Here is a 288,358-nt window from a genome sequence, read left to right as displayed (position 1 = left end):
GCGCCCAGACCTCTGTTTATGCTATGGTGTCTCATGTCTGTTGTTGTCCTGTATTGCTTGTATTGTTTGTATGTTTTTTGGTAGTAGTTTTCAACAATGTAGTACAGTTTGAATATACCATATTTTTTTTCTCCCTCACCCCATCCCTCCCCCCACAGTTATCGTCATCATTAAACAATATTAAAGAAATAACAATAACAATTGAGTACAGACATACAAAAACAACCATGTATATTTGACATATAATACGAACAATAGGAAACAAAAATAATAATTTAAGCACAGATAACAAAAACAATATAAATAACAAAAAATAAAATAAAACAAAACAAATACAATTATAAGTTGGGTTATTTGAGTTCAAAAGAGTTACAAGTTATGTTGGAAAATATTGTGTTGAATCGGAACGTTGTCATACAGCACCCTCTATACAGAGTTCTATCGTTATGAGGAAGCAAAAAAAACACACATAGTATTGGTTCAATTAGTCTGTCGGAAGTACCCTCAGATTCTCAAAGTAGGTAATGAATGGTTGCCAGCTAGAAAATAACCTTCTGTTGAACCTCTAATTGTAAACTTTATTTTTTCCAATTTTAAAAATCCCATAATATCCTTAAGCCACATAGCTATAGAAGGGGGAGTTGGGGAATTGTTTGTATGTTTTAAACCACTACTCTTGTTGTAACCTAATTGCCCTTCTGGGACATTAATAAAGACCTTGAACCTGAAGTGCCTGTAACTCAAGAAGTGGACTAATGGGACTGGTCAATTTGGTTTCATTTGTACATCGTGAGAGTTAACTTTGGATTTTGTAGTGTAAATCGGGAAGAAAATATATTAAATATATTAACTGTGATAAACCACACACCTTCTAGTATTTGTATTGGTATAAAAATGCAATTAAAAACATTGATGAAAATGAATTGCTTTACTAGGTTTATTGTGGAGCTCCGTCCCACTGGTGAAGTCACAGAGTACACTGCCGCTATTGCCTATGAACTTCTCATGGAGGGTGAAGAGGGCCGTCAGAAGGTTGACTCTGTGAAGATGATCCTGAGTGCTGAAGGTAAACCCAGATTATGATATATATTTTAAGGAACATGACAGTACAGTATCACTCGATAAAAGTGATGTATTTTCAATTGCTTATTTTAATTTAATCAATTATCAAATTTGAACTAATTAAGCTCTATTTTATAGTGTCGTGCAGCGTAAATAGTCGATCTACAAGCCCACGATGCTATGCCTTGTGAGCTTGTAGCTTGGCTATTTTTTTGCCTATAAAGACAAATAGTCCAGTTAGACAGTGGTTAAATTAGCTGTCAAAAAACAGAATGGATCTCGTGGAGACTTTAAGTTGTATTTGTTATTTCAACAGGGGAGGACATGAGGACTGAGGCCTTTGCGACTGTGAAGTACAACAGGAAACAGCACGTCCTCACTACTGACCTCCAGATCCCTGACTTTGACGTGGATGCTGGATTCAGGCTGGGTGTCGTCGATGGCAAGGGCAAGGGAACTCACTCCATCTCCCTTGACCTGATCAACAAGCACGTCCTTCAGCTCTCCCTGGTTGGCCGTGCCAAGTAAGAAATCAAATCAATCAAACATATCACATCCACAAGAAATAAAAAATAAGTACTACCATAAAACTTACCTCATTCAAGAAAAAGTAAGAATACTATAAGAAAAGTGCATAAAGAAATGTCTCTTCCACTTTAGATACACTAATAGCTTTCCTCCTCACAGGGTGGCTGCAATGAACGAGGCTATGCTGCAGCTCCAGCTTCTTGTCCCCTTCTTTGACCTTGAATCCTCCGTCACAGCCAACCTAAAGCGTGGCGAGGACTTGGAAGTTGAGCTTGAGAGTAACATCAAACTCCCAGTGATCACCTCTGAGCATAAAATCGCACTGAAATATGGTAACAAACTAATTACCGTATTTACTCTTTTCACAGTTAAAACATTTGTTTCTTGTCATTTAACACTTAAATCCAATATTCTTCATTGTATGTCAAAAAGCAGAAATAGCTGATTTACAAGCTCACAACGTGTCACTCACAACAGACTCATGAGCTTGTAGATTGCAATGCAACGTGTTGTGAGCTTGCCTTGCAGATCGGCTATTTTTGCAGAATGTTTGCCTATTATGACTATTATGACTGAATAAGGATGCTATGAAATGCTATCAAATCAGATGTTTATGAAATCAAGTCAATATTTTCTCTTTAAAATTGCTCACTCCACTGCACCTGAAATGAAATATCTTTCATATTTTTTTAATAGATGGCAGCAAGATAGAGGCAGAGGTTAAGTCTGACACAGACTCTAAGATCATGGAATATCTTCCTCAACACGATATGATTGAAAAATATGGGAATGATCTTCTTGACATGGAAGTGGGAGAGCATGGCATGAAAGTCCGTCACATACTCACCAAATCCGTGGAGGTATGTCATTTTTTTCTCCATCGTCTAAACAAACAGATTCCCCTTTGAATTATGCAAAACATATAAACAATGTATTGTTCCCCAGGCAGCAAATGACTACATGGAGAAGTATGCTGCTGATATTCCTTACATTCATAACTTCAGAGTCCCTGATATGCCTGAGATTTCACTGCCAGAGAAACTCTTCCTGAATGCGTAAGTTTCACAACTACAGAAAATATATAATTAGAGGAAATTTCTTTTCTATTTTTATTAAAAGGAAATAATAATGGCAATTTCCATTTTCTTTTTTTCAGTGAAGCAAAGGTGGTCTACTACTTCAACGATGAGCACTTCACCATTGTTGTCCCTATCCCAATGGGAGGAAAGTCAACAGAGGAGTTAAATTTCCCACCTGCCTTGACCACCCCACACATGCTTCTGTATGGACTAGAGATTCCCTCCATGGAGATTCCAATCCCTGAGCTTTTTGTTCCTGAGAGCGTGACACTATCTGTGCCTCTTTTCGGTAAAGCTGAGGTTTCAGCTGAGGTGAAGTGTAACCTCTATGACTTGGAGATCTCAGGAGCAGCTGGAAAAGATGTTGTGGAGACACCTAGCTACTCAGCCAAGTTTGATATGATTGGAACATCCCCATTGGATATCCTTTCCTTCAAGATTGAAGGTATATTGATAGAGCATAGAAAGAGAGAGAACAAACAAACGAATTTGCCAAATAAGTTGTATTGTTTGATTTGTCTAGTATGTTAATTTCTCACATCTGGAATCTGGAATATAGAGATTATGTGTGCATTACTTTAGTTTACTATCAATTAAGTTGTATTATTCTATTTTCACACAGGCTCTGGATTGCTGGCCAGCTCTGATTCTGCTAAGGCAGAATTGAAAAGCTCTTTGGTCCATAAGTTCCTTGAAGCCAGTGTAAACATAATCGAAGATGTAACCATCACAGACACACACGGAAGTGTAAAATCTAGCAGCAAGATTGACGCAACAAGTCCCCTTGGACTCAATATTGCACTTCAGCACACTGGCATGGTTGACTTCAAATTTGAAGAAATCTCTGTTGATAGCAATCTTGAAGGAACAGTCAAAGCAGGGCCCATCTATGGTAACACCATCTGTACCCAGTCTTTTGTCATTTTCCCATTCAAACCAGAAGCAAAGATTGATTCTTCTCTAAAGATTGACTCCACCATTCTTCAGGCTCAAAACACAATTGCAGTCACTTTTGCCAATGGTGAGCTCAGTGTTGTGTCAAACAGTAATGCTTTTGAGGACATCCTGGTCCAAGCTGCAGAGCTTTCCTTCAAGGAAAACATACTGGCCCTGAAATGTGATACCAGTAGCATACTTATCCTAGGCATGAAGGTCCATAACCTGGCTGAGGCCTCTGCTGGTGCCGGGGAAGTCATCATCAAGATAGAAACCAATGCTGAGCACTCTGAAAACCGTGTCTACTCCTTACTTAGTGCCAATCTTGATGTCAATGGCCTGGCTCTAAACAGTGATGCCACTGTGAAATTCCTTGAGAACGAGGCTGTTCACAAAGCTACTCTGACAATGAACAAGGATGGTTTGGCCACAAGTGGATCAACCACCCTCCAGAGCCCCCTGAACCTGCAGAACACCTTCAGTGCTGAACTTGATGCATCCAAGGCTATGCTGTCCATTAACAACAAGGCTGGACTGCTTGACATCAAGGTTGATAATGCCAACACTCTGACCATCACTCTCTCTAGCCTTGACTTCAACACTAAGGCCGAGGCCATCGTCAGTGAGTATGCCACTTATACCCATGACATCACCATTGACCTGAAACCCTACACCGCTTCTGCAAATGTGAATAACAACCTGAAACTGCTGGCAGCCGACATCATCAATGAAGCTCAGTTGAAGGCAGAGCTTTACAAGATTGACCTGACTGGAAGCCTGAAAGCCACCTATGGTGAAGAGGAGATCAAGCACACATATGAGGTGAATTATGCTGACATGACTGCCAATGCTAAGTGCAGCACCACTGGAAAAGTATTTGGAACCCACATGAGCCAGAACACCGAGCTTGAAGTTCTTGGTCTTGCTGCCAGGATCACCAATGATGCCCGCTTCAATTCTCAGCCTGTGCGCTATGATCACGCCATCCGTTCTAGCATCATTCCTTTCGACCTCAACCTTGATGCCATGTTCAATGCTGATGGTGACCTGACCCTGTATGGAAAGCAGAGCGGCCAGCTCTATGGCAAATTCCTTCTTAGAGCACAGCCCCTGGCTCTCGCCACATCACATGAATACAGAGCCTCTGTGACCCAGCAGCTGAACAACGGACTGTCCATTGAGACCACTGTTGACAACAAAATGGACACTGTTCTGTCTCCTGTGGAACAAAAGATTAGTCTTAGGATGAAGTCCAAAATGAATGACCATACCTTCAATCAGGACATGAGTGCTTACAACACAGCTGAGAAAATGGGAATGGAGGTTTCCAGCACCATCTTCACAAGTTTGTTCAACATTAACTATAATGTTGAGCATAATCAGGAATTCACAATTGCTGGCTTCCTAAAGTATGATAAGAACACAAACAGTCGTATGATTCAACTCCCTCTATTTGGAAATGTGCCCGCCCTCCTGGAAAGTATTAAGGTGGTTATTGTGAACATTGCGGAGATCCTGCAGAACTACATTAATGATGAGCAAGTTAGGGCCACGCTTGAGGCACTTCCACAGCAAGTCAATGACTTTATTGTTCAACTCAACATTGAAGACAAAGCCAGTCAGCTGAAGCAATTCCTAACCGACTTTACCCAAGAATATTCTATCACTGCTGAAGAACTGGAAGCCTATCTGTTGAAAGTGAAGGTTGCTGTTGAGAAACTGCTGGAAGATATCACTATTTACATCCAAGGCTATGTTGATATGATGAGGGGTATGATTTCTGATGGCACACTAGTTGAAACTGTCACTCAGAAGATCTCTGAAATACTCAATGCCATCAATGAGGATTATAATATCAAGAACATGATTGTTGCTGTGATTGACACAATAAGAGAGCTGATCAAGCAGATTGACCTAGAAAGCCTAAAGGACAGCAGTCTTGCTTTTCTACATGATATTGATGCCAACTTGCCAGCTAAAGTTGAGATGATTTTGACTAACTTGAGAGAGGTAATTGAGAACTTTGACTTGGCCGCATTTGTTGCAAACTTGAAGAGCTACATTCCATCAATGGACGTCATGGATGATTACATCAAGGAACTCATGGCTCAGATTCCCACAGACTTAATCAGCAAATCAATTGAGTTTGTTCAGGAAATGATCCAGGATCTCAACATCGTTGAAAACTTTAATGCATTCAGTGCTAAACTGAGAGAATTGTTGGCCAAGTTTGAGGTTGATAGAAAAATTGAGGTAATTCTGGGGAGCTTTGTGGAACTAATCAAACAGTTCAGAATTGATGACACCATCCAAGCTGTAGTGAACAGACTGAAGGAAATTGACATCCCTGCCAAGGTTATGCAAGTCATGGAAGGAACTGTCAGCTACTTGAAAACAACTGAGATTAAGCAGATGATTGAGGATCTGAGTGTTTATATTGACACTATTGTCCAGAGCCTGAAGTCATTGGATTATAATGCCTTTGTGGATCAGGTCAATCAAATGATTGCAGAGTACACTGCCTCTGTGAATGAGCTGCTCATAACACTTGAAATTCCTCAGAAACTTGAGGCCACAAGAGATTTTGTCAATTTTATTTTCTCATCTTTTAAGAGCTTCTTCGACCAACTAAGAGAAATCAAAGTTGCAGAGATGATCAACACTGTGAAGGAAATTGTTGACCATACCATACTTAATGGCCTGAAGGGATTTGCTGAATATCTGAGAGTTACTGAATTTGATGTCAAAGCTGCGATTGCCCCATATCTGGAACTGGCAAGTAAATATTACACCAGCCTACAGGAGCTTGAAATCCCAACACAACTTGATATCCCAGAGTTTACCATTTTGGGCTTCCACACTGTGCCAGCCTTTACCATCTCCTTTGATGACATTAAGCAGAGAATCATTGAATTAATTGATTTCATTGTCAACTTTGAGATCAAGATGCTTGACATGGAGGCTTTCTTTGGAGACCTTACTTTGAACTACCTTCCTCCTATGCCTGAGATAACCTTCCCTGAGTTTGCCCTTTCAGATATTTCACTCCCTACCATACCCCATGTCCCTGTTGAGAAGCTTGTTGAGACACTCCAGATACCTGATTTTAAGCTGCCAACTATCCCTACTGAAATTATGATCCCCAGTTTTGGCAAGCTGTATGGTGAGATCAAATTAATTTCTCCCATCTACACCATCAAGACAACTGTTGAGTTCCAAAATTCTACTGAAAATGAAATGACACCTCAATTCACTGGATTCCTGACTTCAAGGACCACATCTACTACTTTTGAGATGCTTACTTACAATCTGGATGCTACAGCTCGCGTTGCTATCCCCAAGATGAACCGTGTTGTCTTTGCAGAGACCTTGAAGTTTAATAATCCTGCTCTTGGAGTTGAACATCAGGCATCTTTAACCTTTTACGGTCAAGCAGCCCAGGCCCAAGCCAAGACTACAATGAAAGTCATCACTGAACCCTACACTGCTGATATTGCGAACACAGCATTTATTGCTATTGGGGGTGGAATGACTTCCTCTCTGGAAACAACTTACAATCACAGAGTAAACCTCCCTGTCGTCAGTTTCACTAGTGATGCCACTCTATCCCAGAAAGCTGTTGTTCGCCAGGATGGCCTTACCCTCACCGTAACAGCTGACAATATAGGTAAAGCCAAATTCAATGATGATGAGACCAATCACAAGAGCAACTTGCTTTTCAACCTCAATCCCAGCGAGGCCAAGCTGACGTTCACAGGTGACACAGACTCTGGAATTCTGAACATGAAACAGCAAATTACTGCTGAATCTGCCTTATTTAGCTACGTCAAGTTCAATGTCCGCTGCGACTCAGAGGGCCCTGCAATTAAGAACAGTCTTATTGTAGCATCAGGAGAAGCTAACCTTTATGATATGAAGCTCGAGTTGAAGGTAAACCATGACACAGAGCTGGTTGGTACAGTCAATGGAGACCTGTCCAATTTGGTCAATGTTGTTATTCGACCCACTGAGGTTGTATTTGACTTCCAGAACAAAGGAAACGCCAGGATGCATGTCTATGAAGCTCTGACTGCTAAGATTGATCTCCAGAATGATTACTCTGTCATCATCAAGCCTGACACCCAACAGATCAACACAGTGGCTCTGGCACGTCTCAATCAGTACAAGGTCTCCTACAACTTCACCATTGACAACAATAAGAATGAAGCTGGTATCTTTGTTGCTGTAGATGGTGAGGCTAATCTTGACTTCCTGATTGGCGCCATCAGTATCCCTGAGTTTGACTTGCCTTTTGTTGACTTCCGCACCCCAGGCATCAGTGATCTGAATTTATATGAGACCTTCAGGTTGGAGCAAATCCTGACCACCACAGAGCAGAATGTCGATGTAGATGCCAAGATTGTTTACCAGAAGAACAAAGGTGCCCCCCTTGTTGATGTGATGGGTCTGGTCCAGATTCCCTCTGTGGGTAACCTGATCACAGAGCTGTCCTTTAAGTCTGCCATTATCAACCTGAATCTTAATGCTGGACTGTACAATGAGGATGATATTGTGTTCCGTCTGGGAGCAACAACCGCCTCTGTGTTTGAGAGCCTGAAAACTAAGCTTGATGGCACCACCAGCCTGACCACCAGAAGAGGAATCAAGCTGGCCAACTCCCTGTCCCTTGAGAACCCCCATATTGAGGGTACCCATGACAGTACCATCAGTCTGAGTACTGAGACTTTTGAAGCTGGCATCTCTGTAGCTACAATTGCAAAGATTTCCCTGCCCATCCTCAACCTGGAAGCCAACCAGAACCTGGTTGCAGACACCAAGACCAAGGCAAATGCTGTCTCCACCTTGAAGCTGAAGGGTAATTTCAATGTCCCCATCATTAAGGCTGTTGGAGAAGCAGAGGCAGAACATAGCCTGAAGTTGGAGGGAACATTTGAATATGCTTCTATGGAAACGACCACCAAAGCAAACATTGAAGGCACAGTACTTGAGCAGTATGCTCTTTTGGGAATTTTGGACAATGAGGCCACTCTGTACTTCAATGTTGATGGCCTACGTACCACATCCAAACTAACTGCTGATGCCAAACTCACCAATGGGGAAACCAAAGTCCTTAGCATGGATGTGAATGAGAACCTGGCTGTTGAGGCCTCCCTCAGTCGTGTGTATGCAGTGCTGAAGTTTGCCTTTAACAACGAAGCAAATGTGATAAACTTCAATACCAAGGGAAGTCATGTTGTCCAGGCAACTATAGATCTAGCCCCAATGTCTTCCTTGACTGCTGATATTGAGATCAATATGTCTCAGCCAAGTGACCTCGGCGACCTCAACCTCTTTGAGAAGGCTATTGTTGAGTTGACAGTGCCAAAGCAGAAGATCTCTGTCAATGCCAAGGTTGTGACTCCAGTGTACACCACTGGCATGGTAGTTGAAGTGGAAGGAGAATTCCCTGTCTTCAAGGTCATTTTTAAGTCATCTGCTACCTCTGCCATTGTCTTCCTGGAGTATGACTTGGATGGTGAGTTTAGCATCTCCCAGAAATATACTGTATGAACATTATTGAGCATCGTTTTACAGAATGCATAAATAATTACATTAATATTCTCTCAATAGCTTCTACCGAGGCAGACTTCGGAAATGACGCTCAGAGCATAATCAGCAAGGCTGTCTTGACTCATGCTGACCTGACCTTGGACGTCCACCACATTATTTCCCAGGCTTTAAGGTAACATACGTATATTGTACAACATGTTTCACATGCAATTTTTGTAACTATTCCTCTTTAATGTAACTACCGGTATTCCTAATTTTTATATTTAAGGAGGAAAGGGCAGGTGGATGACAGGGAAATATTGAATACATTTTATAAAATTATACATTCTTGTTTCCCTGCAAAGTGTTATACAATGTCCATCAGAATGTTTCATATTGAACAGGTTAAGAATGTGTTTACAGTGATTTCTCATATACAATTTCATTACTTTCCAGCATCTCTCGTCATACCCTCAATGTGGACATCATCAGCCCTACTTTCACTGATGTGAACTTCCGCTACGCTGCTCGTAGAGATGGAATCAGTGCATCTGTCTCCACCCCATCAACTGGCTTCCTAGGTCTCCAGTTCCAGGCCAGGGCCCCATCTCAGATGAATGCTAGGCTCTATAGCCGTTATGTTGTGAGTATTGTTAGTGTTTCTGAATTAATATGGTGCCTCCATAAGACTAGTAAAGGAAAATCTCTCTGATCTAAAAACGAAATACATTTATTTTTCCTCTGTCCAACAGTCTGCTCCTGAGGAGGATGTTGATATCCTAGTCGTCAGAGCCTCTGCTAAGGATACAGATAAGATGAACCTTCAGATTGCCTACAACATGGAAGCACCCAGAGATATGCTCCTTGGACTCAAGGAGAGACTCCCTTCCATTACCTCCACACTGACCATGTTTGCTGATAAGTACCTAATGACATCCCTTGTGGAGGATCTGAAGAGTGCACTCGTGAAATTTGTCGATGAGGTCTATAATTCTCCCATGCACTTTGATGAGCAAATTGGCCAGCTCTCCCTCCTCTTCAGAATCACAGTTGTCCGGTACCAGAAGGCTGTCCAGGTCTTCCTGGATTCCGCCGTCAAGTTCCTGAGGGAGACCCAGTTCAAACTGCCTGGTTCTGACGAGGTGACCACTATCCCTGAGGTCCTCAAGCAGCTGACTAGCAGCATCGGTGCTATGCTTGAGACGGCCCTTGAGATTATCTCTCAGAGCGCAGAGGTCTATGGTAACTTTATACTTGACCAATTAAGCAGTGTTAAAATCAGCATGCCAGTCGGTGATGGAATTACTGTAAGTCAAATGTATGATGACTTGAAGCTAACTTTGAAGTACATCTATGATGAAGCTCTGGACCTTGTGCAAAAGATGGAGAGCATTGACATGATGCTAGAGAAGCTGGGTGAGACCCTGAAGGTCATTGTTGAGAAAACACAAGAATTACTTGACTCTCTTGACTCTACCTACTTGGACGCAGTGCTTGTCAATTTCAATGTCCTCTGCAGCAATGTTTTAACTGTCATTAAGAATGTCTTGAATGAGATCCCTACACTAAATATGGAGCAGCTGCAGAATGCTGCCGAATACATTATGGACATGTTCATCACTGCGATGAACCAGTTCAACACCACTGTTTCTGATTTTCTGCAACAAGCTTCTGAGGAGGTCCAAGAGTACATGAAAGTTAGCACAGGAAAGCTTGAGATCAACCTCCCCTTCCCCTTCCAGCAGTGAGAGGCTTTCACAGACTGAAGTCTATACACTACCATCAAAACAGCGTAGGAAGAAACATGGATGTTTAGTGTTTTAGAATATATTTATAGCTGTCTGTTTAACACAAAGACCTTGTTAAATAGATGTTGTTTTATTATTTTAATTTAAATGACTTATTGTTTACCCACATTGAAATGGAAATTTATTGATTCTCATGCCCTTTTGTTTTTGACTCAGTATTTACTGTAAAGAGAGAAGAGTATCAATAAAGACCAGTTATACAAAACTGTATCATTGAAATGCCTTATTTATTATATTAGGATAAAAATGTAGTTGTAATCATGATTAATATAAAGTAGGCCTAATATAATTTTTTGACAGCTTTAGAGGAATATCTTTCCAGTTTTCTATACCCTTATTAACATGAGACTGGAAAAATATGCTAGCTTTATGCAAAAGTATGTTTATTTATTATTGGAAAACAATTAACAAATAGCTAAAAGCAGCTATAAGAGCCCAAAATGAAAAAAGCTATATGCAATATACACAATGAGCTACATCAGTGATACTCAACCTCAGGCCCGCGGGCCAAATCAGGCCCGCGGGACCATTATGACTGGCCCACCAATGAAAATCTAAAAAAAAATCTGGAAAATGAAATAAAAATAAATAAATCTGAATGAAGTTATCTTTAATTACATTATTATAAGTAATACTATTAGAGTTGTACTATTACTCGAACGGAAATAAAAGTTTGGTGGGGGGGGGGGGGGAGATGCAATGCAAATGAAAGACATATACTCTGTATCCCTATTCCCTGACATAATTTTATAGCTAAACGGACAGAATTCTATTTTATTTGAATGATGAAACCCAGCTGCCATTAATAGTTGGAAATGGCGGAAATTGCGGAAATGGAAATTGCGGAAATGGTGGAAATGGAAATTGCGGAAATTGCGGAAATTGCGGAAATGCGGAAATGGAAATTGCGGACATTGCGGAAATTGCGGAAATGGTAATTGCGGAAATTGCTCTTCACTTATAGCTATCTATTTTCAGGTAGATTGTTTTATTTTACTCAGTCAGCCATATCACTACTCTTTTTTTTTCATGAAAAAGGTCATAGCTGGGTAATCTATTTTCAGGCAAATTGTGTTTATTGTATTTTATTTTACTCAGCCATAACAATTTATTTTCTGTTAACCAACTTGCTGGCTGGCAGGCAGGCAGACAGCTACTCATAGACAGGCAGACAGACAGACAGACAGACAGCTACTCATGGAGAATTGGACAGGCAGGCAGTCAGACAGCTACTCATAGACAGGCAGACAGACAGCTACTCATGGAGAATTGGACAGGCAGGCAGACAGCTACTCATGGACAATTGGACAGGCAGGAAGGCAGACAGCTACTCATAGACAGACAGACAGCTACTCATGGACAATTGGACAGGCAGGAAGGCAGACAGCTACTCATAGACAGACAGACAGCTACTCATAGACAATTGGGCAGGCAGGCAGACAGCTACTCATAGACAGACAGACAGACAGCTACTCATGGACAATTGGACAGGCAGGAAGGCAGACAGCTACTCATAGACAGGCAGACAGACAGCTACTCATGGACAATTAGGCAGGCAGGCAGACAGCTACTCATAGACAGGCAGACAGACAGCTACTCATGGACAATTAGGCAGGCAGGCAGACAGCTACTCAGACAGGCAGACAGACAGCTACTCATGGACAATTGGACAGGCAGGCAGGCAGACAGACAGCTACTCATAGACAGGCAGGCAGACAGCTACTCATAGCCAGGCAGACAGTAAGACAGCTACTCATTGACAGACAGACAAATAACTACTCATGGACAGACAGACAGGCAGGCAGGCAGGCAAAGAGCTACTCATGTTATGTTATTATGTTATTATAACAGCTACTCATGTTATGTGCAATAATTTGTGCAGTTATGGAAACAGCTCTTTGTGTTTATGCAAGAAAATGTAACACATTTATTTATTTACATATTGTGTGCATGCACATTGTACTTTGATACATTTTGCGAAAATAAAGCAATTGAAAGAGAGAAGTTATCAAGTATCATTAATGTCGTAATTTTATCTACTGGCCCCTGGCCCCTTGCCATTTTTGTAATGTGGCCCACAGGTAAATCTATTTGAGTATCCCTGAGCTACATTATAAGTAATACAGACAGACGTGTAATACAGAGAGGCGTGATGTCATCCAAATACGTCATACTATCGTCTTACAAATGAGGTGTTTCTGCCTGTTCTTTTTAAAGAATATATAGATTAATTAAACATAAAGGATAAATAGGATTAAATAACGAACAATATGGGATTTGTAGCCGTTCTTGGGTTTGTGATGTGTCCCCGACAGCATGGCCATGCTGAAACCGACAATCAGTTCCGTGCTAGTGTCGTTCATTGAAGATGACGTCAGCTTTTTTGTTATGCTGATTGGCTGAAGAGGTTGTCTGTCAATGCTGTAGTCCCGTAACCAAGAGTCAAGACTCCATCCGCGTGAATGCAAATGCGATTTCAAGGGGAGTGGTTACCAAGGCCACGAAATTCTATGCCCTCTGGACTTGACCCCTAAATATTCTCCAGAAACCATCAAATGCCATTGGCATAAAAGCATGTTGGAACAGATGGGTAAAATGATCTGCTAAATTTACTTAGTAATGAGTACTATAGTGACTGTAGTGTCCATCTTTATGCTTAAAGGTTCGCTAAAATATATAGGCCTATATTTTGTACAGTAACACTAAATGATGGACCTCATACAGGATTCTACAAAATAAATAAATTGAGCAGAGGGCATTTAGCAGGCTTTTGAAAGTAACTGAATTTGAATTCAGTCACTGATTATGTGGTATAAGAATGTAGTTCCTCATGAGTTGTTGGTAACAACAGTAATTATACTGTGACATACAATGACCATGGAAATCCACAACACATACCAGCAAAACATAAGGAGCAGGCTTAACCTTTGAATGTTCAAGGTACAATCGAGTTTGTAGCAGCTATATATGAACAGTCTGATTCAAGAGACGTAGCTAGAAGAGACAGAACTGAAGAAGCTACAATTCTCATTAGGAGTGACAAGGAGTGACAAGATCAGGAATGACCATTAGACGGACAGCCCAGGTTAGAAGGTTTGGGGAAAAAGTAATAGATGCGAGGTTGAGATGGTTTGATCATGTGCAGAGGAGGGCTGGGGCAATTTGGAAGGTGGATGCTGATGCCATAGAAAGAGGTTTATGGATGGCTGGTGTGACCGAGAAGATGCAGTGTGTGTGTGTGTGTGTGTGTGTGTGTGTGTGTGTGTGTGTGTGTGTGTGTGTGTGTGTGTGTGTGTGTGTGTGTGTGTACCCAGTCATCATGTATTGATTGTTCCCTTTAGGATTCTCAAGATTCCCCTCTTCCTCACCTTTGTGTGTGCTTAGTGCAGTGCCGGTTCTAGGCCTTTTGAGGCCCTAGGCAACATATTATACAGAGCCCAAAATGTTTATAAACAAATCACAAATGTTTATAAACAAATCACAAATGTTTATAAACAAATCACAAATGTTTATAAACAAATCACAAATGTTTATAAACAAATACCAAAATGTTTATAAACAAATCCCAAATCCCTTGGTCCTACCCCCCCGACCATGAGACTAACTACAGGTAAACTGGTAGTGGTCCTACCCCCCCCCCATGAGACTTACAAATCCCAAATGTTTATAAACAAATCCCAAATGTTTGTAAACAAATCCCAAATGTTTATAAACAAATCCCAAAATGTTTATAAATAAATCACAAATGTTTATAAACAAATCACAAATGTTTATAAACAAATACCAAAATGTTTATAAACAAATCCCAAATCCCTTGGTCCTACCCCCCCGACCAATTTAGTGCCATGTTATAGGCATAAACACAAATAATTAAGGTTGATGGAGGTGTCACATAGAAACTTTAACAATTTGCTTGTTTGACTCTTGAGAAAACACATTCATATATATATATATGCAGGCGCACTGTTTAAAAGTGCAAGGTTCATACTACTGTGTAACTCAATAAAACAATGCTTGATATTGCTGACTACGCCACTTGATTTGATATGGAGATCAAGAACTCCTTTCTGTATATTCATTAATGACTAAGGTACACACAAGGTTTGTGTTTTTCACCAGGTAAAAGAGCATTTCATTTCAAAGTACCAGGAAGAAGGACTGGGGCGAAAACCATTTTTTGTAAGGGGGTTATAATATCAATTGACTTTATTTATCTAAGAACAAGGGGGCACTATATATGGCCGGATAAAACACACTTTTATTATAAATTCTAAAACCCTAATCCTAAAATATACAAACTAACTAAACCTAAAATAAACACTTAACCAAAATAAATACAAAAAGGAGGAAGGTGGAATAAAGTGTTTCTGCACAAGGAGGGCAAGTGTATTTCCACAGTTTTTTATACCCAGCACCCTAATCAAGGGAACTTGATTCAGCTGTAGGGGCACTTCCTGAAGAGGGAACCTCCCGAGAGCACTTCAGTCAAGGGACTGGTTTCAGAAAGGGCCAGGGTGTCCATTTCAAGGCACCTAGGCCTGAGCGGCACGCACATCTGCCGCTCGTTAACCAACAGGGAGAATTGATTATCATCATCACATTTCATACAGAATACACAATGCATTTATGCCAGGATTATCATCATTATTGGTATCACATTTATCCATCACTTGAACAAATAGCTGAAACCATGTTCCACATCTTAAATGGTTGCCATATACTGTAAAGGGGCCTCTATATAAGTAGACAATGGTAATGACAGAATAGTGGATTTGATATAAAAAGATATCTCTAAATATCTTCAGGTCCTCCATCATGCTGTATAAGCATTCTACTGTGAAGCCGAACATGTATAGCCTGTGTAATGAATCTGTTCTCCAAAATTACATTATAGGAAGCTGCTCAATTTGGAGGAGGAACTGTTTCCTTTATATCCATGATTGATGTCTGCTGTGTCTGACAAGGATGTCTACTGTTAGCCTAATTTATCCTCTGTACTTCCAGATCCTCAGGTCCTTTCCTGGTTTAACCACATCCACGGCCACAGGTATTCAGTGGGAGCCAAGCTATATTGAGTTTGTTTGACAGTTTTGGTATTTTATTCCATTTGAGTCATTTTGCTATATTTTGTATAATGTAATGAATTTGTATTGAGGGGTAACCAGATGTATTATGTGATCTACAAGGAGGACAACTAACCTACAACCTTTCACTGTTTTCCCACCGTGCCATATCATCTTTTTAAAACCTACTGCACTCCACTTTACAGTGCACTTGTGGTGCCGATACAGCAAAGCGAAAATGAAAAAACTTCAGGTGGCATATAATGATGCTTTTCGAATATTCCTGAGACTCCCAAGATGGACCAGTGCAAGTGAAATGTTTGTGACCAGTATTAGTAATGTACCCACCTTTCATGCTGTACTGAGGATTTTTTTGTTTAGATTCATGTGTAGACTGAGGGAATCAAAGAATGTATTAATTATGGCCTTAACAGGGATCACACAGAGTGACACAGTCTTCTCCTCATGTTTCTGGAAACACTGGAGGTGTAATAGAATGATAATTCTGCATGATAGTGAACTGCATACAGTGAATAGTATTTCTACAGAAGATAATTGACTAGTAATGTCTGTGAGATCGATCGATTGCTCATGCCTTCAGCTTGCCTATAGGGGGAACCGTAGCACCGTACTCCATTCAATACAAAGCTTTGAATGAGAGAACACGTCTGCGTATTGTTTCACATACATTCTCCCCTGTTCCAGGTAAATATGTGGGAAAGCGTTACCCTGGGGATATATAGTCTCATGCTATTTCTGCACGCAGGGTTTTGTGTGTTTTAGTCGGGGGAAAGAACATAAATAGCCCTTGTAGTGCTTACTCACTGTGACCACAACATATACATATGATATGAGCTAAGCTAACGTAGCACTGGCCATGTCAGCAGACTGCACGTCGCTGTTTGTGACAGAAAAGGGGTTACGTTACTAAAGAGTGTTTGAGAAGATATTTAACTGAGATGATTTGCTGAATGTTTATGCACAACTCTGAAGAACAAGTGGTGCAGTCGTAATTACTGTTTCTGTATTGCACTAATATTTCATGGGTACATTTATGCTGGTTAAAGTCACATTACAAAGTCATTGGTAAAATATGCTAATGTATGAAAAGAAGACAAGGAATGTTATTCAAGTTAAATTATATAATTCATGTAGAGCTAAGCTGTTGGTTTAAAATACAATGAATGAAAACAGTTGAAATGATTTATATTAATACATGTTTACCTGCTATACACAGTATTTACCCCAGAGTTCTGGAATGTAAGCTAGTGTTATTATGGACACTTAACTACCTATACTGTACATTTATTTGGTTCTCGTCCTGTATCGTTGAGGATGATTTGTACGTGCATTGATGGTGAAGATGCTGTATGTTGTTCTACTATTTGATACTTAATTCAATACAAAGCTTTGAATGAGAGAACACATCTGCGTATTGTTTCACATACATTCTCCCCTGTTCCAGGGGTATAACAGAGGCAATGTTTATATGTTTTTAATTGACAATGACTGCCTGGAGTGAAAATAGCCTGATACATAGGCTATCTCTGTGTTGTTGTTTTGTATTTACTGTCATGTTTTTCCCTGTTTGTATTTGGACCCATTGTGTCTGAAATAAAGTTTTCAATCAAAATATTTGAGACTGGGCTTTGTCAGTTTGTTGGGCCATGTGCCATAGTGGTGTTGGACATGGGCATATACTGAGCTGAGATTATTTTAAATACTTTATGTACTTTATTTGCTTGCAATATAGATTTGATTTGTTTATTTGCTGTGTATGATTAGTTTGAGGACCCAGTAGGCCCTGAAACCTTCACCCTATATTACCTTCCCTTGGGCTCAGTCCCACTTTAAGCATCATGATTTCCCAGCTGTAATAACCCCAATTGCCTCCTGTATTTAAACTTTAATATATTTTTCTACATGTTGAATAAACTTGATGAATGAATATCAACATCTTAATACATCATAATACTGGGGGGTAAAATTATGACAGGCAAAATATGACCCCCCCAGTCAAAAAACACCTTGTTTGAATACACACTCATGCTTTCCAAGGTGTGATTTGGGGTCCTAAGGTTGAATACAAAATTAATATCAACATCTTAAAACCAAAATGTTGAATTGTGGGTTTGAGCTCACATGCCCTTTTGATGTAAATCAAAACAGGGGGTAACTACTGTATGAATGAATGAATGACATTTTTATTTTCGTGTCATGCCACTTTGGCCCATCCCATATGGGATTATATGACACATTTCACAGAATACACTGAATACAACAGACACTTCCTGTTCATACATATTTGTAAATTATTCAAACAAACAAAGAAAACAAAACAAGGAAAATAAAATAAAACGAAAACAATCATAACAAGGCCATTTTACATGTAAATGGCCCTCCTCCTCAGTGACCAGGCCTTCTCAAGGAATGAGGCAAATGAAAAAGTGTACTTTTGAAACGGGCGCTTCAGTCTCTCGAAGTCCTCGAAATTCATGGTTTGGGTCTATCTTATTAAAAAGTCTCTCCCTAATGGAGTTGTAGAATGGACAGTAAAAAACAAAATGCATTTCATTTTCGATTTGCTTTAGATCACACAGACTACATAGTCTATCCTCCTCCACCGTGCCTACATATCTACCTGTCTCAATATGCAGACCAAGTATGCCAGCTCTAATTTGGGCACACAAGGATCGTTTTTTCTTTGACATATTATACTGTACATAGTTTTCTGTCTCGTAGACCTGTTTTATCTCACAGTATGTGCGGAGCTTTGGTTTACACCATATATCCAGCGCCCATCTATCCTTTACACCCTGAAAAATAATTGATTGTATTACCTTAACCTCTACTTGTTGTTTACTATAATAGTGGTCCTCATAACCAGCTCTCATAAGAATATCGTACATGTCCGTAGCCCATACGCCCCTGATCGAAGTATCCCACACAAGAATCTTTCTTACAATTCTGTTAGAGTTCAACCCCAGTATTCTGTTCCACAGACGTACCATGCGCACACTCCACCGTACCTCATTGGGTTCCCACCCCGTATCCCCCAAGATAGCCAAGGTTGGTGTGAATTTGAACTTCCCAGGAAGTATCGCATTGCTCTATTATGCACGGTCTCACTTTTAGGGTATTGTTTAAATCCCCACACTCCTGCTACATAATCCAACACTGGACATACACAAGCCTGGTATAGTTTGGAGTAGGTAGAGAAACCAATATCCCTCAGGTTCTTGGTTTTAGCTATGACCCCCCCTAGTGTTCTATTTGCTGATTCCGTCAATACAGTTGTTCCTTTTGTGAAATGCATATGCTCATCTAAATAAAAGCCCAAGTATTTATAGCATTGTGTATAATTTAACTTTGAGGCTCCAGAATGGAATTGAAAGTCACTAGTGTGCATGGCTGGAGTTTTAAAATGCATGACTTCAGTTTTGTTTTCATTTATCAAAAGTCTCCATTTTTTACACCAGTTGCTTGCACATGTCAGCATTCTACTGTACCTGTCAGTGGGGAGTGTTGGCTGGGAGGAGGAGTAGGACTAAGGCCCTATACGTCCTATCTGGGGTCAAAAAACACTTTTGTGTGAAAAAACACGTTTGGTTCTGTTCATTCTGAACGCGTACCAACTTGGGGAACCATACCTTGTTCAGTTACATCAGTGGTAACCAACCTTTTCAACCTTTTTTGAACAATGTAACTGTTACATTCAAATTACATTCAAATTTTGTTAGTGTGGTGTAGTCATTTCATAACATAGCTCTGCTATACATAACAATGTTCTGTCCTATTTGAATTAATTGAATGAATGGTTTATTTCGATCTATTCAGTTAGACATTACAAAAACATTTTCTTTTTTTAACGCGATCGAAAAGGAATAGACAGAATCTTATAGCGTCTGCACACATTAACGGTAACGCAATATCAATGCCAGTGTAAGTAGGTCTATATTGCCCTGTTGATATATAAAATACACTCCTGTTTGCTACCTGGTCTCTATCTGGGGATTGCCATCTGGTGGTGAAAGGAAATATATCAGATCTGAATAATTCTATATTCCCAACCATGTTTGTGGGTTTGAGCTCACATGCCCTTTTGATGTAAATCAAAACAGGGGGTAACTACCTGTCAGTGGGGAGTGTTGGCTGGGAGGAGGAGTAGGACTAAGGCCCTATACGTCTTATCTGGGGGGGGGGGGGGGGGGGGGGTACTACCTGTCAGTGGGGAGTGTTGGCATTGCCTGCTGAATTTCCCGAGTGGGATCAATAAAGCTTGAAGGACAACTTTAGTTTTTTTCAACCAAGGTTCATGTGTTAGGTTTAGGTTGTAGAAAGTAGGCCTATAAGATGAGTGTTCTTTCTTTCTTTCGTTTTAGCGATTTTAGCTAATTTTGACAGGGGGCGGGGGCATTCGGACATGGGGATAAATATGTTTTTTTTACAAAGTTTTATAGCGATTTATTATTTTATTATTTACTATACAGTAGTCCAACTAGACCCCAGGGAATTACATCTGACCACAAAAGATCACTGAATGTGAAGGGGTGACAAACTGACCTGTTGAGCCATACAACACGCAGCCCCCTATAGTACCCCCTTCACATTCAGTATATATCCTGTGATCCTTTGTGGCCAGATGTAATTTCCTGGAGTCTAGTAGGACTATAAATAAAAAAATTATCTCTTTACAATTTTGTAAAGAAATACATATTTACCCCCATGTTCGAATGCCACCGCCCCCTGTCAAAAATAGCTAAAATCGCTAAAATGAAAGAAAGCAGCAAATGAAAAAACCTAAAGTTGCACTTTATTAAGGTCCAATTAACAATGAAAAAATAAGAAAAGGCTGCACACTCATAGCCACGATGCTGGAAGTTTATTAACAGAAACCAACGTTTCGACCTGTAAGGGTCCAATTAAGGTCCATTTAACAAAATGGTACACTATGAGAAGGCCTACAGTATATGCATGTCATCCAGTTTAGGGTTTACCTGTCTTTTGAAGACTATCCATTTCTTCAACTTTTAGTCCAGTACTATCTTTGAATACCCCACTTAAAAAAAAAAAAGTTATGTTTATTCCCAGTATATAATAAAAATTGCCTTTTTAAAATTGGTTCCAGTTGTGACAACTGTTGGTCTTCCCGCAGACATAGTCAAAGTCATGGAGCAATTAAGTCCTCTCTCAATTTACAATTTAGGCATTTAGCAGACACTCTTAATCGAGATTCCAGAGCGACTCTCAGTACATGGTCACATCAGCCTCTGCTCCAGCCTCTGGGTTTGCCAAGGCTTTTACAATCTGCTTTGCCTCCACCTACCAGCAGATTTATCATAAGAACACTAGTTAATTAGTCACTGGCCCTGTCTCTCTAGGTCGTCCTCAGATGACTGTGATGCATAGACCTATACATCTTGGGACTAAAGTGTATAATATAAATATAATAAAATATTTAGTTTTTAAATATTTAAATTGCCATAATGTTGATTTTGTAGGCTATGTTTACGGCAATTTATTTGTATAAATGGTTGTCACTTTTTCAAACACTGGTTATTTGATTTAGTTCAACAAACCTCTTAAATATAAATTTGAAACTGACTTGGGAATGCATAATAAAAAATACATATAGGCCTACCATATAAATTCACCCAAGAGCACCAAGTGCTTCTATGAAAAAAGCAAAAGCTAATGGAAGGTATGATTCAAGCCATATCCGCCATGCATCTCAAAAATGTTTTGCAATAAAAGAGTCTGATCAATAATTTATTGCTACACGACATGTGCCATGTCAAAGAACATGTAAAAAAACCTCAATGTAAGCACAGCACATTCATGTGTACACAAGGATAGAGACTGTAGTCCAACAGTCCTCATGAGGAGATGTTTGATGATAACGAGCAGACGTGTGAGGACAACATAGAGAGAGATGTAATTACTCCCTATCAATGCCCAGGGACAAAAGTCCCAGTTCATGTGTCGCAAATGTATGCCATACAAAGCCAAAGTGCAGTAACTATGTAAAATGGACTGATAAAAAGTGATTCAACTGATCAGCCAAATGAGATATCTATTAGCTAATTTATTTATTTTAAAAAAAGAAAAAAAATATGTCTAAACGGGTGGAGTTAGGTGGTTTGGCAGATACTTTGAGGATCCAATGGAGTTAGGTGGTTTTCGCCAAAGCACTTTTTAATACTTTCCATTGGTTCAATATTTTCGAAACAACACAGACGTAAAGAGTGTTCAGACAGACAGTAGCATTGATTTATGCCAACAAACCCACAACTGTATCCATGACCCTTTAGCTGTTGCTACATGCCTTGACTTTGCTGCACAAATGGATATTGAATTGTTTCAGCACCCTTATTGAAAGCTACTCCCCAATGTGTCATTTGAAAATAGAACTAAATATTATGATATGGCCCAAAACAGATTTGTGGTGTATAAGACCTGTCCTACATATGACCTTATCAGCCATCTTTTAAGGAAAAGGGGGTGTTTGATAAGTTAACTAAGTTTAATGTAATTACTCCCTTATCAATGCCATTGGACAAAAACCTCATAGTTTCTTGGTTGTGTCTGATTTTACTGCAGTATATGGATAATGGATATGTACATTTACCAAGTAAAGTGGGGATTCTACTGTAGCTGTTAATTTGTTGAATATTCCACTTAATGCAACATAGACATTCTATACACAGACTCGCATACATCACTATATACTTAGGATTTTGGTTTAACATCAATATATAAGTACAATAATCTCGCTTTGCCCATACATAAATTGCCAAGATTTTAATACAGCTTGTTTAATGCACCAAAAGATCCTCACAAATTGTTCATCACCATTGTGATGTATGCGCATGCATAAAGTGAGTGTCAAAGTGAGTTTAACATCGTTTAATGCAATCAATCAGATAGGACTTTCTGTTTGGATGTACAGTATGGGCTGTCAAGGCCAGAAAGTTTTTTTTCCACAGTATTAGGCGTTCCCGCATAACTTCCGGGGATGATGATGACGTCGCATACCCTCTATTGATGTCAATTTACATTACTGTGACATGCAACTATAGTAACTGCAATGTTGTGAATTTGATTATTAAAGGGATGTTTCACTATAACATTTCTGGCATAAATATAACATTTCTGTTTGTGTGCAGGAGTAGAGTAGAAATAGTCGGAGTAGAGTCGCTACTTCTTCGCTTGGAAAGGAGCCAGCTTAAGTGGTTCCTGCATCTGGTTAGGATGCCTCTCGGACGTCTCTCTAGGGAGGTCCTCGACTCGAGGCACCACTGGGAGGAGACCTCGGGGCAGACCAAGGCGCAGTTGGAGGAATCGCATCGACTCACTGGCCTTGGAACACCTCGGGATCCCTCAGGAGGGAGTTACTAATGTTGCTCTGGAGAGGGAAGTCTGGAGCTCTCTGGTGGAGTCGTTGCACCCGCGTCCCGACTACGTATAAGCAGTTGAAGATGGATGGATGAATATCTTTGTGAGCAGAATGTGCACCAATGTTTTGGGCCCCCCATAGCTCGTGTGCGTGCAGATTTCGTGTTTTTATCACATTTTTAACCTACATTTAACAAAATTAATGGACAATAAAGGTCCCCATGTCCCCTCTTGTCAGGATGGGAACCCCTTTGGGGTTTTTACCCTTCAAGACAGGAAGGAAACCCTTATGGGGTTCTTGTTGCTTCTTCTTCTTCTTGTCTTGTTACTGATGTACAGTATAGCAACATTTTTGTCATTTTTGACTAAATATGCCTACTTAAAATTTCTCAGAACCCTTAGGTGTTTTTAGAAACGGCCTCAGTCCTAAACGGGTTAAGCCAGTTATTTGCATATAAGATTACACATGAGAGTAAATATATAAATAAATAAGATAAATTAAATATTTTGTGTATTAGTCAGAATTTAAACATAACTTATGCAGATCTGAACTGAACTCAATGACCTAGCTGTTGCTATAGATGCATTGACTATGAGCAATGGTATGAATCATAAACTTAAAAGTAGACCATGTTTATGCAATAAGACCAAAGCAGGTCATGGGCCGTCTACACAATGCTGAACATATATGTGCAGGCTTGATCAGCCTAAAATGAAACTTTGCCTTTGTCCCTCCAGAGTCCACACGTATGGAGGGGACTTTGGTCTTTTTTGGACTTTGTCTGTACAGCGACTCCCATGTTCCCATGGAAAACCATGGGTATAAAAGACCTCTGCTGAGACAAAGGCTTCAGTCTCTCTGAGTACTCAGCATCTCATAAGGAGAGAGCTTCAACGAACCCATCATGGGGAACTCAAAGCTCTGCCTGCTGCTTTTAACCACACTTGCCTTGGCTTGTAAGTATTTTTGTAATTGCATTAAATATTGCAGTTAATGACAAATTGATTCACTGATTGTACTAGTAAAACTAGAAGTTAAAAGTTTAATTTTTAGTTCAAACTGTAAATGATGGAAATGGAAAACTGTAAGAATTTCTAAATCTTTAAAAGAAAAAAAACATAAATGTACTTAGTTATTTTACTTAATTGTGTTAACTTTATTCATTCATTATTCATTTACACTTATTGTGTTTTCCTTATAGATGCCCAAGAGGAGGGATCATGCCTGTGTAAGTTCCTATATTTATTAAACATAATCCACATAGATTTCACACATAGATTTTTATAGACATATTGTTGACTTGTCATTTAACCAGTCATACAACTATGACCCTATTGAATTGCTGAAAATACTTGTACGTACAGTAATTAATATTATATAATAATAAAATAATTTATTTCTAACAGTGAACCAAAGGTACAAAGCATTCAACAAATATGAATACCTCTATGAAGCCGAATCCTTGAACGCCATCAACGGTGCTTCAAATCTTCGCAATGGACCCAAGGGCTCTTGCAAGGTACACAATGCATACAGTATAGTAAATATTACTTAAGCAAAAGTACACATTTTTGTTCCTGTATATCTTTCCTCGTAATATCCTGAAAGCTAAAATGACACCTGCACAGGTGGAGATTGAAGTGCCCCAGATGTGCAACTTCATCGTCCGCACCACAGGCTGTAGCCTGAGTGAGGTGGTCGACATGGATGCCGATGGCAATGCTGTGGTCGTCCCTGCACCCAGCTCTGAGGCCTTTGCTGCTGAAATGGAGAAGTAGGTTATGCCACCAGCACATACTGTACATGTTTTTATGTGACTGAATACATGATTGCAATTAAAATAAGAACTGCGGTACAACACTTTTAAAGCAATACAATTGTTTTCAAGTTATTCTTGATAGTAAGTCCTCTTGTATGTTTTTTTCTTTTTTTCTTAGATATCCTCTGAAGGTTGTGGTTGAGGGTGAGTACGATGTTAAACTGTACCCTGAGGAGGGTGAGACGTCGACAATCTTGAACATCAAGAGAGGTATCATCTCTGCCCTGGCCGTGCCTCTGCTGGAAGAGGAAAAGAACAAGAACATGGTACATTAAACTGCTCTTTAATTTATACCTCACTGCAGGTATCCACATGCGTATTCTTGTATAGCCTACACTACATGAATAGTTTTTGTTATACTTTATATTTGAGGGAAGAATTATCACATTTGTATTTCTCTGCATTCTTCCTAGCCCACCATCCATGGCAAATGCAGTACCTCTTACTCTGTCAATGAAAGAGAGGACATTGCTACTGACGTCAGCCTCACCAGGGATCTGTCCAAATGTGACAAGTTTGTCCCCATGAGAGACCACACCAGCCCCCTGGCTCTGATTTCTGGCATGGTAAGACATCCAAGCAATGTGGTTGTTTTCTTGTTTGTAAAATGCCATACTGTGAGTCTGATAAATTACTATCTACTTGCAGCACTACCCTCTTGCCCAGCTGGTCAGAAGCTCCCAGACCTGTAACTACAAGTTTGACAATGAGAACATGCACATGACCTCTGGTGCCTGCACTGAGAACCACATCCTGATTCCTTTCTCTCACAAGTAAGTCAACCTACACTGTTATCTCACAGTATACAGTACGTACATGATTTACCATGCATCTATTATGTAATAGATCTTAACTACGTGTTGTTTGCCCATATAGGGGACAATATGGTGTTACCAATGTTGGCAAGCAGTCTCTGACTTTGCTGGAGGTTTCTGCTTACAACGACAGAGTCTTTGACTTTGGTAAGGAGACCTTTGCATTTATTTTATTCCTCTGGATGTTCTTTGTTTTCTCTTTCTTTTTTTCATCAATTCATTTTCGACTGTTTACTCTCTGTTTACTATAGATGCAGCCACTGTCAAGGGTCTGAACATGGAGACTCCTGTTGACAAGAGTGTTATCCAGGATAAGGATGCTGGTCTGGTTCTCCTGAGAGAACTGGCTAATCTGCCTGAGACCGAGGGTCAGAGGAGGGCCCATCTCTTCCACGTGCTGGTTGATGTGGTCCGTGAAATGAGGATGGAGACCCTGAGCGCTGCCCTTCCCGAGGCTCTTGAGGTGTCCCGTTCACTCAGCTACCAGGTTCTGGCCCAGTGTGGTACTCCTGAGTGTAGCAGTGCCATCATGCAGATCCTGAGGACCTACGACAGCTCCGCTGTTGAGGTTGATGCCATCGTGTTTGGTCTGGGACTGGTGTCCAACCCCTCTCCCCTCCTGATCAATGACATGCTGGAGATGGCTCAGTACAAGCCCAGCAAAACCATCATGTATGCCCTCAGCAATGTTGTCAAGAGGTGAGGAAACAAGTCTTGAACTTACTTACTAGTACTGTTAGTACTAGCTTATTTTGTGTTACACAATAGATAACTCAACTGCCACATTCATGTTCAATTCAATGTTATTTCCTTAATAGGTTCTACAAAGCTGAAGGCAAACTGACCCCTGAAATCCATGCTGTTGCTCGTTTCATGGGCTCCCAGCTGGGCGACTGCACTGGTGACAATGCCTTCATGACTCTGAGGGTGAGTGGTTATCTCTAACAGACTTATACTTAATAGTTAATACTTTACAAGATGGTAGATAACAGATCAAACCCATCAATGGTTTCATGACTTTAGGTTATTGGAAACATGGCTGCAGCCATGGGCGCTGCCGGCCCTGCCCTGAGGACTGCTGTGATCGAGTGTGTGAACCAGCCTGCTGCATCCCTTGCTGTTCAGCAAGCTGCCATCCAGGCCTTCAGGCTGACCCCTGTCCCTGAGGAGGCAAGCCATACATACATTAGCACGATTATTAAGACTTTACAGAAGTAATAGAGATTATTTTTTAATTCAATGATGGATGTATTTCTCTGTCACAGGGCAGAGAGATTCTCATGCAGGTACTTCTGGACAGCGCTAGCCCCCTGCAGAAGCGTGTTGCCGCCTACCTGGTGCTAATGAAAGACCCCCAGCCAAGTGAACTCGCCCAGCTGGCTGCTGCCCTGCCTATTGAACCTGACCAGCAAGCCAGGAGCTTTGTCATCTCCCATATTACCAACATCTTGTCTTCAACTGAGCCCGAGACAGAAGAGTAAGTAAAGCCTTTTAATATTAAATATGCATCATGAGCTGTGGGTAAGATTCATTTAATGCTTAACTCTAATTAGTACATCTAACTTTCTTATAGGCTGAGACAGAAGATCCTCGATGCCCTGCAAGGTAATGAGATTGGAACTGTCATGGACCCAACCAAGTTCTCCCGCAACTACAAGGTTGGATCTGTGGAGGGCAACATGATCTTTGAGGGTGCCAGCTATCTGCCCAAGGAGGTCATGCTTGAGATGACCCTGAAAGCCTTTGGCTATGACATTGACATGATGGAGGTAAATAAAACCGATTGTTTACTTTTCCTTAAGATATAATAACAGATTGCTCAGTTATTCAAACTCACCTTTCAATTGTCACATTAACAACGAACATTCATACATTTCCAGATCGGCATGGAGGGCACCGGAGTTGAGCCAACTGTTGAGGCCCTGTTTGGAGAGAACGGATTCTTCCCAGACACAGTGCTGAAGACAATGTACTTTGTCTCTGACAAAATGCCCCAGGAGGTCAGCCTGGTCCTGAAGAACCTGCTCCCCGCTCTAAGGAACGACAGACGAAAGAGACAGGTAAGTTACAAAGGTTTGGATGTTAATTTACTACTTACTTTACAAAGTACTCATAAGTCATCATCTCATTATTTGTATATATTTAGGCCACCCAGAACATCATGAGAGAAATCGGACGCAACCTTAACAAACTGGTGACTGAACTGAAAGCCCAGCAGACCCCTGAGGCTATGGTTTACCTGAGACTTTTGGGAAATGAGTTGGGATATCTCAAGACCAGTGACATGGAGGAGATGGCCTACTCTGCTGCCATGATGATTGATAACATGCTCAAGATGCTCCCCATGGATGTAAGTAAAAAATAATCAGACTTAGTTTTTTTGCTTTTGTACACCACAGGGGGTCCATAGACTTCACTGCTACATGGCGAGGTGGCAGCCAAGTATATGAACTTTTAATGTTTGTTTTAAGCATGCCTACCCGGGGCGTCATGTGTGGGGTGGCATGCCCCCCAGCCATTCTTGGTGTTTTTTCGGGGCATGAATAAGATCCTAGCTTGTTTCTTGTATGAAACAAAATTTGTTACAAGAGTTATTTATATCGACCACAATGTCTTATGTTCACATTTAGTGCCCTAAACAAACAAACAAACAAATTAAACAAATTAAAGTCCATAGACTTGGCTGGAAAACGATTTACATCATAAGTGCTCTAAATGTAAAAATCCCATATGACGTATTCTTCAAAAGCCATGCCAAAAAATGCTATAAAGAATTGTCATTTACTGATTTTTGACACAGTTGAACTGACTTCTATTTCCTGACAGTTGATGAAGGGACTGATGACTAAAGCTGACAATGAAGTCTTCGCTCACTACATCTTCATGGACAATGAGTTCTTCCTGCCCACTGCTACTGGTGTGCCTCTGAGGATTGCCCTGTCTGGTACCTTCACTCCTGGTATCAAGGGTGGACTCAACATTGCCCGTGACATGGTAAAAATCTTCTCATTTTCACAAAGATTAATAATAATGACATGTACCATTACATATGGTATCTCTCTCATAACACATCGCTGGCTGACCACTTTTTTCACCCCTAGAGCGAGATTGCCTTCATGCCCTCTGCTGGCATTGAGTTTACGACTCAGATCGGCTCTTTCATTCCTGAGTACATCAACACTGGACTGGAGATGCACACCAACCTCTTCCATGAGAGCGGACTGAGCGCGAAGATCTCCATGGGAAGTAGTGAAATGAAGTTCACCATGCCTGCTCCTAAGAATCCTACCAAGCTCATCAGCATTACGTAAGCCTCAACTGACTATGTACGCAAACTGTCTATATGGAATCTAATTCCTGTAAATGCAACAATCCAAACTTTCTTCTCTCTCAATTACAGAAACACATTTGTAGCAGTGAATGGTGCTGAGATTAAAACTATCCCCCCTATGGTGGAGGACAAGGTTGATGTCAGTGAGTGTAATCCCTTATTCGCTGGAATGAAGTACTGCACTTCCCTGATGTACACTGATGCTTACAATTATGAGACCCCCTACTTCCCCTTCACCGGAGACAGCAAGTAAGTGAAAGCCCTGAAACTTGTAAAATGCTAGAACAGCATTCGTGAATGGAATGCCCTTTAAATTGTATTTAAGTCAAATCAATCGTAAAATGGATCTACCTCTCAGGTTGGCTGTGGAGCTCCATCCTACTGGCGAGGTGACGGAATACTCTGCTACCATCACTTATGAGCTCGTCACAGAGGATGAGAAGGTTGACATCGTGAAAATGGTCCTGACGGCGGAAGGTAACAAGATTCAGCAAATAATTATTACAAAGCTATAAAATAGCTTATTAATAAGCGGAGGTGATGGCATTTCTCTTACATTGGAGCTGTTCTTATTGTCACATTTATTATACACAAACATGTTTGTTTGTGGGGGCTTACACTGCAGGCACAGTTTTTAACTCGAACAAAACTCATATAGAAAAGAATATTTCACTAGGATTTCCCTTAATATTATGTCAACATAGTTTAGGACTGCATAATAGTGTAAACAGCTGAAGGCATGTTTTCCTTTACCAGGTGCTGGTGAGGCTACAGCAACTGTGATGTACAACAGGGCAAAGAATGTCCTCACTACTGACTTCCAGATCCCCGACTACGACCTCGAGGCTGGATTCAGGCTGGGTGTCGTTGACGCCAACACAAAGGGCAATGGAGCTTACGCAATCTCTCTTGACCTGATCAACAAGAACATCCCTCAGCTCTCCCTGGTTGCCCGTGCCAAGTATGAAATCAATCAAAATATTAGAAACAAATATCAGTATACTTGTATACTGTATTTGTATCTGTATACTTAATCAATGTTTGGTATGAGACCATTAACTCATAGATTTCCCCTTCTTAGGGTGGCAACGATGGAGGAAGCTATGCTGCAGCTCCAGTTGCTGGTTCCCTTGATGATGGCTGATGCCAGCCTCACGGCCAACCTGAAGCGTGGTGAGACACTGGAATTAGAGCTCACAAGTGACATCAAGCTCCCAGAGACCACCTCACTGCAGAAGATTGCCTTGAAATATGGTAGGATATGAATATTACATCCCCCTGTGTTATAGAACCCTCCATTATGTGCTACTATTGCATCCAAATATATTTCCCATTAATCACAGCAGTTAGCTTGATTTTACCAATTTGGCGTTCCTCATTCACACAGCCCCATTTTTTAAATGTATATTATTATCTGCGGAATTCATCTTGCATCTTACAAAATTATTTATTATTCTGTGAAACTAACATAAATAACTTTTTGCAGATGACAGCAAGATTGAGGCTGAGGTCAAGTCTGAGATGAACTCTCAGATCCAGAAACTGCTCCCCAACGCTGAGGTAGTTGAAAGGATTATCAATGAAGTTCTTGAAATGCAGGTTGGACAGACTGACATGAAGGTCCGTCAAATCATCACCATGTCTATGGAGGTAAAACCATACCCATATGTGACTTTATGCTTCACTTCAACATGAATGGATATTTATTTTACTAACATTACAATTAACATTGTACTAATGTGTCATTTTAGGCAACTAACAACTACATGGACAGATATGTTTCTGGTATCCCTTACATCACTTACATGAGGATACCTGCCATGCCTGAAATTACAATGCCAGAGAAACTTTTCTTCAATGCGTAAGTTAAATGTTTTGGTCAAAACATACACATTGCTAAATAGCCAGCCAGGAGGATATGTGTAATAAAGAATAAAGATGTGTTCATATATTGTTAAATATATATTTTTTGGCAGTGAGGCAAAGGCTGCTTACAACTTCAACAATGAACGCTTCCTCATCTCTCTGCCTCTTGGAGGAAAGTCAACAACAGCAGACCTGAACTTCCCACCTGCCTTGGCCACCCCAAGCCTGTCACTGCCCCTGTTTGGCCTGGAGGTTGCCTCCATTGAAATTCCCCTCCCAGAGCTGGTTGTCCCTGAGACCATGTCTGTTCCTCTCTTTGGAAAGGCTGAGGTTGTAGCTAAAGCAAGCACTAACCTGTACGAGTTAGAGGTATCTGCGGCTCTGGGAAAAGACGCTGCTGATACACCAAGCTACTCAGCCAAGTTTGAAATGGAGGGAACTTCCCCAGTAGACATCTTGGCCCTCAAGATGGAAGGTAAAATGTTCTTTAAAAAGTATTACAATCAGCAATAAAACATAACTTAAAGCTTTATTTTCAAGTGTTGACTGAAACTCACAAATGCACTGTATTCCCTGTTTCAGGCTCTGGATTGCTGGTTGGCACTCCATCTGATTCTCTCAAGGCCCACGTGAAAGCTGCTGTGACCCATAAACTTCTTGAAGCCAGTGTGAGCATCATGGAGGTTGGAACCTTCACTGACACAATCAGTGTCAAGTCCAGCAGCAAGATTGTAGCAACAAGTCCTCTTGGCCTGCTAATTGAGCTAGAACACACTGGCAGGGTTGGCTTCAATACTGAAGAACTTTCTGCTGATAGCAACCTTGAGGGATCAATCAAAGCAGGACCCATCTATGGCAACACCATTTCTACCCAGGCTTTCGCCATCTTCCCATTCAGGCCAGAAGCAAAGATTGACTCCTCTCTGAAAATTGATACCACCATTCTTAAGGCTCAGAACACCATTGCCGCCACATTTGTCAATGGTGAGCTCAGTGTTGTGTCAAACACTAATGCTTTTGACGACATCCTGACCCATGCTGCAGAGCTTTCCTTCAAGGAGAACAAACTGGCCCTGACATGCGATACAAATGCTATGGTATTTGGCATGAAGGTACATAACCAGGCTGAGGCCTCTGCTGACACAGATGAAGTCATCATCAAGATGGAGACCAATGCTGACCACTCTGAAAACCGCATCTACTCATTGCTTACTGCCACTCTTGATGTCAATGGCCTGGCTCTAAGCAGTGATGCTACTTTGAAACTCCTTGAAAATGAGGCTGTTCAGAAAACTACTCTGAAAATAAACAAAGAGGGTTTGGCTGAGCTGTCCATTATCAACAAGGCTGAAGTGCGTGACATCAAGGTTGATAATGCCAACACTCTGACCATCACTCTCTCTAGCCTTGACTTCGACACCAAGGCTGAGGCCATCGTCAGTGAGTATGCCACTTATACCCATGACATCACCATTGCCCTGAAGCCCTACACCGCTTCTGCAAATGTGAATAACAACCTGAAACTGCTGGCTGCCAACATCATCAATGAGGCTCAGTTGATGGCAGAGCTTTACAAGATTGACCTGACTGGAAGCCTGAAAGCCACCTATGGTGAAGAGGAGATCAAGCACACTTATGAGATCAATTATGCTGATGTGACTGCCAGTGCTAAGTGCAGCACTACTGGAAAGGTCTTTGGAACCAATATGAACCAGAACACCGAACTTGAAGTTGTTGGTCTTGCTGCCAGGCTCACCAATGATGCCCGCTTCAACTCTCAGCCCATGCGCTATGATCACACCGTCCGCACTAGCATCATTCCTTTCGACTTCAACCTTGATGCCATGTTCAATGCTGATGGCGACCTGACCCTGTATGGCAAGCAGAGCGGCCAGCTCTATGGCAAGTTCCTCCTTAGAGCACAGCCCCTGGCCCTTGTCACCTCAAATGAATGCAGAGCCTCAGTTACCCAGCAGCTGAATGATGGTTTCTCCCTTGAGACCACTGTTGACAACAAGATGGAAGCATTGCTGACTCCTCAGGAACAGAAGGCCACAATGATGCTAAAATCTAAGATGAACAACCACATGTTGAGCCAGGAAGTTAATGCCTACAACAATGCTGAGAGGCTTGGACTGGAGATGTCTAACACCCTCCTTACTAGCCTTCTCAACACTGATTCCAGTGAAAACCAGGAGTTTTCCATCTCTGGCTTCCTTAAATATGATAAGAGCACTGAGAGCCACATGATTATGTTGCCTTTCATTGAGAATTTCCCAGCTCTCCTTGAAAACATCAAGGTCGTGTTTGTGAGCATGGCAGAAGCACTGCAAAACTACATCAACAATGAAGACATAAAGGCTAAGATCGAGGCTATTCCTCAGTATGTGAGTGACTTTGTTTCTCAACTGAATATTGAAGGCAAAGCAGTGCAGCTCAAGCAGACCCTGATTGATTTCACACGGGAATATGTTATCACCATTGAAGAACTGGAGGCCTCCCTGATGAACCTGAAGGATGTTCTTGAGAAAATGCTTACAGAAATTGCTTCCCGCATGCAGGAAATTATTTCTTATACCAAGGAAATGATTGCAAGTGGCACCTTGTCTGAGAATGTCATCAGTAGACTGAACCAGGAGCTGAATACTTTCCTTGACGAGTATAATATCAGGGATATGATTGTTGCCATGGTTGATGCCATTGAAGAGGTCATCAAACAGATTGACTTGCAGAAGCTAAGTGAAAGTAGCCTTTCCTTCCTTCGTGATCTGGATGTTCAGTTTGATGTCAAGGCTAAGCTAGAAATGGTTGTCAGCAAGTTGAAGGAGTTCATTGCCAGCTTTGACATTACTGTGTTTGCTGAACAGCTGAAAACCTACATTTCATCCCTCAACCTGGATGCCTACATTCAAGAACTGATGGCACAGTTTCCAACAAACCTCTTTGGTACAACAGTTGAAACACTCAAAGAATTGATCCAACAGTTTGACATCATTGGAAAATTCAACACAATTGTTGCTAAACTCAGAGAGTTGATCGTCAAGTTTGAAGTTGACCAGAAGGTAGAGGCCATCTTGGAAAAGGTTGTGGAGCTCATCAAGCAGTTCAAGATTGATGAAACTGTCCAAGTTCTAGCTAACAACCTGAAAGCCATTGAGATGCCTGTTAAGATCATGCAGGTACTGGAAAATGCCATCAACTATCTGAAATCCACAGAAATTAAACAAGTGGTTGAGAAAATGAATGAGTACCTTGACAACATTGTACAGTACCTTAAATCTTTCAACTACAATGCTTTTGCTGATGAGGTCAACCAGATGATTTCTGCTTATTCCGCTCAAGTAAATGAGCTGATCAAGGCACTCGAAATCCCCCAGAAACTCGAAGCCATCAGAGAGTTTGTCAACTTTGCTCTTTCTACCGTCATGAACTACCTGGAACAGCTGAACATGAACTACCTGCCTGTGATTTCACTCCCTGAGATCACCCTTCCAGAGATTTCATTCCCTGTCATCCCTGCAGTTCCTGTTGAGAAGCTCATTGAGAGTCTCCAGATCCCTGAGTTCAAGCTGCCAAACATCCCTAATGAATTCATGGTGCCAGCATTTGGAAAACTGTATGGTGAGATCAGAATCAACTCCCCCATCTACACTATCAGAAATGCTGCTGAGCTGCAGAGTTCCGTTGATAGTGAGAATGCTCCTCAGGTGACAGCATTCGTGACCTCCCAGGCAACATCTCCCAGCTTTGAGATCCTCAATTTCAACCTGGATTCTACAGCCCGCATTGCTGTCCCTGAGGCGCAGAATGTGATTGTTGCTGAGACCCTTAAGTTCACTCACTCTGTTCTTGAGCTTGAGCACCAGGCATCTGTAACTCTTAAAGACCTCTCACCCCAGGCCTCCGCTAAGACCACAGTGAAGGCCACCACTTCACCTTACACTGCAGAGCTTGTGAATGAAGCCTTCTTTGCCACTGCAGGTGGCCTGTCTGTCACAATTGACACCACATACTCTCACATGCTTAACTTCCCAATCATTGGCATCACCAGTGAAACTTCTCTGACCCAAAAGGCTGTTGCACGCCAGGAGGGAACCACCATTACCTTGACTGTTGGAAATGAAGGCACTGCCAAGTTCAACTCTCATGATGGAGTCCACAAGAGTGACCTGCTCTTCACCATCAATCCCAACATTGCCAAGCTGACTTTCACTAGCGATACAGACACAGCGCTTCTGAAGATGAAACAGACCCTGAACGCTGACTCTGTCATCTTCAGCTATTTCAAGTTTGATGCCCGCTCTGAGGCAGAGGGCCCAGCTGTCAAGAACAGCCTTCTGGTAGCATCTGGAAATGTCAACCTTTATGATACCAAGATTGAGTTGAAGGCAACCCACGACACAGAGCTGGTTGGCACACTCAGCGGAGTTATCTCTAATGCAGTCAACATTGTCATGCGTCCCGTTGAAGTTGTCCTTGATTTCCAGAACAAGGGGAACACAGTGTTAAGCTTCACTGATAGTCTGATTGCCAAACTGGATCTTCAGAATGATTACTCAGCTAATTTCAAACCTGACACCCAACAGATAAACACTGTTGCCCTGGCACGTATCAATCAGTACAAATTGTTCTACAATGTCACCATTAACAACAATGATAAGGAGTTTGGTATCCTCGCTGATGTAGATGGCGAGGCTAATCTTGACATCCTGGCGACCCCCATCAGCATCCCTGAGTTTAATCTGCCATTTGCTCACATCCGGACCCCAGCCATCAGTGATCTGAACTTATATGAACTTACAGGCCTGAAGAACATCTTGACTACCACAGAGCAGAATGTTGCTGTAGCAACAAAGATTGTGTACCAGAAGAGCAAGTATGCCCCTCTTGTTGATGTGATGGGTATGATTCAGATTCCCTCTGTGGGTAACCTGATCACAGAGCTGTCCTTTAAGTCTGCCATTATCAACCTCAAACTTAAAGCTGGACTGTACAATGAGGATGATATTGTGTTCCGTCTGGGAGCAACAACCGCCTCTGTGTTTGAGAGCCTGAAGGCTAAGCTTGATGGCACCACCAGCCTGACCACCAGAAGAGGAATCAAGCTGGCCAACTCTTTGTCCCTTGAGAACCCCCATATTGAGGGTACCCATGAGAGTACAATCACTGTGAATCCTCAGACCTTCGAAGCTGCTGTCTCTGTAGTCACTGTTGGCAAATGTGCCCTACCCATTCTCAACCTGGAAGCCAACCAGAACCTGATTGCGGACACCACCACCAAGGCAAATGCCGTCTCCACCTTGAAGCTGAAGGGTGATTTCAATTTGCCCATTATCAAGGCTGTTGGAAAGGCAGAGGCAGACCACAGTCTGAAGCTGGAGGGAACATTTGAGGATGTTTCTGTGGAGACAACCAACATGGTAAATATTGAGGGCACAGTGTTTGAAGAATATCCACTTTTGGCAGCTCTTAATAATGAGGCTAATCTGTACCTGAACGCTGATGGCCTGCGCTCCACAATCAAGGTTCTTGCTAACACCAGACTCAACCAGGGTGAAATCAAGCTCCTGGAGATGGATCTGGATCAAAGCCTGGCTATTGAGGCCTCCCTTAGCCATGTGTATGCAATTCTGAAGATTGCTAGCAACAACGAGGCAAATGTCATGGACTTCAACACCAATGGAAAGCATATTATCCAGGCTACAATGGACCTTGCACCTACCTCTTCCTTTACCGCTGATATTGAGATTGATATGTCTCAGCCAAGCAGCCTGGGTGAACTCACCATCTTTGAGAAGACCATTGTTGAGCTGACAGCCCCAAAGCAAAAAATCTCTGCCAATGCCAAGATTGTAACTCCAGTGTACACCACAAGCCTAGCAGCTGAGTTGGAGGGTGATGCCCCTGTCTTCAAAGTGACATTCAAGTCCACTGCTACCTCAGTCTTTGTCATCTTGGATTATGACCTTGATTGTGAGTGCCTATTTTGTCTTCATAAAACTAAATGCTACTGCTGTGTTCTAATAAATACATACATAATATTTCAAATGTAATTATTCATTTTAAAACAATTTGCTTCCATAGCTGCCATCACTGTAAGCCTTGAAAATGCTGCCCTGTCCCTGACTGGCAAGGCTGTATTGACCCATGCTGACCTTATCATGGACATTCAGCATGTTCTGTCCCATTCTATGAGGTACCCACTTTTGTCTGAAGCATCCCAACTGATTTAGTTTTTATATTGACCATTTACGGTGTTCTTAGGCAATTCAGACACTGACATTCCTGTTTTTTCTCCATATCAGGAAGAGACGCGAAACTGACGGAAGGTAAATATTACTTGGAAAAAAGTAATCATCTATCCATATGGATAATCTTGTGTTAGTTTCTAATGGTTATTTCTCTATTCAGTGACGGCAGCCTCACCTTGAACATGGACATCACCAGTCCCACCTTCACCGATGTGAGCTTCCGCTATGCTGCCAGCAGAGATGGTGTCACTGCTTCTCTCTCCACCCCATCAACTGGCTTCCTTGGTCTTCAGGTCCAGGGCAGGATGCTATCTCAGATGAATGGCAGACTTTATGGACGTTATGCTGTGAGTATTTTACATTCATATTTTGTCTGAATAATGAAACAATGTTCAGTTCAGAAATTGTCTAAACAACATGTTGAAATGTATTATTTGAAACTATAATGTAATCATCAAATGCCGTTGAATGCCCCGCTTAACTCTGCATATTTAGGGGGTATAAGTCAATGAGAATGAACTCAATTTATTCTTCTTTTCTTTTTGCCAGTCTGCACCAGAGGATGATGTGGACATCTTCATCATTAGATCTTCTGCAAAGGATCTGAATGTTGCCTTCAACATGGAGGCCCCTGAAATCATGATCAACGGACTAAAGGAGAGGCTCCCAGCCATCGTCTCTACCCTGAACGACTTTGGTGAGAAGTATCAGCTCATTGGACACGTCACCGGACTTAAGAGTGCCATCGTCAAACTGGTTGAGGAGACTTACACTACCATCAACAACCAGGCTGCAGAGCTCAGCCAGCTTTCCATTCTCTTCAGAAACACTGTCGTTCAGTACCAGAAGATTGTTCAGGTCTTCCTGGATGCTGCTGTCAAATTCCTGAGGGAAACCCAGTTTAAGCTGCCTGGCTCTGATGAGATGACCACACTCCCAGAGGTCCTCAAGAAACTGACCGGCACAATTGCCGCTGTACTAGAGAAGGCCATCCAGATGATGCTTGTTAATGCTGAGCTCACTTTCAACGCCATGGTTGACATGTTGAGCAACGTTCAAGTCACCATGCCCATCGGAGATGTCATGTCCGGAGCTCAGATGATTGATCGACTAAGAGATACAGTGAAGGCCTTCCTTAACCAGGTTGTGGATCTTGTTAAGAACTTGGAGAGCCTGGACATGATCTTGGAGAAGCTGGGCGAGACCTTGAAGGTCTTTGTTGACAAAGCTCAGGAGTTTGTTGATAAGAGTCTGAAGTCTGACATCCTTGATGCCGTTGCCATTTACATCAATGCTTTCTATGGCAACCTTGTCACTCTTCTGAAGAATGTCATGGATCAGGCCAACACAGTTGTGGATATGGAGTATTTGAATGGCACCATTGATTACCTCATGGAGGTTGTTAGATCTGTGGTGGGCCTGTTAAGCAACACCGTCTCTGAATTCCTGCAGAAGACTCCCGCTGTGTTCCAGGAGTATGTGAAGGTTGAGGGAGGAAGGCTTGACATCCACCTTCCATTCTTCCCCCGCCAGACTACAATGGACCTTGCACCTACCTCTTCCTTGACCGCTGATATTGAGATTGATATGTCTCAGCCAAGTATTGAGATTGATATGTCTCAGCCAAGTACTGAGATTGATATGTCTCAGCCAAGTACTGAGATTGAAATGTCTCAGCCAAGTGAAGAATAAAAGGGTGAAGAGTACGTGAAGGTTGAGGGTGGAAGGCTTGAGATTGACCTTCCATTCTACCTCCGCCAGTGAGCGATTGTCAAGGACTAAAACACTACCTTCTAATGACAATTTTGGACATTCAGCTATATTTATATATATATTAAAAACATCTAATAACACCCCAACAATACTATTGCTTAATATATAAAGTATAAGAACCTGTATCAACAGATATGGCATTCTATCCTACTTATCTACCTTTCTGCAATATTAGTATGAAATAAAATCAGTTTACTATTTAATTTTGTATGGCTCTTTTATTATTATCCAAATGTGTCAAGTAATTATTGAATCAGAACTTTACATTTTGCCTAACGTTGGTTTCGCTATATGCAGGCTGCATTTTCCTGGGTTTCCCTACCTCTGCCAACACATATGCCTGCCTAGACACGTGCAGTGGTTCCCAAAGGGGGGTCCGGGTACCCCCAGGGGTCCTTAAGGGAGTTCCAGGGGGTCCCCAGCTAAATGATAGTTTGGAACCAAATTAATACAGTACTTATGGGTCTGTAACTCAGAGTGTACAAATGGAACCAAATGGACATGACACTGGGTGAAATAAATGGGTTACAAAAACGTGGGATAAAGATTTAGAAAAGAAGAAAAAAAACTAGGGGGTCCATGAATCCATTCCTGAACATTTTCCTTGGAATTTGGCCCAGACTGGCCCACCACAACCAGCGCGCAGATACTCTTTTTGGGTCGAGGCCCATACAAATACTTGAAATACAAGCCCTTAACACCACCACATTTACAATACAACATCAATGATACACAACCAACAGACAAGTAATTTAACATTTGGCCCAGACCGGCCCCCAGAGGGTCGGCTCACCGGGCATATGCCTGGTCCTGTGGCCAATCCACCCCTGGCCTGGAAGCCCAAATGTGATGACCTCATAACATTTGGATGGCTATGGCTGTTTTTATCCCAAGGATTGTTTTTCGTGCAAAACTAATGCTTTCAATGGATTCAGAATCATGAAAACCCCCTAGTTTGACCCCCCCTAGTTTGACATGCTACTTAAAGCATAATGAAAATTAGATGGTCACATATAACTGGCGATAACTATAGCAGTAAGCTACTGAATTGGTGTAAACTAGAGACATGTAGGAATACAAAAATCACACCTGTGTGAAGTGAGGGGCGCTAATATATTAAAGTCTAACTCATGTTGATTAGGTGATGTAATGGTGATGTAAAACAAATGGTGTCAACACAAACATTAAATTCTATTTATTATATTATATTTAATGTTTGTGTTAGGGACAAGATTATGTACATTTTCCCTTCATTGTCAATGGCGTTTTTAAAACAAACATTGAATATAGGCTAGCACCCCTCAAAAATAGGGTACATTTAGGGTACTGCATTTCCAGCACACAGACAGACAGGTGGGATACTTCGTCCACATCTTGTTGGGAAAGGGAAACTGCTTTGTTGCAGCAGCTTTCTAAAGTTTTCAAAGGAACTGTTCCTTGATGATTTTAAATAATCTCCAACAAACAGGCCAACACAATTGGTAACGCCAATAGCAGTGATGGCAACTTATTTTTTTCCAGCACATTTTGAACTCTTCCTGGATACATACAACATTTCATTGTCTCACCTAAGCCAGGTAGGACCATACCATACCATACCATTAACATCCTATATAGGGGGTTTTCATAATTCTGAATCCATTTCAAGCACACTCCTTGGTCTAAAAACGACCATAGCCGCTTAAATTCCCCAAAATGTGCTGACCTCATCACATTTTGTGATGATTGCAAATTTTTTGCCCGAGTGTTTTGTGCAAAACAAGTGCTTGGAATGGATTCAGAATCATGAAAACCCCCTAGTGCAGGGATACTCAAATAGATTTACCTGTTGGCCACATTACAAAAATGGCAAGGGGCCAGGGGCCAGTAGATAAAATTACGACATTAATGATACTTGATAACTTTCAATTGCTTTATTTTCGCAAAATGTATCAAAGTACAATGTGCATGCACACAATATGTAAATAAATAAATGTGTTACATTTTCTTGCATAAACACAAAGAGCTGTTTCCATAACTGCACAAATTATTGCACATAACATGAGTAGCTGTTATAATAACATAATAACATAACATGAGTAGCTCTTTGCCTGCCTGCCTGCCTGTCTGTCTGTCTGTCCATGAGTAGTTATTTGTCTGTCTGTCTATGAGTAGCTGTCTGTCTGCCTGCCTGCCTGTCCAATATGGCTGACTGAGTAAAATAAAACAATCTACCTGAAAATAGATAGCTATAAGTGAAGAGCAATTTCCGCAATTTCCATTTCCGCAATTTCCTCAATTTCAATTTCCACAATTTCCATTTCCACCATTTCCACAATTACCATTTCCGCAATTTCCATTTCCATTTCCGCAATTTCCATTTCCACCATTTCCGCAATTACAATTTCCGCAATTTCCGCAATTTCCATTTCCATTTCCAACTATTAATGGCAGCTGGGTTTCATCATTCAAATAAAATAGAATTCTGTCCGTTTAGCTATAAAATTATGTCAGGGAATAGGGATACACAGTATATGTCTTTCATTTGCATTGCATCTCCCCCCCCCCCAAGCTTTTATTTTCGTTCGAGTAATAGTACAACTCTAATAGTATTACTTATAATAATGTAATTAAAGATAACTTCATTCAGATTTTTTTATTTTTATTTCATTTTCCAGATTTGTTTTTCTTCTTTTTTTTAGATTTTCATTGGTGGGCCAGTCATAATGGTCCCGCGGGCCTGATGTGGCCCGCGGGCTTGAGGTTGAGTATCACTGCCCTAGTGTGACATGTCACATGCTAGTTGTGTAGTCTCTGTGTTTTTATTTTCTTTATTGTACAGCTGCTCCCAACTTGTAGTGTATTGTTCTTAATGAACTTTTAATCTGCTTAATCGATGACCCTTTCCATACAGGAAAGGATTCCAAATAATCCAGCTGGCTTCTTCCTTTCCTTAATTGCATTGTATTTTTGTTCTTTGATATGTATTGGCTATATTTTATAATATGTGCTAAATAAATAAATCTAAACCTACTTAAAGCATAAGGAAAGTTTGTCATTTTTGACATTTTTGCCTTATATAGGATGTCAATGGTATGGTCACATATAAACCCCTATAGAAAAATGCTCAATACCGACAGCCGGTCAGAAAGTGGATTCACGAAGGTATGTACAGCAATATTTTAGGCCAATAAAAAAAACTATACCAAATTTCCCACCCCACAACCCTGGCTGCTGGACTAAGGTCATAATTTCCCTGCTCAAACACATTTAAGATGCTCTAATTCTTTGTCATCCTGAAAATGTTACAAACGCAGTGTAAATAAGTTAAACCTCAATTTTTTGTATCATCAGGAAGGCCTATAATATGATAAAGTATATAAAAAAAAATATATATATGACTTAGCCCCCGAAGGCTTTACCCCTTTGTTCTAAAATTCAGGTTTTAAGACTGAAATACTTTAAATGGCCAATATAACACAAATAAAACAATTGTTACACCAAAATGTGGAATTGGGTCAAATTTATCATGGGGGGCTTTTTGCCCCATAGAGGGGGGCCATTTTATTTATTTTTATTTTTGTACGTAAACATCAAATGTATCTAATGTTTCAACATGGTGCCCATGTGTATTTGACAAAGCATTTCTAACATGCAGAATTTATATCATAAAATAGACAATATCCTTAAGGGGAGCCTTTTCCCCCACTGTATAGGGCCTATAAAGCAGGATGTAGCGACTCTTCCGGCACTTTAATTAAAATGACTGTTGTAGCCAATTTGATGATTTTATACTGTGGTGAATTTGTTGTGAAGTTAGCCAATCACAGATACAGCCATTGGTGTCACAGCCAGGTGCACGGCAGCAGGGCATTTGGGAAACGCCACAGGGAAGCCACACAGTTTTTCAACCGTGAGTGTTTTGTTTGTTTTCAGTTGTTTTGAGTTATACTTGGTTTATTTTGCATTAAGTACCCGGCTTATGTCATGCTTATGATGCTTTATCCACCCTGCAAGCAAAAATAAAACCTTTTAAATGCACTCAACGAGACGACCTGAGTTACTGTCATCATCACCACGCGTTGGAAAGAGCTTCACACCATATCCCTCACTGGCATCCTTTTATTGGAAAAGTTGCCTTTACAATCACGGTAATTCAATCCTACAAGGGAAATGTTCTCACACTCATAGAACATAAAATATAAATGTACCCGTTTGTTTGTAACAGCTAGGTTGCTTCTCACAACGCCAGCAGATGTCAGTATTACTCAACTTTAGTTGAGCCATCTTACATGAAGTCCACTGCTTCTCGAAGAAGTATGCCATTAAACAATAATGTCTTGTCATATAATATTAAAAATCCTTCTGCCAACATAATTTGAGACATTCAAACCGTGAATGAAGCCTGTATACCGCTTATGTATTCATAAAACCTTAATCCTTGTCAGGTTATTGTCTCCACCAGGCCGAAGGCATTGGTAGAGAGTATGTTTTGCACTCTTTTTGCAATTTTTTTAAAATGAAATATTTATTAACATTTTGCAGAATTAGCCTACTGTACATTTCAAGCACAACTCAATACAAAGACTGTTAACTGTGAGTGGATGACCCAATAAAGCATTACACTTGTTTACAAGAGGGTTCACCTTGTTAAATTCATCAAAACATTTAGAGACGTACAAACAGACACTTCTATATAGCCAAAGAACAGAACAGGAATTCATCATAAAGGAGGTAAAAAGGGAAAAGAGACATATACAGTGAGGGGGAAAAGGGCCCCTGATTTTACTGGGGCCAGTTTCGAATTGCAGCCGTCCGTAGGTGAGAGTGGTTTTGAAGGAGTCAAGGGATTCGCCTGTCTTAATGACTGTTGGTAGGGCGTTCCACATTTTGGTGGCATAGGTGCGAAAATAATTTAGTCCCTTGTTTGTACCGAATCTGGGTTGCACATGGTTTGTTGCACTCCCTCTGGTGTTGTGGGTGTGTACTTCTAGACAGCCTGGTACATGGGTATCTTGGTGGTGTATCGAATCTTGTGGACCAGACCCATTGCAAGATGCTGTACTCTGTCGTCGACCCTAAGCCATTCCAGACTGTCAAAGTGGGCAGGGATGAGGGGGGTCAGGCCGAGTAGGAGCCTGACCAGTTTGTTTTGGGAAGTCTGGAGCCTTGTTTTAAGGGCCTTTGAGGTGCTGCTCATTCACACGTATCAAACACAGATCAATCAAATGTTTGGTATTTTTTTTGTTTTGTAGGCCACTACAATGCTTTTACAATGGGAGTCACATGGTTTGACCAAACATTTTTGTTTGATGGGGGAGAGGGGTAGAAAACCACCAGCAATCAAACACAAATGTTTGGTCAAACCATATGACTCCCATTGGAAAAGCATTGTGGTGGCCTAAAATACACAAAGAAATGACCAAACATTTGTTTGATTGTGTTTTGTGTGTGTGTGTGTGTGTGTGTGTGTGTGTGTGTGTGTGTGTGTGTGTGTGTGTGTGTGTGCCGCCCGCCCGCCCGCTACCAACTAATCTCCGGCACCGTTAACCCGGTCGGTGCCAAATTTTGCACGCACACTCCCTGGATGCCAACGATTAACTCATCTGCTCCAAATTCTCTAGAACGGCCTGTTCTGCGCCACCTGGATGCCGACTTTTGAAAAACAAATGTTTTGATATTAGGCCTACTCCTCCAGATCCTTCAGCAAGGGTTCAAAAATCCCGGAAATCGTTACACACTATCTCTATAGTCATGTGTTCAAGACGGATCTGTCCGATATTTCATATTCCATCCTATTGGCTTAACATTGGCTTTCAAAGTTTGCAGGATTGGCCCGTTTTGAACAAAAAGCCTCAAATCATGCATGAACGCATCTTGCAATCTACGTGAAATCTTTCATGGACTTTCCTATACTAGGCTGATGAATATATCCCACCCTTTTCACATTGGCCCGTTATAGCGCCACCAACAGGTGGATTTTTGCAAAACACATTTTTGGAAGAAATTGTCTCAAATCATCCAATTGCCATCCAAGTCGTGAGAAGAAATGGCATCCTTTTCACATTGTCCTATTTTAGAGTCACCAGGAGGCTACAACCTGACCTGACCTGTGCGCCGAGGGGCACTTTATCTTTTCTTTTTTTTTACCACAGTTTTAATTCAATGTTCTAGCTGCATGCTTTTCCAATGTTCTATATCAGGTAGACTATATATTTGACCTTTGTTCAAATGGCATCAACGTTTGGCCCATATCCCCCAAATAAACAATTCCTAATTTAACCCGTGTCCATGAATGGTTTCTTACATAATGTCGGTTATTCTCTTCTTCTTCTTATTATTATTATTATTGTTATTCTCGGTTATTCTAATGTCTGTTATTCTCTATGGAAAAGCACGACTCAATGCCATCTACCACTGAGAACATTCTGACTAGTATGGGAAGTTGGAAACTGTGCTGACCTCAACCGCAGGGCAATACAAAATTGCAAAGGTACGTTGTGTGGACAGCCGAGCACCGTAGCATCATACCTTAATGACCTTCCTTCCCATCTTGGTCTGGGGCATCATTTTGGTTCCCAAATGATCTAGTGTAATTAACCTCAAATTCATTTATTTTATTTTATCCACCTCTAATTTTGTTAGATCTGCAATATTTGCTCTCAATCCAAGTGGTCACTGTTTTTGCCACCCTCAACAGCACACACCAGAACAGAGCACACCAGGAGCTTAATATTCTCCATCACTCTACAAACAACTAGGCCTACAGCTACAACCTTTTTCAAAACACATCACTGCACTTGATATTCCTGTCAACTAGCATCCTGTCTTAATGTTCATTAGTTCATGCTTATCTACAAAACCGTAACCGTCCATAATCCCCCTACCAGTGACAATTGTTGCAAACTATATTCTGCGTGCTACTGTTCTGTATGCCATTATTCTGTTAAAATGTCCCAAAATACATATACAATAATAGGTCTGTCATCATTCAAGTCTGATGCAGCCAAAACAACCTGGAAAACACAATCAAACCTCAAAATGGAAGATTTTATTTATTCCAAATTCAGTTGCTTTGCCTGTATTGTCTTAGTGCTTGTGTATGTTATACTCTTGTTTTATTGTTGTATTACCTGATACAGTATAGCTACATGACCGATGATTGTGTGCTAGATTGCCTGTGATTTATGTAACGCTTGTCACACACACACACACACACACACACACAGTGTGTGTGTGTGTGATATGTATGTGTGATACTGTAAAAATACCTCTATTACACAAGCCACAAATACACATGTTGTTTTTGGCCTGCAGAGTTTGCTTTAATCCCAAATGACACATGACAATGCTAATAATAATTCATGCTGCACGTGCTATGTCAAAGAACGTGAAAAAGAACTTGATGTAAGCAAGATCATGCATACACAGAGACTGTAGTCCAATAGTCCTGATGATAACAAAAAGACGTTCAATGTAATTACACCTTATCAATGCCCAGGGGGAATAGACCCACAGTTTCTGGGTTGCGAATTCATATACATTTAATTTATACCAGGTAAAGTCCCCACTTTACTTACTACTGGTACTACTGGTACTGGTTTTAAAGGTTTGGTAATTTGTTGAATGTATGCAACAGAATAATTTTATGGTCTTTATCCTTTCCCATGGACCTTATGTACAGACGCCACATACATCACAGGGTTTGGCCTTTGGTTTATGCCATATACTGTATATTCAAAGTACATTCATCTTGCGTTGCCCATTCCTAGAAGCTGCCTAGATACAACCCGTGCAATAAATTAAATGCACCAATATTTTCTCACAAATTGTTAATCTCCCTAGTGAAGACCAATGCATATTGTATGTATAATTTATTGACAAAGATCACTTGGGACTCCTTTGACAAAAAGCCAGGAAGATTAAACCCAAACAGCCGCTATGCCCAAAAAAGTAAACACGCTTGCTAACCTAACCTCTGTAAAACAAAAACAAGAATACAAGGGCCGCTGGTGGCGAGCAGTCTTTGAAATAAATGGGGGCGAGTGTGTTTTGAGGCGATCGGTTTCCGGTTACCCATCCTGAGGCACTGCCACCCTACTACTCATTGCATGTAGCTGTTTTCAGGCTGGGAATCTTAGGAGGAGTTTGCATGTGTAAGTAAGTATATGCCGCCAGTAAAATTGCAAAAATTCATAATAGCTGACTTCCTATTTGGGTTATCACTAAGGCTGTTTTTGTTTGTTGTTTAAGTCAGGGTACATGTGTCTACTATACATCTAGGTTAAATGCAAGTCTGGGGCTTAGGCCTACTTACTACAGGGCCTTTGCATCATCGACTTCGGTGCTTGAGTGCTCCCATGCCATTTGTGCATTATGCTATGATTGATTATATCTTCTGCAATTGTGTCATTTAAAAATGGAAGCCTACAGTAGGCCTATATACATTTTAGTCCTAGCTGTACACAATAATGCTGTTTGAACATATATAATTATTATGTGCAGCTTTCACAGAAAAATGAAACTTATGAAACTCCTTGCCTTTGTCCCTCCACATATGGAGAGGACTTTGGAGCTGTAACAGTACTGTCTGTACAGTAACTTTCCACCTCCTCTTCGTATGGAAAACCATGGGTATAAAAGACCTCTGCTGAGACCAAGGCCTCAGTCTCTCTGAGTACTCAGCAATCCCTAAAGGAGAGAGCTTCAACGAACCCATCATGGGGGACTCAAAGCTCTGTCTGCTGCTTTTAAGCACACTTGCCTTGGCTTGTAAGTATTTTTGTAATATTGCTTCCATCAATGCAGTCAAATTTATTCATTGTTAAATGTTAACATTTTGAGTTTTCGTAATGAATAAAATACAATTAAATCAATTAGATATGGATTTTAGTTTTAATGATATTAAAAACATGTATTTAATTTTTCTTGCTTTTTTCTTATAGATGCCCAAGAAGAGGGATCATGCCTGTGTAAGTTCCACTTATTTTCTAATAATAACAATTCAATACACATAGATTTTATTACATTGTTGAGTGAGTTTAGAACAGTAAAGATAATGTGTAATGCCAATCACACAACCATGTATAGCCAAATTATATAATTTCATATATTTTTCCCCAACATGTTTGACCAAATCTATTGCTGTACTTTGAACATATTGATCAAAGTCCAGCAATAGCAATTACTGTACTGTACTGTCAGTTTGCTAACTGTTATTTGAAACCATAATCTTTTTTTAACAGTAAATCAAAGGTACAAAGCCTTCAACAAATATGAATACCTCTATGAAGCCGAATCCCTGAATGCCATCAACGGTGCCTCAAATCTTCGCAATGGACCCAAGGGCTCTTGCAAGGTAGATTGCATGCCACAGCAATAGCAAATAATACTCACTTATATTTTCCAATGTGTTTTTTGTTTATGTAAATACAGTATTTCAGTAGTCAGTATAATATCATAAAAGCTAAAATTACACCTGTACAGGTCGAGATTGAAGTGCCCCAGATGTGCAACTTCATCGTCCGCACCACAGGCTGTAGCCTGAGTGTGGTCGACATGGATGCAGATGGCAATGTTGTGGTCGTCCCTGCACCCAGCTCTGAGGCCTTTGCTGCTGAAATGGAGAAGTAGGTTATGCCATCAGCACATACTTTTACATACCATAAGTGAAAACATGTTCAGGTTACATTAAAAGACAAAGAGAAAACCTTTAGTATTATTCAAGTTAGACTTGATAGCAAGTTCCTCTTTTCTTTTTAGATATCCTCTGAAGGTTGTGGTTGAGGGTGAGTATGATGTCAAACTGTACCCTGAGGAGGGTGAGACGTCCACAATCTTGAACATCAAGAGAGGTATCATCTCTGCCCTGGCCGTGCCTCTGCTGGAGGAGGAGAAGAACAAGAACATGGTACATTTTTATATGGCAGTATGTAACCTTCTGAAAGCAGAGGAAAATTATACACTTGTGATGACTTCATTTTGCTCTAAAATTATGCATTTCAGCCCACCATCCATGGCAAATGCAGCACCTCCTACTCTGTCAACGCAAGAGAGGACATTGCTACTGACATCAGCCTCACCAGGGATCTGTCCAAATGTGACAAATTCATTCCCATGAGAGACCAGACCAGCCCCCTGGCTCTGATCTCCGGCATGGTAAGACACCTAAGCAACGTGGTTGTTGGCTTGATTATTAAATGCAGTGTTCGCATGCACTGTTGATTTCAAACCATACCATACTGTGAGTCTGATAAATTACTATCTACTTGCAGCACTACCCTCTTGCCCAGCTGGTCAGGAGCTCCCAGACCTGTAACTACAAGTTTGACAATGAGAACATGCACATGACCTCTGGTGCCTGCACTGAGAACCACATCCTGATTCCTTTCTCTCACAAGTAAGTCAAACCATCTACACACAGTTATCTCATAATATACTGTACATGATTTTGTATGCGACTATGCGTATTAAAATTATATATATATATATTATGTATCTTATTCAAATGTTGTCTGCCCATAGGGGAGAATATGGTGTTACCAATGTGGGCAAGCAGTCTCTGACTTTGCTGGGAGTTTCTGCTCTTGAAGAAGGAGTTTTTGAGTTTGGTAAGGAGCTCTTTGAATTTCCTTTTATATAGCGATGTTATTTTATTTTAATTGACAATGACATTTTTACTGTTTACTCTCTGCTTATTATAGATGCAGCCAATGTCAAGGGTCTGAACATGGAGACTCCTGTTGACAAGAATGTTATCCAGGATAAGGATGTTGGTCTGGGTCTCCTAAGAGAACTGGTTAATTTGCCTGAGACAGAGGGTCAGAGGAGGGCCCATCTCTTCCACGTGCTGGTGGATGTGGTCCGTGAAATGAGGATGGAGACCCTAAGCGCTGCCCTTCCCGAGGCTCTTGAGATGTCCCGTTCACTCAGCTACCAGGTTCTGGCCCAGTGTGGTACTCCTGAGTGTAGCAGTGCCATCATGCAGATCCTGAGGACCTACGACAGCTCCGCTGTTGAGGTTGATGCCACCGTGTTTGGTCTGGGACTGGTGTCCAACCCCTCTCCCCTCCTGATCAATGACATGCTGGAGATGGCTCAGTACAAGCCCAGCAAACCCATCATGTATGCCCTCAGCAATATTGTCAAGAGGTGAGCAATTGCAACTTGAATATTTACTCTGCTCTAGATATCTAGAAGCCTAAGTGTTACACGGTTGACAACTCAACTGCCACATTAATATTCACTACGATGTGATTTCTTTAATAGGTTCTACAAAGCTGAAGGCAAACTGACCCCTGAAATCCATGCTGTTGCTCGTTTCATGGGCTCCCAGCTGGGTGACTGCACTGGTGACAATGCCTTCATGACTCTGAGGGTGAGTGGTTATTTCTAACAGACTTATACTTAATAGTTAATACTTTACAAGATAGTAGATAAACAGATCAAACTCATCAATGGTTGTATGACTTTAGGTTATTGGAAACATGGCTGCAGCCATGGGCGCTGCCGGCCCTGCCCTGAGGACTGCTGTGATCGAGTGTGTGAACCAGCCTGCTGCATCCCTTGCTGTTCAGCAAGCTGCCATCCAGGCCTTCAGGCTGACCCCTGTCCCTGAGGAGGCAAGTCAAACTGTTATCAGAATACTTTTTTAAGACTTTACAGAAGTAATCGAAACAATTATTTTTTAATTCAATGATGGATGTATTTCTCTGTCACAGGGCAGAGAGGTTCTCATGCAGGTGCTTCTGGACAGTGCTAGCCCCCTGCAGAAGCGTGTTGCTGCCTACCTGGTGCTAATGAAAGACCCCCAGCCAAGTGAACTCGCCCAGCTGGCTGCTGCCCTGCCTATTGAACCTGACCAGCAAGCCAGGAGCTTTGTCATCTCCCATATTACCAACATCTTGTCTTCAACTGAGCCCGAGACAGAAGAGTAAGTTAAGCCTTTAATTATTAGTATGCACTGTTCAGCATGAGCTGTGGATAAAATGATTTCACCTTTCATTTAATGCTTATCTCTAATTAGTACATCTAACTTTCTTATAGGCTGAGACAGAAGATCCTCGATGCCCTGCAAGGTAATGAGATTGGAACTGTCATGGACCCAACCAGGTTCTCCCGCAACTACAAGGTTGGATCTGTGGAGAGCAACATGCTCTTTGAGGGTGCCAGCTATCTGCCCAAGGAGGTCATGCTTGAGATGACCCTGAAAGCCTTTGGCTATGACATTGACATGATGGAGGTAATTATAACCAATTGTTTCCTTGTAAGATATAAAAATGGATTGCTCAGTTATTCAAACTCACCTTTCAATTGTCACACTAACAATGAACATTCATACATTTCCAGATCGGCATGGAGGGCACCGGACTTGAGCCAACTGTTGAGGCCCTGTTTGGAGAGAACGGATTCTTCCCAGACACAGTGCTGAAGACAATGTACTTTGTCTCTGACAAAATGCCCCAGGAGGTCAGCCTGGTCCTGAAGAACCTGCTCCCCGCTCTAAGGAACGACAGACGAAAGAGACAGGTAAGTCACAAAGGTGTTTGGATGTTAATTTACTACTTACATAATCATTTTTACAAAGTACTCATACGTCATCATCTCATTATTTGTATATATTTAGGCCACCCAGAACATCATGAGAGAAATCGGACGCAACCTTAACAAACTGGTGACTGAACTGAAAGCCCAGCAGACCCCTGAGGCTATGGTTTACCTGAGACTTTTGGGAAATGAGTTGGGATATCTCAAGACCAGTGACATGGAGGAGATGGCCTACTCTGCTGCCATGATGATTGATAGCATGCTCAAGATGCTCCCCATGGATGTAAGTAAAAATAATCAGACTGCTACATGACAAGGTGGAAGCCAAGTATATGAACTTTAAATGTTTGTTTTAAGCATGCCTACCTGGGGCGTCATGTGTGGGGTGGCGTGCCCCCAGCCATTCTTGGTGTTTTTTCGGGGCATGAATAAAATCCTAGCTTGTTTGTTGTATGAAACAAAATTAGTTAATGTATTTAAATCGGCCACAATGTCTTACATTCACGTTAAGTCCATAGACTTGGCTGGCAAACGATTTACATCATAAGTGCTCTAAATTTAAAAATCTCATACACTTGGCTGCCATATGACGTATTCTTCAAAAGCCATGCCAAAAAATGCTATAAAGAATTGTCATTTACTGATTTTTGACACAGTTGAACTGATTTCTATTTCCTGACAGTTGATGAAGGGACTGATGACTAAAGCTGACAATGAAGTCTTCGCTCATTACATCTTCATGGACAATGAGTTCTTCCTGCCCACTGCTACTGGTGTGCCTCTGAGGATTGCCCTGTCTGGTACCTTCACTCCTGGTATCAAGGGTGGACTCAACATTGCCCGTGACATGGTAAAAATCACACCCGTGTGAACTGAGTGGTGCAATTCTGGTGTTTCTGGCAAACAGTGCCCCTACTGGTACTAATAGTCATACTCGTGCTCATTAACGTCACATAGTTAGGCGGGCACGGACATTGCTGTTCCTTGGAGTGGTTGCACCACTCAAAAATCTTCTCATTTTCACAAAGATACAAAATAATAAAATATGTACCATTCAATTATGGTATCTCATCATAACCTAAGCTGGCTCTCCACTTTTTCCCCCTAGAGCGAGATTGCCTTCATGCCTTCTGCTGGCATTGAGTTTACGACTCAGATCGGCTCTTTCATTCCTGAGTATGTCAACACTAGACTGGAGATGCACAACAACCTCTTCCATGAGAGTGGACTAAGTGCCAAGATCTCCATGGGAAGTAGTGAAATGAAGTTCACCATACCTGCTCCTAAGAATCCTACCAAGCTCATCAGCATTGCGTAAGCCTCAACTGACTATGTATGCAAATAGTCTTTGGAATGTAATATCTATAAATGCAACAATCCAAACTTTCTTCTTTGTCAATTACAGAAACACCTTTGTGGCAGTGAATGGTGCTGAGGTTAAAACTATCCCCCCTATGGTGGAGGAGAAGGTTGATGTCAGCGAGTGCACTCCCTTATTCGCTGGAATGAAGTACTGCACTTCCCTGATGTACACTGATGCTTACAATTATGAGACCCCCTACTTCCCCTTCACCGGAGACAGCAAGTAAGTGAAAGCCCTGAAACTTGTAAAGTGCTAGAACAGCATTCTTGAATGGAATGCCTTTGAAATTTTATTGTATTAAAGTCAAATCTAATGGATCTTCCTCTCAGGTTGGCTGTGGAGCTCCATCCTACTGGCGAGGTGACTGAATACTCTGCTACCATCACCTATGAGCTCGTCACAGAGGAGGAGGAGGAGAAGGTTGACACCGTGAAAATGATCCTGACGGCGGAAGGTAACGAGATTTAGCAAATAATTATTTCAAAGCTACATTACAAAGTCGACAATGGAAATGGCAGAGAATTGGTATTGTACTGTTGTCACATACATTTATACACAAACATCTTTGTTGGGGCTAACAGCAATCTGTAATAACACTGAGAATATTCATAGAAAACAAACTATTATGTCAACATCAACATAGTCTACATCGACATACTCAAACCTAAAACAAGAAATGTATTACTTATTTGCTAATACCGCAATCTTTGCAATTGATATTGAATGTTGATTTTTAGGTACATATACAGTAATCTATACTATTTCATCATAAACGTAATTCTAACTGCATAATACTAGTGTAAACAGCTGAAGTCATTTTTACCTTTACCAGGTGCTGGTCAGGCCACAGCAACTGTGATGTACAACAGGGCGAAGAATGTCCTCACTACTGACTTACAGATCCCTGACTACGACCTGGAGGCTGGATTCAGGCTGGGTGTCGTTGACGCCAACACCAAGGGCAATGGAGCTTACGCAGTCTCCCTTGACCTGATCAACAAGAACATCCCTCAGCTCTCCCTGGTTGCCCATGCCAAGTATGAAATAAATCAAAACATGAGCTTGTTGAAATCAAACAAAACGTATCATGTTCACTGTTCAGAAATGTAAATTGTTAGACACATTTACCCCTTTGGTCTCCAAGAATGTTACATATTAGAAACAAATCAGTGTACTTGTATACTGTATTTGTATCAGTACAACATAGATACATCAGTATCTATGTTTGGTATGAGACCATTAACTCATAGGTTTCCCCTTCATAGGGTAGCAACAATGGAGGAAGCTATGCTGCAGCTCCAGTTGTTGGTTCCCTTGATGAAGGCTGATGCCAGCCTCACGGCCAACCTGAAGCGTGGTGAGACACTGGAATTAGAGCTCACAAGTGACATCAAGCTCCCAGAGACCACCTCACTGCAGAAGATTGCCTTGAAATATGGTAGGATATAAATGTTTAATTTATTTCCCTCCTTTATGCGCCACCATGGCACCCAAATATATTTCCAATCCTCATTCACACACCCCAAATATAAATATATTATCTGCAAAATTCATCTTGCATCTTCTTTTTAACAACTGACATTATTCTGTGAAACTAACATAGACAACTTTTTGTAGATGACAGCAAGATTGAGGCTGAGGTCAAGTCTGAGATGAATTCTCAGATCCAGAAACTGCTCCCCAATGCTGAGGCAGTTGAAAGGATTATCAATGAAGTTCTTGATATGCAGGTTGGACAGATTGACATGAAGGTCCGTCAAATCATCACCATGTCTATGGAGGTAAAACCATACCCATATGTCACTTTATGCTTCACTTCAACATGAATGGATATTTATTTTACTAACATTACAATTAACATTGTACTAATGTGTCATTTTAGGCAACTAACAACTACATGGACAGATATGTTTCTGGTATCCCTTACATCACTTACATGAGGATGCCTGCCATGCCTGAAATTACAATGCCAGAGAAACTTTTCTTCAATGCGTAAGTAAAATGTTTTTAGCAAAACATACACATTGCTACATTATAGCCAGCCAGGAGGGTATGAATAAAGATGTGTTCATATAATGTTAAATATGAATTTATTTTGGCAGTGAGGCAAAGGCTGCTTACAACTTCAACAATGAACGCTTCCTCATCTCTCTGCCTCTTGGAGGAAAGTCAACAACAGCGTACCTGAACTTCCCACCTGCCTTGGCCACCCCAAGCCTGTCGCTGCCCCAGTTTGGCCTGGAGGTTGCCTCCATTGAAATTCCCATCCCAGCGCTGTTTGTCCCTGAGACCATTTCTGTTCCTCTCTTTGGAAAGGCTGAGGTTTTAGCTAAGGCAAGCACTAACCTGTACGAGTTAGAGGTATCTGCGTCTCTGGGAAAAGACGCTGCTGATACACCAAGCTACTCAGCCAAGTTTGAAATGGAGGGATCTTCCCCAGTAGACTTCTTGGCCCTCAAGATGGAAGGTAAAATGTTCTTTAAAAATTATTACAATCAGCAATAAAACATAACTTAAAACTTGATTTTCAAGTGTTGTATGAAACTCAAAAATTCACTGTATTCCCTGTTTCAGGCTCTGGATTGCTGGTTGGCACTCCATCTGATTCTCTCAAGGCCCACGTGAAAGCTGCTGTGATCCATAAACTTCTTGAAGCCAGTGTGAGCATCATGGAGGTTGGAACCTTCACTGACACAATCAGTGTCAAATCCAGCAGCAAGATTGTAGCAACAAGTCCTCTTGGCCTGCTAATTGAGCTAGAACACACTGGCACGGTTGGCTTCAATACTGAAGAACTTTCTGCTGATAGCAACCTTGAGGGATCCATCAAAGCTGGACCCATCTATGGCAACACCATTTCTACCCAGGCTTTTGCCATCTTCCCATTCAGGCCAGAAGCAAAGATTGACTCCTCTCTGAAGATTGATACCACCATTTTTAAGGCTCAGAACACCATTGCAGCCACATTTGTCAATGGTGAGCTCAGTGTTGTGTCAAACACTAATGCTCTTGACGACATCCTGACCCATGCTGCAGAGCTTTCCTTCAAGGAGAACAAACTGGCTCTGACATTCGATACAAATGCTATTGTATTTGGCATGAAGGTACGTAACCAGGCTGAGGCCTCTGCTGCCACAGATGAAGTCATCATCAAGATGCAGACCAGTGCTGACCATTCTGAAAACCGCATCTTCTCCTTGCTTACTGCCACTCTTGATGTCAATGGTCTGGCTCTAAGCAGTGATGCTGCTGTGAAGCTCCTTGAGAATGAGGCTGTTCAGAAAACAACTCTGAAAATAAACAAGGAGGGTTTGGCTGAGCTGTCCATTATCAACAAGGCTGAAGTGCGTGACATAAAGGTTGATAATGCCAACACTCTGACCATCACTCTCTCTAGCCTTGACTTCGACACCAAGGCTGAGGCCATCATCAGTGAGTATGCCACTTATACCCATGACATCACCATTGCCCTGAAGCCCTACACCGCTTCTGCAAATGTGAATAACAACCTGAAACTGCTGGCTGCCAACATCATCAATGAGGCTCAGTTGAAGGCAGAGCTTTACAAGATTGACCTGACTGGAAGCCTGAAAGCCACCTATGGTGAAGAGGAGATCAAGCACACTTATGAGATCAATTATGCTGACGTGACTGCCAGTGCTAAGTGCAGCACTACTGGAAAGGTCTTTGGAACCAATATGAACCAGAACACCGAACTTGAAGTTGTTGGTCTTGCTGCCAGGCTCACCAATGATGCCCGCTTCAACTCTCAGCCCATGCGCTATGATCACACCGTCCGCACTAGCATCATTCCTTTCGACTTCAACCTTGATGCCATGTTCAATGCTGATGGCGACCTGACCCTGTATGGCAAGCAGAGCGGCCAGCTCTATGGCAAGTTCCTTCTTAGAGCACAGCCCCTGGCTCTAGTCACCTCAAATGAATGCAGAGCCTCAGTGACCCAGCAGCTTAATGATGGTTTCTCCCTTGAGACCACTGTTGACAACAAGATGGAAGCATTGCTGACTCCTCAGGAACAGAAGGCCACAATGATGCTGAAATCTAAGATGAACAACCACATGTTGAGCCAGGAAGTTAATGCCTACAACAATGCTGAGAGGCTTGGACTGGAGATGTCCAACACCCTCCTTACTAGCCTTCTCAACACTGATTCCAGTGAAAACCAGGAGTTTTCCATCTCTGGCTTCCTTAAATATGATAAGAGCACTGAGAGCCACATGATTATGTTGCCTTTCATTGAGAATTTCCCAGCTCTCCTTGAAAACATCAAGGTCGTGTTTGTGAGCATGGCAGAAGCACTGCAAAACTACATCAACAATGAAGACATAAAGGCTAAGATCGAGGCTATTCCTCAGTATGTGAGTGACTTTGTTTCTCAACTGAATATTGAAGGCAAAGCAGTGCAGCTCAAGCAGACCCTGATGGATTTCACACAGGAATATGTTATCACCATTGAAGAACTGGAGGCCTCCGTTATGAACCTGAAGGATGTTCTTGAGAAAATGCTTACAGAAATTGCTTCCCGCATGCAGGAAATTATTTCTTATACCAAGGAAATGATTGCAAGTGGCACCTTGTCTGAGAATGTCATCAATAGACTGAACCAGGAGCTGAATACTTTCCTTGAAGAGTATAATATCAGGGATATGATTGTTGCCATGGTTGATGCCATTGAAGAGGTCATCAAACAGATTGACTTGCAGAAGCTAAGTGAAAGTAGCCTTTCCTTCCTTCGTGATCTGGATGTTCAGTTTGATGTCAAGGCTAAGCTAGAAATGGTTGTCAGCAAGTTGAAGGAGTTCATTGCCAGCTTTGACATTACTGTGTTTGCTGAACAGCTGAAAACCTACATTTCATCCCTCAACCTGGATGCCTACATTCAAGAACTGATGGCACAGTTTCCAACAAACCTCTTTGGTACAACAGTTGAAACACTCAAAGAATTGATCCAACAGTTTGACATCATTGGAAAGTTCAACACAGTTGTTGCTAAACTCAGAGAATTGATCGTCAAGTTTGAAGTTGACCAGAAGGTAGAGGCCATCTTGGAAAAGGTTGTGGAGCTCATCAAGCAGTTCAAGATTGATGAAACTGTCCAAGTTCTAGCTAACAACCTGAAAGCCATTGAGATGCCTGTTAAGATCATGCAGGTACTGGAAAATTCCATCAACTATCTGAAAGCCACAGAAATTAAACAAGTGGTTGAGAAAATGAATGAGTACCTTGACAACATTGTACAGTACCTTAAATCTTTCAACTACAATGCTTTTGCTGATGAGGTCAACCAGATGATTTCTGCTTATTCCGCTCAAGTAAATGAGCTGATCAAGGCACTCGAAATCCCCCAGAAACTCGAAGCCATCAGAGAGTTTGTCAACTTTGCACTTTCTACTGTCATGAACTACCTGGAGCAGCTGAACATGAACTACCTGCCTGTGATTTCACTCCCTGAGATCACCCTTCCAGAGATTTCATTCCCTGTCATCCCTGCAGTTCCCGTTGAGAAGCTCATTGAGACTCTCCAGATCCCTGAGTTCAAGCTGCCAAACATCCCTACTGAATTCATGGTGCCAGGATTTGGAAAACTGTATGGTGAGATCAGAATCAACTCCCCCATCTACACTGTCAGAAATGTTGCTGAGCTGCAGAGTTCCGTTGATGGTGAGAATGCTCCTCAGGTGACAGCATTCGTGACCTCCCAGGGAACATCTCCCAGCTTTGAGATCCTCAATTTCAACCTGGATTCTACAGCCCGCATTGCTGTCCCTGAGGTGCAGAATGTGATTGTTGCTGAGACCCTTAAGTTTACTCACTCTGTTCTTGAGCTTGAGCACCAGGCATCTGTAACTCTTAAAGACCTCTCAGCCCAGGCCTCAGCTAAGACCACAGTAAAGGCCACCACTTCACCTTACACTGTAGAGCTTGTGAATGAAGCCTTCTTTGCCACTGCAGGTGGCCTGTCTGTCACAATTGACACCACATACTCTCACATGCTTAACATCCCAATCATTGGCATCACCAGTGAAACTTCTCTGACCCAAAAGGCTGTTGCACGCCAGGAGGGGAAAACCGTTACCCTGACTGTTGGAAATGAGGGCACTGCAAAGTTCAACTCTCATGATGGAGTCCACAAGAGTGACCTGCTCTTCACCATCAATCCCAACATTGCCAAGCTGACTTTCACTAGCGACACAGACACAGCTCTTCTGAAGATGAAACAGACCCTGAATGCTGACTCTGTTACTCTCAGCTATTTCAAGTTTGATGCTCGCTCTGAGGCAGAGGGCCCAGCTGTCAAGAACAGCCTTCTGGTAGCATCTGGAAATGCCAACCTTTATGATATGAAGATTGAGCTGAAGGCGACCCATGACACAGAGCTGGTTGGCACACTCAGTGGAGTTCTGTCTAATGCAGTCAACATTGTCATCCGTCCAGTTATGGTTGTCTTTGATTTCCAAAACAAGGGAAACACTGTGCTGGGATCGATTGCCAAAATTGATCTCCAGAATGATTACTCAGCTACCTTCAAACCTGAAACCCAAAAGATCAACACTGTTGCTCTGGCACGTCTCAATCAGTACAAACTGTTCTACAACGTCACCATTAACAACAATGAGAAGGAGTTTGGTATCTTCGCTGATGTAGATGGTGAGGCTAATCTTGACATCCTTGCAACCCCCATCAGCATCCCTGAGCTTAATCTGCCATTTGTTGAAATCCGCACCCCAGCCATCAGTGATCTGAACTTATATGAACTTACTGGTCTGAAGAACATCTTGACCACCACAGAGCAGAATGTTGCCGTAGCAACCAAGATTGTGTACCAGAAGAGCATGTATGCCCCTCTTGTTGATGTGATGGGTCTGATCCAGATTCCCTCTGTGGGTAACCTGATCACTGAGCTGTCCTTTAAGTCTGCCATTATCAACCTGAATCTTAATGCTGGACTGTACAATGAGGATGATATTGTGTTCCGTCTGGGAGCAACAACCGCCTCTGTGTTTGAGAGCCTGAAGGCTAAGCTTGATGGCACCACCAGCCTGACCACCAGAAGAGGAATCAAGCTGGCCAACTCCCTGTCCCTTGAGAACCCCCATATTGAGGGTACCCATGACAGCACCATCAGTGTGAATCCTGAGACCTTCGAAGCTGCTGTCTCTGTAGCTACTGTAGGCAAGATTGCCCTACCCATCCTCCATCTGGAAGCCAACCAGAACCTGGTTGCAGACACCAAGACCAAGGCAAATGCTGTCTCTACCTTGAAGCTGAAGGGTGAATTCAATGTGCCCATCATCAAGGCTGTTGGAAAGGCAGAAGCAGAGCAGAGCCTGAAGCTGGAGGCAACATTTGAGGATGCTTCTCTGGAAACAACCACAATGGCAAATATTGAAGGCACAATGTTGGAAGAATATCCACTTTTGGCAGCTCTTAACAATGAGGCAAATCTGTACCTGAACGCTGATGGCCTGCGCTCCACAATCAAGGTTCTTGCTAACACCAGACTCAACCACGGTGACATCAAGCTCCTGGAGATGGATCTGGATCAAAGCCTGGCTATTGAGGCCTCCCTTAGCCGTGTGTATGCAGTGCTGAAGATTGCCAGCAACAACGAGGCAAATGTAATGGACTTCAACACCAATGGAAAGCATATTATCCAGGCTACAATGGACCTTGCACCTACCTCTTCCTTGACCGCTGATATTGAGATTGATATGTCTCAGCCAAGCAGCCTGGGTGAACTCACCATCTTTGAGAAGACCATTGTTGAGCTGACAGCCCCAAAGCAAAAAGTCTCTGCCAATGCCAAGATTGTATCTCCAGTGTACACCACAAGCCTAGCAGCTGAGTTGGAGGGTGATGCCCCTGTCTTCAAAGTAACATTCAAGTCCACTGCTACCTCAGTCTTTGTCATCTTGGATTATGACCTTGATTGTGAGTGCCTATTTCGTCTTCATAAAACTAAATGCCACTGCTGTGTTCTATTAAATACATAATATTTCAAATGTAGTTATTCATTTTAAAACAATTTGCTTCCATAGCTGCCATCACTGTAAGCCTTGAAAATGCTGCCCTGTCCCTGACTGGCAAGGCTGTATTGACCCATGCTGACCTTATCATGGACATTCAGCATGTTCTGTCCCAGTCTATGAGGTACCCACTTTTGTCTGAAGCATCCCAACTGATTTAGTTTTTATATTGACCATTTACGGTGTTCTTAGGCAATGCAGACACTTACATTCCTGTTTTTTTCTCCATATCAGGAAGAGACGCGAAACTGACGGAAGGTAAATATTACTTTTAAAAAAGTAATCATCTATCCATATGGATAATCTTGTGTTAGTTTCTAATGGTTATTTCTCTATTCAGTGACGGCCGCCTCACCTTGAACATGGACATCACCAGTCCCACCTTCACCGATGTGAGCTTCCGCTATGCTGCCAGCAGAGATGGTGTCACTGCTTCTCTCTCCACCCCATCAACTGGCTTCCTTGGTCTTCAGGTCCAGGGCAGGATGCTATCTCAGATGAATGGCAGACTTTATGGACGTTATGCTGTGAGTATTTTACATTCATATTTTGTCTATTAAACAATAATTAAACAATTTACAATTTAGGCATTTAACTGACAATACAACAAACATCTGTCTAAACAACAAAACTTTGAAATGTATTATTTGAAACTATGAATACAATCATCAAATTGTGATTATTGCCTCGCTTAACTCATATTAAGGGTATAAGTCAATGAGAAAGCACTCAATTTGTTCTTCTGTTCTTTTTGCCAGTCTGCGCCAGAGGATGATGTGGAAATCTTCATCATTAGAGCTTCTGCAAAGGATCTGAATGTTGCCATCAACATGGAGGCCCCTGAAATCATGATCAACGGACTAAAGGAGAGGCTCCCAGCCATCGTCTCTACCCTGAACGACTTTGGTGAGAAGTATCAGCTCATTGGATACGCCACCGGACTTAAGAGTGCCATCGTCAATCTGGTTGAGGAGACTTACACTACCATCAACAACCAGGCTCCAGAGCTCAGCCAGCTGTCTATTCTCTTCAGAAACACTGTTGTTCAGTACCAGAAGATTGTTCAGGTCTTCCTGGATAGTGCTGTGAAATTCCTGAGGGAAACCCAGTTCAAGCTGCCTGGCTCTGATAAGATGACCACTCTCCCAAAGGTCCTCAAGAAACTGACCGGCACCATTGCCACTGTACTAGAGAAGGCCATCCAATTGATGCTTCTTAATGCTGAGCTCACTTTCAACGCCATGGTTGACATGTTGAGCAACATTCAGGTCACCATGCCCATCGGACATGTCATGTCCGGAGCTCAGATGATTGATCGACTAAGAGATACAGTGAAGGGCTTCCTTAACCAGGTTGTGGATCTTGTTAGGAACTTTGAGAGCCTGGACATGATCTTGGAGAAGCTGGGCGAGACCTTGAAGGTAATTGTTGACAAAGCTCAGGAGTTTGTTGATAGGAGCCTGAAGTCTGACACCCTTGATGCCATTGCCATTTACATCAATGCTTTCTATGGCAACCTTGTCACTCTGCTGAAGAATGTCATGGATCAGGCCAACACTGTTGTGGATATGGAGCATTTGAATACCACCATTGATTACATCATGGAGGTTGTTAGATCTGTGGTGGGCCTGTTAAGCAATACCATCTCTGAATTAATGCAGAAGGCTCCCGCTGAGTTCCAGGAGTATGTGAAGGTTGAGGGAGGAAGGCTTGACATCAACCTTCCATTCTTCCCCCGCCAGACTACAATGGACCTTGCACCTACCTCTTCCTTGACCGCTGATATTGAGATTGTACAGCCAAGTACTGAGATTGATATGTCTCAGCCAAGTAGCCTGGATGAAGAGTAAAACTCTTCATTCTAGCAAGAATGTTGGACATTTACAGTAGCTGTATTTAAGCATATACATTACCCTTGTATGTCAATTTAACAACCTGTACTGTATATAACATCAACAGTTCCACTTATCTACCTTTCTGCAATATGATCGAAATAAAATCTGTTTACTATTTAATATTGTGTGGTTATTTTACTGACATCCGTCTTCAGTATTGAATTTGACTACTGGTATTTACATTTTGCGTAGGTTCAACTATCAAGCCAGATGTATCTTTCTTGGGTTTCTATCAACACTATGCTTGTCTAAACACAATTACATTTGAACATAAGCAAATGTATACCCTATATTGTGTCTAACATTTCAAAAAGATAATTAAATTCAATTTAAATTCAAGGGAGCTTTATTGGCATGATAATACATACATTTACATTACAAAGCAAGTGTCAACATATAATAAAAACAGTTGAAAATGGGGAAAACAGTTCAACAGCGTTGTGTAAACAGAGCTATGTCACATTGCATCCTTATTATGTTATACAGGGTATAAAGCTTTTTTGAAACAAACAGCATTTTTTGCAGTCACATTGGGACAAATAGCAGATTTTTTCTCCAGACTATTTCAATAGTGTACAAAAAAGCCTCAGATTTAACATGTGTTTAAAGGTAGCAGCTCTGTTTACATGTGTAGTAGGTCTACTCGGTATAGATAGTACGTCCACTGGCTAACCTTCTGACAGTGACAATTTAAGCCTTTTTAATACCTAAAAATCACACCCGTGTGAAGTGAGGGGCGCTCTTGTCGTCGTCAATGGCAAATGTGATGGGACAAAAAGCTGTATAATGTAATAATGACAACATATTATAACAATGTTTAATTGATGTTAGATTTCGGGGAAAGACACTTATCCTTTCACCATGATGATGATGATGATGTGAGATTCCCCTCAAAAAAACTGAATTTATGTGATTGGTTAGCCAATTAGCCTGTCGCTAAGTCCCACCCAAGCCTGTTGTTGGCCAATACCACATTAGCAACGGTTACTAGGTTAGGAAACTCGGTCAAGCTTGCAATGCTGGTCAAAATGGTTAAGCAGTGTCAATAAATATATTTGACGTACAGCATGTGTGGGTTTGTTTTCTTACCTTATGAGCAAACTAGTCCATTCCATGAATTATTTCGCTCCGTTGTGCAGTTTAATAGTAGCCTACATATTAGAAATAAAAATAGGCTCTCATTGACTTCCATTGTAACAGGGAAACAACTCTCAAACTCACTCTTTTAGAACACTAAGCTGATTATGACCGTTTTATTTTTAATAAAAAATATCAACGTTGTAATGTTTTTGTTTTGACTTCGGTGTTGCCACATTGTGTGAGAGATATAAGCCAACCCACCTCCAAAAACAAGCCAACTCTTAAAGCCAAATAAGGAAAAACAAGCCAAAACAAACACAATAATATGACCATCACCATATATAATCCTAATAAAAATATTGTATGCATTTATCATTATAAATACTATGTAGGCCTATATCTATGATAATTAATGTTTTGGTAATGTATTACAGTACTAATTATTAGCCTTAAGCCCAAAGTAGCGGGAAATAAGCAGACTTGGCAACCCTGTCAAGTTTGTGTGGAAAGAAGTTCCTGTTTGCCTACAAAACGATCTGATTGGTCGGAAGTAGCCTCGGTCCCAGACTTACCATCCAGAACGTTGGATGTAAACAAATTTGTAAACAAAAGCGACTTGTTTACAAACGAGGAACACCAGAACCCTTCACTGTATATCTCCAACCAATATAGTTACTTTATAAATCTATCAAAAGACGAAAATAAGATGGCATGAGTTTTCCTGATGTCATAAACGGTCAGAATCAGCTTTTGTTGTGTTCGCTTATGTGCTAACTGACTGATTTTGAGAGCTGTTTCCCCGTTACAATGGAAGTCAATGAGAGCCTATTTTTATAGATACTATTAAACTGCACAACGGAGCGAAATAATTCATGGAATGGACTAATTTGCTCATAAGGTAAGAAAACAAACCCACACATGCTGTACAGCAAATATATGTATTGACACTGCTTAACCATTTTGACCAGCATTGCAAGCTTGACCGAGTTTCCTAACCTAGTAACCGTTGCTAATGTGGTATTGGCCAACAACGGGCTTGGGTGGGACTTAGCAACAGGCTAATTTGTTCTTCTATGACGTAAATTTTCCTTTCATTGGCATTTAATGCTTGTGTTAATTGCCACAAATTTACGTCATATTTCTTTGTCAATGGGAGAAAGAAAAGAAAAAAATCACACCCGTGTGAACTGAGGGGCGATGTTTCTATCGCACATTAAGGGTGGGGTTTATTGGCAGACAGAGTTTAAAAGGGCTGGGCTGCATTGATTCAGGGGATCCTCTAGCTTGCTGTAAGGTTGGCGTATCTGAGGAGGACAAGAGTTTGAAGGCATGGCTTTCCTAAATGTATCAGCATACTGGCTGGCGGGTAGGACCACTACCAGTTGACCTGTAGTAAGTCTCATGGTCGGGGGGGTAGGACCAAGTCTCATGGGATTTGGGATTTGTTTATAAACATTTTGGTATTTGTTTATAAACATTTGTGATTTGTTTATAAACATTTGTGATTTGTTTATAAACATTTTGGGATTTGTTTATAAACATTTGGGATTTGTTTACAAACATTTGGGATTTGTTTATAAACATTTGGGATTTGTAAGTCTCATGGGGGGGGTAGGACCACTTCCAGTTGACCTGTAGTAAGTCTCATGGTCGGGGGGGGGGGTAGGACCAAGTCTCATGGGATTTGGGATTTGTTTATAAACATTTTGGTATTTGTTTATAAACATTTGTGATTTGTTTATAAACATTTGTGATTTGTTTATAAACATTTGTGATTTGTTTATAAACATTTGGGATTTGTTTACAAACATTTGGGATTTGTTTATAAACATTTGGGATTTGTAAGTCTCATGGGGGGGGTAGGACCACTTCCAGTTGACCTGTAGTAAGTCTCATGGTCGGGGGGGTAGGACCAAGTCTCATGGGATTTGGGATTTGTTTATAAACATTTTGGTATTTGTTTATAAACATTTGTGATTTGTTTATAAACATTTGTGATTTGTTTATAAACATTTGTGATTTGTTTATAAACATTTTGGGATTTGTTTATAAACATTTGGGATTTGTTTACAAACATTTGGGATTTGTTTATAAACATTTTGGGATTTGTTTATAAACATTTGGGATTTGTTTACAAACATTTGGGATTTGTTTATAAACATTTGGGATTTGTAAGTGTCATGGGGGGGGGGGGGGTAGGACCACTCAGGGCCGGTTCTAGGCATAGGCGAACTAGGCGGTCGCCTAGGGCCTCAACCACTGAGGGGGCCTCGTCACAGGGAGAAGATTTTTTTCCATGTATCCCTTACATGGGCTACTGGCCACATGTGGCCCCCACCTAGCTTCTTAATTTTGATCTCAAAGTGCACCAGATTGAAGCATTTTCATGGCAAATTTACAATTTTTATCCGGCGTGGCAAAGCAGGAGGGGGGGGGGCTCTGTATAATATGTTGCCTAGGGCCTCAAAAGGCCTAGAACCGGTACTGCTGGCTGCCTGGTGAATTAGTAGAAATGCCCTTATTCCATGCTGCTGTGCTCCTCCTCCGGTGCGCCAGCCAAATGTATGGGATGAGAATAAAATGCCTTTGTTTGAAATATTTTTTCTTTTTTCCAAGCTCAACCATGGTCACACGAACCTGTGCTTTCTATTGTTAAAAAGGACCTTCCCTCTAGAAAAAGGTGGCGTAGTATAGTAGGCATTAAGTATATTTTATTATTATTCCCTCAAAAGTCCCTGCTGCTACATATAGGCAAAATCTCATTATTCTTTACTTTGAAATGTATTTGTTGTATTTTATATTAAAGTTCATAGATAAAAGAACAATATGGACAGTTATTCTGAATGTTATTGTAATAGATTAGCAAATATTATGGTCAAAGTTACATTTCAAGCATTTTTAGATGCCTGAAAGTATACAACATATACAATGCAAAACATACATCACACTAAACGGGATAACATACAGCAGGTCTAAGACAAGACTGAAAATAAGAACATTCACAACAGTCAATTTGTTCTTCTAAACAATTCACTGAACATAACAACTCTCAATAATGTGGCTAACTTGTGACAGCCAGAGTCACATTTGACTAGTCTTAATTGACTAATAATTAACCGACCATCACTACTTAACAATGATTGGCCTGGCAATCTCCCGAGTCCCTGCTCAGGACTGAAGTTGCCACAGGTGTGTCACACACTAGAAGTTTCAGTTTGTGTATGCTGGCAGCAGCTCTCAAGGACAGTATTGTCTACCTCTCTACTCCTCAGTCTGTCCCTGATGTTTATTTTATTTTATCATCTAATGGCTCATGTTGGAGCAAGTTAGCTAAACAAACCATATAGTTCACTAACTGTGGAAGCAGGCCTGCAGATCTTCAAGCTCCACTGTGTTTGTAATCCAGGGAGAATTGGAACTGAGAAGTGAATCTTTGGAGCAGGAGTTGTCCTTTCTTGTGAAGTTAACCATATACACGACACCTACGGAACACACAGGTACCCAATGGGAGGTTGGTGAGGGATGCGTTAAAACGACCGGATTAAGGTTGGTGAGGGGTGCGTTAAGGGTTGGGAGAGGGTTTTTTTTTTATATATAATTTTTTATATAATTTTATCCCACGATTTTGTAACCCCCGTGGGAGGTTAGGGTTAGGGTGAGGGTTTGAGATACGTAGGTTGTCGTTATCGGACCAATGGTATGTCTAACCAAAACCCAATTCCATAGGCCTATGGAATCTACTTGACTGAGAGTGGAGTCATTTCTTTCCATTTCTAAAACGGCAAGAAGATATTTTCCACTAACTTTGAGCATTGAAGAGTGTTAGATGTAACGGACCCACAGGGCTGTTTCCATGATTAATTTGTGTTTTCTTTGAGCTTTTATTTTGACGTGTTTCCTGCCCCAAGTCAGTTCTCCAGGGCTTTCATTGTAAGGGTTTCCTGCCCACAGGGCCAAATCAGTTTAAATGAAATGATCAAGTTCACCTGTGACTGTGAGGACAACGCCCAGGATGGGGCTGCAGATAGCAGCACTTGATCATAAATGCCACCTGCCAACCTCAGTGGTAAGAGGATTGAGGAACAGATACTGCCATGAGAAGGAATGGCAACACATGGAGAAGTTTGTCAAGGAAGGAACTAAGGACGGATGGCCAAAGAGCCCTGGAACAAACTGCACATGCCACTTTATTAGCGCCTAGCTGGAAGGGGAACAAGGTTAATACTTTTATTTGTCATATCTTGTATTTTCACTGCTTATGAATTTGATGGGCTTATTGTTGTGGGGTTTGTCATGGCTGATACAAAGGGGTTTTGAGTTATGTTTCACAGTAAAAAGTAAACCGTGATTAACTTTAATTATTGGTTCATGTGAACATTTATGCTGTTTGTTTAGGTCTACTGTATATGCATATGTCTCAACCTGTACTGTGTTTGTTTATGGATTTATTGATTTACTTATGTTATGTATATTTATCTTTTCTCAGTTTCTACGGTGAATTTTGAAATAAAGTATCAGTCAAAATCATCAGTCAGTCTTCAACCTTACTGGCCAGCTGGGTCCGCTACATTAGATAATTATGTCTTATCTGTTTACAAACAAATGCCCAGTGGTCAATGTCCCATATCCTCCTGAACTTTGGCCCATGCCATATAGGTCATTCATATTGTCACCTTATTCTCCCATATCATCATTTTACCCTTAGCCTACTGCCTGTTTACTCCGGTTGTTCTTCTAATCAATTGAATGTCATGTCATCCATGTTTATGGCCAAAATAGGTTTTCCCCAGTCAAGTTAACTCGCAATAATGAGAGGTCTACTACATGTACTTGACCTTGGCCTAGTGAGAAAAGAGATAGCTGCTCACTGGGAGTCAGGGAGTGTTTTTCTCTGCCGAAAGTTCACAGTGCAGGGAACGTTATCAACAAGTTGCCTGGCAACGCCTGCCTAGGCGCTCTCCCGGCTTTCCATGGGCATCTATGCGGTGGACCAATGAGCGCTCGACAACCAGCGCCACCACATCAACAAATCTGACGTGATCTGCACTATTAATGCCTGGGACATACTGTGAAGAGCGGTTCAGTTCAGTTCGGATCCACTTTGGAACCATTTGAATACTCTAAATTATTTGGATGTAAATAATATTATCTGAACCATGTAGCACATTCTCCATGTAAATTGTCTTTATACCAACTAAAATAATTTTCTCAGAACTTTATTTCATCTGTCTCCAATTTTTTTTTAATGGTATTTATTTGTATCTATTAATGAGGATCTCTTGTTGTTTGATTTATTTGCAAAAGACTAACTTTGCTTTATTTTTCAAAAGGTTGAATTTGAAGGTTGAAGATTTTGAGTTGATTTAAAACGTATATTTAGCTTTAGGCGTTTATTATTTGAAGTGAATTGCAACTGAATTTTGAATAGGCTACTATTTACATTGGTTGATGCTTTTTCTTATTTTCAGTGAATGCAAATATTATGTTGTAACCAAACCCACCCCTGGTTCTAACTTCAATACAAAGACTGTTCCAAGACATGTAAGGGTTCTTTATCTTGAAACCATGGTTTTCCTTGACACCACCTGGCTACACAAAAAAAGGAGAGGAGAGTTCCTCTCTGGTAGGTACACGCCTGCCTGGCAGGCTGGCACCCCAAATAAGCTACTGAGGAAACCGTTACAAACTGTACGTGGGTATTATCGTAATGGGAATATGTGTAATCGGTAAATAAGAAGCACTAATTTGAAAACTAATAAAATTTATGTAAAAACAGTGAAATGTACAGTATATAACAACGTATGTGTACTTAACACAACTGTCAGTAACAGTTCCACTAGAGAGGCAATACTACCTCAATCAAGGTCTGTTTCTTCAATGTCAAATTAGTTTTTGTACCAAGCTCCACGGGCACATCCACATGCGCCACTGCAGTAAATCCTTCTTTTTCGACAGACAATGCCTGCTACTGCAGTAACTGCACTGGTTTCCACTTTCCTTGCATCGACAGATTGTCAGTTACAAGCCTCTGGCCTGTAGAGGTTCTTCAGTTGAAAGCTTGAGGACCAACCTGATCTAGGTTCAAGGATCTTTACTTAAATCTTAAATCATGTGTACAGGTACAATAGAGGCATGTCGGACATTGCACCAGCAACGCATAGTAGTAACATCATAAACAGCAATAGTGGCATAGGAAAACAGAAGAATAAACGAGCAGTAAATACTACTACATACAATAGTCAATGTTTTAATGTATTGGTAATATTTAAAATTACAATAATAAATTAGACATTTAGGAGATGTTCTCATTTTCACTTTAAGCATATTGATCTAGTTATACTGTATATTGCAAATTACAATTAGTTTAGACATTTTGCAGAAGCTACCATGGACAAATGTCCATGGTTGGACTATTAAGCTTGCATTAATGCCTGTTTGACACATTTGAGTCCAGGGGCTAGGCCCACTCTCAGGAGGTTTTCCAGCTACCTTTTTTTCCAGCTATTATTTCCTTTTGGCCTATACCTGGGACCATCACAAGTTGATACTGAACACCCCCAAGTTGGTAGGCTACAAAACGGAATCTATGAAAACGTAGCCTATAAGGTTTACCCATTAAGGTCGCATTCTCACCTAATACTTCGGTAGACTCGAATGCGTATGGGAGGAGAAATGGGATTCTTGCATATTTAATTGGCTACGGTTTGCCTTCACACTGTCATGATCCGCAGCAATTGGAAACGCAGCAGGGGGGACCTTTATCAATGTGTTACATTCATAAACTAGCCTACACAGTGAAATGATAAATCTATGGTGATAATTATACTCATAACGTGCATTATGTGTCGTGCCGACGGTCTGGGACTGCCCCCCCCTCTCTCGCTCTCTCACTATAAGCACGCAGCCACGCACGCACTGTTCTTTTGGGCATGGAGGCACAGCGCTGAGCGCACTGATATAACAGACAGCAGCGCAAAATGTTTACAAGTTTATCGAGATGAAAGTTCCTACTCCCCACTAGTCCCCACGCAGTGACAGCACTCCATGTTTACGGCACGCACAGACAGACAGAATATTCTGTAGGCTATAATACTATTACACTGCACTGCAGTGTTTGTGTTTTCTTAAGCAATTGATTAATGTACTCGTCCTCATTTCGATCAGGGCTTCAGTCTCCACTCTCCTCATTCGACCACGTCTATCCACGGTAACGGGACATCTTTGCGCTGCGTAAAATATGCCTTCTCCGTCTCCAACTGTGTTCAGCTCCTCACCCGCCTGACGTATGTTTGCTTCATTTCCTGTATTTGCTGCGGATTGCATTCACACCTGCACCGAATCGTAGTCAAGCGCGATTGGAAGCGAAGCGAAACCCCCGTTTTTGCTCGGAGTAAAATGCGGTTCTTTGTTGCGCATTAGGATTCGAAAGAGCCTTCACACCTGCCAAACGAAGCGCACTTTCTGAAAATGCGCAGCAGGATTCGTTTTAATCGCAGCAAAGCTCTCTGGTGAGAATGCGACCTAACTCAAAAGGGATTTTGTGTTAATTGATGGCACACAAGGTTTGTAGGGGTACTGAACTAATCTCTGCTGTATACAAACACTCGATGCTGAACACCCCCAACTATGGTCCGTTTCAAAACTGAATTTATTAACATGTAAGGGTTCCCTGTTAACCCAGAAGGCTAATTGTGTTAATTGATCGCACAGGGGTACTGAAAATTAACTAATCTCTGCTGTAGTGTAGACAATTGACCATATGCACACAGTGGCCATTTTGCCATATACGTTAATGGCAGGGTGGTAACTACAGTAGGTGCAATTTCCCATTGACAGCCCATACATCCAAACAGAAAAGTCCTATCTGATTCGGTCGCAGATATACTATAACTATGAAACCTTGCGTTTTTGTCACGTCACTCACAACAATCCCTGTCACTCTGTCATGTCACCTAACTCAAATCCCTGTCGCTCACCCCAGGCAAGCTCCCAGGTCATCGTGACATCAGCATGGTCACCCCAGGTAAGCCCCCAGGTGCCCAGGTCATCGTGACATCAGCATGGTCACCCCAGATAAGCCCCCAGGTGCCCAGGTCATCGTGACATCATCATGCCATCAACGACCATATAAGATAGCTCGAACCAGTGCTGGTTGTCTAGTTAGAACCCGCTGCAGTGGTGTCCGATTTGAACTTAAACGGGATGCAGAAATTTCTAGCCCAACAATATCCGGTTTGTAAAGCCAGATATCACTGAGGACATTTGGACATATGGTTCACTGGCTGCGTGTCATGATGACGATGCCAGCCAACTGAGTACATATCACCATGACGATGCCAGGCGTGTATATCCATATATGAGGTTTCTAGTCTGATGTCAGCGCTGGATATCACTGTTGTCTCCATACATGGAGCTATAGGTTGTCTCCATATATGGAGCTCTAGGTGAAATTTGTCCTTTTTCTAAGTGTTAGTTTGGAAGTACTCGTTGGATATATCACTCAACGGCCCATGCGTACAACCTGTTTTGAATCTGCGCATAATGATGCTTTACTGAAAACGAGTGCTTCCAAACTCTGATGGCAAGATGGCCACGGTCTGCAAAAGGTCAATACATGCAAACACATATTTGAAAAACAAAGTGAGGAAAGTACAACCTGTTTCTGGATCTTATTTGGTGTCAAATTGTCCATCACTAAAGACTCATTTTAGCAATAAGTAGATATGAGTTTCAAGCTGTCTCTTCATAATTTGTTAGATCAGAATATGGTATTGGATTCCCCATATATGTTGTACAATCTACAACATTTAATGTGACTAAACAAGATAGAAACTTAACAAAAGTATTGTTTGACCCAGTATTTGCATTAAAATACTTGTATTTTCGTCCGTCTCTGAGACAAAGTAAACAGTAACTCCAGCACCTGAACTACATCATGAACACAAATAAAAGTGCAGAGTAGACGTGCATGCATGCGTGCGTGCGTGTTGCTTCTATAGGAACATAAAGCATTTTACAACCTCATTGCTTGATTTAGGTCTGGTGGTTATGAGATTTTAGCTCATTTCAAAAATCCTCCAGAATATCAATGTATTTTAGTTCTGAGTTCTGTCAATAATGGTAAAAACACTATAGTGTAGATCTCTCAAGCCTCAGCCATAAATCTGAGACGTTGATCCATTTACATAATGCAGTATATGGCCTGCTGCAAGTTCTTAGCATTATCTTGTCTTTGTCCCTTTTCCCCAAATGACACATGATGATAAGATAGTCAAAGGGGCTTTGCCCTCAATGCCCTCATACCTGACTAACTACTCCAAAGTGAGTGTGACACCGACAGCCACAATACTAAAATGTGGAATACCCTGACCTCATCCCTTAAAGAATGAATGAATCACTTGCTTCTTTCAAAACTCCATCTTTCAGGAGACCACAACAGCATTCACTACAGAAATTGTTTCTTGTTTCCCTATTTTTTTTTTTTACATAATAGTGTTTAATATTTGTTATGTATTTTTTTGTGTTAATGCTATACTATGTTGATGAATTAAATACATAGGACCACAAGTCCCCGGGACCTTTGTGTGTTGTCCTTTTAGCCCAAATGTCTGACTGTACATCGTGCTATTTACATTTCTGTCTATAAAGTATTCAATCAATCAGTGACAATGTAAGATCACGTACACAAAGAACAGCTGAGACTGTAGTTTAACAGGCCTCAGAGAGGACACACGTTCAATGTAATTACTCTCCTTATCAATGCCCACCAACAAAAGCCCAACGGTTTCTTGGCTGCTAATATATCTTGAAATAACAATTTTCACAGTCTGATTTTGCTAGATGGTTCTGAACATATCCATATACCAAGTAAAGTTTGGATATATGTTTTGGAGAGATTATAGCTGTTCTTGCCAATTTGTTGAAAATTCCTCTTTATGCAACAAAATAATTTTATGGTCCTTGCCTATGGACCTTCTGTACACTGATTGCACATACATCACTGGGTTTTGGCCTTTGGTTTATGCCGTCACTATTCAAAGTGCAATCATCTTGTTCTATTCCTGTCACAAATTAACACAAATGTTCTCATTATTGTTTATCTTGTGTGAATGTCAATCAATTTATATTACTTAGTCAGTTTCTTGCTAACATTTTCAATTGATAAACAAAATGAAGCATTCCATTACATAGATTATTGACAAGTCGATATTGCTGTTTTTAGCAAATAAGATTACGGCTGTACTCCATGACCTGTTTTCTGTTGACATATGCTTTGATTACATCAATGGTGACAATCTTAAACCAACTGGACAGAATCCAGTGCTGCACAGATTTAATTGAGCTGTTAATAGTTCAACGTAGTAATCGTTGCTATTTAAAGTGTTTGTTCAGTAACAAGGGTCTCCCTGTCTCTCCAGCTCTTTTATATAAAACTTCAAAATAATTTCTTCTCCCACAATAAAATAACAGATCAACAGTGTGCGTGCGTGCGTGCACATGTGTGTGTGTGTGTGTGTGAGAGAGAGGGGGAGAGGGAGAGAATAATGTACTCATTGCCTTTGTCCCTCCACACATACGTATGGCGTGGACTTTGGAGCTGGAACAGTCTGTAACTCCCTTCACTTCATATGGAAAACCATGGGTATAAAAGACCTCTGCTGAGACCAAGGCCTCAGTCTCTCTGAGTACTCAGCAATCCCTAAAGGAGAGAGCTTCAACGAACCCATCATGGGGGACTCAAAGCTCTGCCTGCTGCTTTTAAGCACACTTGCCTTGGCTTGTAAGTATTTTTGTAATTTATTCAAACACTGCAGTAAATGTCACTTTTATTAATAGTGAATTGTTAAGAGTTTCATTTTGAGTTTTCATAGTTCAAAATACTATTATATCAACAAATCCACTTCTCTTCTTTAAATTGGTTTGTTAACAGATGTTTTTGTTCTTAAAAATAACTATCTTAGATTTGTTTTTCTTCTAAAAGGGATATATTAATTCAAATACTCATTTGACTTATGCCACATTATCAATTAAACTTTTTTTGGTTTTCCTTATAGATGCCCAAGATGAGGGATCATGCGTGTGTAAGTTCCAATATTTTCAACAAGATTCACGTAGATTTACCCACTTTACAGTTGACATGAGTCCTGCCGGAGTCTATACTTGGCTCCCTCCTTTTTCCTTCTAAATCTCTTGGCCAAAATAGCTGATCTACAAGCTCACAATGCATCTTATAGCAAAGCATTGTGATCTTGAAGATCTGCTATTTTTGCAAAATATTTGACCCAGAATAGGGCACAAAGGTTCATGTGATTGACTGTGTGAATTTATAATGGTACAAAATGTGCCATGTAATGTTTTAACTGGTGAACTACAACCATGTCTACAACATGTCTGAAGAAATCTCTGCACATTGAATATATATGATTACTGAAATGTATTGCCAGTGCTCTAGACTGTTTTTTATCGTCATCTTTTAACAGTAAACCAAAGGTACAAAGCCTTCAACAAATATGAATACCTGTATGAAGCTGAATCCCTGAATGCCATCAACGGCGCCTCAAATCTTCGCAATGGAGCCAAGGGCTCTTGCAAGGTAGATTGCATGCCAAAAGCAAATTAATACTCACTTTTATTTATGCAAGAATGTTTAAGTTTCTCCAAGTAACCATTTTAGTGTTCATGTTGTAGTTTCCAACTTTCCATGTATCTAATTAGTGTATTTCAGCATAATATACTAAAAGCTAAATCACACCTGCACAGGTGGAGATTGAAGTGCCCCAGATGTGCAACTTCATCATCCGCACCACAGGCTGTAGCCTGAGTGAGGTGGTCGACATGGATGCCGATGGCAATGCTGTGGTCGTCCCTGCACCCAGCTCTGAGGCCTTTGCTGCTGAAATGGAGAAGTAGGTTATGTCAGCAGCACATACTTTTTTACGTGAATGAAAACTTGATTGTTATTCAAGTTAAATTAAGAGTGTTTAATTAAGTGTGATACAAAACTTGTAAAGAGCCAACTAGTTTTCAAGTTAGACATCATAGCATATGTGATTTATTTTAAAATCTTTCTTAGATATGCTCTGAAGGTTGTGGTTGAGGGTGAGTACGATGTCAAATTGTACCCTGATGAGGGTGAGACGTCGACAATCTTGAACATCAAGAGAGGTATCATCTCTGCCCTGGCCGTGCCTCTGTTGGAGGAGGAGAAGAACAAGAACATGGTACATTAAATTGCTCTTTAATTTATACCTACACTGCAGGCATCCACATGTGTTTTTCTTTTGTATACATTATGTCACTGGTGAAAGTATTACTTTTGAAATCAGAGGAAAATTATAAACTGAATGAATATATGAATATGAATATAAAGATTTCTCTACAATCATTCATTTCAGCCCACCATCCATGGCAAATGCAGCACCTCCTACTCTGTCAACGCACGAGAGGACATTGCTACTGACATCAGCCTCACCAGGGATCTGTCCAAATGTGACAAATTCATCCCCATGAGAGACCAGACCAGCCCCCTGGCTCTGATCTCCGGCATGGTAAGACATCCAGCCAATGTGGTTTGGTGGCTTGTTTATAAAATACGGTGGCATGCACCTTGAATTTCTGAGTCTGAGAAGTAACACAAAACTATCTACTTGCAGCACTACCCTCTTGCCCAGCTGGTCAGGAGCTCCCAGACCTGTAACTACAAGTTTGACAATGAGAACATGCACATGACCTCTGGTGCCTGCACTGAGAACCACATCCTGATTCCTTTCTCTCACAAGTAAGTCAACCATATACAATACACGGTTATCTCACAGTATACATGATTTTGCATGCATCTATTATGTAATAGAGCTTAACTACGTGTTTGCCCATAGGGGAGAATATGGTGTTACCAATGTTGGCAAGCAGTCTTTGACTTTGCTGGAGGTTTCCGCTTACAACGACAGAGTCTTTGATTTTGGTAAGGAGATCTTTGGATTTATCTTTTTTCCTATGGATGTTCTTTGTTTTCTTTTTCTTTCTTTTCATCAGACTGTTTACTCTCTGTTTACTATAGATGCAGCCACTGTCAAGGGTCTGAACATGGAGACTCCTGTTGACAAGAGTGTTATCCAGGATAAGGATGCTGGTCTGGTTCTCCTGAGAGAACTGGCTAATCTGCCTGAGACCGAGGGTCAGAGGAGGGCCCATCTCTTCCACGTGCTGGTTGATGTGGTCCGTGAAATGAGGATGGAGACCCTGAGCGCTGCCCTTCCTGAGGCTCTTGAGGTGTCCCGTTCACTCAGCTACCAGGTTCTGGCCCAGTGTGGTACTCCTGAGTGTAGCAGTGCCATCATGCAGATCCTGAGGACCTACGACAGCTCCGCTGTTGAGGTTGATGCCACCGTGTTTGGTCTGGGACTGGTGTCCAACCCCTCTCCCCTCCTGATCAATGACATGCTGGAGATGGCTCAGTACAAGCCCAGCAAAACCATCATGTATGCCCTCAGCAATGTTGTCAAGAGGTGAGGAAACAAGTCTTGAACTTACTTACTAGTACTGTTAGTACTAGCTTATTTTGTGTTACACAATAGATAACTCAACTGCCACATTCATGTTCAATTCAATGTTATTTCCTTAATAGGTTCTACAAAGCTGAAGGCAAACTGACCCCTGAAATCCATGCTGTTGCTCGTTTCATGGGCTCCCAGCTGGGCGACTGCACTGGTGACAATGCCTTCATGACTCTGAGGGTGAGTGGTTATCTCTAACAGACTTATACTCAATAGTTAACACTTTACAAGATAGTAGATAACAGATCAAACTCATCAATGGTTTCATGACTTTAGGTTATTGGAAACATGGCTGCAGCCATGGGCGCTGCCGGCCCTGCCCTGAGGACTGCTGTGATCGAGTGTGTGAACCAGCCTGCTGCATCCCTTGCTGTTCAGCAAGCTGCCATCCAGGCCTTCAGGCTGACCCCTGTCCCTGAGGAGGCAAGTCATACATACATTAGCACGATTATTAAGACTTTACAGAAGTAATAGAGATACTTTTTTAATTAAATGACGGATGTATTTCTCTGTCACAGGGCAGAGAGATTCTCATGCAGGTGCTTCTGGACAGTGCTAGCCCCCTGCAGAAGCGTGTTGCTGCCTACCTGGTGCTAATGAAAGACCCCCAGCCAAGTGAACTCGCCCAGCTGGCTGCTGCCCTGCCTATTGAACCTGACCAGCAAGCCAAGAGCTTTGTCATCTCCCATATTACCAACATCTTGTCTTCAACTGAGCCCGAGACAGAAGAGTAAGTAAAGCCTTTTAATATTAAATATGCATCATGAGCTGTGGGTAAGAGGATTTCACCTTTCATTTAATGCTTAACTCTAATTAGTACATCTAACTTTCTTATAGGCTGAGACAGAAGATCCTCGATGCCCTGCAAGGTAATGAGATTGGAACTGTCATGGACCCAACCAAGTTCTCCCGCAACTACAAGGTTGGATCTGTGGAGGGCAACATGATCTTTGAGGGTGCCAGCTATCTGCCCAAGGAGGTTATGCTTGAGATGACCCTGAAAGCCTTTGGCTATGACATTGACATGATGGAGGTAAATAAAACTGATTGTTTCCTTGTAAGATATAATAATGGATTGCTCAGTTTTTCAAACTCGCCTTTCAATTGTCACATTAACAACGAACATTCATACATTTCCAGATCGGCATGGAGGGCACCGGAGTTGAGCCAACTGTTGAGGCCCTGTTTGGAGAGAACGGATTCTTCCCAGACACAGTGCTGAAGACAATGTACTTTGTCTCTGACAAAATGCCCCAGGAGGTCAGCCTGGTCCTGAAGAACCTGCTCCCCGCTCTAAGGAACGACAGACGAAAGAGACAGGTAAGTTACAAAGGTTTGGATGTTAATTTACTACTTACTTTACAAAGTACTCATAAGTCATCATCTCATTATTTGTATATATTTAGGCCACCCAGAACATCATGAGAGAAATCGGACGCAACCTTAACAAACTGGTGACTGAACTGAAAGCCCAGCAGACCCCTGAGGCTATGGTTTACCTGAGACTTTTGGGAAATGAGTTGGGATATCTCAAGACCAGTGACATGGAGGAGATGGCCTACTCTGCTGCCATGATGATTGATAACATGCTCAAGATGCTCCCCATGGATGTAAGTAAAAAATAATCAGACTTAGTTTTTTTGCTTTTGTACACCACAGGGGGTCCATAGACTTCACTGCTACATGGCGAGGTGGCAGCCAAGTATATGAACTTTTAATGTTTGTTTTAAGCATGCCTACCCGGGGCGTCATGTGTGGGGTGGCATGCCCCCCAGCCATTCTTGGTGTTTTTTCGGGGCATGAATAAGATCCTAGCTTGTTTCTTGTATGAAACAAAATTTGTATTTTTGTAAGAGCTATTTATATCGACCACAATGTCTTACGTTCACATTTAGTGCCCTAAACAAACATTAAAGTCCATAGACTTGGCTGGCAAATGATTTACATCATAAGTGCTCTAAATTTAAAAATCCCATAGACTTGGCTGCCATATGACATATTCTTCAAAAGCCATGCAAAAAATGCTATAAAGAATTGTCATTTACTTACTGATTTTTGACACAGTTGAACTGACTTCTATTTCCTGACAGTTGATGAAGGGACTGATGACTAAAGCTGACAATGAAGTCTTCGCTCACTACATCTTCATGGACAATGAGTTCTTCCTGCCCACTGCTACTGGTGTGCCTCTGAGGATTGCCCTGTCTGGTACCTTCACTCCTGGTATCAAGGGTGGACTCAACATTGCCCGTGACATGGTAAAAATCTTCTCATTTTCACAAAGATGAATAATAATGAGATGTACCATTACTGGTATCTCTCTCATAACCCATCGCTGGCTGACCACTTTTTTCCCCCCTAGAGCGAGATTGCCTTCATGCCCTCTGCTGGCATTGAGTTTACGACTCAGATCGGCTCTTTCATTCCTGAGTACATCAACACTGGACTGGAGATGCACACCAACCTCTTCCATGAGAGCGGACTGAGCGCGAAGATCTCCATGGGAAGTAGTGAAATGAAGTTCACCATGCCTGCTCCTAAGAATCCTACCAAGCTCATCAGCATTACGTAAGCCTCAACTGACTATGTACGCAAACTGTCTATATGGAATCTAATTCCTGTAAATGCAACAATCCAAACTTTCTTCTTTCTCAATTACAGAAACACATTTGTAGCAGTGAATGGTGCTGAGATTAAAACTATCCCCCCTATGGTGGAGGACAAGGTTGATGTCAGTGAGTGTAATCCCTTATTCGCTGGAATGAAGTACTGCACTTCCCTGATGTACACTGATGCTTACAATTATGAGACCCCCTACTTCCCCTTCACCGGAGACAGCAAGTAAGTGAAAACCCTGAAACTTGTAAAATGCTAGAACAGCATTCGTGAATGGAATGCCTTTTAAATTGTATTGTATTTAAGTCAAATCAATCGTAAAATGGATCTACCTCTCAGGTTGGCTGTGGAGCTCCATCCTACTGGCGAGGTGACTGAATACTCTGCTACCATCACGTATGAGCTCGTCACAGAGGATGAGAAGGTTGACATCGTGAAAATGGTCCTGACGGCGGAAGGTAACAAGATTCAGCAAATAATTATTTCAAAGCTACATTACGGAGGTGATGGAATTTCTCTTAGCCTACATTGGAGCTGTTCTTATTGTCACATTTATTATACACAAACATGTGTGTTTGTGGGGGCTTACACTGCAGGCACAGTTTTGAACTGGAACAAAACTCATATATAAAAGAATATTCCACTAGGTTTTCCCTTACTATTATGTCAACATAGTTTTGTTAGAGTAATATACCTTTAGTCAACATAGTCAAACCTAAAACAAGCAATTGGCTACTATGGTAGTCTTTGCAACTGATATTGAATTCTGGTCGTTAGGTACATACTCCACACATTTTGTCATTAACTTATTTATGACTGCATAATAGTGTTAACAGCTGAAGGCATTTTTTCCTTTACCAGGTGCTGGTGAGGCTACAGCAACTGTGATGTACAACAGGGCGAAGAATGTCCTCACTACTGACTTCCAGATCCCTGACTACGACCTGGAGGCTGGATTCAGGCTGGGTGTCGTTGACGCCAACACCAAGGGCAATGGAGCTTACGCAATCTCCCTTGACCTGATCAACAAGAACATCCCTCAGCTCTCCCTGGTTGCCCGTGCCAAGTATGAAATCAATCAAAATATTAGAAACAAATATCAGTATACTTGTATACTGTATTTGTATCTATATACTTCATCAATGTTTGTTATGAGACCATTAACTCCCTTCTCCCTTCACCCTTCTTAGGGTGGCAACAATGGAGGAAGCTATGCTGCAGCTCCAGTTGCTGGTTCCCTTGATGATGGCTGATGCCAGCCTCACGGCCAACCTGAAGCGTGGTGAGACACTGGAATTAGAGCTCACAAGTGACATCAAGCTCCCAGAGACCACCTCACTGCAGAAGATTGCCTTGAAATATGGTAGGATATGAATCTTACATTCATTCCCCTGTGTTATAGAACCCTCCATTATGTGCTACTATTGCATTCAAATACATTTCCCATTAATCACAGCAGTTAGCTTGATTTGACCAATTTGGCGTTTCTCATTCACACAGCCCCATTTTTTAATGTATTATTATCTGCGGAATTCATCTTGCATCTTACAACATTATTTATTATTCTGTGAAACTAACATAAATAACTTTTTGCAGATGACAGCAAGATTGAGGCTGAGGTCAAGTCTGAGATGAACTCTCAGATCCAGAAACTGCTCCCCAATGCTGAGGCAGTTGAAAGGATTATCAATGAAGTTCTTGAAATGCAGGTTGGACAGACTGACATGAAGGTCCGTCAAATCATCACCATGTCTATGGAGGTAAAACCATACCCATATGTCACTTTATGCTTCACTTCAACATGAATCGATATTTATTGTACTAACATTACAATTAACATTGTACTAATGTGTCATTTTAGGCAACTAACAACTACATGGACAGATATGTTTCTGGTATCCCTTACATCACTTACTTGAGGATACCTGCCATGCCTGAAATTACAATGCCAGAGAAACTTTTCTTCAATGCGTAAGTTAAATGTTTTGGTCAAAACATACACATTGCTAAATAGCCAGCCAGGAGGATATGTGATATGTGTAAAGAATAAAGATGTGTTCATATATTGTTAAATATATTTTTTTTTGGCAGTGAGGCAAAGGCTGCTTACAACTTCAACAATGAACGCTTCCTCATCTCTCTGCCTCTTGGAGGAAAGTCAACAACAGCAGACCTGAACTTCCCACCTGCCTTGGCCACCCCAAGCCTGTCACTGCCCCTGTTTGGCCTGGAGGTTGCCTCCATTGAAATTCCCATCCCAGAGCTGGTTGTCCCTGAGACTATTTCTGTTCCTCTCTTTGGAAAGGCTGAGGTTGTAGCTAAAGCAAGCACTAACCTGTACGAATTAGAGGTATCTGCGGCTCTGGGAAAAGATGCTGCTGATACACCAAGCTACTCAGCCAAGTTTGAAATGGAGGGAACTTCCCCAGTAGACATCTTGGCCCTCAAGATGGAAGGTAAAATGTTCTTTAAAAAGTATTACAATCAGCAATAAAACATAAATTAAAGCTTTATTTTCAAGTGTTTACTGAACCTCACAAATGCACTGTATTCCCTTTTTCAGGCTCTGGATTGCTGGTTGGCACTCCATCTGATTCCCTCAAGGCCCACGTGAAAGCTGCTGTGACCCATAAACTTCTTGAAGCCAGTGTGAGCATCATGGAGGTTGGAACCTTTACTGACACAATCAGTGTCAAGTCCAGCAGCAAGATTGTAGCAACAAGTCCTCTTGGCCTGCTAATTGAGCTAGAACACACCGGCACGATTGGCTTCAATGCTGAAGAACTTTCTGCTGATAGCAACCTTGAGGGATCCATCAAAGCAGGACCCATCTATGGCAACACCATTTCTACCCAGGCTTTCGCCATCTTCCCATTCAGGCCAGAAGCAAAGATTGACTCCTCTCTGAAGATTGATACCACCATTCTTAAGGCTCAGAACACCATTGCCGCCACATTTGTCAATGGTGAGCTCAGTGTTGTGTCAAACACTAATGCTTTTGACGACATCCTGACCCATGCTGCAGAGCTTTCCTTCAAGGAGAACAAACTGGCCCTGACATGCGATACAAATGCTATTGTATTTGGCATGAAGGTACATAACCAGGCTGAGGCCTCTGCTGCCACAGATGAAGTCATCATCAAGATGGAGACCAATGCTGACCACTCTGAAAACCGCATCTACTCATTGCTTACTGCCACTCTTGATGTCAATGGCCTGGCTCTAAGCAGTGATGCTACTTTGAAACTCCTTGAAAATGAGGCTGTTCAGAAAACTACTCTGAAAATAAACAAAGAGGGTTTGGCTGAGCTGTCCATTATCAACAAGGCTGAAGTGCGTGACATCAAGGTTGATAATGCCAACACTCTGACCATCACTCTCTCTAGTCTTGACTTCGACACCAAGGCTGAGGCCATCGTCAGTGAGTATGCTACTTATTCTCATGACATCACCATTGCCCTGAAGCCCTACACCGCTTCTGCAAATGTGAATAACAACCTGAAACTGCTGGCTGCCAACATCATCAATGAGGCTCAGTTGAAGGCAGAGCTTTACAAAATGGACCTGACTGGAATCCTGAAAGCCACCTATGGTGAAGAGGAATTCAAGCACACTTATGAGATCAATTATGCTGATGTGACTGCCAGTGCTAAGTGCAGCACAACTGGAAAGGTGTTTGGAACCCACATGAACCAGAACAGTGAACTTGAAGTTGTTGGTCTTGCCGCCAGGATCACCAATGATGCCCGCTTCAACTCTCAGCCCATGCGATATGACCACTCCATCCGCACTAGCTTCATTCCTTTCGACTTCAACCTTGATGCCATGTTCAATACTGATGGTGACCTCACCCTGTACGGCAAGCAGAGCGGCCAGCTCTATGGCAAGTTCCTCCTTAGAGCACAGCCCCTGGCTCTTGCAACCTCACATGAATGCAGAGCCTCAGTTACACAGCAGCTGGACAATGGATTCTCCCTTGAGACCACTGTTGACAACAAGGTGGATGCATTGCTGACTCCTCAGGAACAGAAGGCCACAATGATGCTGAAATCTAAGATGAACAACCATGTGATGAGCCAGGAAGTTAATGCCTACAACAATGCTGAGAGGCTTGGACTGGAGATGTCCAACACCCTCCTTACTAGCCTTCTCAACACTGATTCCAGTGAAAACCAGGAGTTTTCCATCTCTGGCTTCCTTAAATATGATAAGAGCACTGAGAGCCACATGATTATGTTGCCTTTCATTGAGAATTTCCCAGCTATCCTTGAAAACATCAAGGTTGTGTTTGTGAGCATGGCAGAAGCACTGCAAAACTACATCAACAATGAAGACATAAAGGCTAGGATTGAGGCTATTCCTCAGTATGTGAGTGACTTTGTTTCCGAACTGAATATTGAAGGCAAAGCAGCGCAGCTCAAGCAGACCCTGATTGATTTCACCCAGGAATATGTTATCACCATTGAAGAACTGGAGGCATCCCTGATGAACCTGAAGGATGTTCTTGAGAAAATGCTTACCGAAATTGCTTCCCGCATGCAGGAAATTATTTCTTCTTTCAAGGAAATGATTGCAAGTGGCACCTTGTCTGAGAAGGTCATCAATAGACTGAACCAGGAGCTGAATACCTTCTTTGACGAGTATAATATCAGGGATATGATTGTTGCCATTGTTGATGCCATTGAAGAGGTCATCAAACAGATTGACTTGCAGAAGCTAAGTGAAAGTAGCCTTTCCTTCCTTCGTGATCTGGATGTTCAGTTTGATGTCAAGGCTAAGCTAGAAATGGTTGTCAGCAAGTTGAAGGAGTTCATTGCCAGCTTTGACATTACTGAGTGTGCTGAACAGCTGAAAACTTATATTTCATCCCTCAACCTGGATGCCTACATTCAAGAACTGATGGCACAGTTTCCAACAAACCTCTTTGGTACAACAGTTGAAACTCTCAAAGAATTGATCCAACAGTTTGACATCATTGGAAAATTCAACACAGTTGTTGCTAAACTCAGAGAGTTGATCGTCAAGTTTGAAGTTGACCAGAAGGTAGAGGCCATCTTGGAAAAGGTTGTGGAGCTCATCAAGCAGTTCAAGATTGATGAAACTGTCCAAGTTCTAGTTAACAACCTGAAAGCCATTGAGATGCCTGTTAAGATCATGCAGGTACTGGAAAATGCCATCAACTATCTGAAGGCCACAGAAATTAAACAGGTGATTGAGCAAATAAATGTATATGTGGACATCATTGTACAGCAGCTTAAATCTTTCAACTACAATGCTTTCGCTGATGAGGTCAACCAGATGATTTCTGCTTATTCCGCTCAAGTAAATGAGCTGATCAAGGCACTTGAAATCCCCCAGAAACTTGAAGCCATCAGAGAGTTTGTCAACTTTGCTCTTTCTACTGTCATGAACTACCTGGAGCAGCTGAACCTGAACTACCTCCCTGTCCTACCTGTGATTTCACTCCCTGAGATCACCCTCCCAGAGATTTCATTCCCTGTCATTCCTGCAGTTCCCGTTGAGAAGCTCATTGAGACTCTCCAGATCCCTGAGTTCAAGTTGCCAAACATCCCTACTGAGTTCATGGTGCCAGCATTTGGAAAACTCTATTGTGAGATGAGAGTCAACTCTCCAATCTACAGTATCAGACATGTTGCTGAGCTGCAGAGTTCTGTTGATGCTGTGAATGCTCCCCAGATGACAGCGGTTTTGACCTCTCAGGCAACATCTCCCAGCTTTGAGATCCTCAACTTCAACCTGGATTCTACAGCCCGTATTGCTGTCCCTGAGGCGCACAATGTGATTGTTGCTGAGACCCTTAAGTTTACTCACTCTGTCCTTGAGCTTGAGCACCAGGCATCTGTAACTCTTAAAGACCTCTCAGCCCAGGCCACAGCTAAGACCACAGTGAAGGCCACCACTTCACCTTACACTGCCGAGCTTGTGAATGAAGCCTTCTTTGCCACTGCAGGTGGCTTGTCTGGCACTATTGACACCACATACTCTCACATGCTTAACTTCCCAATCATTGGCATCACCAGTGAAACGTCTCTGACCCAAAAGGCTGTTGCACGCCAGGAGGGAACCACCATTACCTTGACTGTTGGAAATGAAGGCACTGCCAAGTTCAACTCTCATGATGGAGTCCACAAGAGTGACCTGCTCTTCACCATCAATCCCAACATTGCTAAGGTAACTTTCACTAGCGATACAGACACAGCTCTTCTGAAGATGAAACAGACCCTGAATGCTGACTCTGTCACTCTCAGCTATTTCAAGTTTGATGCCCGCTCTGAGGCAGAGGGCCCAGCTGTCAAGAACAGCCTTCTGGTAGCATCTGGAAATGTCAACCTTTATGATACGAAGATTGAGCTGAAGGCGACCCACGACACAGAGCTGGTTGGCACACTCAGTGGAGTTCTGTCTAATGCAGTCAACATTGTCATCCGTCCAGTTATGGTTGTCTTTGATTTCCAAAACAAGGGAAACACTGTGCTGGGATCGATTGCCAAAATTGATCTCCAGAATGATTACTCAGCTACCTTCAAACCTGACACCCAAAAGATCAACACTGTTGCTCTGGCACGTCTCAATCAGTACAAACTGTTCTACAACGTCACCATTAACAACAATGAGAAGGAGTTTGGTATCTTCGCTGATGTAGATGGTGAGGCTAATCTTGACATCCTTGCAACCCCCATCAGCATCCCTGAGCTTAATCTGCCATTTGTTGAAATCCGCACCCCAGCCATCAGTGATCTGAACTTATTTGAACTTACTGGTCTGAAGAAAGTCTTGACCACCACGGAGCAGAATGTTGCTGTAGCAACCAAGATTGTGTACCAGAAAAGCATGTATGCCCCTCTTGTTGATGTGATGGGTCTGATCCAGATTCCCTCTGTGGGTAACCTGATCACTGAGCTGTCCTTTAAGTCTGCAATTATCAACCTGAATCTTAATGCTGGACTGTACAATGAGGATGATATTGTGTTCCGTCTGGGAGCAACAACCGCCTCTGTGTTTGAGAGCCTGAAGGCTAAGCTTGATGGCACCACCAGCCTGACCACCAGAAGAGGAATCAAGGTGGCCAACTCCCTGTCCCTTGAGAACCCCCATATTGAGGGTACCCATGAGAGCACCATCAGTGTGTATCCTGAGACCTTCGAAGCAGCTGTCTCTGTAGCTACTGTAGGCAAGATTGCCCTGCCCATCCTCATTCTGGAAGCCAACCAGAACCTGGTTGCAGACACCAAGACCAAGGCAAATGCCGTCTCCACCTTGAAGCTGAAGGGTGAATTCAATGTGCCCATCATCAAGGCTGTTGGAAAGGCAGAAGCAGAGCACAGCCTGAAGCTGGAGGCAACATTTGAGGATGCTTCTCTGGAAACGACTACAATGGCAAATATTGAGGGCACAGTGTTTGAAGAATATCCACTTCTGACAGCTCTTAACAATGAGGCTAATCTGTACCTGAACGCTGATGGCCTGCGCTCCACAATCAAGGTTCTTGCTAACACCAAACTCAACCAGGGTCACATCAAGCTCCTGGAGATGGATCTGGACGGAAGCCTGGCAATTGAGGCCTCCCTTAGCCGTGTGTATGCAGCCCTGAAGATTGCCAGCAACAACGAGGCAAATGTCATGGACTTCAACACCAATGGAAAGCATATTATCCAGGCTACAATGGACCTTGCACCTACCTCTTCCTTGACCGCTGATATTGAGATTGATATGTCTCAGCCAAGCAGCCTGGGTGAACTCACCATCTTTGAGAAGACCATTGTTGAGCTGACAGCCCCAAAGCAAAAAATCTCTGCCAATGCCAAGATTGTAACTCCAGTGTACACCACAAGCCTAGCAGCTGAGTTGGAGGGTGATGCCCCTGTCTTCAAAGTGACATTCAAGTCCACTGCTACCTCAGTCTTTGTCATCTTGGATTATGACCTTGATTGTGAGTGCCTATTTTGTCGTCATAAAACTATTAAATACATAATATTTCAAATGTAGTTATTAATTTGAAAACAATTTGCTTCCATAGCTGCCATCACTGTAAGCCTTGAAAATGCTGCCCTGTCCCTGACTGGCAAGGCTGTATTGACCCATGCTGACCTTATCATGGACATTCAGCATGTTCTGTCCCAGTCTATGAGGTACCCACTTTTGTCTGAAGCATCCCATCTGATTTAGGTTGTGATTTTTATAATTAAGTAATTGACGATTTCCGGCGTTCTTCGACAATTCAGACACTGACATTACTGTTTTCTTTTTCCCCATATAAGGAAGAGACGCCAAACTGACGGAAGGTAAATATTACATACTTGTAACAAAGTAATCATCTATCCATATGGATAATATTGTCTTAGTTTTCATTCTAATGGTTATTTCTCTATTCAGTAACGGCAGCCTCACCTTGAACATGGACATCACCAGTCCCACCTTCACCGATGTGAGCTTCCGCTATGCTGCCAGCAGAGATGGTGTCACTGCTTCTCTCTCCACCCCATCAACTGGCTTCATTGGTCTTCAGGTCCAGGGCAGGATGCTATCTCTGATGAATGGCAGACTTTATGGACGTTATGCTGTGAGTATTCTATATTCATATTTTGTCTAAACAATTTACAATGTAGGCATTTAGCAGGCTCTCATCCACAGTGATTAGGGGAATAAGCAGAGTAGTACTAAATAAACTAGGATACCAGGTAATCAACAAACTTAACATCTGTCTAAACAACATAACTTGGAAATGTATTATTTTAAACTACAAATGTGATCATCAAATTATGATGTTTAAAGAGAATGCACTCAATTTGTTCTTCTGTTGTTTTTACCAGTCTGCGCCAGAGGATGATGTAGACATCTTCATCATTAGAGCTTCTGCAAAGGATCTGAATGTTGCCTTCAACATGGAGGCCCCTGAAATCATGATCAACGGACTAAAGGAGAGGCTCCCAGCCATCGTCTCTACCCTGAACGACTTTGGTGAGAAGTATCAGCTCATTGGACACGTCACTGGACTTAAGAGTGCCATCGTCAATCTGGTTGAGGAGACTTACACCACCGTCAACGACCAGGCTGCAGAGCTCAGCCAGCTTTCCATTCTCTTCAGAAACACCATCGTTCAGTACCAGAAGATTGCCCAGGTTTTCCTGGATGCTGCTGTGAAATTCCTGAGGGAAACCCAGTTCAAGCTGCCTGGCTCTGATGAGATGACCACTCTCCCAAAGGTCCTCAAGAAACTGACCGGTACCATTGCCGCTGTACTAGAGAAGGCCATCGAGATTATGCTCGTTAATGCTGAGCTCACTTTCAACACCATGGTTGACATGTTGAGCAACATTCAGGTCACCATGCCCATCGGAGATGTCATGTCCGGAGCTCAGATGATTGATCGACTAAGAGATACAGCGAAGGCCTTCCTTAAACAGGTTGTGGATCTTGTTAAGCAGCTGGAGAGCCTGGACATGATCTTGGAGAAGCTGGGCGAAACCCTGAAGGTCATTGTTGACAAAGCTCAGGAGTTTGTTGATAAGAGTCTGAAGTCTGACATCCTTGATGCCGTTGCCATTTACATCAATGCTTTCTATGGCAACCTTGTCACTCTTCTGAAGAATGTCATGGATCAGGCCAACACAGTTGTGGATATGGAGCATTTGAATGGCACCATTGATTACCTCATGGAGGTTGTTAGATCTGTGGTGGGCCTGTTAAGCAACACCGTCTCTGAATTCCTGCAGAAGACTCCCGCTGTGTTCCAGGAGTATGTGAAGGTTGAGGGAGGAAGGCTTGACATCCACCTTCCATTCTACCCCCGCCAGACTACAATGGACCTTGCACCTACCTCTTCCTTGACCGCTGATATTGATATGTCTCAGCCAAGTGCAGAGATTGAAATGTCTCAGCCAATTGAAGAGTAAAAGGGTGAAGAGTAAAAGGCTCCCGCTGAGTTCCAGGAGTACGTGAAGGTTGAGGGTAGAAGGCTTGAGATCGACCTTCCATTCTACCTCCGCCAGTGAGCGAGTGTAAAGGACTAAAACACCATCATTCTAACAAGAATGTTGGCAATTCGTATTTAATAACACTTTTTTAAAGTATATTCTAATGGTACTAATGCTGAGTATACAGTATGAAGTATAAGAACATGTATATAACATCAAACGAAGTGATAAAATTGTCCCACATGTACCTATCTATTATGAGTATGAAATAAAGACTGTTTGCTATTTAATTTTGTATCGTGGGTCTTTTATTATAATCCTTTTCAGTCAAATTGAACCAGACTAAATAAAATGTTGCATTTTAGGTTTTAGCTATGCAGCTAGATTAATCTCTTCTTGGGTTTTTGTACAACTGCCAACAGTACTGTATTTGTATGCTTGATTATATTTAGTTTAACAAAGGTAGAAAATCCATCACTATACCAGTAATAATCCACATTTTTTGCACATTTTTTGCAAGTAATGTTTTGTAGTGCAATATGTACACATTAGATTTTTTCTCAGTTTCCAACTTTGCACAGTAAGGGGCAGCATCACACATCTAAATTTGTTGTTGAACAAACTATGACACAGTCATAAAGTAATTCTAAGATTCTGTTCCTGACATTATGTAACCCAGGTGGAAAACCCAGCTTACAAGCTAAAAGAGTTAACAAGGTTAACCAAGCTATTATTTTATTTGTATTGAAATTCCTTACAAGGTATGTACAAAAGAACCTACCTCAAACTAATAATACTATGGTTTAGTTGTTTATGAGGTATACTTGGAAGCAACACTAGAGGGCAGCACTGCTTTTTACAAGCACACACTTGAAAGCGCAGCTGAAAGTGACTTCACCATGTCTACACCTTAGAGTATATGGTCTACACTCCCTCTTTCACGTTGGCGCGAATGCATAGAAGCAGAAGTGAATCAACAGAGACAGATTACGTTCATAAAAACGATATAAATAACAGAACAGATACACCAGCTGTGGCTACAGTGTGGTGCTGTATGTTAGCCTTGCCAGGGGGGAATCCTGCAGCCGTTTGGTGTGTGAACCAAACGTTAACCCACTCGGTGAGATAAACAAACCAACACATTGACATGTTTTGCTAAATCGCTAATGCTAACGTCTTTCATATACATGATGCTAACAGCTAGCACCGTGTTTTATACAGGCAAACACCTGTTGTGAGACTTGAGTCCTGACGTCGCTCAGTACTAGAACATTGGATGTGATTCGGTGAGATATGTGTGGTTGTTGAAATGTTGTTGTAACTTACTAGTGTTGTGGGAAATATATTATTTTACTGTTATTGTACTAACTGCACAAAAACAGGGTTTGATTTGAGTTATAAGATGCACTTTCAAATGGGAAATGTTACAATTACTCCTTATGGTGCAAATGCATTTTAAAGGTGCATTCCACATGTTTTGGTCATAAATGCTAAATGACAGGAGGTATTCTATTTATATTATCAGTATGTGTTAAACACAGTGAGAGTTAAGTAGTGCCTTTGTGTCCTGTATTATGATAGAAAAGCACTATGTGTATTTTATTTTGCACTAAAATGTAATTTTTAGTTCATGATTTAATAAGAGGTATTTGATATTTTTGTATGTTGATATAATGGTTAAATTGAAGCAGTTTAATACTTTTATTTTATATTCAACCAGTTATTGGTTAAAAATATGCCAAGCATAGCCTATATGTGACTATGTGAAGATATAATTCTAAAAATTCATTTCATATGGTATTTGGGTTTAGAGTTAACTGAGTTCATAGAGTATTTGCATTCCGCAATACTCAGTTGATATTGAGAAAAAAAGGTTGTACAACAAGAAAAGAACATTATAGAGATACTTGAAGGGATTTAATTCATATAGAGTTAGATTATAGAACTAAAAGACCTGTTTCAAATACAGGTCAGGTTTTTTGATGAGGTTGAAGATCCCCGGAGACCAGTATTCCTGGAAACCAGTATCCCTGGAGACCTAGTTGATGGCGAGCTACCCAGTTTGATGATCCCAGGACCCAGATCTGCATCAACCACATTCTCAGACAGCAGACGGCCGGTCTGTTGATGGTAGGATTGTGCCAGTCACCCGACTGGTGCTGACCCGAACGCGTGATAATTAAGAGTGCACTCCAACGAACATTGATCACATAGACCCGGTCTGTGTGGAACTCAGGATCATAGTCAGACTTGATCAGTCTGATCCCAACGAACTATTGACTTGACTTATACCAATACTGACAGTACAGAGCTCTAAAAGTGACGACTTCACTTAAAGACATTTCTTTTCTATTTTTATTTTGGGGGTTATTGTTGCCGGCTAATGTACCATTGTTTATATGTATTTCATGTGCACTATATGCAGCTGCTTAAATACTAAAAGGGTGCCAAGAGGTTACTCAACAAAAGCTACTGTGTCGTCTGATGTGTCACTGTGGTCATTGTACATCGAACATAACAGCTTTAACGGACCTAGAACAAAGCGTCCACCGTAATACGCAGAGTGGGGTACAGGTGGGGGTTACACATATAATTGACTCCAAAGACACTTTAAATTCAAGTTGTACCCTTTAAACTGGAAAATCAAAACCAAGGTTATGACTCAAATCATTGGTGTATTTGTCAAATGAAATATCTATCCAATCTAAGATGGTCAATCTTATCTCTCATTTATTTAGCCAATGAGGTTGAGGTTTAGGTAATGAGGTTACATTGAAATGATTACTTATATAAAACAATTAATAATTCACTTCAATGCAGTATCAACTTTCAAATTAGCATTCTAATCTAGCCTACATCTTGTCAGGTGTCCGATGAACAACTTCATAGGTGACTGATGATTACAGTGCATTGTTATAAATTTGGACTTATGGCTGACTGTTTCACAATTCTAAATAACTCATCTTTACCATTATGTGAGTCAAACGCAAAGCAGAATGTACTCAAATGGTGGATGTTAATTCATATTAATTGCAATTGAGTTAAAATTTCTCTCAAAATCAAGGTTTGGACTTGTGAGGTGCACCATTGCCCCGAGCCGGACCAAACTTGGCACCAACACTGGTCAGGGGTCTGCCACCAGAATAGCAGCCATGCATGCAGGCCTGCAGGGTCCCCCTCTGTGTTCCTATTGACTGGGGTTTAAACGGCCATAACTTTCAACCCATTTTCAAACAGTTTGGCTTGTTATAAACGTCAGAGGTGTTATAAAAGTCAGCATACTTATGGACTATGATATAAAAATAACATTAAGAAGATAAGCATCCTGAATCATAACGTTTGTAATAAACCAAAACGTTTGTAAATCCGTCAAGATTTGAGTAAGCCTATATGTTTTTAGCTGATCACCATAGAACGTACCAGAAACGTTCACTGTATCATTGAAGCAAGATGGCACGGATGCCAGAGACTCCGCCTTGCGCCATCTAGCCATGATATGTTTATGGATGCCCCAATACCTCTGTGTTCCTATTGGCTGGGGTTTAAACAGACAACTCCAATTCCCAGCATGCTAAAGACGCCAAATTTGGTAGGTGCTCTTAGACGGCCAATAGGGATGGGTTGTAATTTACTGATGCCTCGATCCCTCTGTGTTCCTATTGACTGTTTAAACAGCCATAACTCCATGCTGTTCCCAGCATGCTACAAACTCCAAACTTGGTGGGTGGTCCGATAGACTTCCAATTAAAATAACCTCTTCCGTTTTTTCCTTGAAACTTCACACACACCTAGATATAAAAAAAATAGATGCCTCATTGGCCGCTGCAGTTCATTGGAGCGACGTGTCTCCTTTGAAGGCAGGAAGTCAAGCGGAAGTGCTGCTGAAGGCATTTGCTGAAGGCACGCTGCGTTGCTGCCCAATTAATTCAAGCGACGTCACTCATGCGACTCCTCTGGCTCTCGCTGCCACTCAAGTGACTACTGGCTAAACACAGCGTGTCTTTTCCGGGACTTCTGTTGGGCTCATGCTTCCGCTATGCTTCGCAAAGAATCTCTGTTGTGCCTTCAATTTTGACATGCGCTCCAGAGCCGGAAGAGCAAGCTGATCACCATTTTATGTCTATGACCCACACACTCTCCGTCAATCTGTGTCCTAGTGTTATGGAGATGATATCCAAAGCGCCCTCTGTGTGGACACTGGCCCTAAATGAAAGTCCTTTATAAGTTTGCAGCGTCTGTGTTTTCTGCCGTTGTCTGCGGTTGTGTGTAATTGTGTGTGTGTGTGTGTGTGTGTGTGTGTGTGTTAGCCAAGTTTAGCCCTGTGGGGCTGTAATTGTGACAACAGATCCCATAGCCCGAACTCTGACCGGAGCTATCCAGAATTAGGCCATTCCAAAATTGCAGGCACATTTTGCGTACCAGTCCAAAATGAAAAATCTGCAATGAATGACAATTAGATTGAGCTTTCAAACTAATAATTATGCTTGATGTATATTTTACATATTTAATATTTTACACTTTCTATGTAAAATATTGATTAAATGACTCCAACTCAACCATTTTGCCTGGCTCCAGATTAATACATTCAACTTGAATTCAAATTCAATAATCAAATGTAATATTATTTTTGTGCACACTTGAATTTTCTGTATTATATTATATTTATACACTAATTGCTCCTGATGTGCTCCTGATGTGCAGGTTGGTGCCTTGCATGGTTCCCTCAACCACCAGTGTATGAATGTGTGTGTGAATGAGTGAATGCAATGCACAATCTATGCTATATATAAGCAGACAATTGTATTTATTTTTATTTTAACTTCTGGATATTATTCAGATAAACTCTCTTCTCAGCAAATACGTATATTATATATAATATATAATATAATATATATTATATATGAATATAAGTGTTGTAAATCTCGATTGTATACTCATTAAATCTACCTTACGGTCTCTTCCTCTATGGATACTGATATAGCCAACATCAGGGCAGCAATTTCATGAATGCCATGGCCACAGTTTGGCCTTCTGCCCTTCCAAAAGCGGTATGCCTTGCCCACACTGCCCCAGCTGATTACATTTTTGCCTATATTGTGTGAAATAATCAGCTTATAGATTTATTTCACTATTAGTTATACCAGAATGTATTAACACATTTTTGTAATAAAAAACATATTTATTAAAACCATTGTTTTATTTGATGGCCTGTGGCATTTGGCTTCATCCCATTAAGGGCTTAATGAAGATTCTTTTTAATGTTAAATTAACATTGATAGGCAAATGTTTGACTACACACGAAATAGACATTGTGTTGTTTTAAGAGATGTAGACAAACAAGAACTGATCAATTATCAGTTAATTACCAGTGGCTGCCTTATATCTCCAGACAGTGGCGGAAAGTTCTTATAACGGCAGGGGGTTCATGATCAATGATAAACGGTAAAGCAGTCGCTTTGTGGCGGTCGCTTATTCACGTACCATTTAAAGTTGCGCCTTTGCCAAAATGCCAGGGGGTTCAGTCGCGCCTCTGAACCCACGGAGTTGACGCCACTGTCTCCAGAATTGTGCTATAAAATGTAAATGTCTGTCTGTCTGTCTGTGTGTGGAAACAAGTTAACACCCAGTGCCACGTGACACCTCCTGACACCTTTCTTTAATGTAACCCGTTGGCACTGACGGCATTTAAAAGAATATATATATATATATATATATATATATATATTTATTTATTTTTTCCGGTGTGCACGTGATGATGTGCACATGACATGCACAACGGATTTTAATTGTCTTGTATTTGTCACAATGGCCAAAAATGGCACAACCTCTACACTTCAACCAGGTGGCACTGAATGAGTTTTAAGGAATATATACTTAGTTCATATTTGAAAGTGTGTGTGGCTATGTGCATGCGTGCTTGCGCAAAGGCCCTCAAGTAAATGTTCAGAAGGCGCTTGCGGGTCCATGATGGCTGCAACCCATGACTTAGTAGTGATTGTAATAATACTGAATTAGTAATGGTAACAGAAAAAAGCTCTCTAACTGATGTTCATACACTACAGTGTATTTAGTTAAGTGCTGTACAATGTGCTTTATTCTCCTCCGTTCACTCTCACATTCACACACCTTGTCTCTTGGGGGGAAAAATACATGTAAACACCTTTATTGTTTTTGCATTTAACACTATAAGTGTACTGTAATCATGGTATAACTTACCACTGCAACTGTAGTCTTCTAGATTAGTAAGCCATGTTCTGTTTGTTTTTCATGAAGATCTTGCAGATATAAACTTACATACATCATGTGCTGCATTTGGCCTAGTTTAAGATTCTCAACGCTTGTGTCCAGAGCCCTTTGCTTTAGCCCCAATGACACATTTTCTTTAGATAATTGGAGTCCTCAGTCCTTTTGTTACTCTTATGCAATGTCATGCTCTGTTCTTGTTCCTGATTAACTTATCTTTTTACTTTAGGTCATTACATTGACAGAGTTCACTTCTGTTGTAATCATGTGTTGTTTTATTTTTTTACACATTTCTCCAAGGAGGTGAAAGGTAAACCAATTAGAGTATTCACATTTCAAACTTTTATTCAACACATAAATATCTCAGGAAGATAGATTACATTTATAATTAATATTACACCAAAGAGTAGATAGAAATGAAGCTGTTTACCATTAATACATTTGACCTGGTCAACTTACACGGACAACAAACATGTGGGCAGCAATGACTATAAATTAAGCAAAATGAGCAGGCCTTCTTATGGGTTTCTGAAAACACAGGTATAAGAATGAATTAGCCTCTGATTGTGTATATCTGGACTGTCAAGAATTTTGATATCCTAATCGGACTCAAATGTCTAAAGTTTCCTGAAAACCCTGCCACACGTCTTCACAGACGGAAAGTCCATTTAGCTGAGGAAGGAGTAGAAATGAATGGCCGAGGCTGCCATGATGTACACTACAGTATATTGCACTTACTGTACTGTGTTGTCCCAGTGGTCCAGTACACTTCATGAAATACAAGCAAACAGCCCCAGAGGTTCTTGAGCAGGTTCCAGGAGGTCCCCATTCAAATTGTCTTTAAATTAATATAGCATAAAATTCAGTTTAGCCAGTTTTTACTACAATGTGTTGCATGAGCTTGTAGATCTGCTATTTTCAACAACAACAAAAAATACCATGTGGAAAAAATAGGAATATTTTTGAAACATTTTTTAAAATACAAATCTTGTGGGTCCCTGTCGCAACCCCTTTCCAGTGGCCAAATCATTATCAATTTGGAGGTCCTTGACATTAAATATTAATAAAAGCATTAATAAAAAATGTCCAAAACAGGAAAGAGTCCATTTGAAATGCTCTGTTGTATTGACCTTTTGTTGTTACTTTAATGAAAATCCTGTGTTAATGTGCCTTTAACCGTAGGACTAAGGTGCTGTGAAGCGCATGCATAGGCCATTAGAACATTGACATTGACTAACAACATTAATTTAAAGCTAAACTTGCTAACTTGCTAAACCATATTTAGTCCCTAGCTATCTTCACATACAAGCTGTACTTTAAACAATTTAATATCCAGAATACAAGATCTATTGTTATGAAAAGCTATATCTACTGTGTGAGCTGGTTTGACAGTTCACCCTAAAGGGTTATTTTAGTACAAGACTTACTGTAACTTACAGTATGTTCTGGGACTTGACCTTATGTGTAAATAACCTGCACCTGGTTGTTGATTTGCTCCTGTTATTATGAATATGATGGTTGATATGATCCTTTTTATGTTGATAACAACCGACCTTTGTTCTTTTTTATAATAGGTCACCTACATTTTGTGGGTCTCTATATATTGAGCAAACATTACAGGCAAGTTAAAAGCTGCATTTGGAGATGATCTCAAGTAGACTATATACTTATTTTATTTAACACATTATTATGCATTTCCCTTGTTTTGATTTGTTCTATAAATAAAAATACATTGCATGGATGCTTGATGAATACAACTTGAATAATGACTCAAACTTGGGTCAACATCATTCCCTTAAATCAATAAATCAATACCTGTTTGACTAACAAACACAAACAAACATGCCACATCTCCTTAAGAATCACTCAGGGGTTGAATCAGAAAGTAATTAAATGTAATCAGAGAATCCCATCCCAACCAGTGCTGACAGACAAGTCTTTGGATAGTTTGTTAAACAGCTTCACCTTTGGCCTGCCACAAGGACTGCTTAGACTTTGAAACCTGGGCAACACATTTGCAACTTCCAAGTGAACTCATACAGCAAGGTGTGTAAGTATAAAAGCCATTACGTTAAAGCACAGGTTTAGTCTTCACTGAAAGAGGAGGACTCGCCTATCCTTAAGGATTCCGGAGCTTCTTCAAACCCATCATGGGGGGTACAAAGCTCTGCCTCTTGCTGCTGCTGGTAACAGCCTACACGTTAGCCCGTAAGTATCCATATTTAACCACTTAAACCCTCTGGTCTAGACCAGTTGTTCCCAAACCTTTTAGCCTGTGACTCAAAAGAGAAATGTTATGTCTCCCTGGGATCCAAACAAAAAAAATAGCAGATCCACAAGATCACAACATGTCGCATCGCACTGTGAGCTTGTAGATCGGTTATTTTCACTACTACTTAACCAAATTGGTTTCTAATTTTATGGAATCTTTGAGATTTATCTTTCATTTCTTCATGAAATGAATGAAAAGAAAATTTATTTATTTTTAATTCATGAAAAATTTGGCTTTTTTTGGGAATGTTTTTTGAAAATGGCCTAAAAATGTAAAGTAAATGTAAATGTTTTGAGTATCTCTTCTTAGTTATTACTTTTATTATTAATAAACACAATTATTATCCAAAACATGTCTATGAAGGGTTACTTTTAAGCATTGAATTGAAGTCAGCCATTGAAGTTTAAATAGTTTGACCAAACTGAGAATTCTCACCTGTTACCGTGAGACCTAATCAAATTTACTATGGACAGTACAGTGGAAGTCATTATCAACAAATGGTTTACTTCTTTTTGGATTAAATTGTTTTGCGGAAGTCACCTTAAAGTAAAAACCTACTGTAGTTAATTCAAAAGCTTTGCTTGGTTGTGTAGCATTTTATAAATGAGTCAGTGAGTGTCTGTTTCTAGGATTATATATATATATATATATATATATATATATGGTATATATTGTATAGTGTGTGCGTGCGTGTGTGTGTGTGTGCGTGCGCGCAGCAGGCTGTCCATTGTTGTCCATTGTTGACATACGTTGTTTAACTTTAAAGTCATCCTATATCCATAATAGTTGTATATGTAGTGTGATAGTATAGCTATTATATAAATATTGGTTAGTATATATTGTTGAGTAAAATGAAACAATCTAAGCACTGTGAAATAGAATACTTTTTGCATTAAAATATTAAGTAATGTGTATAATATGAAATTGCTTTATTTTACAATGAAGATATTTATGCTACTAGATATTTGATCTATTAAATAACATTCTGCCTTTCTCTACTAATACAGAACAAGATGTGGGAAATGCGGAGGGACAATCCCCAACATGTTTCTGTAAGTTACATAATTTTTACTGTATTTACCATCATTATAATGTTTGTATAAGTATTATTAAAAACTTTAGTGCGTGAATCACCTCTAAAGTTATGAGCTGCTATACTGTATGTAGCTGACCACTTAACCAACAGCCTTTTGGTTGCCATGTTATGTGGTCAGATATGTGGGCCACAAACCTTTTGTCAAGTCAATTGATTTATGTCATTGTGAATGAATGCATGGGACCCGAATGGAAACAAGACCGCAAGGTCTTTCTTCGGTGCTGTCCTTTTGGACCAATGCTGTGCTTGACTGTACCCTGTACTGTTTGCATCTTATTGTCTAATAAAATTATCAATCAATCAATCAAAGTGGGCCCTGGCCCAGAAAAGATTAAGAACCAATAGTCCATAGTATCTATCAACATTCTAGCTTTTAATGATTTTCTAGTGGCCAGAAGGTTCAAGAACTTCAGGAGGTTTGTGTACGACTATGAAGCCGAAACCCTTAATGGAGTGAGTGGAGCCACTAATCTGAAAAATGGCCCCAAAGTCTCCTGTAAGGTAGGTTATGACAGCCCTGATCAGTTTTGCCAATATAACCCTATCTTCACCTTTACGGAAAATGGAAAGTTCTAAGAACATTACTTTATTTTGATCTGTTGCCTAGGTTGAAATTGAGGTGCCCCAGACCTGTAGCTTCATCCTGCGCACAACAGAGTGCTCTCTGAGCGAGGCTGTTGATGTGGATGAAGAGGGCACCCCAGTGTTTGAGCCTGCCCCAGGTGCTGAAACATTCAACGCTGCCATGGCAAAGTGAGTAGGCCTAAAGCCCTGAGCAAGATATGACAGGGTGTGGTGACATGAACACATGAAATGATAACAGATAAGAAGGCTTAGCCTTATAGCAGAACACCCAGTGATACAGGAAGAGAGGATGCAAAGTGACATAACATAAACTGCAGGCTATAGGCTCAATATTAAATGGTGGTCTGCCCCCCTTTATAGATACGCATTGAAGATCACTGTTGAGGGACAGACAGATGTCCAACTGTTCCCTGAGGACGATGAACCCATCAACATCCTGAACATCAAGAGAGGAATCATCTCTGCGCTTCTTGTGCCTGTGATGGAGGAGGAGAGGAACAAAGAAATGGTGAGAGATCCTCAAACACAACACACACAGCCAAACAGGTCCAGTCCAAGTCATCAACAACGAGCTTGCTCCTCTTTGTTGCAACAGTATCTATGTGGTCATGCAAAAGATAAACAAGTTGTGCAATGGAAAGATAAGCCACCCCCTATCACAGGTGATGAATACCATCATATTTTCCACTTGACAATAATTTGTTGCAGGTCAAAGTCCCAGATAAGATTATCTTGGTTAATGACATCACCTCACCGGTCACTTAATGAAAGCTAATGATTTTAGGTCGATAAACAAGATTGTTAGAATGAATAAATCTTGTTTATGCGTATTAAAGGTATGTATAGGCCTAACAAATAATTTTGAGCTTTCGTTTCTGTTGTCTGAGGGTGGAGTTATTTTACTAAGACAATTCACACCATGTAAATTAAGTTAATTCATTTTTAGCTATAGTTGAGTGTCGGACATATCAGGCCCCTATTGATTTCTTTAAACGTTGTGGCAAGCCCCAAATATCTGACCTCAAAGTGCTTTGCAAATATTAAGTAAGTGTGGTACTTGCAGTGGTAGTATCCAAAAATACAGAATACTCAACTAAACATATAGGCCTACATAATAAATACGATATAGACTTCTGAAAAGAACGTACAGTACTCAAGTAAATGAGGCAAAAATGTTGTCCCTTATTTACCAAACTAACATTCTCTCTCTCTCCATTTTAAGGCCACTGTGCATGGAATATGCAGCTCTGAATTCACTGTCAACTCCAGAGAAGACATTGCTACTGATGTGACTGTCACTAGGGACTTGTCTAAATGTGACAGTTTCAGCGCCCAGCGAGACCACACCAGTCCCCTGGCTCTCATCTCTGGAATGGTAAGACCATAATGATATCCTGATGTAATAGTCACTAGTGCACATGGTTTTCAACCAGTGGTCCTTGAGGGAATTCCAGGTGGTCCCCCCACCCCAGCTAAATGATCTTTAACTCTTGAGAACTCTTGAGAACTCTTGAGAGCGTAAAATGAAACCAAATGAACCCGGAAGGGTCCATTTGGTTTCATTTTGGTTTAATTTCCCCCCCCGGTCCATTTGGTCTCATTTTACGCTCTCAAGAGTTAAATTATTGTTAAACATCTGCATTACTTAATTTACAAGAAGTCTACACAATTAGAGAAATAAGAGAATGTAGAAGAATTGTTATTTTGATTGCCTGTGCTATCTCTCCTAATGGTACCAACATCAATACAGCATGGAATTGTGGACAAAATCTTATCCAACGATAACAAAATATTCTTTCGTTTTGGGTCGGAGAGGCTAAATGTCATCAAATGGTGGTCCGTGGCTCAAATGCTGAAAAAAATATTGGCCTTAATTGATATGAAAAGGGTTGAAAACGACTGCACTAGTACATGGCTTTGAAGTATCCTGTGTGGGTTGGATGATTAGCTTTGATGGCTGGCTGTGATGGCTGTGATGTGTTGCCCAACAAGTTTCTAATAAGGCATAAATCAAGCTTACAAAGTCCATTTCAACACTAATCCTAAACCTAAGCGGTTCCCAAACCTTTTTAAAATTAAACAATAGCACCACCATTAGCCTTTTCATGTCACACACCCCCTGGCCTAGAAGGTGCGCACAAGCATCACAGTTCGAGAACCACTGCTTTAGTAGAAGACAATGCAAGTATCCACAACTATATATAACTAATATAATTCTGCCTAAATATTTACTAAAACGCTATTTGTCAGAGGGTGTCCAATCGCACTATATTAAAGCTACAGTCATGTGTCATATTAATGATTTATTTAGTATCTGACAGTTTCTCCTTTGATAATCTCTCTAAAACATGGATTTGCCTTTCTACCATCAGCACTATCCTTTGTCCAAGATGATCAGCAGCACCCAGAATTGCAACTACAAGTTTGACAACCAGAAGAAACACATGACTTTTGGAACCTGCACAGAAAAACACATCTTCCTGCCTTTCTCTCATCAGTAAGTATAATACACAAAGAAATAATTGGGAAAAGCCCAATTTATATACTTATATAACTCTTTTATTTACAAACTCATCTGTCTGTCTGCATTTGTCATAATGTGCTCTATTTCGTCCATGCTAAACCCCTTATCCCTAAACTACTTTTTTATTTTGCATAGTTAAAATAGCCAATCTAAAAGCTCACACCGTGTTGATGTAGATCGGCTAGTTGAACTATTCAAAAATTAGAAAGTAGAGCTCAATGTGTGCACACTGCACAGTGACAAAATACTTTGCCACTAGGTGGAGTCTAGAGATTTGTAATCCAACACTGGCATCCAGTTTGCCCTCACAGCGTGAACCCCTTTGCCTGTGTTTGGGGGAGGGAAGCTGGGTGGGGAGAGCAGGGATCTGGCACCTGTCAAATAGAGGTGGGGACGGGTTGTAGAAAGGAGGTGCTATACTCACCGTCATGCATGTGAGCAAGTAGGGTAGCCTATAGCAGTGGCAACACATACATTACATGGGGAAGGTTAACTGATGAAACTAAATTGGGAGAAAATAATCACACCTGTGTGAAGTGAGGGGCGCTCTTATCAGCGTACATCATGACGTAAATTCGCCATTCATTGTCAATGGGAATTGTGTAGGACAAAAATAGCCGATTTGCTCGTCCACATATGACGGAAATTCTCCATTCATTGTTAATGGGAATTTAATGTTTGTGTAAGACTAAAATACCGATTTTCTCAGACACATATGATGTAAACTCTCCATTCATTGGCAATGGGAATTTAATGTTTGTGTAATACGAAAATCTACACTAATAGCTGAATATAGGAGGGGCTAGCGCCCCTAAAAACGAAGTAAAATGTTTTTCTACTCTAACAATCACACCCGTGTGAAGTGAGGGCCGCTCTTATCATCATACGTCATCATGTAATATATATAGGTAATTTCCTGACATATTCTCTTGTTCTGGCTTGTTAAACAGGAATGAATATGGAGTTTCCACCTTGGTGAAGCAGACTCTTTCTCTGCAGGAGACCAGCAAGATCAATGATAGAGTCTTTGAGCACAGTGAGTGTCACTGTTTATGTCCTGACCTTGGATATAGCTTGTTGCAATGTCTTGACTTGAATATGTCTCACTGCCTCTATGTTATTATCCTTTTAAGATGAGTTAAACGTTAAGTTCCTGCCCATGGAGGTAGCTGAGGACAAGGCCCCAGTTCAGACCAAAGATGCTGCCATTGCCACTTTGAGGGAGTTGATCAACCTGGGTCAGACCAACCAGGGCCACCAGCGTGCCAGCACCTTTCAGAGGTTTGTATCTGAGCTCCGTGGCCTGAAGAGGGACATCCTGAATCCTGCTTCCGACGAGATGATGACCATGGACACAGCCCTGACATGGCAAGCTCTGATGCAGTGTGGTACCCCAGAATGTAGCAGTGCCATGTTGGCTGTGCTTCGGACCTCTCAGCTTCCTGCTTTTGAGGCTGATGTTGCCGCCTACGTCCTGGGAATGCTGCCCAACCCCTCCCGTCTAATGGTTAAGGATATGTTGTTAATGGCTCAGAACCATAAGAGCAAGCCCATCATGTATGGCCTCAGCAATGTTGTCAGAAAGTAAGTAAGATTGAGAATGGGATTTTTGTATTATTTTTATTATTATCAAGAAAAGAAGAAAATCCTAACTCACAATGAATAGTGGTCTGTGCTGTTTGTACGTAAAGGTTGTAGTTACAAAATGTCTTGTTTATTATAGGCTTTACCAGGCTGAGGGCAAAGTCACTCCTGAGATTGCTGATGTGTCTGAGTTCATGACTGCCATTCTGGGTGTGGACTGCGCTGGCGAGAAAGAGCTGACCTTCCTGACATTGAGGGTAGGTAAATGGCTGTAAACTCAGCTCTGAATCACCCATTGTATAAATGGTAAATGGTGCATTTATATAGCGCCTTTATCCAAGGCGCTTTACATAGATTGTGCATTACATTCACCCATTCGCACACAAATTCATACACCGATTACGGCAGAAGCCATGCAAGGTACCAACCAGCACATCAGGAGCAATTTGGGGTTCAGTGTCTTGCCTAAGAACACTTCGACATGTAGACGGGAGGAGCCGGGATTCGAACCGCCTACCCATGGATCATTGGACGACCTGCTCTCCCTCTTGACCCACAGTCATTACATGTATGCAAATTTCAAGTTTCTGACATCCTATTCCATGCAAATTACAGGTTGTTGGTAACATGGGAGAAGCAATGGAAGCTGCAGATCCGTCTATAAAGTCCACCTTGGTGAAGTGCATGAGACAGCCTCAAACCACATTGAATGTCCAGCTGGCTGCTATTCAGGCTTTCAGGCGCATGTCTGTAACAGATGAGGTACATAACATGTTTATGTCAAATGACAAAAATAACTGTTTTAAAGGTCATAAGGTGAAGAATGGAAACCACCTGACTGTGTTCCTCTCCAGGTGCGCAATAACATCCAGAGGGTCAGCCAGTATGCCAAGGGTGCTGTGCAAAAGCGCCTAGCAGCCTACTTGATTTTGATGAGGCAGCCTGAGGACAGTGATGTGGAACTGGTGAAGAAGCTTCTCACTCAGGAGCAGAACATGCAGATCAAGGCCTTTGTGACCTCTCACATCTACAACATAATTTCCTCCAAGGATCCTGAGACCCACGCGTAAGAACAGAGTTGCAGTCCTATTAGACATAATAGAAGTGCATTGAATGGATACTATTGTTTTACGTGAAACCTTTCTGTATTAAACAATATACATTAGATTTGACAAACCAAAAATACAACCAAATTAATAGCTATTTAAATGTTAATGTTGTCTGGCCCCCAGTCTGCGTGAGAAGATCTTGGAAGCACTGCAGCCGGATGAAATGGATGTCGCAACCCACACTGAATATACCACAATGTCTCGCAACTACAAGCTGGGAATGGAACAGGAAAGCATGCAGGCCAACATTCGTGGCAACGTTGTCTTTGATCCCACCAGCCAACTGCCCAGGGAGTTCCTGCTGGAAACTACTCTGAAAGCTTTTGGCTATAATATGGACATGTGGGAGGTATGTAATAAAACCTTTAGACCTATTATTAAACAAATTGTAATAATTTCATTTCTTAATTGTGATTTTATGACACTTGGATCTGGTCACATAAAACATGCAAATACTTACATTTGCATGTATTAACCTGCTTGAAATTATAGAATAATTTGTACAAAATTGTAGCAAATATTAGCAAATAAGTATACTAAATTAACATCGATTTCCTTTGACTTAGAACAAACCTTACAGAATCTTTTCTAATTGCTATTAATAGCAGAAGTCTGCCTCTATCACATCAAACCCTACTGTAAATATTACTGAATGTTACTGACTTATTGGCCCATAGATTGGCATGGAAGGAAAGGGGCTTGAGCCAACCATTGAGACTCTCTTTGGCAAGAATGGGTTCTTCCCTGACACTGTGTCCAAAGCTATGTACTGGGTTGGAGATAAGATGCCAAACAAGATCAATGAGGTTCTGGAGAAATTGGCCACTTCAATAAGACCAGAGGGAATGAAGAAACAGGTAATTTATTTTATTATTTTTTAATGAATAGTACAATATTGATCTATTCGTCTCTTACATATATTCTTTGTATTTTATTTAATCAATCTATGACATTACCACTCTTTCACTCAAGGTGCCCGAGAACCTCGTCAGGGAAATTGTCCGTAATTTCAACAAACTGGCAAAGGATCTGCAAGCGCAGGAATCACCAGAAGCCATGGCTTACATTCGGCTCATGGGAGCTGAGCTTGGCTACATCAAGCCCGGTGACCTGAAGGGAATTGCCCAATATGCACAAATGTTTGCTGAGATGTTCCTGGTGACTATTCCTAGAGAGGTAAAACTTGCACAAGTACATTTTACATCCTTTATTTTCTACAGTCAAGATCGTTTTTATATTTAACCGTGGCATTTAATCTCTTTGTCAGATCACAAAGAGCCTCATGTCCAGAACCAACAATGAGGTCTTTGCCCATTACATTTTCATGGACAACAAGTTCACCATGTCAACAGCAGCTGGCTTGCCTTTGAAGTTTGCTCTGTCAGGCACATTTGCTCCTGGTGCAACAGGAGGAGTTCGCTTTTCGCCAAACATGGTAAGTATCCCACTATAATGTCAACCTTGACTTCATGATATTGTAGTGCATGCATGTGTTTGGAGGGTTTATTGAGTTATTTTGTATAGTTACATTATTTTCTTGCTTACTACTCTTAGCATTAATTATCTGATAGTGTCTTTGAGGTTCAATTTCTCCCGAGTTGTTTGGTCTTTTTATTTTTAACCTTGCACTGAAAATGTATGTACTCATCAATTTCATGTGTTTACAGCAGGAAGTATCTTTCATGCCTGCTGTGGGAATTGAGTTTGTGACTGAGATGGGAGTCCATGTCCCTGAGTTTGTAGTCTCTGCAATTGAGATGCACACTAACTTGTACCATGAGAGTGCTCTCAACGCTAAGATCACCATGGGAGAGAACGAGGTCAAACTGTCCATTCCAGCCCCACAGAGTACCACTCAGCTCTTCAGAATCAGGTATCAAATAATAATATCCATTAATGTTAATTTACCTCCAAATTGATATATTCACATGATCTTTTAGGAACTTGTGTATTTCAATGTATTGCCATGTACTACTACTACTACTATAAATGGCCTACTAGTACTGTTGACCGCTACAAACTGTAAAATCTCAGCTTCTCTCTGAAGGAACGTTTGAAATGTTGAATTATTAGGTTTAGCTATTTGCTACCTACCTACTTTATGCATGTAAAAAAGTAGTATTATGAAGTATGGTACAAGTTTCTATCTATAAAAGAAATACAGTTTTATCGATTTAGAATTATTCTGGATCCCTTTTTAGTTTCTCGAAGAAACATAAATCATCGATATCCGATGAAAAAAAGGTATATAAACTGAAATAAAATATGTTATCACGTGTACAGTATAATTATTTAATTATTTATTTTAAATTGTCAATTGCTTTAAATTTACTTAATCTTGGACTATAGTGATATTAATACTAAATGCCTCTGTGTATATGTATATGTAATTTGCAAGTTGATTAGCGGTATACTGTGGTTACTTTGCGCCACTTTTGATGCGAATGCACCGTCCCAGCATATTCGATGCGTATGCCAGCAAATTACGTAATGACTAATTGTGCCTGATACGGCAGTGGTGCCAGATTACATACATGTATACATAGGAGCATTACCTTTAATCCTCCCGACACTAAAATATATCGTCATTACATCACCATCGAAAACCATTGGGTCCTTTAATCCACATCTTTATTATGTCATCATTGAGAGCTAGTTATACCAGTTATACCCTGACGTCATATGCTGGGACGGTGCATACGCATCGATTATGCTGGGACGGTGCATACACATCGAATATCGTCCTGGGCGAAACTAGTACTTGCGCACTCTGCTTGCGCAAGTAATAATACTGTAACTGCGTAATAATAATAGTGCTATTCGAGCCCACAATAATAATATCACTAGACAGGCACTTGTGCAACAGGGAGTGGCAAATGATGAATAAATGATATTCACGTGTTGGACTTTCTATTTCACCGTTCTCTCTTTGAAATAGCAACAGAATGCTGAGTTTAACTTCAGGCCAGGCCAGTCTGATTCCACCCATGGATGAGGGACTCAGGACTAATGTTGTGAGCTGTGCTCCTCTCTTCTCTGGAGTCAAGTATTGCACCACAGCCCGCTATTCTGTTGCTGGAGTTAACACCGCAGCTCCTTACTTCCCCCTCAATGGAGAGACCAAGTAAGTTAATGAATCGATGGATACCTTGTTGGTGTTAATTCGATTATATAATCTATTACTAGTGTCGATTATAATATAGGTAGGGTAGTCATAGCACCATATTCTGATAGTAATAATCATTGATATAGTTTTTTCAGTAACAAGGTCTCCTTGTCTCTCCAGCTCTTTAATAAACATAAAATAAATTTTCAGGGGGTTGCCAATTTCAGCCAGTACCCATTACCCAGTATTTATCAGCTTCAGATTGATAGTGTTCCAGTACCAAAATTCAGCTCATTTATTTGTGTCATCAATTCCACATTCTCTTGTTTACCCTGTATACTGATTCCTGTGTGAGTTCACTCTCCTGAATAGTGATTGGATAAAATTGGTGTACCGACCAGAAAATGCTATTTCTGTTTACTAAAGAGCTGGAGAGACCAGGAGACTCACTTTCCCCAAGAGTGATTTTATTTTGCGGTCTTACCCTCTAGGTTTGCAGTGGACATCCAGCCCACTGGAGAAGTCAGTGAGTACACAGCCACCATCGCCTATGAGCTTCTCAGTGAGGGCAAAGAGGGACGTCAGAAGGTTGACTCTCTGAAGATGATTCTCAGAGCAGAGGGTATGTGTGTGTTGGTCTGTTTTATGTGCATTAAAACAATTAAAAAATAAAAACTATATTCATTAAACTGCTAATTGTACTATTTCTCATACTTAATTTTAGGCACTGAATCTGAGGCCACAGCCACCATGAAATACAACAGGAACAGGAATGTCCTCACCACCAACATTCAGATCCCTGACTACGATGTGGAGACTGCCATAAGATTGGGCTTGACCAAGGGCAACGCCCTTAGCCTTGAGGTCTCCAGCCATAATGTGCCCCTGCTGTCTCTGGCAGCCCGTGCCCAGTAAGTTAACCCAGCATCTGTCCCAATCTGTCACAATGGCAGTCAACACTTTCAAAAACTTGCATGATTTACACAGTATATAGATTAAGGTGATAGTTACCTTCTTGTGGTTTTGTTGACCACAGGCTTCATGGAATGGCTGATGGAAAGCTGCAGCTTCAACTGGTGGTCCCCTCACTCAAGACTGATGCTGCCTTAACCGCCACAATGAGGAATGCTGAGGACCTCACTTTGGAGCTCAAGAGTGAAGTCCAACTCCCTCAGACCACTTCTATTCAGGCTGTCACTTTCAAATACGGTATGTTGAACTGCCAAGCATTAATGTTTATGGATGTGGGTATGGTTATGGTTTGAATTTCACAGGTTTCATGAATGTTGACAGGTAAAACAATGTTTTTGTTTTCTCAGGTGAGGAGATGGCTGAAGTTCAGCTGATGTCCAATATGAACGCTGATGTCCAGATGTTTGTACCTTACACGGATGCCCTCCAGGCCAGTCTGAAGCAGCTGGTAACGGACATCTTGGACCAGCGTGTGGTTAAAACTGATATGAAATTGAGTCAAATCTTGTCCAAAGCTTTTGAGGTAAAATCACAAACAAATAATATACATCTTTACAAATATTAGCAGACTGAATTCTTTGACTTAATTCTTCTAAACTTCAATGTGTTTTTAAACAGGCAAGCGATATCTGGATTGAAAAGATCGCCAGTGATGTTCCATTCGTAGAGATGCTAAGGAACAATGTAGCAGACATGTCCATGCCCTCCATGCCTGACACCCTGTTCATGAACCTGTAAGTAACACTTGAAAATCATCAGTTTCACGTCCTGATTCTGAAACTAACTGTAGATCTATTATGAAAACCTCTCAACTGTAATTTTGTCATATATAATAAAACACCGCTAGAAATGGCTAAATTAAATTTGTATATGGTCCTATCTAATAACGCAACTTATCCATTTGACCAGTGAAAGCACATTCAGATACCGGTTCAACAAGGACAGAATGACCATCACCATTCCTCTGCCTTTTGGAGGAAAGTCATCTGAGGAACTAAGGATTCCACCTGTGCTCACCATACCAAAGATGTCTTTGCCAGGGTTTGGCCTAGAGCTTGAATCCAGGCAGATCCCCATCCAAACCTTCACCGTCCCATCTGAGTACGATCTTACTGTGCCACTCATGGGAATGGTGGACGTGGCCGCTAAAGTCAACAGCAACTATTACAACTGGGAGGGGATGGCGACTGCCGGGAACAACACCATTGATTCTCCTATCTATCTGGCCAAGTTCAAATTCATGGCTGACAGCCCCATTGAACTCCTGTCTTTCACAGCTGAGGGTAACTTGGCCTTTTTTCATCAATTTAGTCATAAATATTTGATAATTGATTTTCATCAACATATAAACACAGTATAAACATAAATACGAATCAACTGTAGTATAAAGGCAATGAACTACGTGTTTTTTATTCTGTATTATGTATGTCTTATAATGTGTTCAAGTCTCATATAGTAAGTATGAATTTGCCTGTTTTACAGGAGTTGCAGAGATAAGTGACTCACCACAGGAGGTCCTGAAATTCACTATGGATAGTTCCCTGAAGCACAAGCTCATTGACACAAGCTTTGAAGTCCTGGAAACCATTGTTATGTCAGACAAAGTCTTGACAACAAGCAGCTACAAGATCCAAGCCTTGAGCACTCTGGGCCTGCAATCATCTTTGCACATGACCTCCCAATGCTCCCTTGCCTCAGATATGCTCACTGGAGATGTCAATGTGGATGGAAGTATGACTGTTGGATCCATGTCTGCCAGCACCACCTATTCCCAGTCTTTCACTGCTGAGCCAACGAAGAAAGAAGCAAGAACAGAGTCCACACTGACAATGACCTCTGGGATCCTGGATGTTGTGAACAAGATGAAGGCAGAGTATGCTAATGAGCAGCTCCTGATTGAGTCCACCACCAACATGAATACCGACCCAATCAAGCACACCACCACGGTTACCATTGGCTATAAAGAGGCCCAGTTTACCATCCAGACTGATTCTGTTACCAAGGCTGAAAATAAGATGCTCCGTAGTCAGTTAGATATCGCTGCTTCCAGAGCAGAGGTTAGCATCAGGGTAGAGAACCAGGCTGATGACACAGAAAACCGTGCCTATTATTTGATTTCTGGGTCCATGAACCCATCTGGCCTGGAGATCAATGGTGATGCATCCATAAACATATTTGAAAGCCGTGCCTCCCATAAAGGAACTCTGACCCTGAACACGAATGGCCTGACCACCAGCTGCACTACAACTGCACAGAGCAGCCCAATGACCTTTGAGAATGTTTTGCATGGTGGAGTTGACACTGCTGGAGCTGTGATGTCCATCACCACCAAAGGAGTTGTCAACAACAACAAAGCTGAGCTCAACATTGAGGGGAAATTGGCAACTTCAGAGGTATATCTGAACAGCATGTTCAAGGGTAACCTCTTTGATGCTGATGCCAGAAACAGAGTGAACTTCAGAGTGAATGAAGATGGCGTGGCCTTCTCCAACAACCTGGTTGGATCTCTTAACAACATAAAAACTGACAATACACACTCCATGACCCTTACTCTGACATCTCTGGCCTTCCACTCTAAGAGTGACAATTTCCTTAATGAGAGAAACACCTACAAACATGACATCACAGTTGACATGGAACTCTTCGCTGGCTCAATAATTGTCAGCAATGCCTTGAAGATAATGGATGCCAGCTTTTTGAATGAAGGCCAGTTCAAGGTAGAGCCTTACAGAATTGACCTGACTGGAACAATGATGGGAGTTGTCTCGGAGGAAGAGCTGAAACATACCTATGAAATCACATTCTTTGACATGGTCCTCTCTGCAAAGAGCAACACCAATGGAAAATTCCTGGGTTCTCATGTGACACATGCCCTTGATATGGAGGTTGCTGGTCTTTCCATGAAGTTTAACAACATGGCTAACTTCAACTCCCCATACCTCCGCCTGGACAGCACTGTCAAAGCTGTTGCTGAGCCCTTCACTCTGAACATTGATTCCATTTTCAACACAAATGGTGGAGTGTATTTGTATGGACCACAGAGTGGTGAACTGTACAGCAAATTCCTCCTGAAGGCAGAGCCCCTGGCTTTCACACAGTCATTTGAGTACAGAGCCTCAAGCACTCATGAACTGACAAATGGCCTCACCATCAACACCAACATGAACAACAAAATGAACAGCCTGATTACACTCCAGGAGCAAAGCATCACATTGAAGATCACATCCAAACTGAACAATCATGAGCTTGATCACGAAGTGAATGCTTACAACAATGCAGAGAGAATGGGACTAGAGTTGGCGGGAGCTGTCTCCACAAACTTCTTAAAGCAGGCCAGCGAAAACCACGAATATTCCATCTCTGGGTTTGTGAAGTATGATAAGAACAGTGACAGCCACTTGATCCAGATTCCATTCATTGAGCATCTGCCAACAGTTCTAGACGAAGTGAAGACTACAGTGATCAGGATGGTGGACAACACCATCAACATGTTCAAGGATATGGATACTCAGTTTGATATCAGTGCCAGGTTACACAAGAAGGTTTCTGAGCTGAAAGAGGTAATTGAGACCTTCGACTTTAATCTGTTTGTCCGAGACTTGACAGCCTTCGTCAACACCATGGAAAATCACATAACCAACCTGATGGCCAAGCTCCCCACAATGCAAATCATTGATATGCTGAAAGCAGCCATGGACACTATCATGGTTTGGATCAAGAAACTCAACATTCCTAACAAGATCAATGCTATTTATAATGCAATTGAAGAACTCTTGTCAAAATATGAGGTTGAAGAGATAATTGAGCGCATCATGGATGCGGCTGTTGAAAGTATGAAACAGTATCAAATCAGGGAAAAGATTCAGTCTGCAGTGGCTGCTCTTAAGTCCATTGACCTAGAGCCTCTGGTTAACAAAGTCTTGGCACCTTTGAAGGAGTTGGTGAATCAACTTTATATGTTTGACTTCAAGCAAATGGTTAATGACATGAGTGCCTACTTTAACAGAATGGTTCAGAAAATCACGTCTTTTGATTATGAAACTCTTGCTATGGAGCTGAATGAAAAGATCACAGAAATTAGCAAGGTTCCTTGCTTTGGAAAACTGTATGGGGAGTTCAGAATCATCTCACCTGATTACAGCCTCAGGACCACCGCTGAGCTGCAAAACACCACCACTACCCCAGTCACACCACACATCACAATGAACATTAACTCACAGGCCACTTCCACTCTTGACCTCCTTGAACACACTCTGGAGGCCAGTGCCCACATTGCCGTGCCCAAGATGAGCCGCCTGTCCCTCTCTGAGAACATCAAAGCTACGCACACATCGTTCACTCTTGACCACCAGGGACAAGTGGCTTTCTATGGCCTGTCAGCTCAGGCATCTGCTAAAACTATTGCCAAAGCTACAACTGAGCCCTACAAAGCAGAGCTGGTTAGTGATGCATTCTTTGCCATGGAAAATGGAGTTTCTGCAAACATGAAGACTGGCTACAAACATGAAGTCAACATGCCTCTCCTCAACATCTTCAGTGACGCCTCCTTCGACCAGACAGCTGTTGTACAGCTTGAAGATGGATCTGTTCGTCTGACCATTAATAACGAGGGCAAGGGCAAATATGCTTTGCAGGACTTCTCTGACTTGGCAGTCCACAAAAGTGACATGGAGGTTGTTGTCACTGGTATCTGCAACATCAAAGTGGCTTTCACCGGCACAACAGAATCCAACCATCTCAGTATGAATCAAAATATGGATGTTGATGTATGCTTGCCTAACCATGTTAAGATTAATGGCAGGGTTGAGACAGACACAGACTACATGAAGAACAGTGTTGCAGAGCTGAAATTCCAAGCTATTGTTGAAGACCTAAAAATGGATGTTACTGCTTCTCATAATGCTGAGTTGATCGGAAAGGTTGAAGGAATTATCGCAAACTCTGTCCTTGCAAAGCTCACTCCCTTTGAGATTATGTTTGAATCCAAGAATAAAGGAAACACCAAGGTTGACTTCCCATTCCAGCTATCCGGAAAGGTAGATCTCCAGAATGACATTGTTATTAACCTGAACTCTGAGGTACAACAAGCTTCCTGGACAGGTCTGGCTAGATGCAACCAGAACAAATACTCGCATGACTTCTCTGTGGATAATGGTGAGACGGAAGTTGGCTTCTTTGCACAGATGAAAGGAGAAGCCAACCTTGACATTCTGAGCGAGCCTTTCAACATACCGGCAATGACAGTTCCATTCTTAGGTGTGGAGACCCCTGAAGTGAAAGAATACAGTCTGTGGCAAGACACTGGCCTGAGCAGGTTCCTGATCACTACCCAGCAGACCATTGATATGGATGCCAAGCTGAAGTACATGAAGAACCCTGAAATGATCACCATTGACATTGACATTGAACCAGTCATTGATGCCCTTAATGGACTAACTAAATTGTATGACGACGCAAAGTATGACATGGGCATGGACATGCCTAAAACTATTACTTTCCCTGCATACAAACTCCCAGTGGTGAATGTTGAGGTGTCTTCTTTCATTGTGCCTTTGCCTACTTTGTATGTTCGATCTGCCCTTAGTAAGCTAACTTTCCCCAAAATCACTCTTCCCAAAATGAGAGGCATCATGATCCCTGTCCTGGGTGACATGACGTATGAGTTATCCTTGAAGACAGCCATTATCACGCTCAAGGCTGATGCTGGTCTCATCAACCAGGGCGATATTGTCATGAGACTTGATGCCTCCTCATCCTCTGAGTTTGAGGTTCTGAATGGTAAAATTGAGGGCACCAGCACCATGAACAGGGCCAATGGAAATATTCTGAAAATAGCCTCTGTTCTGTCCGTGAAACACATGATGGTTGAGGGTAACCACGAAAGCTCCATCGCTGTCAATTATGAAGAAATTGATGCTTCCATCACAAATTCAGCCAAGCTTAATCTCCCAGTGCTAACTATGGAAATCAACCAGGAGATGTTTGGAAATCCTCAGGAAGGCCTTATTGTCTCTGTGTCCTCTCCATCTGCTGGACTCATTGGACTCCAGTTGCAGACTAAGCGTCCCGCCCAGGTGAAAGGAAGACTCTATGGTCGTTATCCGGTAAGACATTGAAAATTGCATATTTTTATTTAAAAAGACAACTTTGGTTTTGTTCAACCAAGGTTCATGTTTATGGAAGCATAAAGCTGCCAAAATTCAAATTTAATGGCAAATAATTGAAATAAGAGAAATGGTTTTTCATTTTCAGGTCATTAACGCATATTTCTTGGGACAAAAATAAATCTAAAATGCAATAACATTTACATTTAATCTACAGATGTGCTCATTATATGACACAATTCAAATTATAAATAAAATATCATTTGAATTTCAAATTTTCCTTTTCAAATCGTACACATGCCAATTCGAAAATGAAAATGAAAATGCAATGTGATTTGCTTTTGCTTCATCTCCAAGTGTGCTCATTCTATGAACGAATGAAAAAGCTAAAGCTAATCGCATTGTATTTTCATTTTCAATTTTGTTTGATTTTCTTTTAGAAAATTAAAAATCAAATGATAATTTTAATTGTGTCATAGAATGAGCACATCTGTAGATTCAATGTAAATGCTATTGCATTTTAGATTTATTTTTGTCTCATGAAAAGTGTTAATGACCTGAAAATGAAAAAGCATTTCTCTTATTTCAATTGACTTTTCGTATTTGCCATTTCATTTGAATTTTGGCAACTTTATGCTTCCATACATTTTTTCGGTTGTTATTAGATAAAGTAAAACATGAGTGTTTTTGTTGTTGTTGTTGTTATTATTATTATTACTATTATTCTTTCATTTTAGCGATTTTTGACAATCGAACAAGTGGCTAAATATGTCTTTTTCTTCTTAGTTTTTTTGTTTTTGTAATGTTATTTACTAGGGGTTCCTGGGGTCTAGCCCCAGGAACTGTCCACAAAAGATCATGGGATCTACCGAATGTGAAGGGGGATACTAGGATGCCATACTGTCTGTCAATATTTTGTTTGTCACCGGCCCCTTCACATTCAATAGATGATCTTCTTTGGCCATATGTAATTTCCTGGGGTCTAGTAGGACTATAGTAAATAATAATAAAGAAATCAAATTTACAATTTTTTAAATAAAAATCACACCCGTGTGAAGTCTAACTCATGTTGATTAGGTGATGTAATCGTGATGTAAAACAAACGGTGCCAACACAAACATTAAATGCCATTAACAATAAAGAGACAATATGACGTAACAAAATGTTCCCTTCATTGTCAATGGAGTTTATTAAACAAACATTGAACTAAAGACAAACAGGCCCCTCAAAAATAAAAATACATATTTAGCCACTTGTTCGAATGCCCCGTCCTCTGTCTCAAATAGCTATAATCGTTAACAAGAAAGAAAGCAGCAAATGAAAAAAATATAACACTCTTTTACTTTCTCTAATAACCTAAAACATGAAACTTGGTTGAAAAAAGAACAAAGTTGTCCTTTAAATCTTAGGTGTGTCTATACTTACCAGTTACATGTAGCCTATATATCCTGTGCATGTATATCTGTCAATATTATTTAATTCTATCATCTATCATCCATTGATCCATCCTTCCTTCATTTGCTTATTTCAATTACTAGCCCAACTTGTCCATGTCCATATTACTGAAAATTCTGATACTACTATTACCTGATTTTAATATTTCTCCTTTTTTTAATTGTTTCACACAGTCTGAGCCCACAAGTGATGTTGACATTGTGGCTGTGAAGATGTCTGTGATGAACTTGGAGAAGCTGAGCCTTCAGACAACTTGGAATACAGAGATTCCCTATGAAATGATGCTGGGTTTGAAGCAGAGTGTGCCTACAATCATGTCAGCCGAAACCTTCCAGGAAATGGTGTCTGATCCCATTAGAAACACCTACAATGAAATTTCCACATTTGTTCATGTTCATTTTGTCATCCTCAAAGTTTATTTTGAGCTGTTTAAAGAGCAGGGTAGTGTTATTTTCAAGAGAGCTGCTGACAAAATAGCAGCATTTGACTTTTCTGAAATAACCAGGCCTAAGTTTTTCGAGAGTGCAATGTTTATCCTCAGGGAATACCAAAAGAACATCCAAATTATACTTGATGCTACTATCAACTTCCTGAGGGAGACTAAGTTCCAGATACCTGGATTTGAAGAGAAGATGTCTGGACTTGAAGTCTACCAAACAATTAGCGCCTTTGTTGCCGATGTGTCCGAGGAAGCTATCACAAAAATTCCAGAGTACATTAGCTTCACCTTCAAAATGCTAATTGATTATTTCACAGCCATTGAATTCACTTTCCCTGGCTCAAGCTATATTATGAGGGGAGGGGAAATCTTAGATGACTTGTCACTAACATTGCAGAAAATCCAGACCCAAGTGATTGTGATAGTGAAGAAATTGGGGGATATCCAGCTTGAAGACATCCTAACAAGGCTGTCTGAATTCACCCAGTTTAGCATTGAGAAAACAGAGAAACTCTTCAACTTCCTAAGCTCTTGGGATGCAGATAATGTCTCTTCTTGGTTAAGTGATGTATACACGGATGCCATCAACTCCCGTATTGTGGTTGATATCACCAAGCAGGTGGAGGATGCCAGGAGAACTGTGGTTGAATACATCAGCATTGTGTATTCTAAACTCCAGGATCTTCTTGCAGACATGTCCATTGAGCAGCTTCAAGCTGACATACAGGCCTGGATTGACTCAATGGTAAAACGCTTGAATTCTTTCCACAACACGATCATTGAGCTTCTTAAAGAGAGCACCAAAAAGTTTGAGCCTTATGTGAGAATGAGTGAGAGACAGATGGATATCGACATTCCTTTCCCATTCATTCCCAAATTTGCCTAAATGACAGAAAATATTTCACTTTCGTACGCCTCCAAAATGTTTGAGAGAATGTTTTTTTGTGTGTCTGTAAACAGCAAGACATGGCAATATTAAATTATTGTTTTAATACTACAGAATGTATGCAAGTCCTTAGAAAGGCCATTACGTTGTTTACCCTACCGTATTTTGCAAATGATCAATGTTCTTTATTATTTCAATGTAGATCTTTTCTGGTTATACTGTGCCCCTTTATGTTTTATTCTATTTAAAAACAAACTTTATGAAGACTCAATAAAGACCATTTGTACTGCATAAATTATCTTTGTGTCTTCTGTACATGTAATTTTAAGAAACTATTTAACATCTTAACACTCAACGTCTAAGTTTTATTATAATGCAAGTTGATTATCATAGGCTAGAATATACGCTCATTGGACAGACAATGGTAATACTGCACCCATCCATTATATTAGTCAGGGTTTCCTGCGAGTATAATTGAGACACAAATAACTTCTGTGACTCACAATCCCTTGATAAATGGGGTTGGGTTGTTTGGGTTGTTATCCTTTATTTCACATTATTCACTATGGTGTATATGTAATCAAGAGCCTGTGCTCCGACCTATGTTTATATTAATTACATTAAAACAGAAAAGTTCAAGTGAAGGAAATTTGGGAAACAGTCACACTGTTGTAGGATAGAATAACAATTACATATAAGCTGTTTGTGTTTTGGAACTAAAATATGTATAATATAATTACTTTTTTGGGGGTGTGAAAAACAAAGATATAATGATGGAGACACAAGTCTTGATTCATTGATTGTCCCAAAGATCCTTATGTTCTGTATTTCTGTTTTGCCATTAGAAAACACTTTACAGTTGATTCTTTATATAGGTGTAGAAATTTCACATTTAATTCGAGTCTTCGAGTTCAATGTGAGTTGTTACTTTCATTCAACTATACCAGGGATACTCAAATAGAATTCTCCATGAGTAGCTGTCTGTCTGTCTGTCTGCCTGTCTATGAGTAGCTGTCTGCCTGCCTGCCAGCCAGCAAGTTGGTTAACAGAAAATAAATTGTTATGGCTGAGTAAAATAAAATACAATAAACACAATTTGCCTGAAAATAGATTACCCAGCTATGACCTTTTTCATGAAAAAAAAAGAGTAGTGATATGGCTGACTGAGTAAAATAAAACAATCTACCTGAAAATAGATAGCTATAAGTGAAGAGCAATTTCCGCAATTACCATTTCCGCAATTCCCGCAATTTCCTCAATTTCCATTTCCGCAATTTCCATTTGAACCATTTCCGCAATTACCATTTCCGCAATTTCCATTTCCACCATTTCCGCAATTTCCGCAATTTCCGCAATTTCCATTTCCATTTCCAACTATTAATGGCAGCTGGGTTTCATCATTCAAATAAAATAGAATTCTGTCCGTTTAGCTATAAAATTATGTCAGGGAATAGGAATACAGAGTATATGTCTTTCATTTGCATTGCATCTCCCCCCCCCCCCCCCCCCAAGCTTTTATTTTCGTTCGAGTTAATTTTTATTTCATTTTCCAGATTTTTTTTCTTCTTTTTTTTAGATTTTCATTGGTGGGCCAGTCATAATGGTCCCGTGGGCCTGATGTGGCCCGCGGGCCTGAGGTTGAGTATCACTGAACTATACAATGCAATATTTTATTATTTGTGTCCTCATTTAATAAACCTGGCAAAGCAATTTTATTCACTCAACAATTCAAGTCTGGTGACGCGAGGTTAACAATTCTTCCATTTATTTATTTTTTTCACTATTCAGAAGAAAAACAAAAACTATATTGTCTGGCAGATGCACTGAGTAGCCCAAACAAGCAATGTGAATGTAGAGGGAGGGGTTGGAAGGGGGGTGACTAGTTTGGAACATTAGCGGCCAGTACAATGTGTTCCTGTTCTGTAAGGCAGCACAGATAGAGCCCAGCAACAGAGTTAAGCAAAGAATGTGACTTTTACCCTGTTGTAACTCTTGCAGGATTTACACGGTCTCATGCTCTTAACGCTTTCTGATATTCCATTGGCTGTCTACACAAGGGATCTGCTTTTTCCCATTTGTATAGCTGTTAAAAATGTCTCATAGTTCACTCTAGTGAAATAACCCTATCACAGACTAACTACCAATGCCTGCAATAGTGCTGTTTCAGAACTCTCATTTGAACCAGCACTCCCATGCACCATAAGTGCAGTTACATAATAATGAATGAATGAACACAGAGGAAAACATTAGTTGATATAAGGATGCCATAATGAAGTTAAGTGGATGTTTGATTACATAGGCCTACATTTAACTCACACTCCGTAATGTTCAATTATTTCCTGACCATTTGTAGGTACTATGGGACTAATGTCTTAAATTAATTGCTAATCAATGACGTGCTGAAAATGTTGTGCTCCATATAATGAACTGTTCATTCCCACATTATATAAACAAAGTTCAGCAGCGATATTAAATCACACAAATGCAGAGTTATGCATTTTAACTGTAAATTGTAGTTAAAACATTGACCAAGACCAGGTTACATTACAGATTGCAGCTTTAAAAATTGAGTGATTTCAGTCCCTCTAGTTACTAGAGGGACTGAAATCACTCAATTTTTAAGTACTAGAGTCTAGTACTATACACACTAAATAAAAGCATTTATAATCTTTGCTTAAAGGTAGGCTACTCAAATTGTGCTTTATGGAACCGTACAGAACCTTTAAAGAACCATATAAAAGGACAGCAGCAGTGCTATACCTGTATACCGGTCATAACCAAAAAGGCAATTCAGGTTTTTGTGCCATCTATAAATAGCTCTACCACAATCCCTACAGCCCATGATCACTGTTTTTTGTTAAATGCATTTGTATATTCTAGGTAGGCCTACTGATGTTTTACTATACTAGCTGCCCTGCAGGGTCAGGGTGCCAAACAGCCAAAGGCAAATTTCAATGTGTTTAAATATGGACGTTTTCTTTATTATTATTATTGGACTTCAGCCATCCCAAAGAACCGCTATTTTGAGTCTACTAGATCATGGCATTTAGTGTGTAGAAAACTGTAGATCCCCCCCCCCCCCCCTCCCAAAAAAGAATTTCCTCTTTCCATTGTGTGAACCACAACATTCAGACACACACACACTCAGACGTCAACATTCAAATGCGGTCCATTATAGGCAGGCATTTATATAGTAGTAGATTACATACATGTATTTTGAAGTCGTCTTGCTGCCTAAATTCAGTGAAGCTTAGATACAGCCAGTGCATTTGAGTTGGGTCTTTATTTTAACACCTGACACAACTTAACGTAAAGAACATACAAAATATATTGCACCATGTATTCTCTTGTCTTTTGACATCATACACAAGTGTAATATCTGTTAGCTGGATGCTGCTGTCCCCAGCTGCTGAAGGACCTGACAGGCACACAGTAATTTTAGAATACATTACAAAACGTTACAAAAACAAATGCAGTGCAAGTTTTACAGCCTTTGTGATGGCAATCAGCTTGGCAGAAATGTTTGAGGCAAAAGTATATGCAGACGGCGATATATCATAATTAATAATACAATTCGGTAATTGTGCAATTGAAACCTCGGCTTGAACGCTAGGCTTTTAGTGTCAGTTCGTCACATAAATAAATCACAGCCATTTGTAAAGCGGCCATTGAAATCAGAGGATAGGGTAGTGTGTTGTTGTCCTTCAGTGGGTATGGCTACTTTCAGGCTTCAGCACTTTCGCAAGTTGTAAAATTAGGATCAACGGACCCACCAAGAATGTTCATCAACCGGTTCGTGTAACTAATTAGTCAATAGTCGGGCTGTTAGAACGACATTTGAGTTTTGCTTCAAACAACTTCAAATCAGAGGATCCAAACATGTCCGGACAAGTTTCCCACTGGCGAAAGGGTCTTTTCCACCACTACACGACGACAGAGCTCAGACAGTCTCATCATGACGGACAATGTTCATTCACAAATCACAACACAACGCAGCATTTGACACAACTGCGGGGGTGGGGTGGTCGTCGCTTCTGCAGGGAGGCTCGTGTTGCGGTCTCGAACACTTCCCATATTCCGTCCTTAGTTTTAGCGGAACATTCCAAATAGTCATATGCGCCGATGCGCGTGGCCATGGCCCGCCCGTCCTCTGCTCTCACCGGCTCTTGTTTCAATCTGGATAGCTCGTTCCTTACATTCTCATCGTTGCGCAAATCTTTTTTGTTGGCAACCAAAATTAGAGGTACATTCGGACAAAAGTGTTTGACTTCAGGAACCCACTTTTCGGGGATGTTTTCAAGAGAGTCCGGGCTGTCCACCGAGAAGCACATTAGGATGACATCAGTGTCCGGATAGGACAGGGGACGCAGGCGGTCGTAGTCCTCCTGGCCCGCCGTGTCCCATAGCGCTAGTTGGACTTGTTTGGAATCCACTTCTATGTCGGCAACATACGTCTCGAACACTGTCGGAACATAAACCTCTGGAAATTCGTCTTTGCTGAACACGATCAGTAAACATGTTTTCCCACACGCACCGTCGCCCACAACGACAAGTTTTTTACGTATATCTGCCATTTCGTAACTTCTCCCAACGCGTCACTCAAAAAAAGCCTCAAAATGTAAACCTCAGAACGAACGAAGCACCCAATCCGTGTTACATCGATGATCGAATGATCTTATACACACAATATATAGACAGCAATGTTCCAGGAACAGTTACGGTATCTCCCAAAGTTATCGTAGCATAGCAGCAGTCACTGCGCCTCTTTCTTTATAAAGCAGAGGGCCGCTTTCTTAATATAGCAACCCAATCGGAAATAGGGAGGTGAGGTCACTTTTTGTAAAGGGGGAGGTGATTGGACCTCAACATTTCCCCATGATGTAGAGGAGGGCAATGTACTACGACCAACCAAACCAACCGTAGCTGGGGGGGGGGATTCGTGAAAATCGTGCACTTGGTGACAAGTTTAACATGTTTTGTCTTGCTTTCGACAAGCATCTTGCAAAGGGAAGACTCGATTGATTTACCATTTCAGGTGAGAATTAGCTGTGGATGAGGGTTCATGCCACAGGCTCTGTCTGTTGACAGTGTGGTGGAATGTCAGGCGGAGGTGAATTTCAGTGTCATTTCTTGGAAATAAGGTCATTATTCATTATAGTTAACCAAAACGAAAGCTAAACCAAAGCACAACAAAAGCTGAAAATACAGACATAAAAGAAATAAAGGATAACTAACTGAATGATGTGTTTACCAAACTAAATTAATGCTATCTTTTGTTATGTTTTTATTACGCAATAGTAACACACTAAAACTATATTAAAAAACTTTAATTATCATTAAAAAAATGGGCACAAGGTTTTCAAAATCTGTCTGGTCTGTTTGCAATGAATCCAATATTAGATACCATACCGGTAAAAATCAGTATTATGGTTGAAACTTGAAACCCCCAAATAATTTACATATGAGATTTTTCAATGGATTCTGTTACTATATTGGGTATGCTAAATAACATAGGCTAGTAAAATGTAGGATAATTTAAGTTCTGGAAAGGCATCATTTTAAAGATGGTGTCCGTGGTGGCCTAAAAATGCATATAAACTGGGAGCCATCTTGAAAATGATGCCTTTCCAGAGGTTAGATTTCCATATGTATTTTTGAGTGGTGCAACCACTCCAAGGAACATCTGTCCCTATGTTTATAGTACCAACAGGGGCGCTGTTTCACCACTCACTTCAGACTGGTCTTATTTTTGAGTGGTGCAACCACTCCAAGGAACAGCAACGTCCCTGTCGCTATGTCCTAACCTATGTCCCTATATATGTTTAGAGTAGCCTACCAATAGGGGGTGTTGTTGCACCACTCGCTTCAGACTGGTCTGATTTTAATGTTATTTAGCATACCCAATATAGTGACGGTATCCATTGAAAAGTATTTTCTATCAATTATTTGGGGTTTCAACCATGAACTACTGATCTAGGATTCATTGCAAACAGACCACTAGGGGGCGAGCCCAACGCGTTTGTGATGGTTTTCAAAGACCTTTATAACCATACCCAACACCATGCCAAAAAAATCTAACCTTGTGTGCATAATTGTTTTGATTGTTTACAAATTAAATCCCATTATTATAGTATTTGGCAGCCATCGTGGACACAAAAAAAAATCATTGGTTTCCAGAACTTTATTTAGCATACCCAAGTAGCCTAGTATAGGCCTAACAGAATCCATTACAATTGTTATTCTATTAATCATTCAAGGTGCGAGCCCAACTCGTTTGCGATGGTTTTTGAAAAGCATGCCAATATCAAAAACTTGTCCCCAAGTGGACAATCTTGATGATTTTGCCGAATACCCTCCCAGCTACCGACCCCAGATCAGCTCCACAAGGCCAAACGGCGTGATGATGATGACAGACAGACAGACAGACAGACCTTTATTGATTCTACTTTATTGTGGGAAATCCAGTTTCATATAGGCTACAGTACAGAGTACAGAAGACTGAAGGCAATACGTATTCACCCAACCCCCCCACCTCAAATGCCTATTTGTGTCGTTAAAGACAAATGCCCGCCCTATTCATATATTCACGCATATTGCTATAACTGTTTTGAAGCAGCAATGTGACTGCAGCATCCATAAACGGATGTACTAATATAGCTCACAGCTACCAGTATTTAGTGAGATGCTGCTTTTACTTGTATAATGGACACATTATAAAAACAAAGAAACAATTAAATCTGTTATTTTTGTGCTTTTTATAATCAAACTAGATGTTCCCTGTGGTCAAATAATTTCGGAAATTGTCCTGCGCAAGTCTACGTCGTTCACGTTATACCCTTCATTAATTAATTACTGTACTCTCGCGCGGCTGCTGTAGTTGGAGACGGGACACAAGTCTCCAATAGAGTCCGAGGTCTGGCTACGCGAGATTATACTGTAAAATATACTAGGTGGGAGGGGGCAGGGGCACTAGCGTTAGTAGCGTATGCAAACTGTTAGCTTTGGAGGCTACACGTTCAAAACCTTGCTGCTAAATCACCGCTCTCCTCCACGGAAACAAAACAAGACAGATTTTGGGGCTTGACTGTGCAACAAGCATAGATAGACCCTAACACGACAGCGTGTCAGTGAGTATCTCGTATTAAACACACAAATCGAATAGCTACAGCACGTTTGCAGACCAGTTATTTAGAACATGATGATTTCCTTGGTGTGTGTGTGTCAGTGTGTATTTCCCCTTTTGTTTAGCGGTTTAGGCCCCTGTGTTTGGGACCTGGAGAGGGGCCATGTTGTTTTAGCCACAGAGTGTTTGCTTGATGTTTAAGCTCGTGGTTTGTTTCATACTCGTCGCAGGAACGTCTCGCTCGACAAAAAAACGACCAATTTTTTAGCCGAAAAAGGTGTTTTGCAGCGTCACGTCGACACCCTTTACACTTTAAAACGTGTGCTTTTTGGCGAAAACATGTCATGTTTTTGTCGAGCGACCAAGTATATAAATGAAAAAGCCTGTAACTTAGCAACAGAGGCTTGCTTTTGCTAACTAGTCAGGTGTCTTTGCTAGCCGACCCGACTGGTTAGTTCACATGTAAGATAGAAATGGAGCGCAGTTGGACATTCACAACAAGTAGGCTTAAATTGGTCTGTCTGTCTCACTGGTAATAATAAACATGAAAGAATAAGAGGCCTGCTAACTGCTTACATTACAGCTGGCTATGGCTAACCGTGCGCCCTATATAAGTAAACCTGGTCAACTTGGTTAACACCAAATTACTTTACTGTAAAGCAAATAGCACCGGTTATTTATATCTGTTACATGTAGTCAAAGTGACCACAATGCTAACTGGGATAGGGAGAATGCGGACCTCCTAGATGAGCTAACGTGTTAGCTAGCTAGCATGTTTAGGGCTGGAACGCGTCCATTTGCAGGAACAGGGCAAAAAAACAATGATCACAGACATCTGTACACGAGTCTCAAGCTCTGCTGTGAAGTATTAGCAAAATTTCTGGCCGATCAACGATCATCGACGACCATTACTTTATAGGTTCATCAGTTAAATGTAGGCTAATTTCATTTGAGGCATCATAATTGACAGCCACTTGTTTTTGTCTTCGCTCCTAGTAGTACTCGCGTAACCACAGCCTACCCTGCTAGCTTTGCAGCGATCAAAATAACAACTAATCATACCATTCAGGAATATTATGTATTAAAAATGGAGACACCAGAACCATGTCAACAACGGTGCCAAAATATGGGGTTCGTGGCACGGGTTGATGGTTGAATGTCCCGGGGATTAGTCAGATCCCGTCAAGGAAAGGGTTTCACCGATGAACGACGTTCTCTTGACATAGTAAAAACTGACCGATTTTCGCCTTTGCTGTAAACATTCTATGCAATCTAACAAATCAATAAGTGAAGCGAAAGCATGTCCAGGCTTAAAGATATGAAAAGGAGAACATTGGGCCTGGCCCTGGCATAGAAAATGTATTTTTGGACAAAGAAAATAAAAATACCTTAATGCTTTAACGACTTATGCCCTGTTGTTACATTGTCAAAATAGATGATGTACAAACTCATGATTGATGTTGCAAGCTTGTAGATCTGCTATTTTCTTTCTAACAAATTTAGCCTATGTAATGGCATGCCCAGAATAGAGATAGCATGTTCAAAGTTCATGAGGCCAAATCATTTTCTACATTATAAAAATGTGTCGGCTAAACCTCTTTGTCTGTTTCATTTAGGCTTTCCCGTGGAATGAGCGTTCCATGCAGCATCCTAGGTATGAATGACGTGGGCTGGCAGGAGACAAGAGGTGGGATGCTGCATGCAAATGGTGCTCCTGAAACTGGGGGTGTCCGAGTTCATGGAGGAGGACCTCTAGCTACAGTTGGGGGAGCTGGACAAGCACCTGTAGGACCACATTTACAGGGTATGGACAGGGGCGTCAACCCTACCCCAGGGACCCCACAGCCTCCACTGAGTGGGCGATCTCAGGACGATGCCACTGTGGGCTACTTCTTTCAGAGGCAACCAGGGGAACAACTTGGAGGCTGTGTACCCAGCAAGCACCGCTGGCCAACTGGAGATGGCAATCACGTTGATCAGGTACAAATGTTTGTTAAAGATTTCACACCTGACTAACAATTTATTGCAGGCCAGATGGAAGGATTGGTAGCTATTTCAAGATGCATCAAGTGTGGGATCCAATGAGTTATCTCATTCACTGACAGATTAAATTCATAAATAATCCACCCATGATTGACAGCAAAAATATGTATTTCTCAAACATTGTGTTATAACTGTTAAAGGACAAAGTGGGCTGTATGAGCAGTTGCTGTATCACAGTAAATGTTGACAAGACCACAGCATCATATCTTTAATATACAGTTATTGATATGCAGCATGTTGTGACAACTGAATCTGAATAATGCAGTCCCACTTACAGATTCCACAGATGCGATCGGTTATGATATCAATAATCTCCGTCCTTTTGATCAATCTCCGTCCTGAGTGCTGGGCGCTACTAATTGAAAGTGCAGAGAACTTCGTCCTGTGCGCTCAGGGTGTTGAAGACATAGTGAAATGAAGTGTTTTTCACACTTTCAGAGCATACCCGTGGTCATCATAATGGGCATACCTAACAATAGATGCCAACACAATGGGGACATTTCTATTTTTGTGTATTTTTATATCAAAAGCCCATTAAAATACAATTTTAATTACTTCCTTTGAATGAAAACGTGATACCTGACGTGTCGAGGCCCGCATGATTAAAAATGAATCTTGATTTCATTCACCTGTTCGATTCCCATATCCTCCAAACACAGCTGATTTTTGATTACAGAACTACTGTTTTTAATCGCATTCAAGATGACATCCAGACAGTGTATTGCTAATTTTAAACATAATCGGCACGCTAAAATATGTATGTAAAAACATTATAGGTAGAAATAAGCCACGCAGTAGCAAACATGCGGCTCGTCTTTCCTAGCAGGAGCTCCTCCTTGATCATACCGGGCAGAAGAGCTCTCAGTGGGGGGGAGAAAAACACAGTCGGTGTGCGTCTCTGATAGTGCAAATGTAACGGTCAAGACATAAACTATGTAGTTGCTCGCTCTTGACTAATTTCAAGCATACAACTACTAGTTTATAATCTTTATTAAAATGTTAAACTGTCATATGTTTACTGTAATTGACAGGCTAGCATGTGAGAATAGGCGAACACACAATTAAACGAAAGACATGCCTGACAAGTAGTGATTTTCACTCTTGTCTTCATCTTTAAAATAGCGCATCATATTAGATTTTCTTATTTTTTTTCTTTCACTGTAAACAGGCTGACAAAACTAAAACCTCTACCAATCAGACATCGACATCACCGGATGTTAGACTTTAGCATTATGGGTGATGCAGTACTTCTCTGTGAGAACGCAAATAAAACATGTTTTTGCTAAAACTACAGTGATACCATACATAAAGTACATGGGGTTTCTACAGGAGCATATAAAATCATTTTACAACCAGGAACCTAGCGGTAAGTGTAACATGAATTGTTACGACATTATGGCTAATAATAAAATCCCTATGGTGGAAACTAATGGGGAAGTTTGCTTCCGGCATCTCACTGACCTCACTGCGACAGCACCTTTCATGTGGGTGCTTCCGGCACCCACATGTGTGTAGTATAGGCGACGGTGTCTCACTAGTTGGAGTCACTGCTGTGGTTCGGACCCTGACCCCTCCTGGCTTTGTGTCGAAGTTAGCTTGAGCAAGACACCAAACCACTAACTGCTCCATGAGCACTGCTAGGTGGCTGCCCAGTGCCCACTGATCATAATTGTTAGAATAGTTCAAATGCAGAGAACCATTTTCCCCACAGGGATCAATGGACAGTTGAGCCTACGCTTAGTAGAAACCATTGGCCATTGGTGTTAGACTGATTAGTATGATGAACATCGCTGTTCCAGTTCTAAATGTCTGAAAGAATCTAATGTGATGTCAGGCTGATCGGTTTATCCTCTAACATGAACAACAAACGTCTGTACATCTTACACATACGTTTATTTGTGATATACTCTATAAAAGGTGTACAACACAGAATTTCAGTGGTGTGTGCTGTGCTGCAGGGCTCCTTTTTAGTTGGTTCAAGTTGTACCTAATGTTTTCGTATAGGTGCACCAGCATATCATTTAGGTCCACCCACACATAGACACACCTAGACAGAATCCAGATCTTCTAAATGTAAGGTGGACTGGTGCCATGAAACTGTTTAGTTGCATCCCCATTTTTGGGATGTGCGTCCAAAATTGGTGCACACCTGAGCCTAGCTCCTTTTGGGACCCTCGGTTACCTTTTTCTGAATTTTGGACGGCGGTACCCTAGGGTCCCTCGCTGGTTATTCCACTCTCCATAGGACGCAGCTTTACCTACTGTCTGTTCACGGAGACCTGCGTGGTCACTTGAGTGTTGGTGAGATGTTTCAAAGATGCATACAACAGCTTTAGGAGACCACAGAAACGTGTGTGAAACGGTGCTAATTGTTGAAATTTTGCTTCGCTGAACGTCTCTCTCTCTCTTCAGTGACTTCCTTGTTGACTTCCCATTGTACCGCCTCCCGACCCGAGACTGGCTAGCTGCACGTCCTAGTTACTGCCTCTGATTGGCCGACCGCGTACATGCAGGATGTTTATAATACTGGAGGCGGGACATGGGACGTGAGGAAGAGAGAATTTCAGCGAAGCAAAACAAAAAAAAAAAGATTAGAAATACTTAACGGCATCGCCGATTAGCGCCGTTTCGCACAAGTTTCCGTGGTCTCCTAAAGCTGTTGTATGCATCTTTGAAACATCTCACCAAGTCTCAAGCAACCGTGCGGCTCTCCGTGAACAGACGGTAGGTAAAGCTGCGTCCTATGGAGAGTGGAATAACCAGCGAGGGTACCGGCTAGCTAGGGTACCGCCGTCCAAAATTCAGAAAAGGTAACCGAGGGTTCCAAAAGGGACTATCCTGAGCCCTGCCTTAAGTTGAATTTACTGCCTAACATCCTACCACTAATTCTGATGTCTTAATTATAATGTTGTATATAATAATATGTTTCCCCTATGCTGATCTCAGGTCCGTGAGGTTGATGGGATGAACTATGACTTTCAAGCTCTTGCTTTGGAGTCCAGAGGCATGGGAGAGGTAAGGGCTTTTTGTGTGTGTGTGTGGACTTTCACTTTTTAACTTTTCAATCTTTGTCAAGATCATGGATTTCACAAGGAGAGACATTTATTTTCCATATATTCACTTCTGCCGGTTGACAGTCAATTTCACCTCATCAAATGCCGTTTTCGGCCCTCATGGATAATAATTCCTTAATTCGGGGTGTAGAGGTCTTTTCAGCTGTTGATTATTCAAGGGGAATAACTGACCCCAGGTCTGTGAACCAGAAGTTAAATCTATATAATCACATTTCTCAGTCACCCGAAACATACATTTTGTAACCACGGTCAGCTACGCGGCCGGAATCGGCCGTAAATAAAGCAAATTTTGATTATAATTGTGGATTAGAATCCGAGTTAAAAGCACGGGAAAAACGTAAACGGACAATGAGTCAATGGCCATCTTGAATCTCGGGTCGGAGACTGGCTTACGACCGCGACCAACCTTAATCAATATAAAACATTAAAAGACGGAGATCTCCGTTCCATGGCACTAAGCTTAGATCTTATTTCAGGTGGGCTTTCACACAGTATTTCATATTTGTAAACATATTTGCACTCTAGTGATCATTTATTTAAACCAATCCTTTAACATCTGCAGCACTAGAGTATCATTAGGATTCTGATTTGTTTTTCTTTTTCTTATAGCTTCTGCCAGCAAAGAAGCTCTGGGATTCTGATGAATTGGCCAAGGATGGAAGGAAAGGGATGCTTCTTGGAGAGGAGTGGAGGGACAATGCATGGGGAACATCCCGTGAGTGTCACTTATGTTTGTGTACGATTGGAAATCTCTGCCTCCCGTTATGTCTTGTGACCTTCTAAACTAAACGGCTGGGAAACGGCCGCAAACAGTCCAACATCTGCTGCTTTGAAAAAAAATCCATGTCCCAATTAGAGATGTGGGCAGATATATGGATGAAAGGTGCTGCCCCTACTAAACGTTTACTAAATAAAATGTGGTTATTCTATTAAAGCTGCACTATCAACTTGAGGAACACATAGAGGCTGCGTAGCGTAGCAGAGACGCGCATGAAGTGCCGGCCATAAGCACCAACGGGGCGCTGCTGCACGGCTACCAGCTTTGTAGTAAAAACAAAATCACTTTCACTGCACGGCAAAGCCTGGAAATAGAACAGTGGCGCATCAGAGCGCCGGGCGAGGCATGAGCATGCGTCTGCCACCTCCGGTGTGGGATAGGTCCATTGAAAGTAATGTAGGCGGTTGTTTTGACGTGTGCTGTTTGCAGCCTGTATGTGTTGCCCTTAACCTTCCTTCCTCCCTCTTCTACACCCCGTTTCCTGGGCAAGTCCTTTTTCTTCTTTTTCCCCCCCTTTTTTTATACCATTGAGATATTAGTGCTCAGAGATAAGACTTGCTCAGGGAATACCTTTAATATTTGTCAGATCCTGTGTCTAGGTAAGACATGACCTTTGACACCATCAAATGTCTCAGTAGAAATGTCTCAACCACCCCAATTTTAGAAGTTATAACATTCTCTACCTAACAGATTGGACGTTCCAAATTCCATCCAATATAAACACCTGGATGTGAATCGCCCATGTAACCGTATACTGCCCGCTGCCTCTCCGGACTTTTAATGGGAGCTGATCAGTCAGCAGTGTGCTTCAGACAGCATCCACCCGTCCCAGAATTCACTCGCCAACAGGATTTATCTAGTCCAATCGGAGTCGGGAGTTTAATGCGACTTGTCGACGATTCGTATTTATGTAGAAATGTGACCTTTTTTGAAGGCTACAATTGCAAGCGTTACAGAAACTTTCAGTGCTGATTTAGAGCACATTACATACTGAAGTGCAACAGGGCCATATGAATATTTTTAAACATTTAAAAGCAATGAATCTGAAGTACATGAGACAGCAGGCTGCATATTTTAATTGACGACAATCGTGTGTAGGAATATGTTGCAGATCCAGTAGTCGCTGGTGCAGCGCAAAATAAATAACCGTAAAGAGAAAAGTGCAAGATGTACTTAATAATTGCACAGTCAACCTTTTATCAGAGCTACAGTGTGGGGACGTCTCTCTTCACCGTAGCACTACGTTAGCCAGAATGAGATAACACCACTCGCCTAATGCTGCCGAGGTCCAACGAGTTTAACACGCTTCGAAACAGTGAACATTGTTTAAGTCATGAGCATGGTTTTCATATCATAAATATGAACTTTAGCCCAAATCTTGCCTGTAGTCGTCCACGTGATTTATTCTTTACTAATGGAAAGGTTTAGTTGCACTGGTGCGCATTTCATGTAGGTGCAGATTGTGTAGTTTGGAGTCGTAGACATGAGACATGACTGAGGACCACAACAGTGTTCCCCAAACCTGGGGACCACTGTTGTGTATCCCATATGTACTGTACTGTACGTGTATACATCCCACTGTTTCTCAACCAATGGTCCATTGATGACGACTAATAATAATTTCCTTATAATAATGACCTGACCAGACAATCCGGTGCACTTCCCCCTTTTGAGATTCTAACTCCCTTTTTCTGTTGAATTTCTTGACTTCCAACTTGTCAGTACATGACTACACGGACACATTGGACGGTCATCATATCATAGGTCACCAGGTCATTCAGTTCAGTTTAAAAGTCAACAAATCCTACATTACTAAATGAATGATCAGGGACCACGCACAATACTTCCACGGCCCACCAGTGGTCCACGGACCACCTGTTGAAAACCCCTGGCCTAATGCATTCCAAACTGGGGGTTCTTTAAATCAAATGGGTTGAAAATAATTTATAATTGTATGCCTTCAATAGACTTCATTGTTTTTGGTCAAGTTCAAAGTGGCTACTAGTTGTAGCTGATGCACTCACTGGGAACCCCACTCACTCACTCACTCACTGTTTGACTGTGCTTTTTCTTTTGAGGTGGTTTGTGCAATATATTTGTAGCCTGCTGAATACTGCACAACCAGAACCATTTGGCTCTTATAGTATACTTTGTCATAATAGGATCCAGTGGGAAGGGGCCAACACCAAACAGTCTTGTTCTTGTTGGCACCAGTAAAGCCATACTAAAGCATTACTTTATTCCACAGTTATTACTGTGGTTTGACCAAATTATAAACTCAAGCCTTTGTGTTGCTGAGACGTGTATGTGCATAATTATGCGATAATTTAATAATCCCTCCACCAAATTGTCATTCAGATCATTCAGTGTCCCAGCCAATCATGGTGCAGCGGCGACCAGGCCAGAGTTTCCACGGGAACGGAGATGCAAACTCTGTTCTGTCACCTCGCTCTGAAGGAGGAGGACTGGGAGTGAGCATGGTGGAGTATGTCCTGAGCTCTTCTCCTGGAGACAAAATGGATGGCCGCTACAGGAATGGTGGTTATGTAAGTTTATTTCTTTCCAGGGACACATACTGTAGTGCAATCAGTTGGTCTTGGATTTTACTAGTGGTAGTCCGGAACTTACATTCTTTGCTCACAGGGTGGAGGAGATGCTGACCCGGATGGTAGAGAAAAGAGTGACACCCAAGAGAAGGTATCTCCTTTTGAGGAGGACAAAAGCCAAGAGATGAAGGTGGGAGAGGAAAGCGATGCTTCTAAAGCGAACGGAAGAGGCCTGCTCAATGGCATGGACAGAGACTGCAAAGACTTTAAGTATGTTATCTTTTTTGCACATATTTGCTCATACATACCTACACGCAAAGCCACACATTGGGAGAGGGCAGCACCGCTCTAATTCTGAGGTTGAAATAGAACAAACCATAACAATGAGGAATGTTAGTCTAAAAAAAGTAGGCTACATGCCATTAAGAAAACGGTATGTGATGCAAATTAATCGGAATGGAGTGGACTTCCAACCATCTAAGTGTTTCAATGTCAAAATATTTATAGATAAATGTCTAAATATTTATAATTAACTGTGTATAGCTGTGTGGTCACATTTCCCATGGATATTCAGCCACTGAAAAGCTTTGAGGTTAGCAGCCCTGTATGTGGGACAGACAGAGGTCTATACTAAATTAATGAAACATGAGGGATCGTGCTTGAACACTTTCTTGCTCCTCCAGTCCAACCCCTGGAAGTCGCCAAGCTTCCCCCACTGAGGCTGTAGAGAGAATGGGCCCCAGCCAAGCTGGTTTAGAGATGATGGGCCAGCACCACCCGCACCAGCACCAACACCAACACCAACACCCCCAGCACCACCCCCAGCACCACCCCCACCCCCATGCCCTCCAGCAACAAAATCCTGCCCAGAATAAGGCCCCTACTGAGGACTTCCAGAACCAGGAGGCCCAGAACATGGGGGGTATGGAGCAACAAGCTGGCGTCGAGTCCCTGCAGTTTGACTATGCTGGAAACCAGATCCAGGTGGACTCCTCTGGGACCCCTGTGGGCCTGTTTGACTACAACTCCCAGCAGCAGGTTTGTTGAATTGTAACATCTAACTAGGGGTTCCAATGGTTCAGCCTGTTCAGCTTACATGAATTATTTTGATTGTTTTTTCATTGCAGTTGTTCCAGAGATCAAATCATTTGACTGTTCAGCAGCTCACTGCTGCCCAGCAACAACAATATGCGCTTGCTGCAGCCCAGCAGCAGCACCTCGGTATGTTTACATGCATGGCTATGATGGTTAGGTTTGTGTGTGTAATTTTGATACAATTGCTTTGTAGGAATCGAGTTGAATAGTGGGCAGCATACATTTACTGTCATTATTTAAACCTGAACTGGTATTTGTTTTATTCTTCACCTGAACTGATTATTCTGATTATTGATTATTACTGATTTTTATTCTTCTATTACCCAGCTGGCCTTGCTCCTGCTTTTGTGCCAAACCCTTACATCATGTCCGCTGCCCCACCTGGAACTGACCCCTACACTGCTGCTGGGTTAGCAGCGGCAGCCACACTTGCAGGTTAGCTCGCCCCATTGCATTCAGGCTTTAAAGTAATAAAATATTCTTTGAGGGGCTCCTCCTATGCCCAGCTTTCCGAGTTAGTGTGAACACAAATATTGCCTTGTGATTGGCTGATCACCCCATAGCGATGCTTTGATTGGCTGAGCAAAGTACATATTGAAGATAAAAGTGAGGCCAGAAAAGTGGAGACCCTAAAAGTGATTGGCCTGAATGACATTTGTGATGATTTGCTTGGTTGAGCACAAAATGTGATGTATGATAAGAGTACCCATCACTTCACACAGGTGAGATTTTTGTTAAATATCTGATCAGAAACTCTTATAGGAACAAGTGAAATTGGATGTGATGAACAAACGAGTAGACAAAATTGGAACTGGAACACAAGCTGATAAATGGATATTTGTGAGACCCCTGTTAGATTACTATTTTCTTTTAAATTATTTTAGCGATCATATATGTATAACTTAATGTCTTCCCTAAGGGCCTACAGTGGTTCCACCGCAGTACTATGGTGTTCCCTGGGGTGTGTACCCGGCCAACCTCTTCCAACAGCAGGCTGCAGCTAATGCCAATCACTCAGCTAATCAACAAGCATCCAATCAGGGACAAGGACCTGGCCAACAGCAGGTAGATGTTAAAGTAGTTGGTTATTTGTCTGTTTTATTTGAATGAAAGCTAACCTCTCGTACTATCAGAAGATTGGAGGAGATCTCCTACTAATGGTAATTTAGATATTAAAAAATGTCAGACAAATGGATTGATTTGAGTTTCATTTTCTTTCACATCTGGAATTCCAGATGTATGATCATTAGACTCGGAGCAATAACGGTACACCCAGACCTAGGCGACAAGGCGCGACAAAAAATTGCTGTGTTGCTTTTCGATGTGTACACTGTTTCATTTTATAGAGGTATCTAAAGAGCAAAAAGTATGTTTCTGAACGTGCCAAATATCGCAAGACTGTCCACCATTTCCTGTCTGGCAGCCAAATCTCGCAATACCCCCGGAACAGAAACAAAAATTATGTACTGTGCACATCGAAAACAGATTAGAAAACAAACTGTGATATGTCTTCTTTTATATGCCTGAACCGATTTATATGACACAGGTCTCAATGGTTCATAAATAATGTTTGTTATGAGCTGGTCAAGCTTGCTCCATTCACTGCTTTTATTCATGTAACTTCCAGTGTGAGATTTGGCTCCCATGAAAGTGTCATAGCGCAGCACAGTCACGTGACCATGACACTTCCTTCTCTAAGCTTCCTTGCTAAAATCCAGGAAGAGACTCCTGCCATGAGGGATTTTCTTTGTCGCGCCTTGTCGCCTAGGTCTGGGTGTACTGTGATAACCCACCTATTTCCCTCCCCAGTCAGAGTTAGTTGTTTGAATGAAGGGACTTAATTTTACAGAGTAAACCTTTTTGAATATTTTAAAAGAAAAACCTCTCTCACACCTTTGACAATGGAAGCGAAGGGATTGTCATCTGTCTCTAGTTGAACATAGCATTTGTGCAATGTGAGTAAACAATAGCTGGCCTGGGGTTTGATATTCACGTCAAAATCTGAATTTAATCATGTGCATAATAGTCACAATACGAGATCCCGAGTTGCAGACATTCCAATTGTTGTTTAGTAGAATGTAGAAGATTTTCAGCTCATTGAAACACTGGATTTTAGTGGGCTTTATTTTATCTTTAAGTAGATTAATTATAAATCTTCACAAATCCCATTTCAGATATTGTGTCCATACAAGAACATGCTATATTGTGCCAGCCAGTATCATAAATAACCTTGCATCTCTTTCTAGGTGATGCGCACAGGGAACAACCAACGCCCCCTTACACCTGGTCAGGGTCAGCAGAGTCAACAGGAGTCCCTTGCAGCAGCAGCTGCTGCTAACCCAGCCTTGGCTTACGCAGGCATGTCAGGTCAGTTCACTAATATTCCAACAGGGCAGCCATCAACTACACTGAGCATCAGTGCATTTAACTATTTTTATGCAGTTTTGGTTATCTAAATAAAACAAACACTCAAACTATACTATTGCGGTAATCTTAATGTATTGTCAGCCCAAGAAACACTGGCTGTTCATATCGTTGCTGGTGGGTGAAAAACTTGTCCAAAACCCTTACTTTTCAGAAATTGAGGAAAAGAAAAAAAAACATATGTTCCAATGGATCCAATGTAGTTATTATTTAGTCATAAGCTAAGCTATTGTCAACTTTCCATCGGTTCAATATCTTCTATACTTTGATTGAAGCCGGGCCCCAGCAGCCCGTATGTGTACTCATTCCATGTTTACCTCTAATAATAAAGGTTTTCATTTAGTCACAGTTACTCACACTTCTACTGCACCAGTGCACGTGCACCGTACTTGCACTGCGCACAGAATAAACGGCAATTAAGTCTCTGACTCTGTGCTGCTGGAAGGGAGCGGCGGTTCTTGAGCCGTGTCAACATCCTGTCAGCTGTACACTAGAGGAAAAATAATTCTACTAATAATTAAAACAATAATGAATGGACAGATGTTTCTCTGGTTATGTAGTTTCCCTGAGCAATAATTACACAGCTGTGTTAATTGTTTACTGAATGAAATCTCAATCAAGTGTATTTTCAGCAAGGCTTTGTTTTGAATCAAATGGTGATTTGTCAAGTGGCAAAATACTAGTATGGCAAGGTCTGCAAGACTGATAACAATAACATATCATAACCAACATTATTGTTCTTGTTGTGAGAAAAATAATGCAAAGGAAAATAAGATAATCTAATAAAAAAACAAAAAACACCTTTTGAGATTAAATTATAATGGTAGTGTTTGGCACGAAACACCACAGCCACTAAATATGATGCAAGTAACCAGTGTTTACTAAAAGTGCTTGTGGCAACGAGCACTTTTAGTAAACAGTGCACAATGTTCTTGAACACAACTCAGATTATAATCTCCCCAAACTCTCTTTCTTAATCTTCCTAGGTTATCAAGTGTTGGCCCCTGCAGCATACTATGACCAGAGTGGAAACCTTGTGATGGGCCCCGGGGCACGTACAGGCCTGGGTGGACCTGTCCGACTGGTTCAAACCCCACTCCTCATCAACCCTGCTGCAGCACAGGCTGGTGAGCATGCTACCTCACAATGTAGATATATTGTGGGTGTTTCCCGTACATTTTTACTTTATTGTGACCAGATGTAAAGCTTGCACTGAATTTAAATTACTTTCCAATAGGCTCTGTGCATAACTGTAGTCCCGGGTTCCCAAAACTTTGCATGCCCGTTTCCTGTTTTAAATTTGTTTTAAGTTCAATAGCTTCAAATTAAGCAATTGGACAACTTTAACAGGAAACCAGGTATGCCACCTTCGGTAAACTCTGGGCTACAGTTGTGCACAGAGCCATGGCATCGTATTAGTAACCAAACCTTAAAGTGAATTAAGAGTCAGGCAATCTAGTAACAGTGTGGCTTGACTGTGCTTGGGCAAAATCTCCCCTAGCCCTTTTTACATATACATGCAAATGCTAAAAAGCCAATTTCCCTATTTGTCAATTACTCTGTGCTGTACTGGACCACATTCTCCTGGTTTAACCACAGCTTTGCCTCCAACCACCTCTTCTTTCTCCTCACCGTCCCTCTGCTAGCGGCCGCAGCATCGGCGTCTGGCTCTGGAAACAACATGTCCGGTCAAGCCAATGGGCTGTATCGATCCATGCCTCAGCAGCAACAGCAGCAGCAGCAGCAACAGCAGCAGCAGCAGGCCAGCAGCGGCATGCCCTCCAGCTCGTTCTATGGCTCTGGCTCAGTCCCCGCCACCTCCCAGAGCAGCTCCCTGTTCTCCCACACCTCTGCAGCCCCGCCACCCAGCTCCTCTCTAGGCTTCAGTAACACTGGGGGCTCCCTTGGCGTTGGTCTTGGCTCTGCTCTCGGGGGCTTTGGCTCCTCTGGTTAGTGATTAAAACTCTTCTCTCTCTTTCTTAACGTTGTGTCCCCAATTGCTTTCACAATTTAGTTGTTTTGAAATCTAAACCTCTTTCTGGGCCTTTGTATTTACGTATTTGAATTTGAACAGACTGTTTCTTTTCTTTCCTTGCTCTTTTTTTCTTTTGCAGTGTCCAGCTCCAACAGTAGCGGTGTATCTCGCAGGGATTCCCTGTTGGCCAGTTCTGACCTGTACAAGCGAGGTGGCAGCAGTCTAACTCCCATTGGTCAGCCTTTTTACAACAGCCTGGGCTACTCTTCCTCCCCCAGCCCCATTGGCCTGACACCAGGCCATTCCCCACTCACCCCCCCACCTTCCCTGCCTTCCTCACATGGGTCCTCCTCTAGCCTTCACCTAGGTAAGATGGTCTCCTGTTATTCATTGGCATGTTATTCCCTTGAATTTAAATAAATCTTTGCTCCAAGAACTATTGACGATATTGAGACCGTGGCCATCTTGCCAGCAAGGTGCTAAGTATGTTCCCATAGACAGCCCATTCATCCAAACAGAAAAGTCCTATCTAATTGTATTAAACAACATCAAACTCACGAACATTGCAGCTGTACAGAAAGCTTGAATTATCCTCTTTCAATCTGTAAAGTTTTGTTTCATAAGAATCCACCGTAGACATATTATGAGCTATTTGCTGGCAAGATGGCCGCGGTGTGAATATCGTCAATTACGATAGCTGTACTTCTCATGTGTATCTAGAAAGGGTAGCCAAAAAGTGACACATTTCAACTAGCATAAGCCTACAGAAAAACAAATTGGTCTTAGGACATCTCCCAGCAGGATGTCCGGTTGCTACATTTCTCTTGTCAATACCAGGTGGCCTGACGAACGGCAGCGGGCGCTACATCTCTGCAGCGCCGGGAGCTGAGGCTAAGTACCGCAGCGCCGGCAGCACATCCAGCCTGTTCAACTCCAGCAGCCAGCTGTTTCCTCCATCTCGCCCACGATACAGCCGCTCTGACGTTATGCCCTCCGGTCGTAGCCGCCTGCTGGAAGATTTCCGCAACAACCGCTTCCCCAACCTCCAGCTCCGTGACCTGCCGGGACACATGGTGGAGTTCTCTCAGGATCAGCACGGATCCAGGTTGGTGGAGGACGCACCTTCTGCACACGCTGTCAAAATCACGAGGATTTGTTGTGCTTTTTGTTTGCGTATTCTTGCCATATTAGCTTGTGTTTAAAAAAATAGTTTTTTTAAATATCTCATTTCAAGATAAATTGGAACTGTTTCAAATATGTCTTGTCTTTAAAAAAGAATTATCAAACTGGGTATGTTGCAATTATGTGGTCAACATACTAATTCCAAAGCAGACTAAAAACTAACTTTAGTCTGCTACTGAGAGCATGATTCTCCCCTCATCCAGAGCAGTCTTCAGAGCAAGGCATAGTTAATGAATTCTCATTTGATAATTCCTGTACCTGTACTGTTGTACTCTACTGATCTTGTCCTTTTCTGCTAGGTTTATACAACAGAAGCTGGAGAGAGCTACTCCGGCTGAGAGGCAGATGGTGTTTGGAGAGATTCTACAGGCAGCATACCAGCTGATGACGGATGTGTTTGGGAATTACGTAATCCAGAAGTTCTTTGAGGTTAGAAGTTCTAGATCAGTGCCTGTTTGCATTCAACTATTAGGTTTTTATCTTTAAGATTTCTCTTAAGGTGTTGATTTCCACTTACCTAATCGTCATTATAATTAAGGATTTTGCGAGAAACTTTCAAATAAGGTAATATGTTTTTATGAATATGATTAAAAAGTATCATCCAGTCTGAAGCAATGCACTCTGATGTTCTGTCCCACAGTTTGGGAGTGCTGATCAGAAGCTGGCCTTAGCCACACGTATCCGTGGACACGTCCTGCCCTTAGCTCTGCAGATGTACGGTTGTCGGGTGATCCAGAAAGCCTTGGAGTCCATCTCTTCTGACCAGCAGGTAATTGTAAGTGAGCTTTCACTTCCTTTTGTTTTCCAAAATATATAAATAACCGGTTTAGCTTTAAAGGGACACAATTTCCAATATTATGTCAAAATCTTTGTTGTAGGGGCTAACGTTGATTGCGGACATGAAAACCGAATTCTCTGCGTTATGTCAAAAATATTTGTTGTATTCTCTGCATCTCTGACACGTTGCCCAAGGCAAGTAAAACGAATATTACTCGGATTGGCAAGTGGGTTTTGACCTAACCTATTTGTATTATTATCGTTTTTAATTTCCCTGGAAAAAAGTTCTAGGCTCTCTTCTCCCCTATTTTATCAATATATTTAGTCATTTGTAGTTTGTGGCTTTTGTCAACGACTCATCACAACATAAATCATACAGTGTGTTGTAAAAGCCTTATATATATATATATATATATAGTAAGACTAGTGTGTTGCTTGCTGAAAAGATAAAACGACTATGAACGTAATTGGTATCACCGCCTCTATTATGTAACTGCTAGTACAGTGTTTACGGCCTACTGACAGCATGTACTGAATTGGACACTGTTTAATGTATTGTGTATTGACACAATTTGACAGTATAGCCTTCATTGTGTTTAAACACGAGAGTATGCTTTACTGTCATTGACTGGACAGTGATGTGATCAGGGTGTCTACACCACTACAATACGCTAAGAACTTTGATTCTGTGAATGTGAAAACTACAACCTTTACTTACTGTTTTTTGACTGGAAAATATGAACCAATTTTATGTCATGTCGGCCATAGACCATAGTATGTATATGGCAAGCCTGTGTTTGACTGCGAGGAAAAATGCCCTGGATAAAGGCTGAAACAGACGGGCATTATTCCCTTGAATACCCTTTATGCAATCCCAATAATTCCGGCAACATCCACACATCCCATTTCCATTTCAGAGTGACATCGTCCGTGAGTTGGACGGCCATGTGCTCAAGTGTGTGAAGGACCAGAATGGCAACCACGTTGTGCAGAAGTGCATAGAGTGTGTCCAGCCTCAGGCCCTACAGTTCATTATCGATGCCTTCCAGGGACAGGTGGGGACCTTGTTATGATTGATGCTTAATATGTCATCTTAATGCCTAATCTTACCAGTCCAGACAAAGCTGACATCGGTTTAAAAATTATTTCCTAGGTGTTTGTACTCTCAACACACCCTTACGGCTGCAGGGTAATCCAGAGGATTTTGGAGCATTGCACCCAGGAGCAGACGCTGCCCATCCTCGAGGAACTGCATCAGCACTCTGAACAGCTTGGCCAGGTAAGCATGTCCTTGCTAGCGTCTGCTCTCATCTCCAGGCCCTCAAAGCCACAAATGCCATGTAGCACTCATGTCTCCCCAGACATGAGTGGATTTGTAAATTATGCTCGTCTTGTGTATGTGCATGTCTCCATGTCTCCTTTTTTCTATTTTTTGCATTTCATGGTGTTTTTTTAATGTGTCATTGTTTGCTGTCTAGTATTTTGTCTGCTAGAATAAATGTGTAAGGATAATTTAAAGATGATGTAATTCTACTGCCAACTGTCATGACAATTGACCTATGACTTGACTATTGAAACATCCACCCCCCTCCTCCCCCTCCACCTATTCCATCTAGAAATATCAAGGCGTATCATTGGAGATGACACCCAAAACATATTATACAGTGTCCAGCGATGCACTGTTCAAGGTCAGAGCAATTTGCCTCCCTCTTCGCGGATGTCCCTGTCTCTCTTCCCCTTTTTCCTTCCTGTATCACTTCCTGTATGTCTGTCCTAACCCGTAGCAACGTCTCCAGCTCCCCAAGGTCTGCAGGGCTTCTAACTCACTTCAAAATCCATCCTTTCCTCCTCCTCCTCTCCTCGCCGCCTCCTCCCTCTTCCTACTCTTTCCCTTCTTGCTTTGCCTTAAAAAACAAAACAATGAGGCTGCCTCTTCCCACAGACTATTGACACCGCACTCGCTTCTCTGCTCTCCAACAATCTTACGTTTTGGGCCTAAAGTGTCTCCCCTGATCAATCTGTTTTGCTGTTGTCCTCGTAAATGTAGCTGTAATTGCTAGGAAGAAGCAAGCCAGGAGCGTTTTGATACATTGGAGCACTAAAAACGCTGCTCTCATTAGTTTAACTTGACCTTGAGTCATTTTCCAGACATTTCCATCAAAGCAGATTGACAGGAAATTGATTACAAGGCAAATCATTCACATTGGTCCAAATGGAATGCAACTATAACTACATTGAAAATGTTTCTAAGATACTGTATCTCAATTCAAGAGTGGTATTATGTATTACCTGGACAGGTGAGTTGACGTTTTGTTAATTTATTTTGTGTCTACTGCTACACTGCTTCAGGTGTAAGTTATTCACTAAAATCACACCCATAACTGTTTACCTGAAGGGGCAAAGATTCTATTTGTTGTTTTTGCCTAGTTTGCAATATAAGCCTAGACCAGCAGCGTCTGTTTTGTCTGACCTTCTGCAGTGATAATGTTACAACTACACATGGGGCTATCGTGCACACATAGCTCTCACTAGCAATGCATGATGATTTCACATCAATTTGGACCGATGAGTTTGGGGAGTAGTGCATGAACAGCAATGAGACAAAGGGGTGTCAGGCTTGTTCTCTCTTGATACATGAATGTCACACACCCAAATCACTGATGCCTCACGCCTGATGCCTCTGTGTCACCCCCTGTAGGATCAGTACGGCAACTACGTAATCCAGCATGTGTTGGAGCACGGCAGGCCAGAGGACAAAAGCAAGATTGTTGCTGAAGTTCGCGGGAAGGTCCTTGTCTTGAGCCAACACAAATTTGCAAGGTATGCCAAATTATAACAGTATTTACCAGGCAGGTTCACGAAAACCACCTCTCTGGTGGGCCGTATTTTTCTACAAAGAATGTGTGTCATCGTTGTAAGCATAGCATATTCTTACATGTGACAGAGGAAACTCATTTATTGTATTGTTTATAAACGGATACTCAAACGATGATGACAACATAAATAAATGATAGACAGAAGTAAACTGGCCTCATAATATCTTATCTGGGCCTGCAGAACATGAAAGCTTGAGTAGGCCAACGCCTACAATCTGGAGCTCAATAATCAACTTGTATGTTGTATGTTTAATGGACCTCCCTTCTCTGTCTCTGTCAACCTCAGTAATGTGGTTGAAAAATGCGTGATCCACTCTTCGCGTGCAGAGAGGGCCCTACTGATAGATGAGGTTTGCTGTCAGAAAGATGGCCCCCATAGTGCCCTGTACACCATGATGAAGGACCAGTATGCCAACTATGTTGTCCAGAGGATGATTGACATGGCAGAACCAGCTCAGCGCAAAATCATCATGCACAAGGTAGGGGTGTGTGTGTGTGTGTGTGTGTTATAAGGCCTGAAAATGAAGGCCCGGCCCTACCCTAACTGGGTCAGCCAGAGGCTCGGCCCAACCCTAATAATTACCATAATGTTAGGCCTGAAAACCTGAAAAAGCCAGAGTGAAAAAAAAAGAAAAACGCCTCTGCGCCCCGCACCGTGGTTCAAATCTTATACGCCAAAATAAAGGATTTACGGTATGTAACTCATGCAGTGAACATTAACATTAGCGTTTACAGTGATATGGAGCATTTACCGTGGTGATGTTGATTAGGTTGGGTTAGCTGGGTTTAATGAGACGACAGTGTCTCGTTAAACCCCGGCTTTTCCAAAATGAGCTATCGCAGATTAATCGATGGTCTTATAAAACATTTAAGCATATGGCAAGTAGGGGGGCGGTGGAACAGTCGGTAGTGCTGTCACCTCACAGCTAGAAGGTCCTGGGTTCGATTCCCGCTGAGGGCGTGTTCGCGTCATCAGTGCCCATACCCTAGGGGTGGTTGGCGAAAGGGCCTTTCTGTGTGGAGTTTGCATGTTATCCCTGTATCTCCTAGGGTAGGTACCCTCACAAAAAACATGCAGTAATCCTGGTCTCTAAACTACCTACTGTATGGAACTGGTCGGAATAACGTGTTCCTTCCACGCGCTACGTCCGGCCGGGGAAACTCTCCCCTTTCAGGTGAAAAGAAGCAGCTTGGGCTCTTCCTCATGCATAGAAAAAAGCATGAGGCCAGTCCGCTGCTAACTTTCAACTCTGTGATAACCCAGACATCTTTACATCTTTTGACAGCTAATACACAAGATTTATGTGGTTGATGAAGAGTCCACAGAAGTCTGTATTTGAGATAGCCTGCACCTTTGACCATAGCCAAGCCGGCTGTTTCCCAAACACTATATAGGTTGTCACGTGTCAATAATTGGATATTCAAGGCAGGAAATATGACACATTGCGATGCAGTCTGTTGTTACCTTGATCTATTCTGCATCGCCTCAAATTCTTTAAGTCTTTAAGTTAAGAAATAAAAGACGATACTGTTCTGTTCAATTTAAATCAACATCCAATTAAAAAAAAAAATCCATGAAAAGTTCATATTCAATATTTTTGCTATCAATTATTGTTCTTCAAAAGAAAGTCTATATTGGCCAGTCTGGCAGTCTGTCATGTTTTTTTATTTTTTATTTACGAGAATGACTTTGAGCTTGCTTAACTTTGCCCTCTCTTCCTTTTCAGATTCGGCCTCATATCGCCACCTTACGCAAGTACACCTATGGGAAGCACATTCTGGCCAAGCTAGAAAAGTACTACATGAAGAGTGGCTCTGATCTGGGCCCAATCGGCGGCCCCACAAATGGCCTCATGTAATCCTCCTGGCGACCCCTAAACAATTCCACAGTTGGAGCCCTCCTTCATAATCCCCCCTCTTTTGCCCCATTTTCTGTAAGAGATGCTCCCTTAGCCATAGGGGTTCACCATAACACCCTCTGTTGTCCCATTTTTGGGGAATTACCAAAAAAAGATGATTAAATTTTTCGCCTACGAATGCTGTGACGTCTGACCCCTGCCACTGTGTGTCCCCTAGTGCAGTTCCCTTTGCATGGTCACCAGAGGACACACAGCCCGCAGGCCGTGTTTCCTGGGTAAAGCACAAACCCATTGTTTATTATGTAATTGATGTAACTGACTGGTTTTCATATTAATCTTGTACATTTAGTTTTTTTACCTTGTAAATTCTCTGTAGAAAAAATATACACATTTGCTGCAATTTGCAATTCTTACAATTACACCAGCAAGTGACTTTATATGGCCAAACTGAGTGATCCTTTTAAGAAAAATGATTTCCACTTGTTTTTGTACCCAGACTTGTATCAGCTATTCTAACTAAAAGCCAGGCATTTGAATATTTGACCTTTTATGTTAACCCATGCACAGTCAGTGTGGTGCCCATGCCAAAGCAGCTGATTGGTTCTTTTTGAATAGCACTATGTAGTATGGCTAGATAGAAGCTCCTCATCTGTCTATTCAGATGATTACTGTGTCTTGTATCAATGATTTAGGCATCCCTACACAGTACATTTTTACACTTTCAGAGTTAAATTAACACTCCGGATTTTACTGTGTAGGTCCTCAAGACCCGTTTGTGTGCTTGTCACAGAGCCGTGCTTTAGTTTTGGGTAGTGTCGTCCAATGATGGCTTTTTGTTGCCTTTTTCTCCTTTTAAATCCCCTCCTCTTTACTCTGCCCTTAACCCTGTTGACTAGCAGCCAGTAGTTTGCGTGATTTAACTATTTGAAAAATGTTGGTACTGAGCAGTACAGATTGACAGCAATGTTTCCACTGAGCCTCAACATGGCTGTCTTAATCTAAATCCAGTGGTCGCTCTGGGCTTATGCCAGGTAAAGAGCAACCATCAATAGAACTCTTTGTAGCAGAGCATGAGGTTTGGTTGTATAGCAGGTGTGTAACCTGGTGTAATCTTAAAAAGAAATGACCGTAGTGGGGGCTTCTTGGGGGGAGGGTAGTGGGTGGGACTGGGTTTATGCATTGGCATGCTGTGGCAAGTTGTTTTAAAACTTGGAATGATTTTTTTCTTTATCATGTTTTGTGCAACATCTTACCTGTCTTGTAGTTTTGAGATGAACACTGCCCTAGAACATGGTATCTTTATGTACTGAATATCATCTCTTGCATAGAAGTAGTTTAGCAATGTATAGCATCTTTATGTACAAGTAAATTGTTGCTTTTGGGTACGGGGGCTTGCAGCAGTGATGGTACCCCCACCGCCTGTATGAGCTGAGTAGCAGGATATAGTGGTTGAGAAGTGCTTATCCCAGGTTTGTACATCTGAAAGAAAAAAGTGAAAGAAACGGATCTTGCAGGAATCTCTTCTGGTTCTGTGATTTTTTTTTTTTAATATATATATATAATTATCCCCCTTTAGATTGGGTATGTAAGTGTGTCAGTGGAGGTTGGTGGGGCTATCAAAAGCTATACAATTCACCTGTAGTGCTAGTAGTGATGGCTTTTTTTTTTGCTTCATATGAATAATTGTAGAATACATGTAGTATATGTGCAGTTAATAAGTGTAAGTTTATTAGTTTATAAATGAAATGTCTAGTTGTGGTGTTTGACAGGCCTTGCTAAATTTGTAGTGATGCTTTTATTTCGTCTGTACAGTTGTACATTTGTAAACGTTGACGCTGTAAATGGGATGTCTTTTACACTTTGGGGGCGGGGAGTGGGGGGAGGGGGGAGAAAAATAAGGCAAATGTGCATTTTGATGTGTGTATATTCATCACTCCTTCCCCCTGAATATAATGTATACAGTTTATTTGATCAAGCATTTTAAAAAAAGAACTTTTTATGGCTTCACAATCTGGCATGATTTTTGTTTTTAATCTGTAATGGGGAAAGGCCAGCCCTCTATTTGTACTGGAGCTGTAACATCCTCTGTTTATAGTCTTTATTATGTGTGACAGTTTAAAAGAAAAAAAAATAAGAAAAGGAAAAGTCCACCAATGCTCTGTACTTAAAACGAGGCTGCATTTCAGTCCTCTGCTACCATGGAATCTTCACAGGATATGACGAGAATTATTTTTGTACAGAAGAGCGCTGTATTTTGAAACAGCTGCTACCTTGTAAGCAAAAGCAATGTAAAATATTGTCAATTATATAAATATGAACATATGAGTTTTGTCACACTGTCAAAGTCATGTACATTTTCAGGTGGCCTTATGTACATTTCCAGATGTTAGATGAAGAAAAAGAACTCATTTTTGGAAGCAGAATTGTGACTATGTATGATTAAACTGTTCTTCTAACATTTGATGAGTGTGCTGTGCTTTATTTGAAATGTGTGTATGGTGAAGTTGTCTGAGTAGTCTTCATCCTTATGTCACAATGTGGTGAAATATATAGCAAACCCAAATTAATAAAAATCACACCCGTTTGAAGTGAGGGGTGCTAATATATTGAAGTCTAACTCGTGTTGCTATGATTAGGGGATATAATGGTGATGTAAAACAAACATTAAATTATCTTTGTTAATGGCATTTAATGTTTGTGTTAGGGACAAGGTGATGTAAATTTTCCCTTCATTGTCGATAGCGTTTTTAAAACTAGTGCCCCTCAAAAAATGTGATGGAACTACTTCGCTGGTGAAATAAACCATTAAAGGTCTTTGTCCTTTACTCCAAATGCTTTTGATATATTTTTCGTTTACAGAGGTATCATCCTAACCATGACTGTTATGTCTTGTCTTTCAAAAGTTAAACATCTTAAATATCTCAAGTCCTTACTAAGAAGAAGGCAGTCAAGTCTTCTGGGGAAGATATATACAGAAATAACAGAATGCCTTCAATATGGCACTGAGTGTAAGTGCCCCTATTTAAACACAGGGTGGCGGTAATGCAACGGCTATGATTGCCAACCGCGCCAATGCAACTCCGAAGAAGACTGGGAAGGTTTGGGTTTGCGAACAAGCAGCTCGTTTTTTATCTTTGCGACTCTGTTTTGTTTTCGTGCTCTCTCCCTCTCTTTGGGATTTATCTCAACTGTAGAAATAAGCATTCCAAAAAGAAAAAACATGACCGAAACTTCAGCAGATATGGATTTCACAGAGGGCGTGGAGATTCGCAAATTATCGGAGCTGGGAGTCGTTGATTTGAAGGCCGAGTTGAAGGAACGAAAGCTGGCCGTGACGGGCAACAAGAGCGTGCTGGCGCAGCGGCTGAAAAAGGTCCCATTATTATTATTATGCATCAACACAGTCAACACCACTGTACTGTTCAATATGACGCTGGTTCTCAAACGTTATATTTCCATTAGACCCCGATACGATAGATACATCTGAGCGTGTACAAATGGACGCCGTCCATTCGGTTCCATTTGTACACGCTCAGAGGTACAGGCCTCGACCATTTGGAACCCCCTCAAGGAACCCTGTCTGAGGGTCCCTGCCGCCGGACCCCTTTTAGAACCACTGCTTACTTATTCACTGATTTGATTTGTTGAGCTCTATGCATTTAGTCTGTCGATTCATGTGGACAGTGGACACGCTTTACGTGCGCATGCAAATTCATCTACGTTGATGCTTAATTCATGATGAACTCCTACTTAATAACTCACAATTCATCATGATTGAGTGTATCATCATGACATGAACGCAGCATTCATTCCTGGTCCCCACCTTTAAGTAACACAGTAACTTTGCCCTGTGTTTTAATGTTTACATAGTAAAACAAAACATTTATACCAGCAGTTATCGTTATCAGCGTGGTTGTGTTAATTACTGTTTAATACCTGCAGAAACATTTTTGGTGGTAACCCCAAAAACATCCCCGTCTACCAAAACAAGCAGTAGAAAATAATATATAAAAAATACAATGGGGGGAGAACGTGGTAAGATGAGCCACTTTTTGCTCAAGTTGTCCTGGTAGCAAGGCAAAATGAGATGGCAGTACAATCTAAAGATCTACCCTTATTTCAGGATGCCTTCTATCAATTGAAATAATGAGTAAGCAAAGGACAAAGACAATATGACTTTAATATATATATATATTTAAAGTGGTCATGTGGCTCAATTTGTCCCAGGTAAGGGTTACGTTGATCCAAGTCAAGGGGTAAGTTGAACCACATGATATTTTAATGTTGACACTTAATATTCAATTCACTTATCCAAAATAATGTAATACGCTTTTCCCTTTTGTAAATAGTCTTATTTGTTTGTTTATTATTTAAACAATATTAAGACAATTAAATAAAGTTTGTTATTCAGAACCTTGTACTATTTGCAATTGTTAATACAATATTGCAAACTACTCTTAAATGAGTATGTACATCCAAATTAAAGGTCCAGTGATGCAAATAGCCTGCATCCTTAGACTCAATAAATTGAGAAAGGATGCAATCATGTCACCCACTGGGGGTACTGGGATGCAGTACTGTACTCTGTACTGTACTCTAACATCGTTGAAGTAGGACTCATAGATAAACCCGTTCTCCCCTACACCAAGAGGGTGCACGGTTGCACCCACTATTGGAGGGAAATGATGGGTATTTATTTGTTTGTTGTTTTGCAGGGCAAAGTTACATACTATGCTTTTATGGATGTTTTGCACAGTTCCACTTCTATGCCCAGGATGAGCACTCCTAGGCGGATAGCAGTAGCGAGGAGGGTGAGTTTCTGACTGGTGGTCATTCAGAGATGCTCATGAGCACTCATCCTGATCCTGGGCATAGAAGTGGAACTGCGAAATAACATAACATCCTTAACTAATTAATTACATTAGACTTGGTTAATAATAGGTTTCTGACTTCACCATTAGTTATTAATGGTGAGGACCAGGAATTAATGATGAATCGATGAAAGTATGCGTTCATCAATTCGTAATGAAGCGTTAATTGTGTATGAATTTGCATGCTTAAATAAAGAGTGACCACAAATCATGCTCTAGCTAAAGGGTAAAAAAAAAGTGCATAAGAAATGTCACTGGGTGCTAACTCGCTAGCAAAGCATTAGCTCAAATGGTCAATATGTGCCTGAAATGAACGCATGATAGGTTATATAATATAAACATAAAAGTGTTGTCCTGTAGCGGCAGCCAACCTATTCAAGACAGTATCTGTCTCTGAATGTCTTTCTGTGTGCAGGCAATAGAGGAAGAGGGAGGCAATCCGGATGAGATTGTTGTCATTGCTCAGGAGGAGAAAATTGCGAAGAACGCTACACCAACATCGACAGTCAAAGGTATAACAGACAGACAGCCTATGGATCAATGCGGCAGCTGTCAATTAAACTATGCCTAACCCTAACTTCAGTAAAACTATGCTGCCCACTAGGGGAGCAGTTAGGTGTCTTGCTCAAGGACACATTGCTGACCAGGCCTGGAATCGTACCTTGGACATCTGTGGACTGTGGTTCCCCAGGCAGGCTCTCTCACCACTCAATTACGGCACCCCTTCTCAAGTGCCCACTCTTCTGCATAGCAATGTTCCAGGCCACCCTCTTAGGTCCTCAAGTGTTTGCCTGCTCGAGGTTCCTAAAAAAATGGCGACCAAGAAATATGGTTCGGCAGCCTTCTGCTTTTTTTCCCCCGCTACAGATCAAAAAGGCTCCCTCGGTAGACATTTTTAAAGCACAGCTCAAGACTCACCTTTTTTAGTTTTAATCTTGATTATGGCGTACAGCTCAAGAAAATCTAAAAATCCTATCTCAACAAATAAGAATATTTTATGAGACCACTAAAAAAAGGATTTATTAAACGAGAGATATCGACCATCTGAAAAGTATATTAATGTATGCAGTCAATACTTGGTCTGGGCTACTTTTGAACAAATTATTTCATCAATGTGGCATGGCATGGAGGTGATCAGCCTTTGTCACTGTTCAGGTGTTATGGAAGCCCAGGTTTTCTTTGATAACAGCCTGACAATACAACCTAGATTCTCTGTGGAGTTCAGGTCAGGCCAGTTAGCTGGTCAATTAAGCACAGTAATACCATGGTCAGTACACCAGTTACTAGTAGTTTTGGCACTGTGGGCAGGTGCCAATTAAAAATCGAGCTGGAAAGGAAAATTAGCATCCCCATGAAGCTTGTCAACATACTGAAGCACAGTGTACTCTAAAAAGATGGCTGTGTTGAAACCATTGTTAAGTTTTCATATATATTGTATATTTCGTATAGCCTAGGCCTTAGTTGGAGTGAGCTACACGAAATTAATACTGAGGATTTTCTCTGTGTAATCTCTCCCCGTAAAAATGTGCCACATGCATATCTGGCAATATGTCCCAGAAAACTGAATATTTCTGCTACATCAGTTATTTTTAATCAAAGTTCATATGAGGACTTTTCTGTTTGAGCTACACAATAAACTTATATTGTTTTACAGCTACAAGGCAAGACAATGATGGACCAGAGGACAACCTTAATGAGGACGATGGTTGTGATGTTCCGGTGAGTCCAATACCTTATGGCTTCTGTGAAGCTATTATAGGACACTAGTATTATTTTCTGTTTCCTCTATTTCTCCTGAACTTTGTGCAGGAAGAGCATCAAGGTGAGCAAAATAAAATGCAGGAGATGGATGTCCTGGATGCAGAGAATAACGGAATAACTGCAGACACAGATGAGGAAGAGAAGTGGTTAACTTTCCCCCCCATGGAAGGCAACGAAGCGAACATAAATGCAGCCATGACGGATGAAGAACAGGACAATGGAACAATGGAGACAGAGGCTGAATCCAATCTTGAAGAGGTGAGAGAGTGGTAAGGGTCATATCAAGCCCTAGCCTCACATACCACAGTACTGTACGGTTAAAACAATGTTAGGAAATCCGTTTTTGGTACATTATGAGTATGAGACCTACAGTATCACAATAATTACATAATCGCTAGGGCTAATCGCTCCCGATTCGATTCCGATCATTTGATTGAATTATCTGTAATATCATGATATGGATATAATATTGATCTCACGCTTGTATCACGGCATCCTGCACGTACGTGCGATGTCAAAATGAATTGGAATAAAAAAACAAAAGATGTAGCCTATATGTATCGGGTCTGGATCGCAATCATTGCATCTTGGTGAACTCTTGCAGTGTGTTATCCCTAGTCGGCGACCAATCGTCAGTTAGTGTGAAAGCCACAAAGATATAATGACAGACTATTTCAAAACCGGACTCCTGTAGTGTGAAATACATACAACGATCTGATGACTCGCCAACAACTTTAAAAATCCTACAGTGTGTAGGGGCCATAACCTGGGAATTTCCCAGAGTATAATTTGTCAGGATTCCTTTTTCCTTGTTGTCTCATTCTGAAGGGGTCAAATGTAGCCAGACCTTGCACATCTGGCACAAACACCTAAGACCATTGATATTAAATACTGATGATGATAGTTCAAATAAATAAAATTGTTTAAATGCAATGGATATGTAGGCCTATGTGACTTTGTTATAGTCCAAATGCACATTATGTCAGTCGAGGAGATGTAGTTGGCCCTTGGGTGTTTTATATTTTCTAATATGGCCCCCTTTGAAAAAAGTTTGGACACACCTGGCCTAAAGGTTACAAGTAGGGAGAAGTAATTTGGTCCTAGATGGACGTTTTCAGTGGATTTAGTCAGGATCTGACTAAGACTGGTATATACACCACTTGTAATGTTTGGAATAAACCAGTCTTGTACTTAATGTACTATTTTGCTTACTTGCTTTAGTAATTCATTTCCATAAAATGTATAAATGAACAATGTGGTTGCACATTTTGGATAGTTTTTATTGTATAATTGATTATTCCTCTTGATACAATTTATGTTTAAACAGATGACAGTGTCGAGGTTGATAGATAAAGATGAAGACCAGGCACACTTATCATCCAATGAGGTACAATTTCCCACAGATGCTTTCATGTGCAAATCTGCTAATGCAAGTCATAAAATGTAAATAAAATGTATTTCTTTTTTTAGGCACATGAGAATTACCCTGATGCCAAGGACAAAGAAGAAGCAGGTACTATTGAAAATGGGTTAGAAATTCATTTGAATGCAGGCATGGCATCTTTTTACATACATAATCCATCAGTTTAGTGTAAATTCAAACGGGAAGGGAGACTGGAAACCCAAAGGGAATTGCTGTAATTGTGTTGAAAGTTGGTCAGCCATACTTTAATTTCAGCACAGAAAAACACTTAAATTAATAAGTGTAGCCAAAATTATATTTAGCAACTTTAATCAAAATGGTGTTGAACAACTTGATGCACAATGTCGGCAATCAAATGTCAATGTCAGGAAGTGTTGTAGATGATTTCAGTGTTTCTAGGTTCCCACTCCAAGACCAAGATGACGGACAACTGTCAAGCTTCATCAATGAACAATAGCCTTTTTTAAAGACTGGATTGAATATGAATTCACTGGATATGAACCTAATGGAATCCATTCACTGTACTTCATATCGACTGTCAAGGCTCATCAATGAACAATTGCCTTTTAAAAGACTGGATTATGAATTCACTGGATATGATCACAATGGAATTGATGCACTGTACTTTAAAGCAACGGGCGAGGCTCGTCAATGACAATGAACAATTGCTTTTTAAAAGACTGGATCATGAATTCAATGGAGTTGATTCAGTGGACTTGATATCAGACTCTAATGTTCTCAACATGAGTGGACAGTACACTCGAGTCAAACTGAAAGAAGGCAGACTCCACTACTGATCTTTTGTCTCTTCTGCACTGAACTCTTTAGGTTGTTTGCACCCCCAACTCAGCCTTTGGGTTCACTTTCCAGTCTCCCATTAGGGTGTGCCCTATCCTTATGATCATTTGAAATAAGAGCACAGTCCAGGGTTCAATGGGCCTCATTCACCAATATCTCTTTTCTTTTAAATTACTTCCTAAGTGAATTCCTAAAATAAGTTGAGTCAGATTTGTGAAACGTTCTTAAAAGGCAGAATTGTTTGTAACTACAGTATGTTGTTGATGATGATTACCAAACCTTGTAACTTGAAGGGGTGTGCCAGATGATTCTAGTTGTCATCGGTAGACTCCCCAACTATCCTAATTAGCATTAGTAATTACCATAGGGAGCCGCCCAACCAGGTCATGACTGCATGGCCCTGCCTGCAGTCAGACCTTCTGTTTTAATTTCTGCTCGAGTCAAGAATGCCTAAACTAAAATCTAAATATGGTGGAACAACAGACTCTAAAGTCCAGACACACACAGCAAAGGCCGTCTGAATCGGGATTCGAACCCATGAGTTTAAGCTCTTGTCAGGCTGTATTGGAGACATAGGTGCCCGGACTTCTAGGCCAGTGGTCTGGGCCCATAATTCATGTTCAGGAGTAGTGTTAGTAATGGATATAAAACCTTATATTACTGAAAGCTGGTCGTGGGTATGGAGGGGGCGTGCTTTAAGTATGGTATGGAAATGGGGGTGGGAGTGGGTGGCTTTCAGGTAGGAAGTGGACAGGAAAATGGGGGTGTGGTGTGCCGGCTGTCAGGGATATGGGGGTCCTGGGAGTGGGGGGCGATGAGGGTGGAGAGGGATGGGGGGTTATGGGGTGGGCTTCAACTCAACTGCGTTGGGTTGGATTGTAATTTTCACAACTGTTAAACGCAGTGCTTCTCAAACATTTTCTTGTCAAGGATCCGCAAATTGCATGTATTTGGCTGCAGACTAACAATCTGAAAACGGTGCATTTTTCAAAACATTTCAAGATTTATCAATGTTTCGAAAGTAGCCGATCTACAACGGGCAGTAATTTGATGCGTTGTGATCTTGTAGATCAGCTATCCCAAACAACGTATATAATGGGGTTAAAGTGGTAGTGTTACTTTGTTTTACTGTGGACCCACTAGAACCCCCTCAAGGACCCCTCGATGTCCCCAGACCACACTTTGAGAATTACTGCAGTTATTTTGCGCAACCATATCGGCACTCAAATGTGCCTAGTGCTCTTGAGCATGTGTACCCAAGAAGAAATCTCAGCTAAGAAAATCTTGGTGTATGCCAAACTCTTCTTGAAATCTGCGTATGTGGGTCCTAAGAACAATTTTCCTCTTAAGAACAGTTGGTGAATGAGGCCCAATGACTTGCTAAGTTCCTCGTTAACCATTACTGTTTCAGAAGTGATTAAACTTTGCCATTCTATTCCTGTTAAATCGTAGAAAATGACAAAGTAGCCGGGTCTTGTATATCTGAGCCGCGTAACGAAGAACGGCAGCCGAGCCAGGAAACGGCTGTTGAAGAGCATGTTGCCACTACTGACGGTGGGGAAGAAACTGTCAGTGACATTGGCACCAAAGGTGACAGTGAGGACACTGGATTTATGATTAACAAGGACGGTATGGAGACTGATAAAGAGTCTGGGGACACGCAAAATGTACCCGAAGAAACAGTTGAAAATCAAAGCATTGCGGCTATTGTAAGCGAACAGAGCCCTGAGAGCAAAATGGTCAATTCAGAAACAAGCTCTGAGAAAGAAGAGAAGACCAAAGACAAAGCTGCTGCAGAATCATCCTCGGCACCGAAAGAGTCCGCTTCTGTTGATGGTGATGATCAGAAAAAGAGGTTTGTTGTTTTCTGTCTACCGGAAACCAAAATGGTTATCTCTGTTGCATTGGCTCCTGTGTACTAGCAAAATTTGGATGCTCTATTTGAGGCATAAAGTACTATGTAAAAGAATTAAGAAAAAACAAAACAACAACTTGGTAAGTATAATAGTTCTGAGCTATCTTCACTGCTGTAGGTTTATTGTTTTTTTCCTTTGTTTCTACAGTAGCTCTGAAGAGAAAGGTTGTGATGCTGACTCAAAAGACAGAAACGGTAAGTGTAGGGAATGCTTACAGTTTAATCAACAAACGAGGTGCTCGGATCGGCTCCGATGGTGCCCAAATGTGTACACAAAATCCATCCACCATCCAACCAAATTCACGCCGTCACTGCCTTTTAAAGGTTGAGACCCACTGTTGTAGATGACATGACGATGAGCAAAGAAATGGACTTGCACTTCAAATAATGAAAATATGACGCCCAATTTCATATTTTGTGTATTCATTTAACCACTGCAAATTATCTGCTGAGTGCTGATCCTGTGGTTAATACATAAATGACATTCTGATATTGACCCCCCCCCCCCCCCCAGGTTCCAGGGGGTCCCCATTAAAATGAGTTATGACTATAGAATCAACCTATGTAGGATATTTGGAAATAAGCTCGCAGCGCTCCATGATGCGATGTGTTCTGAGCTTGTAGATCTGCTTTTTTCCAAAAATCTTGTCTGGGGGTCCCTCGCACAGAATATTTTCCAATGGGAGTTTGTGGCCAAATGCATGTTAGTTCAGGAGTCCTTGACATGAAAATGTTGTAGACAATTTCTCACGGTGTGTTTCGTGTGTAGCCTCTGGAGGCAGTGGTGCTGCTAGCTGCAACAAGAATCTGTGTGTCAGTGGTCTGTCCTCCTCCACTAGAGCCATTGACTTGAAGACCCACTTCAGCAAGTATGGCAAGGTTAGTTACCAACACGGTAATGATTATGCCTACATATTAGGCCTGTCATAAATCGCTATGTAATCGCCTAATCAATTATTTTTAATAATAATCGTTAGCTTGTTTAACAACTTTCCCCAAAATAGTGGGAATAGCAGATCTACAACAAGCTCACAACACTCGCCGTGAGCTTGTAGATCAGCTATTTCCACTAGTTCCTTGAACATTTTCAAAGTATAAAGTGTTTACACATGTCAGTCATTCCTTTGTATATTTAAGTTATTTGTCATATTTGCCCTGTGGAATTTTGGTTTTCTAAAAGCCAATATTAAAGGCCAAAAACACAATTAAATCATTAATCAGCATTATTTGTGTGGCAATTAAACAAGTAAAATCTTAACAGACCCAATTATGCATATATATATATATATATATATATATATATATATATATTACTTTCCCCTATTTACATTTTGTGCAGTTACATCTGCTTTGACTTTACATACATTCACGGGTTGCTTAGGGTCACTAGCAACCAATTGAATGCAACAGTAAAAGCCACAGTGCCCTGCCACTAGATGTAGCAAATATTCACCTGTTCCATTATTTGTGCATGATGGGGATGTGGTTGCAAAAGAAACACTGCTGGATGCATAAAGTTGTCTTCATTGTTCTCACTCGTCTTTGTTTTAGTACTCCCTGCTCTTACTGGCTTCCCTCTCTACCCCCGCTTGGTTCAGGTTGTTGGAGCCAAGGTGGTGACCACTGCCAAAAGCCCTGGGTCTCGCTGCTTTGGCTTTGTCGCTATGTCCTCCACAGAGGAGGCCACCCTGTGTATTAGTCACCTTCATAAGACGGAGCTGCATGGGAATGTGATCTCTGTGGATTGGGTTGGTGGTGTTGACTTTTTATTTTATTTTCTTTAGTTGCATAGTTTGATTCAGAGAATGTAGACATATTCCATTGTCTGTATTCAGTGTGGTCTGTTTTTGTGCTAGGTTTAATTAATAAATATTACATGAGGGGGTGTGCTACTGTGCTTTTACTGCTTTACCATGAGTATTGGCACAACAGTGATGCAGTCAGGAATGAGGCACAGAGTTCCACAAGCATCACTGAAACATTGCAAGTATCACTGAAGAGACTGGCAGTAGAGCTAACTATTTCAGCCCTATTGGACATCACGACTGAAAGATTAGTATTAATGAATGCATAAAAGAAAAAAATAATTATATTTGTAGTAGTGTTTAAAACAACCTTGTGAAAAGTATTTGTGCTCATGTCATGAGTTATTCATATTATTAATCAATACCTCCATTCCCTGAATGTGCAGGTCAAAAATGAGTCCACTGGGAAGAAGCCTGCAGACTCCACAGACTCCAAGTAAGGTCATCTAAAGGCTGAGAAACATAAAAATAAACTATTTTTTAGAAGCTAATCATAGGCATCATATTTAGTTAGCATTTATATACGTTTTAAGGAATTATTATAAATTGTGGTTGCCCCAACGCAAGTCATGGTTTGCAGTGTGTGTGTGTGTGTGTGTGTTAAAATAATAGTCCCCGTCACACTAAATTTGGAAGCCAATTACAGTCAAATGGTATGGAATATGAAAAGGTTGCTTAACCCTCATTGCCTGTTAAATATCATGTGTGTTTTTGTTTGTTGCTCCTCCTAAATGTAATTGTGTTGTGACCTCTTCCAGGTCTGAGGGTGAAGGAAGAAATGGCAAAGGTGAGTCAATGAATGGATTCTTTATAACTGGATCACCAAATGTGACGTGTAGCTTCCTGAGTATGACCTGTGGTTGTTTTTGTAGGGCGTAATGAGAGGTCTGTCGAGAAGGATGGCAGGGAGCGAGTAAGTCCCTAAATATTACACACACACACACACACACACACACACACACACACACATAAATGGTCGACACAATCTCTGCTGATTACCCTTGAACATTGATTTGATTTTTTTTTGCACATTTTCTTTTACAGCACGGTGAGGAGAAGAAAGACATCCTGTCATTTGACCAGATCAAGGAGCGGCAGCGAGGAATGAGATTTAGATACTATGGGTACGTAGAATGTAGGTGCTTCTGGTAAATGATTATTATACTTTGTGTGTGTAACATTTTAGCACTGAATGTATCTTCTTTGTTGTGTCATTGTTCCTCCCAGAGACGGGGACCGTCGCACGAGAAGCCGTAGTCGCGACAGTAGCAATATCAGTCAAGATCGCATGAGTCTAGAGAGGGACTTTCTAGACGACCCTGACGGCTTGGATCCTGAGTTCCTAGAGCGTGAGACGTTGAGAATAGAGGACGAACGCAGGCGCGAACAGGAGAACATCCGCAGGGAGAGAGAGGAGCTGCGGCGCCTGGAGGGCCAGCTGCACCACAAACGGGACCGCTACGTTGGGAAGAGACCTTATGACCGGTAAAGAAGGAGTAGCCTAATTGAGACTCGTCAGGACATCACTATAGGATTGGATGCATGCTAAATTGATTCATTATGCAAATACTGTCTACTGCGATTCAAACATGGCCATTATCAGTGTATTCTGTTGATATGATGCTGTATTTGTTTCTGCATGGTGCAGGATACTGTACATGTTTCTTGTTTGAGGGGCTCCAATGCATGGCTTTCTGAAATTTCATCATAGGCCAGCCAAGTCTATGGACTTTTAATGTTGGTTTAGAGCATAATTAAAAATAACTGGTCGCCAGCCAGGTCTATGGACTTTTATGTTTGTTTAGGATAGTAAATGACAACATAAGACGTTAGCTGGCTGATATAAATACTGCCCTTGCTGCGCCCCTCACGTCACAAGTTTTTCTTTTTTTTTACGTGGATAATCTATCTAATCTATCCCTTATTTTTGAGTGGTGCTAGCTCCTCTAATGCATGGCTTTTGAAGATTGTCATATGGCAGCCAAGTCTATGGGACTTTAAATGTTTGTTTAGAGCATGTAAATCGTTTGCCAGCCAAGACTTTGGACTTGGACTATGGACTTTAATGTTTAGGGCACTAAATGACAACATGAGACATAATGTGGCCGATAATAATATGGCCGATATAAATACATCTTGTAACTAATTCTGTTTCATACAAGAATCAAGCTTCATGCCTTCATGAATAAAGGAATGGAACGGTACAACTGTAACCAATGCGGAAGAACCTTCAGAAGAAACAGTAAATTAAAACTGCACAGGGGAATTCATTCATAGAAGGGAGCCAAACGTACAAAAGCTAAACAAGGTGTGCCCCTCACTTCACACAAGTGTGATGTTTACGTTGTTTGCTGCTGCCTGTTGCTGTGCAGGAAAGATGAGTGGCCAGAGAAGCGGGTGGCCATGGATGACCGGTACAATCGATACCAAGACGTTGACTACCACAGCCGTGGTCGTTACCAAGACGACTGGACGTCGGACAGACGGGACACCTTCCACAGTGGAGAAAGACAGTCACATAACCAGGTTCGAGACTACAACCCATATATGGGTCATCAGTATATGGCACGGCCCCTTTTGTGCCTATACATGGAGCTGACTGATTTGCTTGCACCTGATTTCATGACGAATCTTGACAGTTTACGACAACACTCCATATTTGGGCTTAGCTTCATTGGGAAGTCCAAAATGGGGTCGTGGTATAAAAAAAATCACACTGTGAACTGAGCGGTGAAGTGTTGAGTTTGAAAACCTCTGTTCTAGTTGTAATTATGCTCAAACGTTTTTTTTCTTTCTTTTTGACAGATTAGCAAGAACATTGTTGTACATTTACATGATAAGACACTTTGACTGCCAACACCACCATCTGGTGGCTGAAATGTGTACTATTCCATTCATTTAAATAGTGGACACCTTTAGTTTCAAAGCAGTTTCAGTCGGAAACCGAGAGTCAGGAAGTGATTAATCGCTATGTAACGGGTCCCACGAATGTTATTTATTTCACCCAAAACAGACATTGTGTAACTAGAGATCATATCGTAAATGAGGCGCAAATCAAGCTTGTTTTGAGCCAAAAAGAAGAATCCGAAGTACGAAAAACTGCGTTTCCATAGACTGCACTAGAATTTCGCCCCCCTTCGGGGGGCTCAATCCTAGTGTCGTTGCAGCGCAATATGGGAAGAAGGAAATTGCGGGAATTGACAGACTCCACTTCATGTTTCAGCTGTGGTTTTAAACTCAGTAGTGTGCCCTGCACACAGCGCACACTCGCAATTGCAGCTGGAGGGCGACGCGACACACACACACACACACACACACACACACACACACACACAGAGCGATGTGTGGATAAATCACTGAGATTTGGGAAATGTGTTCAGAAGTACAACGATTAAGCACGCACAGGCAAATGTCAGAAGCATCTGTTTCGGTTTCCAAACAGGAAGTTGTAAATGTGCTTATTAGACGGAGGCAGCGTGATGCTGGCATCTATTGTGATGCCAGCATCACCACATTTCACATAGAAATATAAGCACCCATTTACTCGCTTAGCGGAGACTGTGGGGTGGTAGAGGACATCTCCCCGGACGCGTGGGTATGTCCAGATAGTTGCCTCGCGGAGGCCTCTTTGTCCAGTGTCCATTCTGGGTCTGGAAACGGCACTTTTTTGAGTGTTGACCCCAATAGAAGGTCTGCTGCTCTGAATTTTACACCTCTCCCGCTTAGCGGAGACTGTGGGGTGGTAGAGGACATCTCCCCGGACGCGTGGGTATGTCCAGATAGTTGCCTCGCGGAGCCGTCTTTTGTCCAGTGTCCAGTCTGGGTCCGGAAACGGTAATTTATTTTGCATTGACCCCAGTAGAAGCTCTGCTGCTCTGAATTTTACACCTCTCTCGCTTAGCGGAGACTGTGGGGTGGTAGAGGACATCTCCCCGGACGCGTGGGTATGTCCAGATAGTTGCCTCGCGGAGGCCTCTTTGTCCAGTGTCCATTCTGGGTCTGGAAACGGCACTTTTTTGAGTGTTGACCCCAATAGAAGGTCTGCTGCTCTGAATTTTACACCTCTCCCGCTTAGCGGAGACTGTGGGGTGGTAGAGGACATCTCCCCGGACGCGTGGGTATGTCCAGATAGTTGCCTCGCGGAGGCCTCTTTGTCCAGTGTCCATTCTGGGTCCGGAAACGGTAATTTTTTTTGCATTGACCCCAGTAGAAGCTCTGCTGCTGTGAATTTTACACCTCTCCCGCTTAGCGGAGACTGTGGGGTGGTAGAGGACATCTTCCCAAACGCGTGGGTATGTCCAGATAGTTGCCTGGCGGAGCCGTCTTTTGTCCAGTGTCCACTTTATAAAGTCCATGCACTCCAGTGAATAGCATTTATCCATTTAGATAACTTTTTTATGTTATTTAATTACTTATTTTTACACAGAAACATAATGTGTGTCTTTACAATAACTGTAATGTAATAATAATACTAATAATGTAATGTAAAAATTATTTAATTAACGAATTAAATAATCTTATTTTATTCTGAAAGCAACCGGATGTCTTAAATCTGCTAGCTGTCAGACCGGAAGTTCTAAATTTGCTCATAAGACGGAGCCTTAGACGGAGCCAACTCGCAGGCAGTGCGAGAGGCTGGTTACAGGATTCTATAGGTCAGCCGTTTTGGTGTGACACACACGGCTTCCACATTTAGCTTCATACTGGGTGAAAGTGTCCTTCCAAAAATTATTATTTCGCTCGAAATTCTTATTCACAATGACATCGAGTTGAGGTGTTTGTGTTTTAGGGTAATTGTTGCATAAGCGCTATTTCGCACTATTTCTCCCTCCCCTCCCCTGTGTCTGAAGCAGCTAGCATGGAAGCTATATGGATTATGGAAGCTTTCCCTCCGATTGCACACAACCATGCCGTTATCCACGCGTCCATCCGATTGCTTTTAATGTAAATGTCCCATCCACTGAGCAATAGCGATATAAGCGCCTTATTCATTCATTCGATTCATTTGGGTGTGGGGCTGTGCAGTGCTGTGGGCAGCCTTTCTGACGGAGGCTCGGAGCTGCTGCTGCTGACGCTGTTCGAGTCGCATGGAGCAGTATAGAGTAGGCGTGGCGCAGCATTAGAAGGGCGCAGCAAATGCACGACATTGAGGGGTAGAAACCATCCCGGTCGCATGGTTCATCTAACGCGTGTGTCACTGTGAAGGACTGGCCCCAATAAGTGAACGTAGTTGGCGTAGTAGACGCCAACATGACGATTCTGACGTAGGCTGGTGATGTTGAGCAACAATGGCGTGGTTGACAAAAGTAATATTTATTCAGTAATTAAGACATTTCTTTCAATGAAATGTAGCCTATATGTATTCTGGGAGTGTGCCGAATTTATTTTGCATATAGAGATGTGTGGTGAAAGTGTGGTTGGGTCGGAGAAAGCTGTTGGATAAACGGCCATGTGCTTATGTACCCCTGTCTATTAGGGTAGCAGGATTATTATGATTATTATTATTAGTATTGTTATTGTGATTATTACATGGATTATTGTTGTGATGTGAGCTTGTGGCTGACTCACTATCTAGAAAATAAAAACATGGCACTTCATTTAAAATAGGTTACAGACCCCTGTTATATGCGCTTGTTTTGGGATTATTTTTAAAGACCTATTTACTTGTTTCTATGAGACATGGCAACGCCAACAGCGCAGCGAAAGGCATCCACGTCTTTCTCTTGTGAAATGCTGAGATTAGAAACGACCATAATTATTTCATTTCTCAACCTTAAAAATAAAATAAAGACATCTCCATAATCCTTGGGAAGTGTGTGTAGCAAAAGTAGTCGGCATTGTCATGGTTGAAAGTATTCATGCAACACTGACGCTGTAAGCTGTGTGATGCTAACGCGCTAACACCGTTAGCATGGTCTGTGTTGGTCAAAGGAAAAAGGATAGATATGAAACTACTGGCCAAAGTGTCATACAAAACACAACACCTAAAATCGGAATGTGATGGTGACCTATTGAGCACAAACAGACAATCATGATTTGCTTGCTGGACCTATAATTAATTGATGTGCATTACATTTCCACCTCGCACATAAAAATCAAAAGCAAGATGGATGCTAACGCGCTAACACCGTTAGCATGTTCTGTGTTGGTCGGAAAAAGGATAGATATGAAACTACTGGCCCAAATAAATGTCATAGAAAACACAACACCTAAAATCGGAATGTGATGGTGACCTATTGAGCACAAACAGACAATCATGATTTGCTTGCTGGACCTATAATTAATTTATGTGCATTACATTTCAACCTCGCACATATAAATCAAGCCACAGTGCAGTCAGAGAGTAGTTCACAGGTCACACACAGGAGCAGTGAAAGGGGGAGGGGACTTGGGATGGCAGTGTAGAGTAGGCACGACATTGAGGGGTAGAAACCATCCCGGTCGCGTGGTTGATCTAACGCGTGTGTCACTGTGAAGGACTGGCCCCATTAAGTGAACGTAGTTGGCGTAGTAGACGCCAACATGACGATTCTGACGTAGGCTGTTGAGGTTGAGCAAGAATAGCGTGTTTCAGAAAAGTAATATTTAAACAGTAAAGAAGACATTTTTGGCGAATGCAATGTAGTCTATGTCTTTTGTGGGAGTGTGCAGGTTTTATTTTGCATAGAGAGATGTGTGGTGGAAGTGTGGCTTGGTCGGAGATAGAGCACGAATGAACGGCCAGGTGCTCATGTACCCCTGTCTATTAGGGTAGCAGGATAAGCCAGCGGAATTGTCTTTACCGGATTTCTTCTGGGTTTTCTTTTTCATCGCACTCGAACCGGAGTATTACGAGCACGTTGAGAACACAGTTGTGAACCCTAAAGAATTCATATTAAAATAGGCATCAAAAGGCGAACTCGGCGCACAGGGCATTCGGACCAGGAGGCGTCAAAAGGCGATTTCGGTGGTAAATTAGTTAACAATAGTATCATTTGAACATTGTTGCTGGGAAGTATTTGTCAGTGTCATGAAAGTCTACATATTACGAGCTATAGCTAGCCATCCTTATTAGCATTTGCCATGCTTTAGTTTGACCCTGTTCTGTATTCTTCCCCCTGTAGCACTTCTCAGACAGATCAGACAGATACAGCAGAGGCACCTGGAAAACGGGCTACAACAAGCATTTCAACGCAAGGTCAGTTCTTAGTTCTTTCCTGCATTTAATGGAACATCAATCCCAAACAAATCAGTGTGAACTGTGAAGCCTGACACCTTTCGAAAAGCAATGTTCTCTCTGCTATTTGCTGGTTTTGGTGCCAGGTGATGTCACCCTGAATAATTACATCACCGGCAGCACTACTTATTTGTGGCTGTGAATAAGTTTGTGTGCATGTTCTCTGTCATCTCTTAGAGGAGGAGGTCGCGACTGGGAGTCTGGACGGAAGAAGGACAGAGACAGAACATGGCACAGTAAGAATGTGTTTGTGTTACAGTGCTACTAGTTGGTGTGATATACCGGGTTCCCACGGTCATGAAAATCCTGGAAATATTTAAGTTTAAAAAAATGTTTCCAAGCTTGGGAAATTTGTGGAATTCATCAAATGTTTGGAAAATGTTCGTCTATGTATTTTCTAATAATGTGTAGACACAAGGGTAGACCCATTCTATGCGTCCTTTAACACTAACACATTAAGGGTAACCCTTGGAGTAAGTACTTTTGTGCTGTTGCTATATTGTATATAGGCCTGGAAATGTGGTCAAATGTGGGAAAAGTTATGTACTACATCTGTGGGGTCCCCGCAGAGATGTCCCCGCAGCAGAGCAGAGCAGAGGCCAGCACGTCTAGTCCATACAGCTCCAGCAGACAGCTGTCCCCTCCACCTCGCGCACGCTACAGCCCCTCTGACATCGCGGCCAGCAGACAGCTGTCCCCTCCACCTCGCGCACGCTACAGCCCCTCTGACATCACGGCCAGCAGACAGCTGTCCCCTCCACCTCGCGCACGCTACAGCCCCTCTGACATCGCGACCACTGGCCGTAGCCGTCTGCTGCAAGAATTCCAAGACCAGTACTTACCCAACCTCCAGCTCCGCGACCTGGAGGGACACGTGGTGGAGTTCGCACAGCACCCGAATGGATCCAGGTTGTTTAAGATTCTGCATGCTTGCTTTTGTCATATTTTACATATATTGCCATTGTTATGAACATTATTACAATAATCAAGGCACTCTGCTATATGACATGTCATAAAATACATTCAGCTTAGCATTATAATTATGCCAGATACAGGCATATTGTGTGTGCTGGGCCAATACCTGTCTCGCAGTGTCGATTGCACCCAAGCTTGAGCTTTAAGGCCTACACGCACTACACGATTTTAAGGCCGATTTTGGCCCGCTTTCTCAACCCCCGACAAATTATCTTGCGTCTTTTCATCTTGTAGTTCGACTTATCAAAAAAACAAATATTCATCCTCCGACGCCTACAACAACACGTCATCGCTATTAAACATTTAATTGTGTTTACATTTTCTCGCCTAGTTTGACATCCCCTATGACATGTTCATTGCGGGCGCACCACATAACCATTTATTACATGGCTTGGTTGAATGCTTGATTCTGATTGGTCAATCGCTGAATTCAGCTGTGAGTTATGTGTTGATAATGACCGCTCCGCTCTATAACAGACCTCTGCCTAATCAAACACTCTGAGCACCAGCTGCGCGGCTTTCGCCCCGCTTGATTTTCTGCTGTTTCCAACATGACCGCCATGTAAACGCACACACTAGTGACACACAATGTCATGAATGTCGGCGAATTATCTCCTGACAATGACCACCTAGCCAGATATTATCCCTTAGATAATACAGTTTTTAAGAGAGTAGTAGTAGTAGTAGGTGACCTATTCCTGCAAAGGCGACCTGAACATTGTACACATCAGATCAGAGTAGTAAATAAAGAAAACTAAATGCAGCTTCTCCCTCTCAAATCCCAACCGTTTATCAAAACATCATAGCCCATTTACACCAGGAGAGAGGAAGAGCAGAAAAACACATTTATCTAAAAGATCAAAGGGCTCTAACATGGTTAAATGTAATTGCTGCCCCGACACATGATTCCATGTTGTTACGTTCAGCAAGCATGAATTATTACACCACTTAAACGGGGGTAAAGCCCACTTACGCTTTGAAATATGGAAACTTCCAGGCAGTCGGGAATAAGGAAAATAAAAAGTTACTCCAATATTGTCCAATAATCGATCCACACAGGCTGGGGGGCGGGGGGGAGGAGTGTTCATCAGTTTAATCCAGATAAGGTGAGAAGAATAATCAGGGGTACAGAGGCGTGCAGCCTCCACATGTGTCCATGTGTGTAATTACATGCGGGTGGCATGCACGAAGTGGGGACGAAAAGTCTAGTCATAGAGGGGGAGAGAGGCATCTATTTATCGGGTCTAATTCACCAGGTAGGCTATTTATGTAAGAAAGCGCCTGCTTGTGATTGCTGAAAAACTTCAGCCCATCTTTAGTCTTGAACATCAGGGTTGCGGGGTAATTCACATAACATAACACATTACACTATATTTTCACGAACGTGTCCCTTGGTGTGAATACGTCGGGGAATGTGAAAAACGTGTAGTGTGACCAGTATCAAGAGAAAGAAATGGCTAGGATCTATTCCATTTTAATCGGATAGTCTTACATGGTACGTTGTGAACCATAATAATACATCGTGTAGTGAGTACCGGGCTTAAGTCATTCTTCACCCTTGGAAGTTTCTGTCCTTGGCCTGCCCTGGTCTCTGGCGCCGACAGTACTGTAGTTGATTTGTCGCTGTTTTCGTTATAGTTCAGTTTTGAATGGTTACAGACAAAACTCCCAAGATAACATGAAGGTCTAATTTTAATGAACTGAAACATTGTACTGTATTCCCAATATTAAATCCTTTTCTTGCATTTGAAGACTTGCACTCTGCACTAAGATTTACTATGCTCTGTCACAGCTGGATTACATTATACTAGTCTGGTGATGGTAGCTCACGTGCCCATGATGTTATTTAGCATAGTGTTTTACATCTGTTTTCAAGATAAATGTAGCTAAATCGATAATTCTTTCAGTATTCGTGAATAAACTGTTTCAATTTGATATTTTGTATTTATTGTATTGCACCATTCCCTATGCTTGTCTTTTCCTCCTAGGTTTATCCAAAAAAAGCTGCGCTACTGTGCTCCAACAGATCTAGAGATGGTGCTTGAAGAGATTCTGCGGGTGGGATACCCGCTAATGATGGATACGTTTGCGAATTACATCATCCAGAGGTTGATTGAGGTTGGAAGTTACTAGAAACGTGCACTGATCTCTGTTTAGAGATCTTGTTCATATTCCCTTACCTGTGTTGTGACATTAAAGAGAAGATGATGTTAAACTGAAAACATGATGCTGTGCTTGTCACCAAGAAACAGACTTTTAAAATGCAGCCTGAATAGACGTAGATGGAGTAAACAACATATTGATGAGCATGGCAGATAACCTCTAAAACATGTCTGCAGAGGATCTTTAAGGATAATTCTTAATTAGGTTAAATATTTGCTCCTTATCTATTTAATAAAACAACAACAATGCTTTATGTAACAAGGCACACGATTAAAAAGAATGTTATAGACTAATACCAGCAAAGGATGATTTAGTCTTATTGCCTTATTTATGCAGATCTCAAAATAGTGTGAAAGAGTACCTTTAACTTTATTATTCTGTTGTGTCACAGATTGGAAGTGCTGATCAGAGGGTGGCCTTATCGACACCTATCCTTGGACACGTCCTGGCCTTAATTCAGCATAAATCTGGTTGTCAAGTAATCCAGAAAGCCCTGGAGTTCATCCCTTCTGACCAGCAGATCATTGTAAGTGAGCTTTGACTTCCTTTTGTTTTCCAGAATATAACTGGGTTTAGCTTTAACCCATTTCGGGCGTGAACCCCTTTTTAACTCAGATCTTTGCTTCTGTGAGGTCCCTGGAACGACATATATTCAGATGTGGGTCGGATGCCAATTACAGATTATTCTGGGGGTCCTTGACATGAAAAAGGTTGAGCACCACTGACATAGAAACATAGGTTTTTAACGCCCGATGTTATTTAATCCATTAAATCATAGCGCCCAGCGATTTATAGCAACGGAGCACATTTAGCGACATGCCTGATGTTATCCTGGATGTGGCTGAAGTAGCTTGATGTAGCCAAAACACTCTTGAGGCGATCGACAACAACGGGAGGTATGATTTAATTCTATCGCGACTAGTGACGGGACCGCGGTGGGCCGTCTAACACATAATCTTTTCTTAGAATTGGACGGAATGATTTAGATCAAGAGTTATTCACGTTTTAAGATTTTCGATCTTGTCGGCTAAAATGGGGGGGGAACATTTCCGATGACGTCCTTTGCAAGCCTGTGGAGCGATGTGATCGGTTTTGATATCAATAATCGCCGTCCTTTTGATCAATCTCCGTCTTGAGCGCTGGACGTTACTAATTTGATAGGGCGGAGAACTCCGTCCGGTGTTAAAAGAACACACTTCACCCATTTCCAATCTTAGATTCATATTTGTGCTCACTAATGCTCATTGTAAGATTGCAGCATGGCACTATATGGATGTGGCAGGCCTGGGCCGTGAGAAAAAGCCCAAGGAGATGCCAAATCAGACAGACGGCGCCTTTTTTGTCTGTATGTATTGCATTCCCCGTATTTACTTGAAAAAGACAGAAAGGATTCAAACGTCGTATCTGCTGTTTGTTGCAATTAAATATGTGGTCCATTCAGAAGTGAGTTGTGAGCCCCGCTTTGTTTTGCGTTTGGGTTTTTGGTTCAGCACCAAGAAACGCATTCTTTGAATGTATTCCCTTTGCCCCTTTGTTTTTTCTCTTCGTATGCTATCCTAATACTCAAGCAACATCTTCACACCCTCTTTCCATTTCTAGAGTGACATCGTACGAGAGCTGGCTGACAACGTGCTCGCGTGTGTGTGGGAGCGGAGTGGGCGTCTTGTGCATAACCCCAACGGCTGCAGGGTACTCCAGAGGATTTTGGAGCATTGCACACATGAGCAGACGGCGCCCATCCTCGAGGAACTGCATAAGCACACTGAAGAGCTCATCTATGTAAGTATTTTGCATCTCGTCTCTGGCCCCAAATACCATGAAGCACCTCCCCAGAGGTGATTAGATAATTAAGGTTGGCATAGCTCATGAACCGTTTGACCGTCAGCAATAAAACTTTGATACACATATGAGTCTCCTCATGCCGAACAACTTTCGTTTTGACCTCTGACCTTTTAGATCACCCACCATTTTGAATTATATGACAAACAGTTCAAATCTATCTCCTCCCGGGATCTTTGATCGAAATGCATGAACATTTCTACACGTGAACTTTAGACCTATTACATTTTTACATATACATAGTACATTTTTATGTGAACAAATGTAGCTTTTATGAGCCAATGAAAACTTATTCTGCCATGGCACTAATACATAAATGCAGAGTCAAATGTTTATGAAACTACAGTATGGTAAAGGAACATGCCAAATGTCTTACTTTTTCCTTTTCTGATGAGCAACACGCTACTGTATATGATGCTTAGATGATTTCTATTTAATATTTATATTGGGATTCATTTGCGTGACTGTAAAGATGAAATGGGGAGGAGGCTCCACTTCCGCTTTATCGCTTACTCATGATAGAACTTCCGTTGCTCCAGACTGTATGACGGAAGCATTTGAAAATTGCGAGAGGCAACAGTCTGGCAACACGAGACTAGTTTGGGGTCTGTTTGGGGTAACAGCTGCAATAACGCTTGGTGATTTAAAGTGGCAATGTTGAGCAGCCTAAAAGGGCCTATAACTATAACTGCAACCACTGCTTAGTTCACACAGGTGTTCTTTTTCTTATTGTTTGGCCCTCTCTTATACCTGCTTGCAGCTATATTTTATCAATTGTGCTTGTCTTTTGTGTTAGGCATGTCTCAGATGTCAGATTTTTGTTTTGATTTGGCATTTCGTGTTTGATTTTATTGTTTGCTGTGTAGTCTGCAGACCTGCCAAGTGCCAACATCTATGCAATTTTACCTCACATTACTCTGGTACAATTGGTCCCTCCAAAGTATACAAATAATTTTCTCTCACACCCTAAATCACTGTCCGATGCCTCTCTGTCGCCTCCCACAGGATCAGTGCGGCAATTACGTCATCCAGCATGTGATGGAGCATGGCAGGCCAGAGGACAAGAGCAGGATTATTGAGGAGGTTCGCGGGAAGGTTTTTGCAATGAGCCAGCACATATATTCAAGGTACACTAATTTCTGACATAATCAACTGGGTTGTACACTTTCTACTGCCATTTGGTGCATTTCCATTATCCGCCAGATACGCTTTCTTCATTAGGTCACTCGTATGCATTTCTTTTTTCATTCTTTGGTATTACAAAGATGAACACATTTATTGTATTTACATGACATTTACATGACATAGACATAACCTGCAATGAATTCCTTACTGTAATGTCAATATACGTATTGACTTTTATTGTTTATTTGTTAGTACCTATGCTGCTACCTACATCTATGCATTCTATCACTCTTTCTGCATTGGATTGATGTCTTAGAGATAATTCTGTCGTACACTTATTGTTGAAATTCAAAATGAAATTATCCATCCATCAGTCCAAATAACGGATAGAATAAAACTAGGCTCATAACATCTCAGCTGGGCTTGCAGAATATGAAGGCTTGACTAGGACAATCACTAATATTAATGGAGCTTCTTTCTGTGTCTCAGTCGCGTGGTTTCCAGGTGTGTCATCCACTCTTCGCCTGCGGAGAGAGCCTCGCTGATAGACGAGGTGTGCACCCAGATGGATGGCCGCCACAACGCTGTGTACAGCATGATGAAGGACAAGTACGGCAGTTATGTGGTCCAGAAGATGCTTCACAAGGCAGACCATGTTCAGCGTGAAATCATCCTTCAAAAGGTTAGTGGACTCTTCATAGACGCATGTGTGTATTAGAGGTGCACAGGTCAGTTATATCCACAGATCCCGCGGATATAACCACAAGATATAATCGTTGAAGTGAAAGAATATCATTAGTAAACTCTCCAAAATGAATGAATGAACATTTTACTGTCTGATGGATTCAAGTTCTCTGTCGTGCCGACTGATTTTTGTTATTTGGAATCCATTTAGGGCAGACCTCATAAGAGATCTGTGTAAATACAAGCGGAGTAGTTCTAATGGCGAGAAGTGGTGATTGAATGGCGGTTCAGCCCAAAGCAACACCTTATGACTGACAAGGGGGTGGCACCCTGCTGACATGGGATGAATGTTACTTTGAGCTGGCCATTCAATTATTGAGTGTCCCCAGGTCCCCACTGTTACCCATAAGTGTGCAAACTGTGCATACCTCTATATACGTTATGAGTTTATTAGTTGGTGGGAGAAATCTCCACACCATGGCAACCCTACCCATGATTTACACAGTCCTCGCTAGGCAACCCAGTCTGGCTAGAGATATGCACTCCGCGGAGGGGCACCTTTCTTGTTGAATTTGAGGAAGGATCTACCAGAGTATTAGGTGGCTCAAATCTAGAACCAAGTGGGGTGTGATACAATAGGTTGAAAACAAAAGGTTTAACTCATTATTTATTTCATCTTCTTACTGTAGTCCTCTTGGCAAATCTCTGTAATGTAGAAAGTAGAAACTCTCTGTAATGTACTAGAAACGCTTGTTTTGGAGGAATGAGTCTTGGAATGAGTCTTGTCATGGATTTGCTCCTCAGATAAATTAAAAGATGTGAAATATTGTATTAAAATCTAGTGTAGTTTTAATTATAGTCATGTTTTTCCTTTCCCTCTTGTCTGATGGATGTTGGACTCTGTGAAATGAGTATTGTATTGTCTTGATGACATCAAACGAGAATGAATTTGAACTTTCTTATACCTTTTTATAATCTTTATTTTTAGATGCAGCCTGATACCGCTGACGACGACGATGACGTCGACGACGTATGTGAAGAAGACAGTATGAAGAGTTAGGTGAAGCATGAAGAGTGGATCTGATTTGTGTCCAGTCGGCAGCCCCACATATGGCCACAAAATGCCAGCCCTCTCTTTGTACTGTACAATAGTCTTTATTATGATGTGTGGCAGTTTAAAGGAAAAACGAGAGCTAGCTGCTAGCTTCTAACTGTTGCGATGTAAAAAATTATGCTGATTATAAATATGTTTTGTCATTGTTGTCATAGTCATGTGCATTTGCAGGTCACCTTATGTAGGCCTACCATACATTTCCACATTGGATGAAAATAAATGAACACATTTCTGGAGGCAGACTTTTGAACTAATTACAGTGTGTATGATGAAACAGGTCTTTTAACATTTTATGTGTTCTGTTCTGCCTGTCCATAATGGTTAAGTAGTCTCACTACTCAAATCCTTACTCCACAATGTTGTTAGGGTAGCAGATATGGCATTAATGCTGTAAAATAGAATACAACATACATACATGCAATCAAAACACATTATCCTAAACAATGTCCACCTAAAAGAAAAAGAGAACATAGAATCGACAACAATGGGTAGCCTACAGTGCATGAGATCTGCTTCAACTCAAAATAAATTATGGTTTCTAATGACTTCCAGATGCCATCCAGTGAGCTCTTTGTGGAGGATTTAAGTTAACAATATAACTAATTGGCCCAAGGAGCTCCCTCTGGTGGAATTAACTTAAAGTCAGAACGATTAAGACATTTCAGCCAATAAGCAAAAACTAAAGATTTCCACTTTTTTTTGTACCCAGACTTGTATAAACTATTCTAACTAAAAGCCAGCCATTTGGTTTCCAGGTGTGTACATGTGCATCTTAACGGAATAAGTGAGTGAAATAGATGGAGCGTGAACCTCTTCTGTGAGATTTGTTGTATTTTGCTTTCCCCCCTTCGATCAGGTATAGTGGCGAGTTGTTACATTACCTGATACTGCCACCTGTGGGTGTGGTCTTTGTCACGTACGGTATCTGAATTCTCACGTCTATCAGTACCTGTAAACAACCCTCGAGGGGAAAGACTACAATAGGAAGACTCCACTCCAATTCAGCAATATGAGGATATTGCTGATTACTTCTATATTGGCTTTGGATTTACCATCACTATATATTGCGGTAAGTACCGTAATTCAATTTAATGGGCCAGGCAATTTAGCCTGGACTTTGTATGTACAGTAGAACTGCAGACTCAAGCCGACCCTTTGCACATGTCTGTATAATATTAACCCAATCTCTCTTCTCACAGTGCTTTAATGCCTCTGTGAATATTATATCAAGGTGCAACTTTGTGTATCAGCAGTAAAGTACTATTTTAGGCCAAAAACTACAATAAACTAAAGTCATTCAGACATAAAATAGACTCACAGTCTCAGCTAGCAGTTCTATTTTTGGCTTGGTTTCTACTAAAATCCCTTGGTATATAAATAGCAGCACATTGTGAGACATTTATTCTTCTACAGGAGTGCCATAATTGGACACAACCTGGGAGCTGTCCAGTGCAACCATGCATTTCAGCACATTTCTAGCTGTTTTACTCAAATCTAAACTTTGTGCACATACTTTGAACTAAAATGAGCATTACTGGAAACTTTGTTTAGATCTACAAATATCCCACTTCATGGCACCAGAAATATTTTTAAAATATTTATAAACACAACCATATCTTATTCTAGGTTTAAAGTCTGAGCGTGTTTTGGGCATTTTATTGGTAGACAAAGGCTTATGTTTGCCAACCGGTCAGTCCATGTCACACGATGGTTGTATTAAGTACTGTTTTATTGGCCTATAATAGTTTCCATAGAAATGGACTTTGTACCTTGAGTCAGGAATGATTCTACAATTTACTATTTTTTAATTCTATTTCATTCCATTGTTCTATGTAGAGAAACTATTATTGCATACCCCTTATGCCAGGCAGGGACGCCATACAAGATTTGTGGTGTTAAAATCCAATCCAATTTTATTTTATTTTATAAAATGTTTAAAATAATATTCCACATTATTCACATTTTCTTCAAAAAAGTGTTTTGAAAATAAGCAGAACTACAAGCTCACAACGTGTTGCGATGTAATGCGCTGTGAGCTTGAAGATTGGCTATTCTCAAATATTTAAAATAAATCTGACTTGAAGGGCTCATGTGGCCCTAGTCGCTTATTTTGGGCTTGTTTTCATAGACCTCTTTCTCTCGCAAAACCTGGCAACACTGATATACCCACAAAACTGCACTGTAGTGATGCTGTCCAACTGTTATTTCTCTCTCCTTTTTTTATCAGTCTATCACTATAAATCCAGAGCACTTGGATGGACCAGGAGTCTCAGGACATGATCTTCCAGATAGTTCTGGTTCTGGATCGGGGGACTGGTCAGGAGAAGGTAATGTTTATATGTATGTTTGTGGCTTGGTCACATTTCTCATGGTGCCAAACATGGGCTACATGGACGTACACTCATACGTCTCATTTCATCTCTATAAGGCAGCGGTTCCACAGTGAGATTCAACTCAAATACAATTAAAATGACCAAGGAAGGCAACAGGAAGAGTGAAGAAGTGGAAGGTGCAAACGGGAATACGTTTCATGTATGGCATATCACATGTTTCCTGGAGTCTCAAGTCACAACTATATTTTCCTATATTCCTTGAATCCTAAATAAGGGGGACAGTTAAGATAATGATATGCAAGTGTCCCTGCTTATGTCTTAATTAGGATGACACAGACCTCATCTTTGACATTACACCTTGGCCAGCAGATGACACTGGATCAACTGTTGAAGATGCTATGAAAAGCAAGGGTTTCCTGGAGAACAAAGAAATTCTTGCAGGTGGTGTGCATACATACTGTATATACACATAAATAACACTGAATCTGAAAATTGAATGCATTGTTACTGTTGTGTTCTAACTTTGTGTCCTATATCCTGTTTTCAGGCATCATTGCAGGAGGAAGTGTAGGACTCATATTTGCAGTTGCACTGGCAGCAATTATTATCTATAACAGGAAGCGGAAACATGGAGCATATATATATTAGGCCAAAGGACAGTTTCCAATGGAGTATGTCGGAAAAACCTGCTGCAATATTCTAAAATGATTAGACCTATCATTGCTTAAACTAAAGTAATTGTGCATTCGTAATTTTCCCACAAACATTTTGAAGTAAGTCTGGTGCATAGGAACTAATTATTTAAACAAGTGCTGTCGCCCAGTACCAACGTCTCAACACCCACATTGCACCCTACCACCCAATACCCCATTCTAATTCTCCATACCAAGCAATCCCTACCTAAAAGCCCCTACACACACCAACCCATTTACGGGGGCCAGTTTCAAATTGCAGCCATCCGTAGGTGCTCTTTGAGAGCGGTTTTGAAGGAGTCGAGGATGTCTTAATGCCTGTTGGTAGGGCGTTCCACATTTTAGTGGCATAGGAGCTAAATCAATTTAATCCCTTGTCTACTAGTTTGTTGAACTCCCTCTGGTGTTGTGAGTGTGGACTTTTTTTGAACCCTATTGTGTGCATTTGCCACAACAAAGACTTTATTTATGCTTTGACATAGGATGAGGATGGTATTGTGTGATGGGAGTAGCTGATCTACAAGCTTGCACATGATGTGTTGTGTAAAAATACACTAAATTAACAAATAGCAGCTAGGAGACATGGTTTTATTTGTGATGTATGTGCCCCAAATGTATCCATCCACGGCAATTTTGACAAACTGCAACGATCCGTGCTAAATATCTTGTGCATGCTGCCAGTATGTCAAGGAAATCCCCAAAATGTCTTAAACATTTTATGAATATTTGTGTGAATATTTTATCTAAATTCATAAATGCACAAAATCCATGTCTCCCACATACCCAAAATCCGGTTGACCGATTAAATTCAAATTAGCTGCATGTCTCACCAAGGACTAGAGAGGAAGTGATGAGCCGACTGGGAAGTCGGTCAGATCGGCTGTCTAGAAATGTCTTTGAATCCACAAATCGATGTATCTTTTCTGTCTGTGTACCTGATGAAGCCCTAAACGGGCAAAACGTTCTGATTATTGATTGAATTAAAAAAAAGTTGTAAATCGTGTGTGAATTTTTTATTGTTTTATTTATATACTATATTTAATAAATATCGTTTTTTTCTCCCCTAGTTTTTGAAAGAAAAAAACTATGATTCACAAAGAGCCCGGCTTGGTTCCAAGCTTGAATAGCGGAAAAAGGTATTTTTTCTTACAAAAAAAATTCGGTCTTTCGATCGGACCTTCATCACGTACGTGTTTTTTTACTATTAAATCCAAATCTGCTGTAAGGCTAGATAAAAGATGGCTGCTAAATACCTCAAAATTGATCATTTGAACTTTAAAGATGGCAGCCACCACCACGCTTATATTAAAAACACATATTTTGACTAAACAAGGTAGAAACTTGATTGAATTTAGCTTATATTGGTTTTTATTCTGAGTTGAGATCAAATGTGAGGAAAGTGCTTAAAACTCATACACATTCCTTTAACACGAGATGTCTTCACCAATGTGTTTCTAAAGGTGTCTAGCAAGAAAGGAAGGAATTCAACTCCCCTAAGTCAGTGTTTCGACTGTTTCCTAAACAATGGGTTGACTTGCAGACCCATTTTATGAGTCGCAAGTAAATATTTGCAATTATTTCACAAGATAAAAAGTTCCGATTTTTCATATATATATATATATATATATATATATATATATATATATATATATATACCGGTGTGTGTGTGTATATATATATATATATATATAAGAAGTCAATGTCACCTACTAAGGCCTGGTACCTAGGTGAGGGGTGGGTGCTGGTGTGGAGGTCAGGGCGTATTCTGCATAAGTGTTGTGGGGCTGGGGTGGCCCTCAGGTGGGTATAGAGGGGAGTTGGACAGTGTAGAACCGTCCTCTCCCTATAATGCTAAGTCTCTTGTGACCCCTGTTAATATTATATTCTAAAAATACCAAATGGAAATAGGCTCTCCTTTGAGAAAGTCTGACATATAGGAATATCCCTGTTTGCCTGACCGATTCTGTTCGTCTACGAGCACCTATATCTTGGGCATAGGAGGAAGCAGACTGGTGTGTGTGTGTGGAGGTCCACTTGGGACCAGCGAGAGCAGTGAGACAGACCGACATACAGTAGGGACACACCCCTGTTGTTCAAATGCATAGCCATGCGAGATCATAGAACCACCATCACTGGAGACTGACTCTCCACACACTCTAACATATATGCACTCCACCTGGGCTCAGAAGTGCCCAGCCGCCCACATAGCCTTGATGGGACATGGCTATACCAGGGTTTCATGACAGACATGGGATTGATTGGTTGATTGATTGATTGATTGATTGATTGATTGATTGATTGATTGATTTATTAACAGTTTGCAGAATTACAGTACAACTCAATACAAAAACTGTTAACTGTGAGTGGACGACACCAGCATTACACTTGTTTACAATAAGGCCCACCATTTTCAATTCATGAAAACATTTAAAGACTACAAATATACACAACTATATAGTCAAAACAGGAAATCATCATGGGAGAGGGTAGAAGGACTTTCTTTAAATTATTGGTCCCCAATCCCCATAACTTTGCTCTACCTCCATGCTCCAAGAAGTGTCCAAGGAGCTAGTATCCAGTAGCAGTGACCCACATACCCCATACTCCCCTTTTCCCATCTGAGGGGTATCTTAGGCAAACTCTAGTCTAGATCAAACTCTTACTCACTCACCCACTGCCCATACCCCCTCTACCCACCTCCATAGCCCTGCTACAGACGTCCTTCTCCACCTCTGCCCACCAGGTACCCAGTAAGTAGACATTTAGGTTCTGTCGTTCTGACTTGCATGTCATTGATTTATTTCGTAATGGTAAACTATAGCAGGTTTCTGAATTGGCACACAGACCAAAATACTAGAAAAAGCTTTCTATTTTCATTTACCAAGCAAGCTGTTTGTCAGAATGTAATGTGATATTATTATTATTACTGTATAACAATCCTTATCAAAACCAAATGCGGGCTGGTCCTTTAACAGCGTCGTGGTCAGGTTGGGAGGGGGGGGGGCTCCAAAGTGGGCGTGGCGTTCAGTTCGTGGTGGTTGGTTGTTGTCGATCGTGAGAGCTTTTCCTCCTCGAGCAGCGCACCTCATCTCCTAATGTTTGTGCCAACGACATTAGAGGACATGCATCATTTCAAACCCAGCCGAGACAGGCTGTACACCACACGATGCTGTGGATGTTGCCATGTGCGGACAGGCACCATCATACTGGGAACATGGTACATGGTACGTTACGTACATGTTCGCTGCTGCTGCTGGCTAGCTTAGCCAACGACCTCGGTTACTTGCATAGAGCGTTGAGTTGGCTAGGTTAGGTTGGGTTGCGCTAGTAAAAAAGCAGAAGCTAAGTTCTCGAACGTCACGATAGAATTAGAAATAAATGTCGTATGTTCGGCTGAATAAAGTGTCGACACGACGCGCATTGGCACTTTATTCTGTTGTCGAAAAGACGTAATTTTTGTCGTGCCAAAGAGTCGCGCGGTGAATTGTAAATTAGCTTTAAGTTACAAACGGCCCACATACATTACATACACACACACACACACCATAACACGATCGTTTGCCACTGTATTGCCAGCATCATTCAGCATGAGTCCTGGACCTGGATTAATAATATGGAATCTCATGCTTGTCACATTGAGAGATGCATGCATATTGCTGTGCGGGAACCCTTTAAGTTGCGTGGCTAACGGTTTGTATGTGACAGTGGTGATTCATTCATGGTAGATTTTGATAACTGTGATGTTGCTTTGCTGCTCTTTCGTTATGAATCCCCTCCCTGGAAATTGTGTCTATCCCTCGTGCAGTTCCGTTAATCCCTTCTCGCTGTCTCACATTACGTAACAACTCTTGTTTTATTTAGTCGTAATATTGAAACCCAGACCAACTGTCAGGCTAACCTCATGTCTCATCTCATGAGTCACGCGATGCTCTTGCCAATGATGTGGTATCAAAGTACAAATCACCAAACTAAAAGTGTAATTGCAATCAATTATAGGTTAAGGTTTTTGACCTATCCCAGTATCTGTACATAATCTGTACATACTCTTATTTTATAGCACTACTTCCTCCACTACAAATCGCTAAGCTGTGTATTTATATAGTTAAATTGGCTTGCTTATGTACTTCCTCTTTATCACTTACTTATACCCAGAATACAGTTTGTACCAAATCTGTCTGTTCCTGTCATGTCATGTCTAGTTTACCTCTATCGATGAGTCAAGTGCACAATCTTCTGCCTGGGGCTGCACGATTATGGCCAAAATGGTTATCCATTGACTTTAGTGACAAAAATATTTGTATTCATTGGACACAATGGACAGTACTGCTGTGCTGTCACATAAACATAACACTGCTTTCACTTTCATTTAGTGCTACTCCTGACCTCCTTATTCACCTACTGTAAACTATGTGCATCTTGGAATCAATACCAAAACTTTTCTCTATAAATTAAACTTAACAGCTCACTGCTTTCACTTTTGCATTGTGCTAAGTTGCTACACATCAATACTTGTCCATCAGACTATAATTTTTATTTAATTGTGGGAAGTCAAAATCATGATCATGATTGAAACGTGTTTAATTTTGCAGCCGTACTTCCGACCACACGTATGTTACCTCTGCAGTCTGCAAATGCATATGCTCTGTATGTGCTTATTGCTTAATAAACTTAAGAACATGTCATGTGACAATGTTGCTGTCATCTGCTTGCGCTTGCCTGAGGGGTCAACTGACAAGTTACCACGTCACTACGCCCTCACTAGAGGATATCTTTTAGAATCACAACATAGCAGATGTCTTGCCAATCGGTGTGTACAATGTGGTAGTTTGAATCCATCAAGAAAGACTCAAATTGATTAGTGTGTATTTGACATTTAATAGAATAATTGAGAACTTGTACTTTCTTATTTTGCATTCTGACTCTGGGTCAAGTATCACACCAATGCCTTCAAGGCATCCAACAACAGGTGGTGTGAGCTAGCTAGTCTTCCTGAGACATTTTTAATTTTGCACATTCTATTTTTGAATATTCCTTTTCACACCTTAAGCTAAGTAGAGTAGTCTTACATGAATGACAGAACCATACTGATTCCCGTTTGGTGTATTATAATCTGCATTATAATTCCACCCTATAGGACTAGGACTGGACATGCTTTACTGAACTGAGTTCTAGGCGTGTTCATTATTTAAAGTACAGTTCACCTACAGTACATAACAACAAGCTTAACACTATCTACAAAACGTGTTCCTTCTTATTCCAGTCCTATATTCCATTGAATTAAGCCTTGATGTCTAAAACATTGCCATTTCATCTTGGCTCAAAGGTACCCATGCTTGTGTTCCATCTATTCCAGGTAGTGAACCTGTTGATGGGCATCCTGCTGACGGTGGCCGTGACCCATCCAGAGAATGTGCCCACCATTGATCTGCAGTATGAGGTCATTGATAATTGCTTTGCCTCGGACCGGATGTCTGGTAAGCATTGGCACTTGTTATATGGCATCTATGTCTGTCATTCTTTCCAGGGGGGGACGGGGGGGGGATATCCCAGTAAATGGTATTTAATATCACTGAATGTATTGAAATTACCTGTAAAGTTGCTGTTATTACTAAAACACAGAGTAGTCCAAATCATTTGCACGCTCAACTCAAAAGACTTGGATTAATGACGAGTGCAGATTCTAAAGCCCTAACCCCACCAAAGGGTCAAGAGAGACGGTTTTAGCTTTGTCCCTGCGGTGTGGTATGTCTTGTTGCATGTTGACCCACGTTGACACTAGTGATTCAACGCATGGAATTCAATGTCCCAAACCACACCAAAGGGTCGAGGCGGTTTTAGCGTTGACTCCTTGCCACCGTTTTGACCCAAGGAGTTGCATGGTGAACCTTTGGTGTGGTTATGGCTTAAAAAAGGCCTTATAGCGTTTCATGAAATGCTAGGCAAAAAGGCCAAATGTGTTCAACTTATTGAATGCCATAAGGATTGTTTTGTGCCATAATTGTCATTTTGCTTCATTATGCAAGTTTGCTTTTGTGGCCTTTCTATGGTAATGCTGAGTGTCCTCTAACAGTGTGGAGAATAAGTTTGAGAAGACGGCAGGTCTGTGCTGCACTGTGTTAATGCTGGTGTCTGAAAAAGGTTTCTTATTTTTTTATTCACTGCAGTGAAACTGGGCCAGTTGGATGGTGAAGCTTGACAGGCGATACTAGGCTTTCTCATGTTGTCCTCCCAGAGCCAAACACTAACTCACTGATAACAAAGCCCCAAATGCCACATTCCACCGTTGTATTATTCAGACACATTAAGTGCATTTAAGGCAGTGGCTGCTTCAACCTATGATTAAGATGCCAGAAGGGCTTCTAAAGACAGCGGCTGTGTTGCTCTTCGTTTTCTGACCTTGTGACCTTGTGTTGGCTGAGACTTGCTCTTCATTTTCGATACCGAAATTCGATACCTTTTATGTCACCGACCGAACGGCTTCGATACCATGGCATGGAGTACTGGAAAATAGTCATTTGGTACCATCTTTCAACATCCACTGTGTTTGCACATGGAGAGCTCCGTCGTTGTGGTGGGGAGCGTTCTTTTAAAACATCCATGATGGGTGTAAAATGTTTTGTTTTTTTCTTGGATAAGACCACATCATTTAATAATTCAATTATTAAAACTATGGCAGTTGACAAACACTTTTGCCCAGTTATGTTATGTTATGTATTATGTATTCTATAATTTTAAGTTATTGATAATGATAACACGTGGTGGTGTAAGTTATAATCATATGATGTTAAATATTGCCTTTTGTTTAAATCAAAATGGTTTAAATCAGGGAATTGCCAGTGAAGCAGCAGAAATATGGAGGTGAGCGTGTGGGGTTGACATATGCCCTTACTGGGATGCGTTCACACATTCAAGACACCTGTCTTGTGTCACCTCCGCCCCACCCCCTCCTGGTGCTGCGGCCATCTTGAAACTAAACACAATATAAACAGTGGGAGAGGGGTGGGGCAGAGAAAGGCCCTTATTCCTTGCAACTGCCATTGGAAATAATGATTGCATTGGTGTGAACTGGCCTTTAGGGAATGGATGTTGTTTGTATTTAATCCTGTTTACCGCCTAGAGTCTGGAGCTCTCTGGTGGAGCTGTTGCCCCCGCAACCTGACTACAGATAAGCGGTCGAAGATGGATGGACCCGATGGATACCCTGAATTTTAATATGAAAATTAATATACAGTTACTAGTTAATTTGTAATATATAACATACTGTAATGTGTAATGCAATTTTGGAAATGTGTCGCTCCGTAACCGGTATCGAAGTCCATGTATCTGCATCGGTATCAAACAGTTTTTGAACAATGCTCAGCCCTAGTGGGGGAGAAGAGAACAAAGGTTGTGGTCATCTGACTGTCACACAACAGACCGATGCCAACAGACAGGACTGGATGTTGTCTACAGCCAACTGAGACAATGTCGGCATTCACAGAGACTGTTTGGGCTGACATTATGGCCAACAATTAGTGTAGCTCTATTTGATGTGGGTTGTATTTGTCTTCACGATTAAGGCCATGTTCAAATTACATTAGTGACAGATAAAACGTGGGACTGATTGGCCTGACTGGCCTCTTTTAATACAGATGACATCTGAGATCTGAAACTAATAAAAAGGGTCAATTTCCAACAAGATGTCTCCTACCACCTGATGAAGAGATGATAAACGACATGTAGTTATATAAAGTGCATGATTCAGATTAATTGCCTCAAAGTGCAGGGTTTATTTTTGCACAGCTCAGTCAATTACCCCACTTACATGGCAACTTAATTATTTGGGCAATACACTTTAAATAGTGTCTGAACTATTAAGTACCGTACTCAAATAGTAATTACGTTTATTATATTATGTTAATATTATGTTCAAAATAGAGAAGAGAAATGAAAAACAATACAAATGCTGAAACATCTCAAACCTTGTTCAGTAAATCAATATCGACACAAATTCACAATACTGTATGTCCTTGTCATAATCTGTCAGATTCGGAGTAGCAAATGGCTCTTTTCATATTGCTCTATAACATCCTTTTTGCACACCGACTCAGAAACTCCTTTGATGACGTGATGGCATAACCATAAGCCTACGGAATGGTACTATATAGGATCCACAATTTACCTCACAACTCCAGCCTGCAGATTACGCCTGTAGTTAGCATCGTACTGTATGATGTAAAGTAGAACAGCATCCTGCTCATACCCATAAATAATGTAAGGCTCCCCAGCATTGTCCAACATTCCTCCATTAACTCACTCGTGCGAACCTCGCCAGTGCAACAGACGGAACAGTCTGAAGCATTTGGCTGAAACACGAGGAGGGTGCAAAAAGGCAGGCCTTTTAATTATCCCAGCCTGTGTTTCAGTGTGTCTTTTACTTGATGCTGAGACAGAGCAGCTAAAGGGCTCCCTTGAGCAGGCCTTTAAAAGACCTAGCAAAGCAGGACTGTAACGCTGGAGTCTCTCCAGTACTCCTACGTGCAAATCAATGCTCCCTCTTAGTGAGGCCAACACTCATTGTCCTGCAATTGCATACATTACATTAATTGTCAAATATTCAGTTGACTATTCTTATTTCTTCTTATTTGTTTTTCGTATTTGTTCTCATTCTGTTGCACACAGAGAATGCCTATGTTGGATTTGCCATCTCTCTACTGATGCTCACAATCAGTGCCATGATGGTCTATGGAGCCATTACAGTAAGTGTGTGTGTGTGTGTGTGTGTGTGTCTGTGTGTGTGGTGGGGGGGGGGGGGGGTGCGCATGTGTGTTATATACTACATATTTGTTGACTCGACCAAATGGCCGTGTGTGTGTGTGTGTGTGTGTGTGTGTGTGTGTAAAATTTGGAGACTGCCAAGAATATTCAGAAATTATAATTTTAAATGGCATCCCTAATATGTATCGGATGCCATTTCTTTGACAGCAACCATAAGGTGCTCTGAAATGCATCTCTGTAGTGTTTGTTATGCAAATGTATGGTCTAAAAATGTTTAGCCTTACTAAAGAAATGTGTCAGTCTCTAGCCTAATAATAGCACTAATTATCCACAGAGACCTAGATAGAAGAAGAGTAAAACAGAGTAAAAAGAAACTGCCACTTAAAAATCTGCCACTTCAAAAGAAATTCGAATAATTTTTTTTCTATGTGAAAGTTTGGTACATAATGTTCTGTTCTTACTCCTATCATCTTCACCTCACAGACTTGCCTCATTGCATCAGGATGAAAAGGTTTGTTAGCCTTTTGATGTGGACCCGAGTTAAGACCCTAGTTTGGAGGACTGTGTGCACAGCTAAAGCGTGAGCTGCAGCTTTAGCACACTGTAGCTGTGCACATCAGCGGTCTGTAGAATATGCTTTAGCTGTGCAAGAACATGGTCATAGATGGCCCTGGTACTATAGATGCCCTGTTTTAGTACAGTGTTGCAGTGCATCATATCTGTTGTCATCTTATCCTGCTGTAACCTGGCGTCACCACACTTTCCACCTCGGAGGAAAGCCTGGTATTCGTTCTAAAACTAGCCGTGTGATCCAGTTTAGAAAAAAGACAAAAATAAACAGTTCCAATTGGAGTCGCTTTTTTTTTCTCCACATAATGCGAAACAATTAGTTTATTCTCGCTAATCACACTACGAGTTAGAATAAAATATGAACATACCAAGTGATTATTATATCAAAAGAAACAAAACGATTATACCAATTTAATCCAATTTTAAACTAGGGGAATCATTTTGGAGGTGCACGGCACTGGAGGTTCCGGTCGTTGGTTCCGGCTGCCTGATGGAGTAAAGCTCCGACTGGATCAGAAACCCGAAAATGGTATTGATCCCAGGCTAATCCTGCTGTAATTCTTGCTGATATTGAACACTTTGGTCATGTTACAGAAATATATTCCCTATATTCTGCAATATTGTTAAATCAGTTTTTATAACGGCAGTCTCTCTACTGATATTCAGTTGAGAGTACCCTGTGCCCAATATTATCCCTTGTGATCTGACGGTGTAAAGAAGGTCCTTTGCTCGCTAATGTTATAAGTTTCACTATCGTAAACCACCGGCGAAGATGTCACCGTTGTCAGTTGACTGCATAGGTTGTCATTCCACGCCCACTCAACTGTCGGACAAAGCTACAGTAGCTATATGGAACAAACACTGAACCTAAGATACTTGTGCTGCCACTATTCAATTGGAGGGAGTAAAAAATAAATAAAAAAACGGCTACTAACCACATTTCACCAGCATACTTTAACACCATTTAAGGCTTATTGTTATAATCCTCATCTTGTAGCATGGTAGCCATCAGAAATGCAATCTCCCAAGTGACCACAAGATAAGACGGCACTGAGTTATATTAACATAATTAGCAAAAAGGAGTACATTTAATTAGCATTACTTCAAAATGTCCTGCGTGATTGATCATGTGAGCAGATCCATGCAGTCCTGCAATATTCCTCAAAGCTTTTCATCTTGAGTTGAGTCGCAAATTTGAAAGCTGAATTCCAATACCAAAACTCTCGGCCACTCGCTCACATACTCGCTCACTCCAGCATGGCGGTGTTAGGGTGAACTTGACCTGCTGAAATGTGTGACACTCAATTGATTGGTTTGTTTGTTTGTTTAGCTTCAACCTAGTGGTATTTAAGACCTCCATGTAAGATCTGTGAAGTCCACAAGATAGTCCCATATTTCGGTGGGTCACCAATTTCACCGTAACACCGCCATGCTGGAGTGACTGAGTGTGAGTGAAGGAGTGGCTGAGATTTTGGGTATTGGAATTTGGCTATAGAGTTGTTAGAATTCTATGGTAAGTATGGCTAAGATGTGGTCGCCATACAGGCCACTGAATGACCTACATGAATGGATGAATGTTGAAACCTTGTAATCGTGATTTGTGATGCAACTAACCATATGATTTGGTACAATATTGAGAGGGGGCGTCATCTGGAAGCCTGAGCAGAGCACACCACACCAGGAGAAGGCAAAATACTGTATTTTTGCTCTTTAGTGTTCTAAATGTTCTAATACTTGTTACTGAGTATAATACAGTCCTCAGTCCTAATATTGACCTTGCAATACCTGTTTCCTCCTTCCTTCCACCCATCTCAGCATCGTGACGGCTGGCTCATTCCATTCTTCTGCTACCAGCTGTTTGACTTTGCCCTGAGCTGTCTGGTTGCCATCAGTTCGCTCACCTACCTGCCAAGGATTAAGGACTACCTGGACCAGTTGGTCAGTCTTATTCTTAAAACGATGACATTTCTTAAAATGAAAAACTTTCTGTTCGCCAGCTATGAATATCCACCTGCACATATTTAAGTGTGAATTGAGTGTTGCAGAACATGGTCGTATGTAACTAGTGGGGGTGTAAAGTGGTGTTCTGTATACGTGTTGATGTAGACAAATAAATCAAACAAACAAACATAGAAACCGAAAAAAATATGTACAATTTATAAGAAAAATAAATGCATGGAAGGAGAGGCGATGGATTTTGGTTAACTTGTTTCTCATTTGAAAAATGTATTAAGCTCAATCCGTTACTTCTCAGCCGGATTTCCCCTACAAGGACAACCTGCTGTCCCTGGATTCCAGCTGTCTGCTGCTGTTTGTGCTGGTCTTCTTTGCTTTCCTAATCATCCTCAAGGTAATGTTGTCTGTCATGTCTAAATATCTAAGACCTTCGTTTGGCAGGTGTGAAGGCTCATTCGAATTCTGGTGCGCATCAAACGAGCACATTCTAGTATTCTAGCTTCACTTCCAAGCGCACCTGACTTTGATTCACTGCAGATGTGAATGCAATCCCCATCAAATAAAGGAAATGAAGCAAACAATGTGGCGGATGTCTGTCTGTCTGCGTCTGTGCCTTGTGTAAACATGGATGTCACTGTGTGTCGGGAATGGGGATCTCGTTTAAATATAAATCCTTCCCGTTTAGCTCCGCATGATCTATGTAACTGTAGCTAACATGTAATCTGCATAATCATTTTATGATGATGATATGATGATGGGAGTACATATAGTAAACGTCGGATTTGTTTTGCGCTGCCGTCTCCGCTGTGCCTCCACCATATGGAAAATAGGGGAGGGTTATTATGCCTTTCTAATCTCAGTCACTTTGAGTCCAATGGAGCGTCATAAATATTTGAATTCATAAAATAGTCAAACAATCCCACGGGAGTCAACCTGCCCCAATCTGCCCGCAAAACAATATGAAATCAACCACCCGCCCCGCAAAAAATAAGTAGCCTACCGACCGGCTTTTCATCACCCAGCAGCAACTCAATTGCTTTCGAGAGAGAGCAACTGGGCCATTTTCCCAAATTGTACATCTGTGCAGCATTTCGTTCATGATGTTCCGATTGTTATTAGGCCTACTCACACTATGGGCCCTTACGGAAGCATTGCAGGTAAAATCCAAGTTCATGTTCAATACCATCTGTTTCCAAGTCATATTAGTATAGGCTACAGTCAACAGTATAGCCTGCTTCCCTGTGAAACGATCGATTGTGCCCTGCTGTGATTTTTTTTTATCCAGGGCATCATTTAGTCATTTGAGTTTATTTATTGGTTATTTCATTGTTTTGAATCATTGTTAATCTTAAAAAAAAAAAAATTATGATCTATTTTTATCCTAATAACGATTAATCAGGCCCATCCCTAATAATTTCCAATGTATACCATGTATTGCGCTGGATAAACTGACAGCCTACATGAAACATGTCTGAATGAAGCATTACAGTTTGGTCTTGGCACTGAACTTTGCCTTTTTCGTTTTTTGGTCCAGGCTTACCTGATCAACTGTGTGTGGAACTGCTACAAGTACATCAACAACAGGAACATGCCCGAGATTGCAGTCTACCCTGCTTTCGAGGCTCCACCCCAGGTATGTCGGCTAACAGGATTCAGCTACATTCTAGCCGCTAGAAGGTCCTGGGTTCAATTCCTGCTGGGGATGCTGTGGGCGCTGGGGGTATGTTCTCTGCGCCATCAGTGCCCATATGACACGGTTTCGAGAAACTGCCTTTTTGTGTGGAGTTTGCATGTTCTGTTCTTCCCGTGTCCCCCTAGAGTAGGTACCCCCTGGCTAGCCGGGGTGCCTGATGGAGGGGAAAGTGTAGAGGAAGTGTAACGTCCAGAATTACATTCGATAATTGACACTGGGTGAAAACTTGGTTTGCAAAATTGTCGGCTAAAAACAATATATATATATAAAAATATATGTAGTGTTGTCTGTCATAACAAGACTTTCAAATGAACTCAACATAAACAACTCCTCAGGCAAGGAGAGGATGCTAACTGATGCTACAGTAAACGTACACAAACTCCAGGAAAAAGGGTTGCACATGAGTGCATTTAATCGCCTAAAATCATAGTTTTATTCAAAAGACTGACAAACAAAATCAAGATTTGCTGTCAAAATCAACACTGCAGTCTAGTTGTTAGGGTGTTTAAATTGTATTGCCTTTACATTTACCCATAGTATTATTTTGTATGGGATCATGTTTGAATGGAAAGCATGTCAACTTCTGTTGTTTTTTAAATGTGGTATACATGTAAATGTGACAGTATTGCACCAGTTCCTATTCAATGAGTCTTGGATATTTCGGCACTTGAGCGGTTCAGTTTGCCCCCTGGTGCTTCAAAGCAGACATTACAGGCAACAGAGCCTATAACTGCACCACACAAACAACACTGCTCTCTAACAGCAGGAATGTAGGCTACCATAGCATGTTAGCTTAAAACACGGTTAACACCAGAACATGCAACATGTACAACAAGGGGGGACACGGGATCAAGTTTATTGAAGCATCTAGCAATGTATGGAAAACACTAAAATTCTGATTGATGCACAAATTATGCCATGCAAAGTTTTTCTCTGCTAAAGAATTGCTGAAGTTTGAAGTTATCCAATCCAAACTACTTTATTTATAAGTTACATTTAATACAACAGAGTTGAAACAAAGTGCTGTACAGAAACAATACTAAAGTACCAAGGGCAAAAACAACAGCAGCTAAAACAGGGCAACATAAAGACATAATGCAGTGGAAACAGCAGCTCTTAATCAGCATGTTCGAACTCCAGGGAGTACAAGTGAGTTTTCAGACGGGTTTAAACACAGGCAAGGTTTGAGAAGCTCTAACATGAGGTGGAAGTTCATTCCAAAGTGTTGGGGCTACAACGGAAAATGACCTATCCCCCCAGTATTTCAGCTTTGATTTAGGACTCTTAAGACACGACCTGACCCTTGTTGATTCTTTGGGAGCTACAAGGTCCGATATGTAGACTGGTGCCAACCCATTTACTTAAACTGGATCCTGTAGCGCACAGGGAGCCAGTGTAGGGAGGCGAGAATCAGGTAGATGTGGTCATACTTCCGTGCCCCTGTTAACACTCAGATTGCCCGGGGTTATTCAATCTATTAAATCATAGCGCCAAAGCAATTTATAGCAACTGAGCACTTTTACAGACTGACCGGAAGTTGTACCGGATGTGGCTGGAGCAGCTAATTGTAGCCAAAACACTAACGGCGATCGACAACAACGGGAGGCATGATTAAATCTACCGCGACTGGACAGTGGGGGACCGTCTAACACAGGATCTTTTCTTAGAATTGGATGGGATAATTTAGATTGCGAGTTATTAAGATTTTAAGATTTTCGTTGTCTGCTAAACGAGGGGAACATTTTCGATGATGTCCCACTGTTGTGCAGAATCGAGGTTACGCAACAGCGTTTAGGATTAACTACAATCGCATAATAACTGTATAGGAAGCAGAATTCGACCTCAGAATTTATACTGTGATTATGTATTGATATTATTTTCTGTTCCCATTAGTACATCCTGCCCACCTACGAGATGGCAATGAAGATGCCAGAGAAGGAACCCCCCCCACCCTACATGCCAGCTTAAATAACCCCTAGTCACTTGTGCAGTCCTTGATTAACATTTCCCAGCATCATTACCACCACCACACGCCCTTCATCCCCACTGTGTTAGTGAATGACCACTCAAACGTCATATTTGGCCCTACTCCATGCAATTTTGTAGATAAATTAAAGGATTAAGGAGGGACAGGTTGAGTGCTCTGTAGAAAAAATATTTAAGGTTTTTAACAAGGTGGGCGAAAGACGTCAACCTATCTTCCCTGTGTCTTTAATGTCTTAGCAAAATGGGATAATTGTGAAACATTTTCATCGCTTTACATTGCTCATCAATCCAACATCATCCTCTACCTACAGACTGATATATGAAATGTAAATGGATAACATGGGGGGGGGGGGGGACTCTGACAATCCACTGATGACACTTCTTTTATTCATTGTTGAACTGTGTTCCCCCCCTCCCCCCTTAGTACTTATCCCATCTTAAATCTTTGATTCGGAAGCTTGTAGACCTTTTGTCTCCTGTTATTTATTTAGCCTTGCTGTGGGTCAGTACAACACCCAGTGTGCCATGCTCATCAATCTCCTTTGTGATACTGCCTTGTATTTAGCAAAACTAGGAATTGGTTTTCCAGCAGAGACCATGAAGTTGAAGGAGAGAAAGACGGGGGGCAATGTTGAGACGTTTCTGATATTTTCTCACCTGGCGTCTCTTGTGAACATTAGTAGATGCATGTTACCTTTCCTTTATCCCTCTCCTTAATTTTCAGAATGTTTCAAACCTAGTGTTAAGCATATTGACTTAAATAAAAGTTTCAAAACATTTTTATCCACTATTTGACGCAGTTTGTCTTTTATTATAATGTTTTTACATGTTTTAAGAAAACACTGACAATCATATTCGTCAGTGTTTTCATATATATGCTATATAAAAGATCTCACTTTACTGTACCCATCCCATAATTAGTAGGGCGTTTTGTTTTCACACTGCATTGTTTTGTTGCAATTGCAACACTAATCCTACTTTATCTCCCAAAATGTAACATTCTACTCAGTAAATGGATTGTTATTTTTGAGGGGCGCTAGCTAGTAATTTGTGCCAGCCAAATCTATGGACTTTACTGTTTGTTTAGGGTAAATATGGTAAGACGTCAGCTATAAATACACCTTGTAATACATTTATTTCATTTTTCATGGACATGAGAACATCAACATGCCTCTTGCTCAATTATTTCGGATTACTTTGGCATGCTGTAGCGGTGTAGCCTATTCTTTTAAAGTTTTACTCATTTGCAAGTCTGCTGAAATACGCTGATATAGGGACGTCTCAATCAGATAGTCTGAACTGTGCAGCTTTGCAGGTGCGTGCCTAATTTAATTGCGTAATCTATGTTCGAGCTTGTGCATCCATTGCCTGTGCAGACTGTGGGTAGTAACATTTTCAAATCACATGGGTCAAATAGAAAATATGTAGGCTGTAGCCTAAATATCATACAAAAAGGAGTATTTTATTATTACCCACTCCCACGGATCGAGTTCCTGCTCCGAAAGAGCCACACTTCCGACTGTAGAGTGGGTATGTTATTGACATGACATCGTGGAATGACAGGCTATTTGCTCCGCCTTTGGATTGATGTTCCTCAAATGTGGCTCCGCTCCGCGGTTCAAGCTGAGAGCATTATAGAATTTGTCAGGCGAAGGCTGACTGTGCTGAACAGATTAGGCTACTATTACTATATTGCCATAATGAAGTCTATATTCTGGAGTATCTGCTACTGCGTCTCGCTGCTGTTGCCTGATGTATTGGCAACATACATGCTTAACGGAATGGACCATCAGCAGCAGCAACTATCTGCTCAAAGCTTTGCACAAACCAGAAATATTGCAAAACCACCGCTTCGGACTCTGAACCCATCCAGTAAGTTTGACTGTAGGCTGGCTCTCCCTACATATTTATACTTTTCTATCGCTTTTTCAGCTGTAACCCTTTTAATTTTCAAGCTATTGCATGCTTTGTCAAAGCGAAGCAAATATAATTTCCATGAAATATTTGTAGCATTTACAGTATTTTAACCGTTAACCACTTTTAGGACTGAGGCCGATTCTACAAATGCCTTCTAAATCCTAAGAAATACTCAAAGAAATCAATTCAAATAAATATTAGAATTCAAATATAATTCAAATAACATAGCAACAAGAACCCCCAAATGGGTTCCCTCTTATGGTAAAACCCCTAAATGGGTTAAACTAGCTGTTACCCTATAGTCTTTGTAAAACGGACCAGAGACTTAGGATATACTTGCTTTTTTCCATCTACACAAAATAAATTATCCTCTTCCCTCCCAGAATATGGATGCTGGGGTTCAAGTGGTTAATGGTTTTTGAAGAAGTTGCAAAGCTATGGAAATTATACTAAAAACTATGTAAGTTTGAAAATTGCCCAAAATCTAAGGCTGGCCTAACATCTTTCAGAATTTTTGGCTATTAAACTTAACTATTGATTCGGGCATTCGGCAATAATATAAGTTCACAATACTTTTACCAAGAATATGCATGAAATCAACAATTTAATTAGTTTCACAAGCACCTCCTTATATTTCATCAGCTTGTATTAAACGACACGGGTGGCTGAAAATATACTCATGCTTCGACCTAATCATTTGTCTCTGCCCTTAAACAATGTGCAAAGACCACTTACTAAAATTGAGTAAGCTGTAGTATATTATACACAAAAGACAACTTACACTCCTTTCAACATACTAATGTGCTCATTCGCTTCTCCTCCCTGGTGGCCCATAGTTCATGGCAGTGATTACAGGTATAGAGGGTATCATTTCCACCACCACCAGCAACCAAGGATGCCACCACTGCTGGCGTATCAACCCATCCCTCTATCTCCACCAGCTTACCACAGACCTTTAGTCCCTATGCCACCATACCACCATCAGTTCAAGGGGCCACTGCAGCCACATATGTACAACGTATTTAAAGGGCCATCTCCACCAGTAGCCCACCACCAAAGAGTCAAAGGCCCATTTCCTGCAGTGGGTCATTACAAATTTAACGTATTTAAAGGGCCATCTCCACCAGTAGCCCACCACCAAAGAGTCAAGGGCCCATTTCCTGCAGTGGGTCATTACAAATTTAAAGGTCCATGCCCATCTGCACCACTGGTTAAGCCAGAAGTGCCAACTACCCCTGTGGTATACCTCCCCACCATCTTACCAAGTCTACCAACAACAACTGAGGTATACCAGTCCACTGTTCCACCAACTCTACCAGTGACTACATTGGCACCCACCACTGTGCCACCAGTGGATACCACCACTCCCCTGATGCTACCGGTCAGTACCCAAAGCGGCATCATCACCACCATCAGTCCAGGTAGAATATCCCTAGTCAGGTTTATTTTGCAACCCAACCGATGTAGGCTACCTCACTGCTTTCAAGTTCAGCTTTATTGACTTCATTTGACAAATGTTAGTGATGTGCAATCAACATTATTGAAGAGAGCACATTCGTTCGGTTGATTAAATGCTTTCAATTTTGACAGGGAGGTGACATTAAAATTAAGAAAACCACCAGGAATAGCCTACACTTAAAACTATAACTGCTCAATAGGCCTGAGAAATAGGACATATAGTTCAAAAATAAAAGAACAGAATAGTCTAACTTGCTGATGTATGAAGCTGTGAGGAAAGTAGAGAAGGGAACCAGAGGAGAGATCATTGGGGGATCTTCTCACCTGAGGCTAGCCGGTCATCTTTTGCTTTTAGGGAAATGAGAAACAAACTTGATCTATGAAAAGTCTGTAGTGAACTGTTTACTGCAGAAGATACAGTATGTACAGTTTTCTTGTATGACATACTATATCATTTCACTAGAAGCTAACCTGTCTGTCATTTTACCACTGCAGCGATGCACAACCGTATGTTATGCATCCCAAATCAATTTGAACAAACTTTCACAAAATTCAGCCTTGGATTTTATAACAGAACCATTCTAACTGAAAGATGTCAACAAATAAACTAAAATAATGTTGTTCATTGAATAACACGTTTGGCTTTTAGTGTGAAAGGAACTAAAGTGCCTTTCATTGATCATCAGAACCAGACTCTCAGTGCATGAGCCGCCCACTGGATCTGGTATTCATCATTGACAGTTCTCGGAGTGTGCGTCCCGGTGAGTTCGAGAAGGTGAAGATATTCCTGGCTGACATGGTCGACACACTGGATGTGGGAGCAGATGCCACCAGAGTGGCTGTGGTCAACTACGCCAGCACGGTCAAGATAGAGTTCCTGCTTAAAGACCACCTGAATGCGCTCGACATGAAGAAAGCCATCTCCCAAATTGAGCCCCTAGCAGCCGGCACCATGACAGGACTTGCCATTAAGACGGCCATGAATGATGCCTTCACAGTGCCGTCTGGCGCCCGGCCCAAATCCAGGAACATCTCTAAGGTGGCGATCATCGTGACTGATGGAAGACCTCAAGACCAGGTGGAGGAAGTGTCTGCTGCGGCCCGTGGTTCAGGCATTGAGATCTATGCTGTTGGGGTAGACCGCGCAGACATGCGCTCCCTGCAGCAGATGGCGAGCATTCCTCTAGAGGAGCATGTCTTCTGGGTGGAGACCTATGGCGTTATTGAGAAGCTCACCTCCAAGTTTCGGGAGACCCTGTGTGGTAGGCCTAAGAGGAGCCGAGGAGACCTTTCTCCTGCTAACATAGGTTCTAGGTCCTCAGTATAGAGTGTCCCGCCCCCTCGAGAGACCCGGAAAATAAATCCCTGTTCATTTTCCTCATAGACTTTTCAGAAAGTATTTATTTAAAGATGTTTACGCCGCGGACAAAGCCAACTCTTGTCGTGACAAATCATGACAACAAACACAATTTTTCGGGCTCAACAAATAATTAGAAAGAAGAAGAAAACGGCAGGTTTAAACACTTTTTTTGTTGTTTTTCTTCTTTGTAATTATTTGTTTGGTCCAAAATATTGTGTTTGTTGTCATGATTTGTCACGACAAGAGTTGGCTTCGTACGACGCTTATAAGGTCTTTAAATAAATACGTTTTGAAATGTCTATGGGAAAAATGCATTGGAAACTATTTCCTGGGCCTGGCGTCGTCATGAAAGGGGGTGGGACTGCGACGCTCTATAGTGGACATCTTCAGTCTACAGGGGGCGATAAACATTTCATAAATGATTGAGTGATTAAAAACAAAAGTATGTGGTCAAGTGTACGCCACATTATGTATGTATGTATGTAAAATGTGGACAAATATAAAACTAAATTAATTTATAATCAATAATACAATCCCCCACCCCCACATGGACTGCAGATGTTAATAGTAGCTTCTAGTAGCTAATTTAAGCCCACTGTAATGTATACAGTTCACAAACTTGTAACAAAGCATCATCAATGCTTTGAACTTGTTATATTTATTGTTTTTAATGTGATATTATGAAATAATTCCAGTGATAATCATGCAGTAGAGCCTCACCAATAATCACTCAGGAATGCAAGTTGACTGAAATAAATTGAAATAGCTGACTATAGCTTATTACGGATTTGATGCTGCGCCATTTATCTTGATTGTAGAAGTTCACACAAATGAGGCTCAACTACATTTTTCCACGTGTGTCTGAAGTTTGACTTGCCCTGTCCTTATTTGTTGATGTTGGTAGTTATGTTGTAGTTGGTAGTTTGATTTAGTTTTGTTTATTCGTCGTACAACCCATTGTGCATTAATGACTAATCCATATGCAAATGACCATGGCTGAGTTGGCGTGAGCCATGAAGGTGTATGATTGCATCAGATTGACTACCTGACATCATGTGACATGAAATGCTGTCAACATGGCCCATGTCTGAGTACATACACCTTTACACAATATTGCCCACCAAACTCAGACAAAAGTGTCCTTTGTATCTACAATTTCATCGAAACTGGCTATGGAAAAATGTTAGGTAAATAAATATCAGTAATAATCCAAATAGGGTTCTTTGTCTTTTGCCATCCATTGAAAGTGAGAATTTAAACAAATCATAATCCAATTTTAAACATTTATATATGTTTGAAACATTGTGGTTCTATAAGTGCAGAAGCCTTTAATATTGTCAATTACTTTTAGTGTTCCACCTAGAGATGCCTAACAACATGCCATCCTATGAAATTGTACCCATGCTTCCGGCTTTACAGCGCTATCCCTTAACCTTGGCTTGTTCTAGGTTTGGACCCCTGTGCCATAGGACATGACTGCGAGCACATATGTGTCAACAGCAACAAAACCTATTACTGCAAGTGCCGGAATGGTTATATCTTGAACGAGGACAAGAAAACATGTTCCCTGAAACCACGTAAGAACATAAAGGTTACTGTGGTTCTGACTTTGACTTTTGCTACTCTGACCAGTGTGCAACAAATAACAGTTTGGGGAGATATAATGGATGGTCAGAAGATGTCTTTTGTAGAGAGTTGTGAATAAATATATGTATTATGTATTTGGCTTTTAAGCGGTGCATCAATGACAATGTTTGTCACAAACATCTGAACCAACTGTTGCATAATCCTTTACACTTACATTCACTGTTGGTTTGTTGGACAATGAGCTGGTAACACTGGTGGAGTTGCTTCAACGTTGCTGCAACGTTGTCACAGCATGTGTTACTTATCACAGCCTTTCCAGGTGGTACATACATACCTCATTATTTGTTTCACCAATCAGAGAACATAGTGAAACGGTAAGATGTTGGTGGTATGTATCAGTATGGCTGCTCCTTCAAGGCCAATGGCAGAACTTTCATAATTATGAATGTGTTTGTGGATCTGGTTTGTAAATGAGTAGAGTAGAATATTCCCATCTATCTATCTATTAACATCGTCAGTGTTAATTTAACTTTGAGAGTGTAATAATGGGTCAAGGTTTTGAGTCAAATTAACAGTGATGATTGTATTCTTCATTGTTTATTTTTTCCCAATGTGATCTGCTGCACTAAATGTGAATTTCACTTTCATGCCGGTGAAGAGGTGAAAGTGGTGGTGGTGGTGGAGGACCCCTGCAAATGCGAGGCCCGCTTGGCTTTCCAGAAGCAGACACAAGCTGCCATCCTGCAACTCACAGCAAAATATATCCTTTCTGTTGTCATATCACTGAAGCATTCCCTTAGAACGGCATACAGTAGCCAGCGCATATAGCATTTTGGATAATCTCTGTTGTGCGTGCGACAGACAGACACACACACACACACACACACACACACACACACACACACACACACTTAACGTTAACGTGTGTTACACTTGATAACAAAACCGTTTGTAACATGATGCCAAAGATGAGTTTTTACAGATGACGAGTTAACATGAGCAATAATGTCTCCATAAATGTTTAAGCAAACTGCCTCATTAAATTAATTTCCTTCACTGTTCTCACTAGCTGATGTGACAAGCAGAGTGGAGCAGATTGAGAACATGGTGGGTCGTGCGTAAAGGCAGACACAGTGGTAAGGATTGATACATCCTCTCACAGATGATTGGTGTTAAAATGCTGCCACACGCCGTCGCCATAGATTGACATTGACTTCTTGTTTATTTATCCTCTGCAGAGCCTTTCAGTGTCAGCTTCGGAGCTTCCTGTCAGCGTCACAGCCACGGACTACTGCAAAACAGGCATGTAGCTCCTTCTACCTCTAAAGGTTTTCAACCACAGATCATCTGGAGCTGTGACGCACAAAATCTATGTGGCACAATTTGGTAACACTCCATGAAAAATAAACTCCCTGGTACATCAGATAAGTTTGAATATATAGCCTAATGACTGAAAGCGCACCATTGTCTGATATTGTTCAATCGGCTGTCAGATATGCAGTATTTACAATATATTCTCCAAATACCTAATATAATTTGTAATAAGCAATGATGATGTATGTTTCTATTGGTTTGCTGCAAGCCTCTTAGATAAGTGTATCATGAAGAAATTAAAGTCCTGTATTGACAGGTTTATATTTGTATTTTGTTTACTATGTGAAAATGTGTGTTGTATTAAAATGTCTCAAAGTGAACCTCTCTGCATGAGATGTCATTAAAAATGCTAAATTATTTTCGTATTCTTTTTGTATAAGCTCTTACAATCAATTTGTATGTACTTTATGCTTTTCCTAAATACATGGATAATTGGAATTAATTTGGTAATCATGTATGTACAGAACTGAATAAATTTGAACAATAGACATGCTTCTTGTGTATGTTTATTAGCCCACAGAGGTGAGTTACCGTGAGGCGTGAGCTTTTCTCTATATTCTAAATATTTCTCTATATTCTCCACACAGTGGAGAATATTTCATTTTCACACATTGTAAAGACCCAACCTGTATTTTTATTATCCAACAAAAATGAAAATTAAATGCATTGCCTGACATGTATTGTTGGGCTGCCAACATTTTCTTTTCAACATCTGCAATGTTTTTAACCCTGACAAGTACTGCGTTTTACTGTTCACAATCACAAACATTAGCAAAACATCAGCAAACAACAAAACATCAGCTTAATCCATCTACAGGATTCTGAGGATATTTCAGTGATGTCAAACTCCCCATAACCTACAGTAGATGTATGGGATGCATACTGTAATGTCACAGGGGTCATTTCCCCTGTACAGTAGTGTCAACAGCATTAGCTTACTATCAGGGCTTTGGGAGATTCAACACATTGGTCCAAAAAATGTATGTGATGATACAAAAGAGATATTATATCCGTGTATTTTATATAACTCTGAAATCCTATGACTCTGTGCCAGTATAGAAAAGTAAATATCTTAGTGAGGCACTGACATTTCTATTAACAATGTGTTAAAGCAGGGATGTCCAAACTTATACAAAATATATGAAAACATCAACGGGCAAACTACCTACCTACATATCATAATGTACTTTCAGACCATATTAAAGTCATGTACAAATGCATTGCATTTCATCAAGCTGTGAATAAAACACAAATAACTCAGCCTTTTTTCAGCCTTATTTAATATTACCAAATATGAGATGTGCAAGGCATTTATAATGCAGCTACCAAGTGGTTAACAATCATGATACAGTAGTATAGCTACAGTAGGCTACATCTCTCTTTCCTTTGCATTACAATGACAGTCATTTATGACTGGGCCCATATTAAACCAGAGATCTCAAATCCTCATGCCATAAATAAATAAACAATCTGTGTTTAATGGCCATTTTCAGAGTTTTGGCCATTAGCCTATCTCTGGAACGGAATCAATCAATCTGCTCAGGTTAAAGCTTGTAGGACGTGTGACTTTGAGAACATTAAGTACATTGATTGGGGGCCAGTCAGACCGCAATTGGCGAGCAGGCCGGACTTTGGAGTGTACCATGACTTTACAGAAATAGTGAACGTTTGAGAGATTGAAATAACAGGCCAGATGAAGTTCTTCTTAAACATTTTATTAAAACTACCATATCCATAGATGAGGATGAATAACTTTCAAATCTGTGTGAGTGGCAAGCACGCGGACCTGATTTACTAATGTAGGTACTACAGAATGCTACTGGTTTTACCACAACTTCCTTTTCGCAGCTCAATTATTGTCCAAAAAAACATAAATCCAAAGGAAGAAAGAAAAGCACTGTGTTTGCCCTGGAATGAGTTTACTCTTTTGTCTGAAACACCACTGACAACCATATACTCTCCTGTCTGCTATGTCTGTGTGAGGTAGTCAGTCAACAGTCCAACATTTACCTCTAGTCTGGTTTGGATCCTCTCCCTTCCTTTTACCACCCAGCTGTTTTCTGGTTGTTTGCCATTCCACTGGCTTTCATGGATACCACACACAGGCACACACACACACACACACGTGTCTGCGCACCCACTCATACACACACACACACACACACACACACACACACACACACACACACACACACACACACACACACACACGCACGCACACACGCAAACACAGACACAGGCATTTGAAAAGGTGGGACAGTATGTCCTGGTATGCATGGTACTGACATAGCATTGGTATGTTACTACTAAAAGTTATTGAGGAGTTGGAGGAAAGGCTGCTGCTAAATGTGCTTTTTTGGAGGTGGATATATATATTTGCCTTTGGATAATTGTGTTTTTTATTTACTGACTGAGCTTTCTGTTTTGACTTCTACAAACTATTGAAGGCCACACATTACATCAATAAGAATTGGTATATTATCACAGAGGCATCTCGATTTTGTTTTTCTCTTTAAAAAAAAAGTTCAACAAGTAGTTGAAACAGAGTTTCATTATTATATGGGCATGGCCATGTAGCCTTTGGTGTGGTCAATTTGTTAGAGCTATGGAAAAGAAAATGTTTAGGGTAAAATATGATAATAATAATTCTTGCCAGCCAAGTCTATGGATTTTAATGTTTGTTTAGGGTAAATTATGATGAAATTTGTGCCAGCCAAGTCTATGGACTTTAATGTTTGTTTAGGGTGAATTATGATGTCATTCGTCTTTTTAAATAAACAAACTTAAATCTTTAGGTTTTTTTTAAAGGTTACACTTTTTATTCTGACAGCAGCCATTGCTATATTATAGACTAGAGTGTTTGTTCAGTAACATCCCATCTCTCCAGTTCTTTAGTAAACAGAAAATACATTTTCAGTTCGGAATTCCAATTTTGTCCACAATTGTGCCACAAACATAATCTATCAACTTTAATAGTGGTCCAGTTCCAATATTGTCTGCCCATTTGTTTTTATTTTATTGATTATTGCATTTAATAACTTCCAATATATCCAGCTACTTATGCACTTAGAGTCAGAAAGTCAATCAGTTTATAAAATCCCAAAATCATAAATGATGCATCGATCAGTGAATAAATCATGACAAATGAGAACCCCCCAACCCCCCCATATTTGAAATATAATTTTACACCATTAAAGGGTTTACAACAAACATGCTATTATTTGTGTGAAATAATTAATATTATTACACTTGCTAGAACCTGACACTGAAATTTTCTTTCTCAATGTTGAATCCTGAAAAAGGATTAGCACAACACTGTGGTTTCGCTGGCGGTTTACTGTTTACTTTGATGGATGTTTGGCCTGTTTCTGCCAGACCACGAGTGGATTTTGATACTCTCTGGTAATTCTCTCAGCAAACAGCAATATTTGGGGTGCTAGAAGAAACACCAAGTCCTGGGTCACTGAACACAAGCTTTTTAGGTATGTACTGTACGTCAGTGGTGCCAAAGAAAGCCTTCCCAGTCATTGCTCCTAAAGTCTGGAACCAGCTATACATTGGCTTTTAAACTGTGATTGATTTTTGTACTCTTGTGCAAAGTTGTGCATCATCATTGTGCATGGCTGCGTTGTCTGTGTGCCTCGCCTTCAACTGCATCCTCCTCCACTGAGTCAGAGGGTTTGACCTGCTAGAACCTGACCACACAGTCCAGAGATAAATGGGGCATAAAGGAAGTGTCTAATTCCTTGAGGTGTCATTTTCCACCAGGGCAACTGACCCCTCGCTTGGGAGGTCACCCATGAAGGAATTTCTCACCACTTTGCTCACAGGATTGCTTTCTGTTTTCCTGCAACGAACGAGTCACTGAGAATATTGAAGCATTCTCTCTCAAATTGAGAAACATCTGTAGCCTATAATTAAGGTTGCCACCTTTAAGATCTTGAAAGGGACACTCTTTACGCCTGTGTGGCAAAGCCGCATTTTGGGGTGCGTTTTGGGGACTGCGACGCTCTATTGCCTATGTATGTTTTGCAGTTTGAAATTAGCAACTGTTACATTGAATAAAGTAAAGTAAATACAATTATGCTTTGGAAAGTTTTATGAAATAATATAAATTATGTATGATTTGAACCTTGATTTAATACATTAATAAACAATCAACCATAATTGTCTACTGAAATAGTCTAGGGCCTAGACTATTTCAGTAGACAATTATGGTTGATTGTTTATTAATGACTCTAGGCTATATGTCCACATCAGAAGCCAGGTAACATATCTTGTATAAACACAGATAAATGCCGATAATAATACTGTAAGTTTAGGGAACTTTACAAATGAGTGTTTCTTTTAAATACCGGTATATTATAACGAAGGCCGGACTTGTATAACGGTACGATCCCTCTAATGATTGCATTAAGGCAAGACATGGCAGGTGAAATCATGATTTTTATTTTTTCCCCTTTTTTTGCTATTTTGCTTCCTAAACATGTTTTCTTTCAATCTAAAGCAAAATAAACATAAAAAATACAGATTTAGATGTTTATGACAGCTCGTTTTTCTGGGTGAAAAGCCACCATCTCTATTGGTTGTTGGTACAAAGGAAGTGACCATATTTGGATCAGACCACAGTCAGCTCGAGGTCCAGACCTTTCCAATGATATAAATTATGCCATTATATGTTGTTGCCAAGGTTTGGATAAGATATTCTGTCTCAAAATAGTGGCTTCAAATAAAACGTTTTGGAATTTTACAATACAAATTTTTAAAGGCCGTTCTCAAAATGAGTTTTCCTCATACCTGGAACAAAGAGTCTCCACTTCAGTTGAACTCACATACACCAAACGTTCCAGTCTTATTCTTAACTATATTCTGCAGACATTTACAGATGGATTTGTTGATATATCATTCACACATTTTACAGCCTGATTTACATCACATTTTATACCTAAAAACATGCCGAAAAGTTTTATGCCTGTTGACACTATTTTCTGATTTGTGGAGTGATAATTAGAGATATCAAAAATCCCATCTGTAATTGTCTTTGTCTCTAATGTGTCAACAAAATGAAATGATCATTTTGAACCTGGCTTTATCCGATCTTCAGATTTATCGTCCCGAAATGTATGCAAATTAGTGCATATAATGCCTGATTTGCATATTTAAACATATAATTTCAGAAAACTTGTAATACAAAAAAACGTAGTTTTAATATAAGTAATCAACTGGAGAAGTTTCATTGTGATAGCTATTATTTAACTTTTTTTCCCCCTATTCACCTACCATGTTTCACCTTAAAACCTGATTGGATAGTCTTTCCCATGTCACTCGATCATGACATGTCGTCATTTCCTTGTTAAAGACAAAGTAAACAAACATATCGCAACATTTAAGTTCATGGAAGAAGGAGATCTTTCTAAAACTATCGAAAAGGCTCACGCCGAGTTTAAGAAACAGAATTTCCAACCGGCAGAAGAACTTTACACAACATTTATCTCATCCTGCTTGCACATGGGGTATATGCGTTGCTACTTGCGTAGCTTTATCAATCTGCAGTGGGGTTATAGTTAGCCACTAGCCACCAGCTAACTGGGCAGAAAGCTGCTGCACAGTATATATAGTTTTAACTTTTATATTGTATGGCATTTACACTATAGTTGTATTAACCTCAGGCTCTCCCTTATTTACAGAAAATGTCAAGCTAGCAAGCTGGCTCATGCTTTCAACAATCGCGGGCAAATAAAATACTTCAGGGTGGATTTCTACGAGGCAATGGAAGACTATACTAAAGCAATGCAGGCTGATGGTCAATTCGAGGTGCCATACTACAACAGAGGACTAATTCGTTATAGATTGGGTATGGGTAATGTCTGACACTGTGACTTTGACATTTGAAAGGGCATTTATTACAGACTGGAGTGTCATAATGGAAGCTCTTTTTTTTTTAGACACTAGATGGAGCTGTATACACACCCAATTAATTCAAATGCTCACAGTATCTTAAACGGTGAAGTCAACACACTGTACTGAAGACAGTACTGTATATTCACATTTAACTTATGTCTTTTGCAGGTTTTTTCGAAGATGCCAAGAGCGACTTTCAGCAGGCCCTAAAGCTTAATCCAGATTTCCAAGATGCCAAAATTTGCCTACAGCAAACATTGCTGGACCAGCAGCACAAGATCAATAGAGGATACTGAATGTAATAGAAATACAAATGAATATATTTCAGCTGCACAGAAATGTAAGAATCTATTTTAAAAATTACTTAATTGAAACCTATTTATTCTCGAAAATCATTGAGATTGATCCTTGTTTGCAGTGCTGTTGAGAATACACAGTGCACACGGCTAATAATTCTTACAAGAATGATATTTAATAATGAAAACACAAGATATCTACAGTATACTATTATAGGCTATGTATGCACATTGCAGTATCATCACTGTAATAGTTCATGGCCAAGTGTAGACTGTTCCTTGTCACATAACTCGCCAGCTTCAGTTTTCAAAATACCCACAAAACTCATGTCTGCATGCAGTTTTAAAACCTAGTGAATTTGGTACTGTACTAACAATAAGGTGTGGGCTATTTCTTGAGTTTGTAAATAAATGGTAAATGGTGCATTTATATAGCGCCTTTATCCAAGGCGCTTTACATAGATTGTGCATTACATTCACCCATTAACACACACATTTATACACCGATGGTGGCGGAAACCATGCAAGGCACCAACCAGCACATCAGGAGCAATTAGGGGTTCAGTGTCTTGCTCAAGGACACTTCGACACTAACTCTGGGGGAGCCTGGGTTCAAACTCACAACCTTGCAGTTACCATCCAGCCACTCTACCCCTGAGCCACCGCCTAAATACAGCAATAAAAGTTTTTTTGATGACAGTGTCCTATTTTTATTTGCATGGGTTTATAAGACACCAAAAGTACAGTTTCAGTGGTCAGACCTTAAGTAATTGTACAGGTCTTAAACAAAATATTCTGTCTTAATATCTCTAGATATGCATAACATCTGCAAGAAAGGTTATACCTTAGAACCTTCCTAAAGCATTTAATAATTTACAGTAGACTTTTCCTGAATTACTTAAAAAGTGCAAGATAATCAATCATCTACAAATAGGACACTTCACTAAAGAGTTGATCCCTTACAATCTTACATAGCCTACATTACATACTTACTATACTACATAAAAAAGTAAGTAGAATACTAGCATTATTCATGCAGTTTCTTGGGCTAATAATGATTATGTTGCCGAAGTATGCACATATAGCCAGGGACCTTTGTAAATAATTATACTTCACATAAACGGGTAACCCGGGCCGGTAGGTACACACACATACTGTCCCTGGTGTCCCAATTAGATTTGCAATGATAGGGCTACTCAAGGAGTAACCAATTGCGTCACCAGGCTTTCCACCTCAGAGGAGGCTTGTGTAGCGGCTAGCCTATCACTGATCTTTGTCACCTGTGCATAGTGAATCACTGAAATATAAAACAGCTGTTGAGGAATTAGTGATTTCACCAAGCACTGTGTTTCAGAGTTATTGTGTGTGGGGCTCTGTCAGTGCTTGAATTTTTATTCACTTTGTGGGACTACTGATCTTTGTCATCTTTATTATGAGGAGAATTGGCAGTGTGTAAGTGTTTCTGAGTAATTTAACATACGTTTTCCATAAGCCATTGTAACATCATTGTAGACTTGATGTGTCTTTTCTTTTTAGCATGACATGGATTTTGATTGCTGGAGTAGTCCTCTTGGTTCAAGCAGGGCCAAGTATAAGTTCAAAATCACAGCCAAGTAAGTGCTTAATTCATACTAAACATGTATTTTAATAACTCAAGTCATTTTATGTATGAGCTAATAAATCACTTGAATCATACCTCAAGTTAATATATGAGCTAATAAATCACTCCTATCATACCTGAAGTTAAGCTTTCATGGTAGGCTATCTGAGTTAATCATCCGTTTCCTCAAAATAGGCAGTGGTTTAACGTCGGACTGTGTGGGAAATGTCATGAGGTTGACATTAGACAAAGCTCTTGCTGTGGGGAACCAATTAGAAGTTGAAGCCATCAGTGAGTATGTCTTAATATCTGGGTCACCAAAACCAATCCTTGTAATGTTTATTAATGCTTTCCAATTCCCCACTACCTCCCAGATGGTTCTCAACACATGCATTTAACACCAATCTTGGCTGCTCAATGTGGATATAGCATGGAATCTGACCCATGGGGTAACACCAGAATCTATGCATCCTTGATGGGCTGTTATGTGGACAATCATGTATGTAAAAAGAGAAGAATACAAGTTTTGTATAATTTTCTATCACTGACTCATGGAGGGATGTGTGTCGGGGTGGAGTAACGCACCTGAAGAGTTAAACCTGCTGCATTTTGTTTTCTGCATTTCTGTGTTCCTAGGAAGATGAGACATTTAATGTTCGCTTGAGACTCCGAATGTACAACACAACTACATCAGATGTAGTTACTCGTAACATTTCTCAAACTTGTAATGACTCGCGTTGGCGTTCGGAGGAGATTCTTTGTGATAGAAATTATATGGAAGTAAGTCACTCAACAATGGGATCAGATATTAAGATGCAAAACCATATTTAAAATATCTAAAATGGTGAGTTTAATGATTGAATATTTGTCTTTTTTTTTTAAGGTGTCAAACCTTGTGCCTGACATTACAGATGACGAGGGCCAGGAAGCCCAGGATATGAAACTTCAAGATGACTCTAAACTCAAAGCAGTTCCCGGTGTACTAGTTTGAGGCTTTGTATTATTTAGATACCAGTATTTATTTTGTGTCTCAAAGGAGTCAAAAACCACTGATTTGGGAATTGTAAAACTTTTTTTTTCTTTTCCTGCAGACAACTGGTGCTGCTCATGGTATCTGGAAGATGACATTTCACACTCCTGAGCCAGTGGGGATGTTGCTGAAGGACGCTCAAGAAGCTGGCGTTGGAGCCATGACCACCCCTAGCCGCTTGGTTTTACGAAGTGCATACAACACAGCAAGGACTTACACTGAGACTGTAAGCAACCAAGTCTCCTCCCTGCACTCGGTCTCGGCATGTTTTCTTTTCTTATAAAGTCACTTTAAATGTACTCTTTAGGTGGCTGGAGTTCCCATGGAGGTTTTCAAAGTGAGCACGTATTATAAATTGCCAAATGATATCATAGTTATCAACTCGGCAGCTGCGTGTCCTGTAGGTGAGTCTTTTACAATAAACGGAGTTTTATCAATTTAACAAGGTGTACTGCAGTACTAACCTTTTTTCTGCAATAGGTGGTGTGCTCTTTACTGAGAATATGATCTCCTGGCATGTACCTCGGCGTATAACGCCACTAATCAATAGTGGCATCAAAATCTTTGAAATGCACATGGGGATTAATGGTCAGAGGCTTGATAGAACTCAGATGGCTGCCCGCCGCTACACGCTGTCCGCTACAGAATCTCACATCATCACAGAGCTTCCAATTGGATCACCGGATGGTTACTACAAGGTTCAGACACTGTACAGACTGTTGATGTGGCTCATTCTAGGGTATGTCTATTTGCATGTTTTATTAATGTGACATGAATTATTGCAGAGTCATGCCCCAGATTACCAGTACCACATCACCTACACGGTTGAACCAATGCTGGAGTTGCTCTGGTGGTCGGAAGACACCCAGGCTGATACCAAATATAAGGTGCTGTTCCCCATCACCACCCCTATGATGCCCCGGCCTCTGCACTTCTCTGAAAGTAAGTCTCTTGGTAGAAAAAATACCCATTTAATCGCATGAATCCTAGCATCCCACTGTAATAACAGATTTGCAAACTAGCAATGCATCTGGAGATTGTAGGTCTGCTATTTTCTCCAGATTTGGTGTAGAGCGGAAATGCTAGCAGACCTAGACCTAGTATAGAGCCATAAGGTCCTCGTCGTATATAACATTTAAGTGGTTCAGCTCAACCCTTGGCAAATGGTATAAACGAAGATTTTCAATTTTACAAATTTAGTCTTTACTAAAAACAAATGGACATACTTTATTTTACTCAAAGTAATAGTTTACTTACAAATTAGCTTTGATTTCAACCCACCACTTTGCTACTGTTGGTCTACTGGAAGCTCCCATAAGTCCCATGTTAGACCCAGAAAATGTTGGTTAGTATAAACTTTTATGATTCAAATGTCATCTAGGCTTAGAAAATAAGATTAAGCTTGGTTGCTAAAAGTTGCACGTTGAGCAATTCGAGTAATTGGCATAATATGTGACCACTTGCCCATTAGCCACTTTCCCAAATGTGCAACCAAGCTGAATTTCATCCATTAAGCATATACCGGTAGATAACATTTCTATCAAGTTTATACTAATCACCATTTCTGTGTTTATGAAAATTCCAGTAGACTATGTTCCAGATACCATCCCTGAGGGTGTGTTTAGGATCAGCTTGGGGAACTTTCTCCACGACGTGGAGCTGGTGAACATCACCTTTTCCAGTGGTGTGCTCACTGTTGATGAGTGCAATGACAAGGGCTTCCATGTCCATGAACACACGCACTCCAATGGCTCCAAGACCTTCTCTCTTCAAGTGCCCTTCTCTGACCATGTCGTCCTGAAGCATGTATGTACAGTTGATGACTTGTGTAACTGTGTATAAGACCCTTAATTGGAGAACAACTTGTCTTCATATAATTGTGGACAGTTCAGAAACCTTCCTAGCAGTGATGTCGTCAACAAGATTTTTGAGGGGCGCTAGCCCCTCTTATATCCAGCTTTTAGTATATGTTCACAAACTTTGTCCTACACAAACATTGGATTCCTATTGACAATGAATGGAGAATTTTATGTCATAGTGTCTGAGCAAATGGGCATGGTGTCTATCTTTGTCCTACACAATCATTAAATTCCCATTGACAATGAATGGAGATTTTTACGTCATAGTGTCTGAGCAAATGGACATCAATTGCCTCCATTATGTCATGGTAACTTTACAGAAATGGAAAGCTTGGCTTGGATCGATGTCACTGGTAAGCGGGTTTCTGAAGAGACTCCATTTTCTGCCCCACGAAGGGAGGTGCTGGGAGCACCGCGGCTGGTGATTGGGTGACCGTCAGTCGGTTAGAGACTGCTGTGTTGTGGCGTGAGGATTGACTATTTTCTGCTTATCGTGTCACAACTTGAGTGGGGCTGAGTTGGCTCAAGCAAACTTCGCAACATTCCAACACGGCAACTCTGTCATCGATCAAGTTCGCTTGAGACGGTGCCCCTCTGTTGCGGTCAAACTATAGGGAGAAAGTCCCTCCCTATGTGGTGCAGAAAACTGTTGAGTCTCTGAAATGTCCACAGCCCTTAAGACACAGGCCGAGTAGACACAAATGTAGCTCCGTTTGGAACCTCACTCTAAGCTCCGAGAAGAGTTCCGTGTCAGGATATCCCTGCATCGGTAGAACAGGGGGTTGAGCCGTCCAAAAACAGTGGTGAACAACTTTCTGCAGTATGTGCCTATCCTTGGTTTATCATCTGGAGCTAGCCAGAAATATTATTACTGTTTGAAAAGGGTTTTCGCCACTGTCTTTGGACGGCTCAACCCCATTCTACTGATGCAGGGATATCCTGACATGGAACCTCTTCCCTGAGCTAAGAGCATAGAGTGAGGTTCCAAGCGGTGCTAACAAACATTATACCTCATTTGTGAGGACTAATATGAAAATGTTTAAGCTTAAAGTAGGACATCACTTTTATTTATTTTTTAAATTTGAGGATTTTACTGTATGTATGGTCACATTTTAGTGAAGTTGAGTATATATTTTTATTTCTCTCACAGAATCCTGAACCCTGGTTAACAGTCTACTTCCTGTCCCTGACATACGGGCTTGTCATTCAGCCTGAGCAAACTCCCTTCTCTTACACATTAGAGGTGGAGCGAACTCTGCGGGATGTTGGTGAGCTCATGTGGCATGATCTGTCTACCTTTTGGGAATTACTAATGTGATATGTATTTCTCATGCTGCTAATGCCATGAGTTTTCTTGTGTGTTCCTGATGACCTCCCAATATTTATTTATTTAAATTGTATATTTCTGTGTAGCAGTGTACATCTCTTCATCAAAGTGTTAATTTAGCTCATTTAGTGTTTGGGCTTATTAGTGCTTATTGCCATTTCTTCAGTGAAGAGCAAGTCTTTGGTTAACATTTTGTACAATGCAATGTGTCCTGCTTGTTTTTAGTTCCACCTAGCGTCACTGGCACCTGTGACCAGAACATGTTTTACATCAGTGTGGAATATGGGAGTCAGGGCCACAACTTCCAGGCCATCCTTGGCAATCGGGAGCTGACCCTTGAGCTGGCAGAGATCTACAAACGCACTGAAAATGGCACACACTTCAGTCTTGTGGTGCCATACAACTCCTCTGACATAGCATTTGAGGTATGTTGAGGCTAGCGCAGTGTGAGAGATTATAACATGACCTTGATGATGGCACTGGCTATAAATCTTTGTTTACAGCTGATAGAGTCCTCATCAGTCAAAGCCAGAGCTGACTTGCTTCTGTGGGAGCCCAACAAGGAGTGGAGACTTGCTGATTTCTCTCTGGCCTGCAACTTCCCTTTGACCACAACTGGTAATGTGTCAAATCAAATTTTTGTTATTTTTGTTGGCTGGTATAGGAAATTGCTGACTAATGGACTCTTTTCAGAATGTCATTCTAATGGAAGTGTGACTGCGGTGGCTGTGAAAGTGGAATCTGCCCATACGCTAATCCCTAGTTGGCTGACATTGAAGGACCCATCCTGCAAACCAGTTTTCAGTGATGACCGCTTTGCATATTTCTCTTTCACTGTTGATTCCTGTAGGACCACTAGAACGGTACGAGTCCCCCACATCGTTTTTACTTTTCATTTTGGTTTGTCTGGTACACGATTCATATAAGCTCTACATATGGGATTTTAGGTCACTCATTATCATTGTAAGATCTTACTGACCGTAACTACTGCAAACCATACCTATTCTTAAAGGACCACTTCACCCACTTCACCACTTTTCAACCTATCTTCATATAATGGGTCCTCACTAATAATCATGATAAATTGGCACAATTTTTTTCCTACTCAGTCTGTCTCATAGGAGGGCTGTGGGCAGTTTAGAAACCGTCTTCCAGTGACCTCATCATTAGGCAGATCTTTTTTTTTTTTTTTTTTAAACAAGATTTCTTTACAAAAGTTTCGATTTTCATTATCGTGAGAAGGATAGCTTCCATTTTCGCATTGCAACTTTTCAGGACTAGAAAGCCTGACAAGCCTACAAGCCTTTCTATTAGCTTGTATTCCCCATCGATGATGTCACTGGAAGACGGTTTCTGAACTGCCCACAGACCTCCTATGAGATACAGACGGTAGATCTTTTTTGATTATTAGTGAGGACCTATTGTATGAAGATAGGTTGAAAAGTGGTCCTTTAACCATTTATCTAATCCCTTATAAACACTACCATTTAAAAAATATATATATTTAACCATCTCTGACCTAATTTCTACATTGAATCATGTCTAACCCCACTACATTTAACCCACGCTGCTCTAAACCAGGGGTTCTCAACCTGTGGGTCGTGACCCCCCCCCAGAAATTTATTTTGGGGGGGTCCCCAAACACCCTTTTATTTTTTTTCAACTGAATGGCTGGACAATGGAAACTAAGAGTTTACATAGTGCATGCATAAACTTTCTTTAATGATTATATCTGTTTTCAGTATTTATTTATGATGTATTTTCTCTATAGTTATTGTAGAGGTCAATTTGTATAGGGTGGGGCGGGGGTCGTGAGACATGGCCAAAGCATTTCCGGGGGTCCCCAGCCAAAAACGTTGAGAACCCCTGCTCTAAACCACAATGTTTACTGTTGGTTCAGGACTCGAGACAATACCTATTTGTTTTTTTTATTGTATTCCTTATTCCTCTCACGTGTAGTTCTTTGACAACTACGTACTGTATGAGAATGAAATTGGCCTTGATGAGAAGAGCATGCATCGTTCATCCAAAGGTCAAACTTTTCCACCAGTTGAGTACAGGTATAAAGACTCCTATCCTTTTTGTAAACTGCAATGTACTGTGTGTTCCTGCTGTAGTCCTTAAATACCCTTTGCGCTTACAGGCACACAATTTCCTGCTTCTATTTGGTCCATGATATGATGACTATGGCATTCCGCTATAGACCACGGGATACTGAACCTACAGCAGAGCCTGGGTCAGGACAGCTGTCGGTACAAATGAGACTTGCTCAGGGTAAGAACTTCAAACTATAGTATACAAATTGACCTCATATCCAGCTGTTTTGTATACTCTGAACCACTACCAGTGATTATCTTCATTTTGACCTCCTCAGATTCATCATATGAACACTTCTACCAAACGCATGATTACCCAGTAGTGAAGTACCTAAGGGAGTCATTGTATTTTGAGGTGGAACTGGAGTCTGCTGAACCTCAGTTGGAGCTCATCTTGGAGAACTGCTGGGCTACTCTACATGAAAACAGGACTTCTTTACCAAGTTGGGACATCATTGTAGATGGGTAAAGCAATAACTATTGATATGAATACTTGGAACAATACTTGGAAGACATGGCATGCTACTATTGCTTTCTGATCATAATGAAATTGAAACTTGTAAACCTCTACATTTTATATACATGCTTGTGTTCATGATTTGCTCAATTAACTAGGTGTGAGAACCTTGACGACAGCTATGTGACAGTCTTTCACCCCATTAAGAGTCACACGAGGGCTGCATTCCCTGGCCATGTAAAACGCTTCTCTATGAAGATGTTTACCTTTACTAAGAATGATGTTCTGGAAGACCAGGTATACTGAACAGCTGTTTTTTTTTCCCTCATGCAACATGAAATCCAAGCCAGGTTAATCTGTAGATGCTCACTAGAGTCTAACATGCCTGTGTATTAAATTCTCGAACTGCAGATTTATGTGCACTGTGACGCAGTGATTTGTGAGACTAACAACCGGGTAGATGGCATCTGCAGTGGCCAGTGTGGAAGCCTTGAAAACGTGAGAAACGCCAAGCCGCAAAGCGGACTAAAAAGGGGTAAGGGCAAACTGCTGCATAACTGTTCCTATGATGCATGCCCCATCTGATCCTAATCCTGTATGCCACAATGCTCAAAGGCACATTCCTTTATGATTATGTAGATTTGTGGTCTAATATAGCATGACAAGCACAGCATGTATGCTTGCTAGTACCAGTGGTCATCAATACTGTATGTCCGTACAAGGACGAATGTGTCCATGGCAAAGACTTGGTCTTGTCTGTGGCAAATTTTGGATTTTCAATTTTGGCATATAGCATATTAGGAGTCCAACTATGTTATTTGCAAGGACTCCATAACTCAAATGGAACCAAATGGGTCAATTTGGTTCAATTTTACAGACCTGTTATGGCCATTCATGGCTAGCTCTTTGTGTTTCTGCTGATATTATTGTTCACTCATTTTGTATGTTGACAAATGTCCACAAGCCATCATGGCAAACCCTGGCTAGTACCTCTTGTGAAACACTATCTGTTTGTCAAAGAGAACTCTGCTAATTGTATTGCTTTGGGGGGCAGGTGTACAGTGAGTGACCAAAATACTTTGTTCCAGGGCGCAGAAGTGAACGCTCAACCCAGCATCAAACGGAGCAGATCTCTTCTGGACCAATTCACTGGACCAATTCCCTGTTCAAAACCTCAATAGAATCTTCTTAATAAATGTCTTGATCTTAAAAAAAAATCCTTGTCTGCCTGAAATTTATTGTAATGAAAGGCTGGCCCAAAATCCTGAATTCTAAAAGGCTGCTGTGTTTATCAGAAAGCAGGCCCAAAATCCTGAATTCTAAAAGGCTGCTGTGTTTATCAGAAAGCACAATGGGTTATGAATTTGTCTTAGAAACTTGTGGTGGAAAGCATTTCCACATGCTTGGAGTAGGCTATTGGTAGTGTCTAACATGACTTGAGTAGCATTCCATTTCCTTTTATGGAGAAGTGTTGCCCATTCCCAAATGATTAACGAAAGGCTGGTTTTTGTATACAGAAGGAAATGCATGTGGAACTACTAGGCCAATTGTAAACTGTGAGGATCAATGTTGCCATGAAATGCATTCCCTGAGCTTAGAGCTTCAACAGAATCAAAGAAAGATTTGGCCTTATATACATTTGCCATTATGTGCTGCAAACGCTAAGGTGAAATTGAGGTTCATGTTTTAGGTTGCAATATTCATTGAATGTTTGCCTATAATAACACTGAACTTTACATTTTGGGTGCAATATTGTAATAAGTATAGGCTACTGTATTTATTACTTGACCAGTAATTCATAACCATTTGATAGCATTTCAGCTCTGACACTGTAAAGTGAAGGGTCCTTCTGAACTTTAGAAATGATCTGATAAGTCTCATTTGGCCCAGGATTTATTTGACAATGTCTGATAAAGAAGTATTAGGCCTACTGTCCATTAGTCAGATAACAGTGAAAACTACCCAAGAACATGTGAATAGTAAAAAAAACAAGCGGAGAGCTTAGAGTGCTTTCTAAGCATTCAAGTCTACTAGCCTGAGGTTTGTATGTTGTCTTTCTGAATCACACTTCTCGACTGACTGTCTGTGTTTTTGTGTGTCTGGCATCGAACGGTCGGGTCGAGCATCTGCCCGCATTCCTGGTTTCTTGTAAAAAAATATATATATAAAAAAATACAAATAAAAGGGAGAACCCAAAGCAGCAAAGAAATTTGCATCTTTTGAGAGATTATATTTATTTACGATATTTTTCTTCACCGCACAGTACATTTATTTTCCTCTTGTTTTGTGATTAAAGATGTGTATTTCAACACCATGCATTGTGACTCGACTTTATCTTTTATTTGGATCAAAGCTTATATATACTGTCGGGACACAGTGGTGGAAAGTAACTAAGTACTTTTACATAAGTACTGTTCTTTTGAAAAAGTATCTATTCAACAGCTCAACTGCAGCAAAAAAGTTATCCTCGTTTCTCATTTTGGACCATGGGCTATAGCCTATATCGTACGGCATACTATAGCGCGCCGTTTTTCATCATTTTTGATGATTTGACAATATTGAAAAAATGAAAAAAACGATGGGTTATATTGAAGCGTGCACCTACACACGCACAGGCGCACATGCGTATGCACACCTGGACCTGTAAATGAACAACACAAAAACTAAGGCACTGGTGTCGGACTTCTGGTTTACCGGAACGGGTTCAACTCCCTGCAGTGCCCTGCTCAATGTGTTGTATTTACTAGGCTATAGCCCATGGTCCAAAATGATGAGAAACGAGGATAACTTTTTTTTCAAAATTTCAAAAAACATGGGCTATAACCCATCGTTTTTTTCATTTTTTCATTTTTGTCAAATCATCAAAAATGATGAAAAACTGCGCGCTATAGTATGCCGTACGATATGGGCTATAGCCCACGGTCCAAAATGATGAGAAACGAGGCTAACTTTTTTTTTCAAAATTTCAAAAAACATGGGCTATAACCCATCGTTTTTGTCATTTTTTCATTTTTGTCAAATCATCAAAAATGATGAAAAACGGCGCGCTATAGTATGCCGTACGATATAGGCTATAGCCCATGGTCCAAAATGATGAGAAACGAGGATAACTTTTTTTTTCAAAATTTCAAAAAACATGGGCTATAACCCATCGTTTTTGTCATTTCGTCATTTTTTTCAAATCTTCAAAAATGATGAAAAACTGCGAGCTATAGTATGCCGTACGATATGGGCTATAGCCCACGGTCCAAAATGATGAGAAACGAGGCTAACTTTTTTTTTCAAAATTTCAAAAAACATGGGCTATAACCCATCGTTTTTGTCATTTCGTCATTTTTTTCAAATCCTCAATGTCACGGGGCAACCCGTGCCCTATAGACACTAGAAGACTCCACAATATAAAACTGGTCATGACAAACACACACTGCACAGATGCTTCCATTAATTGACTGTCATCAAGCTCCTTGGAGAGGTGGCCATGTGTAGCATCAATCATAAACCCTTATCTGTGTTGCCTAATTCTATTGTAATTGTTTTGTGTGATGTGATGCCTTGGAAAACATTCAGACTCTAAATGTGTAATTGTATAGTTGGTCTAACTCATGGGTCATGGTTTACCTGGTTTGAGTAGATTGGTCCAATTACTAATCATTGTGGGTGGGTCTCACCTGGTATATAAGGGAGGCTGGAAATGTTGAGGGGGGATTGCTCAGTTGGCTTGAGACAGCAAAGAGACAACACCAAGGGAGAGCTGCCAGGGTCTTCAGGGAAGGCATAGCCTGTTTTCAGTGTCTTTAGTTCTTGGTTTGTTGTTTTTGTCTTGGTTAGTTATCAAGTGTTTATTTATTACTTTTGGTTTTTGAAAGTGTATAGTGGCCAGTATCATTCGTGCAGTATTTTGTTTTGCCTCAGACCCGGGCTGTGACAATCCGTCATATGGGCTGTTCATCAGTTTTGGAGGTAAATAAATACAACAAAAGATGTACATTCTTGGACTGTGTCGATTCTTGGAGCCTTGGCCGTTCGGGCAACTTTACACTAAAAAATTATGAAAAACTGCGCGCTATAGTATGCCGTACGATATGGGCTATAGCCCACGGTCCAAAATGATGAGAAACGAGGCTAACTTTTTTTTTCAAAATTTCAAAAAACATGGGCTATAACCCATCGTTTTTGTCATTTTTTCATTTTTGTCAAATCATCAAAAATGATGAAAAACGGCGCGCTATAGTATGTCGTACGATATAGGCTATAGCCCATGGTCCAAAATGATGAGAAACGAGGATAACTTGTTTTTTCAAAATTTCAAAAAACATGGGCTATAACCCATCGTTTTTGTCATTTCGTCATTTTTTTCAAATCTTCAAAAATGATGAAAAACTGCGCGCTATAGTATGTCGTACGATATGGGCTATAGCCCACGGTCCAAAATGATGAGAAACGAGGCTAACTTTTTTTTTCAAAATTTCAAAAAACATGGGCTATAACCCATCGTTTTTGTCATTTCGTCATTTTTTTCAAATCCTCAAAAATGATGAAAAACTGCGCGCTATAGTATGCCGTACGATATGGGCTATAGCCCACGGTCCAAAATGATGAGAAACGAGGCTAACTTTTTTTTTCAAAATTTCAAAAAACATGGGCTATAACCCATCGTTTTTGTCATTTTTTCATTTTTGTCAAATCATCAAAAATGATGAAAAACGGCGCGCTATAGTATGCCGTACGATATAGGCTATAGCCCATGGTCCAAAATGATGAGAAACGAGGATAACTTTTTTTTTCAAAATTTCAAAAAACATGGGCTATAACCCATCGTTTTTGTCATTTCGTCATTTTTTTCAAATCTTCAAAAATGATGAAAAACTGTGCGCTATAGTATGCCGTACGATATGGGCTATAGCCCACGGTCCAAAATGATGAGAAACGAGGCTAACTTTTTTTTTCAAAATTTCAAAAAACATGGGCTATAACCCATCGTTTTTGTCATTTCGTCATTTTTTTCAAATCCTCAAAAATGATGAAAAACGGCGCGCTATAGTATGCCGTACGATATGGGCTATAGCCCATGGTCCAAAATGATGAGAAACGAGGATAATTATTTTTTCAAAATTTCAAAAAACATGGGCTATAACCCATCGTTTTTGTCATTTCGTCATTTTTTTCAAATCTTCAAAAATGATTAAAAACTGCGAGCTATAGTATGCCGTACGATATGGGCTATAGCCCACGGTCCAAAATGATGAGAAACGAGGCTAACTTTTTTTTTCAAAATTTCAAAAAACATGGGCTATAACCCATCGTTTTTGTCATTTTTTTCAAATCCTCAAAAATGATGAAAAACTGCGCGCTATAGTATGCCGTACGATATGGGCTATAGCCCACGGTCCAAAATGATGAGAAACGAGGCTAACTTTTTTTTTCAAAATTTCAAAAAACATGGGCTATAACCCATCGTTTTTGTCATTTTTTCATTTTTGTCAAATCATCAAAAATGATGAAAAACGGCGCGCTATAGTATGCCGTACGATATAGGCTATAGCCCATGGTCCAAAATGATGAGAAACGAGGATAACTTTTTTTTTCAAAATTTCAAAAAACATGGGCTATAACCCATCGTTTTTGTCATTTCGTCATTTTTTTCAAATCTTCAAAAATGATGAAAAACTGCGCGCTATAGTATGCCGTACGATATGGGCTATAGCCCACGGTCCAAAATGATGAGAAACTAGGCTAACTTTTTTTTTTTTAATTTAAAAAAACATGGGCTATAACCCATCGTTTTTGTCATTTCGTCATTTTTTTCAAATCCTCAAAAATGATGAAAAACTGCGCGCTATAGTATGCCGTACGATATGGGCTATAGCCCACGGTCCAAAATGATGAGAAACGAGGCTAACTTTTTTTTTCAAAATTTCAAAAAACAGGGGGTATAACCCATCGTTTTTGTCATTTTTTCATTTTTGTCAAATCCTCAAAAATGATGAAAAACGGCGCGCTATAGTATGCCGTACGATATGGGCTATAGCCCATGGTCCAAAATGATGAGAAACGAGGATAATTTTCTTTTCAAAATTTCAAAAAACATGGGCTATAACCCATCGTTTTTGTCATTTCGTCATTTTTTTCAAATCTTCAAAAATGATGAAAAACTGCGAGCTATAGTATGCCGTACGATATGGGCTATAGCCCACGGTCCAAAATGATGAGAAACGAGGCTAACTTTTTTTTTCCAAAATTTCAAAAAACATGGGATATAACCCATCGTTTTTGTCATTTCGTCATTTTTTTCAAATCCTCAAAAATGATGAAAAACTGCGCGCTATAGTATGCCGTACGATATGGGCTATAGCCCACGGTCCAAAATGATGAGAAACGAGGCTAACTTTTTTTTTCAACATTTCAAAAAACATGGGCTATAACCCATCGTTTTTGTCATTTTTTCATTTTTGTCAAATCATCAAAAATGATGAAAAACGGCGCGCTATAGTATGCCGTACGATATAGGCTATAGCCCATGGTCCAAAATGATGAGAAACGAGGATAACTTTTTTTTTCAAAATTTCAAAAAACATGGGCTATAACCCATCGTTTTTGTCATTCCGTCATTTTTTTCAAATCTTCAAAAATGATGAAAAACTGCGCGCTATAGTATGCCGTACGATATGGGCTATAGCCCACGGTCCAAAATGATAAGAAACGAGGCTAACTATTTTTTTCAAAATTTCAAAAAACATGGGCTATAACCCATCGTTTTTGTCATTTCGTCATTTTTTTCAAATCCTCAAAAATGATGAAAAACGGCGCGCTATAGTATGCCGTACGATATGGGCTATAGCCCACGGTCCAAAATGATGAGAAACGAGGCTAACTTTTTTTTTCAACATTTCAAAAAACATGGGCTATAACCCATCGTTTTTGTCATTTTTTCATTTTTGTCAAATCATCAAAAATGATGAAAAACGGCGCGCTATAGTATGCCGTACGATATAGGCTATAGCCCATGGTCCAAAATGATGAGAAACGAGGATAACTTTTTTTTTCAAAATTTCAAAAAACATGGGCTATAACCCATCGTTTTTGTCATTCCGTCATTTTTTTCAAATCTTCAAAAATGATGAAAAACTGCGCGCTATAGTATGCCGTACGATATGGGCTATAGCCCACGGTCCAAAATGATAAGAAACGAGGCTAACTATTTTTTTCAAAATTTCAAAAAACATGGGCTATAACCCATCGTTTTTGTCATTTCGTCATTTTTTTCAAATCCTCAAAAATGATGAAAAACGGCGCGCTATAGTATGCCGTACGATATGGGCTATAGCCCACGGTCCAAAATGATGAGAAACGAGGCTAACTTTTTTTTTCAAAATTTCAAAAAACATGGGCTATAACCCATCGTTTTTGTCATTTTTTCATTTTTGTCAAATCCTCAAAAATGATGAAAAACGGCGCGCTATAGTATGCCGTACGATATGGGCTATAGCCCATGGTCCAAAATGATGAGAAACGAGGATAATTTTCTTTTCAAAATTTCAAAAAACATGGGCTATAACCCATCGTTTTTGTCATTTCGTCATTTTTTTCAAATCTTCAAAAATGATGAAAAACTGCGAGCTATAGTATGCCGTACGATATGGGCTATAGCCCACGGTCCAAAATGATGAGAAACGAGGCTAACTTTTTTTTTCCAAAATTTCAAAAAACATGGGATATAACCCATCGTTTTTGTCATTTCGTCATTTTTTTCAAATCCTCAAAAATGATGAAAAACTGCGCGCTATAGTATGCCGTACGATATGGGCTATAGCCCACGGTCCAAAATGATGAGAAACGAGGCTAACTTTTTTTTTCAACATTTCAAAAAACATGGGCTATAACCCATCGTTTTTGTCATTTTTTCATTTTTGTCAAATCATCAAAAATGATGAAAAACGGCGCGCTATAGTATGCCGTACGATATAGGCTATAGCCCATGGTCCAAAATGATGAGAAACGAGGATAACTTTTTTTTTCAAAATTTCAAAAAACATGGGCTATAACCCATCGTTTTTGTCATTCCGTCATTTTTTTCAAATCTTCAAAAATGATGAAAAACTGCGCGCTATAGTATGCCGTACGATATGGGCTATAGCCCACGGTCCAAAATGATAAGAAACGAGGCTAACTATTTTTTTCAAAATTTCAAAAAACATGGGCTATAACCCATCGTTTTTGTCATTTCGTCATTTTTTTCAAATCCTCAAAAATGATGAAAAACGGCGCGCTATAGTATGCCGTACGATATGGGCTATAGCCCACGGTCCAAAATGATGAGAAACGAGGCTAACTTTTTTTTTCAAAATTTCAAAAAACATGGGCTATAACCCATCGTTTTTGTCATTTTTTCATTTTTGTCAAATCATCAAAAATGATGAAAAACGGCGCGCTATAGTATGCCGTACGATATAGGCTATAGCCCATGGTCCAAAATGATGAGAAACGAGGATAACTTTTTTTTTCAAAATTTCAAAAAACATGGGCTATAACCCATCGTTTTTGTCATTTCGTCATTTTTTTCAAATCTTCAAAAATGATGAAAAACTGCGCGCTATAGTATGCCGTACGATATGGGCTATAGCCCACGGTCCAAAATGATGAGAAACTAGGCTAACTTTTTTTTTTTTAATTTAAAAAAACATGGGCTATAACCCATCGTTTTTGTCATTTCGTCATTTTTTTCAAATCCTCAAAAATGATGAAAAACTGCGCGCTATAGTATGCCGTACGATATGGGCTATAGCCCACGGTCCAAAATGATGAGAAACGAGGCTAACTTTTTTTTTCAAAATTTCAAAAAACATGGGCTATAACCCATCGTTTTTGTCATTTTTTCATTTTTGTCAAATCCTCAAAAATGATGAAAAACGGCGCGCTATAGTATGCCGTACGATATGGGCTATAGCCCATGGTCCAAAATGATGAGAAACGAGGATAATTTTCTTTTCAAAATTTCAAAAAACATGGGCTATAACCCATCGTTTTTGTCATTTCGTCATTTTTTTCAAATCTTCAAAAATGATGAAAAACTGCGAGCTATAGTATGCCGTACGATATGGGCTATAGCCCACGGTCCAAAATGATGAGAAACGAGGCTAACTTTTTTTTTCCAAAATTTCAAAAAACATGGGATATAACCCATCGTTTTTGTCATTTCGTCATTTTTTTCAAATCCTCAAAAATGATGAAAAACTGCGCGCTATAGTATGCCGTACGATATGGGCGATAGCCCACGGTCCAAAATGATGAGAAACGAGGCTAACTTTTTTTTTCAACATTTCAAAAAACATGGGCTATAACCCATCGTTTTTGTCATTTTTTCATTTTTGTCAAATCATCAAAAATGATGAAAAACGGCGCGCTATAGTATGCCGTACGATATAGGCTATAGCCCATGGTCCAAAATGATGAGAAACGAGGATAACTTTTTTTTTCAAAATTTCAAAAAACATGGGCTATAACCCATCGTTTTTGTCATTCCGTCATTTTTTTCAAATCTTCAAAAATGATGAAAAACTGCGCGCTATAGTATGCCGTACGATATGGGCTATAGCCCACGGTCCAAAATGATAAGAAACGAGGCTAACTATTTTTTTCAAAATTTCAAAAAACATGGGCTATAACCCATCGTTTTTGTCATTTCGTCATTTTTTTCAAATCCTCAAAAATGATGAAAAACGGCGCGCTATAGTATGCCGTACGATATGGGCTATAGCCCATGGTCCAAAATGATGAGAAACGAGGATAATTTTTTTTTCAAAATTTCAAAAAACATGGGCTATAACCCATCGTTTTTGTCATTTCGTCATTTTTTTCAAATCTTCAAAAATGATGAAAAACTGCAAGCTATAGTATGCCGTACGATATGGGCTATAGCCCACGGTCCAAAATGATGAGAAACGAGGCTAACTTTTTTTTTCAAAATTTCAAAAAACATGGGCTATAACCCATCGTTTTTGTCATTTCGTCATTTTTTTCAAATCCTCAAAAATGATGAAAAACGGCGCGCTATAGTATGCCGTACGATATGGGCTATAGCCCACGGTCCAAAATGATGAGAAACGAGGCTAACTTTTTTTTTCAAAATTTCAAAAAACATGGGCTATAACCCATCGTTTTTGTCATTTCGTCATTTTTTTCAAATCCTCAAAAATGATGAAAAACTGCGCGCTATAGTATGCCGTACGATATGGGCTATAGCCCACGGTCCAAAATGATGAGAAACGAGGCTAACCTTTTTTTTCAAAATTTCAAAAAACATGGGCTATAACCCATCGTTTTTGTCATTTCGTCATTTTTTTCAAATCCTCAAAAATGATGAAAAACTGCGCGCTATAGTATGCCGTACGATATGGGCTATAGCCCACGGTCCAAAATGATGAGAAACGAGGCTAACTTTTTTTTTCAAAATTTCAAAAAACATGGGCTATAACCCATCGTTTTTGTCATTTTTTCATTTTTGTCAAATCATCAAAAATGATGAAAAACGGCGCGCTATAGTATGCCGTACGATATGGGCTATAGCCCACGGTCCAAAATGATGAGAAACGAGGCTAACTTTTTTTTCCAAAATTTCAAAAAACATGGGCTATAACCCATCGTTTTTGTCATTTTTTCATTTTTGTCAAATCATCAAAAATGATGAAAAACGGCGCGCTATAGTATGCCGTACGATATGGGCTATAGCCCACGGTCCAAAATGATGAGAAACGAGGATAACTTTTTTTTCCAAAATTTCAAAAAACATGGGCTATAACCCATCGTTTTTGTCATTTCGTCATTTTTTTCAAATCTTCAAAAATGATGAAAAACTGCGCGCTATAGTATGCCGTACGATATGGGCTATAGCCCACGGTCCAAAATGATGAGAAACGAGGCTAACTTTTTTTTTCAAAATTTCAAAAAACATGGGCTATAACCCATCGTTTTTGTCATTTCGTCATTTTTTTCAAATCCTCAAAAATGATGAAAAACGGCGCGCTATAGTATGCCGTACGATATGGGCTATAGCCCATGGTCCAAAATGATGAGAAACGAGGATAATTTTTTTTTCAAAATTTCAAAAAACATGGGCTATAACCCATCGTTTTTGTCATTTCGTCATTTTTTTCAAATCTTCAAAAATGATGAAAAACTGCGAGCTATAGTATGCCGTACGATATGGGCTATAGCCCACGGTCCAAAATGATGAGAAACGAGGCTAACTTTTTTTTTCAAAATTTCAAAAAACATGGGCTATAACCCATCGTTTTTGTCATTTCGTCATTTTTTTCAAATCCTCAAAAATGATGAAAAACGGCGCGCTATAGTATGCCGTACGATATGGGCTATAGCCCACGGTCCAAAATGATGAGAAACGAGGCTAACTTTTTTTTATCAAAATTTCAAAAAACATGTTTTCCTCATTTCGTCATTTTTGTCAAATCATCAAAAATGATGAAAAACGGCGCGCTAAAGTATGCCGTACGATATAGGCTATAGCCCATGGTCCAAAATGATAAGAAACGAGGCTAACTTTCTTTTCAAATTTTCAAAAAACATGGGCTATAACCCATCGTTTTTGTCATTTCGTCATTTTTGTCAAATCATCAAAAATGATGAAAAACGGCGCGCTATAGTATGCCGTACGATATAGGCTATAGCCCATGGTCCAAAATGATGAGAAACGAGGCTAACTTTTTTTTTCAAAATTTCAAAAAACATGGGCTATAACCCATCGTTTTTGTCATTTCGTCATTTTTTTCAAATCCTCAAAAATGATGAAAAACTGCGCGCTATAGTATGCCGTACGATATGGGCTATAGCCCACGGTCCAAAATGATGAGAAACGAGGCTAACTTTTTTTTTCAAAATTTCAAAAACATGGGCTATAACCCATCGTTTTTGTCATTTCGTCATTTTTTTCAAATCCTCAAAAATGATGAAAAACTGCGCGCTATAGTATGCCGTACGATATGGGCTATAGCCCACGGTCCAAAATGATGAGAAACGAGGCTAACTTTTTTTTCAAAATTTCAAAAAACATGGGCTATAACCCATCGTTTTTGTCATTTTTTCATTTTTGTCAAATCATCAAAAATGATGAAAAACGGCGCGCTATAGTATGCCGTACGATATAGGCTATAGCCCATGGTCCAAAATGATGAGAAACGAGGCTAACTTTTTTTTTCAAAATTTCAAAAAACATGGGCTATAACCCATCGTTTTTGTCATTTCGTCATTCTTTTCAAATCTTCAAAAATGATGAAAAACTGCGAGCTATAGTATGCCGTACGATATGGGCTATAGCCCACGGTCCAAAATGATGAGAAACGAGGCTAACTTTTTTTTTCAAAATTTCAAAAAACATGGGCTATAACCCATCGTTTTTGTCATTTTTTCATTTTTGTCAAATCATCAAAAATGATGAAAAACGGCGCGCTATAGTATGCCGTACGATATAGGCTATAGCCCACGGTCCAAAATGATGAGAAACGAGGCTAACTTTTTTTCCCAAAATTTCAAAAAACATGGGCTATAACCCATCGTTTTTGTCATTTCGTCATTTTTTTCAAATCCTCAAAAATGATGAAAAACGGCGCGCTATAGTATGCCGTACGATATGGGCTATAGCCCATGGTCCAAAATGATGAGAAACGAGGATAATTTTTTTTTCAAAATTTCAAAAAACATGGGCTATAACCCATCGTTTTTGTCATTTCGTCATTTTTTTCAAATCTTCAAAAATGATGAAAAACTGCGAGCTATAGTATGCCGTACGATATGGGCTATAGCCCACGGTCCAAAATGATGAGAAACGAGGCTAACTTTTTTTTTCAAAATTTCAAAAAACATGGGCTATAACCCATCGTTTTTGTCATTTCGTCATTTTTTTCAAATCCTCAAAAATGATGAAAAACTGCGCGCTATAGTATGCCGTACGATATGGGCTATAGCCCATGGTCCAAAATGATGAGAAACGAGGATAATTTTTTTTTCAAAATTTCAAAAAACATGGGCTATAACCCATCGTTTTTGTCATTTCGTCATTTTTTTCAAATCTTCAAAAATGATGAAAAACTGCGAGCTATAGTATGCCGTACGGCGTACGATATGGGCTATAGCCCACGGTCCAAAATGATGAGAAACGAGGCTAACTTTTTTTTTCAAAATTTCAAAAAACATGGGCTATAACCCATCGTTTTTGTCATTTCGTCATTTTTTTCAAATCCTCAAAAATGATGAAAAACTGCGCGCTATAGTATGCCGTACGATATGGGCTATAGCCCATGGTCCAAAATGATGAAAAACGAGGATAATTTTTTTTTCAAATTTTCAAAAAACATGGGCTATAACCCATCGTTTTTGTCATTTCGTCATTTTTTTCAAATCTTCAAAAATGATGAAAAACTGCGAGCTATAGTATGCCGTACGATATGGGCTATAGCCCACGGTCCAAAATGATGAGAAACGAGGCTAACTTTTTTTTTCAAAATTTCAAAAAACATGGGCTATAACCCATCGTTTTTGTCATTTTTTCATTTTTGTCAAATCATCAAAAATGATGAAAAACGGCGCGCTATAGTATGCCGTACGATATAGGCTATAGCCCACGGTCCAAAATGATGAGAAACGAGGCTAACTTTTTTTCCCAAAATTTCAAAAAACATGGGCTATAACCCATCGTTTTTGTCATTTCGTCATTTTTTTCAAATCCTCAAAAATGATGAAAAACGGCGCGCTATAGTATGCCGTACGATATGGGCTATAGCCCATGGTCCAAAATGATGAGAAACGAGGTTAATTTTTTTTTCAAAATTTCAAAAAACATGGGCTATAACCCATCGTTTTTGTCATTTCGTCATTTTTTTCATAAATACGAATATGGGCTATAGCCCACGGTCTATAGCCCACGGTCCAAAATGATGAGAAACGAGGCTAACTTTTTTTTATCAAAATTTCAAAAAACATGTTTTCCTCATTTCGTCATTTTTGTCAAATCATCAAAAATGATGAAAAACGGCGCGCTATAGTATGCCGTACGATATAGGCTATAGCCCATGGTCCAAAATGATAAGAAACGAGGCTAACTTTTTTTTCAAAATTTCAAAAAACATGGGCTATAACCCATCGTTTTTGTCATTTCGTCATTTTTGTCAAATCATCAAAAATGATGAAAAACGGCGCGCTATAGTATGCCGTACGATATAGGCTATAGCCCATGGTCCAAAATGATGAGAAACGAGGCTAACTTTTTTTTTCAAAATTTCAAAAAACATGGGCTATAACCCATCGTTTTTGTCATTTCGTCATTTTTTTCAAATCCTCAAAAATGATGAAAAACTGCGCGCTATAGTATGCCGTACGATATGGGCTATAGCCCACGGTCCAAAATGATGAGAAACGAGGCTAACTTTTTTTTTCAAAATTTCAAAAACATGGGCTATAACCCATCGTTTTTGTCATTTCGTCATTTTTTTCAAATCCTCAAAAATGATGAAAAACTGCGCGCTATAGTATGCCGTACGATATGGGCTATAGCCCACGGTCCAAAATGATGAGAAACGAGGCTAACTTTTTTTTCAAAATTTCAAAAAACATGGGCTATAACCCATAGTTTTTGTCATTTTTTCATTTTTGTCAAATCATCAAAAATGATGAAAAACGGCGCGCTATAGTATGCCGTACGATATAGGCTATAGCCCATGGTCCAAAATGATGAGAAACGAGGCTAACTTTTTTTTTCAAAATTTCAAAAAACATGGGCTATAACCCATCGTTTTTGTCATTTCGTCATTTTTGTCAAATCATCAAAAATGATGAAAAACGGCGCGCTATAGTATGCCGTACGATATAGGCTATAGCCCACGGTCCAAAATGATGAGAAACGAGGCTAACTTTTTTTTTCAAAATTTCAAAAAACATGGGCTATAACCCATCGTTTTTGTCATTTTTTCATTTTTGTCAAATCATCAAAAATGATGAAAAACGGCGCGCTATAGTATGCCGTACGATATAGGCTATAGCCCACGGTCCAAAATGATGAGAAACGAGGCTAACTTTTTTTTTCAAAATTTCAAAAAACATGGGCTATAACCTATCGTTTTTGTCATTTTTTCATTTTTGTCAAATCATCAAAAATGATGAAAAACGGCGCGCTATAGTATGCCGTACGATATAGGCTATAGCCCACGGTCCAAAATGATGAGAAACGAGGCTAACTTTTTTTTTCAAAATTTCAAAAAACATGGGCTATAACCCATCGTTTTTGTCATTTTTTCATTTTTGTCAAATCATCAAAAATGATGAAAAACGGCGCGCTATAGTATGCCGTACGATATAGGCTATAGCCCATGGTCCAAAATGATGAGAAACGAGGCTAACTTTTTTTTTCAAAATTTCAAAAAACATGGGCTATAACCCATCGTTTTTGTCATTTCGTCATTTTTGTCAAATCATCAAAAATGATGAAAAACGGCGCGCTATAGTATGCCGTACGATATAGGCTATAGCCCACGGTCCAAAATGATGAGAAACGAGGCTAACTTTTTTTTTCAAAATTTCAAAAAACATGGGCTATAACCCATCGTTTTTGTCATTTCGTCATTTTTGTCAAATCATCAAAAATGATGAAAAACGGCGCGCTATAGTATGCCGTACGATATAGGCTATAGCCCACGGTCCAAAATGATGAGAAACGAGGCTAACTTTTTTTTCCAAAATTTCAAAAAAACATGGGCTATAACCCATCGTTTTTGTCATTTCGTCATTTTTGTCAAATCATCAAAAATGATGAAAAACGGCGCGCTATAGTATGCCGTACGATATAGGCTATAGCCCACGGTCCAAAATGATGAGAAACGAGGCTAACTTTTTTTTTCAAAATTTCTAAAAACATGGGCTATAACCCATCGTTTTTGTCATTTCGTCATTTTTGTCAAATCATCAAAAATGATGAAAAACGGCGCGCTATAGTATGCCGTACGATATAGGCTATAGCCCACGGTCCAAAATGATGAGAAACGAGGCTAACTTTTTTTTTCAAAATTTCAAAAAACATGGGCTATAACCCATCGTTTTTGTCATTTCGTCATTTTTTTCAAATCCTCAAAAATGATGAAAAACTGCGCGCTATAGTATGCCGTACGATATGGGCTATAGCCCACGGTCCAAAATGATGAGAAACGAGGCTAACTTTTTTTTTCAAAATTTCAAAAAACATGGGCTATAACCCATCGTTTTTGTCATTTCGTCATTTTTTTCAAATCCTCAAAATTGATGAAAAACGGCGCGCTATAGTATGCCGTACGATATGGGCTATAGCCCATGGTCCAAAATGATGAGAAACGAGGCTAACTTTTTTTTTCAAAATTTCAAAAAACATGGGCTATAACCCATCGTTTTTGTCATTTTTTCATTTTTGTCAAATCATCAAAAATGATGAAAAACGGCGCGCTATAGTATGCCGTACGATATAGGCTATAGCCCATTGTCCAAAATGATGAGAAACGAGGCTAACTTTTTTTTTCAAAATTTCAAAAAACATGGGCTATAACCCATCGTTTTTGTCATTTCGTCATTTTTGTCAAATCATCAAAAATGATGAAAAACGGCGCGCTATAGTATGCCGTACGATATAGGCTATAGCCCACGGTCCAAAATGATGAGAAACGAGGCTAACTTTTTTTTTCAAAATTTCAAAAAACATGGGCTATAACCCATCGTTTTTGTCTTTTCGTCATTTTTTTCAAATCCTCAAAATTGATGAAAAACGGCGCGCTATAGTATGCCGTACGATATGGGCTATAGCCCATGGTCCAAAATGATAAGAAACGAGGATAATTTTTTTTTCAAATTTTCAAAAAACATGGGCTATAACCCATCGTTTTTGTCATTTCGTCATTTTTTTCAAATCCTTAAAAATGATGAAAAACTGCGCGCTATAGTATGCCGTACGATATGGGCTATAGCCCACGGTCCAAAATGATGAGAAACGAGGCTAACTTTTTTTTTCAAAATTTCAAAAAACATGGGCTATAACCCATCGTTTTTGTCATTTCGTCATTTTTGTCAAATCATCAAAAATGATGAAAAACGGCGCGCTATAGTATGCCGTACGATATAGGCTATAGCCCACGGTCCAAAATGATGAGAAACGAGGCTAACTTTTTTTTTCAAAATTTCAAAAAACATGGGCTATAACCCATCGTTTTTGTGGATTTTTTCAAATCCTCAAAAATGATGAAAAACTGCGCGCTATAGTATGCCGTACGATATGGGCTATAGCCCACGGTCCAAAATGATGAGAAACGAGGCTAACTTTTTTTTTCAAAATTTCAAAAAACATGGGCTATAACCCATCGTTTTTGTCATTTTTTCATTTTTTTCAAATCCTCAAAAATGATGAAAAACGGCGCGCTATAGTATGCCGTACGATATGGGCTATAGCCCACGGTCCAAAATGATGAGAAACGAGGCTAACTTTTTTTTTCAAAATTTCAAAAAACATGGGCTATAACCCATCGTTTTTGTCATTTCGTCATTTTTGTCAAATCATCAAAAATGATGAAAAACGGCGCGCTATAGTATGCCGTACGATATAGGCTATAGCCCACGGTCCAAAATGATGAGAAACGAGGCTAACTTTTTTTTTCAAAATTTCAAAAAACATGGGCTATAACCCATCGTTTTTGTCATTTCGTCATTTTTTCAAATCCTCAAAAATGATGAAAAACGGCGCGCTATAGTATGCCGTACGATATGGGCTATATAGCCCATGGTCCAAAATGATAAGAAACGAGGATAATTTTTTTTTCAAATTTTCAAAAAACATGGGCTATAACCCATCGTTTTTGTCATTTCGTCATTTTTTTCAAATCCTCAAAAATTATGAAAAACTGCGCGCTATAGTATGCCGTACGATATGGGCTATAGCCCACGGTCCAAAATGATGAGAAACGAGGCTAACTTTTTTTTTCAAATTTTCAAAAAACATGGGCTATAACCCATCGTTTTTGTCATTTCGTCATTTTTTTCAAATCTTCAAAAATGATGAAAAACTGCGCGCTATAGTATGCCGTACGATATGGGCTATAGCCCACGGTCCAAAATGATGAGAAACGAGGCTAACTTTTTTTTTCAAAATTTCAAAAAACATGGGCTATAACCCATCGTTTTTGTCATTTCGTCATTTTTGAAAAATCTTCAAAAATGATGAAAAACTGCGCGCTATAGTATGCCGTACGATATGGGCTATAGCCCACGGTCCAAAATGATGAGAAACGAGGCTAACTTTTCTTTTCAAAATTTCAAAAAACATGGGCTATAACCCATCGTTTTTGTCATTTCGTCATTTTTTTCAAATCTTCAAAAATGATGAAAAACTGCGCGCTATAGTATGCCGTACGATATGGGCTATAGCCCACGGTCCAAAATGATGAGAAACGAGGCTAACTTTTTTTTTCAAAATTTCAAAAAACATGGGCTATAACCCATCGTTTTTGTCATTTCGTCATTTTTTTCAAATATTAAAAAATGATGAAAAACGGCGCGCTATAGTATGCCGTACGATATGGGCTATAGCCCACGGTCCAAAATGATGAGAAACGAGGCTAACTTTTTTTTTCAAATTTTCAAAAAACATGGGCTATAACCCATCGTTTTTGTCATTTCGTCATTTTTTTCAAATCTTCAAAAATGATGAAAAACTGCGCGCTATAGTATGCCGTACGATATGGGCTATAGCCCACGGTCCAAAATGATGAGAAACGAGGCTAACTTTTTTTTTCAAAATTTCAAAAAACATGGGCTATAACCCATCGTTTTTGTCATTTCGTCATTTTTGAAAAATCTTCAAAAATGATGAAAAACTGCGCGCTATAGTATGCCGTACGATATGGGCTATAGCCCACGGTCCAAAATGATGAGAAACGAGGCTAACTTTTCTTTTCAAAATTTCAAAAAACATGGGCTATAACCCATCGTTTTTGTCATTTCGTCATTTTTTTCAAATCTTCAAAAATGATGAAAAACTGCGCGCTATAGTATGCCGTACGATATGGGCTATAGCCCACGGTCCAAAATGATGAGAAACGAGGCTAACTTTTTTTTTCAAAATTTCAAAAAACATGGGCTATAACCCATCGTTTTTGTCATTTCGTCATTTTTTTCAAATATTAAAAAATGATGAAAAACGGCGTGCTATAGTATGCCGTACGATATGGGCTATAGCCCATGGTCCAAAATTATGAGAATTCTAATTGTAGTAGTGGTTAAGATGTTGGCTTTCCACGTGGGAGACCAGGGTTCGATTCCCGGCTGTTACACTATCATACAAAAGAAGACCTCAACAGCGCTAAGAAAGGTCTGATTAATATGATGCTGTGTTATTTAAACTTTACTAACTGAAGGCTAACGAACAAAAGATCACTTCAAAATTACCAGGAGACTTTGCCTGAGAGTGTCTGACTGATGGTGCAGTGGTCTAATCATCAGGGTTTCAGTACAGACATTCCATGTTCAAGGCCTGTTCCTCCTACAGCTCAATGCTGCAGTAATTTGAACCTTTCAAGGCTAGAATAAAAAATAGAAACTCAAAAGCACCCGGAGACATCTGCTGAATGCCCAAAGGTGCTGTGGCGTAATGGTGTGGAGTGCTTGGCCCGATGCCTCTGCTACAGTCAGTTAGCCGGTTCAAGTCCCATGTCATGACATCAAGGTGCTGGAGGACCATCGGGAGTTCCTCCTACAGCTCAATGCTGCAGTAATTTGAACTTTTCAAGGCTAGAATAAAAAATAAAAACTCAAAAGCACCCGGAGACATCTGCTGAATGCCCAAGGGTGCCGTGGCGTAATGGTGTGGAGCGCTTGGCCCGATGCCTCTGCTACAGTCAGTTAGCCGGTTCAAGTCCCATGTCATGACATCAAGGTGCTGGAGGACCATCGGGAGTTCCTCCTACAGCTCAATGCTGCAGTAATTTGAACTTTTCAAGGCTAGAATAAAAAATAAAAACTCAAAAGCACCCGGAGACATCTGCTGAATGCCCAAGGGTGCCGTGGCGTAATGGTGTGGAGCGCTTGTCCCGATGCCTCTGCTACAGTCAGTTAGCCGGTTCAAGTCCCATGTCATGACATCAAGGTGCTGGAGGACCATCGGGAGACGGTGCTCTCTCCCCCTGTTTCCTGAAAAGTAGCATTTGGGGGTTATGTTTGAAAGAACCCTGTCCACCTAAAGTTTTACAGATAAGAATTAGGTCAAACTTTTAAAAAGAAATAGCAATGCATTTTGGCCCATCATCTGACAGAATAGTCTGTGACTATATGAATTTGACAATGAAAAACTGCAAATTGCGGAAATTGAAAATTGCGGAAATTGCGGAAATTAGCAAATTTGGGAAATTGGAAATTGCGGAAATTGAAAAATTGCGGAAATTGCAAATTGCGGAAATTGCGGAAATTGCAAATTTGGGAAATTGGAAATTGCGGAAATTGAGGAAATTGCAAATTTGGGAAATTGAGGTGGCCCAAAACTTGGTTGGAAAGTCCCTCTTTTATGTCTGGCTTCCAGGCCAGTTGGAAAATGGCACACTGAGAGGTGGTAAGAGTATGTTAAATTGGACATTTTCATGGTAAAAGATTAGCTGGACAGGGTTCTTTCAGACATAAGCCCCAACCGTTACATCTCAGGAAACAGGGGGAGAGAGCACCGTCTCCCGATGGTCCTCCAGCACCTTGATGTCATGACATGGGACTTGAACCGGCCAACTGACTGTAGCAGAGGCAACGGGCCAAGCGCTCCACACCATTACACCACGGCACCTTTGGGCATTCAGCAGATGTCTCCGGGTGCTTTTGAGTTTTTATTTTTTATTCTAGCCTTGAAAAGTTCAAATTACTGCAGCATTGAGCTGTAGGAGGAACTCCCGATGGTCCTCCAGCACCTTGATGTCATGACATGGGACTTGAACCGGCTAACTGACTGTAGCAGAGGCATCGGGCCAAGCGCTCCACACCATTACGCCACGGCAACCTTGGGCATTCAGCAGATGTCTCCGGGTGCTTTTGAGTTTTTATTTTTTATTCTAGCCTTGAAAAGTTCAAATTACTGCAGCATTGAGCTGTAGGAGGAACTCCCGATGGTCCTCCAGCACCTTGATGTCATGACATGGGACTTGAACCGGCTAACTGACTGTAGCAGAGGCATCGGGCCAAGCGCTCCACACCATTACACCACGGCACCTTTGGGCATTCAGCAGATGTCTCCGGGTGCTTTTGAGTTTTTATTTTTTATTCTAGCCTTGAAAAGTTCAAATTACTGCAGCATTGAGCTGTAGGAGGAACTCCCGATGGTCCTCCAGCACCTTGATGTCATGACATGGGACTTGAACCGGCTAACTGACTGTAGCAGAGGCATCGGGCCAAGCGCTCCACACCATTACGCCACGGCACCCTTGGGCATTCAGCAGATGTCTCCGGGTGCTTTTGAGTTTTTATTTTTTATTCTAGCCTTGAGAAGTTCAAATTACTGCAGCATTGAGCTGTAGGAGGAACTCCCGATGGTCCTCCAGCACCTTGATGTCATGACATGGGACTTGAACCGGCTAACTGACTGTAGCAGAGGCATCGGGCCAAGCACTCCACACCATTACGCCACGGCACCCTTGGGCATTCAGCAGATGTCTCCGGGTGCTTTTGAGTTTTTCTTTTTTATTCTAGCCTTGAAAAGTTCAAATTACTGCAGCATTGAGCTGTAGGAGGAACTCCCGATGGTCCTCCAGCACCTTGATGTCATGACATGGGACTTGAACCGGCCAACTGACTGTAGCAGAGGCATCGGGCCAAGCGCTCCACACCATTACGCCACGGCACCTTTGGGCATTCAGCAGATGTCTCCGGGTGCTTTTGAGTTTTTATTTTTTATTCTAGCCTTGAAAGGTTCAAATTACTGCAGCATTGAGCTGTAGGAGGAACAGGCCTTGAACATGGAATGTCTGTACTGAAACCCTGATGATTAGACCACTGCACCATCAGTCAGACACTCTCAGGCAAAGTCTCCTGGTAATTTTGAAGTGATCTTTTGTTCGTTAGCCTTCAGTTAGTAAAGTTTAAATAACACAGCATCATATTAATCAGATCTTTCTTAGCGCTGTTGAGGTCTTCTTTTGTTGACAGTGTAATAGCCGGGAATCGAACCCTGGTCTCCCACGTGGAAAGCCAACATCTTAACCACTACAACAATTAGAGTTATCCTCGTTTCTCATCATTTTGGACCTGGCCCATATCGTACTGCATACTATAGCACGCCGTTTTTCATCATTTTTGAGGATTTGAAAAAAATGAAAAAATGAAAAAAACGATGGTTCTGAAATAAAATGGCCCATTTGGATACCAAATTCTAAATTCAAAATTCCGCAATTTCCGCAATTTTTCAAAAAAATGAAAAAACATGGGCTATAACCCATCCTTCTTTTTTCTAACACTCCGCAATTTGCTAATGTTTCCCATCCTTTCCGGTAAATACAACACATTGAGCAGGGCACTGCAGGGAGTTGAACCCCGTTCCGGTAAACCAGAAGTCCGACACCAGTGCCTTAGTTTTTGTGTTGTTCATTTACAGGTCCAGGTGTGCATACGCATGTGCGCCTGTGCGTGTGTAGGTGCACGCTTCAATATAACCCATCATTTTTTTCATTTTTTCAATATTGTCAAATCATCAAAAATGATGAAAAACGGCGCGCTATAGTATGCCGTACGATATAGGCTATAGCCCACGGTCCAAAATGTTGAGAAACGAGGCTAACTTTTTTTTTCAAAATTTCAAAAAACATGGGCTATAACCCATCGTTTTTGTCATTTCGTCATTTTTTTCAAATCTTCAAAAATGATGAAAAACTGCGCGCTATAGTATGCCGTACGATATGGGCTATAGCCCACGGTCCAAAATGATGAGAAACGAGGCTAACTTTTTTTTTCAAATTTTCAAAAAACATGGGCTATAACCCATCATTTTTGTCATTTCGTCATTTTTTTCAAATCTTCAAAAATGATGAAAAACTGTGCGCTATAGTATGCCGTACGATATGGGCTATAGCCCACGGTCCAAAATGATGAGAAACGAGGCTAACTTTTTTTTCCAAAATTTCAAAAAACATGGGCTATAACCCATCGTTTTTGTCATTTCGTCATTTTTTTCAAATCTTCAAAAATGATGAAAAACTGCGCGCTATAGTATGCCGTACGATATGGGCTATAGCCCACGGTCCAAAATGATGAGAAACGAGGCTAACTTTTTTTTTCAAAATTTCAAAAAACTTGGGCTATAACCCATCGTTTTTGTCATTTCGTCATTTTTTTCAAATCTTCAAAAATGATGAAAAACTGCGCGCTATAGTATGCCGTACGATATGGGCTATAGCCCACGGTCCAAAATGATGAGAAACGAGGCTAACTTTTTTTTTCAAAATTTCAAAAAACATGGGCTATAACCCATCGTTTTTGTCATTTTTTCATTTTTTTCAAATCCTCAAAAATGATGAAAAACGGCGCGCTATAGTATGCCGTACGATATGGGCTATAGCCCACGGTCCAAAATGATGAGAAACGAGGCTAACTTTTTTTTTCAAAATTTCAAAAAACATGGGCTATAACCCATCGTTTTTGTCATTTCGTCATTTTTTTCAAATCTTCAAAAATGATGAAAAACTGCGCGCTATAGTATGCCGTACGATATGGGCTATAGCCCACGGTCCAAAATGATGAGAAACGAGGCTAACTTTTTTTTTCAAATTTTCAAAAAACATGGGCTATAACCCATCGTTTTTGTCATTTCGTCATTTTTTTCAAATCTTCAAAAATGATGAAAAACTGCGCGCTATAGTATGCCGTACGATATGGGCTATAGCCCACGGTCCAAAATGATGAGAAACGAGGCTAACTTTTTTTTTCAAAATTTCAAAAAACATGGGCTATAACCCATCGTTTTTGTCATTTCGTCATTTTTTTCAAATCTTCAAAAATGATGAAAAACTGCGCGCTATAGTATGCCGTACGATATGGGCTATAGCCCACGGTCCAAAATGATGAGAAACGAGGCTAACTATTTTTTTCAAAATTTCAAAAAACATGGGCTATAACCCATCGTTTTTGTCATTTTTTCATTTTTTTCAAATCCTCAAAAATGATGAAAAACGGCGCGCTATAGTATGCCGTACGATATGGGCTATAGCCCACGGTCCAAAATGATGAGAAACGAGGCTAACTTTTTTTTTCAAATTTTCAAAAAACATGGGCTATAACCCATCGTTTTTGTCATTTCGTCATTTTTTTCAAATCTTCAAAAATGATGAAAAACTGCGCGCTATAGTATGCCGTACGATATGGGCTATAGCCCACGGTCCAAAATGATGAGAAACGAGGCTAACTTTTTTTTTCAAAATTTCAAAAAACATGGGCTATAACCCATCGTTTTTGTCATTTCGTCATTTTTTTCAAATCTTCAAAAATGATGAAAAACTGCGCGCTATAGTATGCCGTACGATATGGGCTATAGCCCACGGTCCAAAATGATGAGAAACGAGGCTAACTTTTTTTTTCAAATTTTCAAAAAACATGGGCTATAACCCATCGTTTTTGTCATTTCGTCATTTTTTTCAAATCTTCAAAAATGATGAAAAACTGCGCGCTATAGTATGCCGTACGATATGGGCTATAGCCCACGGTCCAAAATGATGAGAAACGAGGCTAACTTTTTTTTTCAAAATTTCAAAAAACATGGGCTATAACCCATCGTTTTTGTCATTTCGTCATTTTTTTCAAATCTTCAAAAATGATGAAAAACTGCGCGCTATAGTATGCCGTACGATATGGGCTATAGCCCACGGTCCAAAATGATAAGAAACGAGGCTAACTTTTTTTTTCAAAATTTCAAAAAACATGGGCTATAACCCATCGTTTTTGTCATTTCGTCATTTTTTTCAAATCTTCAAAAATGATGAAAAACTGCGCGCTATAGTATGCCGTACGATATGGGCTATAGCCCACGGTCCAAAATGATGAGAAACGAGGCTAACTTTTTTTTTCAAAATTTCAAAAAACATGGGCTATAACCCATCGTTTTTGTCATTTCGTCATTTTTTCAAATCTTCAAAAATGATGAAAAACTGCGCGCTATAGTATGCCGTACGATATGGGCTATAGCCCACGGTCCAAAATGATGAGAAACGAGGCTAACTTTTTTTTTCAAATTTTCAAAAAACATGGGCTATAACCCATCGTTTTTGTCATTTTTTCATTTTTTTCAAATCCTCAAAAATGATGAAAAACGGCGCGCTATAGTATGCCGTACGATATGGGCTATAGCCCACGGTCCAAAATGATGAGAAACGAGGCTAACTTTTTTTTTCAAATTTTCAAAAAACATGGGCTATAACCCATCGTTTTTGTCATTTCGTCATTTTTTTCAAATCTTCAAAAATGATGAAAAACTGCGCGCTATAGTATGCCGTACGATATGGGCTATAGCCCACGGTCCAAAATGATGAGAAACGAGGCTAACTTTTTTTTTCAAAATTTCAAAAAACATGGGCTATAACCCATCGTTTTTGTCATTTCGTCATTTTTTTCAAATCTTCAAAAATGATGAAAAACTGCGCGCTATAGTATGCCGTACGATATGGGCTATAGCCCACGGTCCAAAATGATGAGAAACGAGGCTAACTTTTTTTTTCAAATTTTCAAAAAACATGGGCTATAACCCATCGTTTTTGTCATTTCGTCATTTTTTTCAAATCTTCAAAAATGATGAAAAACTGCGCGCTATAGTATGCCGTACGATATGGGCTATAGCCCACGGTCCAAAATGATGAGAAACGAGGCTAACTTTTTTTTTCAAAATTTCAAAAAACATGGGCTATAACCCATCGTTTTTGTCATTTTTTCATTTTTGTCAAATCATCAAAAATGATGAAAAACGGCGCGCTATAGTATGCCGTACGATATAGGCTATAGCCCACGGTCCAAAATGATGAGAAACGAGGCTAACTTCTTTTTTCAAAATTTCAAAAAACATGGGCTATAACCCATCGTTTTTGTCATTTATTCATTTTTGTCAAATCATCAAAAATGATGAAAAACGGCGCGCTATAGTATGCCGTACGATATAGGCTATAGCCCATGGTCCAAAATGATGAGAAACGAGGCTAACTTTTTTTTTCAAAATTTCAAAAAACATGGGCTATAACCCATCGTTTTTGTCATTTCGTCATTTTTGTCAAATCATCAAAAATGATGAAAAACGGCGCGCTATAGTATGCCGTACGATATAGGCTATAGCCCACGGTCCAAAATGATGAGAAACGAGGCTAACTTTTTTTTTCAAAATTTCAAAAAACATGGGCTATAACCCATCGTTTTTGTCATTTCGTCATTTTTGTCAAATCATCAAAAATGATGAAAAACGGCGCGCTCTAGTATGCCGTACGATATAGGCTATAGCCCACGGTCCAAAATGATGAGAAACGAGGCTAACTTTTTTTTTCAAAATTTCAAAAAACATGGGCTATAACCCATCGTTTTTGTCATTTCGTCATTTTTTTCAAATCCTCAAAAATGATGAAAAACTGCGCGCTATAGTATGCCGTACGATATGGGCTATAGCCCACGGTCCAAAATGATGAGAAACGAGGCTAACTTTTTTTTCAAAATTTCAAAAAACATGGGCTATAACCCATCGTTTTTGTCATTTCGTCATTTTTTTCAAATCCTCAAAATTTATGAAAAACGGCGCGCTATAGTATGCCGTACGATATGGGCTATAGCCCATGGTCCAAAATGATAAGAAACGAGGATAATTTTTTTTTCAAATTTTCGAAAAACATGGGCTATAACCCATCGTTTTTGTCATTTCGTCATTTTTTTCAAATCCTCAAAAATTATGAAAAACTGCGCGCTATAGTATGCCGTACGATATGGGCTATAGCCCACGGTCCAAAATGATGAGAAACGAGGCTAACTTTTTTTTTCAAAATTTCAAAAACATGGGCTATAACCCATCGTTTTTGTCATTTTTTCATTTTTGTCAAATCATCAAAAATGATGAAAAACGGCGCGCTATAGTATGCCGTACGATATAGGCTATAGCCCATGGTCCAAAATGATGAGAAACGAGGCTAACTTTCTTTTTCAAATTTTCAAAAAACATGGGCTATAACCCATCGTTTTTGTCATTTCGTCATTTTTTTCAAATCCTCAAAATTCATGAAAAACGGCGCGCTATAGTATGCCGTACGATATGGGCTATATAGCCCATGGTCCAAAATGATAAGAAACGAGGATAATTTTTTTTTCAAAATTTCAAAAAACATGGGCTATAACCTATCGTTTTTGTCATTTCGTCATTTTTTTCAAATCTTCAAAAATGATGAAAAACTGCGCGCTATAGTATGCCGTACGATATGGGCTATAGCCCACGGTCCAAAATGATGAGAAACGAGGCTAACTATTTTTTTCAAAATTTCAAAAAACATGGGCTATAACCCATCGTTTTTGTCATTTTTTCATTTTTTTCAAATCCTCAAAAATGATGAAAAACGGCGCGCTATAGTATGCCGTACGATATGGGCTATAGCCCACGGTCCAAAATGATGAGAAACGAGGCTAACTTTTTTTTTCAAATTTTCAAAAAACATGGGCTATAACCCATCGTTTTTGTCATTTCGTCATTTTTTTCAAATCTTCAAAAATGATGAAAAACTGCGCGCTATAGTATGCCGTACGATATGGGCTATAGCCCACGGTCCAAAATGATGAGAAACGAGGCTAACTTTTTTTTTCAAAATTTCAAAAAACATGGGCTATAACCCATCGTTTTTGTCATTTCGTCATTTTTTTCAAATCTTCAAAAATGATGAAAAACTGCGCGCTATAGTATGCCGTACGATATGGGCTATAGCCCACGGTCCAAAATGATGAGAAACGAGGCTAACTTTTTTTTTCAAATTTTCAAAAAACATGGGCTATAACCCATCGTTTTTGTCATTTCGTCATTTTTTTCAAATCTTCAAAAATGATGAAAAACTGCGCGCTATAGTATGCCGTACGATATGGGCTATAGCCCACGGTCCAAAATGATGAGAAACGAGGCTAACTTTTTTTTTCAAAATTTCAAAAAACATGGGCTATAACCCATCGTTTTTGTCATTTTTTCATTTTTGTCAAATCATCAAAAATGATGAAAAACGGCGCGCTATAGTATGCCGTACGATATAGGCTATAGCCCACGGTCCAAAATGATGAGAAACGAGGCTAACTTCTTTTTTCAAAATTTCAAAAAACATGGGCTATAACCCATCGTTTTTGTCATTTATTCATTTTTGTCAAATCATCAAAAATGATGAAAAACGGCGCGCTATAGTATGCCGTACGATATAGGCTATAGCCCATGGTCCAAAATGATGAGAAACGAGGCTAACTTTTTTTTTCAAAATTTCAAAAAACATGGGCTATAACCCATCGTTTTTGTCATTTCGTCATTTTTGTCAAATCATCAAAAATGATGAAAAACGGCGCGCTATAGTATGCCGTACGATATAGGCTATAGCCCACGGTCCAAAATGATGAGAAACGAGGCTAACTTTTTTTTTCAAAATTTCAAAAAACATGGGCTATAACCCATCGTTTTTGTCATTTCGTCATTTTTGTCAAATCATCAAAAATGATGAAAAACGGCGCGCTCTAGTATGCCGTACGATATAGGCTATAGCCCACGGTCCAAAATGATGAGAAACGAGGCTAACTTTTTTTTTCAAAATTTCAAAAAACATGGGCTATAACCCATCGTTTTTGTCATTTCGTCATTTTTTTCAAATCCTCAAAAATGATGAAAAACTGCGCGCTATAGTATGCCGTACGATATGGGCTATAGCCCACGGTCCAAAATGATGAGAAACGAGGCTAACTTTTTTTTCAAAATTTCAAAAAACATGGGCTATAACCCATCGTTTTTGTCATTTCGTCATTTTTTTCAAATCCTCAAAATTTATGAAAAACGGCGCGCTATAGTATGCCGTACGATATGGGCTATAGCCCATGGTCCAAAATGATAAGAAACGAGGATAATTTTATTTTCAAATTTTCGAAAAACATGGGCTATAACCCATCGTTTTTGTCATTTCGTCATTTTTTTCAAATCCTCAAAAATTATGAAAAACTGCGCGCTATAGTATGCCGTACGATATGGGCTATAGCCCACGGTCCAAAATGATGAGAAACGAGGCTAACTTTTTTTTTCAAAATTTCAAAAACATGGGCTATAACCCATCGTTTTTGTCATTTTTTCATTTTTGTCAAATCATCAAAAATGATGAAAAACGGCGCGCTATAGTATGCCGTACGATATAGGCTATAGCCTATGGTCCAAAATGATGAGAAACGAGGCTAACTTTCTTTTTCAAATTTTCAAAAAACATGGGCTATAACCCATCGTTTTTGTCATTTCGTCATTTTTTTCAAATCCTCAAAATTGATGAAAAACGGCGCGCTATAGTATGCCGTACGATATGGGCTATATAGCCCATGGTCCAAAATGATAAGAAACGAGGATAATTTTTTTTTCAAATTTTCAAAAAACATGGGCTATAACCCATCGTTTTTGTCATTTCGTCATTTTTTTCAAATCCTCAAAAATTATGAAAAACTGCGCGCTATAGTATGCCGTACGATATGGGCTATAGCCCACGGTCCAAAATGATGAGAAACGAGGCTAACTTTTTTTTTCAAAATTTCAAAAACATGGGCTATAACCCATCGTTTTTGTCATTTTTTCATTTTTGTCAAATCATCAAAAATGATGAAAAACGGCGCGCTATAGTATGCCGTACGATATAGGCTATAGCCCATGGTCCAAAATGATGAGAAACGAGGCTAACTTTCTTTTTCAAATTTTCAAAAAACATGGGCTATAACCCATCGTTTTTGTCATTTCGTCATTTTTTTCAATTCTTCAAAAATGATGAAAAACTGCGCGCTATAGTATGCCGTACGATATGGGCTATAGCCCACGGTCCAAAATGATGAGAAACGAGGCTAACTTTTTTTTTTCAAAATTTCAAAAAACATGGGCTATAACCCATCGTTTTTGTCATTTCGTCATTTTTGAAAAATCTTCAAAAATGATGAAAAACTGCGCGCTATAGTATGCCGTACGATATGGGCTATAGCCCACGGTCCAAAATGATGAGAAACGAGGCTAACTTTTTTTTTCAAAATTTCAAAAAACATGGGCTATAACCCATCGTTTTTGTCATTTCGTCATTTTTTTCAAATCTTCAAAAATGATGAAAAACTGCGCGCTATAGTATGCCGTACGATATGGGCTATAGCCCACGGTCCAAAATGATGAGAAACGAGGCTAACTTTTTTTTTCAAAATTTCAAAAAACATGGGCTATAACCCATCGTTTTTGTCATTTCGTCATTTTTTTCAAATATTAAAAAATGATGAAAAACGGCGTGCTATAGTATGCCGTACGATATGGGCTATAGCCCATGGTCCAAAATTATGAGAATTCTAATTGTAGTAGTGGTTAAGATGTTGGCTTTCCACGTGGGAGACCAGGGTTCGATTCCCGGCTGTTACACTATCATACAAAAGAAGACCTCAACAGCGCTAAGAAAGATCTGATTAATATGATGCTGTGTTATTTAAACTTTACTAACTGAAGGCTAACGAACAAAAGATCACTTCAAAATTACCAGGAGACTTTGCCTGAGAGTGTCTGACTGATGGTGCAGTGGTCTAATCATCAGGGTTTCAGTACAGACATTCCATGTTCAAGGCCTGTTCCTCCTACAGCTCAATGCTGCAGTAATTTGAACCTTTCAAGGCTAGAATAAAAAATAGAAACTCAAAAGCACCCGGAGACATCTGCTGAATGCCCAAAGGTGCTGTGGCGTAATGGTGTGGAGTGCTTGGCCCGATGCCTCTGCTACAGTCAGTTAGCCGGTTCAAGTCCCATGTCATGACATCAAGGTGCTGGAGGACCATCGGGAGTTCCTCCTACAGCTCAATGCTGCAGTAATTTGAACTTTTCAAGGCTAGAATAAAAAATAAAAACTCAAAAGCACCCGGAGACATCTGCTGAATGCCCAAGGGTGCCGTGGCGTAATGGTGTGGAGCGCTTGGCCCGATGCCTCTGCTACAGTCAGTTAGCCGGTTCAAGTCCCATGTCAAGACATCAAGGTGCTGGAGGACCATCGGGAGTTCCTCCTACAGCTCAATGCTGCAGTAATTTGAACTTTTCAAGGCTAGAATAAAAAATAAAAACTCAAAAGCACCCGGAGACATCTGCTGAATGCCCAAGGGTGCCGTGGCGTAATGGTGTGGAGCGCTTGGCCTGATGCCTCTGCTACAGTCAGTTAGCCGGTTCAAGTCCCATGTCATGACATCAAGGTGCTGGAGGACCATCGGGAGACGGTGCTCTCTCCCCCTGTTTCCTGAAAAGTAGCATTTGGGGGTTATGTTTGAAAGAACCCTGTCCACCTAAAGTTTTACAGATAAGAATTAGGTCAAACTTTTAAAAAGAAATAGCAATGCATTTTGGCCCATCATCTGACAGAATAGTCTGTGACTATATGAATTTGACAATGAAAAACTGCAAATTGCGGAAATTGAAAATTGCGGAAATTGCGGAAATTAGCAAATTTGGGAAATTGGAAATTGCGGAAATTGCGGAAATTGCGGAAATTGCGGAAATTAAAAAATTGCGGAAATTGCGAAAATTGCAAATTGCGGAAATTGCGGAAATTGCAAATTTGGGAAATTGGAAATTGCGGAAATTGAGGAAATTGCAAATTGCAAATTGCGGAAATTGCAAATTGCGGAAATTGCAAATTTGGGAAATTGAGGTGGCCCAAAACTTGGTTGGAAAGTCCCTCTTTTATGTCTGGCTTCCAGGCCAGTTGGAAAATGGCACACTGAGAGGTGGTAAGAGTATGTTAAATTGGACATTTTCATGGTAAAATATTAGCTGGACAGGGTTCTTTCAGACATAAGCCCCAACCGTTACATCTCAGGAAACAGGGGGAGAGAGCACCGTCTCCCGATGGTCCTCCAGCACCTTGATGTCATGACATGGGACTTGAACCGGCCAACTGACTGTAGCAGAGGCAACGGGCCAAGCGCTCCACACCATTACACCACGGCACCTTTGGGCATTCAGCAGATGTCTCCGGGTGCTTTTGAGTTTTTATTTTTTATTCTAGCCTTGAAAAGTTCAAATTACTGCAGCATTGAGCTGTAGGAGGAACTCCCGATGGTCCTCCAGCACCTTGATGTCATGACATGGGACTTGAACCGGCTAACTGACTGTAGCAGAGGCATCGGGCCAAGCGCTCCACACCATTACGCCACGGCACCCTTGGGCATTCAGCAGATGTCTCCGGGTGCTTTTGAGTTTTTATTTTTTATTCTAGCCTTGAAAAGTTCAAATTACTGCAGCATTGAGCTGTAGGAGGAACTCCCGATGGTCCTCCAGCACCTTGATGTCATGACATGGGACTTGAACCGGCTAACTGACTGTAGCAGAGGCATCGGGCCAAGCGCTCCACACCATTACACCACGGCACCTTTGGGCATTCAGCAGATGTCTCCGGGTGCTTTTGAGTTTTTATTTTTTATTCTAGCCTTGAAAAGTTCAAATTACTGCAGCATTGAGCTGTAGGAGGAACTCCCGATGGTCCTCCAGCAACTTGATGTCATGACATGGGACTTGAACCGGCTAACTGACTGTAGCAGAGGCATCGGGCCAAGCGCTCCACACCATTACGCCACGGCACCCTTGGGCATTCAGCAGATGTCTCCGGGTGCTTTTGAGTTTTTATTTTTTATTCTAGCCTTGAAAAGTTCAAATTACTGCAGCATTGAGCTGTAGGAGGAACTCCCGATGGTCCTCCAGCACCTTGATGTCATGACATGGGACTTGAACCGGCTAACTGACTGTAGCAGAGGCATCGGGCCAAGCACTCCACACCATTACGCCACGGCACCCTTGGGCATTCAGCAGATGTCTCCGGGTGCTTTTGAGTTTTTCTTTTTTATTCTAGCCTTGAAAAGTTCAAATTACTGCAGCATTGAGCTGTAGGAGGAACTCCCGATGGTCCTCCAGCACCTTGATGTCATGACATGGGACTTGAACCGGCCAACTGACTGTAGCAGAGGCATCGGGCCAAGCGCTCCACACCATTACGCCACGGCACCTTTGGGCATTCAGCAGATGTCTCCGGGTGCTTTTGAGTTTTTATTTTTTATTCTAGCCTTGAAAGGTTCAAATTACTGCAGCATTGAGCTGTAGGAGGAACAGGCCTTGAACATGGAATGTCTGTACTGAAACCCTGATGATTAGACCACTGCACCATCAGTCAGACACTCTCAGGCAAAGTCTCCTGGTAATTTTGAAGTGATCTTTTGTTCGTTAGCCTTCAGTTAGTAAAGTTTAAATAACACAGCATCATATTAATCAGATCTTTCTTAGCGCTGTTGAGGTCTTCTTTTGTTGACAGTGTAATAGCCGGGAATCGAACCCTGGTCTCCCACGTGGAAAGCCAACATCTTAACCACTACAACAATTAGAGTTATCCTCGTTTCTCATCATTTTGGACCTGGCCCATATCGTACTGCATACTATAGCACGCCGTTTTTCATCATTTTTGAGGATTTGAAAAAAATGAAAAAATGAAAAAAACGATGGTTCTGAAATAAAATGGCCCATTTGGATACCAAATTCTAAATTCAAAATTCCGCAATTTCCGCAATTTTTCAAAAAAATGAAAAAACATGGGCTATAACCCATCCTTCTTTTTTCTAACACTCCGCAATTTGCTAATGTTTCCCATCCTTTCCGGTAAATACAACACATTGAGCAGGGCACTGCAGGGAGTTGAACCCCGTTCCGGTAAACCAGAAGTCCGACACCAGTGCCTTAGTTTTTGTGTTGTTCATTTACAGGTCCAGGTGTGCATACGCATGTGCGCCTGTGCGTGTGTAGGTGCACGCTTCAATATAACCCATCATTTTTTTCATTTTTTCAATATTGTCAAATCATCAAAAATGATGAAAAACGGCGCGCTATAGTATGCCGTACGATATAGGCTATAGCCCACGGTCCAAAATGTTGAGAAACGAGGCTAACTTTTTTTTTCAAAATTTCAAAAAACATGGGCTATAACCCATCGTTTTTGTCATTTCGTCATTTTTTTCAAATCTTCAAAAATGATGAAAAACTGCGCGCTATAGTATGCCGTACGATATGGGCTATAGCCCACGGTCCAAAATGATGAGAAACGAGGCTAACTTTTTTTTTCAAATTTTCAAAAAACATGGGCTATAACCCATCGTTTTTGTCATTTCGTCATTTTTTTCAAATCTTCAAAAATGATGAAAAACTGCGCGCTATAGTATGCCGTACGATATGGGCTATAGCCCACGGTCCAAAATGATGAGAAACGAGGCTAACTTTTTTTTTCAAAATTTCAAAAAACATGGGCTATAACCCATCGTTTTTGTCATTTCGTCATTTTTTTCAAATCTTAAAAAATGATGAAAAACTGCGCGCTATAGTATGCCGTACGATATGGGCTATAGCCCACGGTCCAAAATGATGAGAAACGAGGCTAACTTTTTTTTTCAAAATTTCAAAAAACATGGGCTATAACCCATCGTTTTTGTCATTTCGTCATTTTTTTCAAATCTTCAAAAATGATGAAAAACTGCGCGCTATAGTATGCCGTACGATATGGGCTATAGCCCACGGTCCAAAATGATGAGAAACGAGGCTAACTTTTTTTTTCAAATTTTCAAAAAACATGGGCTATAACCCATCGTTTTTGTCATTTTTTAATTTTTGTCAAATCATCAAAAATGATGAAAAACGGCGCGCTATAGTATGCCGTACGATATAGGCTATAGCCCATGGTCCAAAATGATGAGAAACGAGGCTAACTTTCTTTTTCAAATTTTCAAAAAACATGGGCTATAACCCATCGTTTTTGTCATTTCGTCATTTTTTTCAATTCTTCAAAAATGATGAAAAACTGCGCGCTATAGTATGCCGTACGATATGGGCTATAGCCCACGGTCCAAAATGATGAGAAACGAGGCTAACTTTTTTTTTTCAAAATTTCAAAAAACATGGGCTATAACCCATCGTTTTTGTCATTTCGTCATTTTTTTCAAATCTTAAAAAATGATGAAAAACTGCGCGCTATAGTATGCCGTACGATATGGGCTATAGCCCACGGTCCAAAATGATGAGAAACGAGGCTAACTTTTTTTTTCAAAATTTCAAAAAACATGGGCTATAACCCATCGTTTTTGTCATTTCGTCATTTTTTTCAAATCTTCAAAAATGATGAAAAACTGCGCGCTATAGTATGCCGTACGATATGGGCTATAGCCCACGGTCCAAAATGATGAGAAACGAGGCTAACTTTTTTTTCCAAAATTTCAAAAAACATGGGCTATAACCCATCGTTTTTGTCATTTTTTCATTTTTTTCAAATCCTCAAAAATGATGAAAAACGGCGCGCTATAGTATGCCGTACGATATGGGCTATAGCCCACGGTCCAAAATGATGAGAAACGAGGCTAACTTTTTTTTCAAAATTTCAAAAAACATGGGCTATAACCCATCGTTTTTGTCATTTCGTCATTTTTTTCAAATCTTCAAAAATGATGAAAAAATGCGCGCTATAGTATGCCGTACGATATGGGCTATAGCCCACGGTCCAAAATGATGAGAAACGAGGCTAACTTTTTTTTTCAAAATTTCAAAAAACATGGGCTATAACCCATCGTTTTTGTCATTTCGTCATTTTTTTCAAATCTTCAAAAATGATGAAAAAATGCGCGCTATAGTATGCCGTACGATATGGGCTATAGCCCACGGTCCAAAATGATGAGAAACGAGGCTAACTTTTTTTTTCAAATTTTCAAAAAACATGGGCTATAACCCATCGTTTTTGTCATTTCGTCATTTTTTTCAAATCTTCAAAAATGATGAAAAACTGCGCGCTATAGTATGCCGTACGATATGGGCTATAGCCCACGGTCCAAAATGATGAGAAACGAGGCTAACTTTTTTTTTCAAAATTTCAAAAAACATGGGCTATAACCCATCGTTTTTGTCATTTCGTCATTTTTTTCAAATCTTCAAAAATGATGAAAAACTGCGCGCTATAGTATGCCGTACGATATGGGCTATAGCCCACGGTCCAAAATGATGAGAAACGAGGCTAACTATTTTTTTCAAAATTTCAAAAAACATGGGCTATAACCCATCGTTTTTGTCATTTTTTCATTTTTTTCAAATCCTCAAAAATGATGAAAAACGGCGCGCTATAGTATGCCGTACGATATGGGCTATAGCCCACGGTCCAAAATGATGAGAAACGAGGCTAACTTTTTTTTTCAAATTTTCAAAAAACATGGGCTATAACCCATCGTTTTTGTCATTTCGTCATTTTTTTCAAATCTTCAAAAATGATGAAAAACTGCGCGCTATAGTATGCCGTACGATATGGGCTATAGCCCACGGTCCAAAATGATGAGAAACGAGGCTAACTTTTTTTTTCAAAATTTCAAAAAACATGGGCTATAACCCATCGTTTTTGTCATTTCGTCATTTTTTTCAAATCTTCAAAAATGATGAAAAACTGCGCGCTATAGTATGCCGTACGATATGGGCTATAGCCCACGGTCCAAAATGATGAGAAACGAGGCTAACTTTTTTTTTCAAATTTTCAAAAAACATGGGCTATAACCCATCGTTTTTGTCATTTCGTCATTTTTTTCAAATCTTCAAAAATGATGAAAAACTGCGCGCTATAGTATGCCGTACGATATGGGCTATAGCCCACGGTCCAAAATGATGAGAAACGAGGCTAACTTTTTTTTTCAAAATTTCAAAAAACATGGGCTATAACCCATCGTTTTTGTAATTTGGTCATTTTTTTCAAATCTTCAAAAATGATGAAAAACTGCGCGCTATAGTATGCCGTACGATATGGGCTATAGCCCACGGTCCAAAATGATAAGAAACGAGGCTAACTTTTTTTTTCAAAATTTCAAAAAACATGGGCTATAACCCATCGTTTTTGTCATTTCGTCATTTTTTTCAAATCTTCAAAAATGATGAAAAACTGCGCGCTATAGTATGCCGTACGATATGGGCTATAGCCCACGGTCCAAAATGATGAGAAACGAGGCTAACTTTTTTTTCCAAAATTTCAAAAAACATGGGCTATAACCCATCGTTTTTGTCATTTCGTCATTTTTTCAAATCTTCAAAAATGATGAAAAACTGCGCGCTATAGTATGCCGTACGATATGGGCTATAGCCCACGGTCCAAAATGATGAGAAACGAGGCTAACTTTTTTTTTCAAATTTTCAAAAAACATGGGCTATAACCCATCGTTTTTGTCATTTTTTCATTTTTTTCAAATCCTCAAAAATGATGAAAAACGGCGCGCTATAGTATGCCGTACGATATGGGCTATAGCCCACGGTCCAAAATGATGAGAAACGAGGCTAACTTTTTTTTTCAAATTTTCAAAAAACATGGGCTATAACCCATCGTTTTTGTCATTTTTTCATTTTTTTCAAATCCTCAAAAATGATGAAAAACGGCGCGCTATAGTATGCCGTACGATATGGGCTATAGCCCACGGTCCAAAATGATGAGAAACGAGGCTAACTTTTTTTTTCAAAATTTCAAAAAACATGGGCTATAACCCATCGTTTTTGTCATTTCGTCATTTTTTTCAAATCTTCAAAAATGATGAAAAACTGCGCGCTATAGTATGCCGTACGATATGGGCTATAGCCCACGGTCCAAAATGATGAGAAACGAGGCTAACTTTTTTTTTTCAAAATTTCAAAAAACATGGGCTATAACCCATCGTTTTTGTCATTTCGTCATTTTTTTCAAATCTTCAAAAATGATGAAAAACTGCGCGCTATAGTATGCCGTACGATATGGGCTATAGCCCACGGTCCAAAATGATGAGAAACGAGGCTAACTTTTTTTTTCAAATTTTCAAAAAACATGGGCTATAACCCATCGTTTTTGTCATTTCGTCATTTTTTTCAAATCTTCAAAAATGATGAAAAACTGCGCGCTATAGTATGCCGTACGATATGGGCTATAGCCCACGGTCCAAAATGATGAGAAACGAGGCTAACTTTTTTTTTCAAAATTTCAAAAAACATGGGCTATAAACCATCGTTTTTGTCATTTTTTCAATTTTTTCAAATCCTCAAAAATGATGAAAAACGGCACGCTATAGTATGCCGTACGATATGGGCTATAGCCCACGGTCCAAAATGATGAGAAACGAGGCTAACTTTTTTTTTTTAATTTTCAAGAAACATGGGCTATAACCCATCGTTTTTGTCATTTCGTCATTTTTTTCAAATCTTCAAAAATGATGAAAAACTGCGCGCTATAGTATGCCGTACGATATGGGCTATAGCCCACGGTCCAAAATGATGAGAAACGAGGCTAACTTTTTTTTTCAAAATTTCAAAAAACATGGGCTATAACCCATCGTTTTTGTCATTTTTTCATTTTTTTCAAATCCTCAAAAATGATGAAAAACGGCGCGCTATAGTATGCCGTACGATATGGGCTATAGCCCACGGTCCAAAATGATGAGAAACGAGGCTAACATTTTTTTTCAAATTTTCAAAAAACATGGGCTATAACCCATCGTTTTTGTCATTTCGTCATTTTTTTCAAATCTTCAAAAATGATGAAAAACTGCGCGCTATAGTATGCCGTACGATATGGGCTATAGCCCACGGTCCAAAATGATGAGAAACGAGGCTAACTTTTTTTTTCAAAAATTCAAAAAACATGGGCTATAACCCATCGTTTTTGTCATTTCGTCATTTTTTTCAAATCTTCAAAAATGATGAAAAACTGCGCGCTATAGTATGCCGTACGATATGGGCTATAGCCCACGGTCCAAAATGATGAGAAACGAGGCTAACTTGTTTTTTCAAAATTTCAAAAAACATGGGCTATAACCCATCGTTTTTGTCATTTTTTCATTTTTTTCAAATCCTCAAAAATGATGAAAAACGGCGCGCTATAGTATGCCGTACGATATGGGCTATAGCCCACGGTCCAAAATGATGAGAAACGAGGCTAACTTTTTTTTTCAAATTTTCAAAAAACATGGGCTATAACCCATCGTTTTTGTCATTTCGTCATTTTTTTCAAATCTTCAAAAATGATGAAAAACTGCGCGCTATAGTATGCCGTACGATATGGGCTATAGCCCACGGTCCAAAATGATGAGAAACGAGGCTAACTTTTTTTTTCAAAATTTCAAAAAACATGGGCTATAACCCATCGTTTTTGTCATTTCGTCATTTTTTTCAAATCTTCAAAAATGATGAAAAACTGCGCGCTATAGTATGCCGTACGATATGGGCTATAGCCCACGGTCCAAAATGATGAGAAACGAGGCTAACTTTTTTTTTCAAAATTTCAAAAAACATGGGCTATAACCCATCGTTTTTGTCATTTCGTCATTTTTTTCAAATCTTCAAAAATGATGAAAAACTGCGCGCTATAGTATGCCGTACGATATGGGCTATAGCCCACGGTCCAAAATGATGAGAAACGAGGCTAACTTTTTTTTTCAAAATTTCAAAAAACATGGGCTATAACCCATCGTTTTTGTCATTTCGTAATTTTTTTCAAATCTTCAAAAATGATGAAAAACTGCGCGCTATAGTATGCCGTACGATATGGGCTATAGCCCACGGTCCAAAATGATGAGAAACGAGGCTAACTTTTTTTTTCAAATTTTCAAAAAACATGGGCTATAACCCATCGTTTTTGTCATTTCGTCATTTTTTTCAAATCTTCAAAAATGATGAAAAACTGCGCGCTATAGTATGCCGTACGATATGGGCTATAGCCCACGGTCCAAAATGATGAGAAACGAGGCTAACTTTTTTTTTCAAATTTTCAAAAAACATGGGCTATAACCCATCGTTTTTGTCATTTCGTCATTTTTTTCAAATCTTCAAAAATGATGAAAAACTGCGCGCTATAGTATGCCGTACGATATGGGCTATAGCCCACGGTCCAAAATGATGAGAAACGAGGCTAACTTTTTTTTTCAAAATTTCAAAAAACATGGGCTATAACCCATCGTTTTTGTCATTTTTTCATTTTTTTCAAATCCTCAAAAATGATGAAAAACGGCGCGCTATAGTATGCCGTACTATATGGGCTATAGCCCACGGTCCAAAATGATGAGAAACGAGGCTAACTTTTTTTTTCAAATTTTCAAAAAACATGGGCTATAACCCATCGTTTTTGTCATTTCGTCATTTTTTTCAAATCTTCAAAAATGATGAAAAACTGCGCGCTATAGTATGCCGTACGATATGGGCTATAGCCCACGGTCCAAAATGATGAGAAACGAGGCTAACTTTTTTTTTCAAAATTTCAAAAAACATGGGCTATAGCCCATCGTTTTTGTCATTTCGTCATTTTTTTCAAATCTTCAAAAATGATGAAAAACTGCGCGCTATAGTATGCCGTACGATATGGGCTATAGCCCACGGTCCAAAATGATGAGAAACGAGGCTAACTTTTTTTTTCAAAATTTCAAAAAACATGGGCTATAACCCATCGTTTTTGTCATTTCGTCATTTTTTTCAAATCTTCAAAAATGATGAAAAACTGCGCGCTATAGTATGCCGTACGATATGGGCTATAGCCCACGGTCCAAAATGATGAGAAACGAGGCTAACTTTTTTTTTCAAAATTTCAAAAAACATGGGCTATAACCCATCGCTTTTGTCATTTCGTCATTTTTTTCAAATCTTCAAAAATGATGAAAAACTGCGCGCTATAGTATGCCGTACGATATGGGCTATAGCCCACGGTCCAAAATGATGAGAAACGAGGCTAACTTTTTTTTTCCAAAATTTCAAAAAACATGGGCTATAACCCATCGTTTTTGTCATTTCGTCATTTTTTTCAAATCTTCAAAAATGATGAAAAACTGCGCGCTATAGTATGCCGTACGATATGGGCTATAGCCCACGGTCCAAAATGATGAGAAACGAGGCTAACTTTTTTTTTCAAAATTTCAAAAAACATGGGCTATAACCCATCGTTTTTGTCATTTCGTCATTTTTTTCAAATCTTCAAAAATGATGAAAAACTGCGCGCTATAGTATGCCGTACGATATGGGCTATAGCCCACGGTCCAAAATGATGAGAAACGAGGCTAACTTTTTTTTTCAAAATTTCAAAAAACATGGGCTATAACCCATCGTTTTTGTCATTTTTTCATTTTTTTCAAATCCTCAAAAATGATGAAAAACGGCGCGCTATAGTATGCCGTACGATATGGGCTATAGCCCACGGTCCAAAATGATGAGAAACGAGGCTAACTTTTTTTTTCAAATTTTCAAAAAACATGGGCTATAACCCATCGTTTTTGTCATTTCGTCATTTTTTTCAAATCTTCAAAAATGATGAAAAACTGCGCGCTATAGTATGCCGTACGATATGGGCTATAGCCCACGGTCCAAAATGATGAGAAACGAGGCTAACTTTTTTTTTCAAAATTTCAAAAAACATGGGCTATAACCCATCGTTTTTGTCATTTCGTCATTTTTTTCAAATCTTCAAAAATGATGAAAAACTGCGCGCTATAGTATGCCGTACGATATGGGCTATAGCCCACGGTCCAAAATGATGAGAAACGAGGCTAACTTTTTTTTTCAAAATTTCAAAAAACATGGGCTATAACCCATCGTTTTTGTCATTTCGTCATTTTTTTCAAATCTTCAAAAATGATGAAAAACTGCGCGCTATAGTATGCCGTACGATATGGGCTATAGCCCACGGTCCAAAATGATGAGAAACGAGGCTAACTTTTTTTTTCAAAATTTCAAAAAACATGGGCTATAACCCATCGTTTTTGTCATTTCGTCATTTTTTTCAAATCTTCAAAAATGATGAAAAACTGCGCGCTATAGTATGCCGTACGATATGGGCTATAGCCCACGGTCCAAAATGATGAGAAACGAGGCTAACTTTTTTTTTCAAATTTTCAAAAAACATGGGCTATAACCCATCGTTTTTGTCATTTCGTAATTTTTTTCAAATCTTCAAAAATTATGAAAAACTGCGCGCTATAGTATGCCGTACGATATGGGCTATAGCCCACGGTCCAAAATGATGAGAAACGAGGCTAACTTTTTTTTTCAAATTTTCAAAAAACATGGGCTATAACCCATCGTTTTTGTCATTTCGTCATTTTTTTCAAATCTTCAAAAATGATGAAAAACTGCGCGCTATAGTATGCCGTACGATATGGGCTATAGCCCACGGTCCAAAATGATGAGAAACGAGGCTAACTTTTTTTTTCAAAATTTCAAAAAACATGGGCTATAACCCATCGTTTTTGTCATTTTTTCATTTTTTTCAAATCCTCAAAAATGATGAAAAACGGCGCGCTATAGTATGCCGTACGATATGGGCTATAGCCCACGGTCCAAAATGATGAGAAACGAGGCTAACTTTTTTTTTCAAATTTTCAAAAAACATGGGCTATAACCCATCGTTTTTGTCATTTCGTCATTTTTTTCAAATCTTCAAAAATGATGAAAAACTGCGCGCTATAGTATGCCGTACGATATGGGCTATAGCCCACGGTCCAAAATGATGAGAAACGAGGCTAACTTTTTTTTTCAAAATTTCAAAAAACATGGGCTATAACCCATCGTTTTTGTCATTTCGTCATTTTTTTCAAATCTTCAAAAATAATGAAAAACTGCGCGCTATAGTATGCCGTACGATATGGGCTATAGCCCACGGTCCAAAATGATGAGAAACGAGGCTAACTTTTTTTTTCAAAATTTCAAAAAACATGGGCTATAACCCATCGTTTTTGTCATTTCGTCATTTTTTTCAAATCTTCAAAAATGATGAAAAACTGCGCGCTATAGTATGCCGTACGATATGGGCTATAGCCCACGGTCCAAAATGATGAGAAACGAGGCTAACTTTTTTTTTCAAAATTTCAAAAAACATGGGCTATAACCCATCGTTTTTGTCATTTCGTCATTTTTTTCAAATCTTCAAAAATGATGAAAAACTGCGCGCTATAGTATGCCGTACGATATGGGCTATAGCCCACGGTCCAAAATGATGAGAAACGAGGCTAACTTTTTTTTTCAAATTTTCAAAAAACATGGGCTATAACCCATCGTTTTTGTCATTTCGTAATTTTTTTCAAATCTTCAAAAATTATGAAAAACTGCGCGCTATAGTATGCCGTACGATATGGGCTATAGCCCACGGTCCAAAATGATGAGAAACGAGGCTAACTTTTTTTTTCAAATTTTCAAAAAACATGGGCTATAACCCATCGTTTTTGTCATTTCGTCATTTTTTTCAAATCTTCAAAAATGATGAAAAACTGCGCGCTATAGTATGCCGTACGATATGGGCTATAGCCCACGGTCCAAAATGATGAGAAACGAGGCTAACTTTTTTTTTCAAAAATTCAAAAAACATGGGCTATAACCCATCGTTTTTGTCATTTCGTCATTTTTTTCAAATCTTCAAAAATGATGAAAAACTGCGCGCTATAGTATGCCGTACGATATGGGCTATAGCCCACGGTCCAAAATGATGAGAAACGAGGCTAACTTTTTTTTTCAAAATTTCAAAAAACATGGGCTATAACCCATCGTTTTTGTCATTTTTTCATTTTTTTCAAATCCTCAAAAATGATGAAAAACGGCGCGCTATAGTATGCCGTACGATATGGGCTATAGCCCACGGTCCAAAATGATGAGAAACGAGGCTAACTTTTTTTTTCAAATTTTCAAAAAACATGGGCTATAACCCATCGTTTTTGTCATTTCGTCATTTTTTTCAAATCTTCAAAAATGATGAAAAACTGCGCGCTATAGTATGCCGTACGATATGGGCTATAGCCCACGGTCCAAAATGATGAGAAACGAGGCTAACTTTTTTTTTCAAATTTTCAAAAAACATGGGCTATAACCCATCGTTTTTGTCATTTCGTCATTTTTTTCAAATCTTCAAAAATGATGAAAAACTGCGCGCTATAGTATGCCGTACGATATGGGCTATAGCCCACGGTCCAAAATGATGAGAAACGAGGCTAACTTTTTTTTTCAAAATTTCAAAAAAACATGGGCTATAACCCATCGTTTTTGTCATTTCGTCATTTCGTCAACAACCTAAAACAGAAGTCAAACTATGAGCAATCTTAGGTGCTCTTTACACGAGGATGGTGTTCATAAAAAACGGCAAAATAAAGTATCGTTTGCTGCTGTCATTTAGACGAGAACCGTGTCCACAGGAGGTGAAAACACAACGAAGTGAAACCACCTCCCAGAGTGGAAATCTTTTAGAACTCCGTTTCCTATGGTCTCCATATAAACAGGCAAAACGGTGGATCGTTTTGTCTGGTCGGCTCACCCGTGTCCTACGTTTTTACATGGTGTCATAGGCATGCGTCAGTTGCTAGGGGAAACGAACAACAACAACCATGCTGGAGGTGTGATCAGGACGCGACGTTTGTTTACTTTCTGTGTAGAAGAAGAACGGAAGTAGTTCTACGCATGCGTGACTTATGTCTATGGTTTATATATGCGCTGCGTCACACGGACCCCACAAGGACACGCGTGTTATATGGAAATGGTCGCCGTCTAAAAGAGGCCTCAGAGAGCTCAGTGACTCCCAGTGTTAAGGCAATGTTTATGTGAGCCAGAGGTTGTGAGTTCGAACTCACAGCTGAGCTCTGTGTACTTTCACTCTGGAGCATATTTTGGAGAATAACACTGGAAAGAGATGGAAAGCTGAGGAGGTTCTCAAAGATCATAGCTGTATGTATAGTTGTTGCGACCAAAGGTCGCAGTTAACTATGAAACCTTGCGTTTTTGTCATGTCACTCAATTTGTCACGTCATATATTGTGCCTGGTGAATAAACAGATTGCGATTAACCCATTTAGACCTGGGGCCCGTTTCACGAAACTTGGATTAGAGATTACACTGGGATTTAACAGATATCCTGGTTTAGTATATCCTGGATCAGTGATTAAACGGTTTCATGAAAACTTGCCAGATTAAGTTTGCCAGTTAACCTGGATATGTTGAGGCTTGATTTAGTTTCATAAGCAATGCCACACTAGTTACCATGGAAACTAATGCTGTGGATTTAGCCTGCTCCGGACCAGGCTAGGCCAGGTTTAATCTAATCCTTATGTCTTTACTGTTCATTAAGCAGTCAATCTGATCACAAACCAATGGTTTTTTCCACACTTATTAAATTATTATGGGTTTATGTTGCCTTGTTTAATCGGTCTGTATTAAAGGACTAATAAGCACTATATACAAACTCAAAGAACCAAAATATATAGACAAATTCACAGAGGCTTGCCTGGGTGCGGCCATTACTGAGGTGTACCACTGATTAGCAACACCTGGCCTACAGAGCACCTGCTCCATGGATTACACCGCAGTAATGGCTGCGCCGAGGGCACCCCTCTGTGAATTCGTCAACCTCATCATGACAGTTTGTGAGCTAGATCAGCTACCTTTTTTTTGTAAAGGTGAAAACATTACGTTTGCGTTGTTTGGATATAGCATCTGAAAGAATAAGCAGACATCCAAAATATCACATCATCAATATTGCCCTCCTTGCACACCAATTAAAGCGAACCAATGCTTAGATAGCGCACCTTGTCTAATCTGTGTTCTGGTCCATCTCAAAGTATCTGTCCTCTAGTTTAGCCCACAAAGTTAAGTACATTAAAGTTCAGTACCAATACAAGGATTGAATGACTGATCCACTGATTGTAGTCTGTTACATTGAGCATGTGATGATTATTACCTTGATCCGACATGTAAGAGAACTTACTGCACAAATTGTCATAAAACATGCATTTATTTGGCTTGCGAAAACAGTATGGGTCCAAACACTACAGGCACATGATTGAAGTTATCCGCCGATCGCTTCCAACCTATTGAGGAAATGAGAAATAAAATCAGTAACATGATGAATGCAATTACCATTTCAGATTGACTCAGTCCAAACCTTTTATCCTTTTATTTTCGGTAGAGCACTGTATGTCACATGGTCCACCCCCTGGATTCTCCACATCACAGATCACCACATCACAGTGGACATATATCTACAAGATTTGGAACAGAACAGACTTGGTAGAGGCTGAACAAAGATTTGGGCTTTTGACTAAATGCATAGTGTACATCTGCTCCCTTTTAGTTATTAAGTCAATAAGGCTGGGAACAATATATGTAAATAACTTTACATTATGGTCATATTCCAAAAACGTATGGGAAAGCATTTTAAGCATGCAATGTAAAGTATTGCCTCCACAAATATGGATCATGTATGTACAATACATGGAACTTATGGATCAAAGAGTTTAACAATGGATCATCTGAACTCTATAATGCATTTCTACTGTTCAATAACGTTACCTGTCCTTTGATATTATCTTCCTCTGTGGAAAAGGCAAACATCGGGACTGCAAAGCGCTTGAAGTGAGCTGGATTCTGTATTCTAGCATCAGCCCCGACAGTGTAGAACACTACATGGTATGGATCAACTATTGGGTTGGGACAGCTGACAGAGGAAATAACAGTTATAGTGTGTTCTCCTTTAAAAATTAAAAAAAAAAAAATTAAGTAAAAAAATTAAACTTTAGGTGTGGAATTCCAATCCCCACCCCCCTTTGGAAATTGGTTTATATCAGTAGTGTAGAACTACAGAAGCATTAGCCTACCCAAAACAAGACAACCTAGAGGTGTGCAGAGTTGAGCCAAATGGCTGCAACTAAACTACGAACAGAGTTTGTTTTGGCATTTCCAGCACCCTCTGGTGGACAAGGCAATGTCAGAGAGTGAGAAACACTGACAGACTACAATAGCTCAGTCAGCTGTGCTGCTTAACTAGTATGAATGAGAACCTGGAAGCTCTGCAGGTAAAAAAAATAAGAAAAAGATAACTGTGTACACAGTATATTACCCCCTAATGATGAGGTTCCATCTGGGCAGGGATGTTCCATCATTACTAAGTGTTGCCCAGCAGTTCTCCAACTTCAGCTCCACTTTGGGACTGGCAGACCTTAGCTCCACTTCAAAATATAAAGGTTGACGCAGGTATGTTGATACAGGGTACCGATCATCTTCATGAAAGTCGACGTAGGACTCATCTAGCAGAGAGAAAAGCATGATTAAACCAATATTACTTGAACTGGCCGACATGGTGGTCCTAAATATTATGGATTGGATCCTTACCCCGAGCAAGTCTCATTACAACTTCTAGTTGTCCTTTTGCAGGTTCAGCATAAGGTTCATTGTCGCGTGGCCTTACGAGGAAGGCAACAGAGTAGGTGGTATTGACATTATAGTAACAGGTGACCTTTAACCTATAGAGGATAGTATAAAATTACATCATCATCCATAGCAGACATAATTTAAACAATAGGAGAGCAATTCCATCATAATATTCATACTCATATTCAGGGTCATCCGACTTTGATTCCGTTTTCCCTCTTGATACCATTTTTCCTCCAAGGTCATCTGGCAGGGAGATTTCATTTTCATACACCATCACATCAGAGAAAAACTAGGGAAGAGAGATATGTTATCTTCTAGTCAAAAGCCAACTTGTTCCATTCATCGATTTCAAGCGTTTTACCTTCCGGGTTGTTCCACAAGAGCTGCCAGTGAAGACAAAGAAAGCAAATCGGTCATCACTGGAAACTGGACCACATCTAGGGTCTCGTAGGGTCAGCTGGCTTGGTTTCAGATTTGGAACGGTTTCCAACTTCACTGCGATGGCAGTGATTGTTCCATTAGAGAAGCATTCTTAAAAATAAAAAAAGGACAGTCAATAATTTACTAGGTAATAGCATGTATCATGTCATAGTGCAAACCTGTGTGCAAACCTGTTAGTGTTGTTGAAATGAAAGTGCAAGCTACAGAGAAGTCTTCGACGTAAGTGTTGGTTTCTGGATTCCTCAGAGCAACATCCAGTCTGGTCCTGATGGATGAAGACTTAACTGCCTGAGAGGAATTGCACAAAAATAGTTCCCAGAAACATGTATACAGGGCATTCATTATGCTATATAGTACCATTACTTTGCATTTTATTGTACCTCAAATGCTACATCAGTTGCTGAAGATGGTACGGCAAAACTGAAGTGTGTTCCATTTTCAGTGAAGCGGTATTCGTCAGCCAGTGCTGCGGTTAAAATTCGCTTTCCTACTATGGTCTGAAAGTTGAATCCTTGGGAGCCATATTTCACAGTGATGTAGAACTTCTCATCATCACATCCTCCAAAGACAGAAGGAGGGACTGCATAGAAAAATAGAACCAAAATAGTTATTTGAACAAAGAGTGATGTATAGGCAGAATAGAGAAGCCAGAAGGCATTTGCCACTAGACAGTTTTCTTGAGGCCAACTGTGACCAACTACTACTAAAGAATATTTTGAATTACAGCCCTCTGTATAACCCAACTATTGTTAATTTTCTTGATAAAATAATAACTTCAATTGCTTCACAGTAAACCCAAGATTATAAGCAACGTCCATCTGTTCGTAATGTGCTATAGAAATATTATATATAGTTATATTATAGTGAAAAACACATACTTAGATCTACTACTGCAGCTTTCAGAAGGACAGAATGAGCGAATGGCGAGAACTCCGGCAAGACGATTAAGCCGAACATCATGTGAAGCGAGTATGATGTAACACCAACGTCTTTCTGTTGAGGAGATTGATTAGGAGTTTGTTTTTATAAGGTTAAAATGGATCAATAATATATTGCTTTTGGTTCCCAAATTGACAATAGCACATACCCGTTTGAGGACAACAGGGTCTGTGAAGGGCACTTCAAGTGAGAATGCCTTGGAGTCATTATGGGACTGTTCTTGGATGTTATAGCCTCTGATGTTACACTCTGCCACAGACAGAACCTGAGTGGAGAAAGAAATGTTCACCAATTCTACATCAGAGCCTAACGGCCCAAGCAGCACCTTGAAGATCCTCTCTGCATGAACAGTGCCTGTGGAACAAAAAGAATAAGACAGCTCAGTACAATACATCATACTACATGGTAAGCCCCTTGTGTTCATTTCAAACAGAGGATTTAACTGTGTAACAAGACTCACGGTCAAGAACTTCTAGTGGCCTGGAAATCAACGGTGTTGTGATAGGGAAGAGAACTTTGTAATTTGTCTCCTCTTCATCTTCAAGCCACTTAATCTCCACCATTGGCTCTATAGTGTATGTAATGAGGTACTGGTCATCTACCACATGGCTCTGAAATAGTGAGTACACATTTTTAAACTGTACCCATCTATCAAGGTGCCCGCAAACAGGACATCTAACTACCAATGTCTTACTTAGTTGTCAAAGGACTGGTTAATTTTACGGTGTAGTTTTTGGCTTCAAAACATGCATGTGGCTGTATCAAATGAGGCAGGGTGTTAGCAGAATACTTAACATACAAAGCAATTCCCCAGAAATGAAACGATTGCACTGACCTTAAAGTAGCCACCAACTGCCCCAACAGGAATTTCAATAATGATATTATACATTTCTTTGACAGACATGGTATACTGTCTGGCAGCCATCTCAGAGGTGGCTAGTCTCTGGCCATCAATGCCCATGTGCACCTCCAACAGTCTGAATTTCTTTGAGGAGACAAGTGGGTCAATGTGCCAGGGCAAGGTCCAAGTGATGATATGTGGAGTGGAGAAGGAAACACTTCCTTAAAAAGAAATTCCAAACACTGCAGGTTAGAAGAGGAAAATACAATACAGAGATCGTAAATATATTTGGCAAACATCTCAACCATCACCTGTTGTTGGACAAGCAACTGCTGTATCAATTTGAGTTACCAACCACTTCCTTTGAAAGACGGTTGAGGTTCTAAGTACCATCATGGGCACCCCTGCCACCTAAGGGACAACGTTTGGTGTACTGTAAGTAGTATTGTATTAATCCAATACAAAGAAGCTACAACTAAACTAGAAACTAAATAGTATATATTGAATTGCATACAGGTGTGCTGAATTACAGAATGCCCGCAGCACTACATGCTGTGAGCTTGTACTGTAGATCAGCCATTTTCGATGCACAAAACTCGATGCACAAAACCAAGCCTTGGTTTCTGTATAAACACAGTATTCAGGTGAAAGGTTGATTATTGGTTGCAACTTCAAAGCATGCTTGAAGCATTGCATTCATAAGCAACCATTATAGCCAAGGGGCCAAGAACTTTGATCACACCACACCATATGAATTACACAGAAAAAGATTAATTTAACCAACTTACATTCTGGGTGTATGTTTCCGGTGCATTGTGAGGGCTTCTGAGAACCAAACGTGTCGGGGTGTTGGTTAGTCCATAACCTCTACTTTGAGCCTGATCCACTGTCATAACAGACGTTTCCGTTGTGTCAGGAGCATAGAACACAATTGTTGAGACTTTGAATCCTGAAGCACCTGTGCGTTTCTGTAAAGGGAATGCCATATCAGCACTGAAAAGTGAAAACCTTTCTATAATATAAAATGAAAAAAGGTTCACAATAGCCATCCTAACCTCTGCATTAGCAGCTCGACGGGGGTCACCCGACTTCATGATTGTCCATGGGACAGGATGATCCGGCAGGGTATAATCATCTGGAACTGCTCTTCTCACAGACACCTAAAGACAAGGTCATTCCTTTGTTAAGTGGCAATCCATCCCCTTCAAATGACATTAAGTATAAAGAGCATACCGGTACTCAGTGTTCATGGAGATGAGAAACGCACAATATTAAATGTAGCAATAGCAAATCTTCCTGCATTTACTTGCCTCCATATAATTGCGGTCACAGAGGATTTCTCTGGAGGCCCAGGTGGTGTATTGGCAGGTTTCTGCGACCCGATAGAGCTCATCCTCTACCATATGGTTCCCATGTAGACGGAGATACACAAGTGTGGTAAAGATGTTATCTTTCTATAACCACATGGGGAAAATGTATACAATCACAAGTTCAACAATAAAAAAAGAAACGCATCACAGTAGACATTTGATCATATATTTTGAAGAGGATAGCACCAGTTTCACAGTACCACATTTTGAGCAAAACAGCTTTGAAGAGATGCATAGATGGTGGCATTCCCCAGTGGGTGTAGCTTCATGCTAAATCCACATTGTGCAGCCAAACGTGGTGTAAGGGGAATGGCAGTGTTATCTGAGGGCAGAATGAAAGTCATAATCTAAAATCATAGAAGTATGCATTATTTAAAAGTGGACAAATGCAGAAAGTTCAACTCACTGATCCCAGCAGAAACTTCAAGAAGATTTCCCCCAAGAGGGCTAGTGTCCACACGCATTAAATTCCCCAGGCATTTTGAACTAAAACCTGACATAAGACATTTTATTTTTGAGAAATCAAGACATATATACAGTAGTCATCATTATAGTGGCAATGACATATGACCAATGGTCAAAGGTTGCTTACTAAAAGAGGCCTTCTTTTGTGCTTGTATGCTTACAACCATTATCAGGAGAATGAGACACCTAAAAGAGAGATATGTTTTAATATATAAAAGCAAACATTAGCCTATATGAATTCCAGCAAACGATAACAATAAAACTACAAACCCTGATCCCAAAAAATGTCCCATGTCTTTAAAGAATCGCAGTTGATCTTTTATCTGTTAAAGTTTAGTGACACACACACCAGCAGCCTGGTGGTGTAGGTGAGGGTTCACCACACCCAAATACAGGTGAAATCTATTAGTCTCTAATGAAGCTAATTCTGATAGGCTGCATAGCCAGTATAACCTCAAGTCACCATAGTACAGCAGTGGAGGGGAACCCCATAACTCTCAAAGGTTAATATAAGGGTCAGTTTGGACCCTGCTGAAGAATCTCAGAGGTTCCCTTCCTAGGTTATAACTTATAAGTTACATAAACGCTGTCAGTTTTTTAAAATTTAAATATAGCTTAATGTGCATTCAGGGGCGGCCTTAGGAATCTGGAGGCCCGTTTCAAGACCAAATATGAGGCCCCCATATACCTATGACATCTTTATTCTGTTGATTAAAATAGTTTTCTGTTCAATATCGCGTGCAGCCATTACTCTCGACAATTACGCAGCAACAACACCTCTCCTCATCCTGTTGTTCCTTCACAATAAAGTGTCTCCCCTTTACCTCCCAATGCTGCACATTTTACCCAGGTTATTAACAGGAAATAGGTGTAACTTATAACATTGTGGGAGAGAGCAAGGCAGTGAGAGAGAGAGGACCAAGGGTGGCGGGGGGACTGATGCCTGACACTTGGCGGTCAGTCGGAGCTCGGAGGCCCCCTGAGGCTGGAGGCCCGTTTCAATTGAAATTGGTGAAACATAGCAAAGGCTTCCTATGTGTGCATTAGTTCTGCAATTTCATATAGCCATTAATGATTCACAATGTATTTTACAAATACGCCTATTTAAGCCTATTTAAGCAAGAAAAAATAACTTTCTTCCTCGATCACTATCTTGCTTTTGATTGATTGATTGATTGATTTACTGAATTACATTACATTTCAAGTATACAACTCAATACAAAAAACTGTTAACTGTGAGTGGACGACATCACAAAGCATTACACTTGTTTACAATAGGGCCCACCATTTTCAATTAATCAAATGTGTGTTAACATAGCCTGCCCTAAGCTATAGGTGTACATGTTCTATACTTTCAAGTTTTATTAGATTTGTAAGAAGGAACCGATGATTAACTCCACTGGATAATTAACAATTTATGCTCCATCTAAACATTAACAAAACGACCAAATTGACCAATCAATATAGGCTATAATTTAAATTGATTGAATACTTTATTAGCAGAAACAGGAAGAGAAAGTAGGCCTAGTGGCCTACAGTTCGAAATGGTCTAAGTGGATTTTAACCCCAAGAAACATCGAAGCATTATGACAAAATAATGTACAGTAGGCCTATACTATGCAAAAACATCATGTTTATGTATATTTGCAATATTATAATGCTCGCACGAACAAGCAGCAGCATTAAATGGCAACAACACGTTTTCATCTCGTAAACAAGTGTAGTGCTTTATTGGGTTTGCTTTAAACTTGGCCTCACCCCCCGAACCCCTGCCCACTTTGACAGGATGTAATGGCTTAGGGTCGACGACAGAGTACAGCATCTTGCAATGGGTCTGGTCCACAAGATTCGATACACCACCAAGATACGGTACCCATGTACCTTCCTTAATGTTAACGAAGTCCACACCCACAACACCAGAGGGAGTGCAACAAACCATGTACAACCCAGATTCGGCACAAACAATTGGGACAAAATTATTTTCGCTCCTATGCCACCAAAATGTGGAATGCCCTACCAACAGTCATTAAGACATATGAATCCCTTGACTCCTTCAAAACTGCTCTCAAAGGGCACCTATGGACGGCTGCAATTCGAAACTGGCCCCCGTAAAATCTGAATCCCCCCCCGCCCCCCCTTTTTCCCCTCACTGTATGTTTCTTTTCCCTTTTTGCTTCCTTTATGATGAATTCCTGTTCTGTTCTTTGACTATATGGAAGTGTCTATTTGTACGTCTCTAAATGTTTTGATGAATTAAACATGGTGGACCCTCTTGTAAACAAGTGTATAATGCTTAATTGGGTCGTCCACTCACAGTTAACAGTCTTTGTATTGAGTTTGTGCTTTAAATGTAGGCCTACTGTAATTCAACTGTTAATAAATCAATCAATCAATCAATCAATCAATCAATCAAAGGGTCGTCGACAACAGTTTCTTGTATTGAGTTGTGCTTGAAATGTACTTAATAAATACTTAAATCAATCAATCAATCAATACATTTGCGGCATAATTTACAAAAAGTATGGCAGGATAATTTACAAAACATTTAAATTGAAAAAAAAAAAAATCCAACGTATGCTATGAGAAATACTGCTCGTTTTGTGCCTGTAGTTTCCACATACGGTAGACAGCTCCCACTCTGCCAGTTCTTTCCGCTAGCCCCTCCCTGTCCACATTAGAGGAAAAACAGCGCTATGCACAACGACCCTGTTAGAACTCTTCTTGCCCCGTTGATGGAAGCGCGTCCGTCCGTGTGGACTCACACTGGCAGAGAGCGCCACAGCACATCGACTGGCTATGTCGTGTGAAAGCTTTTGAAGGATGGAACAGCGGTTGGATCTGGTATTCAGAAGAATGTGAAAACTATAAAAACGTAAAAGTTATTTTAATGGAAAGAAAGGCTACAGGTCCAGGTACGTTAGAACTTTACTCTCTTGACTACAAAATGTACATCATTTTACCAAGATAAAACCAAATCAACTGAAAAGGGGGGGGAAAAGCTTAGATAAAGCAAATTAATAATTAACTGAAAAAGAAAAACGCTTAGAGCATTATGGTTGCATATGTGGAAGCCTTAGATTTAAAAAATAAAAAAACAAATAGAATGTATATATGTATATAATGTAATAATAATAATTTCACGACTTCCAGTAAACAGAATTAGGTTAAGAACTATACCTTTATTTTAAGAACTGGTTGGGGTAATTTGTTGGCCAGTTTCAAGTTGCTGCCTCTCATTTCATCTGAGTTAGACAGCCTGTTCTGAAATTTGATTATCATGGTGTTAATCCTGTAGCCTTCTGACAGTGCCCCAAACACATAAAATGTCATATTGATGCTATGTATTGAATTTTTCTCCAGTAAACAATTGCGTTTTATAAGTAATCTGTTAAATTTGTTTTTATGGGCAACTACAAATACACAACCTTGATATTTGCTGACCAAAGACTTTCCTAAAAACTTGTGTGATATATCCCCCCACCCCCCACCAGCCCATTAATTCTCATCATCGTTTCTCTGCCAATGCACGTTATGGGAAACCAGCAGCACCATGGGGTACGGGCAAATCCTCCACCGGCGTGGAAACGAGGCGGACTGGGTCCACCTCAATGTGGGAGGTGTACGACATGTGGTGGACCGCAACACACTGCTCCGCTTCCCTCACACACGGCTGGCCCGTCTGCTGCACTGCCAGAGCGAGGCGGCGATCCTGGAGCTGTGCGATGACTACAGCCCCGCAGAGAAGGAGTACTACTTTGATAGGAATCCTCGGGTCTTCCTTAGTGTGCTGAACTTCTACAACACGGGACGCATCCATATGATGGAGGAGCTGTGTGTGTACTCCTTCAACCAGGAGATCGAATATTGGGGCGTTCTGGAGTTGTACCTGAGCCCGTGCTGCAGCAACTGGTACCACGAGCGGAAGGAGTACATTGAGGACAGAGACTGGGACGTCCATAGTGACGACCGAGAGCCCAGCTTCGATTCCTCATTCGAGGAGCTCTCTGCCATTGACAAAGACCTGCACAAGTTCAAAGGTAGATGGTGTGCAGAGGTGAGGAGCTATGTGTGGCTAAGGCTGGAAGACCCAGGGCACTCACGAGGGTCAAAGGTCATTGCTGTGGCATCGCTGAGTGTGGTGCTGACCTCCATAGTTGCTATGTGTGTCCACAGCATGCCCGAGTTCCAGCAGCTGGATGACAATGACAAGCCCATCGAGGACCCCGTCCTGGCTATCCTGGAGGTGATCTGCATCGTTTGCTTCTCGACTGAGTTTATCCTCAGGCTCATTGTAGCGCCCTCTCCCAGGAAGTTCCTGGGGAACCCCTTGAACATCATAGATGTGGCCTCCATCTTGCCATTTTACGCCACCTTAGCTTTTGAGACCGTGGATGAGGAGGCAGCAGAGGAGAACGAGGACCTGCAGAATGTGGGGAAAGTGGTGCAGGTCCTGCGTTTGATGAGAATTTTCCGGATCCTCAAACTGGCTCGTCACTCTATTGGGCTTAGAGCGCTTGGTGCCACGGTGCGTCACAGCTACCATGAGGTGGGCTTGCTTCTTCTCTTCCTCTCCGTGGGCATCTCCATATTTTCTGCCCTCATTTACTTTGCTGAGAAGGAAGAGGCTGACACGGATTTGGGCACCATCCCTGTAGGCTGGTGGTGGGCAACTATCACCATGACCACAGTAGGCTATGGTGACACCTGCCCAGTGACGTTGGCAGGGAAGATTGTGGCCACCCTGTGTATTGTATGCGGCCTGTTGGTGGTGGCCCTGCCCATCACCATTATTTTCAATAAGTTTTCGAGGTACTACCAGAGAAACAAAGCTTTAGAGAAGTGTCTGAGCCAAGCTGCACTACAAAAGGTCCCTTATTATGACCTTAGAGACCTGTACACTCACAGCATGTACCCTTTCATGGGAGGTATCGCCTTCGGGAACAGTGATGGCAGCGTTGGGGATGAAACAAATGCCTCCAGTCTTCAAGATGTAGAAGTGTATGATAGTGACAGTCTTGAAAATAGGCCAGAAAATGAGATTCCTGCCACCTGACTGTTTACTGGGTCTTGCTCTGTTACAAGCACAGTGCACACCGCAAAGCACTTAGGGGAGAATGGGGTAAGTCGAGCCATTGGGTAAGATGTTTCAAGGAATCCAAAAACAATATCCAGTATGCACTAGTAGTTAGGTTGATCTTCACATTACAGTAGCCATGTGATGTTTGGATCATACAGTGTACATAGAGAATGAACTAGAGCCAAAATGGTATTTTTTAAAGTGATTTAATTGAGCTCCTGAAAATATTCCTGTGTCTGAGGGGGAATAAATAAGTGTAAGGTGGTATCTAGTACACATCAGGAAATTGTTATGCTAGTTACCACATGAACTTATGTCGGATGTGATATCTGGGCTGTCCTTCTGTGTACCATTTATTCGTTCAGATTGTGGATGTGTTAAATTGAGCCTACAGTACATTAAGTCATTGAGAAAAGTATATATTTCTTAAAGACTGATTGTACACCACACATTATTTAATACATATAGTCTGTGAAGAGAGACAGAGTTTTTTCATTTGTTTTTTATCGTTAATTGTGATACAATCTTATTCTATGAAGATTATAGAATTGGAATATCGTGAAAGCTTTTATGCATGATCAACTTACCCCACTCTGTCTGGCCAAAGTTGTGCCAAAGGAATACTTTTTTTCAGTGATCAGCTGATTCAGCACTATTATTACTATATTATCTAGGGCTAGGCAAATGTTTTTTGTTTCTGGGGTGCCCAAGAACCTGAAGTATTGTATTGAATTGTATTGTATGGCCGTTATAATGCAAAATCTAAAAAAGTGGCTCATATTACCCCAATGGCTCTCAGGGCAAAGCTGTCCATCACTTACTCTGCCTCCTGTATACTGTCTTCCTTTCAGAGTTGAATAATCATGGCCATGGAATTGTTTTTTACTAGGCCATATCTCCGTAAATACAATATATCAGTCAAATGTGAAGTTTCCTATTGGAACCTTGCTCAGAGGTTAGAATGCCCATTTTCTGCTTGAGAAAATTGCAATGATGCATGTACAGTAGACCACAATATTAATGTTTTGCAAGGTAATGGTCTGTATTGATTAGTTTGCTTGCTGAGAGTTCAGGCAAGGTTTACATAAAGCAGTTGCGTGTAAGGAGATTGGCGGTGACAGGTGCCTGACAACATACATGATATTATAGAAAACAAAGAAGTTAATTAATATTTTGAGTTGACTGAGGTTGTATAGTGTGCATGAACAAAAGGTACAGAAAGAAAATAGTATTTTGTTTCCTGAAAGATCGATACTGCTTAGGATGAAACTGATCATTATCTATATGTTTTGGGTCACATATCCATTTTAAAGAACTTATGTGCCAGATATGTTCACATATTGTTTTGGACAGTCATTTTGGCATGCTGGCCCATAGGGGCACATGGAATAAAATATGACTAAACAAATGAGAAGATGCCATTTATTTGTGATATTGTGTTAGTCCTATCCACTCATCCAGATGAGGTTGCACGGTGAGATCCAATACACTCATTTATCTTAAGTCACAAGAGTAAGATTATCAGGTACATAATGTACAAGATTATATGGGAACAAGTTGGGACAAACGACGCCAAAATGTGATTTATAGTCTACCTACCTACAGTATAATAAACAACAAGTATTAGGTTATTAATCTTTTCTGACATTGTGGTTGAATGCACAAAAATAAAGAAAAAGATAAAACAGCCAGAATACAAGGATAGACATATTTGGCCCTGCATGCTTGTAGTTTTCTCCATCCTGAAATGTATTGATTTACTGTCCTCTGTCATCATCTCTGGTTGACCAGGCTGCAGTCTCTCAGTAGAGAGAGATGTGGGTAATCTCTCCAAATCTTGTCAGAGTCTCAGAGGTGGCCATGTCATAAACTCAGTAATGGGCCATTCAACAAGATCAAAATGTTTGTTTTAGTAAATAAAACACGCTTTTTGATGCTTGTATAAAAATAAATAAATAAAAGCTTAAATAAGCTAAACAGATAAGACAATTAGTATTTGATTATCCGTTAACTCTAGTAATTGAGTTTCGATTGGCTGGCATCTCATGTCTGGTACACATCGGATTGAGAATTACCATATTGCTTTATCTCCATTTTAGTGTTTTTGCTTTTGTCAGCTTTCACAGAGTATATCCACAAACACAAACTATTGATACAGTATGTATTGATTGCAGTAAGTGTTGCAGTTTTGGTTTATGTATAGGCTGAGAGTAACAGATAACCATAACATCTTAACATGGCACGAAGGCATGCTTCTACATGACATGTGCCTTGAAGTACTGTATAATTAATTTACCGGTATATAATAAATAAATGGATGTTCATTCACAAAGTGTGGTTTACCCATTCTGGACGGGAACGCCTTTTGGTGTTTTAAACATTGTTATATTTGAGCTATTGAAACATAGCAGATCTACAAGCTCATAGTGTGGCACCGAGCGAACGTTTTAAACTCAAATCTTTGCATCTGGTCCCTGGAACAACATATTTTCAGATGGGGTCGGTGGCCAATTACATATATTTTGGGGGGTCCTTGACATGAAAATGTTTGAGAACGTATTGAGCATACTCCTGTCGAGGATACTCCGCATACGTCACAGTCTATGACTTGGCCACCCGAATGTGAACACAGGTAGATTCCGAATGATAGATAGTGTGGTGTCTCGCTGGTTGATTACCGCCCAATAAGCAAGCGCCCCTGTGGAGAGAGAGAGGCAGAGAGCTACGTGGAAACGTCAGAGCCTGGGGCAGGTCCTAGAAGGGAAATACATACCTCGTCGCTTACTTGATCAGCTGGGATGCGCCACACGTGCCCAGGTGAAGCCATCAGCATAAAAAGAAGAACTCTCTGCCTCACCAATAGATCCACTCTCCAGAGGCGAGGCGAGGCTGTGGGCAAGCACGTTGGGTGGTAAGGCAGACAACCACTTATTTCTAGGGGTGTAACGATACATTTTAACATTTTAATCGCGATGTATCACGATATATGGTTGCCGATACGACACATGGACGATATTGGTTCATTATGGCAATCCGATCCGATTCAATGATTTGAAATCGATACAGTAACTATTTAAAATACATTGACATTATTTTAAACTAAGTAATTAAACCCCTCTTTTTCATTTTTCTTCTAAAATGTGCTAAATATCACGCACAAAAATGTAGTATTGATACAATCTATTATTTGCTTAGCAAAACGATTCGATACCGATTATCTCCAATGCAAAACGATACGATACATAGTAAATGTTGCTGTTTTCATTTCGATATACTTCGATTCTTGAAATTTAAATCGATTTTTAAATCGAGCTGCTTAAAATATAAAGCTGGGATTTTCTATGTAAAAAATCATATCAATTATACACTTGGTGACAAGTTTTAGATATTTTGCATGAAACCATCGTAAACAAGTTGGTCTGTTTGCAATGAATCCAGCGGTCCTATTTAACATAGGATTCATTGCAAACAGACCACTAGGGGACGAACCCAACTTGTTTGCGATGGTTTTTGAAAACCTTAGAAGTTATTTTCCCCCAATTTTCTTTGTATGTTATTTAGCATACCCAATACTAATAGTACTACTTTAATTTTAGATTCATTGCAAACAGACCACTAGGAGGCAAGCCCAACTCGTTTGCGATGGTTTTTGAAAACCTTGCCAAAAAAATCTAAAACTTGGCACCAAGTGCACGATCTTGTTGATTTTGGACGAAGCTATTTATTAGGCTGTTGTTCTCACTCACAGTGGGGGATGATTCTTGGTTAATTTACTGTCTCCTGTGCTTATTGATGTGCGCAAAGCACTCACTCAGCAGCAAACATCCAAAGGCCTTATGCTGCGGTCACTGTGGTCAAATACTAAAATAGTAATCTCAGCAAGGCAGATGGCTTCTTGGTTAGAGTGGGTGACAACATTATCACACGAAAATATGAAATTACCTACCTAGGTTCCATCCTGGAGGCCAATCTTTCCGGTGATAAAATGGCCACCAACGTAATCAAAAAAGTCAATCAAAGAACAAGATTCCTTTACAGGATCTCCTCACTGGTCAACAAAAACACATTGAATACCTTAACAGGAGCCCTCGTACAAGGTTTCTTTGACTATGCATTCACCTCTTGGTACCACAGCACCTCAAAGGCCCTTAAAACAAGGCTCCAGACCTCCCAAAACAAACTGGTCAGGCTCCTACTTGGCCTCACCCCCCGAACCCACCTCACCCCTGCCCACTTTGACAGGCTGGGATGGCTTAGGGTCGACGACAGAGTACAGCATCTTGCAATGGGTCTGGTCCACAAGATTCGATTCACCACTAAGATACCCATGTACCTGTCTAAATACTTCCTTAATGTAAACGAAGTCCACACCCACAACACCAGAGGTAGTGCAACAAACCATGTACAACCCAGATTCGGCACAAACAAGGGACTAAATTCTTTTCACTCCTATGCCACCAAAATGTGGAACAGTCATTAAGACACAAGAATCCCTTGACTCCTTCAAAACCGCTCTCAAAGGGCACCTATGGATGGCTGCAATTCGAAACTGGCCTCTGTAAAATCTGAATCCTTTTATTTATAATCAGATGACTCTTGTGATGCAAATAGTTTGAAGAAAATTCAAAATGGCAGATAGCTTTTATGGTGAGTTGCATTGTGAACAAAGGAACTGCTGAGGCCAATTTGAAAAATATTCAGTGATTTACTTTCTCGGCCTGCTGACAGCTTGTACAAGAAATGTGGCACTGAACAGTCAAGTTTGCAATACTAGCCACGGCCCACACACACACACACACACACACACACACACACAGACGCGTGCACACGAACATGGGAGAAAACATAATTTCCAGCCCTGCTTTCGGCCTAGCTGCATGGCAGAGATAACTAATGCATTTTGCTAACAGTGATGCTTACAGTATAAAATAGCCATGAAAGACTGGCGCAGCATGTCCCCATTTACACAAAGTATATTATCAACTCTACATGTCTGTGCAGGTGCTGCTGTATTTGACTGTATTAGTTTTGGTGCAATCTTTGCGACGTGTCAGCATGCTAAACTCTGTAAAAAAGTGCTAAAGACTGACTTAAGACAGCTTGGACTGAGATTAATGTGTGGCGGACATTAACTCTAATAGATTGGCTAGTGGCGAGACATCCCATTAGGCAGAGAGTGACAGATTGTCATGGACTTTACCAGTCAATGACAAATCAGTCAATATGACATTGTTGTCATTGACTGATTTGAGAAATAATTACAGAATTTAGGTCTTGGCCTGCTGTCAGTGTGTCCAAGAAATATGACACTGATCTGCCTACTATGCAAGATTAGCTGCGGAACACATTATTATTATAACCATTATAAATATATTTTCCAGTGTTTGGAGTCTACTATTAGTCTAAGACATAAGTATTAGTTTAATACCATAAATACCTACTTCCCAAACAGTCTACTCTTACCAAAAACTGAAATAAAAGGAATTATGCTCCATTTAAAGGATAGCAGCTATATATCATATTGTCGGTTGGTCTCTTTCCTTTTTTCATTAAAGGTGTTGAATAATGAAAGATGTTCTTAGGGTGTACCCTTTCCCCCAAAATGGACATGTTACATTTTGAAATATAAGCCTCATTCGCCCTCTCAGTGAGCTCTTAACTTCCTCTAGGAAATGGGTCAGCAGAGACCCTAGCCTTTATGGATCTCAGAGAGAGAGAGTGCAGTGCAGAGGACACATTGACATTGTGTCATGCTGAATCAGAGGACCTCCTTGGTCTGATGGCCAGGCCAGAGAGAAATGAATGGCACTGCTGCATTTTTGTCAGAGGCACAGTTAGTCTGTGTCAGCACTCTTTTTTATATAGTGTTTTAGAGAATGATTTTACACAAGGACAGAGGGACCATCCTCCAGCCATATTTTAAACTTCCCTGCTAGTCCTCTAAAATATTAGTCCTTCAGCAAAAGCCTCATTAGTTTGACATTTTGGTGCTCTGATGCATCGCAGTGCATTGGTCCAAAATTCAAATGAAGTCTTAACCGAGAGCAGATTAAATCTAGTAGAGCATTAAATGACTTCAGTAAAAAGTGTCATTGAATTATGAACAAACACACAATGGCGTAACAGATCAGCATAATACCTAGCCACCTTGTAAAAGGGCAAACAGTAATTGTCTCCACCAGGCCGAAGGCATGGGGAGAGAGTATGTTTTGCCACCAGGAGGCCGACTTTTGAAAAACTCCAGATTCTGTCCAAAATCGGAACAAAATGCCTCAAATCATCCAATTGCCATCCAAGGCGTAAGAAGAAATGGCACCCTTTTCACATTGGCCTATTATAGCACCACAAGGAGGCCACAACCTGACCTGGCCTGGTGGAGACCTGTGCCCTGTGGGGCACTTTATCTAGTTACGTATTGCAGCTACACTGCATTTGCCTGTGATTTATACAGTATATTCCACACCAAGTAGTCTTTAAATGAAATATAAGTTATATTTTCCAGCAGTCAGTGAGCACATAGGGAGAGTACACCTCTGCTAAAATAAAAAGCATGGCATTGATGTGAACAAGTGGAACACTTGAAAGACCTGACAGTTTGTGACCTTTACTGTCAAAGAAAAGCAGGCTACAAATCCAGCCTTTAGGGGGAAAAATAAATGAAAGAATTCTGGCATTTCTTCTAGGTTAGAAATAAGAGTTTATACACCACACAGTACCCGAGGGTCTGTAAAGGCAGTTCTCCCTCACCTTGCTTAGATTGCTATAGGAAAAGGTCACTGTTGTGATGGATTTGCAAAGGGGAGCGTTGTGTTGGGTTTTAGTTTTGCCTGAAAGTCTTCATTGAAGCATGCAAGTTTGACTAAATAGACAGTGCCATATATATACACCACTAGTCCTGCTATAGGTGATCATTATTTGCATTTAAGAGCTCTCAGTAATGGTGGTGATACCTCATCAATACAATGCAGAGGACTTGGCTCGTACAGTATGTACAGTACTGTATATGCTTTCCTATTTTGTGAACGTCTCTCAAGGCACACAGTGGTAGGCCTACATTAGAGCTTGTGGCTTAACATATTTTAGATAATGGCCCGAAAAGCACTCAGTCTCTTTATGTTTATGATTTTCTGAAACGTTAATGAGCTAGAAAGGGATTGCATGGTGCTTGTGCCAAATCATCAACAGTGTGTAGTTTTTGTTTCGCTGCGGCTGAAGACAGTAAATGAGGGGAAACAGCTGTGTCTGGTGAAACTGTTTCAGCATTGTCATCGTTTTCTAGATTAATTTGTAATGTTTTGATCCAAGTCATTACACTGCATTGCTCGCTGACTATGGAGCAGAGCCAAGTCGTAACGTAAGTGCAAAATCAACCAAACATTGATCCATGTACTTCCGTTCTCGCTATTGCAGCAATATGATTTCTGGTAGAGGCCTTAGTGGAGGGGCTGATAATGTGATGTCACTATATTACAGTTTTTTTCATTGGCACGTTTGACTGTCAAGGGTTCAGCCTCCAGGAATAAACCCTAAATACAAAGGGAATACATCATTGCACATGAAAACGACCCCAGGGTGTCTAAGGAAGTACTGTCACCTCATACACATGAAAAACTGAAAATAAAATAAAAATGTGGCACTCCATCTTTAAACATAAGGAGCTATTCCTGTCTCTCTCCCTGACGGAACTAACTCTGCAAGCTACTGTACGTATCATTTGTATTCTACAGCATAGAGCGTCGCAGTCCCGCCCCCTTTCATGACGACAAGAGACCCGGAAAATAATTCCCTGTTCATTTTCCTAAGACTTTTCAAAAAGTATTTATTTAAAGATGTTTACGCCGCGGACAAAGCCAACTGGAGTTGTGACAAATCATGACAATAAACACAATGTTTTGGGCCAACAAAAAGTGTTGTATCCTGTCTTTTTTTCCTTCTTTCTCATTATTTGATCAGCCCAAAACATTGTGTTTGATGTCATGATTCCAACTCAAGTTGGCTTTGTCAACGTAAACGTCTTAAAAAAAACTTTAAAAAAAACTTTTTGAAAAGTCTATGAGAAAACGGGAATTATTTTCCGGGTCTCTCGAGGGGGTGGAACTGCGACGCTCTATTTGCATAGAATTAGTAAACGCTTTAAAGTCCATCTTCATCCTGTTTCCAAAATTCCAAAATGTATATAACGGTAAGTCTACTCCAAGGAAATGCCAAGTTCTTGGTAGGTCACTTAGTGCTAACCTGACCTTCACCTCACCTTTGGCCACTGCAGCGTGACTTATCTCATTATAAACAAGAGCATAGAGAGGCATTTTCAATTATCCTGTTGGGCAATGCCTATTGTCCTATTACAGTTATGCCCAGGAAAAGCCTCAGCAATCATGAAGGAGGAGATAAGCGGACAATCCATGACCCCGGGTGAGATTTGCTATGCGCTCATAGCTACTCCTATTCCCTGCTCCCAGAATCCCTTCCATAGGGACGTGGTATTTGTTTACACAGACTGATTGATTTAAAAATTATTCATATGAAAGGGTTACCAGGTTGTTCCCCAAACATCACCCACTATGTTCTCATCTAATAGCGATAAATGGGCCATCAAAACATCTTCACACATTAACCAAAGCAACAATAAATTCAGGGAACCTATAGTTCCTATTGCCTCCTTTGCAGGCACTATTATATATTTTTCAATGACAAGGAAATAGTACAGCAATAGTACACTAGTTAGAAAATATATGGATTTCACACACATCTCTCATCCTGCAAACACTGGCTCACAACCATACGATTAATTTACACTTCATTAATCTGGTTCAGAAACTGTTCATAGTCACAGTGAATGATAGGAGAAAGATGGCGAGTCATGCCGGGCCACCCGGGTGAGGCTAAAGAGTATCGAATGACAAATGCCTTAGTGGACGTCCTTAGCACAGATGATGAACCGACACACTCGCATTCCATGGAGACGCAGGATGAAGAGAGTAAAGGCTTTTATGGGGGTTGTAAAGGGAGGTGGGAGTCTGGGAGAACCCAAAGCCCAGCTAATGACTCTGATGAAGGGAGGAATAAAAGCTGGAAAGAAGAGAGTGGACCGGTGGAGACATGAACACTACATCTTCCGTTAAGTACCAGTCAGGGATCTTCTTTGACTGCAGTACAACCTTCATGGGTCAACACTTGTACAGTGGTTTCAAAGTGGGGTCCAACCATCCGGGACTGCCCATGTGCACCCTACCAAACTAGGACTAGTTAAATTAAAACAAAGGCCGAAGGGGGAAGATTATGACTTCACCCCTGTCTGTTTGTTTGTCCAGGGTTAATCTTGTTTAACTGTCCAGAGCTACAGTAATCAACCACTGGACCAATGCAGCACCACATTTCTTGTGCACTGCCAGTAGGGTAGGCCAAGGAAGCAATGCATCTTCCTTGAGATGAAGACAAGAGAATCATTTCATCATGGAACAGCCGTTAAACATTTAATGGCATTTAAAACTCATAAAAGTTCATGTTTTATATTACGTTTAAAGTGCTTTAAAAATGGAAATCGAATGAGCCATTAAAGTGATGAATCTTATCTAACAAAGTGCAAGATCAGAGCATGAACCCAGAGCATGAACCCAATCAAAAAGCGACAGGGTAAATGCCATAGACTAGTAATAAAAGGATAGAGACCGAACCGGAGTGCTAGCCCCGCCCCCAAACTATTCATTTCAATAGAAGTTGCTCAGTGGCGTTTTGAAGCACCCGAAAGACTGCCGGAAGTACAATTATAACTCAATGGCTCGAGCGAGCGGAAGTTTAGCCTAGCCTAGCCCGGACCTCAAATTTGAGTCTGACACACATCCGTCCGTCCACCTCCATGAAAGTACTGCAGTTCCACATTACCTCCATCAGGCGCCCCGGCTGGCCAGGGGGAGGTAGTTTAGAGACCAGGATTACTGCATGTTTTTTGTGAGGGTAACAGTAACAGTAACAGTTAGGCACCGTTTAGCCTGGCCCAGCCTTTGTGATTTCTGGTCTCGAGGGGAGGGTGCAGAGGGTACATCCTATTGGTTCACCGATCTGATGTCAGAACAGGTCAGCTCCATATATGGAGATCTAAGGGTTTGAGGTCAGATGTAGAGTTGCTTGACGGCTCCATATAAATGCAGATCTAGGTGATGATCCATTCTTCTCCACTCCATGTATGGTTATCCAGGCTTAGATGAGGTCAGTGTTGTGATCTTCATATATGGAGATGACCATATATGGTGCCATGACTTGTCACAAGGCGTAGAGTCACGAGGCATGACCATATATGGAGGTGTGATGTCACGAGACGTGACCATATATGAAGGTGTAATGTCATGAGGCGTGACCATATATGGAGGCATGGGGTGACTAACTAACTGACGGACGGGAGATGCAGGTTTTCATAGTAAATGCAACTTGCGGTCGCAATTAACATCCCTATTCTGGAGCTAACATACGGTTTTAAAAAGCTCACTTTTCAAGTTGACAAGGGGTGACCTCCCCCCTTAGGACAGGATTGCAGACTCATCACCCAAGTGATGACTCCTGGGTCGGAACACATAGCTGGGTCCATAGCCTTACTGTCTCTCCGTTTCCTGCCACCGCATGATATGCAGCACAGCCTCTCGACTTCTGCTAGCACGATTCCGCAATTAACTTACCAATACAAGACTGTTTTGTGATGAAGAAAGCCTACTTTCCCTAGTGTGGAGCCCCCCTCCACACGTATAAAATGTACTTTTTGGCCCGACAAATTTAATTGTTTTACCGGAGGGAAACATCTTGTCAATGGGATTTTCTCTTGGCAATATCTGTAGAGGGCACAGTGGAGTAACTAAAAGTATTAAAAATAATCATTTTCTGGCAAAAAAAGTGCATTTTATACGTGTGGTGGGGGGCTCAGTGTTAGATGATGTAGTGGAAAAGTGGAAAGGGGTGTATGGCCCAATTGACTGCTGTGCCTACGAGTGTTTTCAATTGGATATGAGCAGAAGCCAGAATGAACACTGTAACAAATCCAGCCACTGAGTATGATTAATATGGTACTATGTTATATTTCAGTCCTATCCATAAATCATAGCTGAGTGAAAGTGAATGGACCAAATAACTTCAGTGTGACAAGTTATGCGGGTAGGATGAAATTACACGCCCATGGCTATGCGTGTTAAATAATAATCTTAAAACGGAAGCACTTCGACTTTAACCTTTCCTCAAACAACCTCCAAAACTAATTTTCTGTATCATCAAAGTTTGTCACACATTGACACATTGACTCCTGCCACATGATTAATGCTGTTGCTGTGTGTTCTTGAATTGTTTGGCATTAATACTCCGATGATGCCTCTGGGGGTAAAACATCAGCTGTTCCTTATCGGCGGGAGTCTTCCTGTTTTGCAGACTGTTATGACACAGCAAGCCCTGAGATTCTTTAACCAGATGATGTTGTCAGTGTCACTTACAAGCAGTGGTGTAAGTACAATTACTTAAGTACTGTATTTAAGTACAATTTTGAGGAATTTGTACCAGTACTTTTACAGTACAACTCCACTACATCTCAGAGGCACATTTTGTGCTTTTACTCCACTACAATGATTTAAAAACTTTAGTTACTAGTTACTTTGTAGATTTTGATTATTATTACAAAAGATGCATTAACCACTTCAGCCCTATATATTTCGGCCATTTGAAAATAGCCGATCTACAAGTTTACAATCTGTCGCAATGTGACAGATTTTGAGCTTGTAGATCTGCCATTTTCAAAAGATTTGTAGCCTATGCATTTGAAAACTTGAAATGCATAATGACTACTTTTACTTTTCCTACTTTAAGTACATTTTGAAGCCAAAACTTTTGTACTTTTACTCAAGCACATTTTGAATTCCGGACTTTCACTTGTAACAGAGTATTTCTACACTGCAGTACTGATACTTTTACTTACGTAAAATATGTGAGTACTTTTCCCACCACTGGTCACTTGCTTTTGTCATCTGAAATGCAAATGTAAAAGAAAAGTTGGGAGGATAAATAATTTGCGTGTGTGATCCACAGTGACAGTGTGTTTACATGCAAACGTAAACAGACAAACTGAAGAATCTGGAACCGCTATTGGTTTGTCTAAAGAGTAATAATACACATGAAGGCAAAATGCAAGTGGGCGCTGTCGGGCAGAAATCTTGTCCATTTCAGGAAATAGGAAAAAGAAAACGTGTGTTCCAATGTAGTATTGATATAAATACCAAAATAACAGACACCACTTAGAAACCTATTGAGAAATGGCAAAAAATACCAGATCGACAAACTCACAACATGTTACATTGCAATACATTGTGAGCTTGTAGATAAGCTATTTTTTCTACTTTTGTGTGACACTGTAGTATGACAAAGTAGGGCATTCATTTACAAAAATGTAAAAAGCTAAAATATGGAGATACAAGGTTTCTGTCCGACAGCAAGTGTAACCGCAAGGCAGAGAGGGACATAACAACCCACTGTAGTGTGCAGTCATTAAGTCACAATAACCAGACCAGTCTGATACACCAGATAAAATGGTCCCTGTGATCTAATGCAGGGGTTCCCAAACTTTTTTGGACCAGGTACCCCTTTTGGGGTAGATATTTTTCCAGGTACCCCCTCATCCTCGCAACACGGATAACAAATAAATGTATACGTCTAAATGTAGACGTTTAAATGTAGACGTCTAAATGTAGACGTCTAAATGTATACAGACGTCTAAATGTGTACGTCTTCTCTTATGGGGGTCCCTGGCATATCTTTTCAAATGGGGGTCCACGGGCTAAGTAGTGTCAATTTGGGGGTCCTTGACATGAAAAAGTTTGGGAACCACTGCTTTAAACACTTTAGCACTTTATGAACATGAACAAAATAGATGGGTCCCCCCTGGAACTCCCTCAGGTACCCCTGGGGGTCCCCGGACCCCACTTTGGGAACCACTGATCTAATGAACAACAAAGAAAAGACTCTTCATTTCTGGAAATTAAAGTGGCAGGTCAAACATGGGAGCAGTTACGTTACAGTTAAGGGATATTTACTCTTCTTTTAAATATATTTTTTATCCCACGATTTTGTAACCCATTTTTCACCCCTGTGTCAATCATCTACTGTGATCCTGGGCTCTACACACCCTCCGCCAACCTGGGGAGAGCAACGGACTTAACTCATGCTTCCTTCATGCTTGAGTGTCCAAGTTGCTCCTTTACACCTGACAGGGGGGAGTTGGATATTTACTCTTCTTTGCATTTGTCGAAATAGATCGAATTGATAGAATGTTGAGTAGAATTAATAGAATGTTGAGTATGTGGAATAGAATGTTGAGTATTTGAGTGTTGAGGTATAATCACTTTAATGCACTAGTGTGATGACAAGTAATCTGTAAACATCTTATGCTGGCCAGCTGCATGGCAAAGTGCAGTCACTTTGACAGAGGAATGTGTATTGAGCCAGGCACTTTGGCCACAATTTTGTTAGTTCCGTCTTGATATGCATTAGTTTTTGTTTTTTTTGCTGACATTAGTTTTTCCACTGGACATAGCCTATTACTCAATAACACTGGACTTGGCAGTCTTCTCTCCTGTCTAGTGAGATATTTCTTTGGATTTAATACAGTGCATTTTAGGATACAGTCCCCAAATGTAATAAGCGAACGTTGCAGCGTTCGACACGGCAACTTGCGTACTTGGTGGTGTTTTTCGTGGCTCAAGTTCGCTTGAGACGGCACCCTATCGGTTGCGGTCTAAAACAGACTAGAGCAGAATTAACCTACACTTAGAATGGCACCCTGGGACATTTACTCCAGGCCTGGCTTGATGACTGCTCGGGCCTACCCGTCTGCTAGCCTCGGTTTCCTATAGCCTTCAGTCCGTTTCTCAGTCAGCAAACTTGTTGCATGCTAGCCCACCACGGCCACCTTTCCAGGCAGCTAGGCCTCCAGGGGGCAGGAGTGGCTGGTAGTGCAGCCGGATTGGAACCATGAGGTTACCAGTTCGATCCCGGGCTCACTGACTATAGTTATTGTCGAAGTGGCCTTGAGCAAGACTCTGAACCCCTAATTGCTCCGGAGGTCCCATGCCACTTGCCTCTGGAGTCTCATTTTGAAGTCTGGAGTTCAGTATTTTGTCACTTTGTCATCTTCGATTAGACCCTCGCCATCATGGATTTTTTTACAGCAATAAGTTACCATATTTGGACAAGAGGGTGGAGCTGGTCATAAAAACATGCTGTGCATTTATCCTGATTGCCATGCTAGCAAATTGGCAATCACAACATAGCCACGCCCTAAAGCATATACATCATCATCTATTTTACTCTAAATATAACCATAATTTATAATGTTGTACTGAAGAAGACTTGAAACTAGTGATTGAGAAAATAAACTAATCAGGGAAATGTTTACTGAGGTAATAAATCAAGTCAGAAGTATTCATTTTCTCACAGAAGTCAATGCAATAACTCTTCTCTTTGGAACCAGTGGAGTCACCCCTGCTGTCCATTAGAGAATTCAAGTTTAAGTCACTTCTGCATTGGCTTCATTTTTCGCACCAGGAGCTTCCAGACAGGGTTTCCCCCTACTGCTACTCCGATGTTCCTTGTCACCGCACCTCATTTCCACGCTCAATCAATCATGCCCAGCCATTCCTGCATATCTCCAACACCTGCTGTGGAGATTCTTTAAGCCTAGTACGTACTGCTTTATTTTGCCTGATAAATTATTTGTATTGAACCTAGCTCTGCCTCTGGTCATCTGCATTTGGGTCCTCTCCCCTGACACATAGAGTCACATCCATCAGACCTGGGTGCACCAGCACTGCTTAATCATGGCCTGCGCGGGTACATAATGTGTTAAAATGGGCGGGCTGGTGACGCAGGGCGAAACAGCGGGGACAGTGAATCATGGACATAAATCAGGGCATCCCAGCCGCTACATCACCTCTCCTCTGAGAGGAGAAGGCTGTATGCTGATGGCTTTATGATGGATGACTGATTCACAATCCATCAGACCTGGAGATGAATCATTGCAAGGTGGACCAGGACTTTGCTCCGGCTAAAAATGTTGACTCAGGGATTTCAGTAAAGCATTGTGTCGCAGATGAAGCTGTTGCAGCAGGGATCTATACTGGTGTTTTATGTATCCTCTGTGAGTTTAGATGGGTCTCTGTTTTGCCTTGGGCAGTGGCGGAGTACATTTACTCAAGTAAAGTAACATTCTTAGGTATTTTTACTCTAATGTAGTAATTTCGATGTTCTTTTACTTCTACTCCACTACATAACATATGAGAGTGGAATATTGTACTTTTACTCCACTGCAATTATTTGAAAACTTTAGATAATAGTTAGTAGTTAGTACTTTAGTAGTTAGTACTTTTGATTATTATTATTACAAAACAAATTAACCACTTCAGCCTATACTAATAGCAGATCTACAAGCGTGTGTGTTTTTGAGTGGTGCAACCACTCCCTTACGGAGCTACCGGTATGTGTGTGTGGGTGGCTGGCTGGGTGTGTGAGCATGAAAACAGCATGGTTGTTTTTCACCACCTGTGCGCAACCTATCACACACACAAACACACACGCACATATTAACTGTATATATGGTGATTGTGGGTGTGCCAGTACAGTACAATACAGTACAGTAGAGGGTACCCCCCCGGGGACCCCCACACGGAGTTGCACCACTTCACACGGGTGTGATTTTATTACATTTTAGAACTTGTGAAATTGGATTTTCATATACCAGACTAACAGTATTTCTGCATTGATTAATTAAAGGGATATTTCACCTTTTTTTAAGTGAATTTAAATATTTGCTATTAATTTTAGCTGCCCCGCCCCCTTCCTATACAAACCCATTGTAACTGTATCTGTCAGCAAAAAAATCACCTAACTCCAAAATGTTCATTTTTCAGGAAATGCCTTATATTTTTTAACAATGCAATACGGTCTCATCAAAATTGGTATTGTGACTTTATATATTGTCAATTACTTGCACGAAAGGGGGAAAGGTGGTGGAGTTAGCTGCTATATATAATATAAATGTTTAACTGGTATTTTTCCCATTTACAACTGAACCCTGTTTTGATAGAATGTCCCTGTTACAGAATGTCTGAATGTCTTTCTTAAAGACTCTGTATAAAATGTCTTTGTTAAAGCAATGACTCAGGAAATATACTGTACAAAAGAAATTGCTCTCTTCTGGGCAGGAGTCAGGAAATGAGAATTGAATTGGGGGCACTTAGAGTGAGTGCATTTGGCAGTGGCCCAAATAATGAGGTCTAAATTACAATCACCAATACTATTTAATCATCTCAGTCACGGACAGGCCTATAATGTCAAATATAAGCAAGCTAGCTCAGTGAGCTGCTTAGACTAATTGTTTTTTAGATCAGTCAAAGTCAACATGATAGAAATGTATTTTAATTAATTAAAGGAGTGACTTTATATTGGCGAGGAAGAGGAGAAAATAGGTTCAGTGCCCTGTTATTGTTTGTGGCAATTTCAATCCATCAATTTAATCAATTTTGTCTTGGTTAACATTTCTAGTCCGATTAAGTTTCCATTTTCTTGCCCTACACACCTCACGGTTACATTATATGATTAAAGTGTCATGTTCACCTCTCCCACCAGGAACATCACATTAAACCACTTAACTTCCAGAAACAATGTGTTACTTAACACGCAGGATGTGCAAACAACATATTTGTGGGGAGGGTGGTTATGCAGCCAACTTGGCTGAGTTCAGAGCAGTAAAGCCTAACTTATACTTCACCGTACTTAATGGTTACAGTCAGAAAATAATGGGTTTTGTTTTGGTGAGCATTCCACTTTTCCAGACACAGCAGGTTATATAGGCTGCACTCCACTACAGTAAGCATTCTGCACGGAAACACATAAGCCATTATACATCTCACTCCAGTGCCAGGCAAGATGACATGCCTGTCCCCCACGACGGCACTCCGTCGTATTTCTTACATATCACAGCTATAACGTTACATCGCACATGAGATGAATATGGAGAAATACCCTTCAGTCAGGGGTCCATTTGCATAACCGTGTGTGAGAGTTATGCTGCTGATGTCGGCTAAAATACTGATAGATGGGTTTAATTCCCCAGAGTGAGTTAGTGTGTAAGGAAGGATCGAGGCATAGTGGCAAGCAAGAGCTAATACAGCTCATGGTTCTTTGTGTAACTGTGCAACAACCACATTGCAAGGTGCTTCATACTGGATGAGATGTGAATGTGGATTACAGCCAAAGAGCCAATCAAAGTGAGGAGAGGGGGGTCAGGTCAAGAGGTCAGCTGTTAGATTGCATCCCTCAAGGCCATTGACTCCTGGTTTGAAATTGAACCGAGTGATTTTTCAATTATATGGATATAGCCATTATAACAAATTATTCTGGTTTAGCCTCAAGGACAGTTGAAT

At 40.6% G+C, this 288,358-nt stretch overlaps 15 protein-coding genes and 1 long non-coding RNA gene across 20 annotated transcripts in view; 15 read left to right on the top strand and 1 right to left on the bottom strand.

Moving 5' to 3' along the window:
* LOC308334646 (apolipoprotein B-100-like) overlaps positions 1-10,882 on the top strand; it is a gene marked incomplete at both ends in the record, with an annotated part of 17,554 nt that extends 6,672 nt beyond the window's left edge. Inside the window, 10 exons of the mRNA XM_080791451.1 lie at positions 936-1,066; positions 1,379-1,586; positions 1,750-1,922; positions 2,287-2,450; positions 2,536-2,645; positions 2,747-3,114; positions 3,292-9,120; positions 9,216-9,327; positions 9,591-9,777; positions 9,887-10,882. Of these exons, the coding sequence (XP_080647577.1) occupies positions 936-1,066; positions 1,379-1,586; positions 1,750-1,922; positions 2,287-2,450; positions 2,536-2,645; positions 2,747-3,114; positions 3,292-9,120; positions 9,216-9,327; positions 9,591-9,777; positions 9,887-10,882 (8,278 nt within the window). The remainder of the gene's footprint in view (positions 1-935; positions 1,067-1,378; positions 1,587-1,749; positions 1,923-2,286; positions 2,451-2,535; positions 2,646-2,746; positions 3,115-3,291; positions 9,121-9,215; positions 9,328-9,590; positions 9,778-9,886) is intronic.
* A 2,376-nt stretch (positions 10,883-13,258) lies between these two features.
* LOC308334644 (apolipoprotein B-100-like) lies at positions 13,259-39,175 on the top strand (the record flags this gene model as incomplete). The annotated part of the gene is made up of 33 exons (XM_080791449.1): positions 13,259-13,315; positions 14,088-14,170; positions 15,907-15,989; positions 16,711-16,718; positions 19,008-19,074; positions 24,603-24,629; positions 24,808-24,920; positions 25,030-25,175; positions 25,339-25,486; positions 25,634-25,786; positions 25,869-25,993; positions 26,097-26,182; positions 26,287-26,734; positions 26,854-26,962; positions 27,059-27,205; positions 27,301-27,512; positions 27,609-27,804; positions 27,916-28,095; positions 28,182-28,385; positions 28,862-29,029; positions 29,137-29,342; positions 29,436-29,615; positions 29,725-29,843; positions 30,123-30,327; positions 30,448-30,620; positions 30,853-31,016; positions 31,118-31,227; positions 31,343-31,707; positions 31,815-37,205; positions 37,317-37,428; positions 37,538-37,561; positions 37,644-37,830; positions 38,033-39,175. The coding sequence occupies 33 exons, from the start codon at positions 13,259-13,261 to the stop codon at positions 39,173-39,175; spliced, it is 11,139 nt and encodes a 3,712-aa protein (XP_080647575.1).
* Positions 39,176-47,955: 8,780 nt separating this feature from the next.
* Positions 47,956-63,042, top strand: LOC308334643 (apolipoprotein B-100-like; the record flags this gene model as incomplete). The annotated part of the gene is made up of 28 exons (XM_080791448.1): positions 47,956-48,007; positions 48,181-48,207; positions 48,481-48,593; positions 48,722-48,864; positions 48,998-49,145; positions 49,241-49,393; positions 49,510-49,634; positions 49,760-49,845; positions 49,939-50,386; positions 50,504-50,612; positions 50,710-50,856; positions 50,956-51,167; positions 51,281-51,476; positions 51,584-51,763; positions 51,861-52,064; positions 52,464-52,631; positions 52,890-53,095; positions 53,187-53,366; positions 53,474-53,598; positions 53,977-54,181; positions 54,410-54,582; positions 54,762-54,925; positions 55,027-55,136; positions 55,247-55,611; positions 55,719-61,097; positions 61,205-61,316; positions 61,533-61,719; positions 61,951-63,042. The coding sequence occupies 28 exons, from the start codon at positions 47,956-47,958 to the stop codon at positions 63,040-63,042; spliced, it is 10,809 nt and encodes a 3,602-aa protein (XP_080647574.1).
* Positions 63,043-74,895: 11,853 nt separating this feature from the next.
* Positions 74,896-90,250, top strand: LOC308334642 (apolipoprotein B-100-like; the record flags this gene model as incomplete). Its single annotated transcript, XM_080791447.1, has 28 exons — positions 74,896-74,947; positions 75,222-75,248; positions 75,648-75,760; positions 75,928-76,073; positions 76,241-76,388; positions 76,563-76,715; positions 76,821-76,945; positions 77,043-77,128; positions 77,225-77,672; positions 77,792-77,900; positions 77,997-78,143; positions 78,239-78,450; positions 78,558-78,753; positions 78,861-79,040; positions 79,127-79,330; positions 79,811-79,978; positions 80,083-80,288; positions 80,382-80,561; positions 80,676-80,794; positions 81,198-81,402; positions 81,527-81,699; positions 81,933-82,096; positions 82,198-82,307; positions 82,428-82,792; positions 82,900-88,287; positions 88,375-88,486; positions 88,731-88,917; positions 89,168-90,250. The coding sequence occupies 28 exons, from the start codon at positions 74,896-74,898 to the stop codon at positions 90,248-90,250; spliced, it is 10,806 nt and encodes a 3,601-aa protein (XP_080647573.1).
* Positions 90,251-91,298: 1,048 nt separating this feature from the next.
* Positions 91,299-92,630, top strand: LOC308334771. Its single transcript, XR_013965922.1, has 3 exons — positions 91,299-91,391; positions 91,493-91,557; positions 92,241-92,630. It is a non-coding gene; the product is annotated as an uncharacterized lncRNA (long non-coding RNA).
* A 6,034-nt stretch (positions 92,631-98,664) lies between these two features.
* On the top strand, positions 98,665-118,646 carry LOC308334640 (apolipoprotein B-100-like; the record flags this gene model as incomplete). Its single annotated transcript, XM_080791444.1, has 26 exons — positions 98,665-98,722; positions 99,794-99,838; positions 100,271-100,383; positions 100,490-100,635; positions 100,828-100,975; positions 101,690-101,842; positions 102,840-102,964; positions 103,942-104,027; positions 104,125-104,575; positions 104,715-104,832; positions 105,191-105,337; positions 105,430-105,641; positions 105,808-106,033; positions 106,362-106,541; positions 106,657-106,860; positions 106,952-107,119; positions 107,352-107,557; positions 108,623-108,808; positions 109,282-109,418; positions 109,515-109,701; positions 109,827-109,999; positions 110,110-110,285; positions 110,381-110,496; positions 110,672-111,045; positions 111,245-115,866; positions 117,495-118,646. The coding sequence occupies 26 exons, from the start codon at positions 98,665-98,667 to the stop codon at positions 118,644-118,646; spliced, it is 9,909 nt and encodes a 3,302-aa protein (XP_080647570.1).
* A 3,264-nt stretch (positions 118,647-121,910) lies between these two features.
* Positions 121,911-123,409, bottom strand: LOC308334770 (rho-related GTP-binding protein RhoB). The gene has a single exon (XM_080791587.1). It carries the CDS (start codon positions 123,218-123,220, stop codon positions 122,627-122,629), a length of 594 nt encoding a protein of 197 aa, XP_080647713.1. The 5' UTR covers positions 123,221-123,409; the 3' UTR covers positions 121,911-122,626.
* A 138-nt stretch (positions 123,410-123,547) lies between these two features.
* pum2 (pumilio RNA-binding family member 2) lies at positions 123,548-148,856 on the top strand. Of its 4 annotated transcripts, none has more exons than XM_080791612.1 (23): positions 123,548-123,681; positions 127,386-127,749; positions 130,759-130,827; positions 131,496-131,601; positions 134,023-134,210; positions 134,308-134,480; positions 134,894-135,248; positions 135,338-135,431; positions 135,633-135,740; positions 136,225-136,370; positions 137,552-137,672; positions 138,716-138,856; positions 139,376-139,678; positions 139,844-140,071; positions 140,542-140,809; positions 141,186-141,315; positions 141,527-141,661; positions 142,581-142,718; positions 142,817-142,942; positions 143,280-143,351; positions 144,362-144,483; positions 144,826-145,018; positions 146,267-148,856. In XM_080791612.1, the coding sequence occupies exons 2-23, from the start codon at positions 127,399-127,401 to the stop codon at positions 146,396-146,398; spliced, it is 3,699 nt and encodes a 1,232-aa protein (XP_080647738.1). In that variant the 5' UTR covers positions 123,548-123,681; positions 127,386-127,398; the 3' UTR covers positions 146,399-148,856. The 4 variants fall into 4 exon arrangements, with proteins under 4 accessions (XP_080647738.1, XP_080647740.1, XP_080647739.1 ...); XM_080791614.1 differs by lacking the exon at positions 123,548-123,681 and adding an exon at positions 125,617-125,773 and having other exon boundaries at positions 136,234-136,370; XM_080791613.1 differs by lacking the exon at positions 123,548-123,681 and adding an exon at positions 125,617-125,773 and having other exon boundaries at positions 141,527-141,655.
* A 642-nt stretch (positions 148,857-149,498) lies between these two features.
* On the top strand, positions 149,499-174,327 carry LOC308334466 (uncharacterized protein). 2 transcript variants are annotated; one of them, XM_080791230.1, is made up of 25 exons: positions 149,499-149,771; positions 151,685-151,781; positions 152,924-152,988; positions 153,079-153,288; positions 154,358-154,417; positions 154,501-154,543; positions 156,704-157,106; positions 157,315-157,361; positions 157,936-158,045; positions 158,765-158,914; positions 159,358-159,407; positions 159,730-159,758; positions 159,844-159,884; positions 160,016-160,095; positions 160,199-160,456; positions 161,344-161,497; positions 166,075-166,148; positions 166,365-166,423; positions 166,757-167,096; positions 169,151-169,280; positions 169,717-169,851; positions 170,925-171,104; positions 172,170-172,291; positions 172,779-172,971; positions 173,962-174,327. In XM_080791230.1, the coding sequence occupies exons 1-25, from the start codon at positions 149,619-149,621 to the stop codon at positions 174,031-174,033; spliced, it is 3,255 nt and encodes a 1,084-aa protein (XP_080647356.1). In that variant the 5' UTR covers positions 149,499-149,618; the 3' UTR covers positions 174,034-174,327. The 2 variants fall into 2 exon arrangements, with proteins under 2 accessions (XP_080647356.1, XP_080647355.1); XM_080791229.1 differs by having other exon boundaries at positions 166,075-166,159; positions 166,373-166,423.
* A 718-nt stretch (positions 174,328-175,045) lies between these two features.
* On the top strand, positions 175,046-178,008 carry LOC308334028 (uncharacterized protein). Its single transcript, XM_080790607.1, has 5 exons — positions 175,046-175,156; positions 176,315-176,414; positions 176,516-176,619; positions 176,747-176,861; positions 176,968-178,008. Exons 1-5 carry the CDS (start codon positions 175,097-175,099, stop codon positions 177,066-177,068), a joined length of 480 nt encoding a protein of 159 aa, XP_080646733.1. The 5' UTR covers positions 175,046-175,096; the 3' UTR covers positions 177,069-178,008.
* Positions 178,009-180,142: 2,134 nt separating this feature from the next.
* On the top strand, positions 180,143-192,864 carry laptm4a (lysosomal protein transmembrane 4 alpha). The gene is made up of 7 exons (XM_080791581.1): positions 180,143-180,336; positions 182,466-182,586; positions 185,774-185,850; positions 188,255-188,377; positions 188,694-188,789; positions 189,930-190,028; positions 191,982-192,864. The coding sequence occupies exons 1-7, from the start codon at positions 180,208-180,210 to the stop codon at positions 192,054-192,056; spliced, it is 720 nt and encodes a 239-aa protein (XP_080647707.1). The 5' UTR covers positions 180,143-180,207; the 3' UTR covers positions 192,057-192,864.
* Positions 192,865-193,829: 965 nt separating this feature from the next.
* Positions 193,830-199,706, top strand: matn3a (matrilin 3a; the record flags this gene model as incomplete). Its single annotated transcript, XM_080791443.1, has 6 exons — positions 193,830-193,946; positions 194,828-195,412; positions 196,136-196,711; positions 198,258-198,386; positions 199,064-199,149; positions 199,635-199,706. The coding sequence occupies exons 1-6, from the start codon at positions 193,856-193,858 to the stop codon at positions 199,704-199,706; spliced, it is 1,539 nt and encodes a 512-aa protein (XP_080647569.1). The 5' UTR covers positions 193,830-193,855.
* Positions 199,707-205,143: 5,437 nt separating this feature from the next.
* Positions 205,144-206,664, top strand: ttc32 (tetratricopeptide repeat domain 32). Its single transcript, XM_080790250.1, has 3 exons — positions 205,144-205,283; positions 205,458-205,624; positions 205,840-206,664. The coding sequence occupies exons 1-3, from the start codon at positions 205,165-205,167 to the stop codon at positions 205,965-205,967; spliced, it is 414 nt and encodes a 137-aa protein (XP_080646376.1). The 5' UTR covers positions 205,144-205,164; the 3' UTR covers positions 205,968-206,664.
* Positions 205,878-208,582, top strand: LOC308333773 (uncharacterized protein). The gene is made up of 6 exons (XM_080790249.1): positions 205,878-206,011; positions 207,504-207,580; positions 207,763-207,858; positions 207,942-208,066; positions 208,204-208,347; positions 208,451-208,582. The coding sequence occupies exons 2-6, from the start codon at positions 207,505-207,507 to the stop codon at positions 208,556-208,558; spliced, it is 549 nt and encodes a 182-aa protein (XP_080646375.1). The 5' UTR covers positions 205,878-206,011; position 207,504; the 3' UTR covers positions 208,559-208,582.
* zpax1 (zona pellucida protein AX 1) lies at positions 208,565-215,528 on the top strand (the record flags this gene model as incomplete). The annotated part of the gene is made up of 15 exons (XM_080790248.1): positions 208,565-208,823; positions 208,905-209,001; positions 209,078-209,295; positions 209,383-209,539; positions 210,183-210,403; positions 211,607-211,724; positions 212,009-212,208; positions 212,287-212,401; positions 212,477-212,646; positions 213,743-213,843; positions 213,927-214,057; positions 214,158-214,344; positions 214,495-214,633; positions 214,748-214,871; positions 215,425-215,528. Exons 1-15 carry the CDS (start codon positions 208,689-208,691, stop codon positions 215,526-215,528), a joined length of 2,217 nt encoding a protein of 738 aa, XP_080646374.1. The 5' UTR covers positions 208,565-208,688.
* Positions 215,529-268,581: 53,053 nt separating this feature from the next.
* LOC308334205 (delayed-rectifier potassium channel regulatory subunit KCNS3-like) lies at positions 268,582-272,288 on the top strand. The gene is made up of 2 exons (XM_080790841.1): positions 268,582-268,749; positions 269,381-272,288. Exon 2 carries the CDS (start codon positions 269,388-269,390, stop codon positions 270,888-270,890), a length of 1,503 nt encoding a protein of 500 aa, XP_080646967.1. The 5' UTR covers positions 268,582-268,749; positions 269,381-269,387; the 3' UTR covers positions 270,891-272,288.
* The last annotated feature ends 16,070 nt before the right edge of the window (positions 272,289-288,358 follow it).

Source organism: Protomyctophum bolini, assembly GCF_963924005.1.
Source record: "Protomyctophum bolini genome assembly, chromosome: 19".
Taxonomy (NCBI): Eukaryota; Metazoa; Chordata; class Actinopteri; order Myctophiformes; family Myctophidae; genus Protomyctophum; species Protomyctophum bolini.
Note: the sequence above shows the minus strand (reverse complement) of the source record. Positions and strands in the feature narration are given on the sequence as shown.

What these genes read in the sequence shown, in the direction of transcription:
- ttc32 (XM_080790250.1), top strand. Translation starts at nt 205,165, where the DNA reads ATGGAAGAAGGAGATCTTTCTAAAACTATCGAAAAGGCTCACGCCGAG. An exon ending in TCATCCTGCTTGCACATGGG is followed by an intron (nt 205,284 to 205,457) that starts GTATATGCGTTG and finishes CCTTATTTACAG; the next exon opens with AAAATGTCAAGCTAGCAAGC. An exon ending in ACTAATTCGTTATAGATTGG is followed by an intron (nt 205,625 to 205,839) that starts GTATGGGTAATG and finishes TGTCTTTTGCAG; the next exon opens with GTTTTTTCGAAGATGCCAAG.
- LOC308334205 (XM_080790841.1), top strand. Translation starts at nt 269,388, where the DNA reads ATGGGGTACGGGCAAATCCTCCACCGGCGTGGAAACGAGGCGGACTGG.
- LOC308334028 (XM_080790607.1), top strand. Translation starts at nt 175,097, where the DNA reads ATGAGGATATTGCTGATTACTTCTATATTGGCTTTGGATTTACCATCA. An exon ending in TACCATCACTATATATTGCG is followed by an intron (nt 175,157 to 176,314) that starts GTAAGTACCGTA and finishes TTTTTTTATCAG; the next exon opens with TCTATCACTATAAATCCAGA. An exon ending in CAAACGGGAATACGTTTCAT is followed by an intron (nt 176,620 to 176,746) that starts GTATGGCATATC and finishes TGTCTTAATTAG; the next exon opens with GATGACACAGACCTCATCTT.
- LOC308334466 (XM_080791229.1), top strand. Translation starts at nt 149,619, where the DNA reads ATGACCGAAACTTCAGCAGATATGGATTTCACAGAGGGCGTGGAGATT. An exon ending in GGGAAGAGACCTTATGACCG is followed by an intron (nt 160,457 to 161,343) that starts GTAAAGAAGGAG and finishes GTTGCTGTGCAG; the next exon opens with GAAAGATGAGTGGCCAGAGA. An exon ending in AAAGACAGTCACATAACCAG is followed by an intron (nt 161,498 to 166,074) that starts GTTCGAGACTAC and finishes TTCCCCCTGTAG; the next exon opens with CACTTCTCAGACAGATCAGA.
- laptm4a (XM_080791581.1), top strand. Translation starts at nt 180,208, where the DNA reads ATGTTTGTGCCAACGACATTAGAGGACATGCATCATTTCAAACCCAGC. An exon ending in TGCCTCGGACCGGATGTCTG is followed by an intron (nt 182,587 to 185,773) that starts GTAAGCATTGGC and finishes TGTTGCACACAG; the next exon opens with AGAATGCCTATGTTGGATTT. An exon ending in CTTTCCTAATCATCCTCAAG is followed by an intron (nt 188,790 to 189,929) that starts GTAATGTTGTCT and finishes TTTTTGGTCCAG; the next exon opens with GCTTACCTGATCAACTGTGT.
- pum2 (XM_080791612.1), top strand. Translation starts at nt 127,399, where the DNA reads ATGAGCGTTCCATGCAGCATCCTAGGTATGAATGACGTGGGCTGGCAG. An exon ending in ACTACAACTCCCAGCAGCAG is followed by an intron (nt 135,249 to 135,337) that starts GTTTGTTGAATT and finishes TTTTCATTGCAG; the next exon opens with TTGTTCCAGAGATCAAATCA. An exon ending in AGCCAACACAAATTTGCAAG is followed by an intron (nt 144,484 to 144,825) that starts GTATGCCAAATT and finishes TGTCAACCTCAG; the next exon opens with TAATGTGGTTGAAAAATGCG.
- LOC308333773 (XM_080790249.1), top strand. Translation starts at nt 207,505, where the DNA reads ATGACATGGATTTTGATTGCTGGAGTAGTCCTCTTGGTTCAAGCAGGG. An exon ending in AAGTTCAAAATCACAGCCAA is followed by an intron (nt 207,581 to 207,762) that starts GTAAGTGCTTAA and finishes TCCTCAAAATAG; the next exon opens with GCAGTGGTTTAACGTCGGAC. An exon ending in GCTGTTATGTGGACAATCAT is followed by an intron (nt 208,067 to 208,203) that starts GTATGTAAAAAG and finishes CTGTGTTCCTAG; the next exon opens with GAAGATGAGACATTTAATGT.
- LOC308334770 (XM_080791587.1), bottom strand. Translation starts at nt 123,220, where the DNA reads ATGGCAGATATACGTAAAAAACTTGTCGTTGTGGGCGACGGTGCGTGT.